The 271,195-nt window shown below is 46.5% G+C and overlaps 1 protein-coding gene and 1 pseudogene across 1 annotated transcript; both read right to left on the bottom strand.

The window, feature by feature from the left end:
* Positions 1–125,533: 125,533 nt before the first annotated feature.
* On the bottom strand, positions 125,534–229,648 carry DYNC2I1 (dynein 2 intermediate chain 1). Its single transcript, XM_040434199.1, has 23 exons — positions 229,511–229,648; positions 221,910–221,963; positions 219,108–219,465; positions 217,873–217,949; positions 208,764–209,063; positions 206,430–206,498; positions 204,400–204,471; positions 204,020–204,221; positions 198,727–198,829; positions 194,389–194,518; positions 192,853–192,964; positions 190,546–190,634; positions 184,914–185,043; positions 183,958–184,130; positions 177,585–177,747; positions 150,175–150,282; positions 138,368–138,429; positions 135,002–135,053; positions 134,849–134,909; positions 134,337–134,436; positions 132,224–132,355; positions 127,522–127,745; positions 125,534–125,831 (listed from the first exon to the last, which is right to left on the bottom strand). Exons 1-23 carry the CDS (start codon positions 229,523–229,525, stop codon positions 125,663–125,665), a joined length of 2,955 nt encoding a protein of 984 aa, XP_040290133.1. The 5' UTR covers positions 229,526–229,648; the 3' UTR covers positions 125,534–125,662.
* LOC121002919 lies at positions 155,409–155,523 on the bottom strand (annotated as a pseudogene).
* Positions 229,649–271,195: the final 41,547 nt, after the last annotated feature.

Below are 271,195 nucleotides of genomic sequence, written 5' to 3'. Positions count from 1 at the left end.
GCGCTGGCTGCTGTGCTGTCTGCCTCCCTGGATTCCTGGATTCGCTGCCCGGAGTGTCACAAAATTTTTTATTTTTTTTCCTTTCTTCACTACCAGTGGTGCTTTTCCTTCTCTCACTCTCTTCCCTGGCGCCGCGGAGGGAGAAGAATCACTCCGCGGCGCCAGGGAAGGACAAGCTGGCCGGGACTTGATTCTGCAGAGCAGACTGAGCAGAGCAGAGGAGCGGGCGCGGGAGAGAGAAGAGAAGAGATACTCTTCCGCGCCCAAAACAGAGGAAATAGTCCCTACCTGCTGCCGCATACAAACGGAGCAAGCAGGCAGGTACTGAGCGGCGATTTAAAAAAAAAAAAAAAACGTAGAAAGCAGGGGGGGGGGGGTACGACGGCGTTTGACTAGCGGTCAGGGCTGTGGAGGTTTTTTTTTTTTTTTTTTTAAAACATTAATTGGTTATGTCGAGGCTGCCCGGGCCCCCCTGCCAGCCGGGCCCGGTACAACTGGGCCAGCTGTACTGGCCTATCAGCGGCCCTGCTCACAAGAGCAACAGGCTGCAAGTGACTATTGCAATATGCTATTAACTACCAGTTTACAGGCTGTGAATGTGAAACTAGTTCTCCAGGCACCTCTAACCTGCTGCACCCTATATAGCCCAGTAGCTGTCCCACTATTACCGCTGATGATGACTGGCCAGCTTGCCCGTGTCTCCAGCAGTCACCCTCTGGGGTCTTATCTCAAGCTGTCTGCACTGACACAGCTGGCACTGCCCATCATTACGCATGCGCACTGCTATCACTATGCTCTCACTACACTGTTTTCACGTACTTGATCAGGGCATGAAACCTTACACACACTGATGCCACACAGTAGCTTCTCCATGATGGTAGCTTCTGCAAGAGAAAAGTACAGAGCCTGGGGAGCGCAGCATTCACTGCCTCTCGTTCCCCCTGTACTAATAAGCGCTTACACAATGAAAGTGCTCATTGGTATTCACCCCATAAGACGGGGGGAAAAAGTGCATCTTATAGGGCAAAAAATAGGGAATATACATTTGGTACAATGTAACTGTACTGTCCCAGAGAGTAAAGTTATCATGTAATTTATGCTGCAAAGTGAATGTCACAAGAAAGTGCTAATAAAAGTTAGTCAATGATTGCAACTTGTCCTGCAAAAAACAAGCCCTCATACAGCTACATTGATGGAAAAATAAAGTTAAAGTTCTTGGAACGTGATGATGATTAGTGTTGAGCAAAGTGAAGCATTTGTCTGAAGTTTAGGAAAACGTCAATTCGCAGTGGCAGCCTCGGATCATGCAGGAGTACTGAACCTGCCGCAAACACCACCCGGCTCCCCGAATCCTAGCAAGTGTCTGAGCTTCCAGATGCCATGGTCATATTTGACCATGGCATCTGAGGGGTTAAATGTTAAAATAGACAAATTGCCAGGACCAGATGACATACACCCCCATATCCTAAGAGAAGTACTGTCATAGCCAGACCCTTATTTCTGATATTCAAGGACTCTATACTGACAGGGAGTGTTCCACAGTATTGGCGCATAGCAAATGCGGTGCCAATATTCCAAAAGAGTCCAAAAACAGAGCCAGGGAATTATAGGCCAGTAAGTTTAACTTCTGTCGTTGTTAAACTGTTTGAAGGTTTTCTAAGAGATGCTATCTTGGAGTACCTCAATGAAAATAAGCAAATAATGCCATATCAGCATGGCTTCATGAAGGATTGGTCATGTCAAACTAATTTGATCAGTTTTTATGAGGAGGTAAGTACTAGACATAAATGCGAATCAATGGATGTTGTATATCTGGACTTCTCCAAAGCATTTGACACTGTACCACATAAAAGGTTAGTATATAAAATCAGGATGCTTGGACTGGGAGAAAATGTCTGTATGTGGCTAAGTAACTGGCTCAGTGATAGAAAGCAGAGGGTGGTTATTAACGGTACACACTCAGATTGGGTCACTGTCACTAGTGGAGTATCTCAGGGGTTAGTACTGGGCCCTATCCTCTTCAATATATTTATTAATGATCCTGAAGAAGGCTTGCACGGTAAAATATAAATTTTTGCGGATGCCACTAAATTGTGTAAACTAATTGACACCGAAGAGGACAGTATACTACTACAGATGGATCTGGATAGATTAGAGGCTTGGGCAGATAAGTGGCAGATGAGGTTTAACACTGACAAATGTAAGGTTATGCACATGGGAAGGAATAATGCAAGTCACCAGTACATACTAAATGGCAAAACACTGGGTAACACTGACATGGAAATGGACTTAGGAATTTTAGTGAACAGCAAATTAAGCTGTAGAAACCAGCGTCAGGCAGCTGCTGCCAAGGCCAATAAGATAATGGGTTACATCAAAAGGGGTATAGATGCCTGTGATGAGAACATACACTCACCTAAAGAATTATTAGGAACACCATACTAATACGGTGTTGGACCCCCTTTTGCCTTCAGAACTGCCTTAATTCTACGTGGCATTGATTCAACAAGGTGCTGATAGCATTCTTTAGAAATGTTGGCCCATATTGATAGGATAGCATCTTGCAGTTGATGGAGATTTGAGGGATGCACATCCAGGGCACGAAGCTCCCGTTCCACCACATCCCAAAGATGCTCTATTGGGTTGAGATCTGGTGACTGTGGGGGCCATTTTAGTACAGTGAACTCATTGTCATGTTCAAGAAACCAATTTGAAATGATTCGAGCTTTGTGACATGGTGCATTATCCTGCTGGAAGTAGCCATCAGAGGATGGGTACATGGTGGTCATGAAGGGATGGACATGGTCAGAAACAATGCTCAGGTAGCCCGTGGCATTTAAACGATGCCCAATTGGCACTAAGGGGCCTAAAGTGTGCCCAGAAAACATCCCCCACACCATTACACCACCACCACCAGCCTGCACAGTGGTAACAAGGCATGATGGATACATGTTCTCATTCTGTTTACGCCAAATTCGGACTCTACCATTTGAATGTCTCAACAGAAATCGAGACTCATCAGACCAGGCAACATTTTTCCAGTCTTCAACAGTCCAATTTTGGTGAGCTTTTGCAAATTGTAGCCTCTTTTTCCTATTTGTAGTGGAGATGAGTGGTACCTGGTGGGGTCTTCTGCTGTTGTAGCTCATCCGCCTCAAGGTTGTGCGTGTTGTGGGTTCACAAATGCTTTGCTGCATACCTCGGTTGTAACGAGTGGTTATTTCAGTCAACGTTGCTCTTCTATCTGACCTCTAGCATCCACAAGGCATTTTCGCCCACAGGACTGTCGCATACTGGATGTTTTTCCCTTTTCACACCATTCTTTGTAAACCCTAGAAATGGTTGTGCGTGAAAATCCCAGTAACTGAGCAGATTGTGAAATACTCAGACCAGGCGTCTGGCACCAACAACCATGCCACACTCAAAATTGCTTAAATCACCTTTCTTTCCCATTCTGACATTCAGTTTGGAGTTCAGGAGATTGTCTTGACCAGGACCACACCCCTAAATGCATTGAAGCAACTGCCATGTGATTGGTTGACTAGATAATTGCATTAATGAGAAATAGAACTATGGTTTATTAGGAACTATGGTGTTCCTAATAATTCTTTAGGTGAGTGTAGTCCTACCACTTTACAAATCACTAGTCAGACCACATATAGAGTACTGTGTACAGTTCTGGGCTCCTGTGAACAAGGCAGACATAACAGAGCTGGAGAGGGTTCAGAGGAGGGCAACTAAAGTAATAACTGGAATTGGTGGACTACAGTACCCAGAAAGATTATCAAAATTAGGGTTATTCAGTTTAGAAAAAATAAGACTGAGGGGAGATGTAATAACTATGTATAAATATATCAGGGGTCAGTACAGAGATCTCTCCCATCATCTATTTATCCTCAGGACTGTGACGAGGAGACATCCTACTGTAAAGAGTATTCTTTACGGTAAGAGCAGTGAAACTATGGAACTCTCTGCCTGAGGAGGGGGTGATGGTGAATTCACCAAATGAGTTCAAGAGGAAGGAATTGTTTTCCCTAAATTGAGGAAAATTGGCTTCTACCTCACAGGGTTTTTTGCCTTCCTCTGGATCAACTTGCAGGATAACAGGCTGAACTGGATGGACAGATGTCTTTTTTCAGCCTTACAAACTATCTTACTATGTTATGATCGGCGCTGTCGTCAATCGCATATGTGGGCCCCAGGTGTCTGCTGTTTAAAACAGCAGACACCCGGCGGCTATGGCGCCTGCTGTGTTGTGAGCTGGCACCATATTTAAATACTCGCTCCCAGTAGTAGTAATTGTCCTCTCATAGTGTCATCAGTTGAAAACAATGCCCCCTATAGTGGTCCAACAGCATGCTGCAAGGGCAATCACCCTAAAACAGCTGTCTGCAGAAGAGGTGCTGGCTTAATTATTATCCAAGTAATGTCTCAAGGCCTGTTTAAAAGGTCAAACATTGATTTATAGGATAGCTGCTTAACATCTGGTGGCATTAGCGGCAGATTTTGCTTAGAGCTCATTTGCATACCCTTTTCCCAGAATTCCAGAGGAGTTTTGCCTGGCCTATAAGACTCCTCATGCCGATTAGACGCTCTCTATAAGGAGATATAGTATCCAGCAAAAGAAAATAACAAACACAAATAACTTCACGCTGCTGTTAGTGATGCTGTCTTCTGGCCAGTGTCCTGATCTGATTGCAGCCTGGCTGAGGCAGGCTGATGATGATGTCATAGTGCCATCAGCACTGGTCTCTGATAGGCTTCGGCCCTAGACCTTGTAGCCTGACAGTGAACGGTAGGGCAGGGAGATACTGGCCCTGTTGCAGCATTGAACTGTATCACTGTCCCGAGGAAGGTGATACAACTGAATATCGAGAGGCCCTAGCAACTAGCAATGAAAAATTTCTGGCTGCTAGGGCAGTCCCACATACCCTCTCAACCTTTGGAGCGTTCCGCTTGGATCACGTGTACTTCAAGTTAAAAGGGACCGTATCTACGGTATACCTTGACACATAAATCTTCCATCACAAGTAGGATACAGGAGGTGAGTTTTAAGATCCTCTCTTGGTGGTACAGTGTGCCATCTAAGCCACAATCTCTCATTCCGGGCCATTGCTCTGTAGTGCCAGAGGTGTGGTGGGGATCAGGGAACTAACCTCCATATTTTTTAGGATTGTCCTGTGCTGACCGGTTTCTGGTTGGAGATTTGGTGTACTTGAGTTATAACTCATGTGGTACCTAAAACTCCTCCTGCTACATCTTAGTGATATCATGTCTATCAAATTGTGTTCGGTGGTGCGTCAACGCTGTGATTTTTGTTTAGCCCTTTTGTTCTTTGAGCTGTTTCCTTGGTTCTCCTTGGGAACCCTACTGTTTATTTCAAGGATATCGTTTTGTCTATTTCTGAGATAGTTAATGATTCCAAACCAAAGGGTGTTTATTGTACATGGTTGGTTTGGTATTGCTGTGTTTCACTTTATGTGCAGTCTGTTGATAGCGGCAGCATGTATATTTTCTCTTTCTTTTTTGAAAATAAAGTAAATAAAGAATTGAAAAAAAAAAGCTAAAATGCTATCCACCTATAACCTTGCCCTTTAAAATCCCACAGTATGAACACAGGTATAATAAAACATTGTAGTTTAGTTATTTTCTACGTTTTGAGTAATATATATGTCAACTAACTATAACATTTGGCTGTATGCCATTTATGTTACCTGCAGTATGTTCCATTAATAGTGTTGTTTTCAAGACATGTTCTTATTTTTAGCTCTAAATAATTTTTTCTTTTTCGTGTTTAATCTTGGTTATAAAAGCAAAGACTTTCCAGAAATCTATAAATCAGAATTAAGCTGGAGATCTCTCCATCCTGCCTGGTAATGTACCTTTAATGAAGAGCTATAGAAAGAAGCCATTTTTGTTCAGTTGTTATTTATAAAGCTCATCATTTGTCATCTAGACATGAACTGTATTTAAAATCACATTTACAGGGTATGTTTGCATTGCTAAAGGTAAATGTGTTCTGTACTAATGTAAATATATGTTACAAAGTGCCAGCACATCAAGTCCTAGCACGTTGCTATATACATTGGTGGAGATTTACCATGAGGAACATTTCTAGTCAGTTTTCTCGGAGTCTGCATTGCTGTAATATGCACCAAATTTATTAAATGTTGCATGATTTTTGATAAAATTGGTGTATCTGTCTTGAGATGTTTTATTTTCTAATTCGCCCTTTAAGGGCTCATGTCTTTGAGCGTACTGGCTCAGTGCCCGTATTGTGGACCGTAAACGGCCAGTCCGCAGTACACAAGCACTGGCCTTGTGCACTCCTTGGGGCAGGTGAGGACCCTTTGACTTGAATGGGTCCGCAATCTGCAACATACGACTGAAGATAGAACTTCACCTATCTCTTGCGGAGTGGAGGCATGAATTGGAAGTCCATGGAAGCGCTACGAAGTGCTTTCGTGGGCTTCCCATCTGTGCCTCCACAACGCAAAAAGATAGAACATGTTCTTTGGCCGTATGTTGTGGATTGCGGACCCATTCAAGTCAATGGGTCCACATCCGCAAATGGGGATCACACGGCTAGTGCCCTTGCATTAAGGACTGCAATTTACTGTGGGCATGAGCCCTTACTGGAAAAAGACTGTGACAATTTTTGCCACTTTTTAAAAAGTCCCAGTCGATAACTCTTGCTTAACAGGCTAGCTACAAAGACTTTCCACCCATTTTTCAAAACTAGGGTGAGTGGTGTAAAAATGGAAAATGTTGCAAACTTTCTGTGCAAATAAGTCAAAAAAGTTGCAAAACTCTATTTTGCAAATTTTTAAAGGCAGAATTCTACTGTGCAGGGCTTGCTAAATTTTACCCTTAATTTTTATGCATATAAAGATTTCTGTTCACTGTGGGCAGGGCCGCTCCGTTCTGTGCACCTGGCTTCTCCCTTGTCATTGCTACTGGTTTTGTCTATTAAATGAGACAGGAAGGCCTGGGCAATGTTGCTGGCTCAGCAATCAGCCCTGTCCGTGGTTCATTGAAAACCTTATTTTCCTAAAAGTAAAAAGAAACATTGCTCAGAATTAGAGGACCAGATTTTCACAAGAAAGGTATGATTATGTTTTAAAGGCACCCGCTCTACATGGTGGTATGCTTTCTTTGAAACCAATTTTGGAGGTGACAGACTTCTGTTAAATCTATGTCTCTGCAGGCAATTTGGAGCTCTATATAATAAAATCAGAGCCCTGGCCAGAATACAGATAAACTGTTATAGGAAACTATTCAGCACAGAATTTTGGAGTTCAACATCGTACTATTGCCTTTCAGCCTTATTTTACATGTCTGCAGATGGTCCCTACTGGACGTCCTACTTGTACCATGTAAACAACATTCACGCCTACTTACTTCATTACCGTAAAGGTGCATCTATTTTAGTGCCCTACCGTAAAAACAGATGTGAGCTGAAAAATAATTGGTTTTGGACTTTTTATTACATGCAGTAAATCAATCTCTTTATTTTTATGATCTATTTGCTTTATAGAAGGGTCGTCTCCAGGAACCCTGGCCAACCAGTTATCTAATAAAAGCTTGGTAGTGACTAATCTGCAGCAACATATGTCAAAAACCACACAATGCAAAGATAGAACTCCCCATATTTATACATTTCATGTGATTTATAGCCTAGGTAGCTCGCCAGAAAATAAGATGGAAGAAACATATCCTGCGCTCATAAACTGCCTCCATCCAAAATATTTGGAGACACACTCTTGCCTCGTCTTGAAAAAACATTCTTTTCTAAAGGAAGATAAACCATGGAGCTGAGTTTTGACATGATAAATTCTCAGCTGGTTTAAATAACAATTTCAGAGTGCTGATGTATTGGAATGGCCCGTTACTGCCCACATATGTTGGACTGTAACCAGATCACATCTGTAAATATTAACCCCTTTCTGACTATCAATACACCTTTTTTCGGTGGTCACTAAGGGGCCTTAGGCTAGGACGCTGCCTTCTTCTGGCAGCCTAGGCTAAGCGCTGCACTAGTCTCTCATGACAACAGAAGCTAGGGTCTCTCATGACAGCTGGGTTCCTACAATAAAGGCCCGGATCGGCAGAAGCACTGAGCCCAGTTGTTTAACACCTTAAATGCTGACAGCAACTGCAGCATCTAAGTGGTTTCAGAAGGATGGGGTTCTGTCACGGTCTCTCCCGTGACAGGGGTCAGAAGATCTAAGAGACTGGCTGCACGTGAGGTGATCTAACAGCCTCTTTGGTTTCACTTGTTTTTGTTTTGTTGCTGGTTATGACCACACCTCTTGTCTCAGGTGTAGCTTAAGTGGTCATTCCAACTTCTCTATTTAGTCTGGTCTCACCCATCATGCTATGCGGTTGATAGCTCCTTTCTGGTTATGGAAGTGCTGGTGTTTGGTTCTCCTCTGAGTTTCTGCCCGTCCGCGTACTTCGGAGTTAAAGAGGACCTTTCATCGGTCCAAACATTGTGAACTAAGTATCATGACATATACAGAGGCGCCCAGGGATCTCACTGCACTTACTATTATCCCTGGGCGCCGCTTCGTTCTCCCATTATGTCCTCCAGTATGCTCGGGGTCTTGGCTATAGTAGGCAGAGACTTAGGGGACTTGGTTATAGTAGGCGGAGTCTGCCCTTGTTCTGCTGGGCGTCTCCTTCTCCTAGGCTGTAGCGCTGGCCTATCGCAGCGCAGAGCTCACAGCCTGGGAGTTTTTTTCTCCCAGGCTGTGAGCTCTGCGATGCGATTGGCCAGCGCTACAGTCTAGGACAGTGATGGTGAACCTTTTAGAGACCGAGTGCCCAAACTGAAACCCAAAGCCCACTTATTTATCGCCAAGTGCCAACACGGCAATTTAACCTGAATAGCAATATAGTATATCTTCCATGTATCATTTAGCTATAAGCATATTAGTACGCCAAAGGCATATTAGTACGCCAAAGACTTTTTCAAGGGTGCTGGTGCCCACAGAAAGAGCTATATAGTGTATTGTACTGTATTTTACTTACACTTTGTCTGAACAGATCTATGCCTTTAGCACAGATCTGTTCAGCACCATGGACAGCAGGATGCCTGAGAAGGCGTCCTGTTGCCATGGGAACCTTCCCCGTCTGCCACAACTGAGCAGACGGGGAAGGGTAAGGAGGGGGGCTCCCTCCCTCTGTGACCCCATCCTGTCTGGGGGCTGCAAAGGCACAGCAGCCCCCTGATGGGAGAGGGAGGGAACCCCCCTTGACTGTTAACCTTTTCCATACAGCGGTCCGTACGGACCGCGGTATGGAAAGGGTTAAACGGCTGACATCCCAGCACAGATGTCAGCCGTTCATACCAGAGTGTCAGCAATGTGCTGACACTCTGGTATTCCCACTGGACACCAATGAATATTCAAGAGGAGGCGGGCGGGGGATCGGGATCCCGTCTGCCACACCGACCGCCTCCCGCACCGCCTGCAACCCTCCCCCCCCCCTGCACCACCCACCGGCAAAAAAATCATTCAGGGGTGCAGGGGGGTGAAAAATTTATATTTTGGGCATTTTAAAGTTTCTGATGCCCGCGGTCGATCAGAAACTGCAGAAAGCGCTGCAAACCGCAGGTCTGAATTGACCTGCGGTTTGCGGTGATCGCCGATACGGGGAAGTCACATGACCCCCCCCCCCCCGGCGTTGTGACAGGATGCCCGCTAAATGATATCAGCGGGCATCCCGTTCCGATTAACCCCCGCGGCGCCGCAATCGCATTTTAAAGCCATGACGTACCGGTACGTCATGGGTCCTTAAGGACTCGGGAAACATGCCGTACCGGTACGTCATGCGTCCCTAAGGGGTTAAGTGTCTTTTCCCTATTTCTTGTTTGTTGTATTCCCCTATCTTTTGGTATTAGGCCTGAGGGAGTCTCCTGTTCATTCAGCTGGGAAGGAGCAGGTCATCTTTTGTCCTGACACTATTTCCAGGGCCCTTTATGGACAGATAGGGTTCTAGGTTCCTGCATATGCACATTCCTACCATCGAGGTCTGTTCATACTGATAGTAGTCAGAGCTCGGTCTAGGGATTCACTAGGTGGTGACTGTCACGAGACGCCGGGGCGCTCGCTCTCCTCAGCGCCGCCGGCATTCTATTTCTGTGCAGGAGTGAGGACGCGCACAGCATCCTCGTCTCCTTGGTGATAGGGGTGGGACGGACCTAGGGGTGGGAGGAGACATGCGCGGCCGGCGTCCCCAGTTCCCCCAGCAACCAGGCGAGGTCTGAGCACCGAGCTGGGCACTCGGTGCTCAGCTGTACTTCCTGGTGCAGGTCATGTGACGCTGGCCACGTCACATGACCCCAGCTAGTATTTAACAGGCATCCTGCTGGCCATAGGTTGCCTGTTAATTTAGGTTCCTGGCGATTTGTTTGATTCCTGTATGCTTACCTGATCCTGTTCCCTGACGATCCTTTGCCTGCTTCTCCTGTACTGCGCATACCTCCTGGTATTTTGACCTCGGCTTCCACCTGACTATTCTTTGCGGACTCCTGTTGTACTTCTCTACTCTCCTGGTATTTGACCCCGACTTCTCCTGACCATTCTTTGCTTATCCCTGCACATATTCTAAGTTAGGGACTGCCGTCCAGTTGTCCCCTGTCATCAGGACTCGTGAGGCAAGTAGGCAGGGCCAGGGGTGAGGGTGGAGCGCAGTGGTCACTATCCTCCTCCCTGTGTGTGTGTGGACGCGACAGTTACAGTGACCTTACCCCTTTCCCTAGTTTCCAGGCCTAGTACTTTTTCCCTTATTTCCTGTGTTCGGTGTTGAGTTTACCTCCCACACCGCGCTGTGACAGGCTCCCTCTGTCAGCTATTGGCACCACCGTGACTGAGATCACTGGGTGCCAATATCTGTATTCAGCAGGCAGGGGACCTGAAAGTGGCCCAATGTTGTAGGTGGGTCCAAATTGACAGAAGGCGGGACAACACAAGTAGGCAGGGCAAACACATGTAGGCAGGGATAAGAAAAGTAGGCAAAGCCAGCAATGCCATGGTGCAGAACACTATACCGCCCAGTAGAACCAAATACCACAGTGCAGCACATAATAATGCCACCTGCGCCTTAGTAGTCAACTGAGGATGGCGATACACTTGAATTCAGGAGGGCCGCTGGCCAGATGCATGGGAGAAAATCAGATCATTATGTTCCTGGCTGGTGGCTGTGAGGAGGGCTTGGGTTGTCACCAAGGCATCGGCCCACCAGGAGATTTCATTGTAGGGTCTATGGCCAGCATGATACACTGTACTACATAAGTAGTTCATTGTAGTATGTAAGTAATTGGAGGATCATGTGCAGCAAGCTGCAGGGGAGGCAGGAAGGATGGGATCAGTTGTACTCATGATGGCAATTCCTTGCTATGTTGCTCCTCGGGCTGTGCAGTGAAGGTAAAGGTGCACTTTCTTTTGCCTTTGGCGAACACTCTGGTTTTGGGGCTCCTGCCTGATGTTAGGTGGAGTGCCCTTGGTGTAGATGAGTTTTGAGGTACAATGAAGAGTTCCTGAATGATATGAAAGCAATGCATACAATGATGAGCTGGGCTTTATGTAACAAGTCCACTGAACTTTACTGAGGCAATAGATGCGGACATCACACAGGCAAGATCTGTTCAGGAAAAAAATGATGGTTTTGTACGCGCGTTCAATCAGTTTTCTCTACAATTGCATTTAGTGTGGACGCAATCAATTTTGATGCGTTTTTCATGCACATGAGTGAAAAATGCATTGCATCGGATGCCTTCCGTTTGTCACGCAAGTCCCATTCACTTCTATGGAGCCAGAGCTGAGTGAAAAACGTATTCAATGTAGAACATGCTGCGATTTTTCCTGAACGCAGAGATGATGTATGAAAAACTTACATGTACACAGACACACTGAAATCAATGGGTCAGGATTAAATCTAGATGCTATGCATTTGTTACACACATCGCATCTGGAAGGAAAAGTCGCTCGTGTGACAGAGGCTTTAGTTTTCATTATGTAAAAGTAGTAAAATGTAAAAAATTTTAAATACATATTTAGCATGGCTCTAATTGTACTGACCCAGAAAGTAATGCCATCATGTTACTTATGGCAAAAAGTGAACGTCACAGAATTTACAATGTAACCAGAGAACAGTGGTATTGCTGTTTTTTTTCCCCCATCCCCTCAAAAACAGTTAATAATAGTTTATCAATGAGTTATGTGTACCCCAAAATGGTGCCATTAAAAACTTCAATTTGTCCTGCAAAAAACATATGGCTACACCGATGGAAAAATAAATTGCTTGGTAACTAAGGAGCAAAACAGGCTGGTCACTAAAGATAAGATACAAGATAAGAAAAACATGACTTATTTCTTTCAAAAACAGTGCCACGTCCTCAGGTTATGTGTGGCATTGCAGCTGCAATTACAGATACAACTTTTGGGCAGGTGATGCAGGTGATTTGCACCTCTACAAGAAAGCAGCTATGTTTTTCTAATCCTGTATGGGATTTCTTTTTCATTATTTCCTTTCAAATTTAGATAAAATATGCATTATAAATATAAAAATGAACTGGAAATATCTTCAGCAGGTGTATACAGCTGTGCAGGCTCTGTGTGTTGTGTGTGTTTAGGTGTCAGATGCAGTTAGGCAGGAGTTACAGTATGTGTTGAAGGTAAGGAGTGCATGAGTGTAAGATCAAATCACAAACTTTACTCCAACTGCAGGTTCAGATGCTTGATGGTTACTATCATGCCTTCAGCAAATTATCTGTATGAGTACACATTTACTGTGCTCATGTTCATGTTGTTTTAGCTCCATCTAGTGGCCATTTGTGCAAACAGTTCCTAGCTAGCTAGCATTTATTGACTTGTATGTCCCATGCGAGCCACTATATTCATCACCTATTACCCTGATGACATCAACTTAGCTCATAGCAGAGTAAATCCTAGAACGTATGGGCTCCTAAGGTGATGTGAGCCTGAGATAGGTGGTGGTGAAAAGTAGCATTTAGGTAAGTGTTCTGTTTTTGGTGCTCTAGGCCTTTTTCTAGATGTTCCGTGTGGTGTTTTGTGTATGCTAGGATTAGGTTTATAGTAAGGGTGGTTTTGGTGGAGAACATTAGATCTTAGAATGATTTGAGGGCAGGGCTACATTTTCTCAGAAGCCCATACATTCTAGGTGTAACACTGAAAGCAGCCATCTTTTTCCAAAATCAACTGAAGGAACTGCAGCATCTCTAATCGTCCTCCACACCAAGATTTAAAAGTTTTTTTAGAGATTTTACTACTGATGAACTATCATCAGAATAGGTCATAATTTTCTGATCGGTGGGGGTCTGACACCTGGGACACCCAGCAAACAACTATTTGAGCGGCTTACCAAGCACAGTGTCCTACATTGTATAACGGCTGTGCTTGGTATGACTCTGATCCCCATTCACCTCAGTGGGGCTGAGCTGTGCGTAGGCGACATGACCGATAAATGTGACGACACAGAAGATTGGTCATAAGTAGAGTTGAGCGAACACTTGGATATTCGGGTTCGAGAAGTTCGGCCGAACTTCCCGGAAATGTTCGAGTTCGGGATCCGAACTTGACCCGAACTTCGCCCTGAACCCGAACCCCAACCCCATTGAAGTCAATGGGGACCCGAACTTTTCGGCACTAAAAAGGCTGTGAAATAGCCCAGGAAAGGGCTAGAGGGCTGCAAAGGGCAGCAAAATGTAGGTAAATCCCCTGCAAACAAATGTGTATAAGGAAATGAATTAAAATAAAAATAAAATAAATTAAAATTAACCAATATCAATTGGAGAGAGGTCTCATGGCAGAGAATCAGGCTTCATGTCATAGCAGAGAATCAGGCTTCACGTCACCCACCACTGGAACAGGCCATTGTCAGATATTTAGGCCCCGGCACCCAGACAGAGGAGAGAGGTCCCATAGCAGAGAATCAGGCTTCATGGCATAGCAGAGAATCAGGCTTCACGTCACCCACCACTGGAACAGGCCATTGTCAGATATTTAGGCCCCGGCACCCAGATAGAGGAGAGAGGTCCCATAGCAGAGAATCAGGCTTCATGTCATAGCAGAGAATCAGGCTTCATGTCACCCAACACTGGAACAGGCCACTGTCAGATATTTTTAGGCCCCGGCACCCAGACAGAGGAGAGGTTCATTCAACTTTGGGTTGCCCCGCAATATAATGGTAAAATGAAAATAAAAAAAGGATTGAATGAGGAAGTGCCCTGGAGTACAATAATATATGGGGAGGTAGTTAAAAAATGTCTAATCTGCACAAGGGATGGACAGGTCCTGTGGGATCCATGCTTGGTTCATTTTTATGAACGTCAGCTTGTCCACATTGGCTGTAGACAGGCGGCTGCGTTTGTCTGTAATGACGCCCCCTGCCGTGCTGAATACACGTTCAGACAAAACGCTGGCCGCCGGGCAGGCCAGCACCTCCAAGGCATAAAAGGCTAGCTTTGGCCACGTGGACAATTTGGAGACCCAGAAGTTGAATGGGGCCGAACCGTCAGTCAGTACGTGGAGGGGTGTGCACACGTACTGTTCCACCATGTTAGTGAAATGTTGCCTCCTGCTAACACGTTCCGTATCAGGTGGTGGTGCAGTTAGCTGTGGCGTGGTGACAAAACTTTTCCACATCTCTGCCATGCTAACCCTGCCCTCAGAGGAGCTGGCCGTGACACAGCTGCGTTGGCGACCTCTTGCTCCTCCTCTGCCTTCGCCTTGGGCTTCCACTTGTTCCCCTGTGACATTTGGGAATGCTCTCAGTAGCGCGTCTACCAACGTGCGCTTGTACTCGCGCATCTTCCTATCACGCTCCAGTGCAGGAAGTAAGGTGGGCACATTGTCTTTGTACCAGGGATCCAGCAGGGTGGCAACCCAGTAGTCCGCACACGTTAAAATGTGGGCAACTCTGCTGTCGTTGCGCAGGCACTGCAGCATGTAGTCGCTCATGTGTGCCAGGCTGCCCAGAGGTAAGGACAAGCTGTCCTCTGTGGGAGGCGTATCGTCATCGTCCTGCGTTTCCCCCCAGGACGCACCAGTGATGGGCCCGAGCTGCGTTTGGTGCCACCCCGCTGTGAACATGCTTCATCCTCATCCTCCTCCACCTCCTCCTCATCCTCGTCCTCCTCGTCCTCCAGTAGTGGTCCCTGTCTGGCCACATTTGTACCTGGCCTCTGCTGTTGCAAAAAAACTCCCTCCTAGTCACTTCGAAGAAACTGGCCTGAAAGTGCTAAAAATGACCCCTCTTCCTCCTCCTCCTCCTCCTGGGCCACCTCCTCTTCCATCATCGCCCTAAGTGTTTTCTCAAGGAGACATAGAAGTGGTATTGTAACGCTGATAACGGCGTCATCGCCACTGGCCATGTTGGTGGAGTACTCGAAACAGCGCAACAGGGCACACAGGTCTCGCATGGAGGCCCAGTCATTGGTGGTGAAGTGGTGCTGTTCCGCAGTGCGACTGACCCGTGCGTGCTGCAGCTGAAACTCCACTATGGCCTGATGCTGCTCGCACAGTCTGTCCAGCATGTGCAAGGTGGAGTTCCACCTGGTGGGCACGTCGCATATGAGGCGGTGAGCGGGAAGGCCGAAGTTATGCTGTAGCGCAGACAGGCGAGCAGCGGCAGGATGTGAACGCCGAAAGTGCGCACAGACGGCCTACAGTTTATGCAGCAGCTCTGACACGTCGGGGTAGTTGTGAATGAACTTCTACACCACCAAATTCAGCACATGCACCAGGCAAGGGATGTGCGTCAAACCGGCTAGTCCCAGAGCTGCAACGAGATTTCGCCCATTATCGCACACCACCAGGCCGGGCTTGAGGCTCACCGGCAGCAACCACTCGTCGGTCTGTTGTTCTATACCCCGCCACAACTCCTGTGCGGTGTGGGGCCTGTCCCCCAAACATATGAGTTTCAGAATGGCCTGCTGACGTTTACCCCGGGCTGTGCTGAAGTTGGTGGTGAAGGTGTGTGGCTGACTGGATGAGCAGGTGGAAGAAGAGGAGGAGGAAGCCGAGTAGGAGGAGGAGGCAACAGGAGTTAAAGAATGTTGCCCTGCGATCCTTGGCGGCGGAAGGACGTGCGCCAAACAGCTCTTCGCCTGGGGCCCAGCCGCCACTACATTTACCCAGTGTGCAGTTAGGGAGATATAGCGTCCCTGGCCGTGCTTACTGGTCCACGTATCTGTGGTTAGGTGGACCTTGCCACAGATGGCGTTGCGCAGTGCACACTTGATTTTATCGGACACTTGGTTGTGCAGGGAAGGCACGGCTCTCTTGGAGAAGTAGTGGCGGCTGGGAACAACATACTGTGGGACAGCAAGCGACATGAGCTGTTTGAAGCTGTCTGTGTCCACCAGCCTGAATGACAGCATTTCATAGGCCAGTAGTTTAGAAATGCTGGCATTCAGGGCCAGGGATCGAGGGTGGCTAGGTGGGAATTTACGCTTTCTCTCAAATGTTTGGGAGATGGAGAGCTGAACGCTGCCGTGTGACATGGTTGAGATGCTTGGTGACGGAGGTGGTGGTGTTGGTGGTACATCCTCTGTTTGCTGGGCTGCAGGTGCCAACGTTCCTCCAGAGGCGGAGGAAGAGGCCGAGGCGGCAGCAGCAGAAGAGGTAGCAGGGGGAGCCTGAGTGAGTTCCTTGTTTTTAAGGTGTTTACTCCACTGCAGTTCATGCTTTGCATGCAGGTGCCTGGTCATGCAGGTTGTGCTAAGGTTCAGAACGTTAATGCCTCGCTTCAGGCTCTGATGGCACAGCGTGCAAACCACTCGGCTCTTGTCGTCAGCACATTGTTTGAAGAACTGCCACGCCAGGGAACTCCTTGAAGCTGCCTTTGGGGTGCTCGGTCCCAGATGGCAGTGGCCAGTAGCAGACGGACTCTCTTGGCGGCGGGTGTTCTGCTTTTGCCCACTGCTCCCTCTTTTGCTACGCTGTTGGCTTGGTCTCACCACTGCCTCTTCCTCCGAATTCTGAAAGTCAGTGGCACGACCTTCATTCCATGTGGGGTCTAGGACCTCATCGTCCCCTGCATCGTCTTCCACCCAGTCTTCCTCCCTGACCTCCTGTTCAGTCTGCACACTGCAGAAAGACGCAGCAGTTGGCACCTGTGTTTCGTCATCATCAGAGACGTGCTGAGGTGGTATTCCCATGTCCTCATCATCAGGAAACATAAGTGGTTGTGCGTCAGTGCATTCTATGTCTTCCACCGCTGGGGAAGGGCTAGGTGGATGCCCTTGGGAAACCCTGCCAGCAGAGTCTTCAAACAGCATAAGAGACTGCTGCATAACTTGAGGCTCAGACAGTTTCCCTGATATGCATGGGGGTGATGTGACAGACTGATGGGCTTGGTTTTCAGGCGCCATCTGTGCGCTTTCTGCAGAAGACTGGGTGGGAGATAATGTGAACGTGCTGGATCCACTGTCGGCCACCCAATTGACTAATGCCTGTACCTGCTCAGTCCTTACCATCCTTAGAACGGCATTGGGCCCCACTAAATATTGCTGTAAATTCTGGTGGCTACTGGGACCTGAGGTAGTTGGTTCACTAGGACGTGAGGCTGTGGCAGAACGGCCACGTCCTCTCCCAGCACCAGAGGGTCCACTAACACCACCACGACCATGTCCGCGTCCGCGTCCCTTACTAGATGTTTTCCTCATTGTTACCGTTCACCACAATAAGAAAAATATTATTTGGCCCAATGTATTGAATTTAAATTCAGGCCTTTTTTTACAGACACCTAACACTATCTGGCTATCTATTTAGGTACCATATTACACTAATACAGGCACAGCAGTAACGACAGATTTAGCTGAATATAAATTGTAGGCCTAGTATTTAGGCCCTGGATGACAGGTATCCCTTTTACGGACAGAATTAGACTTGGAAATGCACGGTAGCGTGTGAAGTTATTGAGGATGACCCTATCCGCACCTTCAATCTAATATACCCTTTTATGGATAGATTTAAACTTGGCCTGATACAGCAGAAACGGTAACTAGTGGGGTACCTCAGGGGTCAGTATTGGGCCCTATTCTCTTCAATATATTTATTAATGATCTCGTAGAAGGCTTGCATAGTAAAATATACATTTTCGCAGATGACACTAAACTGTGTAAAGTAATTAACACTGAAGAGAACAGTATACTACTACAGAGGGATCTGGATAGATTGCAGGCTTGGGCAGATAAGTGGCAGATGAGGTTTAACACTGACAAATGTAAAGTTATGCACATGGGAAGGAATAATGCAAGTCACCCGTACATACTAAATGGTAAAACACTCGGTAACACTGACATGGAAAAGGATCTAGGAATTTTAATAAACAGCAAACTAAGCTGCAAAAAACAGTGGCAGGCAGCTGCTGCCAAGGCCAATAAGATAATGGGTTGCATGCCCGTGATGAGAACATATTCCTACTACTTTACAAATCATTAGTCAGACCACACATGGAGTACTGTGTACAGTTCTGGGCTCCAGTGAACAAGGCAGACATAGCAGAGCTGGAGAGGGCCCAGAGGAGGGCAACTAAAGTAATAAGTGGAATGGGGCAACTACAGAAAGATTATCAAAATTAGGGTTATTAACGTTAGAAAAAAGACGACTGAGGGGAGATCTAATTACTATGTATAAATATATCAGGGGGCAGTACAGAGATCTATCCCATCATCTATTTATCCCCAGGACTGTGACTGTGACGAGGGGACATCCTCTGCGTCTGGAGGAAAGAAGGTTTGTACACAAACATAGAAGAGGATTCTTTACGGTAAGAGCAGTGAGACTATGGAACTCTCTGCCTGAGGAGGTGGTGATGGTGAGTACAATAAAGGAATTCAAAAGGGGCCTGGATGTATTTCTGGAGTGTAATAATATTACAGGCTATGGCTACTAGAGAGGGGTCGTTGATCCAGGGAGTTATTCTGATTGCCTGATTGGAGTCGGGAAGGAATTTTTTATTCCCCTAAAGTGAGGAAAATTGGCTTCTACCTAACAGTTTTTTTTTGCCTTACTCTGGATCAACTTGCAGGATGACAGGCCGAACTGGATGGACAAATGTATTTTTTCGGCCTTATGTACTATGTTACTATGTTACTATGTTCTCTATTACTTTCAGGCCAGGAAGTAAGAATGTGAAAGCTGATACTTTGTCTCGAAGTTTTTGTGCATTTCAACCTCCTGACACTCCTCCTGAACCTATCTTGCCGGCTAACATCGTTGTGGCATCTTTATCCGCGGATCTTGCTTCTGACATTGAGGCGGCACAACACCTAGCTCCGGAGAAGACACCCACAGATAAGTTATTTGTTCCTGGTGATTTCCGTCTCCAGCTGCTGGGTGAGTGCCATGATTCTTCTTTATGTGGTCATCCTGGTATTGAGGACACCAGGGAACTGGTGTCCTGGTCTTATTGGTGGCCCACGTTATCTAGGGATGTCAGTTCTTTTGTCTCTGCTTGTGAGGTATGTGCCATGTCCAAGACTCCTAGAACACATCCTGCTGGTTAATTAGGACTATTACCCATTCCTAGTAAACCCTGGTCACATATTTCTATGGATTTCATTACTGACTTGCCACCCTTTGAGGGTAAATCTGTGGTTTGGGTAGTGGTCGATAGGTTTAGTAAGATGGTACATTTTGTTCCTCTGGCCAAGCTCTCAAATGCCAAGACTCTGGCTCTGTTTTTATTGAGCAAGTGGTACGATTGCATGGAGTTCTGGAGAACATTGTATCTGACAGGGGTGTTCAATTTCTTTCCAAGTTTTGGAAAGCATTTTGTCAGAGGTGTGAGATATCATTGTCCTTTTCATCAGCTTTTCATCCCGAGACTAATGGACAGACTGAACGATTGAATCAGGCTGTGGAACAATTTTTAAGATCTTACATCTCTGATAATCAGCTGGAGTCTCGCCGTTCTTCTGTAATTTTGGTTTCCATCCTCGATTTAATTCTTGTTCATCTATTTCCTTACCTAACCCTGAAGCTGATAGCGTAACTTCAGAACTGTGCACAGTTTGGGCTCGGGTTCAATCGAACCTGGAAAAAGCTCAGGAGGTTTAGAAAATTAAAGCTAATAGGAAGCGTTCCAAAGGGGGCTGATTTTAAGGTTGGGGAGAAAGTCTGGTTGTCCACAAAAAATTTGTCCTTAAAGGTGTCTTCTAGGAAATTTGCGCCCTGATAAGTCTGAGCGCCAAACTGAGCACTCAGCGCTCAGCAGTTTGCAGTGGGATGAGTCATGTGACGCTGGCCACGTCATATGACTCCTCCTCTCCCCTATTTAACAGGCAGCTTGCTGGCGACAGGTTGCCTGTGATTAAGGTCCTATACCTCCTGTATCCTTCATTAGAAATTTGACTTGGTATTAGTATTTCGGCTTGTTATTTGACTTCGTCTCTCTCTTGCTCCTTTTGTACTGTTGCTTCTCCTGTGATTTGACTTCTGCTTGACTTAGACTTGTCCTCGCCTGCTTCCTGTGTCCGACTGCTTCTCCTGGTATTGACTCTTGTTTGTATATTGACGCTGCCTCTGCTTGTCCCCTGGTACTGCGTAGACCTCCTGGTTTTGACCTGGTTCTACCTCTCTTTGTTGTTCTGTGTTGTTTGTCTTCCCGCACTTAGGTTAGGGATCGCCGCCCAGTTGCCTAGGACGGGTAAGTGCAAGTAGGCAGGGACAGGGGCATGGGTGGAGTCAGTTTGCACCTTCCCCATTCCCCTTCTCATGACACATACGGTATATAAAAGAAAATTTCCTGTCCTGGAAATTCACTTTAATACTGTACAAATAATGTAGCATAAAAAGGTAAAATAACAAATTCAGCACTTCCACATGTTGGACTGTATTTATGACACACAAAAATTGATTTAAGCTGTACTTCGTGTCCCACAAATCTATAGGCTCCCAGTCACGACAGCAAGCTACCCCACTTGAGTGTATTGAACATTAACTTGAACCTGCTGCCCTTTAATGAAAAGACCTTATTAGTTCTCCTTATGTTAGTTTTTTCTCTCCTTCCAGTTTAATTAGTTGCTAGCTGAATAATTAGTCTTTATGGAATGACAGAAGATCAATAATTATATATTTGAATACCGATAAAAATACAGTAGCAGGTAATTAGCAATATAAACTGCAGATACCATGGCATATTTTGAATGTCACAGTGGTGGACTGTTACCAGTCACAAATAGTCAGTGTGGGATAAGTACTCTAAGTGCAATGCATTCGGAAAGTCTTAGGACCCTTTCATTTTTTTCACATTTTGATATGTTGCAGCCTTGTGCTAAAATAAAATAAAAATTCAAGCTTTTCCCAGTTACTTAAAGAGAACCTGTCATGTGGATATTTGATTATAATCTAACTAATTATATACAATCATTAACTACTAAAAAGTACCTTAGATGTATTCACTTACTGGTGTGACAGATGGTTACCTCATAATATACACACAAAGATGCCACATGCCGCATGCTAATGAGCTGATTTGAGTCCAGCGTGATGTCATTGAGTCCAGCGTCATTGAGTCCAGCTATAGCAACTCCCCTGCCCACCTGCTGCTGATTCATATGGAAAAAAATTCAGCAGCCGGTAGGCGGGGAGAGTCAGGAGCTCATGAATATTCAGGACTCATCATTATCAGCTGGAGCTTTTCAATACAAGATGTTGGCAGATTGACTGGGTCAATTAAAGAAAGTGACCCAGCATTGTGCTAAGAGAATCAGTCACTTATTTATGTTGCCCTTAGTTAGGACACCATAAAACTGGTGACAGGTTCCCTTTAAAGGGAATGTGCCATCAGAGAATGACCTGCTGTTTAAATCACTTTTTAATGTTTAACATATTTTTAAATAATTTTTGATGATGTTATTTTTAGTTTTCCATGTCACTTTTAATATTTAAATGAAACCAAAAATCCTGCAGTTTTTGCACTGGCCACTATGTCTAATGATTGGTGCAACTTCTTGGTTTGTACAGACTATTTTACTGCATTTAACTCATTCTAATCCTGCCTGTAATGATATCACCTCTGTGTAGATAAGACAAGATCCACCATTCACAATGCTGTTTTTGTCCGGCCGCCCCTCAGCATGTTTGCCATGCTGCGGCCTCACCTCCGACCCATCCCCATTATACTGAATGTGGCCGGAGCGGACTTCCGGCGGCACACGTGTGCTAGCGCTAGTACAGATCCGGCAGGCTATACCGCCAGGGGAATCTTAACACTAATGTGAAAAGAAGCCTTATCTATTCTTTTCTTGTACAAGGACCTCTGCACAGGTCACAGAGCATGCCTAGAAAACTCTCCCATAGAAGTCACTGAGGTCTCCTCCTGAACATTGTGTCTATGGCCCATGGAGCTGCCGTAAAGCAATTTTCTTAATGCTTTCTAAATGCTTTTAATAACAGCTCAGGCAAGATGGTCGCCTCATAATCATGTTCAGGAAACAGAATAAAAAAATCTACAATCAGAAAAAAAAAAAGATTAGAAAAAAAGGATATGTATTACTTTCTGGTTTTACCTGGCAGATAAAATTTTTTGTGACACATTGCCTTTCATACTAAAGTCATCGCTGGTGAACAGTGTAAAGATCTTGGGCTTAAAGGGAATATGTAATCAGAAAATGGCCTATTGTTTAATCATGGACCTAATTTATCATCTAATGTTCGTTTTCTGGAAAACTGCATGTTTGCAACTTTTTCAACACCACTTGCAGAAAAAAGTGGCAGGCGCAGCACTATCTAGTGCCTTTTGCGCTGTGGCATTAGAAGAATTTTGATATCTCTGACTTTTAGTCTAACCAGACTGTCTATTACTCTGTGATTCCTCTAGCGCTGTTCTATGGAAACAGTAGGTTTAAAGAGCACACCAAATGCTTGAAATTACTTCTTTAATAACGTCAACTTTTCTTCATATATAACACTGGCGTACGCCACCAGTCTATGATAAATCTGCCCCCATATTTTAATGTTAAACTGATTTTTTTTAGAATTTTTGGTGACTTTTTTAATTTTTCATGCCGGAGCGGACTGGCCATAGATCCTGCAGGGAGGTTTACCAGTGGGCTGATGCCTAGGGGGCTGCCAGCTGGGTACATAACGATCTGATACTCTCAGCATTAATTAATCCCTCCTGCTCTCCTGAATTCAACTGCCATCCTCAGCGGTGTCAGTATTCTGTGCTGCACTGTAATATTTGGTTCTGCTGGAGCGGTATTTTGTGCAGGACTAAGGTATTGCTGTCCCTGCTTACTTCTGTTGTCCCTGCCTATTTGAATTGCCCCACCTCTTCCAGTTTTGACCTGCCTACCACAGGGGGCCACTTTTTTTTTTCATATCAAATCTTTTTTATTTGTCAAGATTACAAAGCTCTATACAGTAGAAACATTATTATGTCTTAATACAGAAAAATAAATCTGTTCAAAATGTACATTGCGTATTGTCATTTGGTACTCACTCCGGCCTGCATGCGACACCTTCCCACTCCTAGAATCTAATGTGGCTATTGGATAACCAGTTACTCCATAGTTTCTCAAACTTTTGCGGACACCCTCTTTTCAGGAAAATAGCTTTCTCACAGATCAACATGTCATTGACTTTGCCCATAAATTCTGCCGAGGTCGGGGGCTAGTCTGTATCCATTGTAATGTAATCAGTTTCCTGGCTACATACAGCAATCTACCTACTGCAATCTTACTATACTCACCAGTCCCTATTTCCTTTTCGGGCGATTACTCTGCTTTCAGGCAGGGATAGTATAGATATCTAGGGACAGTCTCCCTGATGCCTGAAAGACCACAAGTTCCTGCAATTGTTATTCAAGTCTCCAAGTGACCTCCATCCTGCTATCTGGTAAAAGAAGATCACTCAGTATCTTGGTGACCTACATCCTTGTACACCAAGGTTCATCGGTATCGTGAGTAACCACTGTTGTGGTGCTGGGATATATGTATTGTGGGGATTCGCTCTGGTAGTTAGGATTAGCGGGTGCAGCACAGAGGCAAAGTACAAGTTCTTGGTTCAAAACATCAGTGTTTATTCACACGTGAAAGCAAAACAAAAACGCAAGTTGCTTGGTGATCATTCACACACATGAAAAGTTCATATACAAAACAGTCACCCTTTCTCCTGGGTGTTACTTCACACCCTGTTGGAAGTTCTTCTTTGTCAAGTCCACAGGCAGGCCTGTTTGCCCTCACAGGGGTCTGAGCCCTCCAGCCCGGCTCAAGCCATGGATCCCAACACAGCCCTCAGATCACAGCACACAGACCTCCTGAGCTCCACTGTTAGATAGAGGTAATCCTTCCCACCTGGCAGTGCTGGCTGGTTTTTATGCCTGGCAAAACCCGGCCTAGAACATGGGGAGTAGTCACCCACCCAGCACTTTGACTACTCCCAGTAAGAGCCATCCCGGATCAGCTATTACAGCTATACTAAGTATCAAGGTGTCAAACAGCAACCGCTGCTGACACATAAAAACCGGCTCTTACTCCACCAAGGCCAGGAACCTCAGTGACACGTACTTATCATCCACGATGATTCCTTTTACCTTCTTACAGTATCGATAAGTATTTATTATTACAACATTATTGCGTGTATAGCAGAAGGAAAACATGGTTTACCTTTTTTCTTCTATAGCTTTAAAAAAAATTACAATTTATGACTTATTTTAATGCAGAATATGAAAGCCCTATGTGTTCTGATGAAAAAAACAGACCAAATGCTGCAGGAAGAAAATTAAGACAGCAATTTGCTATAAAATGCATCCATGGCACAAACTTGAAAATGTGACTGGTCAGGAAGAGAGCGAGAGAAGAAAAACTAACTAACTATATTGGGGCAGATTTACTAATACTGTCGATCTTTACACTGTCTAAAAATACGAATCACAGGCTTAAAAGGGTTGTGCAAGAATGAATGGTGGGTGCTCCCCTTACATCATGGCAAATGGTCATCAGACGCAAGATGATGCGGTGACTGATGTGGCCAGTGATTGGCTGCAGATGTTTTAAGTGGGGGAGCCCAGCTGATCATCGCAGGCTGAGAAGAGAAGGAGCGGGAAGCAAGCTTCCATTTACAGGTCCGGCCAAGTTCTTGCACAGCCTCTCTAATGTTAGACAAATTTACCATTCTGGACCTTTATGAATTTTGAGTATTGTAAATCGTGTGCCAGATTTAAGCTAAAATTCTGTCTGTGAGCTAAAAATGTTGTGCAAAAAAAATGCCTGTGCGCAAAAAAAAAACTGTCTAGTCTAACTACACCACATATTGGCGTACCATTACTCCAAAAATCCACCAACATTTTGGTGCACAGAGGTACATTTAGTTCATGCCCCCTTCCCAGTGAAGCCACACCCTATTCCCTTGAAGCCATGCCCCTTGCCAGACAAGGTGTAAAAAGCTTAGAAAAATATGTAAAACAGTAGGTAAATGTGCGGAGCATGCATGTCAGTTTTTAGCTTAAAATGTACCAAAATTCTTTTGCATTTCAATAGTAAATCTGCTCCTTTGTCTTTACATGTATATTGTATTTTTGAGTATTGCTTTTTTGACAGCTGTTGTAAGTGGCAGAGCTTGCAATAGTTGATGTTATTTAGTGGCGCAGTGCTAATAATAAGTGACCAGTTCTTGGAGCTGTAATAAGGTCTGATGAGAGGTCAAACTGTTCTGTGCACGATTGTTACGAGGATTGTATTACTAGTGATAGGTATGGATTGTTTTTACCTTCTGTGGGGGGTTAGCTCTTCTCCGGGGGTCATTCTCACAGGTTACTTCACCAGACACGGATATAATGTCCAAACTCGTGCTTTATTGTGCAACACCAGCAACAACAAATTGACAAAATAATAAACACTCGCCCATCCAGGCTCTAACTAAACACAAAGTTTCCTAACTCACCTAAGTCACAGTTCACACCCTGTGAACTCATGCGGCTTTGTCAGCCAATGTCCCACAGCCTCCTTGCTGTACAGAGCACAGTACACCCACTGTCTCTAGTTCAGTATTTCTTGTGGGGGATTGGGGCTTAGTAGTCCACCTGACTATAGCCCTGCGACCCTCCCAGGCGTCGCTTCGTCACCCAACTCCAGGCTATCTCCCAGCCTTGTGGTCCCTCAGCCTTTGCCCAGCTGATAGCACACTGACAGAGCCTCCAGGCCTCTATCCACAGGTGACACACTCCCCCCTTGCTGACACCCTGGGAGGTGCTTTATGCCAGCCTGATTACATCCAGCTTGTCTCACCTGTGGTGGAACAGAGGTGTGGACCGCACTATCCACCCCTTCCTTGCCTCCAACCTGCGTGAGACCTGTCACTGTCTCACATACCCCTCCCTTTATTTAAGCCTGTGAGGGTTAACACCTGCATAACCACGGGAGGCTGGTGAGAGGGTATCCACCTGGCCTGGACGTGGGGAACAGCCACCCACCCTGCTCTTTGGCTGCTCCCAATAAGAACCGGCCCAGCTTGGCTTTACAGCCACACTAAGTAACACAGTGTCAGCGAGCACTAGCTGCTGCTGACACAGAAAATTACCAGTTCTTATTTCACCGAGGCCAGGAACCTCAGTGACACCTACCTTCCCCTTGTTCTGCCAGACCCACACCAGCAGAGCTTGGTTTATCACCAAAACTAGCATCTTGCCCAATCTAATCTGCCTAAAGGCCTCATGTGCCCATCTCATGGCCAGATACTCTTTTTTTCCTCTTTCCCGGGTGATAATGATGCGCTCTCGCACTCTTTGATCCCTCTCTCTTTTTTGATCCTCTGGCTCCCGTACTTGCGCCTCATGTCCTTTCTTGGACTGCTGCAGCTCTTGCCTGAACTGTTCCCAGTCATGGTCATGTCCCGATACTTTCTCCTTTGCTTTGCAGGGCTCCTTCAGCAGAGCATACTTGCCCCTACTCGCTTCTTTTACGTGCATCTGGGTGACTTCTTCCCTCTTTCCAGCAGTAGTTACCCCAGCTACGATGGCAGTTTCAGAGACCTCTGCTTCTTTAGTGACTTTTTCCACTTCAGCCGCGGCTCCCTTTGGCTTAACTTTGGTCTCTGCAGCACCTGGGGACTTCACGTCAACCAACACATCGGCCTTAACTTTTTCAGCCTTTGTCTTCTCAAAGTCTCCAGTCTCTTTGACCGCCTTCTCATCCTTCTCAGATATGGCACCATACACTTGCCCTGTTAACTCCTCCCCCTCTTTCTCATCGAGGCAGAAGGCACCAGGGTGTTCTGCAGACTCCTCGTCTTCTGTCATTTTCTCCAGAGACTCACCCAGGACACTGTTTTCCTTTTGGGGAGGAGTCAGGAGATACAGCCCATCGTAATAGCCCGGATCCAAAAACTGATCGTTCACCTCCTCGTACTTCTTCCCCAGCAGGCTGCTGGCTATTTGGAAGACCTTGTAGGCAGAGGGGACGTCTTCCAGGCCTTGCTACACGTTACCACAGGTCTGTGGTCTTCGGCATCCCCATCAGCCCCATCAACTGGTTCAGCAGAAGCATCTTCCATCTTCTCTGCCACAGCCAGCACCACAGTGCCACCATCTCCAGTCCCATTTTTAACAGGCTCTGGCTTCTTGATGTCTTTCAGAGAACTCTCCTCTTCAGGTTTCTCACCTTCTACCTGCTGCTCGAGAGCACACTTAGATTTCTCCAACTCATCTTTTAAGCTCATGAGATTTTCCGTCTCTGCTCTGAGTTGCTTGTTCAGCCTCTCCAATTCAGCATGCTCCTCAAGCGCTTCTTCCAGAGCTCTAGCCAAGGAGAGGGCCTTGGTCTCCTTTTCCCAAGCATCAGTCTCTGTTTGGTCACGTTTTTCACCATATCGAGCCCAGATGTATTTCTCTTCAACTAGGAGCCAGTCAAACTTCTCCTGTTTCTTCGCTAGATTAGACATTATTTACTTCTGGTGGTCCAGGTCCACCATCAGATCATCCAATTCTCGCTGAAGTTTGTTCTTGGTTTTCTCCACCTTTTCGTATGTCACACCCTGTTTCTCCAGGCACTGAAGCATCAACTTCATGTTTTTCAACAGTTTCTTTTCAGCTTTTTTCACAAGCTTGTTGGAAGTACCCCGCTTTTGGGCCTCCGGTTCCAGCTGCTCCTTGCTCAGCTCTGCTGCCGCAGATGTAGGAGTATCACCATTCTCTTTCTGGCTCTCCTCCTTTGCCCTTTCTGAAGCCTTCTTCCGTTGCTTTGTGAAGACAGCTAGTCCCTTCTCTAATGTTTCTAGGGAGCGTGAGGAGAGAGAGATATCATCCTCCCGTTTGCAGCTGTACTGTCGTGTCAGGTCATCTATAACTGCCTGGACATGGACCTCAGACACTAGGCTGACGTCACCCGACTTAATTCTCATCTCGTCAGATATAACTGTCTGGTTGCTACTAGTAACCACCTTTGTTTCGCAGGACCTTGACATGGTAGCTTCACTCTCTGGGTTACTATCGGTCACAGCACATACATCACCTATACCTCTCGTGTCATTATTAATTTTGACCTCTAGGGGCACCGCTGAGCTAATCCCCACCTGGGACACTTCCTTAGTAACCAACCAACATTGTGGAGACTGCATTTCCACCTCTGGTTCCTGCGGTACACCCTCTAACCCTATCCTATTTTCCTGCACCTTCAAACATTGAGCTGGAGCTGGGTTTTGCTCCACACTACTTATAGGCATGTCTTCAAACCTTTTGAACAAGTTATATAGCACTTCATAAAACATAGCAGATGCAGAAAATAAAGTTTCATCATCATTTCCATTTTTACCACCAGGGGGCGCTTCTCCCCTGACCACAACCTGCAACGGATCATATTTTCCTTAAGCATTTCTGCACTCTTGTCACCATCACTTTGCACTTTACCAGCACCATTGTTTTCAATGGTCAATATTCTTTCCCCATGCAGGTCAAAGTGCAGCTCCCTTAGACCTTCACTTAAAGGGACAGGTACAGGTTCTGCAGGAGTTTCGTCACTATCTGCAGAAGTGTCTACCTTACCCAAAGCAACAAACCGATATCACCGCCCAATAACACATCATGTATTTGTGAAACTGCATCACAAAGTTCACCAGTCCCAGATTGCACTGGAGTCTCACACTCAGGGAGAACCACAGGACAGTTCATATTATCCCCATGAATGTCCCGCACATAGTTCTCAGCCACCGGGCTGGTCTGAACCAGGATCACCTGATCCTCTGCAACACACGAAATAATTGGAACGCTCTTACCCACAGACGTCACAGAGTCGGCGCTCCCAAGGGCAGCATTCCGCTCCATCAACAAACGATCCGATCTCTGTACCAGCTGCCTCATGATTTCCTCTGTGGCACTGGTTTTCCACCAGACCGGACCACTTTTCACTGAGTTGTTCCTAGCAACAGCATCACGGTTCCTCTGCACCTCCTCTCCAGGACTCTGTACAGACTGACATGGAATATAGGAACTCCTGAGAACCGAACTACTTTCCATCTCGTTTCCTTCCCGTCGGTTGCCCTTGGCAACGGCATGCATTTTTTCCTCTAGCACTCCATTCTCAGGCAAGTTTAGAGAAGCCTCTCCAAGCGCAGCACTCAGCCTCCTCAATAAGGAATTAGTTTCCTGCACCAGCTGCTTCATTACTTTCTCTGTGGCCTCGGTTTTCCGCCAAACCGGGCCACTTCCCCCAGAGGACATCACCTCCGGTATGTGTACTTTCCGCCACACCGGACCATCTTTTACCCAGGTCGCCATTTTGACCAAAAAAAAAACTTCCACAGGTCAGTCTCTCTCACTGGCTTCTGGCCCTTTAAATCCTGCACAGTTTGCACCACAGAAAAAAAAAAGTCCAGATTAACACCAGCAGTTCTCCAGCAGCCCCTGCTCCTGCAAACTAGCAGGCTTCCAGCCCTTTTCCTTGTCAGCAGGGACGCTTGCCCGCATCCGACACCAATTGTGGGGGGTTAGCTCTTCTCCGGGGGTCATTCTCACAGGTTACTTCACCAGACACAGATATAATGTCCAAACTGCTTTATTGTGCAACACCAGCAACAACAAAATGACAAAATAATAAACACTACGTTAATAAACACAACGTTTCCTGACTCACCTAAGTCACAGTTCACACCCTGTGAACTGATGCGGCTTTGTCAGCCAATGTCCTACAGCCTCCTGGCTGTACAGCGCACAGTACGCCCACTGTCGCTAGTTCAGTATTTCTTGTGGGGGATTGGGGCTTAGTAGTCCGCCTGACTATAGCCCTGCGACCCTCCCAGGCGTCGCTTCGTCATCCAACTCCAGGCTATCTCCCATCCTCGTGGTCCCTCAGCCTTGCCCAGCTGAGACCACCCAGACAGAGCCTCCAGGCCTCTGTCCACCAGACCAGTGTCTCTTGTGGGGGATTGGGGCTTAGTAGTCCGCCTGACTATAGCCCTGCGACCCTCCAAGGCGTCGCATTGTCCCCCACCTCCAGGCTATTTCCCAGCCTTGTGGTCCCTCAGCCTTGCCCAGCTGATAGCACACTGACAGAGCCTCCAGGCCTCTATCCACAGGTGACACACTCCCTCCTTGCTGACATCCTGGGAGGTGCTTTATGCCAGCCTGATTACATCCAGCTTGTCTCACCTGTGGTGGAACAGGGGTGTGGACCGCACTATCCACCCCTTCCTTGCCTCCAACCTGCGTGAGACCTGTCACTGTCTCACACTTCATACTGAACACACTCGAGAAAAAGTCGAAACAATGCAAAAATAGAGTTGAGCGGACACCTGGATGTTCGGGTTCGACGGGTTCGGCCGAACTTCACAAAAAAGTTCGAGTTCGGGACCCGAACTTGACCTCGAACCCGAACCCCATTGAAGTCAATGGGGACCTGAACTTTTGAGCACTAAAATGGCTGTAAAAATGTAATGGAAAGGGCTAGAGGGCTGCAAATGGCATCAAAATGTGGTTAAGTGCTCTGCAAACAAATTTGGATAGGGAAATGACTTTAAAAAACATAAAATGCGCAAAAATAAAAAATAATAATCTTGATCTAGGAGGACGAGGTCCATATGGAGTAGGAGGTTGAGGAGGCGGTGGATGTGGCGGTGTAGGTGGAAGCGGAGGTGGAGGAGGAGGAGGTAGCCTACACTGCTTTTTGGTTTTAAATTTATTTAAATTTTTTTAAATTAGGGTACACCCCAAAACATTGGGAAATATAACCTGTGATAACCCCCTCCAGTCGTGCTAAACACACATTCAGACAATACACTAGCTGCAGGGCAGGCCAGCAATTCCAAGGCGTAAAAGTAGAAAGAGGGAGGTGATCATGCCGCTCTACAGAGCACTAGTGAGACCTCATTTGGAGTATTGTGCTCAGTACTGGAGACCATATCTCCAGAAGGATATTGATACTTTGGAGAGAGTTCAGAGAAGAGCTACTAAACTAGTACCGTGTCGGCAATCAAATCTGCGGTTTGCAACTTTTATCTATTGTGGCGGCGGCGGTGCCATCGGGTCCCCATGCGGCTGTAGGGGGGACCCGATGGCATGGAAGGCAGCGCATTGCCTTCCTTAGGCATCAGCGCTGCCTTCCGGTGACGAGCCTGTGAGATCCAGCCCCCTGGATCTCACAGGCCAGAACCTGTATGAGTAATACTCACTGTAATACTCATAAAGCCAATGCATTCCAATACAGAAGTATTGGAATGCATTGTAAAGGATTAGACCCCCAAAAGTTGAAGTCCCAAAGTGGGACAAAAAAAATAAAAAAAAAAGTTTCAAAAATAAAGTTTTCCCCCCAAAAAACGTCATTTTCCCCAAATAAAGTAAAAAAAAAATAATTGGTAATAAATAGGGGAAAATAAAAAAGCATATTAGGTATCGCCGCGTCCATATCGACCGGCTCTATAAACATATCACATGACCTAACCGCTCAGATAAAATAAAATAAAAAATAAAATAAAAACTGTGCAAAATAAACAATTTTTTTTGTCACCTTACATCACAAAAAGTACAACAGCAAGCGATCAAAAAGGTGTATGCCCACCAAAATAGTACCAATCTAACCGTCACCTCATCCCACAAAAAATGACAATCGCCCAAAAAATTTTAAAACTATGGCTCAGAATTTGGAGACACTAAAACATCATTTTTTTTGTTTTAAAAAAGCTGTTATTGTGTAAAACTTACATAAATAAATAAAAAGTATACATATTAGGTATCGCCACGTCCGAATCTGCCGGCTCTATAAAAATATCACAGGACCTAACCCCTCAGGTGAACACCGTAAAAAATAAAAACTGTGCTAAATAAAAAAAAATTGTCACCTTACATCACAAAAAGTGTAATAGCAAGCGATCAAAAAGTCATACGCACCCCAAACTGTCATCTCATCCCGCAAAAATCATACCCTACCCAAGATAATCGCCCAAAAACTGAAAAAACTATGGCTCTCAGACTATGGAAACACTAAAACATGATTTTTTTTTGTTTCAAAAATGATATTATTGTGTAAAACTTACATAAATAAAAAAAAGTATACCTATTAGGTATCGCCGCGTCCGTGACAACCTGGTCTATAAAAATACCACATGATCTAACCTGTCAGATGAATGTTGTAAATAGCAAAAAATAAAAACGGTGCCAAAACAGCTATTTCTTGTTACCTTGCCTCACAAAAAGTGTAATATAGAGCAACCAAAAATCATATGTACCCTAAAATAGTACCAACAAAACTGCCACCCTATCCCATAGTTTCTAAAATGGGGTCACTTTTTTGGAGTTTCTACTCTAGGGGTGCATCAGGGGGGCTTCAAATGGGACATGGTGTCAAAGAAAAAGTCCAGCAAAATATGCCTTCCAAAAACCGTATGGCATTCCTTTCCTTCTGCGCCCTGCCGTGTGCCCGTACAGCGGTTTACGACCACATATGGGGTGTTTCTGTAAACTACAGAATCAGAGCCATAAATATTTAGTTTTGTTTGGCTGTTAACCCTTGCTTTGTAACTGGGAAAAAAATATTAATATGGAAAATCTGCCAAAAAAGTGAAATTTTTAAATTGTATCTCTATTTTCCATTAATTCTTGTTGAACACCTAAAGGGTTAACAAAGTTTGTAAAAATCAGTTTTGAATACCTTGAAGGGGTGTAGTTTCTAGAATGGGGTCACTCTTTTGGAGTTTCTACTCTAGGGGTGCATCAGGGGGGCTTCAAATGGGACATGGTGTCAAAAAAACAGTCCAGCAAAATCTGCCTTCCAAAAACCGTATGCATTCTTTTCCTTCTGCGCCCTGCCGTGTGCTCGTACAGCGGTTTACGACCACATATGGGGTGTTTCTTTAAACGACAGAATCAGAATCATAAATATTGAGTTTTGTTTGGCTTTTTACCCCATGCTTTGTAACTGTAAAAAAATTATTAAAATCGAACATCTGCCAAAAAAGTTACATTTTGAAATTGTATCTCTATTTTCCATTAATTCTTGTGGAACACCTAAAGGGTTAACAAAGTTTGTAAAATCCGTTTTGAATACCTTGAGGGGTGTAGTTTCTAGAAAGGAGTCATTTTTGGGTGGTTTCTATTATGTAAGCCTCACAAAGTGACTTCAGATCTGAACTGGTCCTTGAAAAGTGGGTTTTTGAAAATTTCTGAAATATTTCAAGATTTGCTTCTAAACTTCTAAGCCTTGTAACATCCCCGAAAAATAAAATGTCATTCCCAAAATGATCCAAACATGAAGTAGACATATGGGGAATGTAAAGTAATAACTATTTTTGTAGGTATCACTATGTATTATAGAAGTAGAGAAATTGAAACTTGGAAATATGCAAATTTGGTATTTTTTTTATAAATAAAAATGAATTTTTTTTACTCCATTTTACCAGTGTCATGAAGTACAATATGTGACGAAAAAACTATCTCAGAATGGCCTGGATAAGTCAAAGCGTTTTAAAGTTATCACCACATAAAGTGACACTGCTCAAATTTGCAAAAAATGGCCTGGTCCTTAAGGTGAAAATTAACCCGGTCCCTAAGGAGTTAAAGGACCTTAACATGTATAGCTTGGAAGAAAGATGAGACAGAGGGGATATGATAGAAACCTTGAAATACATAAAGGGAATCAACAAGGTAAAAGAGGAGAGAATATTTAAAAGAAGAAAAACTGCTACAAGAGGACATAGTTTTAAATTAGAGGGGCAAAGGTTTAAAAGTAATATCAGGAAGTATTACTTTACTGAGAGAGTAGTGGATGCATGGAATAGCCTTCCTGCAGAAGTGGTAGCTGCATATACAGTGAAGGAGTTTAAGCATGCATGGGATAGGCATAAGGTCATCCTTCATATAAGATAGGGCCAAGGGCTATTCATATTACTCAGTATATTGGGCAGACTAGATGGGCCAAATGGTTCTTATCTGCCAACACACACATTCTATGTTTCTATGTAAAGGGCAAGATCAGACTATGTGCCCAATTTGGAGACCCATCAGTCAGTTCGCGTAGGCGTGTGCACACATACTGCCCCACCATGTCGCACGTCACCGTGACGTCCACGATCCATTTGGATATCTTCTCTATCAACTTTTGATGTTCTTTTCTGAGCCTACCATGTTGATCACGGTTATCGGCGAATCAGGGTTCCACGCCGGAAAGGGAGCGTGAGAAAGAGAGACCACATCCAAGGTAGATCAATGGATGAAATTTAATTGTGATCGAGCGGAAATATGGGAAAAGTTATTAAAGCAGAAGAATCGAAGGAAAGGAGGGGGCGCGCGGCAATTACCCACTCCCGATTTGGGGAGGTAGTAACGATAAATAACAATACAGGACTCTTAAGATGCCCTGTTATTGGAATGATTAATAAAAATATATAGGGAATGTCACTGGGGTATTTAGGATTTGGAAACGTTAGACAGGAGAGGCCCTGCTGCCGCTTTGTTGACTCTAGATAACTTCTGCCTGATCCACGATCCATTTGGATATCTTCTCTATCAACTTTCGATGTTCTTTTCTGAGCCTACCATGTTGAAATTATTTAAGTGAAAATGTGCGACAAGTTATTAAAGTTTTAGCATTGAATGAAAGGAGGGGGCACGCATCAATTAAAGAAGAATTTTTTAAATTTTATTCCCTGTCACCTATGCAGAGCAGGGGTTTTGTATACGGCAAAATTGGTAAAATGTCACCTTGTAACAGACGATTTTTATAAATTTAGGTCCCTATCACCTATGCAGAGCAGGGGTTTAAAACACGGCAAAAATGGTCAAGTGTCACCCAAGAATTTAACAGACAAATTAGTGACTTTTTTTTACCTTTCTACTAGGTATAGCAGTGGTATATCACACCCAAAAATTGGTGAATTACACCCGAAAATGTAACAGACAAATTAGTGAAATGTTTTACCTGTGTAGTAGGTACAGCCGGGGTATATAACACCCAAAAATTTGTGAATTTCACCCGAATATGTAACAGATAAATTAGTGAAATGTTACCTGTCTACTAGGTAGAGAAGGGGTATATCACACCCACAAATTGGTGAATTTCAACCGAATATGTAACAGAGAAATTAGTGAAATGTTACCTGTCTACTAGGTAGAGCAGGGGTATATCACACCCAAAAATTGGTGAATTGGTGAATTTCAACCGAATATGTAACAGACAAATTTGTGAAATGTTACCTGTCTACTAGGTAGAGCAGGGGTATATCACACCCAAAAATTTGTGAATTTCACCCGAATATGTAACAGACAAATTAATGAAATATTTTTACCTGTCTACTAGGTATAGCAGGGGTATATCACACCCCAAAAATTTGTGAATTTCACCCGAAAATGTAACAGACAAATTAGTGAAATTACATAAAATAAAATCCGTACAAATTTAAAAAAATAAACTTGATTTATGAGGTGGAGGTCCATATGGAGTAGGAGTTTGAGTAGGCGGTGGACGTAGCGGTGTAGGTGGAAGCGGCGGTGGAGGAGGACAAGGTAGCCAACACTGGTTTTTGGTTTTAATATATATATATTTATTTTTTTTATTATTAGGGTACACTCCAAAAGAGTGTGAAATATCCAAAATACAACAATGAGCAATTGCGCTGTAGTATAACAATGGCTGGTTAAGGCCGGTATACATGTCTATTCTGCACAAGGTACGGACAAGTCCTGTGGGATACATGCCTGGTTCATTTTAATGAACATGAGCTTGTCCACATTGGCTGTGGACAGGCGTCTGCGCTGGTCTCTGATAACGCCCCCTGCCGTGCTAAACACACGTTCAGACAATCCACTGGCTGCAGGGCAGGCCAGCACCTCCAAGGCGTAAAGGGCAAGCTCAGGCCATGTGCCTAATTTGGAGACCCAGAAGTTGAAGGGGGCAGACCCGTCATTCAGCACGTGTAGGCGTGTGTACACATACTGCTCCACCATGTTGGTGAAAATCTGCCTCCTGCTAAGACATTCCATATCAGCTGGTGGTGCTGGTTGTTGTGGCGTGCTGACAAAGCTTTTCCACATTTCACCCATGCTAACCCTGCCTTCTGAGGTGCTGGTGGTGCCCCAGCTGCGTTGGCGACCTCTTCCTCCTCCTGTGCCTTTGCCTTGTGCTTCCACTGTGCCCCCGCTGTCAGGTGGGAATGCCACCAGCAGCGCGTCTACCAGCGTGTGCTTGTACTCGCGCATCTTACGATCACGCTCCAGTGACGGAATTAAGGACGGTACGTTGTCCTTGTAACGGGGATCTAGCAGCGTGGCCACCCAGTAATCATTACAAGTTAGAATGTGGCCAACTCGGCGGTCGTTGCGGAGACACTGCAGCATGTAATCGCTCATGTGTGCCAGGCTGCCCAGAGGCAACAAAAAGCTGTCCTCTGTGGGAGGTGTATCATCTGTGTCCTCTGTATCCCCCCAGCCACGCACCAGTGATGGCTATAAGCTGTTTTGGGTGCCACCCTGCTGTGAACACGGTTCCTCCTCCACCATCTCCTCCTCCTCATCCTCCACCTCTTCATCCTCCAGAACTGTGCCCTGGCTGGACAATTGTGTACCTGGCGTTTGTGGGTGCAGGAACCCACCCTCGGAGTAACTTGTGAATGACTGGCCGGAAACCCTATGAAATGATCCCTCTTCCTCCTCCTCCTGTGCCACATCCTCTTCCATCATCGCCAGCAGCGTTTTTTCAAGGAGGCATAGAATTGGGATAGTAACGCTGAGAATGGCGTTATCGGCACTGGCCATGTTGGTGGAGTACTCGAAACAGTGCAACAAGGAACACAGGTCTCGCATGGAGGCCCAGTCATTGGTGGTGAAGTGGTGCTGTTCCGCAGAGCGACTCACCCGTGCGTGCTGCAGCTGAAACTCCACTATCGCCTGCTGCGGCTCGCACAGTCTGGCCAGCATGTGTAAGGTAGAGTTCCACCTTGTGGGCACGTCGCATATGAGGCAGTGAGCGGGAAGGCCGAAGTTACGCTGCAGCGCTGACAGGCGAGCAGCAGCAGGGTGAGAATGCCGAAAGCGTGCACAGACGGCGCACACTTTATGCAGCAGCTCTGACATATCGGGGTAATTTTTAAGGCACCTCTGCACCACCAAATTCAGCACATGCACCAGGCAAGGGATGTGCCTCAAATCGGCTAGTCCCAGAGCTGCTACGAGATTTCGCCCATTATCGCACACCACCAGGCCGGGCTTGAGGCTCACTGACACCAACCACTCATCGGTCTGTTGTTCAAGGCCCGTCCACAGCTCCTGCGCGGTGTGGGGTTTGTCCCCCAAACAGATAAGTTTTAAAACTGCCTGCTGTCGTTTACCCCTGGCTGTGCTGAAGTTGGTGGTGAAGGTGTTACGCTAACCGGATGAGGAGCCGGTAGAGGATGAGGAAGCGGAGTAGGAGGAGGAAGCAACAGGAGGCAAACTGAAGCGCCCTGCAATCCTTGGTGGTGGAATGACATGCACCAAACTGCTATCCGCCTCAGGCCCAGCCACCACTGCATTTACCAGGTGTGCTGTTATGGAGATATAACGTCCCTGACCGTGCTTACTTGTCCATAGTTAGGTGGACCTTGCCAAAGATGGCGTTGAGCAGTGCACACCTGATTTTGTCCCCCACTTGGTTGTGCAGGGAAGGGATGGCACGCCTGGAAAAGTAGTGGCGGCTGGGCCCGAAGTACTGTGGGACAGCCACCGCCATAAGGCTTTTAAAACTCTCCGTCTCAACCAGACAGCATTTTAAAGGACAGTAATTTTGAAATGCTGGCATTCAGGGCCAGGGATCGCGGGTGGGTAGGGGGGTACTTCCTCTTCCGCTCCAGTGTTTGGGAGATGGAGAGCTGATGTCACGACCATGGTTATGGTCGTGACTCTTTGGTCGCATGCAGTTGTCAGCGGTTTGTTCTACGTTGTCAACCACAGGTGAGGGCTCTGGGTTTGTTGCCTCACGTGTGGTTGCCGTTGGCAACATAGTGTGTTTGGCAGTGTAGCAGCTGGAGCTGGTGGCTAGGCAGCTCACTGTCACGGCATGCGGTTGCCTCTGGCAACGTGTGATTTTAAGTGTTCACTTTCTATGTTTGGTGTTAGGGAGTTTGTTCTGTGTACACTTCTCCTTTAAGTGACACTTACCTTGTCTGGTGATGAAAGGGTTAACTCCTTTCCTGGTGTGGGTGTGTGGGTGTGGCTGCTTGGGCCATTTAGCTCCTGCTGGAAGCCAGAAGTCTGAGGGGTACTCCAGCCATGCCTTATGCTGGAGTCATCCTCCTGGTCTTATACCATCTGTCCAGTGAGGGCCACCCTTGTGGTCATAAAAGTTATGCATGATGTTAAGTTGATGTTGTTATCCTTTCTATGTTTATTGCAGCTATGGATGTCCTGGTTACCTGTGTGATTTGTGGTGTGTGCTGTGTCCTTAGTGTTTGTGTGGACAGCAGTACTGGTGCATGGGTTCCAGTCAGCGAGGCTGTGGCAGGTAGGTTTGGAACTGGTGTGGTTCACCTGCCATATCCATATGTCTGTATATGTTTTCCCTTCCTTGCAGCTTGGCCAGTGAGACTCCTGTTCGTCCGTGTCTTGGAGGAACAGGTCGTCTTACCCTGCTCCTAGCACAGGGTTTTCCTGAGGAATAGTAGGGACTCTAGGTTCCAGAGTATGAGCCCTCCTACCATCTGGGTTGGCTCATACAGTTAGGAGTCAGGGTCAGTATTAGGGACGCGATAGGAGGTGACCTGCTCCCTGATCCTGTGGTCTTGGCCTAGCAGCTACCCGATTCCATAACATCGCACAGAAGAGGTTTTTTTTGCCCAACTCTCATCCGTGACAGTATGACCACAATGGCTCCTTACTTGGATTTATCTTCGAAAGAGGGTGCAGCATGCATCGCCATCTGCTTTTGGGCTGCATGCGCGTTCTCTGTAGGGAGAGCGTTATGGGGGTTTCACCGTTTACGGCGCGGTGACTGGCTTTTCCCCGCCATTCCTTCACCGTTGTCTGTTTTGGTGTCCCCTTACTTTTCATTCCCCACCCCCCTCCCATTGTTTGTTGTGCCCCACCAACTTTGCCCTTTTGTGTTGGGGGGGCTTTGAGCGGTGGGAGTGTCTACGCCTTCGGAAGAGGGCGCAGCATGTGGCGCCTGCCGCTTTTTGCCACACATGCTTATCCTCCGGAGGGAGGGTGAAAGGGGAACCCTAGTACAGTGCAGTTCTCTGTAGTAGTGGCTGCAGTGTGTATGAACTTGCACTTGTGGTTGGGTCTCTCCTCGTCCACGTCTCAGTGGTTCTCTGACTTGTGTCGGTGTGGCTGGCTGTAGTCCTTGTGAGACTGGCTTTGGTGTATGCTAGTGAAGGATGCAGGCTGGCAGCGACCTGGTGGGAACCGTGACCTGAGTGTGGACGCAGTGTCAGTGCGGTCTCTCCTGGCTGTTTGTTGGCTGGCGCCCTGGTTCCTGTGTGTTGCTCCAGGGGCTGGCAGCAGTCCAGGGAGACTTGCTTTGCGCTGACACTGATTCTATTACTTTTTCCCCTTCTCCTATCCCCTTGTTGGGTCCCTCACTAGTTTTCCCCTTTTTTTTTGGTGGGGGGCTTTGAGGGGTGGGAGTATCACGACCATGGTTATGGTCGTGAATCTTTGGTCGCATGCAGTTGTCAGCGGTTTGTTCTATGTTGTCAACCACAGGTGAGGGCTCTGGGTTTGTTGCCTCACGTGTGGTTGCCGTTGGCAACATAGTGTGTTTGGCAGTGTAGCAGCTGGAGCTGGTGGCTAGGCGGCTCGCTGTCACGGCATGCGGTTGCCTCTGGCAACGTGTGATTTTAAGTGTTCACTTTCTATGTTTGGTGTTAGGGAGTTTGTTCTGTGTACACTTCTCCTTTAAGTGACACTTACCTTGTCTGGTGATGAAAGGGTTAACTCCTTTCCTGGTGTGGGTGTGTGTGTGTGTGTGTGTGTGTGTGGGTGGGTGTGGCTGCTTGGGCTATTTAGCTCCTGCTGGAAGCCAGAAGTCTGAGGGGTACTCCAGCCATGCCTTATGCTGGAGTCATCCTCCTGGTCTTATACCATCTGTCCAGTGAGGGCCACCCTTGTGGTCATAAAAGTTATGCATGATGTTAAGTTGATGTTGTTATCCTTTCTATGTTTATTGCATCTATAGATGTCCTGGTTACCTGTGTGATTTGTGGTGTGTGCTGTGTCCTTAGTGTTTGTGTGGACAGCAGTACTGGTGCATGGGTTCCAGTCAGTGAGGCTGTGGCAGGTAGGTTTGGAACTGGTGTGGTTCACCTGCCATATCCATATGTCTGTATATGTTTCCCCTTCCTTGCAGCTTGGCCAGTGAGACTCCTGTTCGTCCGTGTCTTGGAGGAACAGGTCGTCTTACCCTGCTCCTAGCACAGGGTTTTCCTGAGGAATAGTAGGGACTCTAGGTTACAGAGTATGAGCCCTCCTACCATCTGGGTTGGCTCATACAGTTAGGAGTCAGGATCAGTATTAGGGACGTGATAGGAGGTGACCTGCTCCCTGATCCTGTGGTCCTGGCCTAGCAGCTACCCGATTCCATAACATCGCACAGAAGAGGTTTTTTTTGCCCAACTCTCATCCGTGACAGTATGACCACAATGGCTCCTTGCTTGGATTTATCTTCGAAAGAGGGTGCAGCATGCATCGCCATCTGCTTTTGGGCTGCATGCGCGTTCTCTGTAGGGAGAGCGTTATGGGGGTTTCGCCGTTTACGGCGCGGTGACTGGCTTTTCCCCGCCATTCCTTCACCGTTGTCTGTTTTGGTGTCCCCTTACTTTTCATTCCCCACCCCCCTCCCATTGTTTGTTGTGCCCCACCAACTTTGCCCTTTTGTGTTGGGGGGGCTTTGAGCGGTGGGAGTGTCTACGCCTTCGGAAGAGGGCGCAGCATGTGGCGCCTGCCGCTTTTTGCCACACATGCTTATCCTCCGGAGGGAGGGTGAAAGGGGAACCCTAGTACAGTGCAGTTCTCTGTAGTAGTGGCTGCAGTGTGTATGAACTTGCACTTGTGGTTGGGTCTCTCCTCGTCCACGTCTCAGTGGTTCTCTGACTTGTGTCGGTGTGGCTGGCTGTAGTCCTTGTGAGACTGGCTTTGGTGTATGCTAGTGAAGGATGCAGGCTGGCAGCGACCTGGTGGGAACCGTGACCTGAGTGTGGATGCAGTGTCAGTGCGGTCTCTCCTGGCTGTTTCTTGGCTGGCGCCCTGGTTCCTGTGTGTTGCTCCAGGGCCTGGCAGCTGTCCAGGGAGACTTGCTTTGCGCTGACACTGATTCTATTACTTTTTCCCCTTCTCCTATCCCCTTGTTGGGTCCCTCACTAGTTTTCCCCTTTTTTTTTTTGGTGGGGGGGCTTTGAGGGGAGGGAGTGTCACGACCATGGTTATGGTCGTGACTCTTTGGTCGCATGCAGTTGTCAGCGGTTTGTTCTATGTTGTCAACCACAGGTGAGGGCTCTGGGTTTGTTGGCAACATAGTGTGTTTGGCAGTGTAGCAGCTGGAGCTGGTGGCTAGGCGGCTCGCTGTCACGGCATGCGGTTGCCTCTGGCAACATGTGATTTTAAGTGTTCACTTTCTATGTTTGGTGTTAGGGAGTTTGTTCTGTGTACACTTCTCCTTTAAGTGACACTTACCTTGTCTGGTGATGAAAGGGTTAACTCCTTTCCTGGTGTGTGTGTGTGTGTGTGGGTGTGGCTGCTTGGGCTATTTAGCTCCTGCTGGAAGCCAGAAGTCTGAGGGGTTCTCCAGCCATGCCTTATACTGGAGTCATCCTCCTGGTCTTATACCATCTGTCCAGTGAGGGCCACCCTTGTGGTCATAAAAGTTATGCATGATGTTAAGTTGATGTTGTTATCCTTTCTATGTTTATTGCATCTATGGATGTCCTGGTTACCTGTGTGATTTGTGGTGTGTGCTGTGTCCTTAGTGTTTGTGTGGACAGCAGTACTGGTGCATGGGTTCCAGTCAGCGAGGCTGTGGCAGGTAGGTTTGGAACTGGTGTGGTTCACCTGCCATATCCATATGTCTGTATATGTTTCCCCTTCCTTGCAGCTTGGCCAGTGAGACTCCTGTTCGTCCGTGTCTTGGAGGAACAGGTCATCTTACCCTGCTCCTAGCACAGGGTTTTCCTGAGGGATAGTAGGGACTCTAGGTTCCAGAGTATTAGCCCTCCTACCATCTGGGTTGGCTCATACAGTTAAGAGTCAGGGTCAGTATTAGGAACGCGATAGGAGGTGACCTGCTCCCTGATCCTGTGGTCCTGGCCTAGCAGCTACCCGATTCCATAACATCGCACGGATGAGGGTTTCCCCCACTCTCATCCGTGACAGCTGAACGCTTCTGTGGTACATTGTGGAGATGCTTGGTGACCCAGGTGGTGGTGTTGCTGGCAGATCCTCTGTTTGCGGGGTGGCAGGTGGCACTGTCACTCCAGAGGTGGATGAAGAGGCCGAGACTGCAGCAGAAGAGGAAGCAGTAGGAGCCAGAGACTTTTTATAAGTGCATTGGAGATAGTCAGGAGACTAACTTAGACTAACTTAGAGATCTTCCACTGTAGCAGAACTTCAGCGGTGTTTCTGGTGGATACTCAGACACTGTGTATAGCTTGCTGATTTTTCAAGTGCTGATTTTTATAAGTGCATTGGAGATATTCAGGAAATACTCAGCAGGTAATCTGGAGGTGGATACAATCTAAACAAGTAATATTTGTTTGTTTAAAATCTTTACCCTCTTTAAAATGGCAGACCTGGTTCTGTTCAGGAATTGTTGAGCTTTTATTTCAGGTTCCACTCTTCAAAGGTTTGGATACTGTCTGATCTGTAGACGGCTCTCCATAATGCAGCAGGAAATTGCATTTTTTAAATCTGAGATTTGTAAATTAAACTTTAAACAAACACAGGCTGAGAACGTTGCAATGCCACTGACACAGAGGCCCCCTAGAAATGGAAGATGGGTTACAGCAGGTTCTGGTAGACTGAGAGTTGTTGATAGAAGACATGTCCCACAGTCTGTGGCTCTCCATAATTCATTTGCAGCACTTTCAGAGTGCAATAGCAATATGGAGGATGGCTCATGCACAGTGGATGAGAAACAATCATCTCCCATGCCTAAAGTATGCAAGACTGCAGCCAAAGACAAAAAGTAGAAGGTAAGGACTAATAGTAAGCAGCTGTTGGTGGGCAATTCCATCATAAGAGGTGTGAAGTTTGAGGAAAATGGTGTTGTGAGATGTCTCCCTGGTGCTACCGGTAGAAGGGATAGATGACGGATCCTTAATATTGTTAGGCAAGCAAAGCAGGAAAGGGAGGTGGATGTCATTGTCCATCTTGGGACAAATGATCTGGCTTGCAATGAGGTTTACAAGGTGAAGGAAGCTTTTCACAAACTTGGAAATGATATACAAGAGGTTGCATCAACTGTTTCATTCTCTGCAGTTTTGCCTGTGCATAACCTTCAGCATGACAGGAAGATGTGCATTAAGGAATTCAATGTGTGGCTTGGTGAATGGTGTCTGAACCAAGGGTTTGGCTTTGTGTCTTATGTTAGCTCTCGTTGGAATGGAAAAGAACTGTACAAGAAAGATGGTTTGCATCTTTCTCTCAAGGGAACGAATGTCCTCAGTTAACAGTTCAAAGTATTTGCTAAGGAGCATTTAAACTAGGAAAGGGGGGCAAAAGAGTGACAATCCAGCAGTCCGACTGCCCCCCAGAACAATGCCAGAAGATGATAGTAGCACATTGGTTAAGAAATGACAAGCTCTGAGTCTTGTCTACAAATGCTCGCAGTTTAGGGAATAAGATCAATGAACTTGAGGCTATAATGGCATCTGAGAATATTGATTTAGTGGCTGTTACTGAGACGTGGTTCAATGGAAGTAATGACTGGGATATAACAATACCAGGGTTCTCTCTATATAGGAAAGACAGAGAAGGCAAGAAGGGGGGAGGGGTTGCCCTGTATGTGAAACATAGCATAAAATCTAATTTGATACAAGTTAGCGAGACCAATTTAGAGTCAGTTTGGGTTACATTGCAGCTTGATAATCATAAGGTAACTCGTGTAGGTGTGATATATAGACCACCTAGCGAAGTCAAAGAATTAGATGATCTACTAGTTGAGGAAATAGCTAAAATGACATTGAAGGGGGAAGTTATCATTATGGGAGACTTCAATCTTCCTGATGTAAACTGGAAAACCAAAATAGCTAGTTCTGCCAGGAGTACAGATATTCTAAATTCCCTACTGGGATTATCTCTACAGCAAGTAGTTGAGGAGCCAACCCGGAAGGAGGCCATTTTAGATTTAGTATTCACAAATGGGAATTTGGTATCTGATATTACTGTAGGGGAAAGCTTGGGATCTAGTGATCACCAGTCAGTGTGGTTTACTATAAGTACAGTGACTGATTCACACCACACAAAAACAAAAGTTTTAGATTTTAGAAAAACTGACTTTTCTAAAATTAGATTAGTGGTATACGAGTTTCTATCAGATTGGAACAGTTTCAATAGAGTCCAGGAGAAATGGGACTACTTAAAAGTGGCACTATTAAAGGCAACAGAAAATTGCAATAGGCTTGTCAGTAAAAGCAAAAAAAGGAAGAGACCACTGTGGTGCTCAGCAGAAGTGGCCAAAATCATTAAAAACAAAAAGATAGCATTTAGCAATTATAAAAAAAAAAACGAGGATGACAGGCAAATTTATAAGATTAGGCAGACAGAGGCCAAACAAGTTATACGAGCTTCTAAAGCGCAGGCAGAAGAGAAATTAGCTCAGTCAGTGAAAAAAGGCGATAAGACATTCTTCAGATACATAAATGAAAAAAGGAAACTAAAACAAGGAATTACCAAATTAAAAACAAAAGAAGGAAGGTATATGGAAGAAGATAAAGAACTAGCTGACTGCCTCAATGAATACTTCTGTTCAGGTTTTACAAAGGAAAATTAAGGAAAAGGACCTCAGTTAGGAAGGAAGACTAATGAATCTGTTGATGCATGTGTCTTTACAGAGGAAGAGGTTCTAAGTAATCTGTCTAAAATTAATACAAATAAGTCACAGGGGCCTGATGGGATACACCCAAAGCTATTAAAAGAGCTCAGCGGTGAACTAGCAAAACCATTAACAGATTTATTTAATCAATCACTGGTAACAGTCGTCGTCCCAGAAGATTGGAAATTAGCAAATGTTGTGCCCATTCACAAAAAAAGGTAGTAGGGAGGAATCGGGCAACTATAGGCCAGTAAGCCCGACATCAATAGTGGGGAAATTAATGGAAACCATACTCAAGGAGAGGATTGTGGAACATCTAAAATCCCATGGATTGAAAGATGAAAAACAGCATGGGTTTACTTCAGGGAGATCATGTCAAACTAATCTTATAGATTTTTTTGATTGGGTGACTAAAATAATAGAGGGCAGAGGTGCAGTAGACATCGCTTATCTGGACTTTAGTAAGGCTTTTGATACTGTCCCACATAGAAGGCTTATCAATAAATTGCAGTCTTTGTGCTTGGACTCCCATATTGTTGAATGGATTAGGCAGTGGCTGAGGGACAGACAACAGAGGGTTGTAGTCAATGGAGTATAATCAGACCATGGTCTTGTTACCAGTGGGGTACCTCAGGGATCTGTTCTGGGACCCATATTGTTTAATATCTTTATCAGCGAAATTGCAGAAGGCCTCGATGGTAAAGTGTGTCTTTTTGCTGATGACACCAACATTTGTAACAGAGTTGATCTTCCTGGGATATACTGGGATATATATAGTTTTAAATTAGAGGGGCAAAGGTTTAAAAGTAAAATCAGGAAGTATTACTTTACTGAGAGAGTAGTGGATGCATGGAATAGCCTTCCTGCAATAGTGGTAGCTGCAAATACAGTGAAGGAGTTTAAGCATGCATGGGATAGGCAAAGGCCATCCTTCATATAAGATAGGGCCAGGGGCTATTCATAGTATTCAGTATATTGGGCAGACTAGATGGTCCAAATGGTTCTTATCTGCCGACACATTCTATGTTTCTATGATATCAAATTTCAGAATTTAACTTTTTTGGGCACATTTTCCATTTTAATATATTTTTTCCGCTAACAAAGCCAGGATTAACAGCCAAACTAAACTCAATATTTATTGCTCTGATTCTGTAGTTTACAGAAACACCCCATATGTGGTCGTGAACTGCTGTACGGGCACAAGGCAGGGCACAGAAGGAATAGAACGCCATATGGTTTTTGAAGGGCAGATTTCACTGGGATAATTTTAACTTGCCATGTCACATTTGAAGACCCCTGATGCACCCCTAGAGTAGAAACTACAAAATAGTGACCCCATTTTGGAAACTACGGGATAAGGGGGCAGTTTTATTGATACTATTTTAGGGTACAGATGATTTATGGTTGCTCTATATTACACTTTTTGTGAAGCAAGGTAACAAAAAAATAGCTGTTTTGGCACTGTTTTTCTGTTTTGTTATTTACAGGTTAGATCATGAGCTATTTTTATAGAGCAAGTTTTTACGGACACGACAATACTGAATATGACAGTATTTAACCACCTCCGGACCGCCTAACGCAGGATCGCGTTCCGGAGGTGGCAGCGCTGCGCACAATCACGCATCTACGCGTCATCTCGCGAGACGCGAGATTTCCTGTGAACGCGCGCACACAGGCGCGCGCGCTCACAGGAACGGAAGGTAAGAGAGTTGATCTCCAGCCTGCCAGCGGCGATCGTTCGCTGGCAGGCTGGAGATGTGTTTTTTTTAACCCCTAACAGGTATATTAGACGCTGTTTTGATAACAGCGTCTAATATACCTGCTACCTGGTCCTCTGGTGGTCCCCTTTGTTTGGATCGACCACCAGAGGACACAGGTAGCTCAGTAAAGTAGCACCAAGCACCACTACACTACACTACACCCCCCCCCCGGTCACTTATTAACCCCTTATTAGCCCCTGATCACCCCTGATCACCCCATATAGACTACCTGATCACCCCCCTGTCATTGATTACCCCCCAGTCATTGATCAACCCCCTGTACAGCTCCATTCAGATGTCCGCATGATTTTTACGGATCCACTGATAGATGGATCGGATCCGCAAAACGCATACGGACGTCTGAATGAAGCCTTACAGGGGCGTGATCAATGACTGTGGTTATCACCCCATATAGACTCCCTGATCACCCCCCTGTCATTGATTACACCCCTGTCATTGATCAACCCCCTGTTAAGCTCCATTCAGATGTCCGCATGATTTTTACGGATCCACTGATAGATGGATCGGATCCGCAAAATGCATACGGACGTCTGAATGAAGCCTTACAGGGGCGTGATCAATGACTGTGGTGATCACCCCATATAGACTCCCTGATCACCCCCCTGTCATTGATTACACCCCTGTCATTGATCAACCCCCTGTAAAGCTCCATTCAGATGTCCGCATGATTTTTACGGATCCACTGATAGATTGATCGGATCTGCAAAACGCATACGGACGTCTGAATGAAGCCTTACAGGGGTGTGATCAATGACTGTGGTTATCACCCCATATAGACTCCCTGATCACCCCCCTGTCATTGATTACACCCCTGTCATTGATCAACCCCCTGTAAAGCTCCATTCAGATGTCCGCATGATTTTTACGGATCCACTGATAGATGGATCGGATCCGCAAAACGCATACGGACGTCTGAATGAAGCCTTACAGGGGCGTGATCAATGACTGTGGTGATCACCCCATATAGACTCCCTGATCACCCCCCTGTCATTGATTACACCCCTGTCATTGATCAACCCCCTGTAAAGCTCCATTCAGATGTCCGCATGATTTTTACGGATCCACTGATAGATGGATCGGATCCGCAAAACGCATACGGACGTCTGAATGAAGCCTTACATGGGCGTGATCAATGACTGTGGTGATCACCCCATATAGACTCCCTGATCACCCCCCTGTCATTGATTACACCCCTGTCATTGATCAACCCCCTGTAAAGCTCCATTCAGATGTCCGCATGATTTTTACGGATCCACTGATAGATGGATCGGATCCGCAAAACACATACAGGCGTCTCCCTGGAGCCTTACAGGGGGGTGATCAATGACAGAGGGGTGATCACCCCATATAGACTCTCTGATCACCCCCCTGTCATTGATCACCACCCCTGTCATTGATCACCCCCCCTGTCATTGATCACCCTCCTGTCATTGATCACCCCTCTGTAAGGCTCCATTCAGACATTTTTTTGGCCCAAGTTAGCGGAATTTTTTTTTTTTTTTCTTACAAAGTCTCATATTCCACTAACTTGTGTCAAAAACTAAAATCTCACATGAACTCACTTGTGGGGTAGTTATACTGCCCTGGCATTCTAGGGGCCCAAATGTGTGGTAAGGAGTTTGAAATCAAATTCTGTAAAAAATGACCAGTGAAATCCGAAAGGTGCTCTTTGGAATATGGGCCCCTTTGCCCACCTAGGCTGCAAAAAAGTGTCACACATCTGGTATCTCCGTACTCAGGAGAAGTTGGGGAATGTGTTTTGGGGTGTCATTTTACATATACCCATGCTGGGTGAGAGAAATATCTTGGCAAAAGACAACTTTTCCCATTTTTTTATACAAAGTTGGCATTTGACCAAGATATTTATCTCACCCAGCATGGGTATATGTAAAAAGACACCCCAAAACACATTCCTCAACTTCTCCTGAATACGGAGATACCGCAAAATTTTACAACTGAAAGTGAAAAATGTCATTTTTTTGTAAAAAAAATCGTTAAATTTCGATTAATAACAAAAAAAAGTAAAAATGTCAGCAGCAATGAAATACCACCAAATGAAAGCTCTATTAGTGAGAAGAAAAGGAGGTAAAATTCATTTGGGTGGTAAGTTGCATGACCGAGCAATAAACGGTGAAAGTAGTGTAGGTCAGAAGTGTAAAAAGTGGCCTGGTCTTTCAGGGTGTTTAAGCACTGGGGGCTGAGGTGGTTAATATATGACAGTAATTATTTTTTAGTGTCTCCATATTCTGAAAGCCATATTTTTTTTTTTTTTTTTGGGCAACTGTCTTATGTAGGGGGTTATTTTTTTCAGTATGAGATGACGGTTTGATTGGTACAATTTTTAGGTGCATATGACTTTGTGAGGTGACAAAATGGCTATTTGACATTTTTTTTTTTTACGGTGTTCACCTGAGGGGTTAAATCATGTGATATTTTTATAGAGAAGGTTGTTACGGACGCGGCGATACCTAATATGTATACTTTTATTTATTTATTTAAGTTTTATACACTAATTTCATTTTTGAAACAAAAAAAATCATGTTTTAGTGTCACCATAGTCTGAGAGTCATATTTTTTTTTTTTTTTGGGCAATTCTCTTAGGTAGGCTATAATTTTTGCGGGATGAGATGACGGTTTGATTGGTACAATTTTTGGTTGCGTATGACTTTTTGATCGCTTGCTATTACATATATTTTTGTGAGAAGAGGTGACAAAATGGCTTTTTGACACAGTTTTTTTTTTTTACGGTGTTCATCTGAGGGGTTAAATCATGTGATATTTTTATAGAGAAGGATGTTATGGACGTGGCGATATTTTTTTAAAGTTTTATACACTATCATCTTTGAAACAAAAAAAAAAGAGCCATAGTTTTTTTTTTTGGGGGCGATTCTCTTAGGTAGGGTATCATTTTTGCAGGATGAGATGACGGTTTGATTGGTACAATCTTGGTGTGCATATGACTTTTGGATCAGGTGATATATTTAAAGAGCCGGTTGCTACGGACGCGGCGATACTTAACATGTGCGTTTTTTCTTTTTTTTCAATTTTTTATTATAAAATCAGGGGAAAGGGCCGCTTTTTTCTTTTTTTAACCTGAAACTTTATTTTTTTATTCAAAACACTTTTTTTAACTTTTTTTTTAAACTTTATTTCTGTCCCACTCTGAGACTTCAACTTTTGGGGGTCTGATCCCCTCTGCAATGCATTAAAATACATCTGTATTGTAATGCATTGCCTGTTAGTGAATGACACTGAGTCATACACTAACAGGTTGCCTATGAGACCCAGCCTGAGGCTGGATCTCCTCGGGACCCATAGAAAGCAGGTCCCGATGCCGTGCAAGGCATTGGGCAGCCTCTGCACGGCATCGGGCTGCCTTCTGACACATCGAGTCCCCGCCACAGCAGCGCGGGGACTCAATGCGCTCACTCACCCGCCGGAAACAACTTCTATGTCGCGGTCAGTGCGGACCGCGGCATAGAAGGGGTTAATCCACCGACATTGCTGTAAACAGCGATGTTGGTGGATACAGCAGGGGCCCGGCTACCAGGGACTGCCGGACCCCTGCAGTGATCGGGCGCGCACCACTCCGGTGCCCGCCCGATCAGCCCGCCGTGCATGTACGGCGGAATGCATTTTGGCAATGCATTCCCCGCCGTACATGCACAGCGTTTTGCGTTAAGGGGTTAATGACAGCGCAGCACCTTCTATACCACACGACCATTATCTGTGATGACCGACTATATAGTGCAGTCTTTATTAGTTAAAATGGTTGTTCGGATTCAGCAATACCCATAATTTTACCCAGGCAGCCCTCCTGATGTTAGCATCGGAGCATGCAGAATCGCGCAGGGCAAGGGTTCTTTTATTTACCATAACACACTGCCAGGCGGAGGCTTCCACCCAGCAGTGTGTTCGGTGACGTCACCAACTCTGATTGGCCGGCTTTAGCACTGCCCTAGTCATTTTTCAGGCTAGGCAGCGCTAAAGCCCACCCATCAGTGCTGGTGACATCACTGGGCTCACTGCAGGGTGGAAGCCTCCACCTGGCAGCCCTAAGGAGAGGCCGGTTTGTCACCGGAATTCAGCGCAGGGCAAAGGAGAGTATCAGAGCATGCACTGCTCTGATGCTCAAGTCAGAGGTGCTACCTGGGTGAAAATGGGGACCCGCGCGGTTCTTGACCACAGCATGTCCGCAATGCGATTGTATCACGGCCGCTTCGTGTGGCTGTACCCTTAGAGACCTTTTCTGTATATTCTGAAGGACTTGTTAACTGGCTTCCCCAAAGTTTGCAATTCTATCACCATAACTTGTTGGTGTTTAGAAAGTATGCAAAATGCTCTCCTTCAGAAGCTCCTATAGAGCTTTGAAATATGATTCAGGTTATCAGTCAAACCAGAGCCATTCCTCTGTAGTGTTCTCTTCAATTAATTTTATGGACAGTACCACTGATCTTTTTAATTTTAATTTCAGTTACTATTAATCCAGTGACTGAAAATAAACTCTGCTTGAGATATGTTTGATGGTATTTGTATAGTTTGTACCATCAGATTACTAAACATTCGTAATCTCTGGTTTAGTGTAGAATTTAAAGATTATGGGACATCCTTATAAGGCACTAATGAAAACATTCCTGGAATAACTTGCAAAATATTACAGTTGCAAGAAAAAGTATGTGAACCCTTTGTAATGCATTTCTGCACAAATTGGTCATAAAATGTGATCACAACAATAGACAATCACAGTCTGCTTAAAGAGGACCTTTCACTACAATAAAAAATCAAAACTAAGCATACAGACATGGAGAGCGGCGCCCAGGGATCTCCCTGCACTTACTATTATCCATGGGCGCAGCTCCGTTCTCCCGGTATAGGCTCCGGTATCTTCAGATTTTCGGCTCAACTGGGTGGAGCCTGCCGGCGTCTCCTTCTCCCAGGCTGTAGCGCTGGCCAATCGCAGCGCTCAGCTCATAGCCTGAGAGAAAAAAAGTGAAAGGTCCTCTTTAAACTAATAACACACAAAGAATTAAATGTTACCATGTTTTTATTGAACACACCATGTAAACATTCACAGTGCAGGTGGAAAAAGTATGCGAACCCTTGGATTTAATAACTGGTTGAACCTCCTTTGGCAGCAATAACTTTAACCAAACGTTTCATGTAGTTGCAGATCAGACGTGCACAACGGTCAGGAGTAATTCTTGACCATTCCTCTTTACAGAACTGTTTCAGTTCAGCAATATTCTTGGGATGTCTGGTGTGAATCGCTTTCTTGAGGTCATGCCACAGCATCTCAATCGGGTTGAGGTCAGGACTCTGACTGGGCCACTCCAGAAGGCGTATTTTCTTCTGTTTAAGCCATTCTGTTGTTGATTTACTTCTATGCTTTGGGTCGTTGTCCTGTTGCAACACCCATCTTCTGTTGAGCTTCAGCTAGTGGACAGATGGCATTAAGTTCTCCTGAAAAATGTCTTGATAAACTTGGGAATTCATTTTTCCTTCGATGATAGCAATCCGTCCAGCCCCTGACGCAGCAAAGCAGCCCCAAACCATGATGCCCCCACCACCATACTTCCCAGTTGGGATGAGGTTTTGATGTTGGTGTGCTGTACCTCTTTTTCTCCACACATAGTGTTGTGTGTTTCTTCCAAACAACTCAACTTTGGTTTCATCTGTCCACAGAATCTTTTGCCAGTACTGCTGTGGAACATTCAGGTGGTCTTGTGCAAACTGTAAATGTGCAGCAATGTTTTTTTGGACAGCAGTGGCTTCCTCTGTGGTATCCTCTATGAAATCCATTCTTGTTTAGTGTTTTACGTATCGTAGATTCGCTAACAGGGATGTTAGCATATGCCAGAGACTTTTGTAAGTCTTTAGCTGACACTCTAGGATTCTTCTTCACCTCATTGAGCAGTCTGCGCTGTGCTCTTGCAGTCATCTTTACAGGACGGCCACTCCTAGGGAGAGTAGCAGCAGTGCTGAACTTTCTCCATTTATAGACAATTTGTCTTACCGTGGATTGATGAACAGCAAGGCTTTTGGAGATACTTTTATAACCCTTTCCAGCTTTATGCAAGTCAACAATTCTTAATCGTAGGTCTTCTGAGAGCTCTTTTGTGTGAGGCATCATTCACATCAGGCAATGCTTCTTGTGAAAAGCAAACCCAGAACTGGTGTGTATTTTTTTTAGGACAGGGCAGCTGTAACCAACACCTCCAATCTCATCTCATTGATTGGACTCCAGTTGGCTGACACCTCACTCCAATTAGCTCTTGGAGATGTCATTAGTCTAGGGGTTCACATACTTTTTCCACCTGCACTGTGCATGTTTACATGGTGTGTTCAATAAAAACATGGTAACATTTAATTATTTGTGTGTTATTAGTTTAAGCAGACTGTGATTGTCTATTTTTGTGACTTAGATGAAGATCAGATCACATTTTACGACCAATTTGTGCAGAAATCCAGATCATTCCAAAGGGTTCACATACTTTTTCTTGCAACTGTATGCTTAAAAAAATGGGATATTGACGGCAATGTTGACTATATGATCTTCCACTTCCCTCTATCTATTTACTGTATCTACTTATCTAGATACTATATATTATCTTTCTCATATATACAACAGTACATGCAAGACGACCCAGGAATCTCACAGAACCGAAACCGATTTTCTAAGGAAGAATGGATGGAAATCCCTCAAACAAGAATTGAAAGACTCTTGGCTGGCTATGAAAAGCTCTGATACTTGCCAAAGAGGGTGCTACTAGGCACTAACCATGCAAGATGCCAAGGTTTTGCTTTGGGCCCTTCTCATTTTATTTTTTTTTTTATGTAAAAGATGAAAATAAAATCTTTTTTTTCATTAAAATACAAAGGGAATATGTCATCCTTAACATTATACATTTTGGAGATCATCTCATCTTCAATTTGCTTTACTGTTTACAGTAACAGTAATTTTGGCCAGCGGTGCCCAAACTTTTGCATGCCACTATATGTATGTATCTATATCCTTATCTATCTATCTATCTATCTACTTTTTTATCTATAAACTATCTATCTAATATCTTTAAACATATCTATCTATTAAATATCTATCTAATTAGCTCATATCTATCTACTTATCTATTAACTATCTATTATCTTTATCTATCTACATGTCAGCTATTTACCTATCTAGCTGTTTTACCATGAATTCTGAGATCTGGGAATAATATAGGCTTATGCAGGCTAGGTGAATTAAAACGTTCACTAAGCGTGATTAAAAATCTAAAAAAATAAAACAAACTCACATACATAGTAAAAAACAATCTCTGCAACCTGTGTTCTCTGAGTAGGCTCCTGTCGGCCATTGTGGTAGAGCATAGTCAGATTGCCGACACTTTTGCCGACCGTCCCAGTAGTGCACAGGCCCATAGCCAACACCCAGTCATGATGGAATATAGGGAGTCTTTTGACATCCTTCCTTACGGATGTTCCATCGGAGCTACAGTTATGATTGTGAGAGTTTTGCATGCCTGTGGTCAATTTGGAAAGATTGCAAAGTGTTTAGAAATAGACTCTGGGACTACTAATACCATTATTGCCACTGCCTATGCACAGCCTATAAATAGTCTTGGGCACAGCAAATGTGCCCATGCAAACTGGAGTGGGTAAACAGCTTTAATATACAGAGAAAACAAAAAACAAAAAACAAAAAAATGACCCAGGGTGTCCCAGGGGAGGGCGAGAGGACAGTGTCCACCCAATGCAAACCCAAAAGGGACACACCAAAAGTATGACTCGGTAAAAGCTCCCGAGTTAGACAGCAGAAACAGAAGAAAAGGAGCTCATGATACCAAAAAATTAATACATTTTATTAAAGCATGATTAAAATGACATAAATAGAAACAATTGATGAATGTGATGCTGTAAACATGATGAAATAGGAGCGGAGGACAGAAAAAGAAAAACGCCACCCTGGGAAGAAAGCACACGGATCAAAAAAACATGTGGTATAATGTATATATAAAACATGGGAATGAATGCTGAATAGATAGTCTAACCCATGTGCAAATACTAAAACAATAAGGTACCAGGTGAGACACCCGTCAACACATATCACTCCTGTGAGTAGTAAATGGTGTGCAGAAAGAGGGTAAAAAGATGGAAATATACTGCAGACCAATAAAATTGGAGAAGTACAAATGAATGACAGGGTCAAAAAATGAACAGAGGAGGGCAGCAGAAGACAGGGGCTCACCAAGAATGAACCGTTTGCAAGAGAATCCCAGGGTGGCGCTACCTCAACGCGCGTTTCGGCGTACCTTCGTCACGGGGTGAGCTTTAATATACAGCCGCAGCCTCACTCTGATGGCGGGGATCAGAGGAAAGTCTGATCTTCACAATTAATCCTTACTGCACATAAACTAAAATTTAATGTTGATAAGTGCAAGATAATGCACCTGGGGCGTAAAAACCCAAGAGCAGAATATAAAATCAGTGATACAGTCCTAACCTCAGTATCTGAGGAAAGGGATTTAGGGGTCATTATTTCAGAAGACTTAAAGGTAGGCAGACAATTTCATAGAGCAGCAGGAAATGCTAGCAGAATGCTTGGGTGTATAGGGAGAGGAATTACCAGTAGAAAGAGGGAGGTGCTCATGCCGCTCTACAGAGCACTAGTGAGACCTCATTTGGAGTATTGTGCTCAGTACTGGAGACCATATCTCCAGAGGGATATTGATACTTTGGAGAGAGTTGAAAGGAGAGCTACTAAACTAGTACATGAATTGCAGGATAAAACTTACCAGGAAAGATTAAAGGACCTTAACATGTGTAGCTTGGAAGAAAGATGAGACAGAGGGGATATGATAGAAACTTTTAAATACATAAAGGGAATCAACAAGGTAAAAGAGGAGAGAATATTTAAAAGAAGAAAAACTGCTACAGGAGGACATAGTTTTAAATTAGAGGGGCAAAGGTTTAAAAGTAATATCAGGAAGTATTACTTTACTGAGAGAGTAGTGGATGCATGGAATAGCCTTCCTGCAGAAGTGGCAGCTGCAAATACAGTGAAGGAGTTTAAGCATGCATGGGATAGGCATAAGGCCATCCTTCATATAAGATAGGGCCAGGGGCTATCCATAGTACTCAGTATATTGGGTAGACTAGATGGGCCAAATGGTTCTTATCTGCCGACACATTCTATGTTTCTATGTTTCTATTAAAGGATATGGACACCTTTGTAAAAAAGAAAAAAAAATTACACTAATTAATTTATTTTGTGGAGAAAATCATTTATCCAATTGGTTGTGTTTATTTTTATTTTTTCCTTCTACAGCCTGCTGTGCTTCCTATGCACAGCAGGCTGCTCTCAGTGGATTTACAGAGAATCCGTCATCTGAGTGATTCTCTGTAACTCCTCCTCGCTCCACACGGGAGCTTTCTCCCTGCTAATGACAGCCCCAGTCTACTATGTGTTTTACAGCTCCCAATACACATCCCAGTCGTCGGCACTTTGCCATGTCTATTTGGGGCTGTAAAACACATCCTAGGCCAGTGCTGTCATTAGCATACCGATTGTATGATAATGGCAGCGCTCTGGTCTGTCATCTCAGTGCCCCAAACCCACCCACCCCCCCCCCCCACATACAGTGCGGTCACATTGGGGGAACGCTCCCTGCCCCTTGTTCATCAGCTAGAGAACAATACTAGCTGGCATCGCGCTATGCTCATCAAGTTCCTGAAGACCAGATGGAGCGGCAGGCAGGAAAATCAGCACAGCAATGAAGAGGAGCGGCACAGCGGCACACATCGCTTGCTTTTTCAGGTATGTGCCTGCTGCCTGTGCCCATCTGGCCCATGCTTTCGCCCACCTGGCCCATGCCTACGAGAAAGTTCTGGGCATGAGGAGAAGGGAAGGCAGGGGGGAATATATATACAGAGCTGGGGGTATATACAGAGCTGGGTTATATACAAAGCTGGGGTATATATAGAGCTGGGTTAAATATATATATATACACAGGGGTGTCTAGGGAGGGGTAGTACCTCTGGTGGAGGGCATGTCATGCTCTTTTCAGGGCAGCTTGTACACCTTTGGTCCCCACCTGACACTCCGCTCTCACCTGTGGCTCCTAGCAGCTGTAACATGCACAGCGGCCACACCCCGGGCAACAGCTTCGACAGGCTGGCTAAACCAGGTTGAGAGTAGCCGTAGGGTCATTGAACTTCGGTAACAGAGGGATTTGTCTATCCCGAGCATGTGAAGACAGAGTCTGGCGGAGAGAGCAGATGAGCGCTACTAAATAGGACCAACGGTCATGAAGGCAGTATCTGCAAGCGATGTGGTACGCTAAGAGCACAGCAAGACACGAAAGATGCCCTGGTCAACCACTGCGCCCAGCCCATCTCCAACCGTCTCGACTTCTGTCCTGCCATTGGAGCAAAGTCCTGTGGCGATAGGTGAGCGATGAAGCAGCAGGTGTGGAATCATTGGGAGTTGTGGACGTGGACCTGCACACAGGTGGCTCAGGTCTAATGGTCGTCTTCATGGTGATGAAGAAACAGCTGGATTCGGCGTCTACCTGAGTAACTGAGCAGCCCTCTTTTGGATAACACTGCTCACCTCCGTAGTATGAGGAAGGGGCTAGAAAAGGTGCCCTAAACATTGTTGCTTCTCTCAAAACCCTGTCCAGCTTACCGCGGCTGGATGGAATCCCATTTCATGCGGTCGAAATACAAAACCCAAGATGAGACAAAAGGTATTACCACTTACTATTGGTACATGGAATCTACGTACGCTTCAAGACAACCCATTAGCAGATCGCCCAGAAAGAAGAACAGCAAGGTTCAACATCGACATTGCAGCCCTGTTTTGAAACTCGCTTAGCAAATGAAGGTCAACTCACAGAAACAGGAGGTGGCTACACATTCTTTTGGTGAGGACGTGGCAGTGACCAACGTCGTGAGTCTGGAGTTGGCTTTGCGGTTAAAAATCATCTTGTTCGCCAACTTGCCAATCTTTCTAAGGGTAAACGATCAGCTCATGTCACTGCAACTTCCATTACTACGTGGAAAACAAGCTACGCTCAGTGCCTATGCACCCACAATGACAAATGCAGATGAAGTAAAGGACAAGTTTTATAATGATCTCAATGCCCTACTTTCATCTGTGAAGCGAACTGACAGAATGATTCTACTTGGTGATTTTAATGCGAGAGTGGGATCCGATCACTCCACTTGGTATGGCGTCATTGGCAAAAGTGGAATCCGCACATGTAACAGCAATGGTCTGTTACTATTGAAGAGATGTGCTGATCATGACTTGGTCATTACTAACACCATCTTCTGCCTACCTACTCGCAAAAAGACATTCTGGATGCACCCACGCTCCAAGCACTGGCATCAAATTGATTATGTCATAGTGCAGAGGAAAGACATACAGGATGTAAGAGTAACTAAGGCCATGCCGAGTGCTGACTGCTGGACTGACCATAGACTCATCATTTCTAAACTAAATATCCACATCAAACCTAAGAAGGGGTCACAGGGAAACAGAGTTGTGATCAATGTCAATACATTGGTAAATCCCAATATCGCAGTCTCATTAGTAAAAGATCTTGAAAATAAACTCACGAACCTGCAAATGAAGGAAAGTGCTGAGAAGGACTGGGAATGTTTCCGGAACATCTTGCATTCGTCTGCACTTAAGGCTCTCAGATCCGCATGCAGGAAACAGCGGGACTGGTTTCATGAAAGCGATGAAGAGATTAAGGCCACGCTAGCCGAAAAACATCACCTTAACCGTGCTCATCAAAATGACACGTCGTCAACTGCAAAGAAAAATGCTTTTATCAATAGAGATGGCCTTGCGGTTCGCCCGGTGGTCGTTTCGCGGCGAACTTTGCTCATTCGCGAATCGCCGAACATGCAAACATATGGAGATATTCACACTTGCCATATTTTTTTGCATAGCGCCGAACTTTGACCCATGACACATCCATCAGGTGGGACAGGACAGCCAATTGAGACATTTCAGCACATGGACACACCCCCAACCCTATAACAGAACCCTATCTGGCAGCCATTTTACATTACATGTTTTGCCAGTGTAGGGAGAAGTTGTATTTTGGTGCAGGGACAGTTAGGGACACCAAACGCTAGCTAATAGGGCCACAAAAGTCCTTTTAAGGACTGGTATAGGTGTGCTATCGATAGGTGTGATATAGAGGGGTGTGATATACTTATATTATACTTTCTAACATAAAAATTATATTATAGTGTATTTGTATTGTGCAGCAGTTGTGTGCGGTTCTGCTGCGATACCGCAGCTAGATAGAGGGACAAACGCTATTGGAGTAACTAACTGCAACGGGTGTCATATACCAGTTGCCCCCAAAAAAACTGCTTGAGGGCTGAGATATACCTTCTTCCACAAAATACTGATTGAGGGGTGCTATATACCTGTTTCTGCCAAATGCTGATTGAGGGGTGCTATATACCAGTTGCCGCCAAATACTGATTGAGGGGTACCATATACCTTCTTCCTCAAAATACTGATTGAGGGGTGCTATTGCTATATACCTTCTTCCACCAAATACTGATTAGGGTTGCTATACACCTGCTTCTACAAAATACTGATTGAGGGGTGCTATATACCTGTTTCTGCCAAATACTGATTGAGGGGTGCTATATACCTGTTTCTGCCAAATACTGATTGAGGGGTGCTATATACCTGTTTCCGCCAAATACTGATTGAGGGGTGCCATATGCCTTCTTCCACTAAACACTGATTGAGGGGTGCCATATACCTTCTTCCACCAAATACTGATTGAGGGGTGCTATATACCTGTTTCTGCCAAATGCTGATTGAGGGGTGCTATATACCAGTTGCCGCCAAATACTGATTGAGGGGTACCATATACCTTCTTCCGCAAAATACTGATTGAGGGGAGCTATTGCTATATACCTTCTTCCACAAAATACTGATTAAGGGGTGCCATATACCTGTTTCAGCCAAAAACTAATTGATGGGTGCTATATACCTGTTTCTGCCAAATACTGATTGAGGGGTGCCATATACCTTCTTCCACCAAATACTGATTGAGGGTTGCGATACACCTGCTTCCACAAAATACTGATTGAGGGGTGCCATATACCTGTTTCCGCCAAATACTAATTGAGGGGTGCTATATACCTGTTTCTGCCAAATACTGATTGAGGGGTGCCATATACCTTCTTCCACCAAATACTGATTGAGGGGTGCTATATACCTGTTTCCGCCAAATACTGCTTGAGGGGTACCATATACCTTCTTCCACAAAATACTGATTGAAGGGTGCTATTTCTATATACCTTCTTCCACCAAATACTGATTGAGGGCTGCAATACACCTGCTTCAACAAAATACTGATTGAGGGGTGCCATATACCTTCTTCCACAAAATACTGATTGAGGGGTGCTATTGCTATATACCTTTTTCCAGCAAATACTGATTGAGGGCTGCGATATACCTTCTTCCACAAATACTGCTCTTCTCTACGGACTTAGGCAGAGGGTCATTTAGAAAATGACAGGCAGACGAAGAGGCAGACCGTTCCACAGGGATGGTAGGGGTCGGGCAGGTGCACCAGGCCGGAGCCTAAGTGGGAAGTTGGAAAAGGCTCGTGCGATAACTTCAAAAGGCGCACAAGAGTTGGTTGAGTCGCTCACTCAGCCTTCTGCTTCTGCACCCTCCTCATCCTCTGTATCTGCACCCCCCTCACTCTCTGCTGTGTGCACCCCCAAAGACACCACCACCACCACCACCATAGCCCCTCCACTCGAGTCAGGGGAATTATTTTCCCATCCATTCCCAGACCTTACCGATGCACAGTCATTCTTGGCATCGGATGAGAAAGAGGAGGTAGCAACGGCCTCCACCCAGCGGTACGACAGTACCCAGATCAGCCCAAGGAGGGTGGTGCCACTGTTGCTGCTTATTCCGAGATCTCTAATGTCAGTGGTGGTGAAGGTAACGATGATGACGTGTCGATGGACGTCACGTGGATGCCCACAAGAGAGGAAGGAGGGGGGGAGTTCAGAGGGAGAGACGGAGCAGCAGATAGGGAGCAGAAGGAAAATAAGCAGGCAGAACTCGCAGTGCACAGGAGGCAAAAAGCAGACTGCAAATGTATCTGGAGTGAGCCATCCATCATGCACGGTCACATCTTGCGCTCCCAGGATGCCGACAAATGGCCCTGCAGTGTGTTTTTTTTTAACGTGTTAGCTGCTGATAATAGTGTTGCTATCTGCAGCCTGTGCAAATAAAGAGGTAGAATCCAGCTTCCAAACAACGTGTTAAACTTTAATAAATAAGTGCTTTAAAATCCAAAATGTACAGCCAAGTCTACGCGTTTCAGATCATTCCATACAGATCCTTACTCATGACAAAAAAGGAATGTAAGACTCTGACCTTAAAGAGGACCTTTCACCGATTCTTACCCTATGAACTAACTATACAGATAGGTAGAGCGGCACCCGGGGATCTCACTGCACTTACTATTATCCCCGGGCGCCGCTCCGTTCTGCCGCTATGCCCTCCGGTATCTCCGCTCACTAAGTTATAGTAGGCGGAGATACCAGTCCCTAAGTTATGGTAGGCGGAGTCTGCCCTAGCGCTGGCCAATCGCAGCGCAGAGCTCACAGCCTGGGAGGTTATTTTCTCCCAGGCTGTGAGCTCTGCAGTGCGATTGGCCAGCGCTAGGGCAGACTCCGCCTACCATAACTTAGGGAACGGAGATACCGGAGGGCATAGCAGGAGAACGGAGCGGCGCCCGGGGATAATAGTAAGTGCAGAGAGATCCCCGGGTGCCGCTCTACCTATCTGTATAGTTAGTTCATAGGGTAAGAATCGGTGAAAGGTCCTCTTTAAATAAAGGGCAGGTCAAACATGTCAGGTGGAAATAATTAGCAACAGCTCCACCTCTTAGACACTAAAACATGTATTAAGAACCATCTGCAGCCTGTGCTGTCACCGCATAAGTCGCGGTAAGCCCAACACTCACCTAGGGACGGCCGCCTTAAGAAGGCACCTGGCCTCCCATCACTGAGCCCAGTGGGAGCAATGCCGTCAGAACCCACAAAGCCACACTCTCTCGGCGCTCCACATCCTGCTTCTTCTCCTTCTCCTCACTATATGGTTATATGGCCACGCTCAGCGGCAAATTAATATATCTCTGGCACACAATGTCAGTGCTGTGCATTTGTACTGTAAAGAACTGCATCATTATCACCTACTGCAACTGTCTGTATAAAGTTGGACTGTTTCCTAAAGTAAAGCAACGTTTGGTTTACCACCTGTGTACTCCATTAATCCTCCTACAAATCGGTGTGCCACCGTTACAGGCACTGGCGTCACGATTCTTAAAGGGAACTTGCCTCAGGCACTCAAAACACCTGCAACATCCAGGGCACCTCACCCAACATCAGGTCAGGTCTCTCTATACAGAGTGTGCCCCAGAGGAACTTGTGTCTACCTCTCATTCACTGCTGCATGCCTGCCCAGGGTTCTCCTCCAAAAAGTGAGTAAACCTCGATTGCCCATAACCGTGACCTCACTGTCGCTAAACCCTACAGGTCTGGCGTGCTGCATAAATTGGCGTCACGAACAGGATACGATCATTCCTGCGCCATTGCGGATACAAAAACTGTGTGCCATTATTTGCCTTAAAGTGACCAAGCCCTAATTGCTTTATTGAAAAATTGCTGGGCCAAAGAACTGTAATAATTTGCGGTGTGAAACTGTGCTTTTTATGGACTGTTTTGCTGTTCTAAAGCCACCGCTTGCTGTCAGTGAATAGACAGCGTTTTGCTTAAAGATGGCCGCTTAGCTTGCTTGGATTTATTGCTGCGTCATCTTCATACTTTGTTTGGCGGGAAAAATTGTCGCCTTCTGCTGAAAAGTGCGGGAAAGGCTATATGTCCGCGCCACCGCCCTGTCTGGACATTTGCATGTCTGCAATGATGGACTCCGCCTCCCCCATACTGGAGTACCTGGGGGGCAGCCTCCCAGAGCAATGGGAGGATCTGACTTCAATTATTGGTGCCGCCCTTTCGCTCTCCAGAGAAGGATCGAGCATGTTGAAGAGTGAGGACTGCTCAGATATTATGTCGGCACCCACTGGATTGCAAATGGACTGTACTGGTGTAGAGCAAGAGGACGCTCCATCGGCCTACTCTCCGGGACCGGAGAGACCCACCTGCCCGCCACCGAGGACGCAACCGGAGACCTATTATGGCTCCTGGAGAGACTTTTTCCAGCCCTCATTTAAATGGTCGGCGCTGATGGCAGAGATACAGAAGGCCGCCATAAAGAAAACTACCAAGACCAAGATCTACTATGAGGAACTGGCAAAGACCGTTCATGAGCGCCACACTGACACCCAACCCCGGCTGAAAAGGAGAATGGGGTTGGTTGTGGCATTTGACAAGGACCGTGGCTACGGTTTTATTCAAGATTATACCACCGGCAGAGACTTGTACGTGAATCGGAGGTCCGTCAAGCGGAGCTACCTCCCGGAGCACATGCATAACCTCCGCGAGGGAGAAGAGGTGGAGTTCACCCCTGCCGAGGGCCTGCGAGGCCCCTATGCCACTGCTGTGACCCGTCCCAGAAAAGAACCAGAGGACTTGGAAACTGATGAGGACTACACTGGCTGCGAGCGTGAACCAGCGCGCTCTCCAGAACCAGCCCATCATGCCTTTCAAGAGCGGGGCTCTTTCATTGGCCCGAACTTATTTTGGCAACCAACAGTAGTGGAGAAGTGGGTGAGCCCATATCCGTCCCCTGAGCTGCCTCGCCGGGAGAAAACCATAAAGGAGTTAGAACCTGGAGCGATTCCATGCGACCCTGGACAACATTCGCAAAGGGAAAAGACCAGATGCGCCACCTGAACCTGCAGCGGCTGCGCAGGATGCATCTTCCCTACCTGTACCAGTGGAAGCTCCGGAAGACAGCAATCCCGAATCCGAGAGTCTGGATGACCAAATCGTCCGTCTGGAGGAACAGCTGCGTGGACTGCGCCGGATTGCTACTGCCAGAATCCGGACTCCACCTAGGAAAGAAGAAATTAGACTCCAGTACTCGGACATCGCCGGGTCAGAGGTAAGGGTACCTGTCCCTACCAGCCGGCCACCTTTAGTGTCAGCACCTGCGGTGAGGCCTTCCTATGCTGTGCACCGACGCGCAGAGTCAGTTATCTAGGAACCCACCGGACCGCTTGCACTTTCTATGAATAATTTTACGAGAAGGAAACCTGGATACGGACTCATGTTGTTCTTTGAGCCTCCAAGAACTTTTAATTGTTTTATATTTTTCTATGGACTACTACTGTTTTATTGTGGACAATTTGCACTTGAAATATTATTATGGACTATCCTGGCATTATTGATACGCTGCACCAGGTCAGCGCCCCTGTTCCCTTACATTATCCTGAGAGAAGAGAACGGCGCCCCTTTTCACCGTACTTGCTCCTAAGCCAGCAGAACTGCCTGATAAATATATATGTATTTGCAAATGTAGATGTATTTTCCTGCTTTGCATTATTTTTGTCTTTCAGGTGCAGTATCCAGCTGGGCAGGGCCCCTTCATGTTGCGCCGAGGACGGGCAACGTTGTAGCATGGGGGTATGTAGTGTCCCACTAGGTAGGCGTGGGCACTACACAAGGGTCAATTGGTTCACGTGTTACTTCTGCTCACAAGGGACAGTAATATTATATTTAACTATGTACTTTAAAGTATTTTCTATGTGCTTTTATATGCAATGTTTCCCCTGTGTCATGCATAGCAGGCCTATTAGGGTGTAGTTAGGCATCCTAGACACTAGAGGGAGATAGGGAGCCCCTAGTATAAATGTTCAGGCCCAGACAGGGAGGAGCTAGTTCATAGTCAGGAGTCTGTGGAGACAGAAGTGAGAAGGCACCAGCCAGAGATATGCTGAGGGCCTCCTCCTGACATGCAGCTTGATAGTCCTGGCTGCTAGCTACGTCCAGGAGGCTAGTGAAGAACTCTAGCCTGCCTGTAGATAAAGTAAGCCTCAGTTAGCTCATAAGACACCCCAGTAGTAGGAGTGCACCTCCTGGGAGAAAACCTGCAGTCAACTTATCCAACAGCAAAGAATCCAGCTAAGAAGCAGAGGTACTGTAGTATTTAAAGCAAGTGCCAATACTGAAGGAAGGAATTCATATACCAAGGATTTAAGCCGGCAATTAGGCATCCGGGCCTTGGGATCCAGCCAGCTAGAATAGCTGTGGGGATAGAGCAGCATTGTACTGCAAAGCATTAACTGTATGCCCTCCAAGTATCTTGCAAGATTGAAACCTGCTGTGCTATGAAGTAAACCTGCTGTGCATTTGTACTATAAATAACTGCATCATTATCACCTACTGCAACTGTCTGTATAAAGTTGGACTGTTTCCTAAAGTAAAGCAACGTTTGGTTTACCACCTGTGTACTCCATTAATCCTCCTACAAATCGGTGTGCCACCGTTACAGGCACTGGCGTCACGATTCTTAAAGGGACCTTGCCTCAGGCACTCAAAACACCTGCAACATCCAGGGCACCTCACCCAACATCAGGCCAGGTCTCTCTATACAGAGTGTGCCCCAGAGGAACTTGTGTCTACCTCTCATTCACTATGCGCTCAATACTCCACGACGTGGCCATAGTCGTATATGGAGTGTGGGGGTGTCATGTACTGTAATCACTCCACATGCTATGGTACGCCTGCAAACAGAAGGGTGGCTTCATCCTGTATTTCCTTCCTATCACCAAGATCTAATAATGCTTTTACGCTTCGTCACCTTGATGTCTGACCAGGTAGCTTTTCACACATTTTCCTAGGCTTGGCAATGCACAAGACCTAGGGATATACATAACCTTGGCAAAGCACAAGGCCTTAAAACATATACACATTAGGAGGATGAGGCAGTGCTCTCCAATCTCTCTAGACACATATGTATTAGCAGCTGGTTAACCTTGACGGTCTTAGATCTGCTTGTGACTTACCACTTGGTCCCCCTTGTGTAGCAATACAATACCTATGCTATCTAGCTAACACAAGGTACGGTAAGAACCATTAGTATTTAACGTCCTCAGCAATGACGATGTTAGACCTGCTTGTGACGTACCAGACGTCCTCAGAGGCAGTCCATAAAGCTACGAAGTAAGGTGCTGTCTATCTGGCTAACAGTATAAAGTCTATACAAAAGTGTATATAATCACATTGCGGCACCTGCAAAAGAATGCACACAATGGGTACAGTACACGTGAACGTTGCTGAACCTGAAAGAGATTAGTGTAAATCACAGTTCAAAATAGATAAGGCATTTAAATAGTGCAATAACGGAATAAAATCACATTTGAGTCCTTTCCCTCAGTGCTTGTAGATAAAGTGCACCGAACAGGAACAAAAGTGCAACAAAGTCCTTTGTAATCCATGGGAAATAACGTAATATCATTATTTGTAATCCACATGAGGTACCAATGTCATTTGTAATCCACATGAGATAGCAAAGTCATTTTTAATCCACATGGGTATAAAGTAGAAGCACAGGTCATGAGAACCCTTTTAAGCAAAGGGGGTCTGCAAATATGCAAATAACCTGAATAGGGGAAAAAAAGGAAATTATGCGCAACCGTGCGCAACTTAGAGATGTCTTGCTGTTGGGGAGAGTCCTAACTAAGTGTGACCATCCAGGTGAGGAACAAACAGGGCAACCAGAAACATAAAAACAATGCCAACAGGCCCTCACCCTTCAGGAACAGTCCACGCCGTGGCTCCCAGAAGTCAATGGTTCTTTCAAATGAAGATTGGAGAAGAGTAGATTTTCAAAGGCAGGACCTCAAATCCTCCTCGCTGCTACTACTGCTGCTGAGTTGAATGAGAGGTCTGTCCTGCCTCTGATAGTCCATTCTTGCAGCAACTGTGGAGTTCTGGCAACACCTGCTGTTGACTCTTGGTATGGTCCTGGTGCTTACGCTTCTCATCGCCGCCATGACTTTCTGCTTCACAGGGGCGGTTGTTCCTGCCATCACGAAGGGGTCCAGGATCTCCGGCTGCATAGGAGCTGGTAGATAGTATTCTTCCCTGGGCGGTCTTAGAGATAGCTCTGGTATGACTATCCTCAACAGTGGCTCTGACTTCCACGGCAACTGGAATGTCACCACTGTAGGACTTAATATGAAGGAAGCGCTGGACACACTTCCCAACTGCTGATTTAGTGTAGTGGGTGCAAGTAGTCCCAGTATGAGAGGCTCCGTCTCCGGTTGGGGTTTTTGTCCGAAGTGCAGCACTCCCCCTGCGGTCTCCTGCAGGCATCTCACTCTCCCCACCGCAGCTGGGTCCTCCTGACAGTGCTCCGGTGAGGACACTGGAACGAGGGGCTTGTGCAGCAAATTCACCCCAGTAGCAAAGGCGCCTTTAGACGACACCATCGGGGTGTATTCAACCTGCTCCCCTTTATAGAGGCTGTGCAGGGCCTGCGGTAGGTGTGGGCGCTCTACAGAGCGTTTGTTGACAAATAACTCTGTCCCGGACTCATCATCTTGGATGAACCCGCTGCCTCTCTCAACAGAGAACCAGATCACAGTTCCGGTCCTCCTCTCCAGCACCGGGTCATGGGGCAGAGGTCGGTCCAGCAACCGAACCACCCAGTTTTCAATAGCCCTACAATAGTCCCAGGTATTGGTCGCATGGGCAGTAACTGCAAGGGGCGCGATGGGGTTAAGACTGTCATAAGTCCCGCTCTTCTTGGGCGGCGGAGTGGCAACTCCTGCCGCCTCCACCGCGCCAACAGGCACGGGGAAAGCCCTCAGTTGCTCTGGTGGGGGTCGCTTTACCTGGGAGACGCTTATCTCCTCCATGGATGCCCGTATCTCGGGTAATTCATCTCCCAGCATATACCGCTCCAGCCGGGCTGTTGAGGACGCGCCATCTTATTTCCTCGATGAGCAATACCAACTGGTGAAGAAGGAGGGGCTTTAGGGTGGAGTCTCCTCTTCCTCTTTCTGTGCTGCCACGTTGTTCCCTGTGGGCAGGGCTGGATTTTCGCACTGTAGCTTGGGGTGTTCCTTTACTCTCCTGCGCCGCCTGTGCAAGAAGAAACTGCGCCATGGCCGATAAAAATGGCGGATTAACCCCTCGGATGCCTGTCGCTCCGCAGCAAATTTAATAAAGTCATTTTTAAAAGTATTTTGTCGATTCTGTAGGCATTATAATCCAAGGGCACACAGATTTATCCTGTTCGGATCCTGTTTGTGAATCCAAAATTGCGGTGGGCCCCTCCCCCCAATGCCATTTTAGAGGAAAAAGTACTTGTTTTCGTGTTGCCAGTTGAAGTTGGTACTCAGGTGTAGGAATGCCAGAGTGGTGTGGGGTGGCCTATAATGTCCCTTAATGTTGGTGCACGTGTCACGGTGCTACTACCTGGATACTCTGGACCCTAGGTGTTGGCTCCAAAGCAATGAAAAGGGGGTAGTTGAATGAACCTTGTGATGGGGTTGAAAACTGCTTTACTTTGCATAAACAATTCTCCAAACAATTTCAGGCTTTATCTTGGTTCCCAGCAGGCTTTGGCATTAACGGTGGCAGGCAAACTCCTCTTTGCTACATCTATCACTCTCTGACTCTGCTGTACTGACAGAATTGCTGCATAACTTAGCTTTAGCTATAGGCTGCAACTTCTTTCTGTAGTCGGTCTCTAAACTGGTCCAGGGAACTTTACTGCTGGCTTCAGAGGCTTCCAGCTGTGGACTCCACATCCAGCAGAGCTGAAGGTGCTCTAGCTTGCTTTTCAAGGTTAGGCGTGGGCACATCAAATGGCGATGTGCCCAGGCTTTGCTTTCTTTCCCTAGCAGGGAGTAAGCTACACTTACTCTCACTAGTCCCGACCCTTCCTGCAGGAAGTGGGACACTCCCACCACACCAAAGAGGGGGGTGTTAGAATGGAAGGGAAGGTTCCATTTTATGTACCTGTATCTCTGCCATGGATGCTGCCACCTGCTGGTGAACCAGGCATTTTACACGTAAACATAACAGTTGCATGGGAAGAGATATGCACATTATATGGGACCTGGAAATAAATACATAGAATGACATTTGGTTAACCATAGGAGATAGTGGCGGGGTGCAAAGGTGGTAATGCCACTCTGGGGCGTTATATATACAACAAAAAAAGCACATGATGTTTTCCTTCCCACATCATCTTTGTGTGCATTTTATGTGGTGGTAAAAAAAAAACACCACAGGGCAGACTTATCACAGACCTGCGATGTATGCCATTCTATGATAACCAGGTGCAGCATCTGGTAGTTTGTGAGCCAATACTGATATCTATGCCAGCCCCCTTCTGTGTCCAGTGTTTCAGAAAACTGGCAAAAAAAGATGTTTTCAGGACGGTCGCAAGGCCAGCAGAGAAACACCACACCAAAGTGACGTTTAAAAAGTTGCAAATGTGCAGTTTACAACTTTTTCACACCACAAAAGTGACAAAACTAAATAATAAACCTGCCCCCATGTTTTTAACTTTATTTTATTCTTTTCATTTTTTGGGCCTTTTTTAGTTTTTATGTTCCTAGGGGGAGTTCACATCATTGTTTCATTTTCCGTTCTTCTGATCCATCAGAACAACAGAAAAAAATTTGGATCCTGTAAAAAAAAATGAAAAATTAATTCTGTGCATCAGTTTGCACATTTGGCATCCGTTTGAGCCATTTTCTTCTGAGATCCTTTTTTTAGATGGAAAAAAAGTTCTGTATGCAGGACTTTTTTTCTGTCTAAAAAACTGATGTAAGCCGGAAATGACTCCTTCTTACAATTTTTGAGGAGTATTTTAGCTGAGGAGGAGTATGAGAGTTGCAGTCATTCAAATAAATAACACGTAGGCCTACGTATATAGGTTGACATTTATGCAGGGGAACCATTACTAGTCTAAATAACATCTCCCTCCTCCATACAGCCCCTTTTAACATACAGTCCCACGTAAATAACCTCTCCCGTCAGTTTCTCCAACATACAGTGCCATGTAAATAACATTAATACCCTTCCTCCAGCTATAATATCCTGCTGTGCATTCACTCCATACCCCCCAAGGGGCCTAGAAACACCAGACAGGAACCCTGACCAACATTAACGAAAGCCCACTGCCCACCAAGACGCTGCTTACCTCGCAAGGCGCCACCCGGTGAAGATCACATGCAGCTGCAGTATATACATCATCACCCCTGGCCCAGTAAATCAAAGTGCATAGAGCGCGGCAGTTGCAGAGAGAGCAGAGCCTCTAGGTGTAATGTCAACGCCCCCGTTGCTCCTAGAGGCTCATTTGCTCATCAGCCAGTTTAATAGGTACAAATCTGCTGAGAACTCCTCCCTATTATCTGCATACAATTCCATCATATTGTGCTAAACTTTTAACAAATGATTCTTTAACAGATAGATAATGGAAGTCTGAAATGTAATAAATGGAGAAAGGGTCATATTTTTCAATCACTCAGCTGTACAAATACGTTATAGAGGCTTTCAATCAGAGATCAGCCTAGAGGAAAGCCCGAACAAACTGGAAGACTTCAACATGGACCTAATAAATTAGCCTCATAAGAATTCAATTTGCCCTGTCAAACATGAAAGCTCTGATTACAAGATGCAGCCGGAGTTACTTCAGGTAAATGCTTTGAACGTGTTCACATTATAAACAAAAGATATTTACAGGGATCACTGAAGGAATGAGCTGTCATGGAGAGATCCGATCGACCCCGTGATTTCTACAGCCTGCAGCTTGCAGTACTTCACTGGACAAAGCTGTGATTGTAAAACCTGCATCTACTGTACATACAGAAAAGAAACACCTAAACAACCTCCACCCACACCCTGCCGAAATTATCATAGAGCACATCCTGCACACGTCACACATATCAATCATGTGCTGCAGGGCCATAGATATAGGGGAAGCAGCGGATGCAGCTGCTTTGGGGCCCGAACTCAGAAAGGGGCACCACCTCGGAGAAAGACTAAAGGTTTTATTGCATACCTCCCAACTTTGTAAACGAATAAAAAGGATGCCCCCACATAGTAATTATTCCCCCTTCATGCCACCGCACAGTATTTATGCCCACATTGTGTCTTCACAGAATTATTCCCAGCTGTGCCCCCAGTAATATGCCCACATTGTGCCCCCAGTAATATGCCCAGCTGTGCCCCCACTAATATGCCCACATTGTGCCCACAGTAATATGCCCACATTGTGTCCCCCAGTAATATGCCCACCATGTGCCCCCCAGTAATATGCCCACATTGTGGCACTCACAGAAAGTTAAAAAGAAAGTAAACACCACATACTCACCTTGTTCCTAGCAGCAGCAGCAGGACATCGGCTGCTCTAGTCTGTGGTGGAGGCGGAGAAGGGGCTCACTGCAAACCTGCCCCACCCCCCGCATAGACCATAGGAGTAGAGAGCCGGCAGGGGGGAGTGATAATGAAGCAGGGAGCCGATGTCGGCTCTCTGCTTCATCATAATACAGGCAACTGTCTCTGCTTGCTATGGACGCAGAGACAGCTGCCAGAAATAGGAACATAGCTCCCCCGTAGCGGGACAGCCACTGTAATCTGGGACTGTACGGCCAGATCCGGGATGGTTGGGAGGTATGTTATTGTTAGGGGCCCCTCAACAGTATTATAACATGACATTATATACAGAGACACTGTAGGAAACGGATGGAGCTTGTCTGACTAGCCACAGGAGTGGGAGTTGCGAAGTTGTTGGGGGGGCCTTCAAAAAACTAGACTTTCCCTTTTAGTGTTAGGATGCGGTGTTTTATAAAATAAACATTAACTGATGTCCCTAGGACTGCTTTACACCTATTAATCCTACACCTACCTCTATTCCTAAAACTTAACCTTTATTGATATGCTCATAATAATATTGCTAGTTACTAGCTACATATTTAAAATTCCAGTACACCGCAGCCATTGGTGTATGTCTGATTCCTATTAGGGATCTCCTAACTAAATATACTAGTCCAGGGTGAATCACACTAGTGCCTTTCTAGCTGCGCGCTGCCAGTATTTGTATAGGCACTGTGTTTGTCCCTGTAAGACTGGCTGCAACAATGTGCTGTGTTAAAACTAAAGCTCCTCACTGCCCCCCGACATGTTTCGCCGATTACCGGCATTTTCAGGGGTTAGGGCAGAGTGTGAGTGTATTCCTTCCAGCCGGCTTTATGACCTTAGTTTGTGACATCATCACTATGGGCTTCACCACAGAAGTATTAACTGAATGTGGAGATCTCTGGATCCATGTGAGGTACAGGGCTGGTTCTCGCTTTGTTAGAAAGAGGTTGTCATGGACTAGGCTATGTATGAATTTCATATTTTACGTTATTCATGGGATAACCTCCTTTAAAGAAATGTTATAGTGATTTGATAATGCATGTACTTTATATGGAAGTGTTTGCACTTACCTTCAAATGGACATTACGACAATCAGATTTGAATGTCAACTGTACCCTATCTAATATAAAATATTTTGTACACCTTCTAGTTGCACAGTGCCTCCTGCTGCCGTTTACCAATCATCCCGTGGATTTTATAAAATACTGTACATTTGGTAACACACCATGATGTGCCATGTTCTGCTTTTCCATACTGCACATGTGTCCTCCACATCCATAACCTCACTATCCATAATTACCATTATGCTGATCACTTACAGTACTGATGGTTAACTGGTTATGTTACTTGGTGTAAATTGGTTGAATGAGAACTTCAACGTAGTCAAGCCACACCACTTAGCGCTATAGGTGGCGAAGAGGTAGCAGTTGCCCAAAGGCCCCTCTGCCACAGAAGAAGACCAGTATTGTAAATATCACATGGTTAGTGGAGTCCATTACAGATTTTGCATTGAGGCTCGTGATCTTCAAGTTAAACCTCTGGGCAAGATTGATCAATGTTTTATGGTAAGTGGGGAAAGGTGGCTACAGCCAAAGCTGGAGTAGAGCAACGATGCTCATTAGGGCCCCCTCGTTCCCGATCCTGACCCTCAAAAATGCCTATACCATGTAGTTAAAGAAATTCAATGAGGATTCTGTATGGAAACTTTGTACCCCAATGTGTTTTCCACGTACAAGACGTTAAGAGGTGGGTGTTCTGCCCTCCACCCATATATAAATAAGGATGGTTTATGTGGACATTTAGATGCAGCAGGGATAGAAGAGGTGCAGTTCTATACTATAATGACTTATGTACTAACAGGGCAGTGAATAGTATACATAAAGCGAGTAGGTCAGCGATGATAAATAGACATTGGACAGGACAGTCATATGCAGATAGTCCTACAACGTCTCGACTGACAAAGAAGGAACTCCATTTTGTTAGACCCCCGATATTAAGGTTTCTTAGCAGCAAATACATCTAAAGATTAATCTTGTGCCCAGGCAGAAAGAACATTTTACAGATAGTTCTATCTAAAGAAATGAATATGTTCATTTGTTCTCACCATGAGCCATGGGATATAATGCATCTAATTATAAAATATTCTGTTGGCCTTGATATAGTCTGCCTCACCTCCCTACTGCTTTAATTATGATCAACTTTTTAAATTTACATACACTTGGCGTCAGCACTGTATCCATTAGCATAATGAGACCGTTTTCAAACATCTCCAAATAAACCGCTGATGACTTATCCTGAATATATTGCTTTTCATGAATGACTATCAAAATTCAAAATTCATCAAATCCAATTTGTTTTGCCAGAATGTCGATAAATGATTAATTTTACCCAAGTGGCACATACAGAACAACTTAACAAAGCAACGTGTTCAATATTTTACATGAATCTCAGCAATGGAGGTAATTACAAATTACTTATCAGTGACGGTGGGAGCTGAATATATCATTTTTCTTTCTCACACCATATCTACCATAACTCAGCAGATCAGCAACTGATGCAAAAAAATTAGAAGTCTTTATCTTCACTCACAGTCTTGAGGGAAGAGATGTGGTTTGCATTCAGACATAGAATTTTGGTGTAGACAAGAACTGCACTAAGCAATAATCATATAATCACACAAAATAGTTTACACAAAAACTACAACGTGGGTGTTTGCATTATTTTCTAAGATCTTTACCAGATATTCAGGAGGAACACGCACTATTTTGCACTCAGTACCCCATAATGACAAAATGAAAACAAAACGTTCAAAATCTTTGCTAATTTATTGAAAATTGAAAAACTTAAATCTTGCATTAACATAGGTATTCAGACCCTTTTCTCTGGACTTAGTTGAAGCAGCTTTGGCAGCTATTACAGCCTCCAGTCTTCTTAAATTTGATGCCACCTGGTTTGCACACCTGGAATTTGGGATTTTCTGCCATTCTTCTCTGCAGATCCCTTCAAGCTCTGTCAGGTTGGATGGAGACCATTGGTGGACAGCTATTTTAAGATCTCGCCAGAGATGTTCAATTGGGGTCAAGGCTGAGCCATTCAAGGTTATTCACAGAGTTATCCCTAAGTTACTCCTGTATTGCCTTGGCTGCGTACTTAGGGTCATTATCTTGTTGGAAAGTAAACCTCCAGTCCAGTCTGAGGTCCAGAGCATCGTGGATCAGCTTTTTATTAAGAATATCTCTATACTTTACTCCATTCAGCTTTCCCTCAACCCTTACCAGTCTCCCTGTCCCAACTAGTGAAATACACTCCCACAGCATGATTCTGCCACCGCCATGCTTCACTGTAGGAATGGTACTGGGCAGGTGAAAAGTGCAGTGCTTAGTTTCCTTTACAAATGATGCTTAGGATTTATCCCAGAAAGTTCAACCTTTGTTTCATCAGACCAGAGAATTTTGTTTCTCATAAACTGAGAGTCCTTTAGGTGCTTACAAGCAGGCTTTCATGTGGCTTTTACTGAGGAGAGGCTTCTTTCTGGTCCCTCTACCAAAAAGCCCATATTAGTGGAGTGCTGCAGTGATGGTTAACCTTCTGGAAGTTTCTCCCATCTGCACACAGGATCTTTGGCGCTGAGCCAGACTGACTATTGGATTCTTGGTCACCTTCCTTCCCAAAGCTCTTCTCCCCCAATTACTTAGTTTGGTGGGTCTAGGAATAGTCCTGGTTGCTAAAGATGTCTTCCATTTAAGAATTATGGAGGCCACTGTGCTCTTAGGAACATTCAGTGTAGCAGAATGTTTTTTGTACCCTTCTCTAGATCTGTGTCTCCACATAATCCTGTCGCTGACCTTTATAAGCAGTTCTTCCTTAGTCTTATTTTGTTTTTGCTCTCAAATGTATTGTCAGCTGTGAGACCATATATAGACATGGCTGTGTCTTTCTAAATCATGTCCAATCAACTGAATTTGCCATAGATGAACTCCAATCAAGGTGTAGAAACATCTCACAGATGATCAAGAGAAATGGGTCTGTATACTTCTGTTCACTTTCTCATTATGGGGTATTGAGTGCAGATTTATGAAGGAAACTTTGAGTTTTTAAATTTTAGCACATGGCCCCCAGCATAACAAAATGTGGAAGAGACTTTCCAAATGCATTGCATATATACTGTACATTCCTCGACATTGAAACTGCAACACCAAGAAAAACAAACCATAAGGTCACTTAAATCGAGGTGTGAGATGTCGCTAAGAACTGCAGATGATCTAATTTCCAAGCACCTAGCTCCAATCTGTGGCATGTGGGAGGGGCTGAATTGAAAGCAAAGTTACTTAGCCACATGAAACCTCAAAAATTGGATCAAGTCATGTGGGATGATTGTGCGATACCTACTATTCGTCAATATGCCAGTTGTCTCCATTTATCTTAAACTAAAAGGGATAGAATCCTTGAACTGAGAGACCTTGGTTTATCACTTCAGAAAATGACTACTTGCCTAGGCCAAAATGTCTGCATTGTTCAATGTTGCATGTCCCAGCGCTTAGGAGAACAATGGTAAACTGGAATAAAAGCAAGAGGTGCACAGAGATGAACTGCTGCATGGACGAATATCTGATTAAAAGAATGGTGCGTAGTGATCCATTCTGTACTTAAAGTAAAATTGGACATCATATCCCAAAGTCCCTACACATACAGTCCTGATCAAAAGTTTAAGACCACTTGAAAAATGGCAAAAAAATCATATTTGACATTGTTGGATCTTAACAAGGTTCCAAGTAGAGCTTCAACATGCAGCAAGAAGAAATGAGAGTGAGACAAAACGTTTTTTGAGCATTCAATTAATTGAAAATATCGATTAAACTGAAACAGGCTGTTTTTCAGCTGATCCAAATTTTAGGACCACATGCCTTTAAAAGGCCAAATCTGTGCAAAGATGGGGATTCGTTGTCATTTTCTGTCAGGTAGTCAGACGTTGTGATGGCAAAGGCAAAAAAACTCTCCCTTTTTGAACGTGGTCGGGTTGTTGAACTGCATAAGCAGGGTCTCTCACAGCGCACCATCGCTGCGGAGGTGGGACGCAGTAAGACAGTCATTTGGGATTTCTTAAATGATCCTGAGGGTTATGGAACAAAAAAGTCAAGTGGAAGACCCAAAAAAAATTCATCAGCACTGAGTCGGAGGATCCAATTGGCTGTCCGTCAAGACACTGGATGATCCTCAACCCAAATTAAGGCCCTTACTGGTGCTGACTGCAGCCCCATAACCATCAGACGGCATCTGAGACTGAAGGGCTTCAAAAACAAAAAACGTCTTCAAAGACCTCGTCTCCTTGAACACCACAGAACTGCTCGTTTGGACTTTGCAAGAGAGCACCAAACATGGGACATTCAAAGGTGGAAGAAAGTTTTATTCTCTGATGAGAAAAAATGTAACCTTGATGGTCCTGATGGTTTCCAACGTTACTGGCATGGCAAGTAGATCCCACCTGAGATGTTTTCTACGCGCCACAGTGGAGGGGGCGCCATAATGGTCTGGGGTGCTTTTTCCTTCAGTGGAACAATGGAGCTTCAGGAAGTACAGGGGCTCAAACGGCCGCTGGCTATGTCCAGATGTTGCAGAGAGCATTCCTCATGACTGAGGGCCCTCGTCTGTGTGGTAACGACTGGGTTTTTCAACAGGACAACGCTACAGTACACAATGCCTGCAGGACAAGGGACTTCTTCCAGGAGAATAACATCACTCTTTTGGCCCATCCTGCGTGTTCCCCTGATCTAAATCCAATTGAGAACCTTTGGGGATGGATGGCAAGGGACGTTTACAAAAATGGACAACAGTTCCAGACAGTAGATAACCTTCGTGCGGCCGTCTTCACCACTTGGAGAAATGTTCCCACTCACCTCATGGAAACGCTTGCATCAAGCATGCCGAAACAAATTTTGGAAGTGATAAACAATAACGGCGGAGCTACTCATTACTGAGTTCATGTTTGGAAGTTGGATTTCTGTTTTGGGGGGGTTTAGTTTTTTTTTGGAGGTGTGGTCCTAAACTTTTGATCAGCTGAAAAACAGCCTGTTTCAGTTTATTCGTTGTTTTCATTAAATTGAATGCTCAAATTTTTTTTGTCTCACTCCCATTTCTTCTTGTTGCATGTTGAAGCTCTACTTGGAACCTTGTTAAGATCCAGCCATGCTAAATATGATTTTTTGCCATTTTTCAAGTGGTCTTAAACTTTTGATCAGGACTGTATGATCAGAAGGTGTTTGCATGACATTGGCGTACGATCCAAACGTTCAGCTAAAGGTGTTCCATTGACCTCATGCCACCGCTCTCAAAGACTATCATGGTGCACAGCAAAACAACAATTGAGGCTGGAATGGAGGTCTATCCTTTTCAGAGATGGGTCCCACTTTTGTCTTGGATTCAGTGATAGCTGGAGATTGGTTTGGAGACCACGTGGAAATGCCATGAAGAAGCCTTCACAAGCGAATCTCACACTAGTCAAACTCCTGGGATTATTGTGTGGGTTGGAATAATGTACGGTAGCCAGATCCATCTAATTAAATATAATTTCAGGTACACTAACAACTCCCTGTTGATTTGGTCATGGAAACAGTGGTAAGGTGATTTCTCCAAAGTGTGTCGGTCACGTACACTACACACAGGGGGGAGGATAGTGACCACTGCGCTCCACCCTCACCCCTGGCCCTGCCTACTTGCCTCGCAAGTCCTAATGACAGGGGACAACTAGACGGCAGTCCTTAACTTAGGATACATGCTGGGAAGACAGACAAGACAAATAACAGAATGTGAACGTACCGGGTCAGAACCAAGAGAGCTATGCAGTACAAAGGATTAAGCAAAGAATGGTCAGGAGAAGCCGGGGTCAAATACCAGGAAAGTAGAGAAGTACCAGAGGAGTCCACAGTACAGGAGGAGCAGGCAAAGGATCGTCAGGGAAAAGGATCAGGTGAGTAATCAGTAGTCCAACAAATTGCCAGGAACCTAGAATTAACAGGCAACCTGTGGCCACCAGGCTGCCTGTATTTATAGTGGGGTCTGAGGGTCATGTGACGTGGCCATCGTCACATGACCGACAGACAGACAAGTCGAGCACCGAGTGATCAGCTCGGCGCTCAAGGCAGACCTAGGAGCAGGGAGCCTCCCAGCTAGCAAAGCCGCCCTGGGAACGAGGCCAAACACAGCTCCCGAAGCTAAGCAGCAGGTCTGCGGCTGATGGGAGACCGATTTTAGCCTTTGGCGCCCCGTGACAGTACCCCCCCTTTTACGAGGTGCCACCGGACACAAGACTTCAGGCGATGGCCTTTCAGGGTGTTCTAAATGAAATTTTCTAACAAGTCTAGGAGCATGAACCTCCCTGGCGGGTACCCAAGATCTCTCTTCGGGTCCATACCCCTTCCAGTGAATCAGGTACTGTAAGGAATTACGCACTCCCCTGGCATCCACTATCTTAGACACCACATACTCGACATCATCACTAACAAGAAACGGCGGAGGCGAGGCTTTCAATGGTACAACAGGTTCAAAATATTTTTTAAGTACAGATTTATTAAATACATTATGAATGTGGAACGACTCGGGCAGCTCCAACTTAAACGATACCGGATTAATCACCTCTGTGATCTTATACGGTCCAATAAAATGAGGAGCAAATTTTCTAGAAGCTACCTTGAGAGATAGCTTCTTGGAGGACAACCATACTTTATCCCCAACCTGAAAGTTCACCCCCTTGGAACGTCTCCTATCGGCCTTGAGTTTTTGAGAACTTCGAGCCTTTTCTAGATTCGATTGAACCTGGGCCCAAACAGTGCACAGTTCGGAGGAGAGTTTATCCGCTTCATGGTTAAAGGAGGAGACGGACGACCCAGAATGAAAACGGGGATGAATACCATGGTTACAAAAGAAAGGGGAGACCCCAGCAGAAGAATTAACATGGTTATTCAAAGCAAATTCTGCCAACGGAAGGTATTTAACCCATAATTGCTGGTCGTCAGCAATATACGACCTCAGGAATTGTTCCACAGACTGATTAGGGCGTTCAGTCTGCCAATTACTCTCAGGGTGGTAGGTGGAGGAAAAAGACAACGAAATCTGACATCTTTGACAGAAAGCCCTCCAAAATTTGAACACAAACTGCACACCCCTGTCAGATACAATATTTTCCGGGATACCATGTAACCGTACAATTTCCTTCACTAAAATAGACGCCAGGATCTTGGCATTCGGGAGTTTAGACAGAGGAATGAAATGAACTATCTTGCTAAACCTATCGACCACTACCCAAACCACAGTCTTACCCTCCGCCGGCGACAGGTCAGTAATAAAGTCCATCAAGATATGGGACCAGGGTCTACTGGGAATGGGTAGGGGTCGTAGGTTACCAGTAGAGCGAGTCCTAGTTGTCTTAGACCTAGCACAAACCTCACAGGCTGACACTTAGGACTTGACATCCCTAAATAGAGTGGGCCACCAATAAGATCTAGAAACCAGCTCTCTAGTGCCCTCAAAACCAGGATGTCCACAAAAGGCAAAATCATGACACTCACCCAACAGCTGGAGACGAAATTGTATGGGGACAAACAACTTATCTGTTGGGGTGGTTGCCGGTGCCAGATGTTGTTCAGCCTTAATGAGAGCCGAGATATCTTGGGTTAAGGCTGCTACGAAGATATTTGCTGGTAGGATGGATTCAGGTGATGCCTCTGTAGGCTGAAAGGCATGGAAGCTCCGAGATAATGCATCAGCCTTCACGTTTTTACTTCCAGGCCTGAAAGTAATGGAAAATTCAAAACGAGTAAAAAACAGTGCCCATCTAGCCTGACGGGGATTCAACCTCTTAGCAGATTCGAGAAACATAAGGTTCTTTTGGTCAGTGACAACAGTTACACAATGCCTTGCCCCCTCCAGAAAATGCCTCCACTCCTCAAATGCCCACTTAATGGCCAGCAACTCCCGATTCCCTATGTCGTAGTTTCTCTCGGTGGAAGAAAATTTTCTGGAAAAGAATGCACACGGTCTCAGGTTAGTTAGACTAGCAGGACCTTGTCAAAGGACTGCTCCTGCGCCGTCCTCAGACGCATCCACCTCCACAATAAAAGGTCTCTCCTGATCTGGCTGGATCAGAATGGGAGCGCTACTGAATGCCTTTTTTAGTGTTTCAAACGAAGTAATGGCCTCAGTAGACCAGTTCTCCAAATCCGCCCCTTTCTTAGTAAGGTCAGTCAACGGTTTAGCAATTAATACATTTACGGTAGTAATTGGCAAAACCTAAAAACCGTTGTAAGCCCTTTAAGGATGAAGGCCTTACCCATTCCTTAATAGCTAGTACCTTACTGGGATCCATCTTGAAGGCGTGAGGGGTCAGGACATGCCCTAGAAACAGTATCTTCTGTACACCAAAGACACATTTCACTTGTTTAGCGGACAACTGATTCTCCCTCAACACCTCTAATACTTGTCTAACATGAGACACATGAGATTTGAAATCAGGAGAAAATATCAAAATGTCGTCAAGATAGAATGACAAATTTACCTAAAAACTCTCTAAGAATATCATTCATAAAGTTTTGGAACACAGCTGGGGCATTTCTGAGTCCAAAAGGCATAACCTGATATTCAAAGTGTCCTGAGTATTGAACGCCGTCTTCAATTCGTCTCCCTCCTTGATTCGGATTAGATTATATGCCCCTTTCAGGTCAATCTTAGAAAACCAGGTTGCCCCCAGAACCTGGTTAAATAAATCCGGAATCAATGGGAGAGAGTATCTATTCTGGATAGTGATCTTATTCCATTTCCGGTAATCGATACAAGGCCTAAGACCACCATCCTTCTTCTTAACAAAGAAAAACCCCGCTCCCATAGGAGAGACAGAAGGTCTAATGTGCCCCTTACCGAGGCTTTCCTTAATATAATCCTCCATGGCCTTGCGTTCGGGCTTAGAGAGGTTATAAATACGCCCCTTAGGAAACCTGGCACCTTCTAATAACTCTATGGCGCAATCATAAGGTCTATGGGGTGGTAGAACCTCCGGGGTAGGTGATGAGAACACATCAGAATATTTCCTAATAACCGTGGGTAATATATCAGATTCTACTGAGACCCCAGCTTGTACCACAGACAAGCACGAGTCACACTTAGGTCCTCATTTCACCAACTCCCCCCTGGACCAATCAATAGTGGGGTTGTGTAATCGGAGCCAAGGCAACCCTAGTACCACCTCGACCGGTAAGTTCTCTAGGACTAAGAGGGAACATTTCTCAGAGTTGCACACCCCCACGGTTAAAGAAATCTCTGAGGTACATGACCTCACCATACCACCTACCAGGGGAGTGGCGTCAATAGCCATGACATGGATAGGTGTAGGAAGAGAAAAAATTGGAATACCCAGTCTAATGGCGTACTCAGAGTCAATAAAGCTGGCCGCTGAACCAGAGTCAATAAAGGCCTTACCCGGCCATTTATTAACCCCCAGAGATATTGTTATAGGTACCAAAAGCTTACATTTCATAATATCAGGGTGTACCTGGTCTTTAGGTTGCCTTGCCTTGGGAGACTTAACGGAGAGGACCTTCTTAGGACACTGGTTGATCCAATGGTCAGGATCTCCACAGTAAAAACACACTCCACGTCTGCGGCGCAGATTCCCTTGAGTTATGCCGACCTGCATGGGTTCCTCGGTAGAGACCTCAGCGTTGTTTCTGGGATAGACCTCAGGCTGGACCACATCTGAGAAGAGAACTGTCGTTCCTGTCGTCTCTCTCTCTAACCCGTCGGTCAAGTCGGACTACAAGGGTCATCATCTCCTCTAGAGTCTCTGGAAGCTGATAACTCACTAGAAGATCCTTTAAGTTATCAGACAGACCTGACCTGAACTGACTCTTAAGTGCTGGTTCATTCCATCCTGAGGGAACACACCACCTTCTGAATTGGGTGCAATACTCCTCCGCAGGTAGATCGCCCTGAACCAGAACCTTTAGAGCAGTCTCGGCTACCAGTGTCCTGTCTGGTTCATCATACAGGGTACCCAGGGCCTGAAAAACCCCCTCCACTGATGTTAAACAACTGGCATCAGCAGTTAAAGAAAATGCCCAGTCCTAGGGATCACCCTGTAACAGGGAAATTCCTCTGGCCCACGCGTTGACTCTCGGGGCCAGAGGAAACGGGGCGCAAATGATTTTTTTTTTTACAATTTTCTTTAAAGGAAAGAAACTTCTTCCGATCTGCAGAAAAGGGCTCAGGAAGCTTAATCTGGGGCTCTAAATGCGGACTGGAGGCCTGAGGGATGGAAGTACCTTGTCCTAGCTCAAAAGAACAGAGTTTCTCCCCTAGCTCCTGCACCATCTGCGTCAGGTTAGAGACATGGTCAGTCAGGGTCACCAGAGGATTCATGATACAGTGGTTAGGTTACGGCCTGTTAATCTGTGACGGTCACGTACACTACACACAGGGGGGAGGATAGTAACCTCTGCGCTCCACCCTCACCCCTGGCCCTGCCTACTTGCCTCGCAAGTCCTAATGACAGGGGACAACTAGACAGCAGTCCCTAACTTAGGATACGTGCTGGGAAGACAGACAAGACAAATAACAGAATGTGAACGGACTGGGTCAGAACCAAGAGAGCTACGCAGTACAAAGGGTTAAGCAAAGAATGGTCAGGAGAAGCCGGGGTCAAATACCAGGAGAGTAGAGAAGTACCAGAGGAGTCCGCAAAGAGTAGTAAGGTGGGAGCCGAGGTCGCAATACCAGGAGGGATGTGCAGTACAGGAGGAGCAGGCAAAGGATCGTCAGGGAACAGGATCAGGTAGTATTCAGTAGTCCAACAAATAGCCAGGAACCTAGAATTAACAGGCAACCTGTGGCCAGCAGGCTGCCTGTATTTATAGTGGGGTCTGAGGGTCATGTGACGTGGCCAGCGTCACATGACCGACAGACAGACAAGTCGAGCACCGAGTGATCAGCTCGGCGCTCAAGGCAGACCTAGGAGCACTTGCAAAGGGATCTGACTATGGTGGATTTTTATTTGCATGTCCAAGTGCATTTAGCATGGCAGAACATTCCCCTGACAACCATTATTAACCACACGGATAGCAATCCAAGGCATGTAAATGTATGTATTTCTGCGCATGGTGCTCAATACTAAATAAATCGAGATGTTTTTAATATTTTGCTTCTATTTTTTATCATTTGCATATCATTAACATGTCTATCGATCCTATGATTTCCATAATTCCATGACTTTTCCTAGCAGTTTCAATGTTGAGAAGTTTATGTAGATAGATTTTATAATGCTGCATTCAACGACCCATAACATTGGGTGTGTATGGGGGCTTATATTTTGCAGGATAAGTTGTAGTTTTTATTGGTGCAGTACAACTTTGGTGCAATTGGTGCTGGGCTGTGTAGAAGAAGCGGTGCCGGCTGGGAATCAGCTATGCAGAGGAATGACCTATCAATTATATCCTGCAAAATTCCTTTAACAGCAGCATAGCTAAGGGCCTTATGTCAATATAGTATAAACGTAATCAATATAAACTGAGGCTTTCATTTATATACTAAAAAAAGACACTTTGGCCACAAGACTCTCAAGGGTTATTTCTGCGGTAATACACCCAAAACAGAACAGGATTATCCCTAATAAGGGTACACACCTTAACCTTCATCGACTGTTTGCAAATCTACAGACTTTCGGGGGGACTCCCGCTCCATCCTGTCATTAGATGCCTATAAGGCGTTTGACAGAGTGGAGTGGGGTTTCCTTTAAAGGTGTTGGAAAGGATGGGATTTAGTACGAAATTCATAAGTATGGTTAGGCTTTTGTACAACTCCCCTACTGCAAGACTTAATCTCAACGGTAGTTTGACTTCCAGCTTTATTTTGACTAGAGGTACTCGACAAGGTTGTCCGCTTTCTCCATTATTGTTCGACATCTATATGGAACCGCTGGCTCTTACAACGATTGAGGGGTTTGGAGTATTGGGTTTAGAGGATCAGATCTCTTTGTATGCGGATGATGTGTTATTTTTTTATAAACCACACCAATATAACTCTCCCAAGAATTATTCGTAAAGTTAAAAATAATACTTTAGTACAAGCGGCAGTTTTAAGTTTTATAGGTCAGGTCAGGACAGGTAAAGACAGGTAAATTCTGACCTATGGTTGCATATGGACGTCATAGAGAGGGGTTTCCTGCAGTGGACACCCTCTATGATCCAGAACAGAGAGTTGGTATGCTTTCTTTATCCAATATGGGGATGGCCATTAATTTGTATACTAAGGAGTTCTCTTGTGTAATTGCCCCATAAAACACATCAATGCAAATTAAAATTCATTACATTACCTTTTAAGCTACAACAGCAGAATTGTGACTTTTGCATGCAACTTAATTATTTTTTTTATACCTCATTGCCTAAGTTGATTTATTATTACAAAGGAAAGCAGTTATATATGGATCCCATTATTGGTCTGTCTTTCAATAATAATGGCTAATGTATGTTGACAAGAGTAGCCCCATCATACAATGCTGTAGCCCCCTCCATTCTGTACACTGGCTTTATAAGTTGTAGTCTTTTTATGCTCGACACGGCACACTACACTGTGTGCAGAATTATTAGGCAAATGAGTATTTTGCCCACATCATCCTCTTTATGCATGTTGTCTTACTCCAAGCTGTATAGGCTTGAAAGCCTACTACCAATTAAGCATATTAGGTGATGTGCATCTCTGTAATGAGAAGGGGTGTGGTCTAATGACATCAACACCCTATATCAGGTGTGCATAATTATTAGGCAACTTCCTTTCCTTTGGCAAAATGGGTCAAAAGAAGGACTTGACAGGCTCAGAAAAGTCAAAAATAGTGAGATATCTTGCAGAGGGATGCAGCACTCTTAAAATTGCAAAGCTTCTGAAGCGTGATCATCGAACAATCAAGCGTTTCATTCAAAATAGTCAACAGGGTCGCAAGAAGCGTGTGGAAAAACCAAGGCGCAAAATAACTGCCCATGAACTGAGAAAAGTCAAGCGTGCAGCTGCCAAGATGCCACTTGCCACCAGTTTGGCCATATTTCAGAGCTGCAACATCACTGGAGTGCCCAAAAGCACAAGGTGTGCAATACTCAGAGACATGGCCAAGGTAAGAAAGGCTGAAAGACGACCACCACTGAACAAGACACACAAGCTGAAACGTCAAGACTGGGCCAAGAAATATCTCAAGACTGATTTTTCTAAGGTTTTATGGACTGATGAAATGAGAGTGAGTCTTGATGGGCCAGATGGATGGGCCCGTGGCTGGATTGGTAAAGGGCAGAGAACTCCAGTCCGACTCAGACGCCAGCAAGGTGGAGGTGGAGTACTGGTTTGGGCTGGTATCATCAAAGATGAGCTTGTGGGGCCTTTTCGGGTTGAGGATGGAGTCAAGCTCAACTCCCAGTCCTACTGCCAGTTTCTGGAAGACACCTTCTTCAAGCAGTGGTACAGGAAGAAGTCTGCATCCTTCAAGAAAAACATGATTTTCATGCAGGACAATGCTCCATCACACGCGTCCAAGTACTCCACAGCGTGGCTGGCAAGAAAGGGTATAAAAGAAGAAAATCTAATGACATGGCCTCCTTGTTCACCTGATCTGAACCCCATTGAGAACCTGTGGTCCATTATCAAATGTGAGATTTACAAGGAGGGAAAACAGTACACCTCTCTGAACAGTGTCTGGGAGGCTGTAGTTGCTGCTGCACGCAATGTTGATAGTGAACAGATCAAAACACTGACAGAATCCATGGATGGCAGGCTTTTGAGTGTCCTTGCAAAGAAAGGTGGCTATATTGGTCACTGATTTGTTTTTGTTTTGTTTTTGAATGTCAGAAATGTATATTTGTGAATGTTGAGATGTTATATTGGTTTCACTGGTAAAAATAAATAATTGAAATGGGTATATATTTGTTTTTTGTTAAGTTGCCTAATAATTATGCACAGTAATAGTCACCTGCACACACAGATATCCCCCTAAAATAGCTAAAACTAAAAACAAACTAAAAACTACTTCCAAAAATATTCAGCTTTGATATTAATGAGTTTTTTGGGTTCATTGAGAACATGGTTGTTGTTCAATAATAAAATTAATCCTCAAAAATACAACTTGCCTAATAATTCTGCACTCCCTGTAGTGTTTCTGTAACTAATGAAAATGAGACAGTTTAGCTTAAGGCACATTTAATTAATAGTTTACAACTCCTACAAAGAAAAAGAAAAAGTATAAACATTGGGGAATGCTTTATATGCAAGCATTTTAAATTAGCAATAGTTGCAAAATAATACAGGATTGAGCAAAAAGGGCATGTATAACTCATTAATATTGAAGTCTCTGCTGCTGGTGAGACCTCTATGTTTACACTGCTTATTACTAGTAAGATGTGCTATTAATAAGCTATGAATGGAAATACTGCCATCTACTGGTATTATTTAAAACTATAAAGCTGTGAACTTGGAAGCAGACTGAGTATTTTCTAGGCCCATTTTTTCTTTTATTTTGCTTCTTTGTAATTTCATGGTTATGTAATTTATTTGCTATATGAGGCCTTGTTTTTGTGGCACAAGGTGCCATTTCTAATAGTACAGTCAGTGGTGTACATAGAGAAGTAAGGGTCCAATAGCAAGGTTCAAACCAGGCCCCCCACAAAGGACAGAAGGGTTTCTGCCTAAACCACTTTCAATGACCCTTGGGCCATTTTCCCACTGCTTCATTTGCTAAAAGTTGTTCCTTTAGAGGGTAGAGTCCTGGTTAAGTTTTCACCCCCAGTAGAAGAAGAGATAATCCCAACTAAGATTGGGCCCCCTCTTGCCCTGGGCCCCATAGCAGTCGCCTGTAGGGATGAGCGAACCCGAACTGTATTGTTCGGGTTCGTGCCGAATTTTGGGGTGTCCGTGACACGGACCCGAACTGAAACATTTTCGTAAAAGTCCGGGTTCGGGTTCGGTGTTCGGCGCTTTCTTGGCGCTTTTTGAAAGGCTGCAAAGCAGCCAATCAACAAGCGTCATACTACTTGCCCCAAGAGGCCATCACAGCCTTGCCTACTATTGGCATGGCTGTGATTGGCCAGTGCAGCATGTGACCCAGCCTCTATATAAGCTGGAGTCACGTAGCGCTGCACGTCACTCTGCTGATTCAAGCATAGGGAGAGGTTGCTGCTGCGACGTTAGGGTGAGATTAGGCAGATTAACTCCTCCAAAAGACTTCATTCTGTGATCGATCTCCAGCTGTGGATCATTGAAGTGCTAATATTGACTTGCTCACTTTTTTTTAGGCTGCCCAGAGCGTTTTTATATCACTTTTTTCTGGGGTGATCGGCGGCCATTTTGTGGCTTGTGGTGCACCAGCACAAGCTACCACCAAGTGCTTTTAACCATCAATAGTGTGGTTATTTTTTGCTATATCCTACATCAGCTGCAGGCTGAGCCTGTGTCACCGAAGTGCATTTAACCATCAACAGTCTGGTTATTTTTTGGCCATATACTACATCAGGTGCAGGCTGAGCCTGTGTCACCAAAGTGCATTTAACCATCAACAGTGTGGTTAATTTTTGGCCATATACTACATCAGGTGCAGGCTGAGCCTGTGTCACCCAAGTGCATTTAACCATCAACAGTGTGGTTATTTTTTGGCCATATACTATATCAGGGGCAAGTTGAGCCTGTCACCCAGCGCCTAAAAAATAGACCTGACATTTCTATTCAACCAAATCAGTACTGTTTTAGCTGGTCAAGTTATTTGTAGTGACCGTAAAAGCACAGTTTTTGTTCTGGGTTGAAAAACTATACCCAAATTTGCCATTCTCAAAATAAGTAGTTTATGCTATATCAGGCCTACTTGAAATCTATCCCAAAAAGGATATCATAGATTCAAGGTGCTGATAGTGTCATTCAGAAAAACTTAACACACACGCTACCGTGCAGATACAAGTCTAATTCTGTGATTAAACGTATACCTGTCACACAGCGCAAAAAAAAATAGGCCTCACATTTCTATTCAACCAAATCTGTACTGTTTTAGCTGGTCAAGTTATTTGTAGTGACCGTAAAAGCACAGTTTTTGTTCTGGGTTAAAAAACTATTCCCAAATTTGCCATTCTCAAAATAAGTAGTTTATGCTATATACAGTCAGGTCCATAAATATTGGGACATCAACACAATTCTAACATTTTTGGCTCTATACACCACCACAATGGATTTAAAATGAAACGAACAAGATGTGCTTTAACTGCAGACTGTCAGCTTTAACCACCTCCGGACCGCCTAACGCAGGACTGCGCAGAGTCACGCATATACGCGTCATCTCGCGAGACGCGAGATTTCGCTCAACGCCGGCCCGCGCATGCGCATCGCGGGCCGGCAAAAGTTAAAGAAGAAGTTCGTCACCAGCCTGCCAGCAACGATCATTGACTGGCAGGCTGGCGATTTTTAAAAAATCCAATCACAAGCCATATAACAGATCATATTAGTAAATATGATCTGTTATATGGCTTCTCTGCTTCTCTGCTGGTCCTTTTCGTCGGTTGGATCCAGCAGAGAAGCAGACTGAACTGTGAGTAGCACCAAACACTTCACTGTAGCCCCTGATCACCCCCCTGCACCCCAATTAACCCTTTGATCACCCCTTTGATCGCCCCTGTCAATCACTAGTGAAAGACAAAAAGTGATCAGTGTAAACTGTCACTTTTTTTTTTCACTAGTATTGGCTGTTAGGTTTTAGGGATAGCTAAGGCCCCTTGGTTAGGTAGTTAGCGTCAGTTAGCGCCCACCCCACCGCACCGCAGTCACTTTTATTCGCTGATTAGCGTATCGCTAATCAGCATTTGTACTTTTATAGTATCTGTAAGTGATCAAAACTGATCACGGTCAGATCTATATTAGTATTAGTGTTACTTTAGTTCGCCCTCCACTCAAAACGCAGTGTTTGCCCGATCAGGCCTGATCGGTCGCCCACACGTGCGTTCACCCACGCCCGCCCCACCGCAGTGACAAAAAAATATTTTTTTTTGATCACTGCACATTCACTTTACACGCACTGCGGCAATAAAAAAAATCAGTTTTGATATTTTTTATCAACCGCAGCGGCCTCCGGTACTTCGCTAGCCTCCCCTTTGTAAGACAGGCTTGCTTTTTTTCTTGGGTAGTCTCAGGGAATACCCCTAAATTTAGTAGTCCAAAATGTCAAACAGGGGGTATTCTTCTGAAGAGGCCTACAGGATTCTGACCCAGTCGGATGAGGAGTGGGAACCCTCATCTGACGAATCTAGCAGGTCAGAATATGAACCTGTGGAAAGCAGTGGCTCTATGACCCAAAGTTCGGACGAGGAGGTGGAGGTCCCTGGCAGCACCAGGCGTACCCAGCCCCATGTCGCTAGACCACAGGTTGCGCAGGATCCGCTTCAAGAGCAGCAGAGTGGGGCTGTCGCTGCCGGATCACGTAGTGAGGCATACACCAGCAGCGCAGCCCTCCCTGGACCTAGTACCAGCACTGCCGTACAACATGGTGAAGTAGCGAGCACCAGAAGGGCAGTTGAAGCTGGTACGGTGGCACGTGCAATAGTTACCCCGTCGCAGCCACCGCACAGACAGGCCCGTAGAGCCCCTAGAATCCCTGAGGTGCTGGCAAACCCTGATTGGCAGTCACCAACTTCAGCCGCACCAGTAGTTCCCCCTTTCACCGCCCAGTCTGGAGTTCGGGTTGAGACGGCTCAAATCGGTTCGGCCCTGGGATTTTTTGAGCTGTTCTTGACTGCGGAGCTCTTGGACTTAGTCGTGGCAGAGACAAACCGGTATGCCACACAATTTATAACTGCAAACCCGGGAAGCTATTATGCCCAGCCTTTCCGGTGGAAACCAGTCCAAGTTTCCGAACGTAAAATTTTTCTGGGCCTTCTCCTCAACATGGGCCTGACAAAAAAGCATGAATTGCGGTCATATTGGTCCACGCACCCGATTCATCACATGCCCATGTTCTCTGCTGCTATGTCCAGGACACGATTTGAGACCATCCTGCGTTTTCTGCATTTTAGCGACAACACCACCTCCCGTCCCAGAGGCCACCCTGCTTTTGACCGGCTCCACAAAATTCGGCCCCTCATAGACCATTTCAACCAGAAATTTGCAGATTTGTATACCCCTGAGCAAAACATCTGCGTAGACGAGTCCCTAATACATTTTACCGGGCGCCTTGGCTTCAAACAATACATCCCAAGCAAGCGTGCCCGTTATGGGGTCAAATTGTATAAGCTCTGTGAAAAAGCCACAGGCTATACCCACAAATTTCGGATCTATGAGGGAAAAGATCAGACCCTGGAGCCGGTCGGTTGCCCTGACTACCTGGGGAGCAGTGGGAAGACAGTCTGGGACTTGGTGTCACCCTTATTCGGCAAGGGGTACCATCTTTATGTGGACAATTTCTACACAAGTGTGGCCCTCTTTAGGCATTTGTTTCTAGAACGGATTTGCGCCTGTGGCACCGTGCGAACTAGTCGCGTGGGCTTCCCCCAACGGCTTGTAACCACCCGTCTTGCAAGGGGGGAGAGGGCTGCCTTGTGTAACGAAGAACTGCTCGCGGTGAAATGGAGAGACAAGCGTGACGTTTACATGCTCTCCTCCATTCACGCAGACACGACAATCCAAATTGAGCGAGCAACCCGTGTCATTGAAAAGCCCCTCTGTGTCCACGACTATAATGCGCTCATGGGAGGGGTGGACTTCAATGACCAGATGTTGTCTCCGTATTTAGTTTCCCGCAGAACCAGACGCTGGTATAAGAAGGTGTCTGTATATTTAATTCAATTGGCGCTGTATAATAGTTTTGTTCTCTACAGTAAGGCTGGGAGAACACGATCTTTCCTCAAATTCCAGGAAGAGATCATCGAGAACCTCCTTTACCCAGGAGGTTCCGTGGCCCCATCCACCAGTGTAGTTAGCCGTCTACACGAGCGACATTTCCCCAGTGTCGTTCCTGGTACCTCAACCCAACCGTCACCCCGAAAAAGATGTCGTGTCTGTAGCAGGAGTGGAATAAGGCGTGACACCCGCTATTTCTGTCCTGACTGTGCTGACCACCCTGCCCTATGCTATGGAGAGTGTTTCCGGAAGTACCACACACAGGTACACTTAGCATAGGGATTGCATCTCACAGGACAGGCACACAGGGCTATTAGGGCCCTTTTACTCTCAGCTGCTGCAAACCTCTCCTTTCACCTGGGATAAAGTGCATAACGTACTTTGCCACATCTTTGGGCGATTTGCGCTTTGCACATTGTCCCATGGGGAAGGAGAGGTTTGTTCTATAAAGGTAAAAAAAACTAAACAAAAATAAATTACCGGTAAGTAAAAAAGTAAAAAAAAAGTTAATATGTTCTGTTCTAAAGTTAATAAAGTTATTGCTTTGCGGCCTGGTTTTTTCTTTTTTCTTTTGTTTTTTTTACCTTCCAGGTGGACCAACCGATCGACTAGCTGCAGCACTGATGTGCATTCGGACAGAAGCATTGCGCTGCTGTCAGATTACAGGCAAGTCAGTGTATGCGGCGCTGCAAGACGAGATTTCTCCTCTGCAGTAAAAGATACGTTTGCCGAGGCATATGAGCTGAGGAGGTGGCGGTGTTCATATACTTTGGCAAACACTTTGTATATATAAAAAAAAAAATCCCGGCAATGATTTATTCATCCACATCGATTGATGTAAATGGAGAAATCGGGTTTGCCAGGGCATACGAGCTGAAGTGGGTATGGATGTTGGGCGGAGCTCCTATGTCCTGGCAGACGCCTTTCCCCTCCTTTTTCTTTTTTTGGCAGAGATTTTTTCATCCACATTGATCGATGCGAATGAAGAAATCTGTGCCGTTCATTTTTTTCTTTCAGCCCAGAGGCTGAACGAAAAAAAAAAATCTCATTACCTGTATGCTCAATATAAGGAGAATAGCAGAAACTCCTAATGCTGGGCATACATGTAATGATTGCGGAGACCCTCAAATGCCAGGGCAGTACAAACACCCCACAAATAACACCATTTTGGAAAGAAGACACCCCAAGGTATTCGCTGAGGGGCATATTGAGTCCATGAAAGATTGAAATTTTTGTCCCAAGTTAGCGGAAAGGGAGACTTTGTGAGAACAAAATCAAAAAAATCAATTTCCGCTAACTTGTGCCAAATTTTTTTTTTTCTATGAACTCGCCATGCCCCTCATTGAATACCTTGGGGTGTCTTCTTTCCAAAATGGGGTCACATGTGGGGTATTTATACTGCCCTGGCATTTTAGGGGCCCCAAAGCGTGAGAAGAAGTCTGGTATCCAAATGTCTAAAAATGCCCTCCTAAAAGGAATTTGGGCACCTTTGCCCACCTAGGCTGCAAAAAAGTGTCACACATGTGGTATCTCCGTATTCAGGAAAAGTTGGGGAATGTGTTTTGGGGTGTCATTTTACATATACCCATGCTGGGTGAGATAAATATCTTGGTCAAATGCCAACTTTGTATAAAAAAATGGGAAAAGTTGTCTTTTGCCAAGATATTTCTCTCACCCAGCATGGGTATATGTAAAATGACACCACAAAACACATTCCCCAACTTCTCCTGAATACGGCGATACCACATGTGTGACACTTTTTTGCAGCCTAGGTGGGCAAAGGGGCCCACATTCCAAAGAGCACCTTTCGGATTTCACAGGTCATTTACCTACTTACCACACATTAGGGCCCCTGGAAAATGCCAGGGCAGTATAACTACCCCACAAGTGACCCCATTTTGGAAAGAAGAGACCCCAAGGTATTCGCTGATGGGCATAGTGAGTTCATTTATTTTTTGTCACAAGTTAGTGAAATATGAGACTTTGTATGAAAAAAAAAAATCATCATTTTCCACTAACTTGTGACAAAAAATAAAAAATTCTAGGAACTTGCCATGCCCCTCACGGAATACCTTGGGGTGTCTTCTTTCCAAAATGGGGTCACTTGTGGGGTAGTTATACTGCCCTGGCATTCTAGGGGCCCAAATGTGTGGTAAGGAGTTTGAAATCAAATTCTGTAAAAAATGACCTGTGAAATCCGAAAGGTGCTCTTTGGAATATGGGCCCCTTTGCCCACCTAGGCTGCAAAAAAGTGTCACACATCTGGTATCTCCGTACTCAGGAGAAGTTGAGGAATGTGTTTTGGGGTGTCATTTTACATATACCCATGCTGGGTGAGAGAAATATCTTGGCAAAAGACAACTTTTCCCATTTTTTTATACAAAGTTGGCATTTGACCAAGATATTTATCTCACCCAGCATGGGTAAATGTAAAAAGACACCCCAAAACACATTCCTTAACTTCTCCTGAATACAGAGATACCAGATGTGTGACACTTTTTTGCAGCCTAGGTGGGCAAAGGGGCCCATATTCCAAAGAGCACCTTTCGGATTTCACTGGTAATTTTTTACAGAATTAGATTTCAAACTCCTTACCACACATTTGGGCCCCTAGAATGCCAGGACAGTATAACTACCCCACAAGTGACCCCATTTTGGAAAGAAGAGACCCCAAGGTATTTCGTGATGGGCATAGTGAGTTCATAGAAGTTTTTATTTTTTGTCACAAGTTAGTGGAATATGAGACTTTGTGAGAAAAAAAAAAATCATCATTTTCCGCTAACTTGTGACAAAAAATAAAAAGTTCTATGAACTCACTATGCCCATCAGCGAATACCTTAGGGTGTGTACTTTCCGAAATGGGGTCATTTGTGGGGTGTTTGTACTGTCTGGGCATTGTAGAACCTCAGGAAACATGACAGGTGCTCAGAAAGTCAGAGCTGCTTCAAAAAGCGGAAATTCACATTTTTGTACCATAGTTTGTAAACGCTATAACTTTTACCCAAACCATTTTTTTTTTTACCCAAACATTTTTTTTTTATCAAAGACATGTAGAACAATAAATTTAGAGCAAAATTTATATATGGATGTCGTTTTTTTTGCAAAATTGTACAACTGAAAGTGAAAAATGTCATTTTTTTGCAAAAAAAACGTTAAATTTCGATTAATAACAAAAAAAGTAAAAATGTCAGCAGCAATGAAATACCACCAAATGAAAGCTCTATTAGTGAGAAGAAAAGGAGGTAAAATTCATTTGGGTGGTAAGTTGCATGACCGAGCAATAAACGGTGAAAGTAGTGTAGGTCAGAAGTGTAAAAAGTGGCCTGGTCTTTCAGGGAGTTTAAGCACTGGGGGCTGAGGTGGTTAATTTGAGGGTATTTACATCCAAATCAGGTGAACAGTGTGGGAATTACAACAGTTTGCATATGTGCCTCCCACTTGTTAAGGGACCAAAAGTAATGGAACATAATAATAATCATAAATCAAACTTTCACTTTTTAATACTTGGTTGCAAATCATTTGCAGTCAATTACAGCCTGAAGTCTAGAATGCATAGACATCACCAGACGCTGGGTTTCATCCCTGGTGATGCTCTGCCAGGCCTTTACTGCAACTGTCTTCAGTTCCTGCTTGTTCTTGGGGCATTTTACCTTCAGTTTTGTCTTCAGCAAGTGAAATGCATGCTCAATCGGATTCAGGTCAGGTGATTGACTTGACCATTGCATAACATTCCACTTCTTTCCCTTAAAAAAACTCTTTGGTTGCTTTTGCAGTATGCTTTGGGTCATTGTCCATCTGCACTGTGAAGCGCCGTCCAATGAGCAGATAATATCGCCCGAAACACTTCAGAATTCATCCTGCTGCTTTTGTCAGCAGTCACATCATCAAGAAATACAAGAGAACCAGTTCCATTGGCAGCCATACATGCCCACGCCATGACACTACCACCACCATGCTTCACTGATGAGGTGGTATGCTTAGGATAATGAGCAGTTCCTTTCCTTCTCCATACTCTTCTCTTCCCATCACTCTGGTACAAGTTTATCTTGGTCTCATCTGTCCATAGGATGTTGTTCCAGAATTGTGAAGGCTTTTTTAGATGTCGTTTGGCAAACTCTAATCTGACCTTTCTGTTTTTGAGGCTCACCAATCGTTTCCATCTTGTGGTGAACCCTCTGTATTCACTCTGGTGAAGTCATCTCTTGATTGTTGACTTTGACACACATACACTTACCTCCTGGAGAGTGTTCTTGATCTGGCCAACTGTTGTGAAGGGTGTTTTCTTCACCAGGGAAAGAGTTCTTCGGTCATCCACCACAGTTATTTTCCAAGTTCTTCCGGGTCTTTTGGTGTTGCTGAGCTCACTGATGCGTTCCTTCTTTTTAAGAATGTTCCAAACAGTTGTTTTGGGCACGCCCAATGTTTTTGCTATCTCTCTGATGGGTTTGTTTTGTTTTTTCAGCCTAATGATGGCTTGCTTCACTGATAGTGACAGCGCTTTGGATCTCATCTTGAGAGTTGACAGCAACAGATTCCAAATGCAAATAGCACACTTGAAATGAACTCTGGGCCCTTTATCTGCTCATTGTAATTGGGGTAATGAGGAAATAACACAGACCTGGCCATGGAACAGCTGAGAAGCCAATTGTCCCATTACTTTTGGTTTCTTAACAAGTGCGAGACACATATGCAAACTGTTGTAATTCCTACACCGTTCACCTGATTTGGATGTAAATACCCTCAAATTAAAGCCGACAGTCTGCAGTTAAAGCACATCTTGTTTGTTTAACTTCAAATCCATTGTGGTGGTGTATAGAGCCAAAAATTTTAGAATTGTGTCGATGTCCCAATATTTATGGACCTGACTGTATATCAGGCCTACTTGAAATCTATCCCAAAAAGGATATCTTAGATTCAAGGTGCTGATAGTGTCATTCAGAAAAACTTAACACACACGCTACCGTGCAGATACAAGTCTAATTCTGTGATTAAACGTATACCTGTCACACAGCGCAAAAAAAATAGGCCTCACATTTCTATTCAACCAAATCTGTACTGTTTTAGCTGGTCAAATTATTTGTAGTGACCGTAAAAGCACAGTTTTTGTTCTGGGTTGAAAAATTATTCCCAAATTTGCCATTCTCAAAATAAGTAGTTTATGCTATATCAGGCCTACTTGAAATCTATCCCAAAAAGGATATCTTAGATTCAAGGTGCTGATAGTGTCATTCAGAAAAACTTAACACACACGCTACCGTGCAGATACAAGTCTAATTCTGTGATTAAACGTATACCTGTCACACAGCGCAAAAAAAAATAGGCCTCACATTTCTATTCAACCAAATCTGTACTGTTTTAGCTGGTCAAATTATTTGTAGTGACCGTAAAAGCACAGTTTTTGTTCTGGGTTGAAAAACTATTCCCAAATTTGCCATTCTCAAAATTGTGGTGAACGGGAACAATGAGGAAAACATCTAATAAGGGACGCAGACGCGGACGTGGACATGGTCGTGGTGGTGTTAGTGGACCCTCTGGTGCTGGGAGAGGACGTGGCCGTTCTGCCACAGCCACACGTCCTAGTGAACCAACTACCTCAGGTCCCAGTAGCCAGCAGAATTTACAGCGATATTTGGTGGGGCCCAATGCCGTTCTAAGGATGGTAAGGCCTGAGCAGGTACAGGCATTAGTCAATTGGGTGGCCGACAGTGGATCCAGCACGTTCACATTATCTCCCACCCAGTCTTCTGCAGAAAGCGCACAGATGGCGCATGAAAACCAAGTCCATCGGTCTGTCACATCACCCCCATGCATATCAAGGAAACTGTCTGAGCCTCAAGTTATGCAGCAGTCTCTTATGCTGTTTGAAGACTCTGCTGCCAGGGTTTCCCAAGGGCATCCACCTAGCCCTTCCCCAGGGGTGGAAGAGATAGAATGCACTAACGCACAACCACTTATGCTTCCTGATGATGAGGATATGGGAATACCACCTCAGCACGTCTCTGATGATGACGAAACACAGGTGCCAACTGCTGCGTCTTTCTGCAGTGTGCAGACTGAACAGGAGGTCAGGGATCAAGACTGGGTGGAAGACGATGCAGGGGACGATGAGGTCCTAGACCCCACATGGAATGAAGGTCGTGCCACTGACTTTCACAGTTCGGAGGAAGAGGCAGTGGTGAGACCGAGCCAACAGCGTAGCAAAAGAGGGAGCAGTGGGCAAAATCAGAACACCCGCCGCCAAGAGACTCCGCCTGCTACTAACCGCCGCCATCTGGGACCGAGCACCCCAAAGGCAGCTTCAAGGAGCTCCCTGGCATGGCACTTCTTCAAACAATGTGCTGACGACAAGACCCAAGTGGTTTGCACGCTGTGCCATCAGAGCCTGAAGCGAGGCATTAACGTTCTGAACCTTAGCACAACCTGCACGACCAGGCACCTGCATGCAAAGCATGAACTGCAGTGGAGTAAACACCTTAAAAACAAGGAAGTCACTCAGGCTCCCCCTGCTACCTCTTCTGCTGCTGCCGCCTCGGCCTCTTTTGCTGCTGCCGCCGCCTCGGCCACTTCTGCTGCTGCTGCCGCCGCCTCGGCCTCTTCCTCCGCCTCTGAAGGAACGTTGGCACCTGCCGCCCAGCAAACATGGGATGTACCACCAACACCACCACCTGCGTCACCAAGCATCTCAACCATGTCACACGGCAGCGTTCAGCTCTCCATCTCACAAACATTTGAGAGAAAGCGTAAATTCCCACCTAGCCACCCTCGATCCCTGGCCCTGAATGCCAGCATTTCTAAACTACTGGCCTATGAAATGCTGTCATTTAGGCTGGTGGACACACACAGCTTCAAACAGCTCATGTCGCTTGCTGTCCCACAGTATGTTGTTCCCAGCCGGCACTACTTCTCCAAGAAAGCCGTGCCTTCCCTGCACAAACAAGTGTCCGATAAAATCAAGTGTACACTGCGCAACGCCATCTGTGGCAAGGTCCACCTAACCACAGATACGTGGACCAGTAAGCACGGCCAGGGACGCTATATCTCCCTAACTGCACACTGGGTAAATGTAGTGGCGGCTGGGCCCCAGGCGGAGAGCTGTTTGGCGCACGTCCTTCCACTGCCAAGGATCGCAGGGCAACATTCTTTGCCTCCTGTCTCCTCCTTCTCCTACTCAGCTTCCTCCTCCTCTTCTTCCACCTGCTCATCCAGTCAGCCACACACCTTCACCACCAACTTCAGCACAGCCCGGGGTAAACGTCAGCAGGCCGTTCTGAAACTCATATGTTTGGGGGACAGGCCCCACACCGCACAGGAGTTGTGGGGGGGTATAGAACAACAGACCGACGAGTGGTTGCTGCCGGTGAGCCTCAAGCCCGGCCTGGTGGTGTGCGATAATGGGCGAAATCTCGTTGTAGCTCTGGGACTAGCCGGTTTGACGCACATCCCTTGCCTGGCGCATGTGCTGAATTTGGTGGTGCAGAAGTTCATTCGCAACTACCCCGACATGTCAGAGCTGCTGCATAAAATGCGGGCCGTCTGTTCGCGCTTCCGGCGTTCACACCCTGCCACTGCTCGCCTGTCTGCGCTACAGCGTAACTTCGGCCTTCCCGCTCACCGCCTCATATGCGACGTGCCCACCAGGTGGAACTCCACCTTGCACATGCTGGACAGACTGTGCGAGCAGCAGCAGGCCATAGTGGAGTTTCAGCTGCAGCACGCACGGGTCAGTCGCACTGCGGATCAGACCCACTTCACCACCAATGACTGGGCCTCCATGCGAGACCTGTGTGCCCTGTTGCGCTGTTTCGAGTACTCCACCAACATGGCCAGTGGCGATGACGCCGTTATCAGCGTTACAATACCACTTCTATGTCTCCTTGAGAAAACACTTAGGGCGATGATGGAAGAGGAGGTGGCCCAGGAGGAAGAGGAGGAAGAGGGGTCATTTTTAGCACTTTCAGGCCAGTCTCTTCGAAGTGACTCAGAGGGAGGTTTTTTGCAACACCAGAGGCCAGGTACAAATGTGGCCAGACAGGGCCCACTACTGGAGGACGAGGAGGACGAGGATGAGGAGGAGGTGGAGGAGGATGAGGATGAAGCATGTTCACAGCGGGGTGGCACCCAAAGCAGCTCGGGCCCATCACTGGTGCGTGGCTGGGGGGAAACACAGGACGATGACGATACGCCTCCCACAGAGGACAGCTTGTCCTTACCTCTGGGCAGCCTGGCACACATGAGTGACTACATGCTGCAGTGCCTGCGCAACGACAGCAGAGTTGCCCACATTTTAACGTGTGCGGACTACTGGGTTGCCACCCTGCTGGATCCCCGGTACAAAGACAATGTGCCCACCTTACTTCCTACACTGGAGCGTGATAGGAAGATGCGCGAGTACAAGCGCACGTTGGTAGACGCGCTACTGAGAGCATTCCCAAATGTCACAGGGGAACCAGTGGAAGCCCAAGGCGAAGGCAGAGGAGGAGCAAGAGGTTGCCAACGCAGCTGTGTCACGGCCAGCTCCTCTGAGGGCAGGGTTAGCATGGCAGAGATGTGGAAAAGTTTTGTCACCACGCCACAGCTAACTGCACCACCACCTGATACGGAACGTGTTAGCAGGAGGCAACATTTCACTAACATGGTGGAACAGTACCTGTGCACACCCCTCCACGTACTGACTGATGGTTCGGCCCCATTCAACTTCTGGGTCTCCAAATTGTCCACGTGGCCAGAGCTAGCCTTTTATGCCTTGGATGTGCTGGCCTGCCCGGCGGCCAGCGTTTTGTCTGAACGTGTATTCAGCACGGCAGGGGGCGTCATTACAGACAAACGCAGCCGCCTGTCTACAGCCAATGTGGACAAGCTGACATTCATAAAAATGAACACGGCATGGATCCCACAGGACCTGTCCATCCCTTGTGCAGATTAGATATTAACTACCTCCCCTTAACAATATATTATTCAACTCCAGGGCACTTCCTCATTCAATCCTATTTTTATTTTCATTTTACCATTATATTGCGGGGCAACCCAAAGTTGAATGAACCTCTCCTCTGTCTGGGTGCCTGGGCCTAAATGTGTGACAGTGGCCTGTTCCAGTGGTGGGTGACGTGAAGCCTGATTCTCTGCTATGACATGAAGACTGATTCTGCGCTGACATAAGGCCAGATTCTCTGTTACGGGACCTCTCTCCTCTGCCTGGGTGCCGGGGCCTAAATGTGTGACAGTGGCCTGTTCCAGTGGTGGGTGACGTGAAGCCTGATTCTCTGCTATGACATGAAGACTGATTCTGTGCTGACATAAGGCCAGATTCTCTGTTACGGGACCTCTCTCCTCTGTCTGGGTGCCGGGGCCTAAATATGTGACAGTGGCCTGTTCCAGTGGTGGGTGATGTGAAGCCTGGTTCTCTGCTATGACATGAAGACAGATTCTGCGCTGACATGAAGCCAGATTCTCTGCTATGGCATGAAGAGACTGATTCTCTGCTGACGTGAAGCCAGATTCTCTGCTATGGGACCTCTGTCCAATTGATATTGGTTAATTTTTATTTTTTTTATTTTTATTTTAATTCATTTCCCTATCCACATTTGTTTGCAGGGGATTTACCTACATGTTGCTGCCTTTTGCAGCCCTCTAGCTCTTTCCTGGGCTGTTTTACAGCCTTTTTAGTGCCCAAAAGTTCGGGTCCCCATTGACTTCAATGGGGTTCGGGTTCGGGACGAAGTTCGGGTCGGGTTCGGATCCCGAACCCGAACATTTCCGGGAAGTTCGGCCGAACTTCTCGAACCCGAACATCCAGGTGTTCGCTCAACTCTAGTCGCCTGGTCTGCCGCTATGGTAGGTACATCCCTGAGTACAGTGTACATTAATATGCAGAAAAAAGCTACTTCACTAGTTTGTAAATATTTCAGGGGTCAGTACAGAGATATATCCCATCATCTATTTATCCCCAGGACTGTGACTGTGACGACGGGACATCCTCTGCGTCTGGAGGAAAAAAGGTTTGTACACAAACATAGAAATGGATTCTTTACGGTAAGAGCAGTGAGACTATGGAACTCTCTGCCTGAGGAGGTGGTAATGGTGAGTACAATAAAGGAATTCAAGAGGGTCCTGGATGTATTTCTGGAGTGTAATAATATTACAGGCTATAGCTACTAGAGAGGGGTCGTTGATCCAGGGAGTTATTCTGATTGCCTGATTGGAGTCGGGAAGGAATTTTTTATTCCCCTAAAAGTGAGGAAAATTGGCTTCTACCTACAGTTGTTGTTTTTTTTGCCTTCCTCTGGATCAACTTGCAGGATGACAGGCTGAACTGGATGGACAAATGTCTTTTTTCGGCCTTATGTACTATGTTACTATGTTAGGTACACCCCCAGCCCCCCAAATTGTTACCACCCCTGTGTACCCTTACTTACTGAAGGCATATTAAATTAATTGCACAACATAGAGCAATAAAAATGGATGCTCCAGAATTGTTATTACATGGGGAATACATGACGTAATTAATGAAGACATGTCAATAGAAGGTCCTCTTTAACCCTTAGAGGACCAGGCGATTTTTCATTTTTGCATTTTCGTTTTCACTCTCTGCCTTCCCAGAGTAATAACTTATTTATTTTTTTCCATTCACATAGCCTGATTAGGGATTCTTTTTTGCAGGACAGGTTGGACTTTCTAATGGCACCATTTACAGTTGCATACAGTGTTGGCATTTTGTTTTGACCTGTTACCTTCATTCTCCGAGTCAGTACAATTACAATGACACCACACATGTATAGTGTTTCTTGCATTTTAATACTGGGGGGGGAAAAAGTAAAACCTTGAAAAAAAATTTTTTTTTTTCATCACCATATTCTGACCCCTGTAACTTTTTTAAAATTTGCCCTAATTAGGGCAAATTTTTTTTGCAGGAAAATCTGTACTTTTCAGTGATGCCATTTTGAAGCGTGTGACTTTTTGAACACTTTTTTTCTGTTATACCATTCGCCGTATGGGATTAATATATGTAGTTATATTTTAATAGTATAGTTGTTTTCGCACGCGGCAATGCCCATTATTTTTATTTTTTTAATTGATTAAGTATTTTGATTTTGGGGAAACGGGGATGATTTGATGTTTTATATTTTTAGAAACTATCTTTTTTTTTACTTTTTTTAAGTCACTCTGGGTGAATATATCATTAGATTGCCCATTGTTTTCACTGGTGGCTATATAGTCATCATTGAACACTTCATTTTCAATACACATTTGACCACGGCATCTGAGGAGCGAAATGCATGCCATCAGCCTTATGGCTGATGCATACATCTGTCGTGGGTCTCTGCGGTTTGAAACAGCAGAAACCCAGCGGCTATGGCACCTGCTGCACACGCAAGCACCCACCATGTTTAAAGATGCAACTGATGGGGTAAAAGGGAATCACTGACATAAAAAATACGGCTGATCAGATTGCATAGACTGTTAAAGGGAATCTGTCAGTAGTTTTGACCTTGTTAAACTGCTGACAGCTCTAAGTAGGGATAAGGAGAACAGTGAAATCGTACCATTTGTGGCACTTTTCTCATCAGTAGAAATGAGAATATCACATTCTACTATACCAAATTCTACTTGCTCAAATGCCAGGGAGGTGGAGCTTCACCACAAATTGCTCTCAACATTGAACTACTTCACAGCCCCTCTGCGGGACTGATGTACCGAGCCTCTGGACAGTTGGATGATGAAACTGTAACTCAGAGCAGTGGGGAGGGCTATGAAGCAGTACAACAAGAATTAGCAACCTCTGGCACTCAACCTGCTGTGAAACTACAATTCCCAGCATACACACTGGATTTGCTATTCTTCTAACTCCCACAGAAGTGAATGAAGCATTCTGGGAGTTGCAGAATAACTGGGGAGCCGGAGGTTGATGATCCCTGCAGTACAATGTAGAGACCACATCATAGTGAGGCACCGCTCTGGGCGCTAGAAGGAGCAGAATTTGGTAGATTAAAACAATATTCTCACTACTCCTGATTAGAAAAGCTCAAGAAAAGGAATGTTTGCACCGCTCTCCCCAGCCCCTGCCTACTAATGTCAACAATTTAGCATGGTCAAAAGTACTGACAGATTCCTTTTAAAGGGATTGCCAGTGTTCTTTTTTTAAATCAGTAAGGAAAATGTTATCATAATAAACAATAGTCTAGATTGATGGAGGTCGGACCCCACCAATCATAATTAGAGATGAGCGAATTTTTCAAAAATTAGATTCGCCGGTTCGACAAATTTTTCAGGAAAAATTCAGTTTGATCTGAATATATTCGGGGTGAATTACGTTAAAAACGGCTATTTCCTGGCTGCTGAGAACCCTTATAGTGGCCCAATGACAGAGTGTGGAGGTGGTAGCAGCAGCATCAGGAGGCCACAGAGTGGCACAATGACAGAGTCAGGAGATGGCCACAGAAGCAGCATCAGGAGGATACCACAGAGTGGCAAGGTGACATAGTGTGGAGATGGCAGCAGCAGGATACCACAGAGTGGCAAGGTGACATAGTGGGGAGATGGCAGCAGCAGCAGCATCAGGATACCACAGAGTGGCAAGGTGACATAGTGTGGAGATGGCAGCAGCAGGAGGATACCACAAAGTGTCATGGTGACATAGTGTGGATATGGCAGCAGCATCAGGATACCACAGAGTGGCAAGGTGACATAGTGTGGAGATGGCAGTAGCAGCGGCATCAGGATACCACAGAGTGGCAAGGTGACATAGTGTGAAGATGGCATCAGCATCAGAAGACCACAGAGTGGCAAGGTGACATAGTGTGGAGATGGCAGCAGCATCATGAGACCACAGAGTGACAAGGTGGCACAGTGTGGAGCTGCCAGTAGCAGCATCAGGATACCACAGAGTGGCAAGGTGACATAGTGTGGAGATGGCAGCAGCATCAGGAGACCACAGAGTGGCAAGGTGACATAGTGTGGATATTGCAGCAGGAGGAGGATACCACAGAGTGGCAAGGTGACATAGTGTGGAGATAGCAGCATCAGGATACCACATAGTGGCAAGGTGACATAGTGTGGAGATGGCAGCAGCAGGAGCATACCGCAGAGTGGCAAGGTGACATAGTGTGGAGATGGCAGTAGCAGCAGCATCAGGATACCACAGAGTGGCAAGGTGGCATAGTGTGGAGATGGCAGCAGCAGCAGCATCAGGAGATCACAGGGTGGCAAGGTGACATAGTGTGGAGATGGCAGTAGCAGCAGCAGCATCAAGATACCACAGAGTGGTAAGGTGACATAGTGTGGAGATGGCAGTAGTAGCAGCAGCATCAGTCTCTGCACCTATGGCCCCCGACGCACTAAACACCCACTCTGATGCCACACTACTGGCCGGGCAGGACAGCTTTTCCAGGGCAAACTCTGCTAGTTGAGGTCACAAATCCAGTACTCAAGTGGATCTTCAATGTGGGTTGGCAGGGTGCTGTCCAATTATGCCACCACCTGCTGGTTCAGGTCTTGCTCCAGGTCTACCTGCTGCTGCTGCTGGTGAGTAGTTTCTTTACTATGCGGGTGAGGAAAGCTACTCATCAGCGACTGTAGACTCAGACTGCTGCTGATGGAGCTGGTCCTGCTCCTGCCACCCCACCCCTCCTCAGCAGCCATGGCAGTGGAACGTGAGCACAGAGGGCCCCCCCAGTCAGACCTGCGAGAGGATGGATGATGGCTGACTACATAGGATGTCTCTGTAGTAGTTCACTTTGCCCTCCCTCTCAGTGGGTGTAAAAAAGGGCCCCATTCTGGACCGGTAGCGAGGGTCCAACAAGGTGGAGATCCAGAAGTCATCCCTCTGTTGAATGGTGACAATTCAACTGTCACTACGCAAGCAAGTGAGCATGCATCGGGCCATTTGTGCAAGTGACTCGGAGGGACTCCCTGCCTCCATCTGCACTGCATACTGCCACGGTGTGTCTGGGTCCTCTGTCTCGTCTTCCTCATCGCCCTGTAGCTCCTATGGCTGCTCCTGCTCCTCCTCTACTGTCACCTAAGTAGAAAAACCACCCATTTCGCTACACATTGCTTGTGCTCGAATGTCCTCCTCACCCTCATCCTCCTCTTCCAGCTCAGCCCTCACAGGGCTCATGTGGCCGTGAGATTAAGGCACCACGTCTCCAGTCCCCTGACCAGCCATTGTTACCACCATCTGTACAAGGACATGAAGCAGTGGAATGACGTTGTTCATCCCGTAGTCCTGGCGACTGACAAATAACATGGCGTCCTCAAAGGGCCTGAGCAAATGGCAGGTGTCACGCATGAGCTGCCACTGGCTGACATCGAATTTACACAGGGGAGTACTCCTATTCGCTTGCATCATCAAGAAATCGATGATGGCCTTTCTCTGTTCGTATAGTCGGTCCAACATATGGAGGGTGGAATTCAAACGGGTGGAAATCTCGCATATCAGCCTATGCTGGGGAATGCCGTTCTGCAGCTGAAGGAGGGTGTGCTTTGCGTTGTACGAGTGGCTGAAGTGCATGCAAAGTTTCCTGCCCATTTTTAGGATTTCTTGCAGATGGGTGGAAGACTTCAGGAACCGCTTGACAACCAGATTGAACATGTGTGCCATGCAGGGTGCATGGCTCAGCCTTCCTTGACGCAGCGCCGACACAATGTTCTTCCTGTTGTCCGTCACCATGGTTCTGATTTTGAGTTGTCAGTAGAAAGCCAGCATTCGATTTCTTTACGAAGGACACGGAGCAGTTCCTTCCCTGTGTGACTCCGTTCACCCAGGAAAACTCAGTGCAGAACAGTGTGACACCGCCGTGCCCTGCACATATGGTATGCTGGTATAGTATACTTGTTCCTGCAGTGGAGGTTGAGGACATGGTGGAAGATAAGGAGGCAGGACATTATCGCAGGACCAACGGCGTGACAAGTGGAGGCGGAAGCGGCATGACCTGGCCAAGTTGCTGGTGTGGCTGTGCAGGAACCACATTCACCCAGTGGCCCGTAAAGGACATGTACTGTCACTGACCGTAGTTACAGCTCCACACGTCGGCGCTGCCGTGCACTTTGGCAGATACCGACAGGCTCAAGGACTGGCCCACCTTCTGTTCTACATATTTGTGCAGGGCTGGTACTGCCTTTTTGGCAAATAAATTACGGCTTGGGACTCTACACCTTGGCTAGGCACAAGTCATCAGTTCTCTGAAAGGTGCAGAGTCCAACACTGCACCGTTAAATGCGTGCATACATATTGCTGTATCTTGGCAATCGCTTTGGTGATTGCTGACAGAATGACTGACGAGGAGTAGAAGCAGGAGCATCTGGACTAGCAGAAGATGGGAAGGACAGACAGTTCCCTTCGGCTAGGTGGTGGAGCCTTGACTGCCTGAAACCGGGTGCGAGCCACTGGGTGACGAAGCGGTTGCTGCAGCAGGCTGGACCACCACATCGGTGCCACGGTTCTCCCAGGCCACTTTATGGTGACACTGCATATGTTGACGCATGGCCGTGGTGCCAACATTGACACCCTGGCCACACTTCACCTTCTGCCCACATATTCTACATATGGCCATGTTAACCTCCTCTGGCGGCTTAACAGAAAACTGCCACACCGCTGAGTAGATGATTCCCACCCCCCCCAGTCCGCACTGACTGACTGCTACCGCCGCTGCCTCCGTGAACCCCTGCACCACTACTTTCCAGGCAGGTAGGCTGCTGCAGAGCAGGTGATCTACCCCGGGCATGTTTGGCTCCCGACCTCCAACTGCTTCCACCCTGCTGACTCACAGCCATGCTACCACCTTGCTGGCTCAGCCACTGCCTCACGGACAAGCTGCCACCCTCTTCTCCTGATTATGATGAAGCCCCTTCTGCACCCGTCTCCCAAGTGCGATCGGCTTCTTCATCATCGAGTAGTGTCTGTGCAATGAGAAGGATATGGGGTAACGCTGATGCCACTTATGCAGTGGGCCAGGATACGGGTGGATAATACTCTGTAATGGCTTATAATAATCTCTATAGGGTGGTGATAATTGTGTCAACGGTGTCTCCTACCTAGGTACGGCTGGACTCCTGGCTCCTGGCTCACTTGCAATAAATTTGAGTGTAGTGATAGTAGGAGTAATAGAGGAATTTTGCAGCAGAAATTATGTCCAGACCTTTAGATGATGTTCAAACTTTTATTTACTGAAGATAACTTGTATCCAAGCAGTATACAGCTTTGGTCTCTGGTCCCAGCAGGTTTTGGCAATCATTGGCAGTAAATGAATACTTCTGCACTTTAAATGTGAGCTTGCAGGATAAGATGTCTGCTTGATAGCTCTGTACTTGTGGCAGGAACTAACCTGTGCTTTTCTATATCTTCTGCTGTATGGGGACAGACTAGCTGAGTAGGAATGGCTTCTCCTAGGTTTTAGGACTTAACTGACAGATAGTTTCTCAGGGGATGCTTTCTTCCTGGAACTCTGGAGATTGTCTGCTTTCTTCTCATCCAGCTCAGGCTGCAGGTCTCAAACTGGGAATATGATCAATGTCTCAGCTGAGACAAGATCCTGGCTTTCTTCCCTATGCAGGGGAACTCCTCACACACACACACCCTACCCCCTAGCAAAGGTGGGCTACACACAGACACTAACTTCCTTCCCCACCCATGCTGCAGGATGTGGGAACAGTCCACACCTCCACAGAGGGGGAGCTAAGCTGGAATAATCCATTCCAGCCTAGATATATTAAACTGTAATTAGTACCTGGCCAATGCATTGCTGCCACCTGCTGGTAAACCTGGAAAATGACAAAACAATTGAATCTAACATGGTTTTACATGCACATTTGTGAAGACATGAGCAAAATCATATCATATGACAATATACAGGCTCTTAGAAGATAGAAGCGGGGTAGAGGCGTGTAGTAGCACAACTCTGGGGTGTTACATCTGCACGTCACTGATGTCCTCCTCAACGGTCTCTGGGTCAGGAGCCTGACCGCTCGCAACACTACCTCCCACGCCACTCTCCTCATCACTACTTGCCCGCCTAGCAGAGGAAGCATCGGATGTCTCCTCCAGATCTTGGCTAGGCCAGTAGCTGCTGACTGTCCTCTAGTAGCTCTTCCTCGCTGAAAAGTGGAGCTGAGACCACAGCATATAGTACTTCTCACGGTGAGGGAACAGAAAAGGACAGAGGAAGGTTGAGGACAGGTGAGGTCCCGGGGCCTGCTCCCGGGCCATGCCAACTAAGGGTTGTGTCTGACGAACCCACTGACTGTTGGCTGGGGGTGTCTGATGTCACTTGGGATGAAGTGGGTGACCGAGTTAACCAATCAAGAGCCGCTGGGTTGCTGGTCACCACTAGATGACATCGGGAGCTCAGGCCTCTCGCTGTGACTTCTGATGCCACGCCCCCTTACTCTACTGCGACCTCTGCCTGCGCCAGAAACATTTATGCCTCTGCCACTCCTCTGTGCATGGCCTGGCACTTCTCTGTCTGCCATACTTTTACCTGAACTAAATAAATGAAAAGCAAATTAATACACATCTAAAAACTATAAAAATATTTTTCTTTTTGTACTGAAATCGGCCACTAAATGCTTTCACCACAAATAAATGCACCAGTAAAGTGCGTATATTTTTTTCTTTCTATAATGAAATAGGTCACTAAACGCTTTTGCCACAAATAACTGCACCAGTGAAGTACATATATTTTTTTCTTTCTGTACGCTTTCAGCACATATAACTGCAGAAGTGAACTGAGAATATATTTTTATTTTTCCACAGATATAAGCCACTAAAGGCTTTACAACATAGCACTTGCACCCCAAGAACAAATTGCTGGAATGACAGAGCTGGATAATGGCTATTTGGAGCTCCAAATAATCTTTCCCTGCACTTGTAAATCGCTTTTCTAGCACTGTCCCTAGCACCTTCTGACATCTCTCCCTGCACTAAGATGCCGTGAAATGATTCCTCCCTATCCTTTCCCTGCACTTATAAATCGTTTTTTCAAGGTGTTTTTTTCACAATAAGGTTTTTCCAATTGCTGTCCCTAGCGCCTTCTCACGTCTGTCCCTGCACTCAGAACGCTGTAAAATGGCAGAATCTAAAATGGCTGTAGTATTTATAGGGCTGTGACATCACAGGGCTGGCTGCTGTTTGGCTACATGCATGCATGTCAATCTGGGTGATCCCGCCTTCCCAGAGTTCCTTGCCCCATGTCCTCAGTCCTCACATGTGTAGCCACCATTTTAAGAAAAATTTTGATTCGTTTCCACGAAGCGCAAGGAAATTTGCATTCGTTGCGAATCAAAATCTTCCTGAAATTCGGATCAAATTCCACTTCGTCTGATTCGATTCGCTCATCTCTAATCATAATGATATGCCAAACCATTATCAAATGGGAATACCCACATAAGTTTCATATATTTCTTTTCTCTTGGGTGCTGCCATAATATTAAGCTGTGTACAGTTTTTACCAGTATTATTACATTTGCGGCTTTATATCTCTGGAGAAGTCAATGGAGCCAAATTTATATTTGATTCATATGTAATGTTTATTTGTTGCAGCAATCTTTGGGAAATACTGTAGAAATTTTTGACATACAAAATAAAAATACTGTATACAGTTTTCATACCATATTTGCCATACTTCTAAGTAATATGGGCATTAATCAAACTATATATGTATAACTCTGTATACTACTCTTTTGTGGTGTAGTCTGTATCTGAAGTTCAATGATGGATCTGAGGATTACCCTGACTATTGTATTGGTGGCGAGGTGGTTGAAGAGTTTTTGGCTTATCATGGCCTTCTGTTGGCATGCTTGCATCGTATTCCACCCTTCTCGTCCTCCTTCGCTTTTTTATTTTTTGAAACATTAGTTTTTATTGACATACCATTAAATTCATGTAAGGCAACGGAAATGAAAAGACATAGAAAACTGTCTAATAACCTGAGGGAATCGAGATGTCAGTTCTTACAGAAATTGTAGTGTTTGCTAACTAATAGCTAATATGGCATTTCTCAAACAATACTGCGCATCTGATTAAGAGATAGAGCAATCAATTAAAGGGGTTTATGAAAAATAGAAGTGATCCAAACTTCTCATCTAGATTGACATTGACGTGACGCGTTGAAAGCCGAGGCGGACATCCTTTCATATCAGCATTGTTCATTAATGGACTGTAGAATGTTTGAGACGTGTATGGGCGTTCTTGTTTTCCAATTGGCCGCAATTTTTTGTCGCATAGCTATGCATGCATGAGAAACTATAGCAAAATGTAAAAAGGAGAACTGTTCTATACCAAGGGATAGAAGAGCTAAAGCCGGGTCTGGGACAATTTGAAATTGACATATATCGGACAATATCGAAAAAATATGGTGCCAAACTTTCTTTATTAATCCCCATTCCCACCACACATGCATATCTGAACCAATTCCACTGTCACATCTCCAACACACATCTGATCTGTTGGGGAAAATACGTGACAGGCGTCATGGTGTGAGGTACCATATAAAATACTTTTCGATGAGTTTCCAAGTGAAATATACACTTAGAAAATTTGCAAACAGAGGTAAGAGCAGATTGCCACTGATCATCAGTAAAGCTTTGATTTAACCCCTTAGTGACCACCCATATGTGTTTTTACGGCGGTCACTTGGGGGCCTTAGGCTGGGCCGCCGCTTTTTTACGGCGGCCCAGTCTAAGCGCTGCATGGGTCACATGAGAGCCGCGGTCCTGCTCTAACAGCCCACGCTGGCATGAGTGCTGATCCGGGCTGTTTAACACTTTACATGCCGCGGGCAATGGCGCCTGCCGCATGTAATGTGCTGACAGAGGGAGCGGACTCCCTCTGTCTCCCATCGGCACCCCGCAAATGCGATCGCGGGGTGCCGATGTGTGTGAAGGCTGCCTGGGGTCTGATGTAGGCCCCAGACCAGCCTTCAGTAATTTTCAGCAGGCTGCGCCTCTCTGGTGCAGGCTGCTGGTCAATGTTAGAATAGCATTGCCATTAAAATGCAATGCACTATAGGGATAGTGAATTGCATTTTAAAAGCAATCAAAAAGCTGTCTGAGTCCCCTTGTGGGACTATAAAGTGGTAAAAAAAAATAAAAAATTTACTCAATTTAAAAAATCCCATAAAAAAATGTATGTTTTTCAATGAAAAAAATTGCAAAAAAAAAAATCTTCCCCATATGTTTGGTATTGCCGCGTCCACAACGACCCAGACTATATAAATATTGTGTAAATTATTCCTTACGGTAAACGCCATAAAGTTAAAAATTAAAAAATACAGAATTGCTCATTTATTCTTAGTTGCCACCGAAAAAAACATAACAACAAGCGATCAAAAAGCGCTGTTTACTCCAAAATGAAAAATACAAGTGTTCCCACAAAAATCAAGCCCTCACACAACTCCAAAGAAAGAAAAAAAAAAAGTTACGGGTCTTGGGAAGCACCAAGACCCAAAAGGGTTTTTTATTGCAAAAAAACTATATGCATTTGGTATCACTGTAATCGTACTGACCCATAGAATAAAGATATTATGTTATTTATACAGAAAAATGAACGCCATAAAATTTATAACTTAAAAACGCAGTGGCAGTATTGCTGTTTTTCCCATCTCCCTCCCAGAAAGAGTTAATAAATGTTAATCAGAAAGTTCTGTAACAAAAGGATATGCTGTCGGAATTGGAGTTAGAATTGGAGATCCATAGCCTTAATAAAAGGAAAATTAGAGGATTGAGCAATGGGAATCAACCCAGAGCTAAGCATATGTCAAATTTGCATGTACTGGAAGTAGTCTGAGGATGGCAGGTTATGTTCGGCAGCTAAGGCTACTTTCACACTTGAGTTCAGAGCGGGTCCGTCTGGTATCTGCACAGACGGATCCGCTCCTATTATGCAAACGCTTAGATCCGTTCAGAACGGATCTGTTTGCATTTCCATGAACAAAAAAAAAAATATATATATATATTTTTTTTTTTTTGTTCATGATAATGCAAACGGATCCGTTTTGACTTTACATTGAAAGTCAATGGGGGACGGATCCGTTTGAAAATTGAGCCATATTGTGTCAACTTCAAACGGATCCGTCCCCATTGACTTACATTGTAAGTCTGGACGGATCCGTTTGCCTCCGCACGGCCAGGCGGACAACCGAACGCTGCAAGCTGCGTTCAGGTGTCCGCCTGCTGAGCGGAGCGGAGGACAAACGGTGCCAGACTGATGCATTCTGAGCGGATCCGCCTCCACTCAGAATGCATTAGGACTGGACGGATCCGTTCGGGGCCGCTTGTGAGAGCCTTCAAACGGAACTCACAAGCGGAGCCCCGAACGCTAGTGTGAAAGTAGCCTAAAATGTGGAATTGATGTAGAGTAGGAACACCCAGATCTTTCAAGAAGTGGAGGCCTTTCTCGGACAAGGATGATACTGAGAAGTTAGGAACAAACAACTCAACAATAGATATAGGGATATCCATTAATTCTATGGTGTCAAAACATCTATGGAAGGATGAGTTAGTCCACAGCCGTATCACAGCTGAGATTAGGGATGTTAAGTATAGAAAATTGTTGTGGAACCCAAAATATAAAAGGGAACATAAGAAAGTGCCAATGCTGTGTCCCCTTAATAGGCCAAGCTCAATCTGAACCCATTTTTTAGAGACATCTCCAATCCACAATTGTTTTAGGCTACTTTCACACTTGCGTTCGGAGCGGATCCGTCTGGTGTCTGCACAGACGGATCCGCTCCTATAATGCAAACGATGGTATCCGTTCAGAACGGATCCGTCCGAATTATATTTCAGAAAAAAAATCTAAGTGTGAAAGTTAGTCAGACGGATCCGTCCAGACTTTGCATTGAAAGTCAATCGGGGACGGATCCGTATGAAAATTGCACCATATTGTGTCAACTTCAAACGGATCCGTCCCCATTGACTTACATTGTAAGTCTGGACGGACCCGTTTGGCTCCGCACGGCCAGGCGGACACCCGAACGCTGCAAGCTGCGTTCGGGTGTCCGCCTGCTGAGCGGAACGGAGGCTGAACGCTGCCAGACTGATGCATTCTGAGCGGATCCGCATCCACTCAGAATGCATTGGGGCTGGACGGATGCATTCGGGGCCGCTTGTGAGAGCCTTCAAAAGGAACTCACAAGCGGAACCCCGAACGCAAGTGTGAAAGTAGCCTAAGTTGGGCCAGTATCACAGATTTATAGTATAAAGACAGAGATGGGCAGTTCACCCCACCCTGATAAATATGGGAAAACAGGATGTCCGCCTTGACCCTCGGTCTCTTCCCACCCCACACAAACCGCATAAGCAAGTTTTGCAAGGTTTGGATATAGGAGACTGAGATAAATATTGGTACATTTCTAAAAATATATAGGATCTTTGGTATAAGTACCATCTTGGCCACAGCAATCCTCCCCAACCATGAGATGCCAAACAACCTCAAGGAGGATATTTTATTCGTAACCTCCTCTAATAATACAAGATCGTTTGGAACAGTGTGGATGGTGGATAAGAGAGCACTATTCTGAAATATGGCAAGTAGGTTTTGACCCATTGAAATTGAAATTGTGTTTTCAAATTTCGGAGTACTTTATGGTCTATATTCATCGGTAATATTTGTGATTTGTTCAAATTAATTTTGTAATAGGAGGCTTCGCTAAAGCGATTAATAATACAACTGGCTGCAATAATTGGATAAGACCAAAATAGTGTCATCTGCAATTTTATTAGTAACGTCTTGGGATTTAATCCCAGTGATCTCGGGTGAGCTTCGAATGCTTTCCGCTAGGGGTTCCATGATCAAAGCGAAAATGAGAGGGGACATGGGACACCCTTGTCGGGTTCCATTCATAATGTCAAACCTAGAGGATAGAAAGCCAGAAGTATACACTATCGCATTGAGGAAAGAATAAAGAGCTAGGATGGCTACAAAGAAGCTTCCTTGAAATCCAAATTTTAATAAAGTAGCTCTCAGAAAGCACCAATGAACCCTGTCGAAAGCCTACTCCGCATCCAAAGATAGGAGCAGAGAAGGCGTTTTACGTCTCTATATTATATCCAGGAGGTCTATAAATCTTTTGGTACCGTCAGATGTCTGTTTTTCACAAATCCTACCTGGTCATTATTTATTAAAGTAGGCAAAATATCTAATAATCTATTGGATAATAATTTATAAAAGATCTTGAAATCGGAATTGAGTAATGATATGGGGCGGAAATTTGCTGGAGTGTCGGGAGGTTTGCCTGTTTTGGGAAGTGTGACTATTAGGGCTGAGAGTATTTTCTTGGGAATGAGATAGCCTCCAAAGAATTTCTGGAAACATCCCTTCAGGTATAGAGAGAGGATCGGGGAAAATTTCTTGTAGTACTCATTGGTTAACCTGTCTGGCCCTGATGATTTGCTTAGTTTGAGAGAGGTTATTACTTGAGTGATTTCAACAATATGGATATCTGTGTTTAATATATCTAATTGTTCTGACAATAATTCGGGAAGAGAGATTTTATTCAGGAAGGGGTTCATTATCTCTTCAGTAGGTTGAGGAGTATCAGCGTCTAGGGCGGGATTATACAATTTAGAGTAGTATGAGGCGAATTAATCAGCTATTGCTTGGGGATTCATAATTTTCATACCTGCTGTGCCATATAAAAAGGGGATCCTAGATTTGGCAGATTTAGCCTTATTCCTGTTTGCTAAAGATTTATTAGCTCTGTTTCCGCAATAGTAATACATGGATTTGGATTTGCAGAGGTAGAACTAAAATCTTGATTGTATTAAAGCATGTAGCTCATATCTTAAATTTTTCAATTGGGTAATTTTGGGAGATTTTTGGTTGTCACGCTCTACTTGTCTAATCTGGCCTATGAGTAGTTTGATCTTTTGATTTCTCTTTTCCAAAGCAGAGTATTTTAGAAAGATACCCCTAATGACCGCATTGTGAGCGCAGCAGATCGTGGACAACGAGACCTCATATGAGTTATTAAGAGTAAAATATTCCTGCGGCGTGGAATAGAGGTAAGTATTCAGGGTTATTCAAAATGGAATTATTCAATCTCCACGGGGCTCACGAGGGAGAGTATTGTAGGTTAATGTGTATAGAGGTAGGGGCATGGTCGGACCAAGTTATGGTACCGATATCTGATGTAAAGTCTTTTTCAGATGCATGGAATATGCGCCATGGGTCAAAAATCTCCTCTTTGTGCAATAACTCTCTTAATGAGAAGTCTCTGTTATTACGGTCCACAGGTGTCTTGTCAATCGTAGGGTCAAAAACTTTTATAGTTGCCGCAGAGTATTAAAAACCCCTGTCTTATTGGTGTCAGTTTGTTGAAGAAGTGGTGAAGGAAGTGAATCCGTGATGTATCAGTTGCATATATGAATGCTATAGTGTAAAGCTGATTATTGATTAGACAGACAATGATAATGTAGTGGCCTTGGCTGTCTGTAGCAGTAGATATAAGTTTAAAAGAGACTGTGTCTTTAATGGCTAGCATCACCCCTGCTTTTTTCTTTTCAGGGTGGGAGCGAAAAATATGAAGAAAGCGCCTATTTTGAATCCTGAAACTATCTTTAGGCAATAAACGAGTTTCCTGGGCACCTATGTCACAATCTAAGTTAGATACTTCTTTCCAGAAGCATGCTCTTTTGAAAGGGCTATTCAACCATTTGACATATAGGGATGAGACCTTTAATGCCATATCAGGTACCTAAGAACACGCCAATAAACCCCTGTAATGCCATATAAAATGTACAATGCTACATAGAGCAATACAGTGCAAAGATGTGTCAGTAAATCAGAAGCGGGTAATGACATGTCACCCTAAAAAAAAAACTGAATAAACAAGGAAAGTAAAACCTTTAAGAAACCATACAGTCTCTAGTAGATCACCAAACCCAGTCACAATTGTCATGTGTAGGGTTGGAGAGAGAGGGGAGATCCAGTTCGCGATGTAAAAACAACTACATCAGTTGAGAAAAAGAAGAACAAAAATAAATAAAATAATATGTGGCGAAAAATCTGAATTTTATCTAACAGTGGATGTCCAACAGCCACTGCCAAGACATGACTTATTGGATGTCCCAACAGGCAACCAACATCTCGTATATGGGGGAGTCTCCGAAGTAGAGGAGAAAGTCAAGGACTTTAACATTTGTGTGTTTCGAGATATATAGATGGGTCAAGAGTGGAGGACAGCAGACCCAATGTAGAATGGTGTAGGCAGCTTAGGTACCTTACATGGTTGGCACCTATGGAGGTTATCACTTAGTGAATTTCACCACAGTGCATTCTTGGGTCAGCGTGGGTGGCTTCTCTTTCCCTGTAGATCTGGCTCCCTCTTGTGGCTGAAGTAAGGATCACCTCTCCAGAAGGTTTGCCGCTTGTGATGGAGAAAGTAAAATAAAATTAGTGCCATTTCTACGACAATAAGTTTCACTGGGAAACGCCAGTGATATGGGATTCCATTCTCTCTCAGGATTGTGGTATATTTAGCAAACTCCCTCCTCCTGGCTAGAGTTGCTGGAGAGAGATGAGCATAAAAAGAAACTTGTTTAAAACGCTCAGGAATGTCTTCTTTTTTTCTGCTTCCCTGAGAAGTTTGTTTTAAAAATTGAAGAAGTGAAGGCGAGCTAGTACATCCCTTGGCGTGCTGGCCCATGGATTTAGGTTTAGGGACTGTGTGTGCCCTATCTATAAGTAAATCCCTCTCTGGGGTGTCCGGGAGTATTCATGTAAAGAGATCTAAAAGATAATCCTGGAGAGAGTCCTCTTTAATGTCTTCAGGGATATTTCTGAGTCCGATATAATTCCTTCTAGACCTATCCCAAGGTCTGCTAATTTCAGTTTCATGGCAGCAACCTCATCCTGTGTCTCATTATAGAATCCACTAGGGAGTTCGATGCTTCCTTAAATTCCTCCATCTTTTCCTCAAGGTACGCAGTGCGATTCCCCAATGGCTGTGATGTCTACCCTTAAAGTGTTTAAGGCTGACTGAATATCTGAGTGTATAGAACTTTTCAGGTCTGCCATTAAATCTTGCATAGCAGACAGGGTGATCCTATCATGTTCAGAGCTTGTATTAGGACTCATGTTAAAGTCAGACTTTGCCCTTGCTGGAGAACTTTGGGCAGACCCCCACTCACATGACTAGTTTTACTTGCAGGGTAAATATGTCTTACCAGCTCCTCATGGACCTGCTGCCTCATGGTGCGCTTGTTGCTGGAGTTCATTGGTGTCTGTGCTGCCTCCTGCATGTGCGGGGGCGATCTTGGATCGGTGCTGCTGTGAAGAAAGAGGTAAGTTTTGTGGTGGAACCGGGGTTTTTTCTTCATCCTTGTCATCTCCAGTGTCATCCTGGGTGTGAGTGGGTGAAGAGGGGTCTGCTCCAGCGCAGTTTGGGTGCCTCTGGGGCACTTTATAATGCTGTACTCGGCTGTAGCACAGCTATGCTGCTTCTGCTTAGCTCTACATCCGGCTCCGCCGCCCCACTTTTTAAAATCTCTTCCTCGCTGTTTACATGTTGTAACAGATAATATGATTCATATACAAAAATCCACATTCTTCTATGGCTCCTGGGCAACTTCTGATACTGGACAGAGATCACGGGCACTCTGTCTGGTCTGCGGTAATGCAGCCAGATGTAACATTCAGTGTTATCTGATATTGTAGACAAGCTAGCATGGTGGCTCAGTGGTTAGCACTGGTACCTTGCAGTGCTGGGGTCCTAGGTTCGAATCCGACCAAGGACAACATCTGCATGGAGTTTGTATGTTCTCCCCGTGTTTGCGTGGGTTTCCTCCCACACTCCAAAGACATACTGATAGGGACCTTGTGATGCTAATGTCTGTAAAGCGCTGCAGAATATAGTAGCGCTATATAAGTGAGTATAATAAATAACGAGTCTTGGGCACTCAAAATGCTGTTACTGGTTGTTCTATCTTTGACTGCTTTAGGTAGCTTTTTAGGAATATCCTACAAGACCTGCCGTTTTGGAGGTGCACTAGTTTCTAGCTATCACAATTTGGCCCTTGTCAAAGTTGCTCAGATCCCTAAACTTGGCAGTTGCTGCTGCTTCCAACATAAGAACTGACTCTTATCATGTCTTGAAAATTACTCATACCCCTTCAAAATGTTCCACATTTTTTCACATTACAGCCACAAACTCAAATGTATTTTATTGGGATTTTGTGTGATAGACCAACACAAAGTAGCAAGTATGTGGAAAGTGAGAAGAAAATAAATACATGGTTTTCCATATTTTTTATAAAATAAAAATCTGAAAAATGTGGCGTGCATTTCTGTTCAGCCCCCCTGTAATCTTATGCCCCTAAATAAAATTCAGTATGACTAACTGCCTTCAGAAGTCACCTGATTAGTACTCATAAAGAGAGTCCACCTGTGTGTAATTTATTCTCAGTATAACTACAGCTCTTCTGTGAAGGCCTTAAAGGTTTGTTAGAAAACATTGGTGATCAAACAGCATGATGAAAACCAAGGAACACATCAAACAGGTCATTATAAAGTTTTGGAGAAGTGTAAAGCATCTTACAGTGCTCTGTTCAATCCATCATCCGGAAATGTAAGGAGTATGACAACTGCAAACCTACCAGGACATGGCCAGGAAAGGAGAGCAGTAATTAGAGAAGCAGCCAAGAGGCCCAGCTCAGGTGGGAGAATCTGTCCACAGGACAGCTATTAGTTGTGTACTCCACAATTCTGGCCTTTATAAAAGTGTGACAAGAAGAAAGCCATTTTTGAAAGCAAGCCATAAGAAGTCCCATTTGCAGTTTGCCACAAGCCATGTAGGAAGAAGGTGCTCTGGTCAGATGAGACTAAAATTGAACTTTTTGGCCCAAATGCAAAACGCTATGTGTGGCAGAAAACTAACACTTCAGTTAGCTGGTCAGAATTGATGGGAAGATGGATGGAGCTAAAAAGAGGGCAATCCTGGAGGAAAACCTGTTAGACTTGAGACTGGGTTGGAGGTTCACCTTCCAGCAGGACAACGACCCTAAACATACAGCCAGAGCTACAATGGAATGGTTCAGATCATTCTATTTTCACTTCACACATATTTGCTATTTGGACTGAACTGTGTTAGTCTATGACATAAAATCCCAATAAAATGCATTTAAGTTTGTGGGTGTAACCTTTGACGGGTGCCAATACAACGAGATAGGCAATGCTATGGAGGCATGCTTAGTAAGGGAGAATAGATTCCTGCACTGGACTCCTTCTATGATCAGCTTAAAGTGAAAGCAGGTTGTAATTTTTTAATTCAGCTTTCATTCCTGACCCGATTTCTAACATCTATAGCTCACGATGTAGTGGAGATAATGCTGTGATTCTGGTCTTGTTTTAATGCTTAGATTGTCAGCTTTCAAACAAGACCATCTAGCTGCTACCAAACACAAGATATGAAGAGTTAAAGCAGCCCTTCCCCTTCAGCTGGCTGTGATCTCAGCCAGCCTACAGGAGGAGGGGGAGGGGCAGTAGGGGAGAATATAAAAATATATAAATTTGGCAACATCATAATCATAGTGTCCTACAGAATAAAATGATCCTGTCATTTATATCATGCAGTAAAAGTCATAAAATAAATCCACAAAACAAGTTGTGTTTTATTGCTTTTGATCTTTTCTCCCCTGCTGCTCCTAGAGGCTCATTTGCAAAAATGCGGGCACATATGAACATGGGACCAACACAGATGCCTTCAGCTGCCAAATGTCAGCCAGTTTCATAGCTACAAATCTACTGACAGATGTCCTTTAAACAAGTTCTCTACATGTCTGGCCAATGAAAAATTGCCATTTCTGATCATTCTGGTGCCACAGAAATGGTGATTATTTCTAATAGGCATAATTCTGGATAACAAGGCTCTCATGGAAGTACCCATATTTTTCAGACTATAACACGCAGTCCAGGTTTAGACAACAGGAAAAAAATATTTTCTACTTATTAAACCTTCTCTGGTAGTTTAATGTAGGGGGGGGGGTCAAGGTCACTAACTCTGCTGTCTACCGTAAGAGGGGGTTAATAGTTTTGGTAAACTCTGGTTAACCTTAGGGTGTCATCTGCTGACCATTGTAACAAACAGCAATGGGGCATGTGGTCACCTCATCAAATGTACCCACCAAGTAAATGTGCCTCCTGTCATTGCTCTGTAGTGTCTGCCATGCTTGTTCTGTTAGATAATTTATATATATATTTTTTTTTTACTCTGCATGATCATTACACTATACAAACACACAGCAGTAGAATATGTATATTATACACATACCAGACCTCCCAAGTGTCCTTATTTTGAACCCAAGTCGCTCTGTCCCTCTTTTCCCCTTAAATGTCCCTCTTTTTGATCTGAGGTCTAGATTTGCATTGTTACATTTACAATATTTATCAAGAAAATGTTGGTCTGGTTCCTCTCTGTATATTAGAGTCCACCTTGTATATTATTTCATTATGTGATGCAATTTGGATTGTAGAAATTGTATAAATACACAGGAAAATAGGATTTTTTTGTGCTTACCTGTAAAATCCTTTTCTCGCTGAGTTCATTGGGGGGACACAGAAGACCATGGGTATAGCTGCTGCCACTAGGAGGGGACACAAAAAAAAAAAAAAAAAGTGATAGCTCCTCCTCTCAGCTATACCCCTCTTGCAAACAGTGAGCTAAATCAGTTTGTACAAAGCAGTAGGAGCAGCCACGAGAAGCCAACAGAAAACAATTAAAAAGGAAGAAAACTGGAGATGGGTCATCATCAAGAACCAGAAGGACCCATCTAGGAGAACCAGCAATGTACATACAGGGTGTTAGATGTGTCCCCCAATGAACTCAGCGAGAGAAGGATTTTACAGGTAAGCACAAAAAATCCTATTTTCTCCCTCATATCATTAGGGGACACAGAAGATCATGGGACGATAAAGAGCAGTACCATGGGGAGGGAACAAGAACAGAACGAATCCAAGGCCGGTCATAAGGCCCCGCACAGAAACACGGGGGAAAGACACACCAGGAACCCTGAAAACGGACAGGAAGACCCATTCCCCGAAAGGCCAGCCAGAGAACGGCTGAATACGCAGAGGCTCGGGCTGGGCAGAAGAAGTGGAAGACTGAGTGGAAGAAGACAAACTGAAAATGGTGTCTGGATATCAAGGGCTAAAGAACTGCAGATGAAAAAAACTTGCCCCCATGGGGGATGTACTAGGGATGCCCGAAGGCAAAGGCCCCACACTCCATACCGGACTGCCAGAGGAGAAGAACACTCCAGTGGCACCATGACGAACAAGTCAGGGCTAGAGAACCTGGAAGTCATGCATGAGAATGGTCCACAGGAAAAAATTCTTGAGGGAGCAAAGAAACCGAAAGGGAACAAGGCAGTGGAACCGACCCAAAACTGCCATAACAATTGGGGAGGAACCTGACAGGGAAGAGTGTCCTCCAGGATCAAAAACATCCCCTTCAGACCTACAGCCAAGGGGGTTTCTTCATAAGAATGTTCCCCCAGGAAAACGCCATAGTGGTAAGCAGAGGCATGTAGATGAGGACCTTAAATTCCAGAACAAGAGAAAAGAGAAGCCGTCTGATACTCCATGGAAGGCTGTCTGAACTGGCAGACCTAATCTGAAGCTGCAGACAGGAACCAGAGATAGGAAAAATACTGCGCCAGGAAGGGAGTGTGGACCCTGAACGCCATAAAGCCCTATAAAAAAAACTGGTAAGAGAACCAACACCATCCGCGCAGGTTCCCCACTGCAGAAAGGGGCATACGACAACCCAATGGCTATGAACACTGGCCGAGCAGGCAGTAACAGTATGTGGGGGAGCGCAACTACTCGCCCTGCGGAAGGGGAGAACTATCAGCAGCCGAAGCGCTTAGTAGAAAACCAGCACTTAGGGGGTGACAATGAGTGCAGCACGACCGCTCGACCCGGTGAGGGGAGCCATGTAGACAACTCACATATGCAAACTGAATAAGTGCATACCCAAACTCCACATGGAGAGACTGCTGATGCTGTCACCGTAGTAGATTGTAGAGGTAATGCGGTACATGTAAAGGGAACAAGGCGCTAAGCCAGTGCTATAGAAATCGGTAGGTTATACCAGGTACAGAAAACGTACTAATGCCCAGCAGAAGTGCGCAAACCCCTCAGCCGCAGAGTGTCATGGCAGAATATAAGCAAAGTGCCCCAGTTCCAAGTTCTGTGATACTTGACTGCGCAGCCATGTATTGAAAAAATGGAAATCCCGTTATCGTATCGAAACCGGTACAAAAGTATTGATTGGGTACTCTGCCCATGGAAAGAGGATAATGCTACGGGCCGTATAGTACCCAGTGGAAGTGCAATTACTCCGCCTAAGGAAGGGGGGCGATGCTACAGGCCGTACAGAACCCAGTGGGGGTGCAATTACTCCTTCTACGGAAGGAGGGTAATGGCACTGGCTGTACAGTATTCAGTGGTAGTGCTATTACGCTGCCTTAGGAAGGAGGGTAGCGCTACAGGCTGTACGGCATCCAGTGCAAGGACAATTACTCCAAATATGGAAGGAGGGTACTTCTACAGGCTGTACGGTGTCCAGTGCAAGGGCTATTACTCCGCCTATGGAAGGAGGGTAATGCTACAGGCTGTAAGGTATCCAGTGCAAGGGCAATTACTCCGCCTATGGAAGGAGGGTAATGCTAAATGCTGTACAGTATCCAGTGCAAGGGCAACTACTCCGCCTATGGAAGGGGGGTAATGCTACAGGCTGTACGGTATCCAGTGCAAGGGCAATTACTCTGCCTATGGAAGGAGGGTAATGCTACAGGCTGTATGGTATCCAGTACAAGGGTAATTACTCCGCCTATGCTACAGGCTGTACAGCAGCCAGTGGTAGTGCAAGTACTCTGCCTATGGAAGGAGGGAAATGCTACAGGCTGTATGGCATCCAGTGCAGGGGCAATTACTCCACCTATGGAAGGAGGGTAATGGTACAGAAAATACAGGGTCCAGTGGTGAGCACAATTTTCGGCCTAAGGAGGGAAGGACAGGACTCACGGAATTCAGTGGTAGCGTAACTACTCCGCCTATAGAAGGAGGGTAAGCTACGCGGAGTGCGGAATCCAGCGGTAGTGCCAGGATTCCGCTTACGCTATAGGACGTATGTACCAGTAGTAGGGCAAAGAAATTCTGCCTACAGAATGGCGTGGGAACTAGGTTTAGAAGGACCAGATAGCTCCAAGGGTTAATAATATATAAATATATAGTTGTTGTTTTTTTTTCATATACAACTCAATTCTAACAAAACAGAGCTAGGGGAACTGAACCCACATCCGTCTGTACTAATGACCAGAACTGTAGGACTCAGCAGAGAGCCCAGTTAGCACTTTCCTCAGCACAGTAGTACTGAGGCAAGGAAGGGGTTAAGCAAAAGGCAAGGGGCAGAGCTTACTGGTGGGGTGAAGGCATGCCCGCAAAATTTTTGCTCTCTGAAAATACAGATCCCGCCCTTGAAACACGCTGGGAGATACGGCCCAGTAGGTCGCAGAGCCAGGGCCTCGAGTACAGGCGGGGCCGACCGGAAGAACTTCCGGTTTGGGCGGCGATGTAGAGAGGGAGCGGAGTGCACTGGGAAACAAGGAGGCAGGGAGCAGGCATACCGATGCTCCGAGTAGAAAAGCGATGGCCGCCCAAGGAGACATGCGACAGCCAAGACTGGCTCGCAGGGCGTGGATGGGGGCCGGGGACCAAAAATGGGAGGCGGTGAGTCACCAGATCCAGGGGCCAAGGTCTAGGAGAAACATAGGGGGGCTCAGGCACAGAAGGGGGGGTGGGGGGATGCAGCAGGGGAGGTAGGTAATATACTTACCCAGACGGTCTCTGCCCACCCTGATTCCAGCAGTGTCATTTTCCTCAGTGTGCTGCCCCTTGGGTAACAGGGGGGACTTCCAGAAGTAGTAGCCAAGGTGACACTGTAGCTGGCGGGTAACAGTGGATTTGAGATCCACTGTTCCTCCTTGTCTTCCAGAGGTGGGGAATGAGCAGCAGGCTTGAGGACCCGCTAGTCTCCCCCCTCAAGTGTGGGAAAAACAGGTGGTGATAGCCCACCTGCAGCTCGAACCTGAAAAATAAAACAAAAAACTTTGGCAGACCTGCAGAAAAAATGTCTGCCTTCTACGGACACTAAGCTAGAACCGATTAGCTCAGTGTCTGCAGGAGGGGTATAGCTGAGAGGAGGAGCTAACACTTTTTTTTTGCTCAGTGTCACCTCCTAGTGGCAGCAGCTGTACCCATGGTCTTCTGTGTCCCCCAATAATACGAGCGAGAAAAATGGACTTTCACACAATAAACCATAAGGCTAGGGCTACTAGGCAACCTGGATTTCTTGCAGCTGTTGCGACGATCCTATTCATTTCCATGGAATCACCGCTACTCAGCAATCCTGGCTGCGACAGCTGTCACGCTACCAGTGTTGCCGTGTAGTCCTAGCCAAGGGGTCCCACTTTGATCATCCAAAAAGTTGGGAGGTATGACACATAGCTCTGCTGCACACACATCTTTAATAAAAACTCCAATTTCTCCCCTTCCTGGTCTGGCTCCTCCCACTGATGACATCATCAAAGGTTCTTCATCTGCAGTTATTCAGAGATATCTTCCTCCTCCTTCATGATGGAGAGAGCTGTGTTCCTCATAGCCCTCTCCATGTGCTGAATGATCACTTTCCCTCCTCTCCTGTCTGCACTGATCACAGAGAGGGAGAGGCTGTATGAGTGCTCTGTCAGATCACTAAGGAAGCACCCAGGGAGGACTGGTACTGTTGGGCCATCCTTACTGCAAACTATAAGATGCAGGCACTTTTTACAGAGTTATTTTTTTTTTTTATAAAAAGTGCATCTTATAGCCCAAAAATACGGTAATTGTTAGACTTTACTACTTTAAGACCACTGAATTGATTTTGATTTTATATACAAAGCTATTCTACAAAATATATCATCTATAAAAGTCTTGTACAAATCAAATGATTAAATATTGTAAGTGTCAAAACAATCACATGTACGCAATACAAAAATATACCGTATATTTCTGAAAAACATAGAATAAATTATTTTATGTGGACGCAAAATATAAATTGAGTTCTGTACAAGGTATTGGTTACACTGCTGACATTCATACTGCAGATCATTATCAAATCTCATGTAAAATGAGATGCAACTTGTCTAACTCTTGTGGCTGGATCTTGGCTATTTTCTTCTTAATATATTGGATCTCCACTTTTCCAGAAGATTTGCCCAAGGCCAGACCCATTATGCTATTGTTCTTTTCTGGCTCTCCAAACACCGACATACACAGCGCACTGTGAAAATCAAGCAGAATAAAATATCTCCATTATATTATTATAGCACGTAGGCTCTTTTTAACTCCAATATCTTCCACCAACCTACTGTACACGCATCAGTCTATGCAGATGTGCTATGTGATATACACTGTCATTTTTGCTGTCGAAGAAGCCACTTAACATTGTATGTTAGATGCAATTCATATGAATAGAGTGATGTCCCTTCGTTCTCCAGATCAGCTATAGGTCTATGATGTTGAACTGGACCTCCACAATCATAAAACGAAAGCAAATTCTACTGACAGTTGTCCAATATATCACAACAGCGTCGCTGCTAGTGGATTACAGGTGCTAATCTTGCGGACCATGGCTGGGGGCATAGCCCTTTCAGACACATGTCCATATGGGCTGCTGATGGACTTGGTCCTTGCATGCCTCTTTACTGAAGTCATGTTTCCATATACAAAAGCTGCACCTAAGGGTGCATTCACTCAGTATTTGCAGTGTACATTTGGTGTATGTGCCAGGAATGCCCCCCAGTGTATATTTCAGACATATCCATAGGCCCCCATTCATACAGCAGATGTCAACAGAACGTCTTTTTGGCCTCTGTCGGAACCATACATTGAGTAATCCTTCCTACGATGCAAACGCAGTGTGAATGCACCCTTTAAGAGTTGTCCCAACATTAAATGTCGTTTAATGTTCAGCATGAAAAAACGAATTACTTTTCTAATGTAGTTTCTATTAGAAAATTGCTGCAGTTCCGAGATATTCCTTTCACTTTATTAGAATGGCCCCCCTACTGTTCAATCTGTAATTGTGCACATCCTATTATGCTGAATGAGCAGGTTGCACATGCTCCGTTCCATCCACCACCTGCCAGCAGCCCTATGTTTTGCTAGAAGCTGTGGCAGTTACAGGGAGAGAGCTGCACCAGAAAGGACACGCCCCCTCAAAGGAAACCACCCATGAGATGCCACCCTGGACCTACGTGAGGTACGGGGCTGGTTCGAGCATTGTTACAAAGAGATCGTCATGTACTGTATGATGTCGGATTTTTATTTTCTTACATTAAAAGGGAATCTGTCACCAGCGATTTCCTTATCAAACTGTTTGCATAGACACATAGCTGTGATTCATCTGATTAAAAGACTGTTTTTCTTTTGTTGATCCGAGGCTCCGTTCCAGAGTTATAATATTTTCTCTTAATATGCAAATTAGACCTTTGGAGCAATGAGGGCGTCACCATTGCTGTTGTTGCACCCGAGCTCCAATCCTTTCTGAGGTCTGCCCCTCCCGTGCTGCCTTGACTGACACAGCCAAGCATTGGCAAAGCATCGAGGGAGGGGCTGACCACAGAAAGGAGCGAAGCCCGAGTGCACAGAAAGTAATAGTGACGCCCTCATTGCACCAAAGGCCTCATTTGCATATTAAGAAAAAGTATTATAACTTGGAAACGGAGCCTCAGATCAACAAAAGAAAAACTGCGTTTTAAACAGATGAACCACAGCTACGTGTCTATGCAGACAGGTGAACAGGGAGCTCGCTGGTGACACTGGATAACCCCTTTAATGCATATGGCACACATTGCTCCTCAGTCATCACTCATCTGGAACAATAAGCAGTCTCGGTTTTATTCATTATGCATGTAAGAATTTTGCTGCTGGATGGAGAAACACTTTAACATGAACTAATGTTTACTCACTTGTCAGGCGTAATGGATTCTTTGGCGATTGGATGTAAATCATTCTGTGACAAATCCCATATGTAGATGGAAGATGCTGCATCCAGGACAAAGAACACAGTGGGTCTAGTGAAGGACCATTGTAGCGCCGTAACAGACTGGCCATTAGTGCTGTCATTCCACTGCATCGCTGGGAACTCTGTGCTCATTGTGTGCAATCTTATGGAGCCATCTGAACATCCTGCCTTCATGAAACAAAATGCAAAGAAATGCATTATTTTCTAATACTTTAACTCTCAAACACCCTTATCTCATTTTAGGTCCTGCTCCTGTATTAAACAGGCCAACTGAGCAAGAGATTGTCGGGAGGGAAGCGTTCCATCCCGGCAATCGCCTGCTAGCTAGCGATGTTATGCCATCGCTCATCCCCATGCTGTCTAGTGGTTTGCCAGTGGCAGATCGGTAATTAGACAGCATGCTCTGCTGCCGGCAAATTATGATTTTTAACCATGCTTAAACATCACAATTACCCGATGAACGAGCAGGTAATCAGCGGCAGTATTACACTGCAAGATGATCGCTAACGAGTGTTCATATGAACGTTCGTTAGCGATCATCTGCCGAAAAATCTGCAGGCGTAACAGCCTTTAGGTTCATAATGGAAGCCACGACACTTTGCTGGATCAGCCGTACAACAGATCTCAACCGCACCCGACACGACGGGGTCTGTAGGGAACGGAACTGAGTGAGAGCAACACAATGGATTATTTGTAATACCTGTGGGGAACAGGTACACGTACAACAGTCTGTGTCTCAGGGTTAGTTCATACCTGTCCAAAAGACATCGGACGAAGTACCACAGACGTCAGCATTCCTGCAACGTTTTGGCTTCTATGCAACAAAACCACGTACAAACAGCCATATAAATACCCCAAATGGCCGTGCACCAATTAGGCCTCACGTGCCTGATCGTACTTTTCATCCGTGTGCTATCTGCATTTTTGGCAGGTAACACAATGACCCATTCATTTCTATGGTACCATACACACATCTGTATTTTTTGCGGATCCGCGTGGCCATTCCTCAAATTCTAGCACATGTCCTAATCCGGTCCATATTGTTGACAAGAACAGTAATTCTTAACCCCTTAGGGACTTAGGGCGTACCGGTACGCCCTGTTTCCCGAGTCCTTAAGGACCCAGGGCGTACCGGTAAGTCCTGTGTAGTTTTGATCACTGCCGCACGGCTGGCAGTGATTGGAACAGGGTGCCTGTTGAAATCATTCATCAGGCACCCTGTGACAATGCCTAGGGGGGTCCTGTCACCCCACCCGCATTGCCGATCGCTACAAACCGCAGGTCAATTCAGACCTGCGGTTTTTAGCGCTTATGCAAGTTTCTGATCCCTGCGGTCCGTGACCGCAAGGATCAGAAACCTCAAAGTGCCCATATTTTTGAAAGTTAACCCCTTCCACCCTGCAGCCCTCTGTGTTTTTGTGCCTGCGGGCGCAGCGGAGGGGCGGATTGCGGGCGGTGCGGGAGGGAGGCGTGCGGCAGTGTGGGGGGCGGGTGCGCGATCTTCCGCCCGCCCCACCTCGTTTATTTTCAGGATGGCCGAGCAGTTGAATCAGAGTGTCAGCTCATTGCTGACACTCCGATTCAAACGGCTGACATCTGTGCAGATGTCCGCCGTTTTAACCCCTTCCATAACGCGGGCCGTAGGGACCGCTGTATAGAAGAGGTGAAGAGGGAGGGAGCTCCCATCCTCTCCCATCGGGGCGCTGCTGTGCCTTTGCAGCCCCCGGACAGGATGGGGTGACAGAGGGAGGGAGCCCTCCTCCCTCCCCTTCCCCGTCTGCTCAGTTGTGGCAGACAGGGAAGGTTCCCATGGCAACAGGACGCCTTCTCAGGCATCCTGCTGTCCATGGTGCTGAACAGATCTGTGCTAAAGGCAGAGATCTGTTCAGACAAAGTGTAAGTGTATATAGTGAACTGTATGTACTGTATTATACAGACATCAGACCCACTGGATCTTCAAGAACCAAGTGGGTCTGGGTAAAAAAAAAATGTTAAAAAAGTAAAAAAAAAAAAAAAAAAACATTTTTCCCTGATTAAAAATTAAAAAAATGTAATTCCCTACACATTTTATATATCACCGCGTCCGTAACGACCCGATCTATAAAACAATCATGTTACATTCCCCGCAGGGTGAACGCCATAAAAAATAAAAACTATGATGAAATTAAAATTTTGCTCACCTTACTTCCAAAAAATAGGTAATAAAAGTGATTAAAAAAGTCGTATGTACGCCAAAATAGTACCATTCAAATTCCAATCCCGCAAAAAATTAGCCCCTACATGAGACAATGGCCCAAAAAATAAAAAAAAATATGGCTCTCAGACTATGGAGACACTAAAACAAGTTTTTTGGGTTTAAAAAATTATATTATTGTGTACACAAATTAGGTATTGCCGTGTCCGTAAGAACCTGCTCTATAAAAATATCACATCATCTAACCCCTCAGGTGAACAACGTAAAAATAAAAAATAAAAATGGTGTAAAAAAGCCATAATTTTGTCACCTTACATCACAAAAAGTGTAATAGCAAGCGATCAAAAATGTATATGCACCCCAAAATCATACCATTAAAACAGTCATCTCATCCTGCAAAAAATGAGACCCTAACTAAGACAATCGCCCAAAAAATTAAAAAACTATGGCTCTCAGACTATGGAGACACTAAAATGATATTTTTTGGCAAATTTTCCATTTTAATCAATTTTTTACCGTAACAAAGCAAGGGTTAACAGCCAAACAAAACTCAATATTTATTGCCCTGATTCTTTAGTTTACAGAAACACCCCATATGTGGTCGTAAACCTCTGTACGGGCACACAGCCGGGCGCAGAAGGAATGGAATGTCATATGGATTTTGGAAGGCAGTTTTTGCTGGACTTGTTTTTGACACCATGTCCCATTTGAAGCCGCCCTGATGCACCCCTAGAGTAGAAACTCCAAAAAGTGACCCACTTTTAAGAAACTACACCCCTCAAGGTAATCAAAACTGATTTTACAAACTTTGTTAACCCTTTAAGTGTTCCACAAGAGTCAATGGCAAATGGAGATGAAATTTCTGAATTTCTATTTTTGGTTACTTTGCTTCACAAAAAGTGTAATATAGAGCAACCAAAAATCATATGTACCCTAAAATAGTACCAAAAAAACTGCCACCTTATCCCGTAGTTTCCAAAATGGGGTCACATTTTTGGAGTTTCTACTCTAGGGGTGCATCAGGGGGCTTCAAAAGGGACATGGTGTAAATAAACCAGTGCAGCGAAATCTGCCTTCCAAAAACCACACGGCGTTCCTCTCCCTCTACGCCCTGACGTGGGGCCGTAGAGTGGTGTACGACCACATATCGGGTGTTTCTGTAAACCGTAGAGTCAGGGCAATAAATATAGAGTTTTATTTGGCTGTTAACCCTTGCTTTGTTAGTGGAAAAAATTTATTAAAATAAAAAAATTGGGCAAAAAATTGAAATTCTGAAATTTGATCTCCATTTGCCATCAACTCTTGTGGAACAGGTAAAGGGTTAATAATATTTGTAAAATCAGTTTTGAATACCTTGAGGGGTGTAGTGGGTTTTTGAAAATTTTCAAGATTTGCATCTAAACTTCTAAGCCTTATAACGTCCCCAAAAAATAAAATGGCATTCCCAAAATGATCCAAACATGAAGTAGACATACTGTATGGGGAATGTAAACTAATAGCTATTTTTGGAGGTATTACTATCTATTATAGAAGTAGAGAAATTGAAACTTGGAAATTTGCTAATTTTTCCCAAATTTTGGTAAATTTGGTATTTTTTTATAAATAAAAATGAATTTTTTTTTACTCCATTTTACCAGTGTTATGAAGTACAATATGTGATGAAAAAACATTCTCAGAATGGCCTGGATAAGTAAAAGCATTTTAAAGTTATCACCACATAAAGTGACACTGGTCAGATTTTCATAAAATGGCCAAGTCCTTAAGGTGAAATAGGACCGAGTCCTTAAGGGGTTTATGATGGGAGTGAGAAAAATACAGAATGCACACAGAAGGTATCTGTATTTTGCGGACCCATGGTTTCCGAAATGAAACACGGACATGTGTGTGCATAAGGCCTTAGAATTCACCTGATGATCAATAAGTAAAGACCAATAAAGTCCCAATATAAAAAGTGACATAAGTATAAGTATCCAATCATATTAAATAGATATACATATATTATACATAAATGCATTCTATGCTGCAGATTTTGCAGTGGATTTGCTGGAATTTTGCCCTTTGGGTGGAAAACTCTAAGTATAAATTGACATGCTTTGAATTTAAAGGGATGTTCTGGTTGGGACACGTTATCCCCTATCGACAAGAAAAAACTATTAGATCGTTGGGGATCCTACTGCTGGGACCGCCAATCACGAGAACGGGGATCCAGTACAACTCAGAGCCTCACGAAATTAAAGGACCAGCAGGTCAGGCATGCACACTGCTGCTCCATTCATCTGTATGGGAGTTCCAGAAATAGCTGAGCACTGTACTCATCTGTCTCCAGAACTCCCATAGCCGTCAGTGGAGAGGCAGTGCATATGTTCCACCTGCCACTCCGTTCATTTCGGGAGGTATAAAGGTATAAAGTCCCCGTTCTCGTGATTGTATGGGTTCCAGATGAAGTACATACCAAAAACGCAGCAGCTCCAAATGGTGAGAAATCAATGGCTGTGACCTGTGACGGCCTGAGCTTGTCGTGTAGAGGCGTGTATTGCATAGGAGGCTCTATCAATCCATATCGTGTTCCATGAGTAACTAAACCCTAAGAAAAAATACATTAAAGTTGTTAGAATATAAAACAGTATATAAATGAGCTTTCAATACTAGAAGGTAATCTCGGTTATAAAACACAATCCTAAAAGGGACAATTCTTTTTCTGAACACAGACCCAGTGGCAGTCAGAAAATCACATGCTACTATTAACATGGCACCCAATCAAACGCATTCATCACCAGCTAACATAGGATTGGGTTCCGTTTTCCAGAGTGAAAGCTGCCCTGTAGTGGATCTCTGCTCATAAAAGGGGATGTCCTAATGAGAAAAACCTCACCTCGTTCAAGGAGAACCCTCACCGGGAAGGGAATGTGGGCTGTGAACAGATGCCATAGTAAGCAAAGATTAATGCAAAGGAAAACTGGCTTAGTTACAAATAGTAACAAATCAGATTCCATCTTTCATTTGGAAAATGAAAGGATCAATCTGATTGGGTATTATGGGCAACTAAGCCAGTTTTGCACCAGTTTGGATAAATCTCCTCCATAGATTCCAACAATGTCATTATCATCTCCCGCGCAGTAACCTGGCAAGCATCCACTGCTCTGTATGCGATAAGGCATTTAGGAGTCCGCTGTACTGTTTCTCTAAGCTTAGGAGTCCAGGGGATGCATTACAATACAGAACATGGATCATCTGCCTGATTAGTGCAGGGGGGTGAAAATCAGCAAGTGGAATTTGTGTCTACTTAGGATACTTTCACACTGGCGTTTCTGGGTCTCCTTGTGAGATCCGTTTTCAGGGCTCTCACAAGCGGCCCAAAACGGATCAGTTCAGCCCCAATGCATTCTGAATGGACAAGGATCCGCTCAGAATGCATCAGTTTGGCTCCGTCCCGTCTCCATTCTGCTCTGGAGGCGGACACGAAGACGCTGCTTGCAGCGTTTTAGCGTCCGCCTGATAATGCGGAGCCAAAAGGATCCGTCCTGACTTACAATGTAAGTCAATGTGGACGGATCCGTTTTCACTGACACAATATGGTGCAATTGAAAACGGATCCGTCCCCCATTTGACTTAGACTTTTTTTTTTAAAGGATAATGCAAACGGATCCGTTCTGAACGGATACAAGCGTTTGCATTATCGGTGTGGATCCGTCTGTGCAGATACAAGACGGATCCGCACCGAACGCAGGTGTGAAAGTAGCCTTAGCTGTCCGCACATGATAACAGTTCAGGGAGGTTTTTATGGTGACAGATTCCCTGTGGGGTAACACTCCAATTCTTAAAAAAGGTCACAGTAAAGGTCATAGTAGGGAATTACTACTTCTCCACTGTGTAACATTGAAATACATCAACAGCTGTTCACAAAGTACATGGCACAATTTGGTAACCACTGACTTTTTTGGAGAAATTAAAAGGATCATATTTTTTCACCCTGTAAGACGCACATTTTACCCAAAAAGTGGGGGACAAACATCTGTGCGTCTTATAGAGCGGATATTAATTAGTACAGTCGGACCCTGGAACGGGGAATACATCGCTCCTTGTGCTGACAGTACTCACCGTTCCCTGCTCTTCTTCTGTCAGTGCCGCGCTGTGCTGTGACCTGTGTACAGCGGGAGGACGTAGGCGCACTCTGTGTGACGTTGGGTCATAGTACAGCGCAGCAGGAAGAGCCCCGGCGTCCGGAACAAGAGAGGTGATTAACAGTGGGGGTCTAAGGAAGGGGTCTGATCTGCGGTCTACTTAACATTGGGGGTCTGATGTGAGGTCTGATGAAAAATATTGTTCTTCCTCTAAAACCTAGGTGCATCTTATGGGCAGGTGTGTCTTACAGTGCAAAAAATACAGCCTACTGTAAATGTGTTCAGAAAATGATAATTCTCTAAATGTCACCCAGGAAAAATTTAATACTAATGTATTACTACTGACAGGTATTATTGTTATCCTTTCACAGAAGTTAACAGATTCCATCAACACTTTTGTGATGTGAACAAACGTACTGGAAATGTGTATGTGCTGTAACTTACAATATCGGTTCCAATGACAAAATGATTGAAGTCCCGAGGAAGAAACTTAATACTCAAAGTTTGTGGGCTTCCCAGCATCAGAACACCTTTGTGAAAAAATCTAGAGAGGAAAAAAATAAAAAGTCATGCGCATGTCACAAGACTGACTTCAGTTAATGTTTTTGTAAAGCCAATAATATAACAAATGTGGTGCACGTATATATGCGAGATCCCAGCAAGCAGCCAGCAGTTGGACATAACCATGTCAACAGCAACTTTTAAGAAAAGGGTGTATAAGGTTCTATTTAGCCTCAATATCGCCCCATAGGAAGTCAGATGAAGAAGAAAGGAGCACCCAGACACAGCAGGGTGGTACTAGCTCTTCTCCCTCCTGACCACCCAAAGGTTACTGTAGAACAGAGTATTGTAGAAGGAAACAAGGGCTCCAGTGACATGAAAGGAGACACAATGTACATAGAATACACTGGCGCCTCTAATATCAGGAATACATAAACACGGCATAGATCACTTACTTGTCACTAAGGTGTATAGATGAGCTGTGTACCAGCTTCACTTTCCCTCCCGGGATTAAACCTACGCAGATAGGAACACGTTAAGCCTTTTTTAAACTTTTGGATTACTAACAAAGTAGAAAATAGTTAAGTGAAGTAATATTAAAAACGTACCCAGGTCACTTTGTGAACCAGCAAGATCAGCTTTTCTTAGCTCCACCACTACCTGTAATTACATTCATTGAATGCAAACCAGTTAAAAGGGGTTTTCCCATGAAACATATTCTGCAGTTTTTAAGCCAGCGCCTGGATCTGAATACTTCTGTAAATGCAAGTAACATTTACTATAGCCACGGAGTTACTCAATAAAATGTATCTGTATAGCGCCACCTGCTGGTTTTTCTTTCTTATTTCTCTGTCTACCACACTGAGGTGGACGGACATGCCCAGTTGCATCTTTCAACTGCCTTCTGAGCTGTGATAGGAAGAAAGCTGCAGCAAAAGGGACACACCCCTGAGCTGCCAGCTTGATGTAAATCTACCAGAGGATTTGGAGCAATGAATGGGGAGATCTCTGGATCCATGTGAGGTACAGGGCTGGTTCTAGCTTTGTTAGAAAGAAATTGTCATGTACTGTATGATGTCTGTTTTTCATAATTTACATTAATCATGGAATGACCCCTTTAATTCCAACCGATATTGTGAATATAAATACATTTTCTGTTAATTGTCCACCTTTTAACAGTGGATGGAGCTCCATCCACTCTTATGTTTCTTCCGCCAACGGCTGCCGCTGATTAGTGGGGGTGACAGGCGTCAGAATTCCACCGATCTGATATTGATGACTTATGCTGAGAATAAGCCTTCAGTATCTAAAAGGCAGACAACCCCTTTAAAGGCTGCAGACATCTCTGACAGTGAAAAATCCATTTTTACATGTCAGTGGCTACCTTGTGCTCAAACATTTGCACTAAGTTTCAGGATGCAATCTTCACTTGAATGGGCTAAGCTGCGCCCAGGCCACGTGACCGGGAACGCTGCGGCGCTCACAGGAGCATGCTGGGCCTTCTCAAACAGCTGATCGGCCGGGTCCCCACGATCAGATGCTGATGACCTAACCAGAGGATAGGTCATTAGTTACAAATGGTCGAATAACTTCTTTAAATTTTAGAGAAGAGAAGTTAGAAAGTTTCTAAGATTCCTACGATTCAGACTTCACCAAAATGGACACTTATAACGTGATGATCCGAGATCGAAAAAGAGTCAAGCGGTAGAGGTCCAGCAGCTAAATTCCCACCTAATTATGAGAAGTGTATATGAGTCTGGAGCAGTGGTTGTGCCTATCCCCTCAAATCAATGGGATTTTATCCAGTGGTTCCTTTGGCTGAGAACACATCCAGACTTTTAAGACTTGTTATTTTCTAAGTAAAAAAAATCCAATGGCATTCCACAATTTACATGAAAGATTTCCAGTAAAAACTTGTAAATCAGTGAAGTACATTCCTCTAATATGAGTTAATATATCTAAGGCTTAACAGGCTTGTTCCACGATTAAATATGACCGCTCTCTGTTAGATGAAGCAAAACATTACATTTCACATGGGATAAATAAAAAATGCTTCTATCTTGATACTGCTGTTCCATACTTATAGTACACCGTGGCATTCTTTTGAGTCCCTTTTAGACATCCAACAGAAAAAGACGCTTTTATTGCACCGGTTATTAATAACTGGTCTCCACAATAGCTGGAATCAGAATAGCTGTGTACAAGAGCATCTAGGGCAGTGATGGCGAACCTTTTAGAGGCCGAGTGCCCAAACTGCAACGCAAAACCCACTTATTTATCGCAAAGTGCCAACACGGCAATTTAACCTGAATACTACAGTCCAATACAATGTATCTTCCGTGTACATTATCATTTAGCTATAATAGCTGCCTACATTCAGTGCGCTGCCTGTGCTGTTCATAGTGCGCCCTGCGCTGATGAATGGCAGGAAAAGTCTAAGGCATATTGGTATATGCCTCAAAATCTTTCCAGGGCCCGAAGTGCCCACTCTGGCACCCGTGCCATAGGTTCGCCACCACTGATCTAGGTGGTGGGACTGACCCTGTGTGACCAATGGGACGGGACACCAGGGAGCTATGTAACAAAAATTTAGTAAATATATTAAGACCCTGGAGCATTTTTTGTTTTTTATTAAAAAATTATGCTTGCCATCAGTAGACAACATAAATGTAATATTTATTTGCGAGACAACCCTTTTAAAGGGGCTGTCCGGGAATACCTATCTTTTAATTGATCAGCACATTCATAGAAATAAAGTGGTGGCACTTACCAACTATGGAACTTTCAGCACTCTATTGGTACTGGATGACGGAGAACAGTCAGGCCACGGCCATTTCATACTCCATCGTGCCAGTACAACGCCAGTAGCCTTACTGTTCGCCTGCATTGACATTAATGGAAGTAATAAAGTGCTGAATGTTTTCCAGTTGGTGAGTGCCGCCATGTGCTGATTTTTGATTAACTGTATAGACTGACCACTACCTTACATTGAGAGTCCGGACTGCCACTCCAGTGGATAGCTTGAACTCACGAGGCAGTGCCAACTACTTGTTCTGCTTTTTGATTAACTTTTAACTGATGCCTGCAGCCTGCCTCCACTAATGAAAGATTCATACTTAGCTGCTCGCTGCCGCTCTGGTCCTGCACGCTGGTGTCCCGTAGGTCCGTCTTCCAGTCCTCAGCTTGTTTACTTCCCTTCAGGCATGGTCACCTTCAATGCAACCATAAACTGGCTTCAGTGGTGACGTGTCTCCTGTGGACATGTCACAGTTGAATTCAGTCATTTGCTGAAGAAGAGCAGGTGGTCAAGCCCAGGAGGAAGTAAACAAACCAGGGACCAGAAGATGGACACACAGGAGCCAGCGTGCAGGATCAGAGCGGCGTAGAGCTGCAGGGCTCACGGAGGGGTTGGCCATCTTTCTGGTTACTGTTGACCAATGTGTTTGTAAGACGAATATATTGGCACTCACTAATATAGCCTTTGGTAAAATTCGGCACCATTTTCTATATTTCATAAGGTATGCCACCTTGTGTTCCAAGTCTTTTGTGCTGTGTAGACAGGTCTTGTCCATAAAATGGCTGCTGATGGAGGGTCATCTGACCAAGCAAATCACCTCCAGGTGATGCCTCCTCCGTTCAAATACACTGAACCGGTCATGGGAGTTTAGTGCAGATACGGTGTGTTAGAATGCAGGAGACATCACATGGAGGTGATCTGCCTGGTCACATGACTCTCCATCAGCGGCCATTTTGTGGACAGCACAAAAGACTGGGCAAACAAGGGGCATACCTTATGAAATATAGAAAATGGTGCAGAATTTCAACAATGGTTATATTAGTAAGTGCAATCTAGCCATCTTATATACACATTTGCCAGATGTAGCCAGAGAGTGACCAACCCCTTTAAGCATTCCCGGCCAACCGCTTTAAAGGAAACATATATGGGTTTTATTGCATTTATCCTTCAAACTTACCCACAAAATAAGATGGCCACTTTCATCTAGTGATGCAACTTGAAATGACAAACCTGACATTTCTGCAAAGAATTAATAACATAATCACAGAAGTCAAATGTAAGAATACTGTATACCACACAATGACAACGATTTCCACATTGTATTGATTGTGTCAGAGCAAACGATATAAGGATGGGGAAAATGTCTAAAGAGAACTATGCAACTGTCTCTTATATGTCCAGCTAACCTGGCCATACACAAGTACCACCTTTCCTGGGTCCTAACAACTGTTAACATGAAAAAATCTGTCAAAACTGTATCTGCTGCAATCTAAACTTCAGATTAAGAATGGAGCATTTACCAGCGACAGAGTTATACGAGAGCACCCGCAGATGATCCTGTGCATGGTTGTATATGAATGACTATAACCAGCCTTACGGGTCACTGACATCTATGAAGTAATGAAGAGCCAGAGCATGCAGATGCTTTTGGCAATAGATGTTAAGGAAGGATGAAGAAACGGATGAATAAATACGGCCTCTCCCCTTTGATCAGAGATCAGAGAGAGGTATGCGAGCATGCATCCCACTCACAGAATGGGGAGGATATGTCAGAACCAGAGCCCAGCTGTTAAAGGGAGTCTTTAGTAGAACACAGATGCAGGATAGTAAAAAGGAAAAGTTTCCACATTAATATTCAACTTGCACAATGCCAGTAAACCCCCACTCCCATTTCAGCAGGGTTCCAGGCTAAAAAATAAAAAAATAAATCACTTGGGCACCTTTGGTTCCTAAGTCTAAAAATGTAGGAGCCAAATTATACATTTTGGTTGTCAAATTAAAAATCAACATTATTAATCAATTGTGGAAGGAAAGATACAAATGGCTACCTACAGCAGCCACTAGAGGGAGCACAGCTGTTTACTGCATACAGTCATATACTGAGCTCAATAATAACACAGTGAGCTCCCTCTAGTGGTGGCTGCAGGCAGGCAAAACATCATGTTTTAATTCTGTGTCCATGCAGCTGGGACCCAGACTATATATCATTTGGCATTTTGAAGCAACCTACTAAGCAGTCATCTGGAGCTCTGTTCACAGCAGTGCATCTACTTGCTACTACGGTAGATCTACATTAATTTTCCGTTGGTTGTACAGCGCCAACCTCTTCAGTACAGGGATATTAGAACTGCAGTCTGACATTACTGTAATTTCTCTTTGTATGTACTGAATACAAAGGTGTTCTAAGAATAGTTATTTTTAAGACGTATGTGCAAGCTACCGGATGTATGGCCCCACAACAGGTTAAACTAAGGCTATAAAAGTAATATTTTTACCAAGTACCTGCTAGCACGCCACCTTAAAGATAAATGGCACGCCATTCTCCTGCTATATTTTCTAGCATGAATTGTGTGTAATTTTAAAACGTGCCACTGGAATGTGTGGGCTGACTTTAAAGGTCAAACTTCAATCTGGCGTTCACCCACCACTACAACAGGTGTTTAACGCTCCCATCCCAGAAATTCACAATTTGTACACATATCTTCACCTGATGGCTAAGAGCTAACAAAGTACAAGTGAAACATGTAATGGCTGAGCAGCAAGTCCATGCATAGACATAATCACATAGATGAATGTATGGTGTGAAGAGGAGAGCAAGTGAGATCTAGGTAAGGCCTCATGCACATGACCGGTTTTTTTTGCGGTCCGCAAAAACGGGTTCAGTTTTTCCGTGATGCGTGTCCATTTTTTCTTCGGTGGGTCTTCCTTGATTTTTGGAGGATCCACGGACATGAAGGAAAAAGTCGTTTTGGTGTCCGCCTGGCCGTGCGGAGCCAAACTGATCCGTCCTGACTTACAATGCAAGTCAATGGGGACGGATCCGTTTGACGTTGACACAATATGGTGCAATTGCAAACTGATCCGTCCCCCATTGACTTTCAATGTAAAGTCAGGAGTCCCTATTACACTATCGGATCGGAGTTTTCTCCAATCCGATGGTATATTTTAACTTGAAGCGTCCCCATCACCATGGGAACGCCTCTATGTTAGAATATACGATCGGATTTGAGTTATATCGTGAAAACTCATATCCGATGGTATATTCTAACACAGAGGCGTTCCCATAGTGATGGGGACGCCTCAAGTTAGAATAAACTACGAACTGTGTACATGACTGCCCCCTGCTGCATGGCAGCACCCGATCTCTTACAGGGGGCTGTGATCCGCACAATTAACCCCTCAGGTGCCGCACCCGAGGGGTTAATTGTGCGTATCATAGCCCCCTGTAAAAGATCAGGTGCTGCCAGGCAGGAGGGGGCAGACCCCCTCCCTCCCCTGTATTTAACCTTATTGGTGGCCAGTGCGGCCCCCCCTCCCTCCCCTGTATTACTGTACATTCATTGGTGGCCAGTGGGCCCCCCTCCCTCCCCTGTATTACTGTACATTCATTGGTGGCCAGTGGGCCCCCCCTCCCTTCCCTGTATTACTGTACATTCATTGGTGGCCAGTGCGGCCCCCCCTCCCTCCCCTGTATTACTGTACATTCATTGGTGGCCAGTGGGCCCCCCCTTCCTCCCCCTCCTAATTAAAATCCCCCCCCCCCCCCCATCATTGGTGGCAGCGGAGAGTTCCGATCGGAGTCCCAGTTTAATCGCTGCGGCTCCGATCGGTAACCATGGCAACCAGGACGCTACTGCAGTCCTGGTTGCCATGGTTACTTAGCAATTTTTAGAAGCATTATACTTACCTGCGATGTCTGTGACCGGCCGCTCCTCCTACTGGTAAGTGAAAGGTCTGTGCGGCGCATTGCTTATAGCACAGACCTGTCACTTACCAGTAGGAGGAGCGCCCGGTCGGTCACAGACTTCGCAGCTCGCAGGTAAGTATAATGCTTCTAAAAATTGCTAAGCGTCTCCACTGCCACCAATGATGGGGGGGGGGGGGGGATTTTAATTAGGAGGGGGAGGGAGGGGGGGCCGCACTGGCCACCAATGAATGTACAGTAATACAGGGGAGGGAGGGGGGCCCACTGGCCACCAATGAATGTACAGTAATACAGGGGAGGGAGGGGGGGCCCACTGGCCACCAATGAATGTACAGTAATACAGGGGAGGGAGGGGGGGGCACACTGGCCACCAATGAATGTACAGTAATACAGGGGAGGGAGGGGGGGGGGCACACTGGCCACCAATGAATTTAAAACTGGGGAGGGAGGGGGGTGTGCCCCCTCCTGCCTGGCAGCACCTGATCTCTTACAGGGGGCTATGATACGCACAATTAACCCCTCAGGTTCGACACCTGAGAGATTAATTGTGCGGATCACAGCCCCCTGTAAGAGATCGGGTGCTGCCAGGCAGCAGGGGGCAGTCATGTACAAAGTTCTTAGTATATTCTAACTTGAAGCGTCCCCATCACCATGGGAACGCCTCTGTGTTAGAATATACTGTCTACGGCCACGGATCACGGACGCGGATGCCAATCTTGTGTGCATCCGTGTTTTTTCACGGACCCATTGACTTGAATGGGTCCGTGAACCGTTGTCCGTCAAAAAAATAGGACAGGTCATATTTTTTGACGGACAGGAAACACGGATCACGGCCGCGGATGAACAACGGTGCATTTTCCGAGTTTTCAACGGACCCATTGAAAGTCAATGGGTCCGGAGAAAATCACGGAAAACGGAACAACGGCCACGGATGCACACAACGGTCGTGTGCATGAGGCCTATGGCTGAGTTCACACTTCAGTTATTTGCTCAGTTATTTCCATCAGTGATTGTGAGCCAAAACCAGTAAAGATCTGCACCTTTTATGTTTTTGACCAGCACCTGATTTTGACTTACAATAAGGGTCCATTCACACGTCCGCACTTTGGGTCTGGATCCATTCCGCAATTATGCGGAATGGGTGCGGACCCATTCATTTTCAATAGGGACGGAAAAAATGCGGACAGCACACAGTGTGCTGGCCGCATCCGCATTTCCGGTCCGCGGCCCCAAACTTCCCCAGCTGCGGACAAGAATAGGCATTTCTATTGCAGATCCGCAATTTGCGTGAGAATGGACCCTGACGAAAAAGGAGATTTTTGTAATCCTTACCAGTAAAATCTCTTTTTTGCTCTTCATTGGGGGACACAGGAACCGTGGGCATAGCTATGTCCTCTAGGAGGCGTTGACACTAGTAAAAGCTGTTAGCTCCTCCCCTGGCAGCTATAGAGCTTCAGTTTGTGTACAAGCAGTAGGAGAAGCAAGCCAACCAAAGAAAAACACGTGGAACACCAACCATGTCAACGGACCCAACGGGGTGGGTTCTAACCAGCAACAGCCACAACTGTGGCCGGACAACAATACTGGGTGGGTGCTGTGTCCCCCAATGAAGAGCGAGAAAGAGATTTTACTGGTAAGTTATACAAAAATCTCCTTTTCTCGCCCATATTCATTGGGGGACACAGGAACCGTGGCACGTCCAAAAGCAGTCCACAGGGAGGGAAAAAAACATAGACCCATGAAAGCAAACGTCCCTGCAGGCATCTAAGAACTGTCGCCTGCAAGACCATGCAGCCCAAAGCAGCAAGTATGCACCTGGTAATTTTTTGTGAACATGTGTAAGGAGGACAGTAGCCGCCTTACACAACTGTGCAGCCGAAGCGCGATTCCTCCGAGCCCAAGAAAATGCCCACCGCTGTGGTGGAGTGAGCCGTGACACCTAAGGGCGGAACCCTGCTCCGGGCGTGGTATGCTTCAGCACTTGCAGACCGAATCCAACGTGCAATCGCCACCTTGGAGGCCGCCAATCCCTAGCGAGGACCCTCCGGAAGACAAAAAGAGGTTCTGTACGCCGGAATGGACTGGAGGCAGCCGATAATGATTAGAGCTCTGACAAAGTCCAATAATGTAACTCCCTTCCGAAGGGTGTGAAGGAGAGGGACAGTGAAGGAAGGACAATTTCTTCATTGATATGGAAGTCAGAGACCATTTTCGGGAGAAGAAGGAATGGGCCGGAGGACTGCCTTATCCTTGTGAAGAACCAGGAAGGGGATTTTGCAATAGAGCACCCCCAACTTAGACACCCGTCTAATGGATGCGATAGCCACAAGAAAAACTACCTTCTAGGACAGGAGCCGGAGTGAGAACTTCTGCAAGGGCTCAAAGGCAGAAGACTGAAATAAGCGAAGGCACCTAGAGCCGTGGCGCAGTTGAATTGCAGCATTCGAAGATGTTTTAGATATTTCCCCGCTAGTGGATCCCTTGTGGAAGGGGGTAATGCAACAGGAAGCACGGTGATGTGCAACACTCCGCCTATGGAAGGATAGTGCGACAGTCGGACCAAATCCAATGGTGGTGCAATTACCCTACCTATGGAAGGTGGAATGCATACGGCAAGTACTTAAGCCAGTGGTAGGGAAAATACTACACCTATGAAGTGGGTTAATGCCCACGGCGAAAACTAGTGCATGTGGCGAGTCCTGTACTCCGTGGGAGTGCAATTAATGCACCTAAGTAAGGGGGTAATGCATACAGCACATATTGTAGCCAATGATAATGTCATCGCACCACCTAAGGAGATGGAGATGCAATTCTGCCACCTACAGAAGGGGGAAAATATACGTCCGGCACTGAAACCAGTGTTACTATACTTAGTCCACCTGTGGCAGGGGACAATGTATAAGGCAAGTACTGTATCTCGAAGTAGTGCAATTACTCTGCCTATGGAAGGGCGACAAGTACTGCTGGCCACCGTAGACGTAATCTTGGAAGATTGCTTCGGATTCATGTCAGGGTCTGAATCAGCGATTCTTCCCCCCCCTTGGACGGACCCTCTCCTGAGAGGGTGTGTCTGAGTGTGACCCAGGGAGGAAGGGTGGGGTTGGGAGGAGAAAAGATGTGCTGTGGTCCGCTCACGCGTAGGTCTACCCCTCAGAATCTCGTCCCTGGCAGTTGCGGACTGCGCAAATGGGGACTTATCAACCAAACTACCCAGGGGGTGGAATGGGAACTTCTAGAGGTCTCTCCACCGGAGGGTGGATGGCACAGGTGGAGAATTATCAACCAAGCGACCCCAGAGGGTGGATTGGGAAGTTCCAGCGGTCCCCCACTGGATTGCGCAGGTGGGGAATTATCAACCAAACGACCCAGGGGGGTGGATTGGGAATGTCAGAGGTCCCATATTGAATGCGCTGGTGGAGAATTATCAACCAAATGACCCAGGAGGGTGGATTGGGAATGTCAGCGGTCCTTTATTGAATGCGCTGGTGGAGAATTATCAACCAAACGACCCAGGAGGGTGGATTGGGAATTCCAGAGGTTCTCCACTGTATAGCGGAGGTGGAGAATTATCAAACGGCCCCAGAGGACGGATTGGAATCCTGCAGTGGTTCTTCACTGAATTGCGCAGGTGGAAATGATCAACCAAACGACCCAGAGGGTGGATTGGGAATACTTCAGCTGTCCACCACGGGATTTGCGAAGGTGGAGAATTATCAAACAAACGGCCCTGGAGGGCGGATTGGGAATTATGAGACGTCCTCCATATCTGAGATATGACACGGGCCCAGTGTGATACCAACAGACAGGGTGGTCCTGCGGTAGTGAGGGCAGAGGAGGGGGACCCGTATGGCGCACATTTTTTATTTATTTTTTAACTAAGACGCCGGCCTCAAGCGCACAAGAGGCAGGAAAGGGTTACAATTTTCCACATTACTAAACTTGCACTAGGAGTAGATCCCCAGATATGCCGGCCTAAGAGGTGGCTGGGCAGAAAGGGTTAAGGCCATTTGAGGACCGGGGGCGGAGCTCAGCATGTTTTTGGGGGAGGGGGAAGTAGGGCAGGAAGAATTTGCGCCAGAGTGCGCCCCCCCGGGAACGAAGTTTGCACCCGCCCGGCAACGGACAGGGGCACACCCCGCGGGCCGGGCCAAACAACATCGTGGCCGGAACACCTTTGCGGTGCCGGCCGAACGCATGGCAGTAAACCCCCTCCGGAGCGGCGCGCCCGGCGTCCGCTCCCGAAAGGGGTAGCAATGTGGTAGGTGCCGGTCAGGAAGATTCCTGTTGGGGAGCGGGAGCCTCCTGCGCTCCCCTCTCTGCATGTGCGCTCCGGACAGCGGTCATTAACCCCCTATGTCCAGTTGTCCCGGCTTGGAGGATAACAAGAGGGGGAGTGAAGGGAATGACATCAAGGGTGCTGATGGCTTCAGGGGTGCTGGGAATGGCTTCAAGGGTGCTGGGCTACGCTGAAGCCCTGTGCTGTTGAAGACTATTGCCTTCAAGAGGGAGGAAGGGAGAGCCCAAACGACCCAGGAGGGTTAACATACTTACCTAGTCCCCTGTACTCACCTCATCCTCTTCTCTTCCCTGCCGCCATCTTCACCCTTCCTCTTCTCCAGCAGGGTCACCCCTTCAGCTACTGGCACCATAGTGGCAGGACGCTGGAAAAGGGGCTTGGATGGGTGACCCTTCTGCTGGCGGGATGCAGGGGAGCGAGGCTGCCCTGGTCCACCTTGTCTTCTTGTGTGGGGAGCGAGGCTGCCCTGGTCCACCTTGTCTTCTTGTGGGGGAGAAGGCAGCGTGGCGAACCAACGCTGGCGTGCTCCCCCGGGAGAACAGGGAGGCTAGGCGACCACTGTTTCCCATAAGAAACTAAAATAAAAAATCTTTAGGAGCTACCCTGCAGAACAGGGAGGTCTTGCCTCCTATTGACACTAGAAGAAACTGAAGCTCTCTCTCCAGGCTGGAGGGGGTATAGCTGTCAGGGGAGGAGCTAACAGCTTTTACTAGTGTCAACGCCTCCTAGAGGACATAGCTATACCCATGGTCTCTGTGTCCCCCAATGAATATGGGCGAGAGATAACTGATCAAATAACTGAATTGTGAACTTGGCCAACACTAGAGACAGAGTCTGAAATAGAAACATAAAATGTGTCGGCAGATAAGAACCATTTGGCCCATCTAGTCTGCCCAATATACTGAATACTATGAATAGCCCCTGGTCCTATCTTATATGAAGGATGGCCTTATGCCTATCCCATGCATGCTTAAACTCCTTCACTGTATTTGCAGCTACCACTTCTGCAGGAAGGGTATTCCCTGCATCCACTACTCTCTCAGTAAAGTAATACTTCCTGATATTACTTTAAAACCTTTGCCCCTCTAATTTAAAACTATGTCCTCTTGTAGCAGTTTTTCTTCTGTTTAATATTCTCTCCTCTTTTACATTGTTGATTCCCTTTATGTATTTAAAAGTTTCTATCATATCCCCTCTGTCTCGTCTTTCTTCGAAGCTACACATGTTAAGGTCCTTTAACCTTTCCTGGTAAGTTTTATCCAGCAATCCATGTACCGGTTTAGTAGCCCTTCTCTGAACTCTCTCCAAAGTATCAATATTCTTCTGGAGATTTGGTCTCCAGTACTGCGCACAATACTCCAAATTACGTCTCACTAGTGCTCTGTAGAGCGGCATGAGCACCTCCCTCTTTCTACTGGAAATGCCTCTCCCTATACACCCAAGCATTCTGCTAGCATTTCCTGCTGCTCTATGACATTGTCTGCCTACCTTTAAGTCTTCTGAAATAATGACCCCTAAATCCCTTTCCTCAGATACTGAGGTTAGGACAGTATCACTGATTTTTTTATTCTGCTCTTGGGTTTTTACGCCCCAGGTGCATTATCTTGCACTTATCAACATTAAATTTTAGTTGCCAGATTTTTGACCATTCCTCTAGTTTTCCTAAATCCTTTTCCATTTGGTGTATCCCTCCAGGAACATCAACCCTGTTACAAATCTTTGTGTCATCAGCAAAAAGACACACCTTACCATCAAGGCCTTCTGCAATTTTGCTGATAAAGATATTAAACAATATGGGTCCCAGAACAGATCCCTGAGGTACCCCACTGGTAAAAAGACCATGGTCTGAATATACTCCATTGACTACAACCCTCTGTTGCCTGTCCCTCAGCCACTGTCTAATCCATTCAACAATATGGGAGTCCAAGCACAAAGACTGCAATTTATTGATAAGCCTTCTACGTGGGACAGTATCAAAAGCCTTACTAAAGTCCAGATAAGCGATGTCTACTGCACCTCCGCCATCTATTATTTTAGTCACCCAATCAAAAAAAATCTATAAGATTAGTTTGACATGATCTCCCTGAAGTAAACCCATGCTGTTTTTCATCTTTCAATCCATGGGATTTTAGATGTTCCACAATCCTCTCCTTAAGTATGGGTTCCATTAATTTCCACACTATTGATGTCAGGCTTACTGGCCTATAGTTGCCCGATTTCTCCCTACTATCTTTCTTGTGAATGGGCACAACATTTGCTAATTTCCAATCTTCTGGGACAACTCTAAATAAATCTGTTAATGGTTTTGCTAGTTCACTGCTAATCTCTTTTAATAACTTTGGGTGTATCCCATCAGGCCCCTGTGACTTATCTGTATTAATTTTAGACAGCTGACTTAGAACCTCTTCCTCTGTAAAGACACATGCATCAAAAGATTCATTAGTCTTCTTTCCTAACTAAGGTCCTTTTCCTTCATTTTCCTTTGTAAAAACTGAACAGAAGTATTCATTGAGGCAGTCAGCTAGTTCTTTATCTTCTTCTATATACCTTCCTTCTTTTGCTTTTAATTTGGTAATTCCTTGTTTTAGTTTCCTTTTTTCATTTATGTATCTGAAGAATGTCTTATCGACTTTTTTAACTGATAATTTCTCTTCTGCCTGTGCTTTAGAAGCTCTTATAACTTTGCTTGGCCTCTCTCTGCCTAATCTTATAAATTTCCCTGTCATGCTCGTTTTTGTTTTTTTTATAATTACTAAATGCTATCTTTTTGTTTTTAATGATTTTTGTCCACAGTGGTCTCTTCCTTTTTTTGCTTTTACTGACAAGCCTAATGCAATTATCTGTTGCCTTCAATAGTGTCACTTTTAAGTAGTCCCATTTCTCCTGGACTCCATTGAAACTGTTCCAATCTGATAGGGACTTGTATACTAATCTAATTTTAGAAAAGTCTGTTTTTCTAAAATATAAAACTTTTGTGTGACTCAGTCACTGTACTTATAGTAAACCACACTGACTGGTGATCACTAGATCCCAAGCTTTCCCCTACAGTAATATCAGATACCAAATTCTGATTTGTAAAAACTAAATCTAAAATGGCCTCCTTCCGGGTTGGCTCCTCAACTACTTGCTGTAGATGTGTGATTACAAGCTGTGTACTGTTCTGTGGAATATGCTGGTGCTTTATAAGCAATAGGAAAATAATGAAAAGATACAATAAAAACACATAATATATACAGTGACGTGCAAAAGTCTGAGCACCCCTGCTCAAAATTACTGTAAACAGTTAAGCAATTTGAAAATGAAATGATCTCCAAAAAGCATAAATTTAAAAGGGTTTTCCGATATGTCTTTTACTGATGACCTATCCCCTGGATAGGTCATCAGTATCTGATCGGTGGGGGTCTGACACCTAGGACCCCCGCCGATCAGCTGTTTAAGAAGGCAGCAGCCCTCCTGTGGACACCATGGCCTTCTCTCTGCTTTTCCTAGGTCAGGTGATGAAATGTTCATGGATCACGTGGCCTAAGAGCAGCTGCAATCCTGAGGACAGGTCATCAGCAATAAAAAAAAAACTCAGAAAACCCTATTAAATATTAAACAGACTTTTCAACATTTTAAGCAAGAGCAGTGTATTATTTTGGTTTTGTACAATTTTAGAGTGAAAAAAAGGAAAGAAGTACCTTGGAAAAGTATGGGAACAGAAGAAGGTTTGAGCGCTCAGATAATTTTGGTCTCAGACCTTCAAAAGCGTGTGAGGGTTAAGACCATCATCGCTAGGAAAGGCCAAATGATGCAAACTTCAAAGCTTTATAAATGCCCAGACTCCTCTAACCTTGTCCCAAAATACACCAGCCATGGGTTCTTCTAAGCCATGGACGCTCAACCAGCGGCCCTCCAGCTGTTGCAAAACTACAATTCCCAGCATGCCCTAATAGCTATAAGCTATCCAGGCATGCTGGGAGATGTCGTTTTGCAACAGCTGGAGGGCTGCAGGTTGGGCATGCCTGTTCTAAGCAGTTGCCTAACACTCTGAAAATGAAAATGGTTGAGGCCCACAAAGCAGAAGATAGCAAAGCGTTTCCAGGTTGCCATTCCCTCAGTTTGAAATGTAAGAAATGGCAGTTGACAGGCACAGTGCAGGTCAAGAAATGGTCTGGATGACCAGGAAAAATTTCAGAGACAGCTGCTCGTAGAATTGGTAGAAAAGCGAATCAGAATACCTGCTTGACTGCAAAAGATCTCCAGGAAGATTTAAAAGATTTAGTTGTGGTACATTGCTCTACTGTTTGGCACAACACACCTGCACAAATGGCCTTCATGGAAGTGTCATGAAAAGAAAACCTCTCCTGTCTCCTTTTGAAAATGTAAAAGATGAAAACAAAAATAGTTTTTTCTTAAAATACAAAGGGAATGTGTCATCTTTAACTTTATGCCTGTTTGAAGATCATTTCATGTTGCTTAACTGTTCACAGTAACAATAATTTTGACCAGGGGTGCCCAAACTTTTGTATGTCCCGGTATATACACACACAAACGCAAATATCACCCCGAGTGAAATGGCTCTATTAAAAAATGTAATGGTACGTGTTGTATCAAAATGGCAGATAATTTCACATATCAAGCAATAGGAAGCCATATTTTTACAGTAGTGGAAACCCTAAACTGCATGGTATCCAGACCATTCATGATAATAAAAATAATTAAAAAAATAAAATCAGCACAATTTGTTTTTACGATCGTAAAATCGCAGAGTTGACTGTACCTTCAGAGGACGACAGAGAAGAAATTCCATGGTCCTTTGTCTCTAAACTTGGGACTGGTTCTACGGCCTTTACTGGGTGTGTGTGACTCACTTCAGTAAATATGGCATCTGCAATTCACACAAATATATGTATAAGCAACAGACAATACTAATGTACTGAACAACAAACTAATGACAGGACATAACATGTAGGCCCACTGCACGTTGCAGCATAGCAGGCTTGAGGGGAAGGCCCCATCTTTACAGGTATCAAAATCATCAAGGTAGATTTTCTTTCTTGCTAAGCAGCTGTTTGGTGTGATGAAAGCCAACCAACAGTAACATTACATACTGCATCACCAAGAGAACTGTGAGAAATTTATCAAAACAGGTGCAAGAAAAATGTCCTATTGCAATCAGATTGTATCTTCCACTTAAAGGGGTTGTCCCATCTTGCAAAGTTGGTTTCATTTTGTTCCTTTTAGATTAATAATAAGCTTACCATATGTATGTTCTTTTCGATATGGCCTCCTTCTTTCCCTATTCCTAATTCTTCTTTCCCTTTGTTTATTGCTCGTTGCCAGGGGTTACGGTCACCGCAGCAGTACTGCAATGGTGGCAATGCTTGCGCAGAGTATTCCTTTCCTTGAGCTGTGCTATGGTGGCAGGGACCACGTTCATATTCCCGCATATGCGCCATCTCCTATCCCGGCCTCCTCTCTGCTGCTCCATAGAAACCAATTAGACAGCTTCTGGGCATCTTTGAAGCAGCCTAGCGGTTTTGAAGACCCTGTTGGAGTCCTGCGCTGGTGACCCTGATAATAGAAACAGCTAGTAGCTATATCGGGAGCGTGCCCGTACCGGCAAGCACTGGAATGACATCAACAGGGCGCCAGTTGCCTGTACTATCACTCAAATCGTTGGTAACAGCCTCCAGAAGATTTAGGAAGCAAGGTGCTGCGGTGGAGAAAGGTTAGTGAACAGAGCAGATGGGACATAATGATGACAGCTGTAATCTGACTGATTCTTACGGCAACTACTTCCCACTTGATACACGTGGCCCTTCATTACAACATTTTAAAACAAAAAGAATATGTAAATCTGCATCTATGTGAACAAACACGGTAAATAAACGTGATTCTTTATATTCATTCATTTAAGTGTTGTTTTCTCATCCGTATCATTGGGGGACACAGGCATTGACCATGGGTATAGCTGTTGCCGCTAGGAGGCGGACACTAAGCATAAGAAAGTGTAAGCTCCTCCCCTTCAGCTATACCATTCCTACAGGGACCAAGCTAATCAGTTTTTAGCTTAGTGTCTGTAGGAGGCAGACCTCCCTGTGTTGCAAGTCAGCGTTTAGTTTTTTTTGGGGGGTTTTTCTAGCGGGAGTTTCAGGCAGTCCTAAAAACTGCCTGCACTCCCAGCCAGGAGACCAGGGGGTCCCCCAAGCCCCCTGCTCCTTCCCGTTCTTCAGAAGCAAAGGAGAACCAGAGGTTCCTACAAAACCTCTGTTACCCGCCAGCGTTCGGATCACCATGGCCGTCCACCTCCAGTCCCCTCGGTTTCGGTGTAGCGTCCCTCCCCAAGGGGCCGCACACCGAAGGTAGTGATCCGGCTGGAGTCAGGGGGGCAGAAGACGCCAGAAAAAAAAACCCGAAGGAATTGGCCCCAAAGTTCTCCCCCCTTCTAGTATCCTCCCCTCCTTAAGTTTCCAGGTCCCCATGTGGCTGGGCCCCTCCAGGAGTTTTCTACTGAGAGGAAAGGGGGGGGGCGTCGGAGAGTCACACTGTAATATGTGGTGTGTACCGCTGTCCTCGGGGGCGTCCGTTTTCCATTGTAGCACTTCCCTTAGCGAGCTAAGCACGTGGGCTCAATTCAGGGGTCGGCAGGGCCATGGTTAATTGAGGCCCCGGCTTTTGTGCGGCCTGCTCCTGCAAGGCCCCCCGCAGCTTATTTTTCCCCGGCCAGCGTCTTGATTCAGCCAGGGATGCCGGCAGGTGTTCCGGCGGGGGGATTAGAGTCAGAGGTCTGGCACTGAGGGCCGGTGTTATTTTGGGGGCGGGGCCTGTGGTTTCCTCGCTCGCATGCCGGCAGCTGAGCAGAGGGAGAGTGGGCTCCTCCCACTTCCAGGATTTAAAGCACCTGGCGGGATGCTGACGAGCTGGTCTTGCTGCTTGGAGGGACACAGGCTGGGTAAGTGCTTTTTGTCCCTTCTTACAGAGCCTAACCTTCCCCTCTTCCACATTTTGGTGGCAGGGTTGTCATTATGTCTGAGCCCAGGCCCCAAGTCCCGAAGCAGGCGGTCCCTTTAGGTGCGTCATTTTGCCTGTGCATCGTGTCGTGCAAAATTTCTATCCCCTCAGTCAAACTCCCTCTGCTTAGCATGTGCTGTTCCACCATCAAGTGGCTTCACTTTCGGCAGTTCTGACTTTTCTGAAGGGGGTGGCGCATGCTGCTCCCCCTTTCGTCCTCCGTTGGAGCATTGGGATCTTAATCTAGTGCCAATGCTCTCCAGTCTTCTCCGTTTGAGTCCTTGTAGCAGGTGTCGCTTCGCCTACTGTCTTACAAGGTGGCGTTTTTGGTGGCAATCAAGTCCATCCGGAGGGTGTCTGAACTCGCGGCTCTTTCATGTCAATTGCCTTTCCTGATCCTGCATCAGGATAAGGTGGTCCTTCGCCCTGTGCAGTACTTCCTGCCGAAGGTGGTGTCGGCATTCCATCTAAATGAGGAGATTATTCTCCATTAATTTTTTTTAATTTTTTTTTGTGGTATCAATGTTTTTTTTTTCCATTTAAAACTTTTTTATTTTCAATTATGTATAACAACAATAGGGTACTTTGACCCTTAAATATTACAACATTGGTGTATGCAGATCCCTACAAGTTTGATACAAATGGGGTACATCTCAACAATTCGAAAAAAGGTAATAGTTACATTTCAGTAGTTTATTTCTTACATCTCTTTAACATTGTTATTATTATCACATGCTAGAGGGTTGCAGTAGCAGTCTACCCAAGCGCTCCTTCATCTGTTCCACCAAATACCACTCCGTCAAGGAAAATGGTCGCATAATATAATCTATTTCCCCATCTGACATGTATGTAGCAATAAAGGCTTTCCATTTCTGAAAAAATCCTTGCGTGTGCCTATCCTTGGAACTCATTATGTCTAATCTTTCCATGTGGAAAACTTTTTTTCAACTGCTCCAGTATGTTTTGTATTGTTGGTACATCTTTCCATTCATTTTTTCTGGGCCCGTCTCATCCTCGGGAGCAGTCGCTTCGAGTCTATCTGTCCCAGAAGGCATCTTTCCGGTGGACGGATTCCCTGTTCGTGATTCCAGAGGGGCTGAGACGAGGGCTGGTGGCGTCGAAGACTTCCATTTCCCGATAGATTCGTTTGGCCATTGTGGAAGCTTACCGTGTTAATGGCTGGGCCCCATCCTTCCGGGTGACTGCTTATTCGGCTCGGGGCAGTAGGAGCCTCGTGGGCAGTGCATCACGGGGCTTCGGCCCTTCAGGTGTGCAAGGCGGCTACTCGGTCGTTGTTGCACACTTTTTCCAAGTTTTATAGAGTGCACACCTTTGCGTCAGCTGACTCTTCTCTGGGGCGTAGAGTTTTGCAGACGGCGGTTCTCTGATTGACGGGAGGGTTGCTTGTTATGCCCACCCTTGGGGACTGCTCTGTAACGTCCCATGGTCAAGCCTGTGTCCCCCAATGATACGGATGAGAAAAAGGAGATTTTTTGTGAAACTCACCTGGGGGGACACAGACCATGGGTATAGCTTAGAGGTATTAGTAGGAGGGACACTATGCAAATACAAAAGAGCTCCTCCTCCTCGGGCTATACCCCCCGACTCCACCAGGAAAAGCTCAGGCGTTGCAAAGCAGTAGGAGAAGGAGACAAGAAAAAATAACGGAAGCCATCGGACCAAGCCTAAAAGGTCCAACCACAAACAAACTTAACTGAAAAACCCCTCCTGCAACAGACAGAATGGGTGGGAGCTGTGTCCCCCAATGGAAAAGTCGAGAAAAAGATTTAACAGGTGAGTTTCACAAAAAATCTCCTTTTCTCGTACTTTTTTCCATTGGGGGACACAGACCATGGGACGTCCTAAAGCAGTCCATGGGGTGGGAAAAAACATCAGCACCGCCAGGAGGAACGTCCAACGGTCAAACAGGAACCACAGCCTGTAAAACCCTGCGGCCAAAGACAGCATCAGCCGAAGCCAGGGATGCAGCTGATAAAACTTTGTAAAGGAACGTAAGGACGACCAGGTAGCCGCCTTACGCAGCTGAGACACAGAGGCACGATTGCGCCTTGCCCAGGAAGCCTCCACCGCCCTAGTGGCGTGAGCGGCAATCCGAGCCGGGGGAACCCTACCACGAGCGCGATAAGCTGCGGCAACAGCTGAGCGGATCCATCCAGTGACCTTGGAGGCCGCCAGACACCTACGAGGTCCCTCGGGAACCACAAAGAGGGAATCAGAACGGCGGACGTAAGCGGTAGCCGTAAGATACACTTCCAAGGCCTGGACGACAGCCAGGGAGTGTAGAGCACGTTCCTTGGAGTTTGCCGGAGAAGGGCAAAAGGAGGGCAGGACAAGATCCTTGCTAAAGGTGGAAAGAAGAGACCACCTTGGGCAAAAAGGAGGGAACCGGACGGAACACCTGAACCGTATCCTGGAGAAAAACCAGAAAGGGGCTCCTGGCGGGAAAGAGCGGCCAGCTCCGACACCCGTCTGATGGGAGATGTGGCCACAAGGAGGACCACTCTCCATGTGAGAAAGGTCAGGGAGACCTCTATCAGAGGTTCGAAGGGGGCCGTCTGCAGAGCGCGCAGGACCAAATTGAGATCTCAAGGAGGCAAAAGGGGAACATACGGAAATCGAATGTGCCACCCTCTGAAGAAAAAACTTTCACAGGACCCATAAGAGCAAGGGACCCTTGAAAAAGGACGGCAGCACCGAAACCTGACCTTTCAGGGAACTCAGCGACAGTCCCATCTCAAGTCCGGACTGAAGAGAAGACAGCACCATCGGGATGGAAAAGCAAAGGGGAGGGAACCCCGAGTTCTCACAAAAAGTCATGAAGGCCTACTAGGTACAATAGTAATCCGGGAGGAAGCCGGCTTCCCCTGATCATGATTCAAACCACCGAATCAGAGAATCCCCTCTTTTTCAGGATGGCAGTTTCAACAGCCACGCCGTTAAACGAAGAGACCGTAGATTCCGGAGGAAGAGAGGACCCCGAGACAGTAGAACCTCTCAGTCGGGAAGAATGGTCCCCAGATAGGGGACGTATCAGATATTAAACTGATAAGAACAGATACTAAGCTTGATCTTAGCTAAAAGGCCGAGAAGCAATGCCATGGGGCATCCGCCAGCATCCGAGCCACGTCCGAGTACCATGCGCGGTTAGGCCAATCTGGGGCGATAACGGTCGGAATCCCTTCCACCGCAATCTTGCGTAGACCCCTCGACAGAAGAGAAGCGGAAGGAAGACATAGAGGAGGCTGAAGACTTGCCACAGAGACACCAGCGCATCCACCCCATACGCCTTCGGACCTCGGGCGCGAGCCGGAGAACTGGGAGCTTGTTGTTGAACCTATGACTACATCAGATCCACATCCGGACGGCCCCACCTGTCACGCACGTCATCGCAGACACTCTGATGCAGAGATCCTCGCCTGGATCCACCTTGTTTCGACTTAGAAAGTCCGCAGCCCAGATGCCTATTCCCGGAAGTAATACCGCTGACCACACCGCATCACTGTCCGGCTGCGGTCCCACCTTGATGGCTGAAGGAACTCACTCTCAGCTCAAGGATGTTGATAGGGAAACTATTCCGTCGCCGACCAAACACCCAGGATCGAGTGGGACCGGAGAACGCCGCCCCAGCCAGAGGCAGGCATCAGTGGTCCAGGAAAAGAACGGGAGTAACGATCTTCCCGCCGTCAGGTTCATAGGGAGCCCACAAAAAAAGAGCTTCCTGAACCTGTAGAAAAAAACAGAACGCGCCACCTGCAGATGTAAGCGTACAGACCACGAGAGGTCTCGTCCCAGAGGGAAAGATCTCCTGTCGCGGCAACAGAGTGTGAGAAAAAAACTGGACATATGGTACGGCCTCGGAAGAGGCCACCACAAGACCCAGGACCCGCAGGTACTCCCGAAAGGAGAGACACGGGAAGCGCAGCAGGTGCGACACCGCCATTTGGATCCAGAAGACCTAGTAGTCTGAAAGACAGGGCATCCAAAAATATCCCCAGAAGGAGAGCTTCAGGGACAGGAGGAGACGGATCATGGAAGTCGATCAACCATCCGAGCCGTTTCATTTGAACAGTGATCCGGACGCTGTTCCAGGTAAGGCCGCCAACAAATGTCCTTGGTGCGAAGAGCCAAGAAAGGCGCTAGGATCATGGTAAAGACCCAAGGGGCAGTCGCTAACCCGAAAGGGAGGGCGACAAAAATACATAGAGTCGGCCACCCATGGCAAGCGCAGGAATCGTTGTGAGATTCTGCGATCGGGCCATGCGGACAGGCGTCCTGGAAGTCTACGGACGCGAGGAATTCGCCTGAAGAAAAGAAACAATAACGGAGCGGAGGGATACCAATCGAAACCTCCTTATCTGGAGGAAAAAAGTTAAGCAGCTTCGGAACCAGGGTCGGACGCACCGACCCCTCCTTCCTTGGAATGATGAACAGGTCTGAAAAGAAACCCATGCCTTGTTCCTCTGGAGTAACCGGGGTAATAATCCCCCTGGTCCAGAAGGGAAGAAACTGCCATCCAGAGATCCGAGGCGCGGAACGGATACCCCGGAACGCTGGATGTAAACTCTATCTTGTAACCCGACGTTACAATTCTTAGAGCCCAGGCGTCCTGAACCTGTGGAAATAGCAGGAAGACCGACTGCGCTCTTGGACACCATGACGGCTGGGGCTTGAAGGGGAGGGGTTCCTGCGGGAGTCCTGTAGCCCCCCAGCGGCGGGGCAGCGAAAGGACTGGTACTGGAACCGGAGGACCCGGTTTGAAAGGGACGCTAGGACGTAGGTGTGGAATGTGAGAGTTCTTGCCCCCAGATAGCGGTAGAGAAGAACTCGTCCAGCTGAGCCCTAAAAAACCTGGAACCCTCAAAGGGGAGGTTAGTAAGGGGACACTTGGAGAAGCGTCAGCGTCTCACCCTATCAACCCGACCTCTCTGTGCAGAATGACCGAGAGGGCTGCAATTTGGGCAAAGAGGGAATCAATGTCCATGGAAGCCTCGCAAAGGAATTTCGGAGACTGAGACACCTGGAGAACCAATCCGGTGTGTCAGTAGACGCATCATGTTCCGCCAGGTTCAGGTGGTGGCGTTACAACCACACTTGGGAAGAACACTGGGCTAACGTGCCCGCCAGAGATAAATGGCTCTTGAGAGAGAATCTAGGCGCCTGTCCAGAACATCCTGCAGAGAGGAGCCGGGAAGGACAGGGGAGGCCGTGATCCTGGACACTGGGGAATCCACCCTAGGGGAGAAGACCACCCCTCCACACTGCTCAGTCGTAAAAGGATGATCCTGTCCCAGGTTCTGAGTATGACCGCGGAAATTCCTCATGGATAGGAAAAAAGCGGCAACCTACGGCTTCTTGGACGGAAAAAAGGGGGGAACTCCCGCGTAGAGGAGAATCCCCTTGGAGATTACAGGTGTCACGGACAGCCGCTACTAAGTCCGCCAAACGTGGGGAGCTTAGGCGGAGGGACCCGCTCCATGACCTCGTCCGAGCCGGACAATCCCCCTTCAGACCTGCGCTCCTTAGGGGGGGGGGGGAGAGTCGTCTGTACACACCTCTAGACGAGGGGGAAAAACAGAGTCATCCAAGATGGATGCTACCGCTCACGCTGCCTCTTATTAGTCAGGCGACCTCTGCGGGAACCACTGCGGGGAGACGGAGTGGTAGGGGCCACTGGATTGGCAACTGCCATACGGTCCAAAAAGGACATGGCTGCCTTGGCGACTCAGGCCAAATCAGCGGCCGCGCAGGACCTGGCAGATGCCCAAGCGGGTACCGCCGGCTCCGCTGGGACAGAAATAAACATTTTTCCTCTTTTTTTAAAAAAAAAGGCTGGAAGTGGTTTGAACTCAGAAAGCCTGGACTGGGGCAACAGCCTTATCACTGAGCTACCAGCTTGCCTTAGGAGCTGGGTTGGGCAAGAAGGAGATCCTGTCCAGGGCCAGGGCAGGAGGCACAAACACCAGTGGTCTAACAGGACCCCATTGGAGCCTGAGAAGGTGACTAGGCTTAGGCATCCGGCCGCGTCAGGCCCCGCCCCCCGGCCACGTCAGGCTCCGCCCCCGGCCGCGTCATAGAAGCGCAAAAAAATCGCGTGCTCCACTCCCTGTGCTTCCTGAAAAAATGTCCCCCAAGTGCCGAACACGGCGAAGCGAGGGTTAAGAAGGCACGCACCCCTGCAGTTGCAGCCCAAAAACGAGATTTTTGTATAACTTACCAGTAAAATCTCTTTCTCGCTCTTTCCTTGGGGGACACAGAAGACCTTGGGTATAGCTCATCTCCCTAGGAGGCGTGACACTAAGTGAAGACTGTTAAGCCCCTCCTCCACAGCTATACCCTCAGCCTGGAGAGAGAGACTGCCAGTTGCGTGTCCAAGTAGTGAGAAAAGGCAAAGTCCAAAAAGTGGAACCAACAAGCCAACTACCCAAAGGGTAAAACAAACTCGGAAACAGTCAGAGAAGAACAAAGAATGGGTGGGTGCTGTGTCCCCCAAGGAAAGAGCGAGAAAGAGATTTTACTGGTAAGTTATACAAAAATCTCGTTTTCTCGCCCAGTTTCCTTGGGGGACACAGAAGACCTTGGGACGTTCAAAAGCAGTCCAAAGGGGGAGGGACCACAGCACCAAGGCGAAGCACCCGAAGGCATCAAAAAACCCGCCGCCTGCAGACCAGGCGGCCCAAAACAGCATACGCCGAAGCCCGAGTATGCACCCTGTAGAACTCGGTAAGGTGTGCAAGGAAGACCAGTGACCGCCTTGCACAAATGCATGGCCGAAGCCTAATGCCTCCGGCCCAGGAAAAAACCGACAACTCTGGCCAAATGAATGGTGACACCAAAAGCAGAACCCTGCCCTTGGTGCGGCAACCACAACAAGAGCCACTCTGAGAAAGCGGAGGAAAGCCACCCTGGAGGCCGTCAACCCTTTGCGCGGACCTCCTGGAAACACAAGAGACCGAACGTCGACAAGAGTCGGAGATCTCCAAGTAAAAACTGCAAGGCCCAAACAACGTCCAAATCGGTGAAGTGTCCGTTCCCTGGGGTGGGAAGGGGAGGACGACTGCCTCAATGAAATGAAAGACAAACACCACCTTCAGAAGGAAGGAAGAGACGGAATGGAGAACAGCCCTGTCCTGGGGGAAGACAGAAGGCTCGGAACAAGAAGGGCCGCCACTCAGGCACCCATCAGAGACACGATGGCTACAGAAACCCAACTGTACAGGACAGAAGGAGTAGAGGGAACTTCTGTAACGGCTTCAAGGAAAAATTGGAGCGCCAAGAGCCTAGTATGTAGTTCCCAGGACGGTACCGGAGGACAGTACAAAGGAACCCAAGAGCCGCTCCATGGAAGAAGTTCCTGACAGGCCCAGAGGGTCTGGGAACGCTGAAAGAGGAAGGACAGGAATGACACTTGATACTTCAAGCAACAGAGTCCCAGCCCCAGGTCCAGGCCGGACTGGAGAAAGACAGAACCATGGAGAAAGGCAGAGTGGGGGAACGCCCAACTTCCCACAGAACCCCAGGTAAAGCCCTAAGTCCTACCACAGATCCTGGACGAAAAACTCGGCTAGAAGCGAACACTAGCGAGCCCACTAGAGTCGCCTGGGCAAGCGGGTGAAAACCCAATGATCAGGCGCAGACCAGTAACACGGGTAGAACAGTCGGTAGAACTGGTCCCGTCGGCCCCCGAGCAAGGTTGTCCCGTATCCCCCCAGAGTGGAGAAGCAGAAGGACAAACGGACAGGAACCGAAGGGTCCGCCCAGCAACCGCCAGGACAAGACAGGCTAAAGCCGAAGCCAATGTAGCCACCACAGGAAGACGGACTACAGTTCCGGTGTGGGAGATTTAAAAGACAATCCTGACCAAATGGTAGTCCTCCCAAGTTACCGAGAAGGTGAATCCAAAGCAGAAACATTGCCTAGAATGGAAAAAACGCAATCTGCACCCAGCGGGAGGACAGAAAACGGTAGACCCGGTAACTAGGCACACAGCTAGTACAGCCAGTGTGGACAAGGGAGACTCAAAAGGAACACCAGAACCATCCACATGAACAACCATGCTCTCCCCAGAGGGAAGGGCAGTGAAGGAACAGCCTCTGAAGCGTGGCCGGAACAGACGCCACATCGGAATGATCTGTACCGAGTGGGAGCCAAACAGAGCCGGCGAGAAAAGGCAGGCGAGACAGAGGCCGGTATAACACCCTCCAACCGAAAGGGGGAGTGGGCAACAGAGAGGCCATAGGACAGCTCAAAAGCAGAACACCGCTACACAGAGACGCCCGGTTTACCGCCTCGCAGAAGGCGAATACCCTGAAGAACCCAAGGTGGAGGTCCCCCAGACCTGTATAAGCGAGCACCCAAGAGAAGTTGGGTGACCTTCCCAAGAAGAGCGGCACGAACCTGGTAGCAGATCAGACTGAAGCACCGAGGGCGCCAATCCGGAAAGAATCATACCACACTGCACCCGAAGAGGAGGAAATGGTATTAGGCGAGGGGACCGTAGTCCCGCCAGAGCCAACATAAAATGCGAAGGGCGCTGCAGACAGCGCTCTCGACCATGCGACCACTAGCACAGGGAAACAATGCCGCGGAAGGACAAATGGGCCAACGAAATGAATGAGTACCACCCAGCTCTGTGCAGTAGCGAACAGTAGAGCCCGTCTACTTAAATATAAGGTATTCATTTGTTGTTTATTGGACAACACCTTAGGCTTACACAGATGGACAGAATGATCTCCTTAGAGAATAGTGCAAGGCTTGCGGCAATCATCGTATCCCAAGGGAAAAAGTATGTCGCAGGAGGAAAGGAGGCATACGTACGAGTAGCCCCGTAAGCAGTGAGAAGGCCAACCCACCTACGGGACGAGAAGGAAACAACGCACAAGAACGTCCGCTCACTGCAAAAATATCACTCAGCGAAGAGGGCCAGCCACAGAGTGCCACAGTATCTACGGGAGTGCAAACTGAAAGGAGTTATGCACAAGACTAGTATGGTATGCGATGGAACGCAAACTGACCGCCCCGAAAAAGGGGGGAAATGTACCTGGCAAGCTGCAGTGGGCAAGAATGCAAAGGCCTGCCCCAAAAAGGGGGTGATGCCCAAGGCCGTACCTACGTCAGAGAAGTAGGGCATACCATACTTCGCCCAGAAAGGCGCCATGCACATGGCCACACAGTATCCAGCAGGAACGCAGGAGGTCCACCTAGTGAAAAAGGGGGGCATGCACAGGGCTATCTTAGCATTAAGTGAGTGTGCAACAATTCACCCAACCCGAAATTTTGTGAGAGTGTAACTACTCCGCCAATGAAGGGGAACATGTGCAAGTCCAGTACAGCACATACAAGGACAGCCTTGAATCTTGTGAGCGTGCAAAATTCCACCCATGGAATGAGGGGTGGTCACGCACAAGGCCAGCACCGTATCCAATGGAAGCGCAAGCGTTCCACCCATGTTAGAGGCCATGCTCAAGGCCAGCAACGTATCTGGTGAGAGTGTAGTATGCCGCCCAGAAAAGGAAGGGGGGGGGGGGGGGGGGGTCATGCACATGGCCAGCATCGCATCCAGGGAGAATGCGAGCAGTCGGTGAGAAAGTGTGTATGCCACCGAAGGAGGCATGCCCATGGCCGGCAGCGAATCCAGTGAGAGTGCGTACACCGCCCACAGAAGAGGGGTCATGCATATGGCCGGCCGCGGATCCAGAGAGAGTGCAAGCACCCCGCTATGTATAGGGGTCATGCACATGGCCAACAATGTACCGGCGAGAGAACAACCACCGACCGAGGGAGTGTATGTATGCCGCCACCCGGGAAGGAGGCATGCCCAAGGCCGGCAGTGAATCCAATGAGAGTACATCATACCGCCTATGTAAGGTGGTCATGCACATGGCTGACAGTGAATCCAGTGAGAGTGCCGAATGCCGTCCACAGAAGGGAGTCATGCCTATGGCAGGCAGCGAATCCAGTGAGAGTGCCGTGTTCCACCTATGGAAGGGGGTCGTGCACATGGCCAGCATTGTATCCAGAGAAACTGCAGTAGGCCGCCAATGAAAGGGGGATCATGCACAAGGCCGACCCGCAGTTAGGGAGAGTGCAGTATCCCGCCCAGGAGGGGGGTCCTGCACATGGCAGGCACCATAACTGGAGAGGGTGACGAATGTTGCCTACAGAAAAAGCATGCACTTGACCAGCGCCGTAGCGCGGAGAGGGCAAGAAACCGCCTAGAAGGGGAAAAAAGACCCTGGCAGCGCCGCAGCCGGGGAGCGCGACACCATGCCGCCTATGGAAGGGGGGCATGTATACAGGCAGCACTCTGAGATGAGGCTGCAGCGTCCTGCGCAGCCCACAAGTCATATATATAATAAAAAATTTTTTTTTTTTTTTTTTTAACACACAGCCTCACTGAGGCAGAAAAAAAAATAAAATAAAAGAGGGGCCACCTACAGGGCACAGATCCACCCATACAGGCCCATCGGAAGCCGGCCTGTACCCAAAGGGTTAACAGGGATCCGGCCTGGGGGGCGGCACTGCGATCCTCTGGGGGCGGGGGAACCTCCAGGCGGGAAGAATTCGCGCCTGGAGAAGTTCCAGCCCCCTCCAACAGAGGCCTGAATTTTGCGGCCTAGTAGGCCGTGAAGCTGGGGCCTAAATTTTTAGCGGCGCCCGGCTGACCGGGGCCGCACAGTATTTAAAGTACCGGCCGGCCTACGGAGCGGCACATACCGGCCGCGGGTGCCCACCCCGCGGGCCGGAAGAGCCGGGGCCTAAATTTTTAGCGGCGCCCGGATGACCGGGGCCGCACAGTACTTAAAGTACCAGCCGGGCCTACGGAGCGGCACATACCGGCCGCGGGTGCCCACCCCGCGAGCCGGGGACCCGGATAGAGCGGGATCGCGGCCTTGAAGTGGAACACAAGTTTTGTTCCGACGGTCGGCCGGGGCTGTTGAAGCGCTCATTTGCAGGCCGCGGTGCCCACCCAGCTGTCCGGAAGTGAGGACCCTGCACCCGGCAGCCATTTCACCCCTGGAGCGGGCACCTGCCTAGAACAGCGCTCCATATGGCCGGCAGCTACAACCTCCTTTCCCCTGGAACGGTGCCCGTGAGAGTAGGGAGGGTCAGTGGCAGCAAGGCGCGGGCCCTCTGGCCCTGAAGTAGTGGCCGGTAAGAGGGAGGGGGACCCTGAGACCGGGTCTGTGAGGGTGGACGCCTGCATAACCCCTCCGTCAGGGGCAGCTAGTTGCGGACCTCCGCAGCTCCCTAGGCATTCTTCTTGTAGGGAGAAGGGTGCCAATGTCCTGGAGGCCAGGAGAGAGGGAGCAGAATGTCGCCCTGCGACAGCCCAGGAGCCAGCCTAGGTCTAGCATGGGCAGAAGGGTCCATAGGCCCAGTATAGGGTCAGGCACGCAGGAGACCGGGGGGGACGGGGGACGTAGGGCTGGAGAAGCCTCTCTCTCACCATAGTCGTCTTCACCCTCGGTCCGTTCCAGCAGGGTCGCCCCTTCAGCTACTGGCACCGTAGTGGCAGGACGCTGGGAGAGGGACTTGGCGTGCGGGCGACCCTTGCGCTGGCGGGATGTAGGGGAGCGAGGCTGCCCTGATCCACCTTGCCTTCTGTGGGGGAGGCAGCAGTGCGGGTGACCGGCACTGGCGCAGCTCAACCCCGGGAGAACAGAGAGGTCTAGTGCGTCTCTGTTATCCCTGATGATCTGGAACAAAAATAAAATAAAAAAGTAAAAATCTAAAATTGAAACAAGGAGAAAGCAGCCCTGCAGAGCAGGGAGTGTCTTGCCTCCTTGGACACTAAGCAAAAACTGGCAGTCTCTCTCTCCAGGCTGAGGGTATAGCTGTGGAGGAGGGGCTTAACAGTCTTCACTTAGTGTCACGCCTCCTAGGGAGATGAGCTATACCCAAGGTCAACTGTGTCCCCCAAGGAAACTGGGCGAGAAATCCTCGTTCTGTCCGAGGTCTCTGACGGAGCGAGCGGTTGGTGGGTGCTGCTGCAAGTTATAGAAGCGGCTCCAGCTGGCGCCGCCAGGGAAAAGTCATGCCGCATTAATAAAAATAAAAAACTCAGAGGGAGCCGAGAGTCCCAGCAGGGAGATTAGCCAGAATAGTGCCTCCATGCCCTAGAACCCCCGTACAGAGATAACACCCTCTAGTTCACCCAGGCGGCCCATAGACATAAGACAGGGAGGGAGGGGGTGGGAAGAGGGGGGGGGGGGGCAGAGAGTGATTGCAGTATACTTATCTGCTCCTGCAGTCTTCTCCCTCTGTTCAGGACCAGCAGGGTTCACCTCTTCAGACGTCTGACTCCAAAAGTGCAGTGCTCTGGATGGAGGGCAGCGGCAGGTGACCCAGGAGCTGGTGGGATGCCGGAGCTAACAGGTCGAGCCCGGATCCACTTATCTTCTTGGGGGAAATGGAGGCAGCCAGGCAACGTCCCAAAGACGACGGCCGTCACTCCACGGGGGACCAGGAAGGCGCAATGCCAACCTGTGTCCCCATCTAGAATAAAAATAACAAAAAGGAGTAGAATCAGAGAGTGTCAACCTCCTTCACCAGACACTAAGCAAAGACTGAGCTTCTCCTGGTGGAGTCGGGGGGTATAGCCCGAGGAGGAGGAGCTCTTTTGTATTTGCATAGTGTCCCTCCTACTAATACCTCTAAGTTATACCCATGGTCTGTGTCCCCCAATGGAAAAAAGTATGAGAAACTAGATTTTTGTACTTAACGTAAAATCTGTTTCTCTTCCGTTCATTGGGGGACACAGCTCCCACCCATTCTTTTATTTAGGGGGACCTTTTCAGGCCTGTGTGGTTCTGGGTTTGCATATATACAGTACAGACCAAATGTTTGGACACACCTTCTCATTCAAAGAGTTTTCTTTATTTTCATGACTATGAAGGCATCAAAACTATAAATTAACACATGTAGAATTATATACATAACAAACAAGTGTGAAACAAATGAAAATATGTCATATTCTAGGTTCTTCAAAGTAGCCACCTTTTGCTTTGATTACTGCTTTGCACACTCTTGGCATTCTCTTGATGAGCTTCAAGAGGTAGTCCCCTGAAATGGTCTTCCAACAGTCTTGAAGGAGTTCCCAGAGATGCTTAGCACTTGTTGGCCCTTTTGCCTTCACTCTGCGGTCCAGCTCACCCCAAACCATCTCGATTGGATTCAGGTCCGGTGACTGTGGAGGCCAGGTCATCTGGCGCAGCACCCAATCACTCTCCTTCATGGTCAAATAGCCCTTACTTTCAAAGTTTTCCCAATTTTTCGGCTGACTGACTGACCTTAATTTCCTAAAGTAATGATGGCCACTTATTTTTCTTTACTTAGCTGCTTTTTTCTTGCCATAATACAAATTCTAACTGTCTATTCAGTAGGACTATCAGCTGTGTATCCACCTGACTTCTCCTCAACGCAACTGATGGTCCCAACCCCATTTATAAGGCAAGAAATCCCACTTATTAAACCTGACAGGGCACACCTGTGAAGTGAAAACCATTTCAGGGGACTACCTCTTGAAGCTCATCAAGAGAATGCCAAGAGTGTGCAAAGCAGTAATCAAAGCAAAAGGTGGCAACTTTGAAGAACCTAGAATATGACATATTTTCAGTTGTTTCACACTTGTTTGTTATGTATATAATCCCACATGTGTTAATTCATAGTTTTGATGCCTTCAGTGTGAATCTACAATTTTCATAGTCATGAAAATAAAGAAAACTCTTTGAATGAGAAGGTGTCCAAACTTTTGGTCTGTACTGTATATATATATTTTTGTGTTGCTTCTCCTACTGCTTTTGCATTAACTGATTTAGCTTAGTCCCTGTAGGAAGGGTATAGCTAAAGGGGAGGAGCTCACACCTTTGTGCTTATTGTCCGCCTCCTAGCGGCAACAGCTATACCCATGGTCAAGCGTGTGTCCCCCAATGAACGGAAGATTTTTGTATAACTTACCAGTAAAATCTCTAATCTCGCTCTTCATTGGGGGACACAGAGACCATGGGTATAGCTATGTCTTCTAGGAGGCGTTGACACTAGTAAAAGCTGTTAGCTCCTCCCCTGGCAGCTATACCCCCTCCAGCCTGGAGAGAGAGCTTCAGTTTGTGAGAAGCAGTAGGAGAAGCAAGTAAACCAACGAAAAAAGGTGGAACAGCCAATGCCGAGAACCAAACTAGGTTCTAACCAGCAACAGCCACAACTGTGGCCGAACAACAATACTGGGTGGGTGCGAGAAAGAGATTTTACTGGTAAGTTATACAAAAATCTTGTTTTCTCGCCCATATTCATTGGGGGACACAGAGACCATGGGACGTCCGAGAGCAGTCCACAGGGAGGGAAAACCACAGACACATGGAGCAAGCGTCCCTGCAGGCAACTAAGAACTGCCGCCTGCAAGACCATGCGGCCCAAGGCAGCGCCTGCCGATACATAAGTATGCACCTGGAAAATTTTTGTGAATGTGTGTAAGAAGGTCAGTAGCCGTCTGGCACAACTGCACGGCCGAACCTTGAATCCTCCGACCGTGACACCAAAGGGCGGAACCCTGCCCCGGGTGCAGTATGCTTCAGCAATTGCAGACGTGCAATTGCCACCCTGTAGGCCGCCAATACCTTGCGAGGACCCTCCGGGATGACAAAAAAGAGGAGCCCGTACGCCGGAAGGAACTGGAGGCTGGCAAATAAATCGTCAGAGCCCTGACAACGTCCAAATGGTGTAACTCCCGTTCCCTAGGGTGTGAAGGGGAGGGACACGGTGATGGAAGGACAATTTCTTCATTGAAATGGAAATCAGAGACGAGAGAAGGAATAAACGGGCCGGAGGATCGCTTATCCCTGTGAAGAACCAGGAAGGTTCTCTGCAAGCGCCCCAACCCGGACATCCGTCTGATGGATGTGATAGCCACAAGAAAAAACTACATTCCAGGACCGGAGTCGGAGAGACATCTCCCGCAAGGGTTCAAGGGGGAATTCCGGAAAAGGAGACTTTTGTATTACTTACCAGTAAAGTCTCTTTCTCGCTCTTCCTTGGGGGACACAGGAAACCATGGGTATAGCTCTGCTCCCTAGGAGGCGTGACACTAAGCGAAAGCTGTAAGCCCCTCCTCCATCAGCTATACCCTTCAGCCTGGAGAAGAGACTGCCAGTTGCGTGTCCAAGTAGTGAAAGATAACCACCAACCGGAAAAGGAACTGTCGAGCCCCAACGGGGGCAACCAAGCCGGAACCACAACTGTAACCCAATGAAGGGCGGGTGCTGTGTCCCCCAAGGAAGAGCGAGAAAGAGACTTTACTGGTAAGTAATACAAAAGTCTCCTTTTCTCGCCCATATTCCTTGGGGGACACAGGAAACCATGGGACGTTCCAGAGCAGTCCCAGAAGGGAGGGACCAGAACAAACTAGACCAACACCAGAGGCATCAATCAACTGCCGCCTGCAACACCAGACGGCCTAAAGCAGCGTCAGCCGACGCATGAGTATGCACCCTGTAGAACTTGGTGAAGGTGTGCAAGGAGGACCAAGTGGCCGCCTTGCAAATCTGCTCCGAAGAAGCCCGATTTCTCTGAGCCCAGGAAGCCCCGACCGCTCTAGTGGAGTGAGCGGTAACACCAAGGGGAGGAACCCTGCCCTTGGCGAGATAAGCCTCAGTAACAGCCATCTTGACAAAACGGGCGATAGCAACTTTGGATGCCGCCATCCCTCTGCGCGACCCTTCCGGGACCACAAAGAGCGAGTCAGTATGCCTGAACGAGCTGGTTACTTCCAGGTAAATCTTGAGCGCCCTGACAACGTCCAGGCGATGAAGCTTCCTCTCCCGCGGATGGGAAGGGGAAGGACACAAAGAGGGGAGAACGATGTCCTCGTTCAGATGAAAGGCGGAGACCACCTTAGGAAGGAAGGAAGGGACCGGACGAAGAACCACCTTGTCCTGGTGGAACACTAGGAAAGGTTCCAGACAGGAGAGTGCAGCCAATTCGGACACCCTCCGAAGAGAGGTGATGGCTACAAGGAAAATAACCTTGCAGGACAGAAGTCGCAAGGAAACCGTACGCAGAGGCTCGAAAGGAGAAGCCTGGAGCGCTGAGAGAACCAGGTTCAGGTCCCAGGGCGGTACCGGAGGGCGATACGGGGGAACCGCGTGAGCCACGCCCTGAAGGAAGGTCTTGACAGGACCAAGGGGGGCCAGTGGGCGCTGAAACAAAATGGACAGCGCAGATACCTGACCCTTCAAAGAACTAAGGCCTAGACCTTGGGCCAGTCCGCTCTGCAGGAAGGACAAAACGGTGGGGAGAGAAAAGCGGAGCGGAGGAATCCCCAGATCGGCACAGAACCCCAAAAAGGTCCTCCAGGTCCTATAATAGATCCTAGAAGAGGACGGCTTACGGGCGCGGATCATGGTGCGGACGACGTCCGCAGAAAAACCCCTACGTGTCAGGACGGTGGTCTCAACAACCACGCCGTCAAACGTAGGGACCCTAAACGCGGGTGGAAGATCGGTCCCTGAGAGAGAAGATCTTCCCTGGCGGGCAGCGGCCAGGGCGCGTCTGCCAGGAGCAGCATGAGGTCGGCATACCAAGACCGGCGGGGCCAGTCCGGAGCGACCAGAATCACCGAGACGCCTTCCGCCGCGATCTTCCGAAGGACCTTGGGCAGGAGAGGGATGGGAGGGAATATGTATGGGCGCGCGAAGCCTCGCCAAGGAAGAACGAGGGCGTCGGCTCCGCAAGCTCCCGGATCCCTGGCCCTGGACAGATAGGCGGGGACCTTGTGATTGAATTTTGAGGCCATGAGGTCCACGTCCGGTATGCCCCAACGAAGGCAAATGTCCTCGAATACCTCCGGGTGAAGAGACCACTCGCCGGGGTCGACGGTGGTGCGACTGAGGAAGTCCGCCGCCCAATTGTCCACCCCTGGAATAAAAATTGCAGATAGGGCCGGGACGTGGGCTTCCGCCCAACGGAGAATGCTGGAGACCTCCCGCATCGCAGCAGCGCTGCGAGTGCCCCCCTGGTGGTTTATGTACGCCACAGCCGTGGCGTTGTCTGATTGTACACGAACTGGATGACCCTTCAGCAGATGAGTCCAGTGTCGTAGAGACAGAAGGGCCGCTCTCAGTTCCAGGACATTGATCGAGAGTTTGGACTCCGATGGAGACCAAATGCCCTGGACGGATCGGGGAGGAAACACGCCTCCCCAGCCCGAGAGACTGGCATCGGTTGTAACCACCAACCAGTTGAGTGGCAGAAAGGACCTGCCCAGAAGAGGGGACTGTAACCACCAGCGGAGAGATGACCGCACCGGAGGCGAAAGATGGAAGGGATGATCCAGAGACTGCGGTGATTTGTCCCAGGAGGAGAGGATCGCCCGTTGGAGAGGGCGGGAGTGAAACTGCGCAAATGGGATCGCCTCGAAGCAGGCAACCATCTGCCCCAATACCCGCATGCAGAAGCGGAAAGACGGTCGACGGTGGAGAAGGAGACCCCGAACCGCCCCACGGAGGGTCAGACGTTTTTCCGAGGGAAGACGTACCTCCGCCGCTCCCGTGTCTAAAAGCATTCCCAGGAAGACGAGTTGTCTGGAGGGGGGAAGGGAGGACTTGGGGAAGTTGATGACCCAACCGAACCTCGCCAGAGTCTCTAGAGTGAGATCCACGCTGGCAACCGCTTGAGAAAGGGACGGAGCCTTGATGAGGATATCGTCCAAGTACGGTAGCAGAAAAACACCCCTGGAACGGAGTAAGGCTAAAACCGGGGCCAGGACCTTGGTGAACACCCGGGGGGCTGTTGCCAGCCCAAAGGGAAGGGCGACAAATTGGAAGTGGAGGTCCCCCACGGCGAATCGAAGGAAGCGATGGTGACACCGGGCTACCGGAACATGGAGGTAGGCATCCTGTATATCGATGGAAGACATGAAATCTCCCTGCTCCAGGGAAGCCACCGCGGAGCGGAGGGACTCCATCCGAAACCGTCGAAGGAGGAGAAAACGGTTGAGCTTTTTGAGGTCCAAAATGGGCCGCACCGAACCTCCCTTCTTGGGAACTACAAAGAGGTTCGAGTAGAACCCTTGGAATCTTTCCTCTGGAGGAACGGGGGTAATCACCCCCCTGTCCAGTAAGGCTTGAACGGCCGCGGAGAACGCAGCCGCGCCTTTCGGGTCCCGCGGCGGGCGGGAGCGAAAGAACCGATCCGGAGGGAAGGATGCAAATTCGATTTTGTATCCGGAGGACACAATTTCGAGGGCCCAGGCGTCGGAGACGTGAGCCATCCAGACGTCCTTGAAAAGGAGGAGCCGGCCCCCCACCCGGGTGGGTGGGGGCGCGCCTTCAGGCAGAGGACTGTTTTGCTGCGGGTGTGCGGGCAGCCTGCGGCTTGCGCCAGGATGGCTGCGCCCGAAAAAACGGCTTCCTACGCTTGTCCTGGGGAGGAGCCGAAGCGGCAGCTGTGGTGGGAGCCCCAGAGGCCCTGCGGGAGGACCGAAAACGAGACGCACCAGGGCGTCCGCGGGGGGCGCCCCTGGCTTGGGGTTGAGGAAGATGGGTGCTTTTACCACCCGTGGCCTCTGAAATAAGTTCGTCTAAGCGGACCCCGAAAAGGCGGGAACCCGCAAACGGTAGCCCCGCCAAGGAACGTTTGGAGGCAGCGTCCGCTTTCCAGACCTTCAGCCAGAGCTCCCTCCTGACGGCAACTGCCAGGGCGGAGGAGCGTGCAATAAGGGCTCCCGCATCAAGGGAGGCCTCACAGACAAAATTCCCGGCCCGAATAATAAGCTGGGCCAAGGAACGTAGGTCCTGGATGGGGACGTCTGAGTCCAACTCCTGTTCCAGCTGCGCACCCCAAGCAGAGATTGCTTTCCCTGCCCAAGCAGAGGCAAAAACCGGTCTGAGAGCAGAACCGGAGGCAGCAAAAATGCCCTTGGAAAGGGTCTCCATGCGACGGTCCTCCGCTGACTGAAGAGAGGACCCGTCGGGAACAGGGATGGCCGTGTTCTTTGACAGCCGAGCCACAGGGGGGTCCACCTTGGGTGGGGAAGACCAGGTGGCCACGACATCGGCTGGAAAAGGATAGCAAATGTCCAGCTTCTTTGGGTTGACAAAACGGGCGTCCGGGCGAGCCCAAGCCTTAGACACCACGGAGGAGAAATCAGAGTGGATTGGAAAGACTTTTGAGGCCTGCCTGGGTCTGATAAAGGAGACGCTAGCTGCGTCCGAGCTAGGGGGGTCATCCTGCACCTTAAAGGTGTCACGAATATCAGAGATGAGTTGGCCCATCGCTGAGGCTAGCTTGGACGGCAGGGCCGAGTCCATTTCCAGATCTGAAACCGCCAATTCACCTTCAGAGAGCGAATCCTTTGGAGAGGAGAGGCCCGTCTGGGTGCGCACGCGTGGCGGAGAGAGTGAGGCCTCAGAGGAGGAGGCTCGCTCTACTCTAATACGCTTCTGAGAGTGCCTAGCTCGGGAGGGGTCACTAGGAGAGGGTGAACCCGCTGCAGCGGCAGAAGCAGTGGACCCGGAGGGCGCGACAGTCAGAGTGGCGACCTGCGGGGTAGGTGGCCTGTCTATTAGGCGGCCCACGACATGAGTGAGGCTTTCCACGGCCTGGGACAGGGATCTAGCCCAGTCAGGCGGGTCAGAGGAAGCAGGGAGCGACACAGCGGGCGACTGAGGCTGCGGTGGAGCTCGGCATGCAGTACAGTGCGGATCAGACTGCCCCCGGGGAAAGGGTTCCCTACAAGCAGTACAGGCATGGTACCATGGCTTGGCGGCTGCAGAAGGGTCTGACATGGTGGAAAGATGTTGCACTTAAAGTGAGAACCAAGCAACAGTACTGTGGCACGGAGGGGGTTAACAGTCCTACCAGACTCGGATGATACAAGCGGCAGCTGTAAGAGGAACAGACTGAGGAGGCTGTGGAGGAGAGGCAGCAGCACGGAGCTGAATGGCTTCAGGATCGCACGGCAGAGAGATGAACCCGGAAGTAGCGGAGCGCAGCGGCACGGAGCTGAATGTGTAAGGAAGCTCCGCCCCCCCTCTGCCGCGCTGAAGCCGAAGCAGAGCCGCGCGCGCGCGGCAAAATGATTTTAACCCCCAAGGATGTTGAAGTGCCGGCCATGAAATGGCGCCGTTCATGCCAAGAAAAACGGCTCCCGCCGCGCCTGGATGTAGCAGACGGCTTGCTTGTCTGCAGCCGTCCCCTGTAAGGCAGCGTTCTAGGACTTGCCCAGATAAACTGCCCTCCAACTAAGCCCGGTAACGTCCCGATATGGGGGGGGGGGGGGGGGGGGCCGGGGTTGGGCGGTGAAGTGGAGGTCCCCTTGGACAATGTAGCAGTGGCCATGTTGGTAGCAGCGGTGGGAGGGAGGAAGGGGAGGCTGGAGCAGCCACTCTCACCATGCTGTCTTCGCCCTCAGTCCATCCAGCGGGGGTCGCCCCTTCAGCTCCTGGCACCGCAGTGGCAGGAAGCCGGGGGAGGGACTTGGCGTGCGGGCGACCCTGAGCTGGCGGGACGCAGGGGAGCGAGGCTGCCCTGGTCCACCTTGTCTTCTGTGGGGGAGGCGGCAGTGCGGAATTACCGGCACTGGCGCAACTCAACCCCGGGAGAAACAGAGGGGTCTAATGCGCCTCTGTTGTCCCTGTAGGTAGAAAAAAACCGAATTAAAAAACAACAAATAACGTAAAAATAAAAAATCATAGGAAAACAACCCTGCCGAAGCAGGGGGTGTCTTGCCTCCTTGGACACTAAGCAAAAACTGGCAGTCTCTTCTCCAAGCTGAAGGGTATAGCTGATGGAGGAGGGGCTTACAGCTTTCGCTTAGTGTCACGCCTCCTAGGGAGCAGAGCTATACCCATGGTTTCCTGTGTCCCCCAAGGAATATGGGCGAGAAACGGTAATTGGTCCACCGAAGTCCCTCGAGCCAAAGAGACTTGTAGGGAGACTGAGAAACCGGCTGACAAAACTACCAAGAAAAAAAACGCCTGAATGAGGCGTGTCCAACTGCAAGCCAAGGAATCAATACATTGGATAGGTAGAAGTAGAGACGATATGAGAATCACCGGCGGTGAGGAGTTCCGTCAGCGACCGTGTATTGACGGTGTAGCAACGCTGCTCGACGGAAATTTTGACGAGACCAAGAAGAGAGAAAAACTCCTGCCTCGAGGAGGAAGAATAGAAGGGGTGTTCTGTTCCAGGAACGAAACTCCAGCAACTGTGGCGAGTCGCGACAGCACCCCCGCTCCGCCTGGCGTGGTGAGTCTCATAGTCTAGCCACGGAAAGTGCAGTGAAAAGGCATGACTACCATCGGACTGACGTGGCAGTCAGTAGTCAAGTCTTGAGAGGTAGTTGTAGATACGGGTAGGACACCCAGGACCAACGGGTAGGATTCACCTGTAGATAGGAGAATATGAAAAAACGTCACAGCCCAACAGTCAGTCTGGAACGAGACTGGAGGAAAAAAAAAACACAGAACCAACACCCTGCATCAATGTAGATGAGGGAAAGTAGTAACGTAGGAGCTACCAAGGTTTGTGGAGTGACCGTGAACCCTGAGCCAGAGAAGGAAAAAACAGAAGGAAAAGGGGGCAGCGCGAAGCCCATTCCCATCTGAGACAGGCGCTACACAGAAGTAGCCACCTGATGAAAGTGGCGGCGCCATACTCCGCCTAAGGAGGAGGCCATGCAGCGTACGCCACCGAATTCGGCGTTAGAAGAGTCCGTCACCTGACGAAAGAGCCGTGCAGGAGGAGCCAGAGTATGTAATGGCTACTCCAGGACCCCCGTACCGTAGGAGCCGCAGCGTGCCCCGCCAGCACAAACTGAGGGGGCAGACTAGAGGAATCCGATAGAAGCCATGGTACCATACTGCCTCAAGGAAGAAGAGCTAACCTTAAACACTCCACCTGGGAAGGGCGTCGAACAGGAACAACCACCAAGCCAGCGTCAGGGTGGAACCCTTACCTGAGGGGATGCCCCACCGCAGCGACTGCGAACGCTAGTACCAGCGTAAAAACCGCACCAGCGGAAAACACGCTGCAAAGCCAAACCAGAGCGCCAGCACAACCACTTCCCACATCAGGAATAGTGGATAACATATTGGAACAGTGGAGGACCATGGACATAGGGACGCTAGGACACATGAGTGACGCTGAGCAACCCCCTGAAGAGAGAGGTAGTCATATTTCTGCCCCAAACCGGCACCGAAGGAAAAGGACACAACGTGGAAACAGCCACAGTATCCACTGGCGGCACCGAAATACCATTAGAAGAAGAGCACAGGGCACCAGCGTGTAACGATACCCGCTATGCCCCACTTGTAGAAGAAGCTAAGGCATCTATAGCCGTGACGTAGTTGAAGCGCAACATCCAAGATGTGTACTCATTCCCCACGGTAGTGGAAGGGGCAATGTTGCAATAATCCCACCAATGAAAGGGGGTAATGCTTGCGGCAAGCACTGCACAGTGGTAGTGCAAGTACGCCACTATGAAGGGTGGCAATGCATCCAGCAGGAACCTAATTCAAGTAGAGAAAGTACGCCGCTTTCGGAAAGGGCAAGGCATAGGGAGAGTCCCGTATCAATACCCCACCTACGTAAGGGGGTAAGACATACAGTTAACACTGAACCAGGGATAATGCCATAGCGCCACCTATGGAAGAGGCTAATGCATACAGTAAGTACTGACCCCAGTGGGAATGCAGTTCCGCCACCTATCAAAAGGGGAACGCTTACTGCCGGCACTGAAACAGTTCTAGTGCGGTTAGACCCCAATGGAGGGAGGTAATATCCAAGGGAGTACTGCATCCAGTAGTAGTGCAATACTCCGCCCAAGGAAGGGGGTAATGCATACGACAAGTACTGCTGTCTACCTCGGACGCCATCTTGGAAGATCGCACCGGAATCACGGCAGAGACCGAACCACTGATTTCCCCCCCCCCCCCCCTTCGGAGGAGGGTGCGACTGAGCGTGACCCTAGGGAGGAAGGGTGGGGGTGTGGAGGTGACCGAGGAGGAAAATATCCTGCTCTGGCCCATTGTGTGCAGTCTTAACTCTCAGAATCTTGTCGATGGCAGTCGCAGGCTCGCCGGTGGGAGCTATCAACCAAACTAACTACCCGGGGGTGGAATTGGAACTTCTAAAGGTACACTCACCGGATTGCGCAGCCCGTGCTTAACCAACCAAACGACCCCGGAGGGAGATTGGGAAGTCCGGAGATCCACCATTGTAGTGCGCAGGCGGAGCTTATCAACCAAACGACCCGGGAGAGTGATTGGGAAGATCCAGAGGTCCACCATTGTATCGTGCAGGTGGAGGATTATCAACCAGATGACCCCGAAGGATGGAATTAGTGAGCGGAGATACCGGAGGGCATAGCAGGAGAACGGAGTGGCGCCCAGGGATAATAGTAAGTGCAGTGAGATCCCCGGGCGCCGCTCTACATATCTGTATAGTTAGTTCATAGTGTAATAATCGGTGAAAGGTCCTCTTTAACCACATTAACCCCCTATTAATCGTCTACCGGCCTAGAGGGGAGTGAGAGGGACTGTTATAGGGGTCTTGATAATAATGGCCCCTGGCAAAAAAATTCTCCTGGGATTCGAACTCACGACCTTTCACATCAGAGGCAATGCATTTACCCACACAGCTATGAGAGCTGTATTGCCTGCTGTGTCCCCCTAGTTAACCCTGAGGGCAGGGGAAAAACTATGCCAGAGAAACCCCAGGGGAGAGGAAGGGAGGGAGGGGGAAGGTGTTAATACTCACCTAGTCCCGTGTACTCACCTCATCTTCTGTCTTGCCGCCATCTTCACCCCTTCTCTGGTCCAGCAGGGTCACCCCTTCAGCTACTGGCACCGTAGTGGCAGGACGCTGGAAAAGGGGGGCTTGGATAGGTGACCCCTTGGCTGGCGGGATGCAGGGGAGCGAGGCTGCCCTGGTCCACCTTGTCTTCTGTAGGGGAGGCAGCAGTGCGGGTGACCGGCACTGGCGCAACTCGACCCCGGGAGAACAGGGAGCCGAGGCGTCCACTGTTTTCCCATCTGAAAAAGAAGGAAAAAAATTAACTAAAATAAAAAATCTTCAGGAGATCCCTGCAGAGCAGGGAGGTCTTGCCTCCTATTGACACTAGAAAAAACTGAAGCTCTCTCTCCAGGCTGGAGGGGGTATAGCTGCCAGGGGAGGAGCCAACAGCTTTTACTAGTGTCAACGCCTCCTAGAGGACATAGCTATACCCACGGTTTCTGTGTCCCCCAATGAATATGGGCGAGAAAGGCATACGCTCCTTCGGCAGGTGATCGCATCTTTTATGCAATACCTAAAATCATTGTTCTTTAGCAGCACCTCACCCTGTATGAACAGGGATTTGCTGCTAGCAAACAAAGAAATGTTATAGGCCTGAATAAACCTAGTAAGGATCATTCACCATCATCCATCCCTGCTGCATGTAAATGCGTCTAACAAGTAGGCAACAATCAGGAATGAATGTTCCTATGAACCTCCATTCCTGATCACTGCCTGCTCTAACAGTATGTGTTAAATATTCTTTGCGACAGCGACGCTGAGGTGGTATAAATTACGATATGTCTCATCACTGGTCAGGCTGCTGCTCATAAGGAGACAGAAAGTTTGTTTCAGAAGACACTGTAGATGAACAGTTGTCACAGATTACATGTCTGCCCTAACGGAGCAAAAAGTAGTCAAGGAAGAAGATATGAGCAAAATAAATAGAAGATAATCACCATCTGGTAGAAACTTTGGAGTATATCTGTTTTTGGAGTAGATATCGAGTTGCATACGATGAAGGCATATGCGACATATTTTCAAAGCATCTGGATGACATATAATGTATGCTTTTATCATGACTGGGAAGGGGGTGCGGTGTAACCTGCTGCACATATGTCAAATTTAAGAGGTGGATGTCACTTTTATGCCAAATTTTTTTTGCTAGAAACCTGCACAAGGTCTGAATGGTCATGTAATATAACCGTAAGCCTGTGACCAGGTGTTTCCACCTGAGAAGGTGGACCGACATCCAGATAGAGGTGCTCTTGGAGCAACTCCCTACTGTGGCATCACAAGCAAGGAACCACTCTATTACATCCATAGGCCTTAACAGTATATGAAGTGGAGTTATCTAAAGCAGAGGTCTTCAAAATAGAAAGTACCAACCTGTAGAAAACGTAGCAGACCTAAAGGTCCAGTTGGTGTCTTCAATCCCCATAGTCTGGTGCATACTAAAGTCCTCCCGTAGATCCCATACCAGAACAGAACCATCCACAGTACCAGCAAACACCAGAGATGCCTTTACTGGGCTGAAACAGCAACATCTGACCTACAAAATTTCAATAGGTAAGTCAATGAAAATGCAGCCTGTAGTGTGGATCAGCGGTGAGTTCTGGTGACTTGCATGTTTGAAGTCGACCAGAGACAATATCTGCCTCTCCCTGTGCTTGGACGGTTATCTCCAGAAACTCCATTCTCCTTTCACATTCCAAAAATAAGGAGACTTTTGTATTACTTACCAGTAAAGTCTCTTTCTCGCTCTTCCTTGGGGGACACAGGAAACCATGGGTATAGCTCTGCTCCCTAGGAGGCGTGACACTAAGTGAAAGCTGTAAGCCCCTCCTCCATCAGCTATACCCTTCAGCCTGGAGAAGAGACTGCCAGTTGCGTGTCCAAGTAGTGAAAGATAACCACCAACCGGAAAAAAGAACCGTCAAGCCCCAACGGGGGCAACCAAGCCGGAACCACAACTGTAAACCCAAATGAAGGGCGGGTGCTGTGTCCCCCAAGGAAGAGCGAGAAAGAGACTTTACTGGTAAGTAATACAAAAGTCTCCTTTTCTCGCCCATATTCCTTGGGGGACACAGGAAACCATGGGACGTTCCAGAGCAGTCCCAGAAGGGAGGGACCAGAACAAACTAGACCAACACCGGAGGCATCAATCAACTGCCGCCTGCAACACCAGACGGCCTAAAGCAGCGTCAGCCGACGCATGAGTATGCACCCTGTAGAACTTGGTGAAGGTGTGCAAGGAGGACCAAGTGGCCGCCTTGCAAATCTGCTCCGTAGAAGCCCGATTTCTCTGAGCCCAGGAAGCCCCGACCGCTCTAGTGGAATGAGCGGTAACACCGAGGGGCGGAACCTTGCCCTTGGCGAGATAAGCCTCAGTGACAGCCATCTTGACAAAACGGGCGATAGCGACTTTGGATGCCGCCAACCGTCTGCGCGACCCCTCCGGAACCACAAAGAGCGAGTCAGTACGCCTGAAAGAGCTGGTTACCTCCAGGTAAACCTTGAGCGCCCTGACAACGTCCAGGCGATGAAGCTCCCTCTCCCTAGGGTGGGAAGGGGAAGGACACAAAGAGGGGAGAACGATGTCCTCGTTCAGATGAAAGGCGGAGACCACCTTAGGAAGGAAGGAAGGGACCGGACGAAGAACTACCTTGTCCTGGTGGAACACTAGGAAAGGTTCCAGACAGGAGAGTGCAGCCAATTCGGACACCCTCCGAAGAGAGGTGACGGCTACAAGGAAAATAACCTTGCAGGACAGAAGTCGCAAGGAAACCGTCCGCAGAGGCTCGAAAGGAGAAGCCTGGAGCGCTGAGAGAACCAGGTTCAGGTCCCAGGGCGGTACCGGAGGCCGGTACGGGGGAACCGCGTGAGCCACGCCCTGAAGGAAGGTCTTGACAGGACCAAGGGGGGCCAGTGGGCGCTGAAACAAAATGGACAGCGCAGACACCTGACCCTTCAAAGAACTAAGACCCAGACCTTGGGCAAGTCCGCTCTGCAGGAAGGACAAAACGGTGGGGAGAGAAAAGCGGAGCGGAGGAATCCCCAGATCGGCACAGAACCCCAAATAGGTCCTCCAGGTCCTATAATAGATCCTAGAAGAGGACGGCTTACGGGCGCGGATCATGGTGCGGACGACGTCCGCAGAAAAACCCCTACGTGTCAGGACGGTGGTCTCAACAACCACGCCGTCAAACGTAGGGACCTTAAACGCGGGTGGAAGATCGGTCCCTGAGAGAGAAGATCTTCCCTGGCGGGCAGCGGCCAGGGCGCGTCTGCCAGGAGCAGCATGAGGTCGGCATACCAAGACCGGCGGGGCCAGTCCGGAGCGACCAGAATCACCGAGACGCCTTCCGCCGCGATCTTCCGAAGGACCTTGGGCAGGAGTGGGATGGGAGGGAATATGTATGGACGCGCGAAGCCTCGCCAAGGAAGAACGAGGGCGTCGGCTCCGCAAGCTCCCGGATCCCTGGCCCTGGACAGATAGGCGGGGACCTTGTGATTGAACTTGGAGGCCATGAGGTCCACGTCCGGTATGCCCCAACGAAGGCAAATGGCCTCGAATACCTCCGGGTGAAGAGACCACTCGCCGGGGTCGACAGTGGTGCGACTGAGGAAGTCCGCCGCCCAATTGTCCACCCCTGGAATAAAAATTGCCGATAGGGCCGGGACGTGGGCTTCCGCCCAACGGAGAATGCTGGAGACCTCCCTCATTGCAGCAGCGCTGCGAGTGCCCCCCTGGTGGTTTATGTACGCCACAGCCGTGGCGTTGTCCGATTGTACACGAACTGGATGACCCTTCAACAGATGAGTCCAGTGTCGTAGAGACAAAAGGGCCGCTCTCAGCTCCAGGACATTGATCGAGAGTTTGGACTCCAATGGAGACCAAATGCCCTGGACGGATCGGGGAGGAAACACGCCTCCCCAGCCCAAGAGACTGGCATCGGTTGTAACCACCAACCAGTTGAGTGGCAGAAAAGACCTGCCCAGAAGAGGGGACTGTAACCACCAGCGGAGAGATGACCTCACCGGAGGCGATAGATGGAAGGGATGATCCAGAGACTGCGGCGATTTGTCCCAGGAGGAGAGGATCGCCCGTTGGAGAGGGCGGGAGTGAAACTGCGCAAACGGGATCGCCTCGAAGCAGGCAACCATCTGCCCCAAGACCCGCATGCAGAAGCGGAAGGACGGTCGACGGTGGAGAAGGAGACCCCGAACCGCCCCACGGAGGATCAGACGTTTTTCCGAGGGAAGACGTACTTCCGCCGCTCCCGTGTCTAAAAGCATTCCCAGGAAGACCAGTTGTCTGGAGGGGGGAAGGGAGGACTTGGGGAAGTTGATGACCCAACCGAACCTCGTCAGAGTCTCTAGAGTGAGATCCACGCTGGCAACCGTTTGAGAAAGGGACGGAGCCTTGATGAGGATATCGTCCAAGTACGGTAGCAGAAAAACACCCCTGGAACGGAGTAAGGCCAAAACCGGGGCCAGGACCTTGGTGAACACCCGGGGGGCTGTTGCCAGCCCAAAGGGAAGGGCGACAAACTGGAAGTGGAGGTCCCCCACGGAACCTCCCTTCTTGGGAACTACAAAGAGGTTCGAGTAGAACCCTTGGAACCTTTCCTCTAGAGGAACGGGGGTAATCACCCCCCTGTCCAGTAAGGCTTGAACGGCCGCGGAGAACGCAACCGCGCGTTTCGGGTCCCGTGGCGGGCGGGAGCGAAAGAACCGATCTGGAGGGAAGGATGCAAATTCGATTTTGTATCCGGAGCACACAATTTCGAGGGCCCAGGCGTCGGAGACGTGAGCCAACCAGACGTCCCTGAAAAGGAGGAGCCGGCCCCCCACCCGGGTGGGTGGGGGCGCGCCTTCAGGCAGAGGATTGCTTTGCTGCGGGTGTGCGGGCAGCCTGCGGCTTGCGCCAGGAGGGCTGCGCCCGAAAAAACGGCTTCCTATGCTTGTCCTGGGGAGGAGCCGAAGCGGCAGCTGTGGTGGGAGCCCCAGAGGCCCTGCGGGAGGACCGAAAACGAGACGCACCAGGGCGTCCGCGGGGGGCGCCCCTGGCTTGGGGTTGAGGAAGATGGGTGCTTTTACCACCCGTGGCCTCCGAAATAAGTTCGTCTAGGCGGACCCCGAAAAGGCGGGAACCCGCAAACGGTAGCCCCGCCAAGGAACGTTTGGAGGCAGCGTCCGCTTTCCAAACCTTCAGCCAGAGCTCCCTCCTGACGGAAACTGCCAGGGCGGAGGAGCGTGCAATAAGGGCTCCCGCATCAAGGGAGGCCTCACAAACAAAATTCCCGGCCCGAACAATAAGCTGGGCCAAGGAACGCAGGTCCTGGATGGGGACGTCCGAGTCCAACTCCTGTTCCAGCTGCGCACCCCAAGCAGAGATTGCTTTCCCTGCCCAAGCAGAGGCAAAAAACCGGTCTGAGAGCAGAACCGGAGGCAGCAAAAATGCCCTTAGAAAGGGTCTCCATGCGACGGTCCTCCGCTGACTGAAGAGAGGACCCGTCGGGAACAGGGATGGCCGTGTTCTTTGACAGCCGGGCCACAGGGGGGTCCACCTTGGGTGGGGAAGACCATGTGGCCACGACATCGGCTGGAAAAGGATAGCAAATGTCCAGCTTCTTGGGGTTGACAAAACGGGCGTCCGGGCGAGCCCAAGCCTTAGACACCACAGAGGAGAAATCAGAGTGGATTGGAAAGACTTTTGAGACCTGCCTGGGTCTGATAAATGAGACGCTAGCTGCGTCCGAGCTAGGGGGATCATCCTGCACCTTAAAGGTGTCACGAATATCAGAGATGAGTTGACCCATCGCTGAGGCTAGCTTGGACGGCAGGGCCGAGTCCATTTCCAAATCTGAAACCGCCAATTCACCTTCAGAGAGCGAATCCTTTGGAGAGGAGAGGCTCGTCTGGGTGCGCACGCGTGGCGGGGAGAGGGAGGCATCCGAGGAGGAGGCTCGCTCTACTCTAATACGCTTCTGAGAGTGCCTAGCTCGGGAGGGGTCACTAAAAGAGAGTGAACCCGCTGCAGCGGCAGAAGCAGTGGACCCGGAGGGCGCGACAATCAGAGAGGCGTCCTGCGGGGTAGGTGGCCTGTCTATTAGGCGGCCCACGACATGAGTGAGGCTTTCCACGGCCTGGGACAGGGATCTAGCCCAGTCAGGCGGGTCAGAGGCAGCAGGGAGCGACACAGCGGGCGACTGAGGCTGCGGTGGAGCCCGGCATGCAGTACAGTGCGGATCAGACTGCCCCCGGGGAAAGGGTTCCCTACAAGCAGTACAGGCATGGTACCAAGGCTTGGCGGCTGCAGAAGGGTCTGACATGGTGGAACAAAGATGGTGCACTTAAAGTGGGAGACCCCAAGGAAAGGAACGGGGATAACACCCAAGCGACAGTACTGTGGCACGGAGGGGGTTAAAAGTCCTACCAGACCCGGATGATGCAAGCGGCAGCGGTAAGGGGAACAGACTGAGGAGGCTGTGGAGAGAGGCAGCAGCACCGGCTTCGGATCGCACTGCAGAGAGGATTCCACGCAGCACTGTGCGATGAACCCGGAAGTAGCGGAGCGCATGTAGGAAGCTCCGCCCCCTCTCTGCCGCTCTGAAGCAGAGCCGCGCGCGCGCGGCAAAATGATTTTAACCCCCAAGGATGATGAAGTGCCGGCCTGAAATGGCGCCGTTCACGCCAAGAAAGCGGCCCCCTCCGCGCCTGGATGTGGCAGACGGCTTGCTTTTTTCCTGCAGCCGTCCCCTGAAGGCAGCGTCCCTGCCAAGGACTTGCCCAGATAAACTCCCCTGCCCGGTAACGGTCCCGATATGTGCCGGGGGGGGGGGGGGAGGGGTGGGCGCACGATGTAGCAGTGGCCATGTAGTAACAGTGGCCATGGGAGCCCAGGAGGCCTGTAGCAGCGGTGGGAGGGAGGAAGGGGAGGCTGGAGCAGCCTGTCTCACCATACGCTGTCTTCGCCCTCCAACAAATAACGCAAAAATAAAAAATCATAGGAAAACAACCCTGCATAAGCAGGGGGTGTCTTGCCTCCTTGGACACTAAGCAAAAACTGGCAGTCTCTTCTCCAGGCTGAAGGGTATAGCTGATGGAGGAGGGGCTTACAGCTTTCACTTAGTGTCACGCCTCCTAGGGAGCAGAGCTATACCCATGGTTTCCTGTGTCCCCCAAGGAATATGGGCGAGAAATATTGATAGGTTAAAGGGGTTCTCTGGTCATTTCACCTACTTGGTATTCTCTAATAGCCTGAGGAAATAGTACTTACCTGTCCCTTTTTCTGCCGATTCCCCAAGTCTCACGCTGCAGGCTCTTTCGCCTGGGTCCCAACAGGAAGTGGCCGTTTCTTTTCCTGTTTAGCTGCATAGTAGTGATTGCAGTTAAACAGGAAAAGTAGTGGCAACATCCGGTCAGGACCCAAACAGAAGAGCCCCCAGTGGGAACGAATGCAGCAGAGACGGCAGGATCAGCAGGCCGAGAGACAGGTAAGTACTATCTAAAACATCTTCACCGATTATTACAGAATACCAAATAGGTAAAATGACCAAGAACCCCTTTAATCAGCAATTTATAACAAAATGAGTAGTCTAGCAGGTAAACATTACTATATGAGCCCCATTGTGCAGTTCAAGGAAACTAGTGGTTCAAAGAAAGTAGACAAACTTTAAAAATGTATAGAAATGAGGTAAAAGGAGAAATGTCTCATAGATCACTTAAAAAGACAAATAAAACAACCTTTTCATACCTCAGACTCACAAACAAGGATTTTCTGGGGAGTGGAAGGCTGCCATATATTCCATACGCAGATGATGTACTTTTCACACAGGCTGGTAGACTCAGCGCTGTCACCCAATCCATGCACAGTAAGCAACATGTGCCTCTGTGCTTCCGAAAACTGCAGTCGGTACACACTCCGACCTAGAAAGCCCCAATGGAGAACAAAGTAAGTTGAGAATTTTTTTTTTTTTTTTTTGCAAACAGTTCATTTTAAAAAAAGAGCTTGTCCTATAAAAAATATTCTGCACCTGGATCTGAATACTTTTTTAATTGCATGTAATTAAAAGTTTAGTACAGCCACTGAGCTATTCAATAAAATGTATCTGTATAGCGCCACCTGCTGTTACTTCTTTTCCTTATTAGTCTGTCCAGCTTGCTGAGGTGGACGCACATGCCCTGCTTCATCCTTCAACTGCCACTAGCCCTGTTATCTGAGGAGATTCATGGCCACCTTGCTACCTCATGGATCCCATGAATCTCCCCATATGAGTGCAGCTGGAGGAGTTGTTCTGCGCTCACACTATCATGCTTCCTGCATCTCACTCTCCTCACAGGCCATGACCAAGGTCCAGGGAACGGACCAAAACGTTGACCTTATAACATATTTAATGCTGGATGGATAAAGAAAAGAAACTGCTCTGCACATATGTCGTGGTTATAGTTCTAGTGTATACGGAATCCTTCCTACCACAGAGCACCCATCTCTGGGTGTCGGAGTGACAACCATAACCCTTCTCCCCATAAGCCTTTATAGACACCAATATGCTCCCATCCCCCATTGAGCTAGTTGCTGAATAAGAACCACTATATATATATATATATATATGTGTGTGTGTCAATGCTCTTATGTGGTGCAGATTTTTCCTGCTTTAAAATACAAGTAGACATAATGAAGGGGAATGTCATCTAATATATTTTCTCTACCTTGGAGAAAAGGTAGGCTGGTATTTAAATGGAAGCAGCTCTCGCTGATGGACAGGCAAGGGTCTTTAGCCTGAACCTTGTAATTAGATTGCTCTTCAGCATGATTCTCTTCTAGCAGAACAGTGATGACCTGTAGAGACACAAATCACAAATTTAAAAAAGCAGGTGTAAAAACAAGATTTTTGTGAACTCACCTGTAAAATCTCTTTCTCGCTTAGTTTCATTGGGGGACACAGGACCGTGGGTATAGCTGCTTGCTGCCACTAGGAGGCGACACTAGGCTGAAAAGTAAAAATTCCTCCCCTGCTGGCTATACCCCCTCCAGCCTGGAGAGAGCATTATCAGTTTGTGCCCAAGCAATAGGAATAGGAGAAAAAATAAATAAAAATCAACAACTGACAAATGACAGTCGGACCGAACCAGAACTGCGGACCGTGCAGGCCCACCAACCGCCACCATTGGCGGCAAACAGAATTACTGGGTGGGAGCTGTGTCCCCCAATGAAACTAAGCGAGAAAGAGATTTTACAGGTGAGTTCACAAAAATCTCGTTTTCTCGCTCGTATCATTGGGGGACACAGGACCGTGGGACGTCCTAAAGCAGTCCCCGAGGAGGGAAACAAATCACCATCCCATGGAGAAAAACGCCCTCGAGGATGCGTAATCCAATGCCGCCTGCAAGACCTTGCTGCCCGGTGCAGCATCCGCCGATGCCTAGGAAGGAACCCGGAAAAAATTTGGAGAAAGTGTGCCCGGAAAGCCAAGACACTGCCCTCTATAGCTGGAAGCTAATGCATGGAGCAGATAAACCCGAGAAGCGCCTACCGCCTTCCCAGAGATAAAAAAAGGAGAAGACGGCGTCCCAGAGGGAGGACTTGTTCCTCACAGAAACGCCCCCAAACGATTCACAGGTCGCTCCTGGCCGCAACTGTGGAAGCAGAACTAAAATCCAGGTCCGCAGGAACCCCTTTTGGTTAAGAGAACGCCCCTTAGGAAGCGGTAAATTGGACCAATGCCCCTAGAAACGTAGAGGCTTGTGGTGGGACTTCTAGCGAGAGAAGCTGCTTGAGAAACCACAGAGAAAAAAATTCCCGCTCCAGGCCTGCCCAACTGCAGGCCAAAGAACCAAAACCTCTGAGAAAGGTAGAAGTAAAGCTGATGTGAACATCACCGGTGAAGGGAGGCCCCGTAAGTGACCATATATTGACAATGTGGAAATCCGGCCTAGAAGGGCAGACGACCAAGATGAGAAAAATACTCTTGCTTGGTGGAGTGCAAATACGACGTCCAACGCCCTCACCGTACCCGGGAAACCCTATTCACGTGGAAAAATTAGAGATGGGATTCCATAGTCGTACCACCTATGGCTATGTAGGGACTAAGCTATCGAGAAAAGCGCACCCAAAAGGTAGGTGCTGAACAGCTATGGCAATTACGCCATCGCAAAGCCCGAGTTGACTATAGCAGAACAACGGTTGTCGGAGCAACGGTCAATTATCGGTAGTGTAAACCATAAAGAGGCCAGGGCTAAGCCTATTGTCAATTGAGACTGACACTCCACAGAATCTATTGGTAAAGCAATACTCCAATCCGGAGGCATATAAGGAAAGCCATAAAAGTAACGCTAACGCCATACTCCAGCTGAGGAGGAGGCCACCCCGTCGAAGTCACTGATTCCAGAATCAGAGGAACCAGTCACCCGACGAAGGAACTGCGCCGTAGCAAACCTAGTATGTAGTGGAGACGCTAATACACCCTGTACAGTAGGAGCTACAGCATGCTCTGCCAGCGTAAAACTGAGGGGAGGCCTAAGGACACCCAGTAGAAACATGGTACCCTGGTGTCCCAGATAAGGATAGCTAGCCTTAAGCACTCCACCTAACAAGGGGGTGCTGAACAGGAGCAGCCGCCGAAGCAGTGACTGAGGTGGGCTGCCCCACTGCAGCGACTACCATCTCTAGCCCTAGCGTGTAACCTTCCCCGTGGAGAAGAACACGATGTAAAAGCTATTACGGAGTGCCAGCAAAAACACCCTCACCTAGAAAAGGAAGAGTGGTGGACAAGGAATACAGAGAGTGCCATTCGGCGCGCTGTATCGTAATATCAACATGTCAAATAATGATGTGCGTTGTCGTGGCCCAATACCGTGACCGACCTGAACGGTGGAGACTCATGTGGATGGGAGGTCTCTAGGACACATAAGTGTTGCTGGGTGCCCCCTCCTGAACGGTTGACATCTTTGCGCCAAGAACCCGCACCGGAAAAAAAAAGACGGGCACAACATGGAAATAGCCACAGTATCCAGTGGCAGTATCCCTATACCACTAGCTGCAGAGTACAAGGCCCAACGGCACCGACTGTTGCCACAGCCCACCTTGAAGGAAGCCAAGGCATCTAGTGTCGTGGCATAGTTGAATTATAGCATGCCAAGATGCCTAGAGATTCCCCCGTTAACGGATCACTTGTAGAAGAGGGTAATGCCACGGAAGCATGGTGAAGGCCAACGACTGATGGAATAGCATTCAGTAGTAAAGCCATCCTCCAGTTAAGGAAGGGGAGAACCTGATAATCACAACCGTATCCAACGGTAGTGTAATTACCCCAACTATGGAGGGGGTAATGTCTACGGTAAGCACTGCACTCACCTATGAAGGGGAGAAATATATACAGGAAATACTGTAACCTGAGGTAGTGCAAGTACCACACCTATGGAAAGGGGAAATGCCCACAGCAGGAACTAAATCCAATGGTAGAGAAATGACACCCCTTATGGAAGGGGGTAATGCATATGACCAGTCCTGTACCCGGTGGGAAGAGTAATTCCTCCACCTAAGTAAGGGAGTAATGCATACGGTAAACACTGCAACCATTGATAATGACATAACGCCACCTATGAAAGAGGCTAATGTTTACGGCCAGTATTGTACCCAGTGGAACTGCAATTCCGCCCCCTACAGAAGGGGGAGCGTCTATGGCTGGCACTGATACAAGTACTAGTGCAGTTAGTCCCCTATGGAAGGAGGAAATATATAAAGTAAGTACTGTATCCAGTATTGGTGCAAATGCCGCCTAAGGAAGGGGGTAATGCATACAATCAGTATTGCTGGTTAGCATGGAGGCCATCTCGGAAGATTGAACTGGATTCATATCAGAGTCCGAATAACTGATCCCCCTTCCCTTTCAGAGCCAACTCCTTCAGGAAGGGAGGGTTCTGAATGTGACTTTAGGGGGGGGAAGGGTGGAGGTGACAGAGGAGAAATATGTCCTGCTCTGTCCGGTTTGTGCGCAGTTCTACCTCTCAGCATCTAGCCATGACGGTTGCAGGCTGCGCCGGAGGTGATATAACAATCAAACCACCCAAGGGGTGGAATATGAACTACTACAGGTCCACTCACCGGATTGTGCAGGTGGTGCTTAATCAACCAAAGACCCAGGAGGGTGATGGGATCCATCAGATCTGCTCCCCTGGATTTGCACAGGTGGAGTATCATCAACCAAACGGCCCCGAAGGGCGGATTGGGAATCCTTTAGATCTGCTCCGCTGGATTTGTGCAGGTGGAGTATTATCAACCAAACGGCCCCGGAGGGTGGGTTTGGGAATCATTAGATCTGCTCCCCTGGATTTGCGCAGGTGGAGTATCATCAACCAAACGGCCCCGAAGGGCGGATTGGGAATCCTTTAGATATGATCCCCTGGATTTGTGCAGGTGGAGTATTATCAACCAAATGGCCCCGGAGGGTGGTTTTGGGAATCCTTAGATGTGTTCCCCTGGATTTGTGCAGGTGGAGTATTATCAACCAAATGGCCCCGGAGGGCGGATTGGGAACTTCCAGAGGTCTTATATTGCCTTGCGCAGGTGGTGCTTTATCAACCAAACGACCCCGGAGGGTGGATTGGGAACTTGAAGCAGTTTTCCGTTGGATTGCGCAGGCGGTGACATCTCAACCATACGACCCAGAAGGGTGGTTTGGGAATCCTCCAGATTTTCTCCACTGGATTTGTGCAAGTGGAGAGTAATCAACCAAACGGCCCCGGAGGGCAGATTGGGAACTGTGAGCGATCCTCCACTGTCTGGGATCGGACATAGGCCCAGTCTGGTACCTCACAATTAGGGTGGTCCTGCGGTGATGTGGGCTGAGGGGGCAGGCTACCTGTAATGCCCCCGCCTACTAGATAAGAGGGAGGAAGGGGTTGAGTTCTTTAAAATCAAGGAATTTGGTCTGCAGGGAGGAAACATCGGATAATCCGATGCTGGCTGCAAGAGTGGCTTATCATGAAGGGTTAACCCAGTTGTGAGAACCGGGGGTGGAGCTCAGCGCAGTCCTGAGGAAGGGGGGCAGCAAGGCGGGAAGAGTTTGCGCCTGAGGGACGAACCCGCCCCCTCCATACCTGGAATGAAAGTTGCGGCCTTGTAGGCCGCGAAGCCGGGACCTAAAGTTCTACGGCCAAGCGGGAATACTGCTGGTCGGTTAACAGAGGGACTCTGGTGTGCGGGATGTGCCCGCTCGCGTCCACCGGCTGCGGGAGCCCACCCCATGGGCCGCAAGAAAAGGTGCGGGCTGAGCACAGGTAGGCCCAAAGTGAAACCAAGGCCTGAATTTTCGCCGCCAGGCCGAATGATTAGCCGGCTGGGGATCGGAGGACCCGTAGCGGCGCTCTGAGGAGCCCTGGTTGCATACTACTGATAGGGGAACTCTGGACCCCTTTGCCCTGATTAGAACGAGGTGACCGAGGAGGGGAGGTGGGGGGAGGGGGTAAGGATGAGATACTTACCCAATCCGGACTACTCACCCCCATCTTGATCCTCTTCTCTTCACCCCTTCTCAGAGTACCAGCAGGGTCACCTCTTCAGCAGCTGGCACCCGAAGTGGTAGGAGACTGGAATGGCGGGGGTCTCGCCGGATTCAGGTGACGCTTTGGCTGGCGGGAAGCAGGGGAGCTAGGCTGCCCTGGTCCACTTTTGCTTCTTTGGGAGGGCGAGCGGTGAGGGGATCCGACACCGGCCTTGCTCCCGGGGTAGACAGGGGAATAGGCCCCTCTGTTTCCCCTCCCTAAAAGGGAAAAAGATAAAACAAGAAAAAAAAATAAGAAAAGGAAGCCGCCCTGCTAAAGCAGGGAGGTCTGCCTCCTACGACACTAAGCTAAAAACTGATATGCTCGCTCCAGGCTGGAGGGGGTATAGCCGGCAGGGGAGGAGTCATCACTTTTCAGCCTAACGTCGCCTCCTAGTGGCAGCAAGCAGCTATACCCACGGTCCTGTGTCCCCCCAATCATACGAGCGAGAAAAAACATTCAATTATAATTATTATATGCTCCAAAATGACAAAATATCAAGAAGCAACAGAACAGGAATCTTTACAGTAAAAATGTAGCAAGGACCACACGTAGTACACTTAGAACATTTAAAGGGGTTGCCAGGACTAGAAAAAAGGGTCTGATGTTTTTCTGAAAACAGCTCCACATCTGTCCGTGGGCTGTGTCTGGTACTACAGTTGAGCTCCAATCATCTAAATGAGAATGAGCTGTAACACTAGACACAGCCCATGAACACACATGGCACTTTTTCTGGAAAAACATCTGACCCTTTTATCTAGACATGGACAACCCATTTAATGAAGGAAGTTTGACCAACCTGACATGCAGATCGAAGGAACGCCGTCAGTCGCTGTGAGTCCACTTTGCTTACAGCCTCTGTGCCTTGTACAGAATCGTTTTTGTGGCCTAAAAGTTGTACAGAAAATGATAAAACTTAATTGCCTCTCTGCTCTAAGAAGCCAGTGATTGCCTGGAAAGTACTACTTTATATAAGTTATGGTATTTTACAAGGAGCAAGCAAACAAGGTGGTTGTAACCTTTTCATCCATGCAATAGGTCAATGACACATGCCATAGACATAGGATCAATGGGCCACACCACCGAAAGTCCCAATATCCTCATGAAGTCGAAAGGTAGCGGTTCACATTTAAAAAAAACTTCTGACCCATTTTGATCAATGGGGGTCCAAGAGTAGAGCTCCTGGCCGATCCTTAGAATTTAGGAGCTGAAGGAATAATTTGAATGCCATGCAACTTCAGCTCAGTGATTGCCTTTCTCCAGCTCTCCTGGGTGAGGCAGGGTTGTGCACTATATATGTTCTCTAGGAGGAGGATAAAAAAAAACTGGGTCTAGACTACACCACTGCACATCACTATGACAAGTCCAAAGTTTTCAAAACTTCAGTTACCCTTTGCATCTCAGGTTCTGGAATAAGCAGCTGTGATGGTGCAGGGAATCAATCAGAAAAACACAGAGTGCTGTCTATAGTTTCTAAATTGATTTCTTTGACAAAAGTATTATTATCATTATTATTAATCCCTTACGGACAGGACAACTTTCAGTCTTTGGTTTTTACTCCCTGCCTTCCAGGGCCATAGTCTTTTTATTTTTCCATTCACATAGCCGTGAGGGCTTGATATTTGTGGGACAAGTTGTACTCTCTAATGGCATCATTTTATTTCCAGCAATTTTTTCCAGCATAAGAGGTTGGAAAAAAATAACAAATTGGGTTAAATTGGGGAACAAATGCAACTCCCTATGAGATAAAACTGACCTGTTACCAAAGTGGGGGGGGGGGGGGTGTCAGTGCGTCTTATGGGGCAAATACTTAGTGCTTCCATTATGGAAGCATTCATTAGTACAGGAGGACTGGGAAGCAGTGAATGCAGCGCTCCCCGGGCACTGTACTCACCGCTTTCTGGTCTTCCTCGGCCGCTCGCTGTGTTGTGACTGAGCACAGCGTGAAGACATCAACGCTCTGTGACCGCACTCTGTGCGCATCGGGTCACAGCACAGTGTGCGACAGGAAGAAGAAGGGAACTGGATGACAGGAGCGGCAGCGGCGTCCAGAGCAGAAGCAAGTGAATTTTTTTATCTTATCTGAGAATGGGGGTCATTCACATGGAGGTCTGATTGGGGGACTTATTGAGGTCTAATCTGAGGTCCGATTAGGGGTCATTCACATGGAGGTCTGATCTGAGATCTGACTGTGGGACTTATTAATATGGAGGTCTTTTCTGAGGTCTGATTAACATTGGGGGTCTAAGCTGAGGTCTGATGAAATATATATTTTTCCTCTTTTCCTTCTCTAAAAATGTGCGTCTTCTGGGCAGGTGCATCTTATAGGGCGAAAATACGGTAATAAAATGTTTTTCTTTTTCTTTGTATTGCCATATTCTAACCCCCATAACTTTTTTATATTTACGTCTACAGAGCTAATTAATGGCAAATTTTTTGCAAGGCGATCTGTAGTTTTTATTGATACAATTTTGGAGTGTGTATGACTTTTTCATCACTTTTTATTCTCTTCAGAGGTGAAGCGACGAAGGAGTGGCAAATTGGCCATTTTGATTATTTTTTTTCCCGCTGTGATGTTATTTTTACGGGATAAATATGTATATATTTTAATAGTACAGGTATTTTGGGACATGATAGTGCAAATTATATTTTTTTTTATTGTTTAATTTTATTATGGGGAAAGGGAGTTATTTGAATATTTAAAAAAAAATTTAAACTTTTTTTTTACACGTTTTTAGTCCCCCTAAGGGTCTTAATTATACAATCATTAAATCGATTGTCCCATACACTAAACAATTACCATTGCAGCTTATGGGAGTTGCGTTATGTTCCTATGGAGCTTTGCCACAGGCTATGGTAGCCTTGGATCCTTAAGAGGGATCAAGGCTACCAAACGGCAGGGGAGCGGTTTGGGCCCTGGGAACGCAAAGCTCCGTGGAAAGCCACCTCAGATGCTGTGGTCAGGATTAACTATGACATCTGAAGGGTTAAATGTCTGTGATCCGCTTTATGACCAACTACGGATATTCGCCCCGGGTGTCTGATGCTTAAAAACACGGACTTCTGCCATAAATGTACACTGGATGTCCTGAAGGGGTTAAATCACCTCCACAGACAACAGCGCCCTCTCCTGGATGCTGAGTCCACTTTTCTTCAAGATCTATTTCTTCAGTTTGAATATCTCTTTCAACAGCATCTTCATTGCACTGCACATAAGCCTGAAATAACAAGGGGAGGACATTTTCATTATAAACAGGAGCTTTTCCTGGTGTTTAGTGCACATGACCGTAGCATAATCTTCAACATATTTGATAATGTGCTTCTTCAAATCTAAGATGCCGGTGATCTATGCTGCAGTGGAGTGGAGCCAGAACTTCTTTCTCTGTGTACGTGGTTCCTCTATTCGGAACAGGACCACCTGCAGGGAACCTATTCATTATAACAGGATAAATACCGCGGGAACCTGGGAGATAAATTACTCTGTCTCCGTTTCTAAAGTTTCTACTTGCGATGCATCATGGACCAAAGGAGGTTTTTGCTGCTGATACAAACACTTTTCCCCAAAATAATGAGCACTCCAATAAAATAAAAAAATCATTGGCATCATCGGCCCACATGTAGTTTTATTTAATAGCAAAGGCTACAATCACAGAGATTACAATAATGATGTAAACTTCCGAAAGAAGGGTCTGACATGCACACAGCAAATTGACCAGCCCAAAGTATGTCAAAAAGACATCTACCAAGTTAACAGAACCCTGTAGCAGCAAGAAATATTAAAATATAAAAAACAACCTTTACACAACTGTTAAATCAGCCCCCCCCCCCCCCCCCATGGTTTGCCACCCATCTATATTTTCCTAGAGCGATGACGTGCCATGGCCGCAGCAATCAATTACTGGCCTCAGCAGTCGCAGCAGAAAAATTAACTAAGACCAAGGACCTCCAGAGTATCGGTGGAGCAGTAGGGTTTTAATAGGCGAGTACTGTTTGTTTTGTGTATTTTATAGCATTACCTGCCACTGGTTTAAACTCTCTGACAACCCCTTTAAGTATGTCTAATATGGAGTTGCCAAATTTATTGAAGACATTTTAATAAGGCTACTTTCACACTGGCGTTTTGGCTTTCCGTTTCCGAGATCCGTCATGGGCTCTCACAAGCGGTCCAAAACGGATCAGTTTTGCCCTAATGCATTCTGAATGGAAAAGGATCCGCTCAGAATGCATCAGTTTGCTGCCGATCAGTCTCCATTCCCCTCTGGAGGCGGACACCAAAACACTGCCTGCAGCGTTTTGCTGTCCGACTGACGAAGCAGAGCCAAATGGATCCATCCTGTCATTTACAGTACCAGAGGTCCGCATGACCACTTTCTGCTTTGCAATGCCATAGACAATCTGCAGCACAGTCTGGGCAATGGGAACAAGGGTGCCATTGAAGTAAAAGGACAGCATGAGCTATCCATTGACATGTTTTGCTTTACATGAAGGAGCATTAGGAGGTTTAGCAGGTAAAACTGCGCTCTAAACGAGGTTCCCATTCCCTTTGGGAAGGTAAAGACTAAAGTCTTTACATTGGCATATGAAGTCATAGGCATGATGATAGATACAGACTGATAGATAGATAAGATAATCCAATGCATACCTGCTTTGTATTGGTCTTCCCGAAATTCCGGATGTACATTTCATACTCTTTTACAGGAGGAAGGTCCAATAAAGAAAAAGTAGAGGAAAAATCTAAGTCGATGAGTCGTAGGATTTCCAAACTGCGCTTTCTTAAATGAAATAATAGAAATATATTTAATGTAAAGTCAGACATGAGATTAAGCTACAGGAGAAGTAACACAAAACTGGGAAATTGTCTATTGTGTACATGACTAGAAACTGGCCATCAAGTGTGAACTACAGGCGAAACTCCAAAAATTTGAATATCATGCAAAAGTTAATTTATCTCAGTAATGCAAATTAAAAGAAATTGCATTAATGCAGCTTAAAGGGGTCCTGCAGTTTGTTTAAACTGATGATCTATCCTCTGGATAGATCATCAGCATCTGATCGGCGGGGGTGCGAGACTTGAACGGAGCTTAGCCGCGCCCAGGCCAGTTATACTAGTCGTGACGTCACTGGGCCAGAGGTAAACAGTGAGAAGGCCGCGGTGCTCCTGGAGCGTCGCTGCCTTCTCAAACAGCTGATCGGCGGGGGTCCCGGGTGTCGGACCCCTGCCGGTCAGATGCTGATGATCTATCCAGAGGATAGATCATCAGTTAAAACAAACTGTAGAACCCGTTTAAAATTAGAATTTTGTGAAAAGGTTCAATATTCTAGTCTCAAAGCGTCACACTCTAATCAGCCAATTAATCCATACCCCCTGAGCAAAGGTACCTGAGATTGTGACTTTGGGGTTTTATAAGCTATAAGCCATAATCATCCAAATTATAACAAATAAAGGCTTGAAATATCTCACTTTGCATGTAATGAGTCTCATATGTTAGTTTCATCTTTTAGGTTGCATTACTGAAATAAATGAACTTTTGCACAATATTCTAATTTTTCGAGTTTCACCTGTAGAAAATTGATTATTATGCACAGTTTGGTACTATATTTGCTTTTGTACATAACTGGGGTTACACTCTGGAAACCACATGCCTGCCACCAGTTTGCACTGCAAGGACTGGGTGTCTGCAGAGCTGCATTGTTTACACAGCATATGGACGGACTGGCAGCTGGGGGACTCCTTAAAGGGGTTGTCTCAGCTGGGGGGACTCCTTAAAGGGGTTGTCTCAGCTGGGGGGACTCCTTAAAGGGGCTCTTTCTTTAAATTGAATTTATCACGTAGAGAAAGTTAATACAAGGCACTTACTAATGTATTGTGATCATCCATATTGCTTCCTTTGATGGATATATTAATATTATATTAATCACATGATACACTGTTCGTTTCCATGATTATGACCACCCTGCAATCCAGCAGAGGTGGTCATGCTTGCACACTACAGAAAAAAAGTGCTGGACGATGCACACTCCCTTGGTCCCAGCCTCCAGAGAGGCTGGCGCTTTTTCCTATAGTGTGCAAGCACGACCACCGCTGTTGGATTACAGGGTGGTCGTAACCATGGAAACGAGCAGTGTATTAATGTGCTGGAAAAATGAATCCAGGCAGCAAAGGAAGCAATATGGACAATCACAATACATTAGTAAGTGCCTTGTACTCACTTTCTCTACATGATAAATGCCATTTGCGGAAGTGAAACAACCCCTTTAACAGCAGTTCAGGAGAACCAAAAGCATGTTGTGAGCCTATTGTGCCACAGCATCCATTGCATGACAGTTTAGGTAATATTCTTACAATGTGGCCAGACCCCTGTATAGGGCTGATCTGAGGTGACAAGGTCCGATTAAGCAAGGAAATCCGTAAGATGGCAATAAAGTTAACTTAGTGACTGCCGAGTGCTCCAACTAAACAGCTTTTAAAACTATATTATGGGGGACTGTACACTGTGCGTCATTCAGGACATTTAGAAAGTGACCCGTGAGCAGACGTCTGCCATTATACTGCTCTTGTAAAATCAGAACAGAATCAGAACAGAACTATACTCTTTGCTATTTGGTTGATTGTCGCCCCAGCACTAATATTCAGGGGTTCAATAACTTTAGGAAACTAAATACTCTCATCTCGTTACTTGATTGTTATATATTTTTATTGTAACACATGTCATGACATTAAGGGTCCATTCACACGTCCGTTTTTTTCTTTCCTGATCTGTTCCGTTTTTTCAGGAACAGATCAGGACCAGATCTGGACCCATTCATTTTCAATGGGTCCTGGAAAAAATCGGACAGCACAATGTGTGCTGTCCGTTTCTGTTGTTCCGTTCCGCATGTCCGAAAAAATATAAAACATGTCCTATTCTTTTCCGCAAAAATCGGATCCTGGACCAATACAAAGTCAATGGATCCGCAAAAAACGGAAGACATTCGTATGTCATTACGTATGTCATCCGTTTTATGCGGATTCCGTTCCTGGAAATTAGGCTTCCTCCCCAGTATTATGTGACCAGTGCAGCCCCCCTCCCTCTATATTCATTGGTGGCCAGTGCGGCAGTGCGGATTCCCAGTAAAGTTTTCTACAGATCTGATTTTTCACTTCGTGAAAAACTCAGATCCGACAGTATATTCTAACACAGAGGCGTTCCCATGGTGATGGGGACGCTTCTAGTTAGTATATACTGAGAACGATGTACATAACTGCCCCCTGCTGCCTGGCAACACCCGATCTCTTACAGGGGGCTGTGATCTGCACAATTAACCCCTCAGGTGCTGCGCCTGAGGGGTTAATTGTGCATATCATAGCCCCCTATAAGAGATCAGGGGCTGCCAGGCAGCAGGGGGCAGACCCCCCTCCCTCCCCAGTATTAAATGTGCCCAGTGCGGTCTCACCTCTCCCCCCCCCCCCCCCCCCCTCCATCATTGGTGGCCAGTGCGGATTCCCAGTATTAATAAATGTGCCCAGTGCGGTCTCACCTCTCCCCCCCCCCCCCCCCCCATCATTGGTGGCCAGTGCGGATTCCCAGTATTAATAAATGTGCCCAGTGCGGTCTCACCTCCCCCCCCCCCCCCCCCATCATTGGTGGCCAGTGCGGATTCCCAGTATTAATAAATGTGCCCAGTGCGGTCTCACCTCTCCCCCCCCCATCATTGGTGGCCAGTGCGGATTCCCAGTATTAATAAATGTGCCCAGTGCGGTCTCACCTCTCCCCCCCCCCCCCCATCATTGGTGGCAGCGGAGAGTACCGATCGGAGTCCCAGTTTAAATCGCTGGGGCTCCGATCGGTTACCATGGCAGCCAAGACGCTATTGCAGTCTTGGCTGCCATGGTTACTTAGCAATAAATACAAGCATTATACTTACCTGCGACTGCGAGCTGCGATGTGTGTCCGGCCGGGAGCTACTCCTACTTGTAAGTGACAGGTCTGTGCTAAAAGCAATGCGCCGCACAGACCTTTCACTTACAAGTAGGAGGAGCTCCCGGCCGGTCAGACATCGCAGCTCGCAGTCGCAGGTAAGTATAATGCTTGTATTTATTGCTAAGTAACCATGGCAGCCAAGACTGCAATAGCGTCTTGGCTGCCATGGTAACCGATCGGAGCCCCAGCGATTTAAACTGGGACTCCGATCGGTACTCTCCGCTGACACCAATGATGGGGGGGGGGGGAAGAGGTGAGACCGCACTGGGCACATTTATTAATACTGGGAATCCGCACTGCCACCAATGATGGGGGGGGGGGGGGAGGTGAGACCGCACTGGGCACATTTATTAATACTGGGAATCCGCACTGCCACCAATGATGGGGGGGGGGGGGGGGGGGAGAGGTGAGACCGCACTAGTCACATTTAATACAGGGGAGGGAGGGGGTCTGCCCCCTCCTGCCTGGCAGCATCTGATCTCTCACAGGGGGCTATGATTCGCACAATAATTGTGCGGATCACAGCCCCCTGTAAGAGATCGGGTGCTGCCAGGCAGCAGGGGGCAGTCATGTACACCGTTCTCAGTATATTCTCACTAGAAGCGTCCCCATCACCATGGGAACGCCTCTGTGTTAGAATATACTGTCGGATTTGAGTTTTCACATGTTTCCGTTTTTTTGCGGATCCGCAAAAAACGGATGACATACGGAAACATTTTCAGGAACAACGGATCCACAAAAAACGGACCGAAAATCGGGATGTAGAAAAATACGGACGTGTGAATGTAGCCTAATGATATGTATACCATTCTGATTTATGTTTACGATATTGATTTAAACTATCATTTTATTGTATTACAAATTTGTTCTTTGAACCTGAAAAATTTGAATAAAAAAAGAATTTAAACAGAACAGAACTATACTCAGTGCACCCCCTAAATCTTCTTTACTGTAGGATTACAGGCACCAAGAGCACCCTAATTATTTGTTTTTTTAATATAATAGTCATCAATACATACTTCTGTTTGTCTGAGATTTGGCCGGTAACTTGGCGTTGTTTTGCAGATCCAAAATCTATGAATACTCCTCGCTGAACACTCTTTCTTGGAGTGGAATTTGGCCCTAAAAATACAAATTAAGTCTTTAATACAACAGTAAAAAAAAAAAGGATTAATGGGGTCATTTACCAAAATGGTGTAAAGCAGAACTGCCTCAGTTGCCCATAGCAACCAATCAGATTCCACCTTTCATTTCTGACAGCTCCTTTGGAAAATGAAAGGTGGACTCTCATTGGTTGTCTATGGGGAACTAATCCAGTTCCAATTTACACCAGTTTGATAAATGACACCATAATTATTAATATCTTTAATAGTAAAAAAAAGTATCAAGGGGGATATTTATCAAGACAGGCGTTTTCCAAGCAGGAGGTGCCAAAGTTATGTAGAGGAAAAGGCTTCTACAAAAGTTTGGTGCTTTCCTCCTGCAGGCCTTGTGACAGACTAAGGGTCCATTCACACGTCCGCAAAATGGGTCCGCATCCGTTCCACAATTTTGCAGAACAGGTTCGGACCCATTCATTTTCAATGGGGCCGGAATGTGATGTTCGCATCCGCACTTCTGGATCCGCAAAAAAATAGAACAAGTCCTATTCTTGTCCGCAGTTGCGGACAACAAAAGGCATTTTCTATGAGAGTGTCGGTGATGTGCGGTCCGCAAAATGCGGAACGCACATTGAAGATGTCCGTGTTTTGCGGATCCGCAAAACACATACGGACGTGTGAAAGGACCCTTAAATGTACACCAGCTCCCTTGATGGCATAGATATACGTTTTTTCCACACCAAAAAATGGTGTGGAAAATGATAAATCAGCCAGGCCTGCCAGCTTCCTCACCCACACCAACACCCCCTTTTCTCGGCACTCTGTAAAATTGGTGTGAGCGGGGGAAAGTCGCAGATTTTGCTGCAAAACATGCTATGTGACAAAATCTGCAACTTATATGCCAAAATGTGGCGTATATTACTTAATAAATCTCCCCCCCAAGTCTTTAGTACAATAGTAAAAAAAAAAAACAATAGTAAAATATTGGCACAACACAGATTTATCAAAACAACCTCATAAGTAATCAGGTTAGTCGTACAAGTCGAGGTATAAAAGTAAGAAACACAACCACAACTGTAATTACTAAAACATTGTACATGTTAAAGGGGTTCTCCGGGAATGATTTAAAATGGCCGCAATGTAAGCAGGACTGGTTGCTACCACTTGCAGAGCTGCCTAGGGGGTGAGGGGGCATGGCCTCACTACACATTGGCGAGTGCTCCTGACAGGCTGCTCAGCCATGATGATTCTAGGACAGGTTGCTTGCGGCCATTTTAATTCATTCCCAGGGAGCCTCTTTAAGTGCACATTGGAGAAATTAAATACATCCAAAACCAAACTAAAAATGTGCGTTTAAATTTTCTTCCCAGCCAAAAACAACTCAAGTAACTAACCACCGCTATGAAAACACGGCCCAAAACTGCACCAATTTAAATGACCCCACAAAACAGATCAGTCAGAAACCGGTTATTCATTCTGCATTATTCAGCTCTGAGGACAATGAAAGACATAAAAGGAGAAAACAAAACTGGAAATGATATGGAACTGAACTGGTACCAGCTCTTCTATTTACTGGCCAACCGTACGGCCAGAAAATAATGAGAGTAAGGGCTAATTCACATGACCGCAAAACACGAATACCGGCCCGTGTGCGTTCTGCATTTTGCGGACCACACATGGCCTGCACCATGATAAAAAAATGCCTATTCTTGGCCGCAATTTCGGACAAGAAGAGGACATGCTCTATCGTTTTTGCGGGGCAGTGGAACAGAACTACGGATGTGCTGTCCGCAACTTTTGTGGTCCCATTGAAATGAATGGGTCCGCACCCGTTCCGCCAAATTGCGGAACGGATGCAGACCTATTCATACAGTCGTGTGAATGAGCCCTAAGTATGAACTGCGCAAGTGGCAACAGGTCCTGGTAAAGTATCATGCTACATCCTGATGCCAGGCGGTTCACGCACTTATTATGGCAATGCTGTAGCTTTCGAGCACAAACATTGAGCCACGTCTAGTGCTTATTCCAAGTGAAGACTATGTTACAGAGTGTTGGGCTTTACTAATATTATGGCATTTCAGACAAAACCGTTTCATAAATGAGCCCATGAGAAGATCCCCTCTGCCCTGCTCAACTGAGCGGTGTCTCCCAATCAGTGTATGGTGAGACACCTGTCAATCAAGCCCAGCAAGCAGTCATAAACCATGCTCATCTTCCCATTTCCGTCTCATCTTTAACTCACTCGAGACCCAGGTTTTTGGTGTCCACACAACATTTTCATCATTTGAAAACACGACATGCAAAGGGTACATTTATATTACTTTTGTATTTTATGTGGCATAAATTGAGCTATGGTATCTAATTTTTATTTACAAAAAAAATTGTGAAAAAGGGTAGTAAAAAATTTAAATTTTCTTTTTTTTAAATTTGTAATTGAATAGAGTACATTTGACAAAATAAATTCAAACAAAAAAAAAATTCTTCTTGCTCTCCGATGTGTAATTTATTTAAAAGTCAGCACTGTCTAAGGCCGAACGCACACGGCCGTGTTCCGCGGCCGAGAGCGGTCCGTGGTATGCCGGGCTGGATTCCTGTTCAGAGCAGGAGCGCACGGCGTCATTAGTTGCTATGACGCCGTGCGCTTCATGCCGCCGCTGCACTACAGTAATACAGTCGTATACAGTCGTATAGGAACCAATGACGCCGTGCGCTCCTGCTCTGAACAGGAATCCAGCCCGGCATACCACGGACCGCTCTCGGCCGCGGAACACGGCCGTGTGCATTCGGCCTAATACATGAGAACAAAAGGGTCCCAATTTTACTCCTGACATAAGCTGGTATTACAGGCCCACAGTCAGCCTTAGGCTTGGCACTTTTTGTGACAGAGATGAACATTTCAACTCCCTTCAGTAGAATCAGACTGACAAAGTGTTTCCCCGATCTCTTTAATGGCAAAGTGATATACAGCGATGTTTGCCATTAAACTGGTGGACGTATAAATATGTCGTACCATAATGGTGCATCGTAAATCATATGGTGGAAGGGGTAAAACATAGCTTAGGGTAATGACAGAGCCAGTCAGGATTTCAGGCAGCATTGTTAAAGCTGGTCTTAATTAGACCTCCAAGTTCTCCGCTGGTGCTCCAAATCAAGGTACCCCCAAGGGGTTAATATCCACGCGTGGCTAAGAGACTAGACGCTGACACATAGCTGGTCAAGGTAATCTCTACGTTTATTACAATAGGTAAGGCAGTTATACACCCTCAGGGAGGCGCTCCTTCCTAAAGCACATGCCATGATTTCATTGGCTTAAGAAGGAAGAGGAGATAAGATAACACTTGGCTCCTGCGCAGTATGCTCTAGCTCATAAACTTTGGAATGTGGGGGGAAGTTCGGGGCCGCTCTCCACAAATGCGGAAGCGGAGAGCACATAGTGCTTCACGTCCGGGCCCATAGAGAATGAATGGGTCCGCATCCGTTCCGCAAAGTTGCGGAACGGGTGCGGACCCTTTTGCGGACGTGTGAATGGGGCCTTACAGCATGAAACTGATGACAGGATCCCTTTAAAAGGTTTTCATATGATAAAGATGCTTTGAGTTTAGCTAATTTATTCAGTAAATAGGGATAACAGAAAGTCTATGCAGAGCAAATACAAATGAAGATGTAGAATGGATTCATATCTAAGGAGATTTCACAAGATTAGCGAATTAAACCACTGTTCCCTAGAACCAAGGAGCCGAGGCCCCACTTTCCCTGAACAGCACAGCTCCTGAGAAAGGACAGGTTGTGAATGACACTATGCAGGAAAACAACACGAGGCGCACAGTGTACTCTACTACAGCTGGGGCCACTTCCTTCTTGTGTCAGAAGGCCTACAAATAAAGCTCCTATTACCTGCAATTTATGGCATACCCTAATAAGTAGTCAAAATTTCTACTCAAGGGAAGCCCATTTAGGGTAAAATCTGTAGCACGTACGTGTATTTCTGCAGTCCCCATTCAGATGTCTTGAACACGTCACCTAAAAAACGCCTCCCAAACCACCAGGATTACCTTAAAGTAGCCAGCAGTATGTTCCTATAGATCCTTTTCTTCCCCCGGCCAGATGCACCAAAATTTTGAAAAACGAACTTAAATCCTCTGCACGTGCTATGTAACAGCAGAGTTTGAAGTCAAGGGGGCAGCGGCCTCCTCACTTCAAGTCAGGATAACCACGCCCCCTTTCCCTGCCCCTTCGCCTCTGATTGACAGCCGATAGCTTTCGGCTGTTCAGCAAAGCCGGCCGAGTGTGAGTGTGCGTCAGATGTTCACGTGCGCGGCTGTCAATCAGAGGTGAAGGGGCAGGAGGGGGCGTGGTTATCCTGACTTGAAGCGAGGAGGCCGCTGCCCCCTTGACTTCAAACTCTGCTGTTACATGCGTGCAGGGGATTAAAGTTTGTTTTTCAAGATTTTGGTGCATCTGGCTGGAGGAAGAAAAGGATCATTAGGAACATACTTCTGGCTACTTTAAGGTAATGCTGGTGGTTTGGGAGGCATTTTTTAGGTGACAGGTTCCCTTTAAAGTGAACTTCCAATGGCATATTCATGAATTATACAGTGAATCTTTAACATACAATATTAATTTGTTCCGAGAAGGCTATCGTATGTTGGAACCATAACTGTATTCCAGCATACTCATTTTGAGCTAAAATCATTTTTTCAATTAGTCTTAATTAAAATTTTGAGCCCCTTCCTCCATACAGCCTTGAGATTCTCTAGTAGCAGGCTCTATGTTTTTACTGAGTTCTGTCAGGCAGCTCAGCTGACGGCTCCTTATCTCTGATCTCAGACCTTACAAACACTCATTTTAGCTCAATTCTTTCCTTACTGATAAGAATGTGGCTTAAATACCATAAGTGTTTTTGAGCAATTAGTAATTTAGAGATGAGGGTTATTAGATGACCGGCATAAAGTGAAAGTACGATTCTCACAGCTAGGCAGATGTTAACCCTTTATGACAAAGCTGCTGAATATTCTTAATAAAGACCAATTTTAAAAAATGCACACCGTAAAGCACACTAGGTTCCAACTATACTGCAATTAAACACACTCCAATTGGCTGAATATTCCAGCCAATCTGCTGGACAATGAGCACCGCCACCTCCTGCTGCTGCCTGGAAGGATCGTAAGAGGGAACTAACAAAAAGGTAAAGAAACATAAAAAGACTGAAAACCTTCAGGGCTTGGTCTACCATCCTGATCATCATATGCTTTGTGTCTGTGTGCAGCTGGGGCCGTAGCTATGCTTTCATTCTCCAAGAACATGGCCTTCTGAATCTCCTCTACTTCTGCATTCCTGGAGACTGCTTTAGGTTCTGGTGTTCTGTCTGTAGTCCGGTCTTCTTCTCTCTCATCTTCAAAATCATCATCATAATCCTACCAAAAAATAGAAACATTAAAACACAATGTTTATTGGACATACGTACAAGCATGCATACATGGGTAATAGTTCGCACACTTAAACGTACTTTTTTTTTTTTTTTTTTACTTTTGGCTTTTATCACATTTTAGAGTAACAAAAACATCAAAATCTATCAAAAGTCGGGTTACTTACTTCAAAATCTTCTTCATAGTTTGTAGAATCCTCATTTGCAGCATCAGTGTTATTTATATTTTCTTCTATTTCCTTTAAATACAATTATAATAATTTGAACCCTTGAAACTAAATAAATAAATCTTAGCATGATATCATTTCATATAGGACTAATAATAGGACAGTAATAATCCTCCAGTCAGTAGAGATCCATGACCTGGAACCCCTGCAGAGTGCTAGAATGATGGAGCCCCATTGCTCCTCTGGGATCTTTAGGGTTTGTCACCTTTTTCACATAATTGCTGCCATAGCAATCAATGAGGCTGTAATGAGCAGGCATGGCATCATCAGAGCAGACATCTGGACATCCCACATCTGAACGCCCTTTGTACTGTATTTAGTAATTAATTAGGGGTCCAGTGATCATACCTGCCTCCATGACATACAGAATATTGTTAACACCAGAGTGCATGGTCCCATAAAGCACAGATGATGAGCTGTACTCTGCTTCCACCGAGGTTCGCCTAAACTCAACCTGCATGTTTACTGCAATGGGGAGAGGGGAATAAGCTGCTGTTAAATCCCTCTTGTGGCTGCTTTTCGTCTATGGGAACCCCAACATGCCCGATCACTCTTTCCCTTAAATCTGCCGTTGTGGGACAATAAGGTCATAGTAATGGATTGCCTGATCCTGCTTAGGGCACTGCATGCATCATGCACAGCATGCAAATTAACAGGCTAATGGCACAGGTACCATCAGTGTACACTGTGCAGACCAGAAGGGGTTAATACTGTAAGAACCACTGGTCCAGGTGCCTCTTGTCAGCACCTGGACCAGTGGCACTTAGTTACATCCATACTTGCCCCCACGAAAACTGCGATTAAAGAGAAGGAAATGGGGGGGGGGGCGTAAACATATGGCGGTTTTGCAAAGTGGCCCTGTGCAGCCTGTTATATATTTACGTGGAACAGTCAGGACGGCATTAATGCGCCCATTTTGATCAGATTAATGTTAGGTGAACAGGCTGATTTTAGCAACACCAACTGCCCATCTAACATGTATGGGGCTGTCCAGATAACCCTCAGGTGGCAGAAGTGAGATCTTTCATTCTAAGTGTGCATTCACACGACCTCAATTCTGGGTCTGCATCCGTTATGCAATTTTGCAGAACAGGTGCGGACCCATTCATTTCATCCGTTGTTTCGTTCCAGGGCCCTGCAAAAAATAGAGAGCATGTCCTATTCTGGTCGTGTGAATGCACCCTTACAGAGATAAGCCACCTATAGAGCAATCTAGAAGCAGCTTTCTCTCCCTATTCAGAACACATGAAAGAGTATGCATGTGTATGGGGGTGTTGGGAGGAATCGCTGCTAGTGAAACGTGCATTTGGATGACAGTTATATAATGTGCATGGCCACCTTTACTTACAAACGGATGCTTATAATAGGGACCAGGTAAAACGGAATATGCCGAGCGGCTCATGAATTTTGCTATCGCCACAAAAATACATTCAAAATAGGCCACACTTTACATGTTTCCTACCGATCTATCCCCCATTACACTGTGTGGGTGTCTGAAACAGCTTCTAAGTGCGGCAGAAAGCTTTAATCTGTTCCTTATATGTTCATACTGCTGTGCGCTAGAATCCAAACCAGCGAGCACAGATAAAGCAATGCGAATAAGTGGTAGAATAAGTGTCATGGTTTGGTTTACAATTCACTTTGAAGACCAATCAAAGAAAATAGCAGTCAACACATAGTGCTTATCTGGCAAGTCTCCCTGAACTTCACAGGGCCGGGTCCACCACTGCAATTATTTCTAAAGGGCAGATGCTCCTGCTTTCAAGAAGGTTGGTAGGTGAACAACAAATTGTCATTCGGTCTCTGGCTCAGTCAAACTGACTTTTTCTCCAGACAACAGAGTTTTGTGAAAAAAAAACTTTTTCGTCATCTGCCTTTTTAAGTGAAAAAGTTGTCCGTACTTTAATGAGTAACATTATGTTTCGCCTAAAGCCACAGCATGACATACAGTCAGCAAAGGCCGGTGTTACCTTCTCATCATTGCTTTCCTGCTTTGCCAGCGATTCCTTGGAGCAGCTTTTAGGAACTGGAATGTTCTCCTATTAAAATAGAAACAAAACATTTCACATTATTATTACAGAAATCCCAGGAGGCAGTGGAATAATAGAATCCTGGCCCATAGCGCTGTTCACAACAAACTTCTCTACATCATAGTTTTAAAGAAAATGATTGGAGCCAAACTGTGAGAGCCATTATATCAGGGTGTTAGTGCGGGGTCTGTGCTGACAATTAAATGCAGAATATAGCAAGACATTACCTCTCTGTATGGCCCCATTCACACAACCGATGAGCATTATTTGCAGATTTAATCAGTTCAATGGGTTCACAAAAAATGAGGACAGCACACCGTATGCTGTGTGCTTCCGTATGTCGGTTCCATAGTCCCGTAACAAATAAAGTACATGTAATAATCTTGTCCGTTTTGTGGACAAGGACAGGCATTGTTACAATTGAGCCACAAAAAAAACGATGCAACACAGACGCCATCGTTATTTTTTTGCAGATCCGCGTTTTGCGGACCACAAAATACATATGGTCGTGTGAATGCGCCCTATAGTGAAGTATAACACCACTACTACTAAACTGGGTAATTTTCTATCACAGGACATCACATAGAAGATGACTGTTTTAAAGGGTTTCTGTCATCAGAAAAATTGTTATGTAGCTGGCTGACATTATCGATGTGCTAATGTCAGCAGAACATAACTGTATGACTTATATCTCCCTGCCTGCCGCCGTTCGCAGTAAATAATGATTTTTATAATATGCAGATGATCCTCTAGGTGCTAGTGGGGCCTTGCTGCAGCACCTAGAGGCTCCGTCCTCTCACTGTTTGGCACGCCCTTGTAAAGGCAATTGATATCCTCGGTCTCCTCTGTGCCCCGCAAATCCTGCGCTTGCGCTGTCTATTTTAGTATTAGGCGCAGGCGCAGTGAGTGAAGGACGGCAGCAGGCAAGCGTCCTTCACTCACTGCGCCTAATGCTAAAATAGACGGCGCAGGCGCAGGATTTGCGGGGCACGGAGGAGACCGAGGATATCAATCGCCTTTACAAGGGCGTGCCAAACGATGAGAGGACGGAGCCTCGAGGTGCTGCAGCAACGCCCCACTAGCACCTAGAGGCTCATTTACATATTATAAAAGTCATTATTTAGCGCGAACGGCGGCAGGCAGGGAGATATAAGTCATACAGTTATGTTCTGCTGACATTAGCACATCAATAATGTCAGCCAGCTACATAACGATTTTTCTGATGACAGAAGCCCTTTATGGGTGAGGCTGCACTATAATAGAACTTTGCCTGAAATGTTTCACCAAATTTATTTATTTTAAATGACACTGTACCTCAGAATGGTAATTCTTCTAAAAGCCCCTTTTCCTTGGCTGGAACAAGAAGCCTGAAGATCAACTGTTCCTGACTGCATTTTAGAATATGGTTTATCCTCCATTTAGGTTTGAAGAATGATTATGCATTACAAAATGGAATATAATCAGTTGCCTACAATTCCTTTAAAACAGGAAGGGGTCAAGCTGCAGGTGCTGGAAATACCACTGGTCTATCAAACACGGGAGTCGGGGGTTCGTCCTGGTGACAGGTTTCATTGGAGCACCACAGGCAAGGCTGATACCCTGTGGTGTGCTTAGTGCGGGGCCTAAGGCGATATTCACACAACCTTTTTCAGAACCAATTGAAGTCTATGGGGCTATTCACATGACCTTTTTTTTTTTTAAAAGCCAGTGAAAAGCGTCGGGCAAAAAAAAAGTCTTCTTATTTTTGTCCTTTTCATGGGTAGACAGACTCCATTAAAATCAACCAGAGCTGCGGGACATTAGTATTCCCTATTTTTCCCACTGGACGGCACTATGGGAGCCACTATTCATACTGGTGGCCATTATTCATACTGGGGGTCACTATAGAGACACAGCATCACACGGGGATTCTCTCTTTGGTATTGTTTTTATTCCTGTGTCATGCTCCTCCCCCTCGGACCCTACACTTTTCATTCCACAGTGTATCAGTTTTGTGTAGAGTGTTCCTTAAAGCTTGATAAGACTGTAGTGCTGCTTCTAGGTGCAAATTGGGTTTAAACTTCTAATCCCTCTGTATTTCCTTAAGGCCAGTTAAGAAACTGCTGAAAGAAATTAACAAACGTAAAAAGAAGGACAACTCGATGATGTATAATCACTGAATGTAAGATCCGTGACTAGTAAATCCAAAATGGTCAGATGTCTGTCCTTCTACCTTGACTATTTTAAGACATACAGAATATCAGTGAAATGGATGAATGTCTTGCGGTCCTTTACCTCATGTGCACGTGTTCTGCGGTCCTTTTTATCTCGCCGTCTTTGTTCCTTATCGTCATCATGTGAATAACCTTCCCTAGAATGTTTTTCCATTGCTCTGTCTGAATATGCTGCAGTATCTTTTGCAGACCTTTGGTCTGAATGTGTCCCCCTCTCACTTTTGCTGTGACTCCTCTTCTCTCGGTCAGAGGTCTCCCTAGGTTTCCGGTCACTACTTCTTCTTTCCCGGTCTGCCTCTTGACTATTAAACTCGCCACTTTGTTTGCGGTGTCTTAGGCTCTGATCTTCACGTTCTTCAGTCTTGAATAAAACAATCATCACATGATTAAATATTGAATGGATCAGTCCTTTACCTCAGAAATTGCCCTTCAAACCATTCCTGACCAGCGCCGTACTAGTACGGCACTGGCCGGGTCTTTACAGATGGCGCCCGCTCCTGAGCGGAGCGGGTGCCATAGCCGCGGGTGGCCTGCTGTTTCTTATAGCAGACACCCGCGGCTAATGTCCGCAACCGGCAGTAACGCCGATCGCGGACATTTAACCCCTCAGATTCTGAGCACGTGAAACACCGGAAGCGCGTGCTTCCGGTGATGCTCCGGCTCCCCATGCGGCGATCGGAGGAGCCGGAGCGTGTGTGCAGCAGCCCCTGTCTTTATGAATGACAGGAGGCTGCTGCATAGTATTTCCTATGGAGCCCTTGCCTGTAATAGGGCTTCATAGGAAACTAGGAATTTTCTCAGAGACTCCAATGCAAGCGTATTGGGGTCTATGAGAATAGCAATCAGATGATTGCATAAAAAAATGAAGTGTAAAAAAATAAAGTTATTAAAAATAAAAAAAAACATAAAAATTCTAATCGCCTCCCTTTTCCCAAAATAAAAATAAAAGAATTTAAAAAAAAATACACATCATGGGTGTCGCGATGTGCGAAAACGCCCATAGTATAAAAACAAGATTTTTGTATAACTTACCAGTAAAATCTCTTTCTCGCTCTTTCCTTGGGGGACACAGAAGACCTTGGGTATAGCTCATCTCCCTAGGAGGCGTGACACTAAGTGAAGACTGTTAAGCCCCTCCTCCACAGCTATACCCTCAGCCTGGAGAGAGAGACTGCCAGTTGCGTGTCCAAGTAGTGAGAAAAGGCAAAGTCCAAAAAGTGGAACCAACAAGCCCACTACCCAAAGGGTAAAACAAACTCGGAAACAGTCAAAGAAGAACAAAGAATGGGTGGGTGCTGTGTCCCCCAAGGAAAGAGCGAGAAAGAGATTTTACTGGTAAGTTATACAAAAATCTCGTTTTCTCGCCCAGTTTCCTTGGGGGACACAGAAGACCTTGGGACGTTCAAAAGCAGTCCAAAGGGGGAGGGACCACAGCACCAAGGCGAAGCACCCGAAGGCATCAAAAAACCCGCCGCCTGCAGACCAGGCGGCCCAAGGCAGCATACGCCGAAGACCAAGTATGCACCCTGTAGAACTCGGTAAGGTGTGCAAGGAAGACCAGTGACCGCCTTGCACAAATGCATGGCCGAAGCCTAATGCCTCCGGCCCAGGAAAAACCGACAGCTCTGGCAAAATGAATGGTGACACCAAAAGCAGAACTCTGCCCTTGGTGCGGCAACCACAGCAAGAGCCACTCTGAGAAAGCGGAGGAAAGCCACCCTGGAGGCCGTCAACCCTTTGCGCGGACCTCCTGGAAACACAAGAGACCGAACGTCGACAAGAGTCGGAGATCTCCAAGTAAAAACTGCAAGGCCCAAACAACGTCCAAATCGGTGAAGTGTCCGTTCCCGGGGGTGGGAAGGGGAGGACGACTGCCTCAATGAAATGAAGGACAAACACCACCTTCAGAAGGAAGGAAGAGACGGAATGGAGAACAGCCCTGTCCTGGGGGAAGACAGAAGGCTCGGAACAAGAAGGGCCGCCACTCAGGCACCCGTCAGAGACACGATGGCTACAGAAACCCAACCGTACAGGACAGAAGGAGTAGAGAGGACTTCTGTAACGGCTCCAAGGAAAAATTGGAGCGCCAAGAGCCCAGTATGTAGTTCCCAGGACGGTAACGGAGGGCAGTACAAAGGAACCCAAAAGCCGCTCCATGGAAGAAATTCCTGACAGGCCCAGAGGGTCGGGGAACGCTGAAAGAGGAAGGACAGGAACGACACTTGATACCTCAAGCAACAGAGTCCCAGCCCCAGGTCCAGGCCGGACTGGAGAAAGACAGAACCATGGAGAGAGAAAGGCAGAGTGGGGGAACGCCCAGCTTCCCACAGAACCCCAGGTAAAGCCCTAAGTCCTACAGATCCTGGACGAAAACTCGTCTAGAAGCGAACACTAGCGAGCCCACTAGAGTCGCCTGGGCAAGCGGGCGAAAAACCCAATGATCAGTAACACGGGCAGAACGGTCGGTAGAACTGGTCCCGTCGGCCCCGAGCAAAGTTGTCCCGTATCCACCCGGAGTGGGGGAGCAGACGGACAGGAACCGAAGGGTCCGCCCAGCAACCGCCCGATGCCAGGACAAGACAAGCTAAAGCCCAAGCCGATGTAGCCACCACAGGAAGACGGACTAAATGGTAGTCCTCCCAAGTTACCGAGAAGGTAAATCCATAGCAGAAACATTGCCTAGAATGGAAAAAAACGCAATCTGCACCCAGCGGGAGGACAGAACGCGGTAGACCAGTTAGATAGGCACACAGCTAGTACAGTCAGTGTGGACAAGGGGGACAGTACGAGGCCAAAAGGAACACCAGAACCATCCACATGAACAACCATGCTCTTCCCAGAGGTGAGGGCAGAGAAGGAACATCCTCTGAAGCGTGGCCGGAACAGAAGCCACATCGGAGAGATCCGTACCGAATGGGAGCCAAACAGAACCGGCGAGAAAAGGCAGTCGAGACAGAGGCCGGGATAACACTCTCCAAAGAAAGGAGGAGTGGGCAACAGAGAAGCCATAGGACAGCTCAAAAGCAGAACCCCGCTACACTGAGACGCCCGGTTCACCGCCTCGCAGAAGGCGAATACCCTGAAGAACTCAAGGTGGAGGTCCTCCGGACCTGGGTAAGCGAGCACCCAAGAGAAGTTGGGTGACCTTCCCAAGAAGAGCGGCCCGAACCTGGTAGGAGGAAATAGTAGCAGGTGAGGGGACCGTAGTCCCGCCAGAGCCAACATAGAATGCGAAAGGCGCTGCAGACAGCACTCTCGACCATGTGACCACTAGCGCAGGGAAACAATGCTGCGGGAAGACGAATGGGTACGTGTCTAGGAACCACGAACACTCCCCGGCGGAAGGGCCAACGAAATGAATGAGCACCGCCCAGCTCGGAGCAGTAGCGAGCAGGTAGAGGCCGTCTACTTATATATAAGGCATTCATTTATTGTTTGTTGGACAACACCTTAGGCTTACACAGGTGGACAGAATGATCTCTTTAGAGAATAGTGCAAGGCTTGCTGCAAACACCGTCTCCCAAGAGGAAAAAAAAATAAAAAATAAAATATGTCGCAGGAGGAAAGGAGGCATACGTACGAGTAGCCCCGTAAGCAGTGAGAAGGCCAACCCACCTACAGGATGAGAAGGTATACACGGCCCAAACAACGCACAAGAACGTCCGCTCACTGCAAAAATATCACTCAGCGAAGAAGGCCAGCCAGAGTGCCACAGTATCTACGGAAGTGCAAAGTGCAAACTGAAAGGAGTTATGCACAAGACTAGTATGGTATGCAATGGAACGCAAAACTGACCGCCCCGAAAGGGGGGAAATGTACCTGGCAAATTGCAGTCGGCAAGGGTGCAAAAGCCCGCCCCAAAAAAGGGGGGAATGCCCAAGGCCGTACCTACGTCAGAGAAGTAGGGCATACCATACTTCGCCCCGAAGGGCGCCATGCACATAGCCACACAGTATCCAGCAGGAATGCAGGAGGTCCACCTAGTGAAAGGGGGACATGCACAGGGCTATCCTAGCATTAAGTGAGTGTGCAACAATTCACCCAACACCGAAACTTCGTGAGAGTGTGACTACTCCCAATGAAGGGGAACATGTGCAAGTCCAATACGGCACATACAAGGACAGCCTTGAATCTCGTGAGCGTGCAAAATTCCGCCCATGGAATGAGGGGTGGTCACGCACAAGGCCAGCACGGTATCTAATGGGAGCGCAAGCGTTCCACCCATGTTAGAGGGCCATGCTCAAGGCCAGCAACGTATCCGGTGAGAGTGTAGTATGCCGCCCAGAAAAGAGGGGGGGGGGGGTCATGCACATGGCCAGCATCGCATCCAGGGAGAGTGCGATCAGTCGGTGAGAATGTGTGTATGTCACCTGAAGGAGGCATGCCCATGGCCGGCAGCGAATCCAGTGAGAGTGCGTACACCGCCCACGGAAGAGGGGACATGCATATGGCCGGCAGCGGATCCAGTGAGAGTGCAAGCACCCCGCCATGTATGGGGTTCATGCACATGGCCAACAACGTACCGGCGAGAGAACATCACCGACCGAGGGAGTGTATGTATGCCGCCACAGGGAAGGAGGCATGCCCAAGGCCGGCAGCGAATCCAATGAGAGTGCATCATACCACCTATGGAAAGTGGTCATGCACATGGCTGGCAGTGAATCCAGTGAGAGTGCCGAATGCCGTCCACGGAAGGGAGTCATGCCTATGGGCGTCAGCGATCCAGAGAGTGCAGCGTTCCGCCTATGGAAGGGGGTCACGCACATGATCGGCAACAAATCCAGTGAGAGTGCAGCGTTCCACCAATGGAAGGGGATCGTGCACATGGCCAGCACCGTATCTGGTGAGAGTGCAGTATTCCGCCTAAGAAAGGGGGTCATGCACAGATCGCAACGAATCTAGTGAGAGTGTAGCGTTCCGCCTATGCCATAACTGGAGAGGGTGACGAATGCTGCCTACAGAAAGGGCCGCATGCACTTGACCAGCGCCGTATCGTGAGAGAGGGCTAGGAGGGTAAAATGACCCTGGCCGCGCCGCAGCCGGGGAGCGCGACATGCCGCCTAAGGAAGGGGGGCATGTACTGACATGAGGCTGCAGCGTCCTGCGCAGCCCACAAGTTATATATATATATATATATATATATATATATATATAAAATAAAAAATATGGTTTTTTTTTTGTTTGTTTTTTATATATATATATATATAACAGCCTCACTGAGGCAGAAAGGGGAGCCACCTACAGGGGCACGGCGGAGGGGGGGGGGAGTTGGCAGCCATACAGGCCCATCTGAAACCGGCCTGTACCCAAAGGGTTAAACAGGGATCCGGCCTGGAGGGCGGCGCTGCGATCCTCTGGGGGCAGCCATACAGGCCCATCTGAAGCCGGCCTGTACCGCGGCGCTGCGATCCCCTGGGGGCACCCATACAGGCCCATCTGAAGCCGGCCTGTACCCAAAGGGTTAACAGGGATCCGGCCTGGAGGGCGGCGCTGCGATCCCCTGGGGGCGGGGGAACCTCCCGGCGGGAAGAATTCCCGCCTGGAGAAGTTCCAGCCCCCTCCAACAGAGGCCGGAATTTTGCGGCCTAGTAACTGTAGGCCGTGAAGCCGGGGCCTAAATCTTTAGCGGCGCCCGGCTGACCGGGGCCGCACAGTATTCAAGTACCGGCCGGGGAACGAAGCGGCGCATGCACATGCCGGCCGCGGGTGCCCACCCCGCGGGCCGGAAGAGCCGGGGACCCGGATAGAGCGCCGGGATCGCGGCCGGAAAGTCTGCGGTGCCCGGCCGACCGGAATGTTCCGACGGTCGGCCTGGGGCTGTTGGAGCATAGCGCTCATATTGCAGGCCGCGGGTGCCCACCACGCTGCCCGGAAGCGAGGACCCTGCGCTCGGCAGCCATTTTACCCATGGAGTGGGCCCTGGCTTATAACAGCGCCCCATGTGGCCGACAGCCACAACCACCTTGCCCTTGGGCCGGTGCCCGTGAGGGCAGAGGAGGGTCAGGGGCAGCAAGGCTCTGGCCCTGAAGCAGTAGCCGGTAAGAGGGAGGGGGACCCTGAGACCGGGTGCCTGTGAGGGTGGGACGCCTGCATAACCCCTCCGTCAGGGGCAGCTAGTTGCGGACCTCTGCAGCTCCCCAGGCATTCTTCTTGTAGGGAGAAGGGTGCCAATGACCTATGGAGGCCAGGAGAGAGGGAGCAGAATGTCGCCCTGCGGCAGCCCAGGGGCCAGCCTAGGTCTAGCAGGGACAGAAGGGTCCATAGGCCCAGTATAGGGTCAGGCACGCAGGAGACCGGGGGGTGGGGGACGTAGAGCTGGAGAAGCCTCTCTTACCACAGCCGTCTTCACCCTCGGTCCGTTCCAGCAGGGTCGCCCCTTCAGCTACTGGCACCGTAGTGGCAGGACGCTGGAAGAGGGACTTGGCGTGCGGGCGACCCTTGCGCTGGCGGGATGCAGGGGAGCTGGGCTGCCCTGATCCACCTTGCCTTCTGTGGGGGAGGCAGCAGTGCGGGTGACCGGCACTGGCGCAGCTCAACCCCGGGAGAAGCAGAGAGGTCTAGTGCGTCTCTGTTGTCCCCGATGATCTGGAACAAAAAGAAAAGAAAAAAGTAAAAATCTAAAATTTAAACAAGGAGAAACCAGCCCTGCAGAGCAGGGAGTGTCTTGCCTCCTTGGACACTAAGCAAAAACTGGCAGTCTCTCTCTCCAGGCTGAGGGTATAGCTGTGGAGGAGGGGCTTAACAGTCTTCACTTAGTGTCACGCCTCCTAGGGAGATGAGCTATACCCAAGGTCTTCTGTGTCCCCCAAGGAAACTGGGCGAGAAAATATATTCCCCATACAGCAAACAGCAAAACGGAAAAAAGCATCAAAATGGCCAATTTGCCATTTTTGGTCGCTTCATTTTCTACAAGAAATTAAATTAAAGGGTTTCTGTCACCCCACAAAACTCATTTTTTTTTTGGATAGTTAGATTCCTCATAGCACTCCCTCAGTGCGCCTGCGCCGATGACATCATCGAAAGAGAAGACGTCATCGGCGCAGGCGCACTGAGGGAGTGCTGAGGAGACGAGCCTCCTCATCTCAGAGCGCCTGCGCCGAATGACCAGAGGCGCGCGATTTTTGAATTACTGACAGGGCCGGCCGGAGGAGGAGATCACGGCTGGCCCTGTCAATCAACACGGCGAGGGGGCGGTTTTCTGCTGCGGCTACCAGCAAGTAGACGCCCTACTTGCTGGTAGAGCCCTCATTTACATATTATAAAACTTCGTTTTATAAAGAATCGGCCGCATGAAAGTAAGTAAGACTATTATATTCTCCTATATCGCGCTATAAGGAATCTAACTATCTAAAAAAAAAAAAAAAGAGTTTTGTGGGGTGACAGAAACCCTTTAAAAGTGATCAAAAAGTCATACACACCCCAGAATGGTATTAATGAAAAGTTCAGATCACCCCGCAAAAAATGAGCCCCCCACAGCTCCGTACACATAATTACAAAAAAGTTATATGGGTCAAAATATGGCGACGAAGAAATAATTTTTTTTTTATTATTTTATCACTATCAAAACGCAAGAAAAACTATACATATATGGTATCGGCGAATTCGTACTGACCTGTAGAATAAAAGTAACTGGTCAGTTTTATCGCAAATCGAACATCGTAAATAAAAAATAAAAATTTAAACTGTGGTGGAATTGCTTTATTTTTTTCAATTTCACCCCATTTGGAATTTTTTTCCCGCTTCCCACTACATCACATGCAGTATTAAAAGGTGGCGTTGGAAAGTACAACTTGTCCTGCAAAAAACAAGCCCTCATAAGGCTATGTGAACACAAATAAAAAAAAAGTTATGGCTTTGGGAAGGCAGGGAGCGCAAAACGAAAACGCAAAAACAAAAAAAACTCCGGGGTAGAAAGGGTTAAAGATCGGATAACGTTAAGTGGGTTATCTTCTATGAACAATCTCTTTTTGTCACGATAATAAACTGATGACTGGGTGGCCCCCCAGAGATCGGCTGCAATCTACTGCAGCACCACCACAGGGCACAATTCCTGCTCAGATCAATGGGATGCCAGTACTTCATGGACTTTACAAGTCCTCCAAAGCCAGAGAGGCTCTTTATAGATATTCTCCACCTTGGCTAGTAAGAGTCCAAAACGGGGGAACCTGGTCTATTAGCATTGTGTCCCCATTACTATTTGTCCTGCACAACAGCACTCTGGTCACTCGCTGCGGAGGGAACTGTATCACAGCACCATCCTATTGAATGGAGTTGACTGCAGTTCCCTGGACAGTCAGGTGGCTGGGAATGTCACCAAGCAAATTGCTATTACTTTATAAGATAGAAATTACTGTCACCAATAACAAGAATAGGGGTCCCACATCTCTGTAGGAGTGGAGCACACTGACGCTCCATTCATTCTCTATAGGACTGTCAGAAATAAAGAGCGCTCCACACAGCATCAGCAGTCTGCTAGAAATGATTGGAGCAGCAGAATGCACGCTACGACTTATACGAGGACCTGGAACACCCATTCTTGTGATCAGTGGGGATCCCAGCAGTCAAACCCCCACTATTCAGATACCTACTTCCTATTTTGTAAATAGGGGAAATGTTTGTATTGTGGGACAACCCCTTTAAGGCTACTTTCACACTGGAATTTTGGCTTTCCGTTTGTGAGATCCGTTCAGGGCTCATGAAGCGGTCCGAAACGGATCAGTTTTGCCCTAATGCCTTCTGAATGGAAAAGGATCCGCTCAGAATGCATCAGTTTGCCTCCGTTCCGTCTCCATTCCGCTTTGGAGGCGGACACCAAAACGCTGCCTGCAGTATTTGGTGTCCGTCTGACAAAACTGAGCCAAACGGATCCGTCCTGACTTACAATGTAAGTCAATAATATAAACGGATCCGTTCTGAACGGATGCAGACGGTTGTATTATCTGAACGGATGCAGACGGTTGTATTATCTGAACGGATGCAGACGGTTGTATTATCTGAACGGATCCGTCTGTGCAGATCCATGACGGATCCGCACCAAACGCGAGTGTGAAAGTAGCCTAAGAATGGTACATTATGAAGAAATCATCTGGTATCAGGCCACCAACACAAAGAAACACATTTCTAACTGAGAATTTTCAATTCTTACACAACTAAATGTGAAAAAAAATTACCTCCCGCTTTCTCCCTTCCTTTCCTCGTCTCTCTACATGTCGCCTTTCTCGATCCTCACTTCTGTGTTTGCTTTTTTCTAAGATTGAAGCATTAGGAATTAAAATTCACACCACATATAAGCATGAACACGATTATTTGATACCGGTCTAAAGAGATGTATTGAATGTTTTAAAAGGGATTGCAAGAAATGCAGATGGAATTTCACTAAGGGGAGTCGTGGTTTAAATTGAGCAATGTTGTTTTTGTACTTATTTTCTGTTCCATCAAGACTTATACTCCAGTGACACCAGAGCTGTATTCAAATTTCTGCAACTTGTCCTTGGCGGGCACAAATTAGATCCACCCTGTTGTCAAACATGTGAACAAATAGCTCATCTCTAAAGGTGAATGCACACATGGCAGAAAAATCTATTCCATACATCAGAACGGGGTTGATGCCCACACATTTATGCATTTGGGTAAACAGGGGAGCTATAGCCTAACTCTATGGGTACTTGCACATGGTACCGATGGTATGGATTTTGCAAGGTTTTTCCGTGCAGATTCTTGTGAGCAAAAAAACACTGCGAAATACAGTACAGTGATCCCTCAACTTACAATATTAATTGGTTCCAATATTAATTGGTTCCAGGACGACCATTGTATGTTGAAACCAAGCAAGTTGAGTAATCGGTTCCAAAGCCCCAAAATGTCATCCAAGATAAGAGAAAATGAAGAAAAATAACCAGATAACTAAGATAACTAAGGTAGATCCTTACATATGACAGTCAGGAATAGCTGGTAACTAGCAACTAATACAACTGTTTTACCAGATAAGTGGCCTTGATTGGTTGGATCGGAGTCTGAGACATTGTACGTTGAGTCTGGTTTCAACTTAGGATGGCCCAGAAAAGACCACTGTATGCTGAAAATATTGTATCCTGAGGGATCACTGTACCAGCAAAGTGTATGGCATTAGACAAATCTCATGTAGACTTAGCTTTTTAATTCTATGCGGAAATTGACCTGCCCTTTTTAAAATCTACAGCATGTCAATTCTTTGTGCGATTTTTGGCGCGGACTTCACCCTTTTGATTGGAAAGGTGGGATCTGAGAAAAATCTGCAAGTGACACATGTGGCTTTTGGTGCAGAAACGCACAGAATTCCAAACCGTGAAACGTGCAGAATTTCTGTTTTGAAACCAGTTCTCCTGTGCAGGCGCCCTATGAGAGAGAGTCCAATAATGTCACTTACCAAGACTGTCTCTCATCTTCCTTTCCTCTCTACCCAGGTCAGATGTTCCATATTCCTTAACTGGTTTCTCCCCGCCGTCCATTTTGTCCCTTGTTCTCTCTCTGTCCTTGGTTCTGTGCCTTTCAGATACATGATGCTTGTCCTTGTCTCCTTCTCTCGTTTTCTCCTTCTCTCTTCGGGGCTCTCGACCATCACCCCTCTCTCTCTCAGCACGTCTGTCTCTCTCTGAATACTTTGCATGCTCTCTTTCATCTACCCTTTCTTCAAGCTTATGTCGCCGTCGTGCGAGTTCATCTTTTTCTTCCTCTCGGTGAGGTCTTCTTTCCTTATGTCTCCTATCATTGTCAGATTGCATCGACTAAATAATGAGTCCAAAATTAGTAAAAAAAATAAGCATTATTACACTGGAGGGATTTTCTGAAAAAAACATGAAATATGTCTACAGTAAATAGCTTCTGAACAGGCGCTTTAATCTGCAATGATACGAGATAAATCTTGGGCTACTTTCACACTGCCGTTTCTGGGTCTCCTTGTGAGATCCGTTCAGGGCTCTCACAAGCGGCCCAAAACGGATCAGTTTAGCCCCAATGCATTCTGAATGGATAAGGATCCGTTCAGAATGCATCAGTTTGCCTCCGTTCAGCCTCCATTCCGCTCTGAAGGCGGAGACACCAAAACACTGCCTGCAGCGTTTTGATGTCCACCTGACTATGCGGAGCCAAACGGACCCGTCCTGACTTACAATGTAAGTCAATAGGGACGGATCCGTTTTCACTGACACAATATGGTGCAATTGAAAACGGATCCGTCCCCCATTGACTTTCAGTGTAAGTCAAAACGGATCCGTTTGCATTATCATGAACAAAAAAAACAAAAAAAATATATATTTTTTATTTATTTTTTGTTCATGGTAATGCAAACGGGTCCATTCTGAACAGATACAAGCGTTTGCATTATCGGTGCGGATCCGTCTGTGCAGATACAAGATCCGCACCTAACGCAGGTGTGAAAGTAGCCTTAATAATAATGCTGCAAATATTCACTTTAAAATCCTGCAGTCGTTACACACAAAATACCTGTTGGTCAAACTCTTATTTGCCTCTTTATCTCTCCCGATCCCCGCACAGACAGGCCTACATTAACCAGCGTATGTCAGAAGCACAAGCAGCAGGACCTCTTGCAATTTCTCCTTGTAGCTGGACCTGGTGCCATGCATTTAAGGGGTTTCCTAGGACTTATTTATTGATCACCTGTCCTGGGTAGGTGATCAATATCCGGTTGGTGTCGGCGGTCTGACTGCCAGCACCTCAGCCAACCGTCCGTTTTCACAAGCTGTAGCGCCAGAACCAGACCCCCAGAACTACTCATCGCCATACTCTGTGCAGTGGCTATGACTGAATGGCTATACACTTGAACAGGAGCAGCGCTGCAGTAAGCAGGCATGGCCATTACACAGTGAATGGAGCTGTGTAGCTCCGGCACCACTGCTTGTATAAACAGCAGATCAGTGGGGGTCCCACCAGTCTAATACCAATGACTTATCCTGATAATAGGCCATCAATAATTAAAGGAGTTCTGCACTTTGTTTTCCTCTGGATAGATCATCAGCATCTGATCGGCGGGGGTCCGACACCCGGGACCCCCGCCAATCAGCTGTTTAAGAAGGCAGCGACGCTCCAGGAGCACCGCGGCCTTCTCACTGTTTACCGCTGGCCCAGTGACGTCACGACTAGTATCAACTTGCCTGGGCGCGGCTAAGCTCCGTTCACTTGAATGGAGCGCCGCTGCCTTCTCAAACAGCTGATTGGCGGGGGTCCAGGGTGTCGGACTCCTGCCGATCAGATGCTGATGATCTATCCAGAGGAAAACAAAGTGCAGAACCCCTTTAAGTTATGGGTAACCCCTTTAATGGATGGCAGCAGGTTCCACTACAAGAAGAAGTGTATGCTACTTCGAAGTTGCTGTTTATTAAGCAAATCCTGGAAACCCCCTTTAAGAGACCCTCTGCTTTTAAATTTTGAATCTGTATACACCCAAATACATTTGTAAGGGTGGGTTCACATCATGTTTTATTCCTTCGTTTGACGTATACGTTAGAAGAAGAAAAAAAAAAGGATACAAAAACGCAGCCACATATCCTACAGAGCCCGGTAAAAAAAGAGAGTTTTTTAGAATTAAACTCTATGGTGAACGGATGCAACTGTATGGCATCAGTTTAGGTACTCCATTTAACGTATACGTTTCTTCTATACATTAAGCGGATGGGAAAAACGTGCCCACCCTAAGCCACTGTGTTCCAGTTATCGAAGGGAAATTCTTACAACTTTGTTGCATTTGCAAATGAAAAGTGTACGGGTTAGAAGTCATGTAAGTCATTTTTTAATGATTTGTTCATTCTAGGGATAAGAAATGGTTAAACTGTTCTTCAGTTTTTTATTTTAAGACAATAGAAGCCAGTTTCAGAGCCATGGTCACCCCCGTAGGTGTCTTCTGCCTATATGAGACTTGCCTTCCAGCAACAACCTGTCAGATAGCAGACTAACAGACTGATGGCCGTGTGAAGCCTGAAATCCTTCTCACCTCGTATTATGTATGACAATTTTATAAGTAAAATTTAGTTCTCTGCTGTCTCCTAGGTTACGGCAAATCGTACCGCTCTACGCTTCACCGGTGGCCGTTTGGTTTTTAGTTTGCATGCAGGAGCCCTCCAGGGAGTATAAAACCTGCAGCCGACCAGACTGAATGAACATTTGGCAGAAAACAATCCAAGGATAATCGTAATGTGCAGAAAACAAATGTCACCTTTAGGTGTTTCTTCAGCTCCTCTGTCTTCCAGGTGTCCTCTTTGGATTTGTGCTACAAAATATACAAAAAAACCTGTAACTTGAGATACAGAACAACTTGCAAATCACTACTGCATTTACCAGATGACACCCGAGTTGCAACCTTTTTTTTTTTTTATTGCGTACCCAAAACGGACAAGAATACGACCCTTTTTTTGTGGGGCTGTGAAACAGACATACGGATGTGGACAGCAGGTGGTGTGCTGTCCACATTTTTTGCAGCCGGAATGAAATTAACAGGTCCACATCTGATGCACAAAAAATGCGGATCGGGTGTGGAGCAAAAATACGATTGTCTGAATGGGGCCTAATACTGAAAAACAAAGACATTTAAGAAAGTGCAAAATAAAAGTCATTTTACCCTAAAATCAAAAGGTTACCTTTGATATACCATCAGGACATATCCAAAATTTTGACTGGTGGGGGTCTGAGCGCTGAGACCTTCACTGACCTCTCGAATGAGGGGAGAGAAGCGCTCACTTAGTGCACTCTTCTCGCTACAGAGGATGGAAGCAAAACAGGCTCATAGACTACTGAGTCCGTCTCGCTCCCGTCTTCTAAATAAAAAAATTATATATATATATATTATTTTTTTATTTTATTATTACTGTAATCTCTAGTCTGATCACTTGTACCATAGACTGCAGTAGAATACTATTGTAGTCCATGGAATTTTTATAGGCTGTCTGTCAAGCTGTGCCTCAGGCAGCTTACTATGGCAGGCCTGGGAACTTTCACAAGGCACCAGACTGTTATTGCAACTGAGTGGAGCCCCCTGCGATTTCACCACTGAGACAGGGTGAGCCCTCTCCCGCTCTCTAAAGCCTCTTTCACACGGGCAAGATTTCCACGCGGGTGCAATGCGTGAGGTGGACGCATTGCACCCGCACTGAATCCGGACGCGTTCATTTCTATGGGGCTGTGCAGATGAGCAGTGATTTTCACGCATCACTTGTGCGTTGCGTGAAAATCGCAGCATGCTCTATTTTGTGCGTTTTTCGCGCAACACAGGCCCCATAAAAGTGAATGGGGCTGTGTGAAAATCGCAAGCAAGTGCGGATGCGGTGCGATTTTCACACATGGTTGCTAGGAGACGATCGGGATGAGGACCCAATCATTATTATTTTCCCTTATAACATGGTTATAAGGGAAAATAATAGCATTCTTAATACAGAATGCTTAGTACAATAGGGCTGGAGGGGTTAAAAAATAAATAAAAAATAATTGAACTCACCTTAATCCACTTGTTCGCGCAGCCCGGCTTCTCTTCTGCCTTCATCTGTGAGGAAAAGGACCTGTGGTGACGTCACTGTGCTCATCACCATTCACCATGGTAAAAGATCATGTGATGGACCATGTGATGAGCGCAGTGATGTCATCAAAAGGTCCTATTCCTCAAAGAAGAAGACAGAAGAGAAGCCGGGCTGCGCGAACAAGTGGATTAAGGTGAGTTAAATATTTTTTTTATTTTTTTAACCCCTCCAGTCCTATTGTACTATGCATTCTGTATTAAGAATGCTATTATTTTCCCTTATAACCATGTTATAAGGGAAAATAATACAATGTACACAACACCTAACCCAAACCCGAACTTCTGTGAAGTTCGGGTACCAAACATGCCGATTTTTCTCACGCGCGTGCAAAACGCATTACAATGTTTTGCACTCGCGCAGAAAAATCTATCTTTTTTTTTTCTGCGACGCACCCGCATCTTATCCGGCCCAAAACCATGACGCCCGTGTGAAAGAGGCCTAATTGCTCCGATGTACTTTCTGTTATTGACCCTGGCATCTTTGGGTTTAACCCTTTCTACTTCAGAGGGTTTTTTTACTTTGCGTTTTCGTTTTTCACTCCCCGCCTTCTTAGAGCCATAACTTTTTTATTTTTATGTTCACCTTCATATAAGGGCTTGTTTTTTTGCGGGACAAGTTGTACTTTCCAACGCCACAGTTTTACTTTTTTTTTTCTTTACAGCATTCATTATGCAGTAAAACTGACTTAATTCTCCAGTTCAGGACAAATCCGACGATACCACATATGTATACTTTTCCTTTGCGTTTTGATGCTGAAAAAAAGAATAATGTATTCTTTTTCTGTCATTTTCTGACCCCTATAACTTTTTTCTAGTTATGTGTGCAGACTGCAGAGCTCTATGAGGACTTATTTTTTGTGGGGCGGTCTGTACTTTTCATTAATACCATTCTGGGGTGTGTACAACTTTCTGATAACTTTTTATTTAATTTTTGTGGGAGGAGAAGCAACCCCAAAAAATGGCAAATCGGCCATTTTGACCCTTTTTTCATTTCGCCTTTTTCAGTATGGGATTTATAATTTTGATAGTTTACGCACGCGACGATACCCATTATGTGTTTTTTATTTATTTTATTTTTTTACATTTTTTATTTTCATTTTGGGGAAAGGGGGGTGATTTCAACTTTTATATTTTTTATTGTAAAAACTTTATTACTTTTTTTGTTTACACTTTTTTATAGTTCCCATGGGGAACTATAACAATCAGTCATTTGGTTGCTATCATCATAGACTCCAATGCACTAGCATTGGAGTCTATGCTGATTTTACTACTTACCCATGGAGCCCTATTACAGGCAGGGGCTCCAAATGAAAGACTGTGCAGCAGCCTCCTGTCATTCTCTATGACAGGGTCTGCCGCACACAAGCTCTGGCTCCACCGATTGCCACACGGGGGAACTGGAACATATCCGGAAGCACGCGCTTTTGGTTTCTAGCACGCTCAGAAGCCTTGGTCAGGTTTGACCACGGCATCTGAGGGGTTAAATGTCCACGATCGGCATTACTGCCGGTTGCGAACATTAGCCGCGGATGTCTGCTGTAAGAACAGAGCGGAGTGGGTGCCATCTTTAAAGACCCAACATGTGACATACCATAACGTAACATGTTGGGAAGGGGTTAAATGACCCACTCGCGATCATTGCAGCCAGGTGTCTGCTGTACTATAGAGTCGAAGCGCTCCATACACAGCCTTAACGCAAATTATGTACATGTAAAGTGGTTGTGCAAGAACCGAGGGGGTTTTGGCAAACCACCCCACTTAGCCAGACCTATAAAGGGAAGCTAACTTACCTGCTTGCCAGCGCTGGCTCCCTGTTCCTTCTCCTCTCTATCGCAAGCCAGGAGGAGAAGGAGCTGGGACCCTGCGCCGGAAAGCAGCTTCCCTTTATCGAATGGGCAGGGGTGGGGGATTGCCAAAGCCCTCGACCACCATTCTTGCAAAACTCCTTTAAAGGGATTTTTCGGTAATAATGAATTTTTAGCAAGTCCCTGCAGCCTGCCCCCTGAAACAGAAGATTCATACTCACCTGCTCCCCCACCGCTCCAGTCCTCCTCGCTGCCTCCCTCTTCCAGACACCGGACCCTTTACAACTGGTCACATGCACTGCTCCAGCCAATGACTGGCCTCAGAGTCTGCAAACCACACTCCCATCAACAGAAATGGCTATTCTCGTTCCCAATGCGGACCAGAATAGGACATGCTCTATGATTTGTGGAAAGTCCGTGTGCTGTCCATTTATTTTATTTTTTTGCGGACCTATAGAAACTAAAGGGTCTGTGAGCTATCTGCAAAAAAAAGCAGCTAGCATACGAATGTGCATGACGCCTAACAGTAAACTAAAGACTAAAGGAGTCAATTCTGTTGCTAAACCAAAGATTGGTGCAAACATTAACCCCTTTGCAAAGTGCAAAAATTGTGGCGTCTTGGTCATGGCTCTGAAGAGACCCGGGGCATTGAACTGCAATTCTTATTTTGGCCAGCAGGTGGCAGGCCAACATAAGAAATGAGCAATTCTGTACAAATAATGGATCTAAAAAATCCATGATTGTTCAGAATAAAAAAAAAAAAAATGGATTTTGTAGGCTTAAATACGAGATTCTAAATCATAAAAAAAAATATATATATAAAAGTTTAAATCAACCCCCTTTCCGTAGAATAAAAAAATTAACACATGAATATAAACAACATGGGCATCACCCTGACCAAAAAGGCCTGTACTATTAAAATATCAAAATATTTTTTCAAGACGACGAATCGGGTAACGGAAAAAAGGGTCAAAATGGGCAATTTGCAATTTTTTCATTGCTTCTCTTACCCCAAAAAATTTCATAAAATGTGATCAAAAAGTCACACACACTCCAAAATGTTATCAATAGAAACACAGATTGTCTTGCAAAAAATGAGCCCCCACACAACGCAGTAGATATAACTATAAGAAAGTGATTTTTAGACATAAAAACCTATACAAGGGGTATCGTTGTAATCAGACTGACCCAGAGAATGAAGGGCACGGGTCAGTTTTGCGGCAAACAGAACGCCATGGGAACAAAACCCATAAAATGTTAGAGGAATTGCGTTTTGTTTTTTTCAATTGTACCCCGTTTTTTATTTTTTTTCCCGCTTCCCACTACGTTGTAAGCCATAACGTGGTGGCAATGGAAAGTACAACTTGAACCTACAAAAAATAAGTCCTCAAACAGCTATGTGAAGAGAAAAATAAAAAGGTTATGGCTCAAGGAAGACAGGGAAGAAAAATTAAAATGTGAAAACTAAAAAAACCTACGGTATCTTAAGGGTTAAAAAAGGCCTACACAGCAAATACTCTTGGGTCCTCTCCATGTCCACCTCACTGGTTTAGTTATTTCTACCCCTGATAAATGTGACAGGACGCAGGCTATTGGGTGCCATCTGCCAGCATCAGACGGATAAGCCGCACACAGCGCGGTAATCTCCTCTATACTCCCTGGCATTTACCAAACAGACACAAACCACCCAGCACATGAATGGAAAGGCAGGGACTCAAAAGCAGCACTTATTGACTGGAGATTTGTGACTTGGGGTTCAAAACGTGGATTTCTGTACCCTAAAAATCATTTTCTAATGGCTAAAAATAAAATGACTTACACGGTATCTACCTTTATCCTTCTGCGCTGTCACAATGCTGTTACTCAGGCACGCGAACGGATTTAGTTTCCATGTCTGTTCTTTTTGCTGCCCGTATGCGGAACCATTCACTTCAATGGGTCCACAAAAAAAAACGGAAATGACTCTGTGTGCATTCTGTTTCCATATTTCCACATCGCCAATCCGCAAAAAAGATAGAACATGTCCTATTCTTGTCCGTTTTGCAGCCCAGGATAGGCATTGTTACAATGCATTTGCAAAAAAAAACGGATGCAATGCAGATGTCACACAGACATCATCTGGATTTTTTGCGGATCCATGTTTTGCAGACCGCAAAATACATACGGTTGTGTGCATGAGCCATAATAGGTGAGATTTTCAAAATCTCATCGACCCAGTGCAGAAACTTTCCAAGCGGAAATTGACCCGAGGAGCAGATTTTAAAATAAACAATATGTCAATTGCTTGTGCGACTTTTTGGTGCCGATGTCACTCGTTGCAATAAAAAAGGTGAACTTTGGAGCAAAACCGCCTCAAAATCCTCACCAAAATCCACCTTAGGACTTGTTTACATTTCCATTTTTCACCGTCATGTGCTGTCCGCATTTTCCATGGACAGCACGCGTACCCATTGATTTTAATACGCTTGTTCACACTTTAGTATTTTTTTAATGACCTAAAAAACTGAAAAATACAGAGATGTCCACTGCTTTGGTCCGTGACTTGCACAGCAAATAAGGGCGAGTTCACATCACCATTTATTTATCCATTCTTATAATCCGTCAGAAGAAAAGAAAAATAAAGACAAAAACTGTATCCTGTAAAAAAAACGGATCCCGTGCATCAGATATGCACATTTGGCATCTGTTTGAGCCATCTCCCCCTGTGATCCGTTATTTTAGTCCCGCACGCAGTACTTTTTACCATCTAAGGCTAGGTCTACACGACGACAATAAGTCGCGCAACAGATAGGGCACAACTTCACTGCGACATTTGTCGCGTGGCATTTTGACGCACCAATGTCGTGCGACAATTTTTATAACGGTAGTCTATGGTGTCGCAATGTGACATGCGAAATGCTGCGACTGCGATGCGACAGTCACAGAAAAATCCACCTCGAATGGATTTTTTGCAACTGTCTGTCGCATGTCGCAGAGCGACGCCAAAGGCTACCATTATAAAAATTGTCGCGCGACAAATGTCTTTGTGTAGACCTAGCCTAAGGCTACTTTCACATCTGCACTTTCCCTTTCTGCTATTAAGATCCGTCATAGGATCTCAGTAGAGGGGAAAACGCTTCCGATTTATCCCCATTCATTGTCAATGTGGACAAAACTGAACTGAAGGGAACGGAGTGCCCCAGAATGCATGCCGTTCTGTTTGCTTGCGTCCCCACGCTGCAAGCACCGTTTTTCTGTCCGCCATGTCGTATTATCGCTAAAATAGCCAAGGCTGTAAGTCAATGGGGGACGGATCCCTCATTTACTTTTGTGTCAGAGAAAACTGATCCGTCCCCCATTGACTTACATTGTGTGACAGGACGGATCCGTTCATAACGGATGCAGACGGTTGTATTATCATGACGGAAGCGTTTTTGCTGATCCATGACGGATCCAGCAAAAAGCAGATGTGAACGTAGCCTAAACTAACAGATATCAGATGGAAACGGCTCAAACAGATGCCACTGATGTACAGGATCCATGTTTGTCTTTATTTTTCACTCCGTAGTGTTTCCGTGGGTCTTCACTTCGTGCCTCCGCTCCGCAAAAGGTTAGGACATGTCCTAGCCGCCACCGTATCTTGCAGATTGCGGAGCCATTCAAGTCAGTGGGTCGGCATCTGCAGCACAGAGTGCACATGCACACGGCCAGTGCCCGCATATTGCGGACTCACCGTTCGCGGTCCACAACACGGGTACGGAGCCTTTACGTTTGTCTGAATGAGCCCTTAAGGCAGCTTTAGATGGAACAAGGAGCCAATTATCGTGAAGGAAGCGTTCCTTCCCGACAGTCGGCTGCTCGCTCAGTGGAGGTGAAGCATTGCATTTACATGCAGCGATCACCTCCACAGTATGAGAAAGAGGGGTCACTATTGCGATCGCTCGTCCTCGTACGGCTGCATTGTTGATGTGCCTGCAGAAATGACAGCAATCGGCTGCATCTTTACACGGTCAGATTCTCAATAATCTGCCTGAATATCCGGCCGTGTAAATCGCACAAAGTTTATGTGCTAAAAAAGAAAAAAAATGCAGAATCTGCTTCAAAATTTTAACTTTGGATGTGGATTTGGCACAGACTTGGCACCAACACATCAAAAAGCACAGCGTGTAAATTGCCCTGACTGGTAGAGAGGGGGTCTCAGGCTCGGGACCCTCCTTTATCTATGACGTTGCCCGTATATAAATGTGTCCCCAGCTGCTGCGGCCATACCTGCTATACGTACAGGATGCCAGCCTATGGGCTGAGTACCTCTCATAAGGACTGAGCCATGCAGTTCATCTCCCCAAGCAACACCTTTCACACTGTGACCCTGTGGCGCCCCCTGTTGTAGAACTACAAGCCATGCTAATACATGCAGTGCACATACAGTCAGGTATATTAGTTACAATCAGTTTTATACTTCACCCTTTCTGGCTGCATGGCCCCAGGACAGTCTTTAAGACCATGCAACTCTCAGCTCTGACTCCAGCTCACACCGTTACCAAGCAAAGCACTCCGTTCTGTTGACTAGATGGGCCGGCGCCATGACACCCAGGCTCCTAGTCACTGCGCAGGCGCCCAGGCAGCCTCACCATGGCAACCGCGGCGTCAAGTCTACTTGGCAACTGGGGCCGGGGAGCGCTGTGAACGAGATGCTCAGCGCGCATGCGTATTAAGCGCCGTTTGTATACAGCGTTTTTCCAAGTGTGAGACGTGGTGTTTTAGTTTTTTTGTGTGTGTAGGGTGGGGGGAGACCTAAAACCACTTTTTAATTCATACCAATACACATGACATAACTACGCTTGTCATATACAGGGACAGCCATATCTTATCCAATGATCAGGAATTTTTTTGAGGAATTTAAAAAATGACTTAACCCCTTAAAGGGGTTGCCCAGAATTAACTCATTTTTTTAATTCCTCAAAAAAATTCCTAGGCTTTCTGCAGCAGTCCCATAGAGAATGAATGGAGCACCAGGGAGCATGCACAACATGCAGCTTCATCAGGAAGTGGTTATGGGACCCCCATTCCTGTGATTGGTGGGGGTCCCAGCGGTCAGACAACCACTGATCAAGTACTTATTCCCTATCCAGTGGCTAGGGAATCATTTTGACCACCTAGGCAGGGCTCCATAGGAAGTATCGTTGTGGTAGCCTTGGATCTTTCAGAGGAACTGAGGCTACCACAAGGAATGAACAGCATCCCTGATCACTGTGCAGGGGAGTTGTTCTGGTCCCGGGAGTGTAGCGCTCCTGGGAAAAAGCCTCTGAGAAGTCTTTACAACTGACCACGATATCTGAGGGGTTAAATGTCTGTGATCGGCATTATCGCCGATCACAGATATTGGCCCTGGTTGTCTGCTGTTTAAAGCACAGAGCGCAGTGGGTGCCATTTTTAAAGAACTGACTTTAACCATAGATATACAGTGGATGTCCTTAAAGGGGTTCTGCAGTTTGTTTAAATGATAAATCATCAGTTTAAACAAACTGCAGAACCCCTTTAAGTTGTTAACCCCTGTACATGGATCTGGACTCTGCTGCAGTGAGAAGACCAGATCACTACTTCTTGAAGTACTCTCTGTTAAGTAACAACTGACCCAGGTGGGCCAGGAGACAAGAATACGGGCAAGAGAATAGTCAATGGACAGGCCAAAGTCAGGGCAGGAAAAGTTTCTTTAATCTGTTATACAGGGCAGGCATCTCAGAGTCAATACAGGAGCCAGGTTCAAATCCAGTAAACAGACAGAGATCAAGCACTGGGAATGAGAATGGAATAATAGTGCACCTTCGCAGAGACTAGCAACTAGAGAACCTATTGCTCAGGCACCTTCCTATAAAGGAAAGGGCCTTATAACACCCAGGGACAGCAGCACATTGACTGGGGAAGATTGGTGTGAGCTGGACCTTTAAGCGCCACGATGAGATTGCGTGCATTAGGAACAGCAGACAGAGGAGAAGAGGCCTAACAGACAGAAGACTGAGCAGTCTGACAACTGTTCCCACTGGGGGTTGACAGAGGCAACCACCATGCCAGAGTTAATGGAGGGGTGAGTGTTCCAGTGGCCATTCTCCCTGGGGCAGGTGAGACTTGTTCCTGTCAGGTCATGGTGTCAACATGAATTGCATCATTTTTTGGGTGCGGTTCAAAGATGACATTTTTATTATTTGGCAGGGCACTTTTGAACGTCTCAGTGAATTAATTTCTGCGTTAAAGGGAGTCTGTCACCACTATATGACCATATACAGCACTTACATTGTCCTGTAGCACAACTATACAGGATTCTAATGGTACCTTTGTTATTTTCTTTAGACTTGCACAAGCAGGAAAAACGATGTTTATTTCATATGCAAATGAGCACTCGCAAGTGCCCAGGGGCGGCGTTCCATGTGTAGCTGCCCCGGCTGCTCTGCCTTTTCACCGTTACTCCTCCCCAGCCTCTTCCTTTGCCCGCCCTCCTATTCCCTTATATCATCGCTAGGTCCCGCCGAGATCCAGCCCCTGCGCACTGCTTCGCCGGGCCAGGGCATGCTCACTGCAATGCCCATTTTGGGTACGGCATCAATTCAACCAGGCGCGGGATCTCGGCCGGACCTAGGGATGATACAAGGGAATAGGAGGGCGGGCAAAGGAAAAGGCTGGGGGAGGAGTAACGGTTAAAAAGGCAGAGCAGCCTGGGCACCTACACAGTGTACGCCGCCCCTGGGCACTTGCGAGTGCTCATTTGCATATGAAATAAACGTCGTTTTTCATGCTTCTGGATGTCTAAAGAAAATAACAAAGGTACCATTAGAATCCTGTATAGGTGTGCTACAGAGCCATGTAAGTGCTGTATATGGCCATATAGTGGTGACAGACTCCCTCCAAATAACAATCAACAGAATATTAAATTAATATAAAAATCTAGTTAGACGAGATTGATTTTTTGGGATATTCTGATTGATGAAGAGAATTCACACTGATCACTTCAGAACGGAGACTGCAGTCCACTCTCTTTTATGTGCCACCTCCTCTCAACCCTAGCCAAACAATCCAGGCCATCCCAACTGGACAATTTCTAAGAAATGAAACGTATAGAGCAGGGATGCCCAACCTGTGGCCCTCCAGCTGTTGCAAAACTCTCAGCATGCCTGGAAAGTGTACAGCTATTATGGCATGCTGAGAGTTGTAGTTTTGAAACAGCTAGAGGGCCGCAGGTTGGGAATCAATGATATAGAGCAGGCATGCCCAACCCGCGGCGCTCCAGCTGTTGCTAAACTACAACTCCCAGCATTCTCGGACAGCCTACAGCTATCAACCTACAGCAGGGCATTGTGGGAGTTGTAGTTTTACAACGGCTGGAGGGCCGCAGGTTGAGCATCCCTGGTATAGAGGATATAGCATACAATGCATTAAAAAGCCTAATGAGCCTTCTAGACTTCTTCACCTACTATGAGCAAGTACTGTATGTATAATAAGCTGAGGATTGTGACCACCTACCATTCTAGATGGGATGAGAGGCAAAAATGCATACGTACATATTGGCTTTTTTTTTACTAGAAAAAATGTTACCATGTGACTATCACTCTCAGACTAGCAAGAAGTCTGAGATGTGTACTGCCTACGTACCCACACCACCAGCATTTTTTTGTATTAAAAAGGAACTGCACACCTTGTGGTGATTGCACTTAATGTCCAAACATTGAGCAGACTTCAGTAGGCAAAATCATTATAATATCACATGGTATATCATCTGTTCTACAGGAGGAGTAATATACTATGCTAGTTGCCTTTGCCCACAAATATATGTGGTCTCACCACTAGGGAGTTTAGAATATGGGTGCAGGAGCACTTGAGAGACATTGAAGTAGCAAGAGAACCACTGGATCTCCAAAAGTTAACGCCTGTTGGCAGGAAACAATGAACTATTGTTATAGTGAGAAAGCAAATGGCTTTGGAAGCTGTTAAAGCGGCGGCCTGTAGCCGCCGCTACCTTGTTCACCCAATCCAGCGTTTCGGGGATCTTCATCCAGAAGTCCTTCTCGTTGGCACGTGCTGGTTTTGCAGTGTCCCACTACCCTCGTAGGTACTGCAAAGTTGTGTATTGCTTTGTATTTCTTTAAATAGCCTGTTTTATGCTGCAATGCATCTTTATGTAGAATCCCTGCTTATAGGTGTATTTAGATTGCATTACACTGAGTCTACCACTAGGGGGAGATAATACCTCCCATATACACTCACCTAAAGAATTATTAGGAACACCATACTAATACGGTTTTGGACCCCCTTTTGCCTTCAGAACTGCCTTAATTCTACGTGGCATTGATTCAACAAGGTGCTGATGGCATTCTTTAGAAATGTTGGCCCATATTGATAGGATAGCATCTTGCAGTTGATGGAGATTTGAGGGATGCACATCCAGGGCACGAAGCTCCTGTTCCACCACATCCCAAAGATGCTCTATTGGGTTGAGATCTGGTGACTGTGGGGGCCATTTTAGTACAGTGAACTCATTGTCATGTTCAAGAAACCAATTTGAAATTATTCGAGCTTTGTGACATGGTGCATTATCCTGCTGGAAGTAGCCATCAGATGATGGATACATGTTCTCATTCTGTTTACGCCAAATTCAGACTCTACCATTTGAATGTCTCAACAGAAATCGAGACTCATCAGACCAGGCAACATTTTTCCAGTCTTCAACAGTCCAATTTTGGTGAGCTCGTGCAAATTGTAGCCTCTTTTTCCTATTTGTAGTGGAGATGAGTGGTACCCGGTGGGGTCTTCTGCTGTTGTAGCCCATCCGCCTCAAGGTTGTACGTGTTGTGGCTTCACAAATGCTTTGCTGCATACCTCGGTTGTAACGAGTGGTTATTTCAGTCAACGTTGCTTTTCTATCAGCTTGAATCAGTCGGCCCATTCTCCTCTGACCTCTAGCATCCACAAGGCATTTTCGCCCACAGGACTGCCACATACTGGATGTTTTTCCCTTTTCACACCATTCTTTGTAAACCCTAGAAATGGTTGTGCGTGAAAATCCCAGTAACTGAGCAGATTGTGAAATACTCAGACCGGCCCGTCTGGCACCAACAACCATGCCACGCTCAAAATTGCTTAAATCACCTTTCTTTCCCATTCTGACATTCAGTTTGGAGTTCAGGAGATTGTCTTGACGAGGACCACACCCCTAAATGCATTGAAGCAACTGCCATGTGATTGGTTGACTAGATAATTGCATTAATGAGAAATAGAACAGGTGTTCCTAATAATTCTTTAGGTGAGTGTATATAGTCCAGCTCAGGCCTAGTCAGTGAGTCTCTAGCCAGTTAGTTCCAGTGTCCCTTACACCAGAGTGTGCCCCAGAGAATTCTTGTGCCGTTCTCCTCATCACTTATGCAGGCCTGCCCAGGGACAACATAACCGTGAGTAACCAGAACTGTATTTACCTCGGCACACCTATTGCTCACACCGTGACCTCATGTGTAATTCCCCTGTTTGGTCTGGCATACGGCATAATTAAAATTGGCGTCACTACGAACAGGATTTCTGATAAATTCCTATGTGCCTTTAATGAACTGTGTGAACGGCACTTGCAAAACCCTGCATCATTATAGACTGACTATTGTGAATGAGCCCCAACAGTTTATTGCTTTTATTGGGCCAAAAGACTGTTCAGATTGCTTAGAGACTGTCTGCATGTATTGTGCTATTCTTCTACCACAAAACCGCATCGTTAAAACTGCAAAATTGTGGATTTTTCAAGAGTCAGTAGCGCTGCTTGCTGTATTTGAATGGACTGTTTTGCACTTAAAGGGAGTCTGTCACCAGATTTTGACCTTATAGACCACTTAGCGCTCTAGCATAGCAGTCTATGATTCTAATGGTACCTTTGATGTTTTCTTGTGAAGTTCCCCCAAGGCAAAAACTGACTTTTATTCATATGTAAATTAGGGCTCGCAAGTGCCCAGGGCGGCATTCACCTCGTTGGTGCCCAGGCTGTTCTGCCTCTTTTCGTAATTTCCCTGCCCCATCCTCTTCCTCTGCCCGCCCCGCTCTTCCTTTGCGTCCTCCTTCTCTGCAGCGAGATCCCGCGCCTGCGCTATCCATTGCTTGGCCGGGGCATGTGCACTGCCATGCCCATTGTGGGCACAGCATCGCAGTAGCTACTGCGCATGCGCCGGCCAACGGCGAGGAGGCGGACCAGAGACACCCACAATGGGCATCGCAGTGCGCATGCCCCAACCAAGCAATGGATAGCGCAGGCGCGGGATCTCGCTGCAGAGAAGGAGGACGCAGGAAGAGCGGGGCGGGCAGTGGAAGAGGCTGGGGCGGGGATATGACGAAAAGAGGCAGAACAGCCTGGGCACCAACGAGGTGAATGCCGCCCCTGGGCACTTGCGAGCCCTAATTTACATATGAATAAAAGTCAGTTTTTGCCTTGGTGGAACTTCACAAGAAAACATCAAAGGTACCATTAGAATCATAGACTGCTATGCTAGAGCGCTATGTAAGCGGTCTATAAGGTCACAATCTAGTGTCAGACTCCCTTTAAAATGGCCGCCTAAGAGACTTGTAGTTGTTTGCTTCGCCATCACAGGGCAGCCTGGCGGGAAAAACCAAGTTACACCCCCTTCCAGTGAAGAGAAAGTTAGTGCACCGCCCCATATGCAAAGTAATTATTGAGAAAGTGACGCCTACCACTCCTGTGGCAGTCCGGGGAGGCCGGTCTGTATGTAAAGTGTAGCACTGCCCCTTCTGGCTGTGGAATCGCATTGAAGAGACGCCGTGCACGGGACTTGCGTGTGACGTACTCTCTCGCATCGCAAGATCTGATGGGCGTGCAAGAGAAAGGAGGATTGTCGCATTGCCAGCCAACCTCCACGGGGATTAAAGCAAGTAAAAGCCCCGATCTTGCTATTTAGCCTGTGAGAGATCCACTATCAGTAATAAGGGGACATTTAATAAGAATTTACCCCAGCAGTAACCTCCGGCCTGTACCGATCGTCTTTAAGGGCAATACACCCGCAACGGTTGCCTATAGCAACCCCATTCAAAAATCGCATAAAGTAAAATTTCGCCTGCAGCATTTAAATAAACTGTCATTGCCATGTCTGTTCAGGAAGAAGCCGCGCAGCCTGACCTCAGCGGGTCCCCTGCAGCAGCCGCAGCTGGCTCCAGTACACCGCCAACCGCTGCAGCAGCCAGAATGATGCCACTAACCATGCCCTACTACTTTGGGGCCCCTTGGTTCCCCCGATACTCTGGGGAAAATCACACCCTAAGAGACTTTAAAGAGAAAATGTGTGCCTTGTTCAGATTGTACCCTGTCTCCACAGAGCAGCAAATGGTAATACTTCTAGCCCAATTAGAGGGAGCCGCACTCCGGGAGGTGAAGTCCTGGCCTAGCTCTGAAAGAAGAACCCTGGGACAGATCTTTGAGAGACTCTACACCACCTTTGAACCCAAGACCGTGTCAGAAGTCAAAATAAGGTTCTTCAGCACGAAACAACAAGCCGGTGAGTCACTCAAACTTTGCATTGTCTTTACAAGAAGCCCTTAGAGCTGTGGTTCAGGTAGACCCCCGTGAGGCAGAGAACCAAGACAAAACTTTAAAAGAACAATTCATTGAAGGTGTTAACACTGACAACCTAAAACGCCAGTTGAGAATGTTAGCTGTACAACACCCAAGTGTCACCTTCCTAGACTTTAAAGAGCTAGCCATTAGCATTCTGGGAAAGAGTCCGCAGCCAGAACCTGCTAAATTTGCTGAAACTCTTGTCCACACACCTGCTACCCCTTCCAAGTGTTGTCCGGCAGCTAGCCAGGCAGCTCAAACTCCAGTCCCTGATGCCGTAGCAGCCTTGACAGAACAGGTTAACTTTTTGACAAAAAGCCTGGAGAAGGTGTGTCAGAAATTAGAACAGTGGGAGAAACCTTTACTATTGGAGGGGGAGACAACTGTACGAAAATAACTTTTCCCTCCTGACTACAAAGATATATATTCCAGAAGTTCTGATGGGCACCCAAATGACCACAACAATGCCCGCAGCCGACCTGTTTGCACCTACTGTCATAAGTCGGGACATACAGAAACGATGTGCTGGCGGTTAAAAGAGAGACCCTTAAGGCTAAGGACCGCCCCTCAAGAGGTAAACCTCGAGAGGTCCACAAAATCCCAACTGGATGCCCAAATACGTAGGATCCCATCCGGAAGTGGCAATCCAAATTAACGTAATTCCCTTTGTCGCCGTACTGGACACCGGATCTCAGGTCACTACCATCCTACAGCCTGTATTTGATAAATACTGGGACCAGAGTCAACTTACGCAACCACCAGAATCCTGGTTGGATCTTACAGCCAGCAACGGGAAACCCGTGCCAATACATGGTTATTGGGAGCCAACTCTGCAAGTCGGAGAAACCACCCTACCTCGACAAGGTATTATTGTTGTACAAGACTGAGACAAAGGTGACTCTGCAGTGATCCTAGGAATGACTGTCCTTAGAAATTGTTACACTGAGATGCTTGAGGCATTACGCCAATCTATGCCTACTGCTTCACCTGCCTCCAAAAGGGTCATACAACAGACCATCCGTGTGCTAAGCGCACAACAGAGATTCGCCAATGAGAAAGGAGAAATCTGCTGTGTCCGCATCCGAGGTAACCAAAATAAACTGCAATTCAGGGTCCACGCTTGAACTTCATCAGTAAGGACCAGTTCACACACAGCAACACTTCCACAAGACGATTTTATCTCGATTCAAAACAATTCCAGCTCCTCTGTCTCAATATCCACCAGCAATCACAGCTCTTTTATCCTTTAAAGGGAACCTGTCACCAGTTTTATGGTGTCTTAACTAAGGGCAACATAAATAAGTGACTGATTCGCTTAGCACAATGCTGGGTCACTTTCTTTAATTGACCCAGTCAATCTGCCAACATCTTGTATTGAAAAGCTCCAGCTGATAATGATGAGTCCTGAATATTCATGAGCTCCTGACTCTCCCCGCCCACCTGCTGCTGATTGACAGTTTGTTTCCATAGGAATCAGCAGCAGGTGGGCAGGGGAGTGGCTATAGCTCTGAATTAAATATACGCTGGACTCAATGACATCACGCTGGACTCAAATCAGCTCATTAGCATGCGGCATCTTTGTGTGTATATTATGAGGTAACCATCTGTCACACCAGTAAGTGAATACATCTAAGGCCTCTTTCACACTTGCGTTGTCCGGATCCGGCGTGTACTCCACTTGCCGGAATTACACGCCGGATCCGGAAAAACGCAAGTGTACTGAAAGCATTTGAAGACGGAACCGTCTTCCAAATGCGTTCAGTGTTACTATGGCACCCAGGACGCTATTAAAGTCCTGGTTGCCATAGTAGGAGCGGGGAGCGGGGGAGCGGTATACTTACAGTCCGTGCGGCTCCCGGGGCGCTCCAGAATGACGTCAGAGCGCCCCATGCGCATGGATGACGTGATCCATGTGATCACATGATCCATGCGCTTGGGGCGCCCTGACGTCACTCTGGAGCGCCCGGGGAGCCGCACGGAAGGTAAGTACACTGCTCCCCGCTCCCCGCTACACTTTACCATGGCTGCCAGGACTTTAGCGTCTTGGCAGCCATGGAAACCATTCAGAAAAAGCTAAATGTCGGCTCCGGCAATGCGCCGAAACGACGTTTAGCTTAAGGCCGGATCCGGATCAATGCCTTTCAATGGGCATTAATTCCGGATCCGGCCTTGCGGCAAGTGTTCCGGATTTTTGGCCGGAGCAAAAAGCGCAGCATGCTGCGGTATTTTCTCCGGCCAAAAAACGTTCCGTTCCGGAACTGAAGACATCCTGATGCATCCTGAACGGATTTCTCTCCATTCAGAATGCATTAGGATAATCCTGATCAGGATTCTTCCGGCATAGAGCCCCGACGACGGAACTCTATGCCGGAAGACAAGAACGCAAGTGTGAAAGAGCCCTTAGGCACTTTTTAGTAGTTAATGATTGTATATAATTAGTTAGATTATAATCAAATATCCACATGACAGGTTCCCTTTAAAAGGAACACGACATAATGCAATACCCACGGGTTATTGAAACACTTAGGGGCGGGCTGGGCCAGGGGGCAGGGAGGCCAATGGGCAGAAGGTCTTTAACAAAAATTATTTTTACTTTTTATTCTTCAGGGCGCGGCCCTGGATGTTATTGCGGCGGCGGTGGTGGCGGCTGTGTGCTGTGAGGCAGGGGAGGGGGAGGTGTGTCCCTCCCCTGTTCTTCTGATAGGCCGCAGGCACTAATGCCTGCAGCCTATCAGAGGCCGGCTCAGGCAGCGCGATGATGTCATTATCATCGCGCCGCCTGAGCCGGGCAGCACACAGCAGGGACACAGGCCGGAAGAGGCCTGCATCGCTGCTGATGGAGGTAAGTATTAGTGGGGGTTTTTTTGCGGGGGGGGGCTGTCACTATGGGGGGGAGCTGGCACTATGGCTATGGCGGAGCTGGCACTATGGGGGGGATCTGGCACTATGAGGGGGCTTGCACTATAGGGGGAGCTGGCACTATAGGGGGGCTGGCACTATGGGGGAGCTGGCACTATGAGGGGGCTGGCACTATGGGGGGGCTGGCACTATGGGGGGCTGGCACTATGGGGGAACTGGCACTATGGGGGAGCTGGCACTATGGGGGGCTGGCACTATGGGGGGGAGCTGGCACTATGGGGGGGAGCTGGCACTATGGAGGGAGCTGGCACTATGGTGGTGCTGGCACTATGGGGGGAGCTGGCACTATGAGGGGAGCTGGCACTATTGGAGGAGCGGGCACTATGGGGGGGAGCTGGCACTATGGGGGGGAGCTGGCACTATGGAGGGAGCTGGCACTATGGTGGGGCTGGCACTATGGGGGGGAGCTGGCACTATTGGAGGAGCGGGCACTATGGGGGCATTTCTTACTGGCACATTATGGGGGGGCACCATGGGGGAGAGGAGCACTATGGGGGTATCTGGGGGCTCTAAAGGGGCTTTTTTTTTAATTATTGCCACATTCTGGGGGGCACTATAGGGGAGAGCAGCACTATGGGGCATCTGGTGTTACTATAGGGGCATTATTTGGGGGCACTATGGGGAAGTGGGGGCTCTAAAGGGGCCTTTTGTATTGGAACATTATGGGGGGCACTATGGCATTTGGTGGCACTAAGGGGGCATTTTTTACTGGCACATTATGGGAGGCACTATAGGGGAGAGCGGCACTATGGGGCATTATTTGGGGGCACTATGGGGGAGTGGAGCACTATTGGGGCATATGGTGGCACTAAGAAGGGGCTTTTTTTTACTGGCACATTGTGGGGGAGAGGAGCATTATAGGGGCATCTGCTGGGGGCACTAAGAAGGACACTACTAGGGCACTATAGGGGCATTATTACTACTAAGTGTGCTCTGGCAGAGAATTATTTCTATTGGTGGGATTTTGGGGAGCACTGTTACCTTGGGGGCACCCTGGCATAGTATCAGCTTAGCACAATTATTTTTGGCGGACATTATCTTTATACTATTAGTGTCTGGGCGCAGTTATTTTTTAGAGCACTGTGTGCCAATAATTGTTTAAGGGGGCACTATCTGTGTGGTAGTAGTATTCCCAGGGGTACTGTTTCTGCAGTATAGTATTGGGGGCATAGCAGGCACAGTATTGGGGGCACTATCTGTGTGGTAGCAGTATTTCCAGGGGGACTGTTTCTGCAGTATATTATTGGGGGTGGCAGGAAAGGGTGTTCAGAAGATGTTAAGATGATGGAAATGTGGGAAACTAATGTCTGTTTGTTAATCTCTGCAGAGACGGGAGATGGCAGAAAAATCATCATGGCGGTCTGGTCTGAATGGAGAAGATAAAGATAGTCAACGTCTACAACAAAGGTGACATCACTGGATGTAAGAGGTATGGGGCGCTATGTAGGAGAGGAGATGCTCCGGCTCCCCCCCCCCCCCTGCCATTTGCAGAAGGAGGATTCAGAGCTGGGTGAGGATGACGAAAGGGGGCAGCAGGCCACGGGCGGGTGGCAGATGGTGGGGGGAACCACAAGCCTTGAGCAGGATCTGGGGAGGGAGTAGAGCGGAGGAGCTTTCTGGCTGTAGCCTGCTGTCTATTGTATAATGTGAAGCAGGCAGTGCAGCCAGGACAGACCCCTCTCTCCATATGATGTGTAGAGACAGGCCTCAACTATAGAATTTCAGCTGTACAGTGTTTGTTGGGAGTGGCCTATTATATGTAAGAGGGGCTTTAAATAATGGGCATGGCTAAAATGGCCCACTTGACTGGATTTGCCCCCCAGGACTAAGGCTGCCAGCCCTCCCCTGGAAACACTACATATTTTATTTTACTTATAGGATCGACACTTGTTCACATCACATATAAAGTCAATTTGGGCATAAAATCGTCTTGTGGAAGTGTTGCTGTGTGTAAACTGTTCCTTACTGATGAAGTTCAAGCGCGGACCCTGAATTGCAGTTTATTTTGGTTAAAAAAGGAGAAGAGACTTACTCCTGTTGTTTGGGACTGCTGCTGATTGTGCCACTTGGAAGACCACACAAAATATCTTTTGTTTTCATCCGAGGTAACCAGCCTATGATCCTTAAACCAAATACAGAGACACTCATATGGTGCCGTGCCACCCTGGGAATTCAAGGTCAAGACTACCAAACCATTGTAGAGCCCTTCGCGCTAGATGAGCATCCTCTAGTCAGAGCTGCAAGGAGCTTAGTGACTGTTTCCCAAGGAAAAGTGCCTGTCCGTCTCATAAACCTGAATGATAACCACGTTACCCTCACTAAACATTATCCTGTTGCTCAGTTATTGCAAATCTCTTTCCAGGATGTTATCAGCGTGCCTGCAATTAAAGTAGAACAATCTGCGCAGAGCTCCAGTTCTCCTGAACATGCTCCGCCTGCACCATGGTGGGAAGAACTTAACGTGGGAGACAGCTCTACGCCCAAAAACCAAATTGAAGGAGTTTTGAACATCGTGAAGGAACATCATCAAGCCTTCAGTAAGCACTCTACGGATTATGGGGAAGTCCGTGGGATCAAACACACTATCCCTACCGGCTCTCACCCTCTAATAAAAGAAAAGTACCGGCCTATACCACCAACAATGTACCAATCTATGAAACAAATGATCCGATAGATGAAGGATTCCAATTATTATTATTATAGTCCATGGGCTGCACTCCTAGTTCTTGTCCAGAAAAAAAAATGGCAATATCAGATTCTGTGTGGATTGCAGAAAAATGTATCAAATCACCCACAAGGATGCCTATCCCTTACCCAGAATTGAAGAATCCCTGACAGCACTGGGGTCATCAGCCTATTTCTCTACTCTTGATCTGACCAGTGGATACTGGCAAGTACCCATGGCTCCTGAAGACCGAGAGAAAACAGCTTTTACCACCCCCCATGGGCCTATTTCAGTTTAATTATATGCCTTTTTGGAACGCTGTTTAGGCCATAGAAACTTTGAGACTGTCCTACTCTACCTGGACGATGTCATTATTTATTCCAAATCCTACAAAGACCACTTGAAACACCTTGCAGAAGTCTTCCAAGTCTTCATTAAACATGGACTTAAGATCAAACCATCTAAGTGCTACCTGCTGAAGCCTGAAGTCAAGTTCCTGGGACATGTTGTCAGTGCAGAAGGTGTTAAACCAGATCCGGAAAAGTTACCTGCAGTCCAGAATTGGCCTACTCCTACCACAGTAAAGGAGGTGAGAAGTTTCCTTAGTTTTGCAGGGTACTACAGACGCTTCATCCCTCACTTCGCCCAGATTGCTGAGCCAATTCAGGAACTCCTAAGAGGACATCCAAAGAAGTATCAGAAGACTCAGATACCTGTGGAGTGGAATGTAGACAGAGAAATTGCCTTCCAGCTCCTGAAAAAGAAGCTGACCGAACCTGAAAGGCCTAGGAGCAGGGCTGGCGCCACCCATAAGCAGAGTAGGCCACCGCGTAGAGCGCACTCTGCCTGGAGTCCGAATCCCAAGCAGTAGAGCACCCGGCTGCCGCCTGCGCCCTGCCCCCTACTTGTGACATCATCTCCTTGACTCCTTCTGTTCCTGTACTTGCCAGCGAGCATGAGTTTGTTCAGTCACTTCGGGCAGAGCGAGCAGCACGCAGCTGACACACAGCTACGAGCCCCTGGTGTATTTAAATCTCATTTAGACTGTCTTTCAGAAAAGTTTCTCCTGAGATTCGAACTCACAACCTTTCACATCAGAGGCAAGGCATTTACCCACACAGCTATGAAAGCTGTATAGCCAATTGCTTAAAAAAAAAAAAATATTAGACTTCTACTGTAGGTAACTTTGATACCTAGTGTACATCCATACACATGACAAGCTGCCCCAACACACTCAGCTCTGCTACATCCATACACAGTGTACTGGGGCAGCTGTCATGTGTATGGATGTACACTAAGCATCAAAGTTATCTACAGTAGAAGTCTTATATATTTTTTTTTAAGCAACTGGCTTTACAGCTCTCATAGTTGTGTGGGTAAATGCCTTACCTCTGAGGTGAAAGGTTGTGCATTTAAATCCCAGGTGAAACTTTTCTGAAAGTGTTATTTTTATATTTTTTTTAAATACCTCACTGTTACTTTACTTTTTTTTTAATAACTGGCTATACTGCTCTCATAGCTGTGTGGGTAAATGCCTTGCCTCTGATGTGAAAGGTTGTGAGTTCGAATCCTAACTTTTCTGAAAGTGTTTTGTTTTTTTTTAAATACCGGACTGTTACTTTACTGCCACGGGGGAGGGGGGGCTATTGGCACCATGATACTGGCACATGGAGGGGGGAGGAGAGAGGCACTTGATACTGGCAGAATATTCGGCGAATATTCGCAAATTCGAATATTCGTTATATTCCAAAAAAAATTTTTACTCGGAAAATCAACAAGCTAATGATCGCGTAATATTCGAATTTTCGTAATGCAAATTTTTATCAAAAATTTTTCAATTGCCGAGCAAAAACATGATTCCTCCCTGCTTCTTGCTTGTGGGCAAATGAGTCATAGCACTATATCGAATATATTAGTTTTTTCGAATATTCTTAATATTCTAAAACAAGAATATATACAGCCAATAATCGAAAAAAAACAAATGTATAGCAATTTAGCTAATATAGTGCTATAATCTTTTTTTTTAATAGTTGTAATTTTTTTCCAATCTGAACTTCAGATGAGAAAAAAATTACAACTATTAGACAAAGAAGATTATAGCACTGTATTAGCTAAATTGCTCTATATTTGTTTTGTTTTTTCGAATATTCGCTATATTGCTATATATTCTTGTTTTAGAATATTACGAATATTCTAAAAAATGAATATATTCGTTTTTTAGAATATTCGTAATATTCTAAAACAAGAATATATAGCAATATAGCAAATATTTGGGAAAAAATTTCAACTATTTAAAAAAAAAGATTATAGCACTATATTAGCTAAATTGATCTATATTCGTTTTTTTCCGAATATTCGCTATATTGCTATATATTCTTGTTTTAGAATATTACGAATATTCGAAAAAACTAATATATCCGATATAGTGCTATATATTAGATTTTTAGAATATTCAGCATTTTTCCTATTTAAATTCATGATTCCTCCCTGCTTCTTGCTTGTGGGCCAATGAGTCATTGGCCCACAAGCAAGAAGCAGGGAGAAATCATGTTTTTGCTCGGCAATTGAAAAATTTGCGATAAAAATCCGCATTACGAAAATTCGCAATAAAAAAAAATCTCGAATATTCGAAATTACGAATATATATCACTATATTCTAAATATTCACGAATTTTCGAATTACCTATATTCGCAATAAAAATTTGAATATTCGTGATCAACACTATTAATGACTTGACCGCTAAAACAACTGCAGATGCCTTCTGGAAACCATACGGATGTCCAAAGAAAATTCTTACAGATCAAGGATCTGCCTTTGAGTCGCAACTCTTCAAAGAACTTTGTTCACTTCACAATTGCCAGAAAATCAGAACGACAGCCTACTATCCCCAAGGTAATGGACATTGTGAAAAGATGAACCAGACCTCAATAGAAATGCTTAGAGCTGTGCCACCTGCTACCAGGAATGATTGGCCTACTCTTCTACCTCAATTGATGTATACCTATAATAATACCATTCACTGTTCCACGGGGTATACACCTTACTACCTCATGTTTGGCCGACAACGAAAACTACCTGCTGACCATACTTTGGAAGTGCCTGATGCCATCAATCCATTAAAGACGTCTAGCTGATGCACAAGAAATTGTTCACCACCACATGGAACATGCTCACAAAAAGCAGCAAAAAGGTTATAACCAATCTGCCAAAGCAGAGCCTCTTGAAATTGGTGATTGTGTGTGGCTAAAGAACAATCATCGCACCAGTAAGTTGGAAAGAGACCCCTACATCGTTTCAGCTATCCCTAATCCAGCAACTGACACCTATGAGATCACCAGAGAAAACAAATCACCTCAAATAGTTCATCGCAATCGCTTGTAACTGTGTAACAAAGAGAAAGATACTCCAGAAGGAATCCTTCCAGATGAGACTGTTACAGAGGAACATCAGCCTCCAATTCAAGTGCCTCAACTACCAGTTAAGTTTGTAGAGCCTAGGCAAACTGTTGAAAAACGAATGACAGAAACAGATCCTCTAAAATGGGTTTTTACACCATGGTTAAACATTGCTGTGCCTGCACCAGTCAGTACAGTGTCACGTCAGCCAGATGAACCACCTCAAGAAGAGGTTTCAGTAGTGCAAGAAACTCCAGAAGTACCAAGTCCCCTTGCGCCAAGGCCAGAAGAAGGACCACCACTTCGCAGATCCAGTCGGATTACCAAGGGACAACCACCTGCTCGTTATAGGGAGTATCTACTGCAAACCCAGAGGAGAATTAATGTGGATTACAATTATGCTTCTTGGTGAGACTACAGAGCCTGGGAAAGAGACTTCTTGACTCTGATTATTTGCCTTACTCCAAGGACTCTCTACAGTCTTCTTTGCTTTGTTGTTACAATGTTCAAGCCTATGCCCGGAGATAGACTCAAATGTACGTGAGCCTCTGTGTTGTTCATCGTCTTTATATCCCCTATGCTCAGGGAACGGACTCATGCCCTGTGAGCCTCCTGACATACATCCCTGTTCATTATTTCCCCATTATAGACTATCCTGGTGTATAATTGTTCCGCTGTGCCAGGTCAGCGTCCCTGTTCACCAGTCTCCAGAGGGAAGAAACGATGCCCCTTTTCACTTGTTCACCACCATTCTTGATGTTTGCCTGACATTTACAATTGTACCTAACCAATTGTTTTTTAAGATCTCAAAAAAAAGTATTGTTATGGGTTATTCATGCCTGCAGGATTGTTCTATTTTGTATTTTTTAGGAGACCTTCATCTTCGTGTCAAGGGCAACATGGGTTAAACAAGGGGGGTATGCAGTGTCCCACTACCCTCGTGGGTACTGCAAATCCCACTACCCTCGTGGGTACTGCAAAGTTGTGTATTGCTTTGTATTCCTTATATAGCCTGTTTTGTGCTGCAATGCATCTTTATGTAGAATCCCTGCTTACAGGTGTATTTAGATTGCATTACACTGAGCCTACCACTAGGGGGAGATAATACCTCCCATATATATAGTCCAGCTCAGGCCTAGTCAGTGAGTCTCTAGCCAGTTAGTTCCAGTTCAGTCTGAGTCTGGAGTTTGATCCCTGAGTTGAAGTGCTCCATTCACTCAGCAGGATATTAATTCAAAGAATAATAAAGAAAGAGATCCCCAAAGGGTTACGGCCATCTCTACAAGTGCCTTAGGACCTTTGGATTCAAAAGTGAAGGATTCACCAGCCTCCGGCAGCCTCACTAGCCTGCACTGGGATAGCAAGGACCAGCATAAAAGTCCTCTACCAGTAAGCACATAAATCTGTATTATTTAAGAGCTAGAGAGTCACTACACCTGTCAGCAGTGGACCTGTAGCAGCGTTACCTCTGTCCATCTTAAAGGGACTGTACTATACTTGGATGTTACTGTTACCAGGAGCAACGTTCAGTAAAAGTTATCAGTTGAATTACACCATCATTGTCTCAGTCTTCAGTTCCTCAATTAACACTACAGTAAATGGTTGTACCACCACAAAAGGTACTGGCGTCACGACTACAAGGGACCTTGCCATAGGCACATTAATACAGACCATCAAGGGCACCTCGAACCACCATCTGGCCTGTGTCCCTTACACCAGAGTGTGCCCCAGAGAATTCTTGTGCTATTCTCCTCTTCACTTATGCGAGCCTGCCCAGGGACGACGTAACAAGTAACCAGAACTGTATTTACCTCGGCCCACCTATTGCTCACACCGTGACCTCACGTGTAATTCCCCTGTTTGGTCTAGCATACTGCAGTTTCCTCTTCTTTAAGAAAATGGATGGTTCCCTTCTGCTGTGTGTCAATTACTGCTGTTCAAATAAGATTACTGTGAAAAACCCTTTGCCCCCTATCCCTAAACTCTTTTAAAGACTCCATGGTCTGAGGGTGTTCACAAAGCTGGATCTTTGTGGGGCTTACAATCTTATCTATATTTGGGAGGGTGAGGAGTGGAAGACAGCATTCAATACTTGTGACAGCCATTACACATATCTTATGCCCTTTGACCTGTACAACACTCTTCCAGGAATTGGTCAATGACATCTTCCATGATTTACTTTATGTCTGTGTCATGGTCTACCTGGATGACATCCTAGTTTTCTTCCCAGATCTAAACTCTCATCATAAACATGTCTGGACTGTTCTGCAAAAACAGGTTATATGCCAAGTTGAAAAGTGCCTGTTTTAGAAGACTTCCCTTTCCTTCTTGGGCTACATAATCTCCAACCAAGGCATTCTGATGGACCCAGAGAAGGTGACTGCAGTTCTGGAATTGCCTCATCACACTGGCCAGAGAGAAATCCAACAGTTGTTGGACCTTGCAAATTACTACAGGCAATGTATCCCTTATTTCTCTACTATAACTGTTTCTATCTCAACTGTTACTCTCAAAGGAGTACGGTAAATGCCAAAGAGTGGACACCTCGCCTCCGTTTACCCAAATTTCTCAAAGCAGTTCTTAATAGAGGTGGATGCACCCTCCCTGGGAGCTTGAGCTGTCCTCACCCAGAAGGAATTCTCTAGTAAGATAGTTATCAGTTTTTTTTCCCTCATTGTCCTTTTCCCCTACAGAGCCCAACAATTCTATCAGGGACACAGAACTGATTGTCATCAAGTTGGCTCTTGAAGAGTGGAGACATCTCCTATATGCCGCCCCTCATCCTGTGGTCATCTACACAGACCACAAGAACCTGACCTATTTTCCATCTGCTCAGCATCTCAAGCCTCATGGTCATTGTTCTTCACCTGATTTTGTTCTACATTTCCACCTAGAAGAATATCAAGGCCAATACCATTTCTCGCTTGTTTGACCCAGCTAGCCAGTTAGAGGAGCCCCAGCACATCATAGATCCTGCTCGCATCATTTTTGTTGCCTCAGTTCTTCTTAAGGACATTCCACTAGATGTTTGTCCCTGTGGCCAAAAGAAAGCAGGTCCTGGCCTGTTGACATCACTCCAAACTTGCTGGCCACCTAGATATCCACAAAACTGCTGCTTTGATCTTTTGACATTATTGGTGGCTTATGATCTCCAGGGACATCAAGGAATAAGTAGCTTTCTGTACCACCTGTGCCCAGAATAAACCCCCTAAACAAAGACCTGCAGAGCTCCTGTTTTATTTGCCTGTACCTGAAGTGCCATGGCAGCACATAGCTATCGATTTTATCACCTCAGGATACACTGTAGTCTGATTTTATAAAGTGGCTTACTTTATACACTTGTCTGGTCTTTCTTCTGTTAGTCAATTGGCCAACTTGTTCCTAAAACACATTTTCAAGCTGCACGGGCTGCCCTTACACATTGGGGGTAATTTATAGGCGTGGTGGGGAAGGGCCGGCAGGCCCGTCTCATTTACCATTTTTTACACCTGGTTTAGGTGTAAAAAATGGTATAACTATAAGACAGCTAGAAAGCTGTCTTACATTTAGAAGCGGTGGTGGATCCGCCAAAGTTATGTAGAGGCCGACGTTTCTACATAACTCTGGCGAATCCACCTCCAGGTATAGGGGATATTAAGACCGGTGTCTAAAACGCCGGTCTTAATAAATGTACCCCCATTGTGTCTGATCGAGGAGTGCGATTTACTTCTAAATTATTGAAAGCCATCTGCAAACAGCTTCATATCAAATTGGATTTTTTCTCATCCACAATCCAATGGGCAAGTGGAATACATTAACTGGACCTTAGTTAACTGTTTTCTTGGCGCTATAATGACTGGGTTTCATTGTATCAGTGGGCAGAGCTCTCTTACAATAACCATCCTAGTTGACTGGAAAATTTCCTTTCTTTGTTGTGTATGGTTGACATATGTGAGTTTCTCTTGCGATACCCGTTTCTTTTGGAGTTTCTGCAGTCGAATCTGTTGTCAATAACTACTTCCTGATATGACAAGAGACTAAGACTTCTCTCTTAAAGGCATCTGCTCACATGAAGAGGTCCACTGATTGTAGGTGCAGGACTTTGCCAAATTTTTCTCCAGGTGACAAGGTCTGGCCCGCCTCCAAAAACATCAGACCCCTCATACAAGTTGGCACCCAGTTTCATTGGTCTTTTTCAGGATTTGAGACAGTTAAACCTGGTCAGTTAGAAGTTACATCTTCCTTCTTCTCTATGCATCCCTAATTCTTTTCATATTTCACTTCTCAAACCATGTTCTCCAGACCGTTACTCCAGATGCTCGGTTCCTGATTCTGCTCCTGTTGGCACACCAAATGAGCATGAAGTCAAGGATATTCTGGATATGAAGAAAGTCAGAGTTAAAAGCTTCTTCCTAGTGGACTGAAAACATTTTGGCGCAAAGGAAAGATCTTGAGCCAGCTGAAAACATTAATTATCCTGTTCTTCTGAATAGAGATTTTTGCCTGTTGCTGCCTCTGCTTTGCTCAGCCAATCTGGTGCCCTAGGTCCTGTTTTCCTCTCCCTCCCAGTGGACCTGGCTACTGCCCCTCCTACGCAGGCTGCGGCTTGCTTCTTGCCAGTAAGGCCACTCCTCCTCTACCCATAGGGCACGTGCATACATTCTCCCTCCAGCTCTTAAAGAGTCAGCGCACAAACCCTAATCCACACCAGCCAATGACTGGTCCCCTGGGAGTACTTAAGGCACCTTCCCCTATGGTAGGGTGCCTAAATAATAGGTTCTAGTATGCTAGTATCCTGCCAAGGTGTGGTGTTATACATTTGTCTGCCTATGTACTGCCTGCCTTCAGGATTTGACCCTTCACTGACTGACCTGATCTCTGTACTGAACCTGAGCACCCCACCCTGACTTCAGACTGTTTATCAGATTGCAAGTACTCTGCCTACTCCGACCTTTGTTTGTCAATGACTATGGCTTTACTGATAACTTGGTGCTCTGCACCGATGTCTTTTGAATCCATGGGTCAACTGTCAACCAAACAGTGACTACTTCAAGAGGTAGCAGCGTAGTGGTTCCCCTGCAGCGAAGTCCAGATCCCTGTATAGGTGTCAAAGTGTGAAATCCAAGGACTACTAGTGTAATGCCCTTAGGAGTAGCCCTAAGTCGGTTGACATAGTGGTTCCACACCCACTGTGTAACAGACGCTTAGAACTCAGCAACTTAGGTGCCTCAAGGAGACCTTTGTGTATGCATCATTCCTCTGATTTGCCCCCCATGCTTGTGGTTCATTCAATGGACTAGGTTTACATTAAAGTGACCCTCCAGTTCAAGATAAAAAAAAATTAGATTAACTGGGGAATGAACAGAATACTTTTCAAGTGATCCGCCTATTCCCAGGCTCCTCTTCTGCCAATCAAGATGGCTGCACTGCTTCTTAGACTATCTGATGCACACTGTGCATCACTATCCAAAGACATTTCCTGCTTGTCCAGCCCTGGGGACCTACTAAAAGGAATGACAGAATGGAATGCCCATAGACTTTAACAGGAAAGTGGAATGCCCATAGAGAATAATGGACCAGAGTGGAATGCCCATAGAGAATAATGGAAATGTAATATTTTAATTAGAGACAAAACCATTTGACATATCTAATAATTATTTAGCAGGCTTACTCTCCAAATTCAGTGGGATTATTTAATGTTCAGATTATCACTGTTTTCTGCAGAATGACGAGGGTGAATGACACAAAGGAATGCCCATAGACTATAATGGAAAGCGAACTATGAGCTTATTTGCAGGTAAATCTGTGTTATGTAGGACATTAACCTTTACCGCAAGTGTTCCCTGGGTAGAGTAGCATATTGTAAAATGAAAATTACCTTGGATTATAACTGTTTTCTATAGAAGGCAAAGGTGATGGAATAGCCATAGGCTATAATGGGAAGTAAAACGTGACTTGGTGCCTGAACCATTCAACATATCAAAAAAATCTGTAGCAGGTTTACTCTTCAAGTTCAGTGGGATTATTTAAAATTGAGATTAAGTGGGATTATCATTGGTTTCTATGATATGAGAAGGGGAATGACACAATGGAATGCCCATAGGCTACAATGGGAAGTAAAACGTGACTTGGTGCCTAAACCATTCAACATAGCAAATAAATCTGTAGCAGGCTTACTCTTCAGGTTCAGTGGGATTATTTAAAATTAAGATTAAGTGGGATTATCATTGGTTTCTATGATATGAGAAGGGGAATGGCACAATGGAATGCCCATAGGCTACAATGGGAAGTAAAACGTGACTTGGTGCCTGAACCATTCAACATATCAAATAAATCTGTAGCAGGCTTACTCTTCAAATTCAGTCGGATTATTTAAAATTGAGATTAAGTGGGATTATCATGTTCATATCCTACATAACACAGATTTACCTGCAAATCAGCTCAGAGTTTACTTCCCATTATAGTCTATGGGCATTCCATTGTGTCATTCATCTTGTCATTCCATAGAAACCAATGATAATCCCACTTAATCTTAATTTAAAATAATCCTACCTAGTTTGGAGAGTATGTCTGCTAAATATTTATTAGATATGTCAAATGGTTTTGTCTCTCATTCAAATATTACATTTCCATTATTCTCTATGAGCATTCCACTATCAATTTATCCTTCACCACAGAGCTTCCCAGTGTAGAGTAACATCTTTTACAATTGGAATATCTTTGTATTTTTCCTGTTTTCTATGTAATGACAGGTGAATAGCACAATGGAATGCCCATAGATTATAATAGGAAGAAAGATGGGCCATGGAGACGAGAACCATCTGACACATCAAATAAATCTTTAGCAGGCATACTCTCCAAGCACAGTAGCATTGATATAAATTGAGATTAGGTGGGATTAACATTATTTTCTATGGAATGACAAGTGTGAATGACACAAAGAATGGCCATAGACTATAATGAAGCCAAACGTAATGCCCATAAACTATAATGGGAAGCAAAGTATCAGATAATTTGTAGGCAAATCTGCAGAAAATATTAACGTATCCTTTACCACAGATCTTCCCCGTGTATAGTAACATCTTTTGCAATTGAAATAACTTTAGATTTTTTCTGTTTTCTATGGAGTGACAGGTGAATAGCAAAATGGAATGGCCATAGAGTATAATGGGAAAAAAGATGGGCCATGGAGACGAGAACCATATAACACCTCAAATAAATCTTTAGCAGGCATTCTCTTCATGCACAGTAGCATTGATCTATATTGAGATTGGGTGGGATTATCATTACTTTCTTGAGTGAATGACAAGTGTGAATGACACTATGAAATGCCCATTCTATAATGGTAGAATAGATTTACCATGTAGGCATAATTACTTGACACTTAAAATAACTTTTAAGCAGATGTGCTGTTCAGCACAGTAGCATGTTTTAGAATTCAGATGAACAGGGTTTATCATTGTTTTCTTTTGGAAAGGCAAGCCTGGTGACATGATGGAATGCCCACAGAGTATAAGGGAAAGCAAAAAATAAAAAATGAGCTCATTTCCAGGCAAATGTGTGTGGCGTATAAAATTGAACTTTTATTTACAGATGTTCCCCAAGTGCAGAGTCAAGTGCTAAGATTGAAATTGTCTGACAGAATTGTTTCCTTCTAGGGAATAACATGAGTTAATACGGAAGTATTTGGGAGAGAAGGAAAGGGTCCTTGGGAGGAGCAGCAGCAGGACCCTTTATTCTGAGCTCTGGTGGCATAGGTAATACGTTGGGAGCTTTGACGCTATTTGCAGCAGGCAAGATGCATGATACATTGGCGACATTTGCAACATAAAACCATGCAGTCGGTAGGGGTGAATAACCCAGGGAAGATATTCCCACACGTCGACCATCTGCTGCTGTCCCGATTTAGAAGAGATGAAACGTAGGTAGAAAGTGGCTTCTCGATGACATCAGTTTTCATGTTCATTTGTAGAAGTGTTTTGTGTTTTTTAATATGCGAACCTTTGTTGAGTTTTTTTGTCTTCAGCCTTTTGCAGTTGCACTGCTTATGTTCTGCTACATTTAATGTGTTGTGGAAATTTTATTATGCGGACATTTTATCTTAGGATGTGTGTGTGTTTTTATAGATTGTCATCTGTCTCCCTGTGTCTGAGTTAGCCAAGGAGCGCTCTAACAGAGGGTACTTTGGCTGAATCGGGACCAGTGGTAAAACCGTCAGTATGAAAACCTTCTCATGGGCTTGGAGACATATCTGCTTTTAAGACATGCATATCTGCCTTGTCGGTATACTAGTACCGTATACTGACAATAGCCGTAGCAATGTCTCGCAGATAATTTCAAACCTATGGGAACCAGTAGAATGATCTTTATTAGATACTGATCACCTTTGAGCAGTATTGAATGAGGTCCATGCTGACAGTGATGGGGGGTGGGCGGCCACCTGGCTGATCAGACAATGGACATGACTAGGGATGAGCGAACCCGAACTGTATAGTTCGGGTTCGTACCGAATTTTGGGGTGTCCGTGACACGGACCCGAACCCGAACGTTTTCGTAAAAGTCTGGGTTCGGGTTCGGTGTTCGGCGCTTTCTTGGCGCTTTTTGAAAGGCTGCAAAGCAGCCAATCAACAAGCGTCATACTACTTGGCCCAAGAGGCCATCACAGCCATGCCTACTATTGGCATGGCTGTGATTGGCCAGTGCACCATGTGACCCAGCCTCTATTTAAGCTGGAGTCACGTAGCGCCGCACGTCACTCTGCTATGATCAGTATAGGGAGAGGTTGCAGCTGCGACGTTAGGGCGAGATTAGGCAGATTATCTCCTCCAAAAGACTTCATTCTGTGATCGATCTGCAGCTGTGGATCATTGAAGTGCTATTATTGACTTGCTCACTTTTTTGAGGCTGCCCAGAGCGTTTTTAGATCACTTTTTTTTCTGGGGTGATCGGCGGCCATTTTGTGACTTGTGGTGCGCCAGCACGAGCTATCACCAAGTGTATTTAACCATCGATAGTGTGGTTATTTTGTGCTATATCCTACATCAGCTGCAGTCTGAGCCTGTGTCACCGAAGTGCATTTAACCATCAACAGTCTGGTTATTTTTTGGCCATATACTACATCAGCTGCAGGCTGAGCCTGTTTCACCCAAGTGCATTTAACCATCAACAGTCTGATTATTTTTTGGCCATATACTACATCAGCTGCAGGCTGAGCCTGTGTCACCGAAGTGCATTTAACCATCAACAGTCTGGTTATTTTTTGGCCATATATTACATCAGGGGCAAGTTGAGCCTGTCACCCAGCGCCTAAAAAATAGACCTGACATTTCTATTCAACCAAATCTGCACAGTTTTAGCTGGTCAAGTTATTTGTAGTGACCGTCAAAGCAGACTTTTTGTTCTGGGTTGAAAAAGCATTCCCAAATTTGCCATTCTGAAAATAACTAGTTTGTGGTATTTCAGGCCTACTTTAAATCAATACCCAAAAAGAAAATCTTACATTGAAGTTATTGATAGTATCATTCAGAAAAACCTAAGACACACGCTAGCGTGCTGATAGAAGTGTCATTCTGTGATTAAACCTATAACTGTCACACAGCGCAAAAAAAAACAGGTCTCACATCTTTATTCAACCAAATCTGCACAGTTTTAGCTGGTCAAGTTATTTGTAGTGACCGTCAAAGCAGACTTTTTGTTCTGGGTTGAAAAAGCATTCCCAAATTTGCCATTCTGAAAATAACTAGTTTGTGCTATTTCAGGCCTACTTGAAATCTATCCCAAAAAGAAAATCTTACATTGAAGTTATTGATAGTATCATTCAGAAAAACCTAAGACACACGCTAGCGTGCTGATAGAAGTGTCATTCTGTGATTAAACCTATAACTGTCACACAGAGCAAAAAAAAACAGGTCTCACATCTCTATTCAACCAAATCTGCACAGTTTTAGCTGGTCAAGTTATTTGTAGTGACCGTCAAAGCAGACTTTTTGTTCTGGGTTGAAAAAGCATTCCCAAATTTGCCATTCTGAAAATAACTAGTTTGTGGTATTTCAGGCCTACTTGAAATCTATCCCAAAAAGAAAATCTTACATTGAAGTTATTGATAGTATCATTCAGAAAAACCTAAGACACACGCTAGCGTGCTGATAGAAGTGTCATTCTGTGATTAAACCTATAACTGTCACACAGCGCAAAAAAAAACAGGTCTCACATCTCTATTTAACCAAATCTGCACAGTTTTAGCTGGTCAAGTTATTTGTAGTGACCGTCAAAGCAGACTTTTTGTTCTGGGTTGAAAAAGCATTCCCAAATTTGCCATTCTGAAAATAACTAGTTTGTGGTATTTCAGGCCTACTTGAAATCTATCCCAAAAAGAAAATCTTACATTGAAGTTATTGATAGTATCATTCAGAAAAACCTAAGACACACGCTAGCGTGCTGATAGAAGTGTCATTCTGTGATTAAACCTATAACTGTCACACAGCGCAAAAAAAAACAGGTCTCACATCTCTATTCAACCAAATCTGCACAGTTTTAGCTGGTCAAGTTATTTGTAGTGACCGTCAAAGCAGACTTTTTGTTCTGGGTTGAAAAAGCATTCCCAAATTTGCCATTCTGAAAATAACTAGTTTGTGGTATTTCAGGCCTACTTGAAATCTATCCCAAAAAGAAAATCTTACATTGAAGTTATTGATAGTATCATTCAGAAAAGCCTAAGACACACGCTAGCGTGCTGATAGAAGTGTCATTCTGTGATTAAACCTATAACTGTCACACAGCGCAAAAAAAAACAGGTCTTACATCTCTATTCAACCAAATCTGCACAGTTTTAGCTGGTCAAGTTATTTGTAGTGACCGTCAAAGCAGACTTTTTGTTCTGGGTTGAAAAAGCATTCCCAAATTTGCCATTCTGAAAATAACTAGTTTGTGGTATTTCAGGCCTACTTGAAATCTATCCCAAAAAGAAAATCTTACATTAAAGTTATTGATAGTATCATTCAGAAAAACCTAAGACACACGCTAGCGTGCTGATAGAAGTGTCATTCTGTGATTAAACCTATAACTGTCACACAGCGCAAAAAAAAACAGGTCTCACATCTCTATTCAACCAAATCTGCACAGTTTTAGCTGGTCAAGTTATTTGTAGTGACCGTCAAAGCAGACTTTTTGTTCTGGGTTGAAAAAGCATTCCCAAATTTGCCATTCTGAAAATAACTAGTTTGTGGTATTTCAGGCCTACTTGAAATCTATCCCAAAAAGAAAATCTTACATTGAAGTTATTGATAGTATCATTCAGAAAAACCTAAGACACACGCTAGCGTGCTGATAGAAGTGTCATTCTGTGATTAAACCTATAACTGTCACACAGCGCAAAAAAAAAACAGGTCTCACATCTCTATTCAACCAAATTTGCACAGTTTTAGCTGGTCAAGTTATTTGTAATGACCGTAAAAGCAGACTTTTTGTTCTGGGTTGAAAAAGCATTCCCAAATTTGCCATTCTGAAAATAACTAGTTTGTGCTATTTCAGGCCTACTTGAAATCTATCCCAAAAAGAAAATCTTACATTGAAGTTATTGATAGTATCATTCAGAAAAACCTAAGACACACGCTAGCGTGCTGATAGAAGTGTCATTCTGTGATTAAACCTATAACTGTCACACAGCGCAAAAAAAAACAGGTCTCACATCTCTATTCAACCAAATCTGCACAGTTTTAGCTGGTCAAGTTATTTGTAGTGACCGTCAAAGCAGACTTTTTGTTCTGGGTTGAAAAAGCATTCCCAAATTTGCCATTCTGAAAATAACTAGTTTGTGGAATTTCAGGCCTACTTGAAATCTATCCCAAAAAGAAAATCTTACATTGAAGTTATTGATAGTATCATTCAGAAAAACCTAAGACACAAGCTAGCGTGCTGATAGAAGTGTCATTCTGTGATTAAACCTATAACTGTCACACAGCGCAAAAAAAAACAGGTCTCACATCTCTATTCAACCAAATCTGCACAGTTTTAGCTGGTCAAGTTATTTGTAGTGACCGTCAAAGCAGACTTTTTGTTCTGGGTTGAAAAAGCATTCCCAAATTTGCCATTCTGAAAATAACTAGTTTGTGGTATTTCAGGCCTACTTGAAATCTATCCCAAAAAGAAAATCTTACATTGAAGTTATTGATAGTATCATTCAGAAAAACCTAAGACACACGCTAGCGTGCTGATAGAAGTGTCATTCTGTGATTAAACCTATAACTGTCACACAGCGCAAAAAAAAAACAGGTCTCACATCTCTATTCAACCAAATCTGCACAGTTTTAGCTGGTCAAGTTATTTGTAGTGACCGTAAAAGCAGACTTTTTGTTCTGGGTTGAAAAAGCATTCCCAAATTTGCCATTCTCAAAATTGTGGTGAACGAGAACAATGAGGAAAACATCTAATAAGGGACGCGGACGTGGACATGGTCGTGGTGGTGTTAGTGGACCCTCTGGTGCTGGGAGAGGACATGGCCGTTCTGCCACAGCCACACGTCCTAGTGAACCAACTACCTCAGGTCCCAGTAGCCAGCAGAATTTACAGCGATATTTGGTGGGGCCCAATGCCGTTCTAAGGATGGTAAGGCCTGAGCAGGTACAGGCATTAGTCAATTGGGTGGCCGACAGTGGATCCAGCACGTTCACATTATCTCCCACCCAGTCTTCTGCAGAAAGCGCACAGATGGCGCATGAAAACCAAGCCCATCGGTCTGTCACATCACCCCCATGCATATCAGGGAAACTGTCTGAGCCTCAAGTTATGCAGCAGTCTCTTATGCTGTTTGAAGACTCTGCTGCCAGGGTTTCCCAAGGGCATCCACCTAGCCCTTCCCCAGGGGTGGAAGAGATAGAATGCACTAACGCACAACCACTTATTTTTCCTGATGATGAGGACATGGGAATACCACCTCAGCACGTCTCTGATGATGACGAAACACAGGTGCCAACTGCTGCGTCTTTCTGCAGTGTGCAGACTGAACAGGAGGTCAGGGATCAAGACTGGGTGGAAGACGATGCAGGGGACGATGAGGTCCTAGACCCCACATGGAATGAAGGTCGTGCCACTGACTTTCACAGTTCGGAGGAAGAGGCAGTGGTGAGACCGAGCCAACAGCGTAGCAAAAGAGGGAGCAGTGGGAAAAATCAGAACACCCGCCGCCAAGAGACTCCGCCTGCTACTGACCGCCGCCATCTGGGACGAGCACCCCAAAGGCAGCTTCAAGGAGTTCCCTGGCATGGCACTTCTTCAAACAATGTGCTGACGACAAGACCCGAGTGGTTTGCACGCTCTGCCATCAGAGCCTGAAGCGAGGCATTAACGTTCTGAACCTTAGCACAACCTGCATGACCAGGCACCTGCATGCAAAGCATGAACTGCAGTGGAGTAAACACCTTAAAAACAAGGAAGTCACTCAGGCTCCCCCTGCTACATCTTCTGCTGCTGCCGCCTCGGCCTCTTCTGCTGCTGCTGCCGCCGCCTCGGCCTCTTCCTCCGCCTCTGGAGGAACGTTGGCACCTGCGGCCCAGCAAACATGGGATGTACCACCAACACCACCACCTGCGTCACCAAGCATCTCAACCATGTCACACGGCAGCGTTCAGCTCTCCATCTCACAAACATTTGAGAGAAAGCGTAAATTCTCACCTAGCCACCCTCGATCCCTGGCCCTGAATGCCAGCATTTCTAAACTACTGGCCTATGAAATGCTGTCATTTAGGCTGGTGGACACACACAGCTTCAAACAGCTCATGTCACTTGCTGTCCCACAGTATGTTGTTCCCAGCCGCCACTACTTCTCTAAGAGAGCCGTGCCTTCCCTGCACAAACAAGTGTCCGATAAAATCAAGTGTGCACTGCGCAACGCCATCTGTGGCAAGGTCCACCTAACCACAGATACGTGGACCAGTAAGCACGGCCAGGGACGCTATATCTCCCTAACTGCACACTGGGTAAATGTAGTGGCGGCTGGGCCCCAGGCGGAGAGCTATTTGGCGCACGTCCTTCCGCCGCCAAGGATCGCAGGGCAACATTCTTTGCCTCCTGTCTCCTCCTCCTCCTACTCAGCTTCCTCCTCCTCTTCTTCCACCTGCTCATCCAGTCAGCCACACACCTTCACCACCAACTTCAGCACAGCACGGGGTAAACGTCAGCAGGCCATTCTGAAATTCATATGTTTGGGGGACAGGCCCCACACCGCACAGGAGTTGTGGCGGGGTATAGAACAACAGACCGACGAGTGGTTGCTGCCGGTGAGCCTCAAGCCCGGCCTGGTGGTGTGCGATAATGGGCGAAATCTCGTTGCAGCTCTGGGACTAGCCGGTTTGACGCACATCCCTTGCCTGGCGCATGTGCTGAATTTGGTGGTGCAGAAGTTCATTCGCAACTACCCCGACATGTCAGAGCTGCTGCATAAAGTGCAGGCCGTCTGTTCGCGCTTCCGGCGTTCACACCCTTCCGCTGCTCGCCTGTCTGCGCTACAGCGTAACTTCGGCCTTCCCGCTCACCGCCTCATATGCGACGTGCCCACCAGGTGGAACTCCACCTTGCATATGCTGGACAGAATGTGCGAGCAGCAGCAGGCCATAGTGGAGTTTCAGCTGCAGCACGCACGGGTCAGTCGCACTGCGGATCAGACCCACTTCACCACCAATGACTGGGCCTCCATGCGAGACCTGTGTGCCCTGTTGCGCTGTTTCGAGTACTCCACCAACATGGCCAGTGGCGATGATGCCGTTATCAGCGTTACAATACCACTTCTATGTCTCCTTGAGAAAACACTTAGGGCGATGATGGAAGAGGAGGTGGCCCAGGAGGAAGAGGAGGAAGAGGGGTCATTTTTAGCACTTTCAGGCCAGTCTCTTCAAAGTGACTCAGAGGGAGGTTTTTTGCAACACCAGAGGCCAGGTACAAATGTGGCCAGACAGGGCCCACTACTGGAGGACGAGGAGGACGAGGATGAGGAGGAGGTGGAGGAGGATGAGGATGAAGCATGTTCACAGCGGGGTGGCACCCAAAGCAGCTCGGGCCCATCACTGGTGCGTGGCTGGGGGGAAACACAGGACGATGACGATACGCCTCCCACAGAGGACAGCTTGTCCTTACCTCTGGACAGCCTGGCACACATGAGCGACTACATGCTGCAGTGCCTGCGCAACGACAGCAGAGTTGCATTCCCAAATGTCACAGGGGAACCAGTGGAAGCCCAAGGCGAAGGCAGAGGAGGAGCAAGAGGTCGCCAACGCAGCTGTGTCACGGCCAGCTCCTCTGAGGGCAGGGTTAGCATGGCAGAGATGTGGAAAAGTTTTGTCACCACGCCACAGCTAACTGCACCACCTCCTGATACGGAACGTGTTAGCAGGAGGCAACATTTCACTAACATGGTGGAACAGTACCTGTGCACACCCCTCCACGTACTGACTGATGGTTCGGCCCCATTCAACTTCTGGGTCTCCAAATTGTCCACGTGGCCAGAGCTAGCCTTTTATGCCTTGGAGGTGCTGGCCTGCCCGGCGGCCAGCGTTTTGTCTGAACGTGTATTCAGCACGGCAGGGGGCGTCATTACAGACAAACGCAGCCGCCTGTCTACAGCCAATGTGGACAAGCTGACGTTCATAAAAATGAACCAGGCATGGATCCCACAGGACCTGTCCATCCCTTGTGCAGATTAGATATTAACTACCTCCCCTTAACAATATATTATTCTACTCCAGGGCACTTCCTCATTCAATACTATTTTTAATTTCATTTTACCATTATATTGTGGGGCAACCCAAAGTTGAATGAACCTCTCCTCTGTCTGGGTGCCTGGGCCTAAATGTGTGACAGTGGCCTGTTCCAGTGGTGGGTGACGTGAAGCCTGATTCTCTGCTATGACATGAATACAGATTCTGCGTTGACATAAGGCCAGATTCTCTGTTACGGGACCTCTCTCCTCTGCCTGGGTGCCTGGGCCTAAATGTGTGACAGTGGCCTGTTCCAGTGGTGGCTGACGTGAAGCCTGATTCTCTGCTATGACATGAAGACAGATTCTGCGCTGACATAAGGCCAGATTCTCTGTTACGGGACCTCTCTCCTCTGCCTGGGTGCCTGGGCCTAAATGTGTGACAGTGGCCTGTTCCAGTGGTGGGTGACGTGATGCCTGATTCTCTGCTATGACATGAAGACAGATTCTGTGCTGACATAAGGCCAGATTCTCTGTTACAGGACCTCTCTCCTCTGTCTGGGTGCCGGGGCCTAAATGTGTGACAGTGGCCTGTTCCAGTGGTGGGTGACGTGAAGCTTGATTCTCTGCTATGACATGAAGACTGATTCTGCGCTGACATAAGGCCAGATTCTCTGTTACGGGACCTCTCTCCTCTGCCTGGGTGCCTGGGCCTAAATGTGTGACAGTGGCCTGTTCCAGTGGTGGGTGACGTAAAGCCTGATTCTCTGCTATGACATTAAGACAGATTCTGTGCTGACATAAGGCCAGATTCTCTGTTACGGGACCTCTCTCCTCTGCCTGGGTGCCTGGGCCTAAATGTGTGACAGTGGCCTGTTCCAGTGGTGGGTGACGTGATGCCTGATTCTCTGCTATGACATGAAGACAGATTCTGTGCTGACATAAGGCCATATTCTCTGTTACAGGACCTCTCTCCTCTGTCTGGGTGCCGGGGCCTAAATGTGTGACAGTGGCCTGTTCCAGTGGTGGGTGACGTGAAGCTTGATTCTCTGCTATGACATGAAGACTGATTCTGCGCTGACATAAGGCCAGATTCTCTGTTACGGGACCTCTCTCCTCTGCCTGGGTGCCTGGGCCTAAATGTGTGACAGTGGCCTGTTCCAGTGGTGGGTGACGTGATGCCTGATTCTCTGCTATGACATGAAGACAGATTCTGCGCTGACATAAGGCCAGATTCTCTGTTACGGGACCTCTCTCCTCTGCCTGGGTGCCTGGGCCTAAATGTGTGACAGTGGCCTGTTCCAGTGGTGGGTGACGTGAAGCCTGATTCTTTGCTATGACATTAAGACAGATTCTTTGCTGACATAAGGCCAGATTCTCTGTTACGGGACCTCTCTCCTCTGCCTGGGTGCCTGGGCCTAAATGTGTGACAGTGGCCTGTTCCAGTGGTGGGTGACGTGATGCCTGATTCTCTGCTATGACATGAAGACAGATTCTGTGCTGACATAAGGCCAGATTCTCTGTTACAGGACCTCTCTCCTCTGTCTGGGTGCCGGGGCCTAAATGTGTGACAGTGGCCTGTTCTAGTGGTGGGTGACGTGAAGCTTGATTCTCTGCTATGACATGAAGACAGATTCTGCGCTGACATAAGGCCAGATTCTCTGTTACGGGACCGCTCTCCTCTGTCTGGGTGCCGGGGCCTAAATGTGTGACAGTGGCCTGTTCCAGTGGTGGGTGACGTGAAGCTTGATTCTCTGCTATGACATGAAGCCAGATTCTCTGCTATGGCATGAAGAGACTGATTCTCTGCTGACATGAAGCCAGATTCTTTGCTATGGCATGAAGAGACTGATTCTCTGCTGACGTGAAGCCAGATTCTCTGCTATGGGACCTCTGTCCAATTGATATTGGTTCATTTTTATTTTTTTAATTTTAATTTTAATTCATTTCCCTATCCACATTTGTTTGCAGGGGATTTACCTACATGTTGCTGCCTTTTGCAGCCCTCTAGCTCTTTCCTGGGCTGTTTTACAGCCTTTTTAGTGCCCAAAAGTTCGGGTCCCCATTGACTTCAATGGGGTTCGGGTTCGGGACGAAGTTCGGGTCGGGTTCGGATCCCGAACCCGAACATTTCCGGGAAGTTCGGCCGAACTTCTCGAACCCGAACATCCAGGTGTTCGCTCAACTCTAGACATGACTCATCCTTATACAGGGATGGGGTGTGTGCATTGTCTGCCAGGCCACGTTGATTGCCCCTCCCTGTCCTTTGACATGTCATCACTTCCTGTATGTCATCACTTCCTGTATCCTTGTCTTGGGCCAGCCCCTTTTACACCTTTTGTTAGTAAATAAAAGACACAGGTGGAGCAGGGAGGGGAGGAGTTGCTCAGAATTTTCAATCAAGATGGTAACACCTGGGTTTGTCTCTGACTGCGGCTGAGGGAAGGGGGACTTACCTTTTTCCTTACACAAACTTTGATGCGAGCTGATTACAACTATTAATATTTTCTACAACAAATGCAATCCATTTTCGAACGTGTTGACTAACAACATTATGATACTGATGTCCAGAAATAATCAAATAGGCGTTCAATACAGTGCAGACACCACAGTCAAAATTATTGTTTTGTTGGACTGCATCTTCACAAAGGTATACTCTCCATTCCTCTTTGGAGAAAGATATGTTTGCTAACTGGTAACATGCAGCAACAATAGATAAAGCAATGTCAGCATGTTCCTCTGTTCTTTCTTTTTCTTTCATGGAATCCAAAAATATTACTTTCTTGGTACTAAAAATTACAACAGAGAGGCACTAGTGCTGTCCAGGACTATAGGCATCCGTGTTGAAAGGAAGCAAGAGAATGTCTTTATTTAGAGCAACATTTTTCCCCAAAAAATTGTAAAAATGTCTGCCGTGCCTCTTACCATACTCTGGAATATGAAAGTGGGACACATCAAAACCTTTTCGGTGAGCGTCCTATGACAAATAAAATTGCTTATGGTTTCTTCTATCACCTCATCACAAAGCCATTGTCACGAGGGTGTCAAGAACCACGCCTGACTCCGTTATACCCGGGGTCAGGAAGTCGCAGCGGTTGGCTGCGCGCTCTATGTAAGATAGGGCTGTTTCCTTATGGTAGCTTTCTGGGTTTGCTTTGCAAACCCTTTTGGCTCACTCAGGGATCCGTAGCTCCTTCTCCTCAGCTGTTGCTTGTCCAGCACTCCCAACCTCCTTATATTCCCCTCTCACACTTTTCTGGTTGCCAGATATAGAGCTTCCTGGCTGGACATCTATTCTGACCCTCTGGAGCTGTGTTGCTGCGTTCTCTGGTTGTTGGTCCAGAACGCTACCCTCCGGATCCCTGTTGGACCTTTGTAGTCTGCTGTGGTCGCCCACCTGGGTGTATGTGTTTGTCTGTATTGTCTGTCCTCTCCCTGGTGTTTCCCTCTTAGTGTCAGTGGTGCGGACTAGCGATGCCACCGGCCCGTTCACTATCTAGGGCTCATTTTAGGGAAAGCCAGGGTTTAGGCACGTGATCGCCGCACGGGTGAGGAACCCGTCTAGGGACGTCAGGGCAGTCCGGTGCCAGCCACAAGGTGAGTCAGGGGTCACCACCTTTCCCTCTCCCTTGGGCAGGGCTTTCCCTTTTCCCTCCCTGTGCGTGACGCCGGTCATTACAGCCATTCTCCAGGATCCAATGTCTGCAAAAACTTTTTTTCCACTCTGCCTAACAGGCTGTTATCCAGATCTGTTGCTGGCACATCCCATGGAGACAATTCATTGTGTGCGACCGTTTCATTTCCTCGAGTCGTTTCTTTTTGTGGTGTAGAATGTTTGGGCTGGTTTTCAAAGATTATGTCAGAAATACCCATCTCCTGTTTTACTTTTGATTGATATAATTGTTCTCCCGAAATTTTTCTCTTGTAAATGTCCTTTCTCTTGTGAAAAGTAAAGAAATGAATCTGGTGCTGGCTCCACATCATAATCTCCTTTCCTTGGTTTCTTCCTTCCTGATTTCTTTGGTTGGCCTCGTTGTTTTCTCTTGCAAAGCATAGACAATGAGTATGTTTGCTTGCCCACTGCCTCCTTCAATCCAACTGACGTTTGAGCTGCTATGATATGATAACACAGCCCTGTGCTGGGACAAGAACAAACAGCTGGTTCTGGAAGAAGTTTTACTGCATGTATTCTTTTGCCATAAATGCTGCGTACAACAAATATTGAGGACTGTGGACAGAGTGTAATGCCACCAGATTCTATGCAATATTTTGCAAGAGACCTTTGACTCATTCGGTAATGTTTCCCCTTTTCCACTCCTTTGACTGACTCTGGATCAGAATTTTAGATTTTATCAATTATGGTCTCTAGTGGGTAAAAGGCAGGAAATGTTACATCTGCCACTCTTTTTCTCAAATGTGAAAATTGTTTATTCCCAGTTCACAATATGCTCTTTCAAATTCATTCATGTAATAACACTGCATGTAAAACATTGCAAGCGCGACTACATCAGCAGGCAGTTCTTTCCATTCGTTTTGGTTCTTTATAACTTTATTGAAACTCTCGCTGATGTTGTTTGTGGCGTTTTTGTCGTTTACAAAGGCGCCAAATTTAGACGTCACAAACTTTGCAGAATATTTGGAGATGCAATCCTTTAACTGTTAATCAAAATAGTCTCTAAATTCTTTACTCCATTTCCTTCTGAACAAATGGTAAAGACTGTCAAACGCTGACATTGATCCTGAGTCAATCAGTTGTGTTATGTTGTCTTTTAAAACCTTTAAGTCATCTTTTTTTCCACCATGTTTCCTTATCCAGGCATCTACATCTCTCAATATATGGTTTGTGCAGTATATATGAGGTATCTTTGGAAAATATGTCTGGAGGAGTTCAGCAATACCCCTTTCTCTGTCAGTAACGAATGGAATGCTTGTAATCCTGTTCCCATCCAAATAGTTTAGAAGGTCACACAGAAATTCACTATGGCATGCTTTAAATTTTCTCTCATGAAGAAGAAAAGCCACAGGAAAAATCAGGTTACAAATTAATGTGACATTTCTCATCACAATTGTTGACAGATAAAAGTCGCCAACATTAAATGTGGTATCATAGCATAAAAGCTGTGGCAAAGAAACATCTTGATTTGATATCCAAATAACCTTCCTAGCTCGACTTAATATCTCCGGGTGGCCAAACGATACCAGAACATCTGGAAATTTTTTTATTTTTTTTATGTAATCTTCAAGGTGGACTGCCAGTTCAAGAAGGCTAAATATTTCATCAGTGCAGATTCTTTGTTTCTTCTTTTCCTGGTAGGAGAAATTTTGAACCTGCTTTAAAGGGACTCTGTCACCACTTTCTAACCCCCCCTTTTAAAAGTATTGTTCCCTCCATGGTGCCCTTGTGATTACAAAGGTGTTGTTAGAAGATAAATTCGCTGTCTCATTTTGATAAAAATACCTTTTATCTAACCTGTCAATCTTGTGGATAAGGTGCCCAGGGCGTTTCGGAAGGTCTGAAGCTGCCGCCCGCCGCCGCCGCCGTTGGTGCCCAGCTCCTCCCCTGATCCTTTCAGCGCCGCCTGAATGTAAAGAAATCCGCCTCCGGCTCTCGCTCAGTGCCCCCTCCTCCTTTTCAAAGATCCCGCGCGTGCGCACAGGCCTGTGCCTGATGCGCCCGTGCGGACATTTAGAATCAGCCTCATTGAGCGAAGTGCGCATGCGCGCACTTCGCTCAACCTCCTCATAAGACGAGCACTGCAGCCAGCCACTCAGAGCCTGCCAAGCGCTGTATGGAGCCGCAGGCTCTGAGTGGCTGGCTGCAGTGCTCGTCTTATGAGGAGGTTGAGCGGAGTGCGCGCATGCGCACTTCGCTCAATGAGGCTGATTCTAAATGTCCGCACGGGCGCATCAGGCACAGGCCTGTGCGCACGCGCGGGATCTTTGAAAAGGAGGAGGGGGCACTGAGCGAGAGCCGGAGGCGGATTTCTTTACATTCAGGCGGCGCTGAAAGGATCAGGGGAGGAGCTGGGCACCAACGGCGGCGGCGGCGGGCGGCAGCTTCAGACCTTCAGAAACGCCCTGGGCACCTTATCCACAAGATTGACAGGTTAGATAAAAGGTATTTTTATCAAAACGAGATGGCGAATTTATGTTATAACAACACCTTTGTAATCACAAGGGCGCCATGGAGGGAACAATACTTTTAAAAGGGGGGGTTAGAAAGTGGTGACAGAGTCCCTTTAAGTTTCTAGGACGGTCCACACTCATGTGCATGTTAGATCCTTGGAACGAATATTGGCTTAGCATGTGCTTGTAAGTTTTCATTGGCTCTCTCTGTAGCACAGACTCCTTTATTTCTGTGATGGTATTTTTCATAGTGGCAACAAAAGGTTTCTTGGAGTGTTTGCTGTTTCCATGGCATACTGTACGATGTAAACTCTCATCCCCAAAGTAATGTAGAATGTACAGCTTCCTTGCCGTTTTACTTTCCCGTAAACAGTAAACGTGCTTACAAAAACCACGCAGAGAATCATTTTTTTTCCCATTTGGATCCTTTAAGTAGTAGTATCTTTTAAGTACTTCTTGAAGATACTTGCGCTTACCATGAAAGTTTGATCCTTTGGATATCCATTTGTACTGATCAAACCGAAAGTCATGCTCATGATCAGGATTAGTATCTGGTGGGCAATAAACATACACCTCTCCACCTCTTGGTAGTACAGGTGGCAGTGAAATCAGTTGACTTTCTTGAAATTCTGTGTTACACAGAATTTTGGAGACTTCTTCTATTGATAGGTCATCATTACGGCCACTCATATATGCCTTGTTACAAGAAGCCATTGCAGTACCGAGGTTGTTCAAGAGGGAAGGGTTTTAGAGTTCAGGTGGAATCTCTTGTTTATTCTGGTGTGAAAGACCACTCAATTAAATGGGTTTCTTTCAATGAAGAAAAAGCAAGGGTGTGACATACAACTCGGATTCCGCTTCGCCGGTGACAAGACCCGTAAGCAGCTAGTTCTGGATAGTGAACTCTTTCTCCATCCTCGATTACAGACAGCAGCACTTGAGAATGACCTCTAAGCCCAGGGGGTTGCAGTATTCCATATAGCAACTGTCTGTTCTGCTACTCAAAATCTCACTTGTCCAAGACATAAGTCAGTAGAGCCCAAAACTGACAACTATTTTGTAAGGAGAAAAAAACATATTTATATGAAACATGAAAGCCGAATTCACTTAAGAAATGGGGACTTAAAGAGAACTTGATTACATAAAAAAGGTACATGTACACTGAGCATGAATTCCGATAAACGCTAGAGTATGAAATATATATAAAATCATAAGCATATGCAATATTAAAGGCTAAATTCACCTTTTTGAGCAAGCTTCTTGTTAAATCCATATTTTTTATATTGTTATATCCATATCCAGACACTTGGCTTACAAGACTCTGCTCTCTCGTGGTTCTCCTCCTACCTATCTAAGCGCTCCTTTAGCGTCACCTACAAATCTAACTTCTCCCTTCCTCTTTCTGTAGGGGTCCCCCAAGGCTCTGTCCTTGGACCCCTTCTCTTCTCTAGCTACACCTCCTCCCTTGGTCAGTTAATAACCTCACATGGCTTCCAATACCATCTCTATTCCAATGACAGTCAAATCTATCTTTCTACTCCACAACTCACCCCCTCTGGAATTCTTTACCCCAACCCGTCCGTCTGTCACCCACCTTGACTGCCATTAGGTATTCCCTAAAGACTCATCTCTTCAGGGAAGCCTATCCCACCTTAAACTAACCGCTCAACCATCACATTCTCAAACAACTCATCCCCATGCAGCTCCCTCCTCATGTATCACTTCCCCCTCCCTTTTAGATTGTAAGCCCTCAAAGCCAGGGCCCTCCTTACCATCATGTCTGGATTTGTATTGTGATTGTAATGTCTTCCCTATATTGTGAAGGGCTGCGCAAACTGTTGGCGCTATATACATCTTGTATAATAATAATATGTAGGGTGTATGATGGGCCAGCTGTTATCCAGACCGCTTACCTCCATCAGAATCCAGCTTCCTCCACTCTGGAACCAGAAGATCGTAATTACAGCCCAAACCTCCGCTAATACCCAGGCAGAACTAGAACATATTAGGGTGGGACCAAGAACTGACTTTTTTTGACAACCAGCACAGCATTAATACAGTTCTGGAGGTCTATAAACATAATGCAATCACACATTAACACAATGCAAGGTCAGACATTAACACAAACTCCTCCCCAGTGCCCTAATCAAAGAATAGGAAGAGAGAAGACACATATGATGGGATTAACTAAATACTGAGTGTCTAACACCTACACATAGAGTCAGCTATGTTAATCCCATCCATCCAACAAAATGAAATAAATGGACAAAGAGACTAACAAGTTAAACAGGAGTCAAAACCCAGAGTTAATCCCTTAATTGCTGCTGGATTCACACCTTGTACCTTTCCTGGACACAGAGCTGACAAACAATACACCACAGGGAAGACACAGCACTTCCACTCCACACATAAATCTGGGATGATAGTTCCAAGGGTTACAAATACATGGCAATCCCCGGGGGTCCCAGGAAGAGTCCCTCAAGTTTTAGTTCCATGAGCAAGGGTATCTTGGATAATCCCTGACCAGCAAAGCACTCAGGCAAAGTGATACAATTCTATAATTTTTTAATTGTGAATAAATATATGTATACGGTACATTCACAAAGTCAGGCATATGTCAAAATGTTAAAAATGGAAAGTTTTTTTGTTTTTTTTTGCCCCCTTTTCTCTCCTCCCTTCTCCTTATTTATTCAAGGGGGGCTGGGTGGGGAGGCGGGGGAGCACACCTCAGGCTCGGGGGGAGGGTATCAAGGGGGGGGGGAATAGGGGGGTTGGAAAAATGTATACCAATTTCTAATTACATTTTTGTGTACTGTTTGTATAATAATAAAGATGTTAAATAAAAAAATAAAAAATGGAACGTTTACTTTTTTAGAAAAAATAAACCTGCTACAGATTTATTTGATATGTTGAATGGTTCAGGCACCAAGTCACGTTTTACTTCCCATTATAGCCTATGGGCATTCCATTGTGTCATTCCCCTTCTCATATCATAGAAACCAATGATAATCCCATTTAATCTCAATTTTAAATAATCCCACTGAATTTGAAGAGTAAGCCTGCTACAGATTTATTTGATATGTTGAATGGTTCAGGCACCAAGTCACGTTTTACTTCCCATTATAGCCTATGGGCATTCCATCACCTTTGCATTCCATAGAAAACGGTTATAATCCAAGGTAATTTTCATTTTACAATATGCTACTCTACCCAGGGAACACTTGCGGTAAAGGATAATGTCCTACATAACACAGATTTACCTGCAAATGAGCTCATAGTTTACTTTCCATTATAGTCTATGGGCATTCCCTTGTGTCATTCACCCTCGTCATTCTGCAGAAAACAGTGATAATTCCACTTAATCTGAACATTAAATAATCCCACTGAACTTGGAGAGTAAGCCTGCTAAATAATTATTAGATATGTCAAATGGTTTTGTCTCGAATTCAAATATTTCATTTCCATTATTGTCTATGGGCATTCCACTCCGGTCCATTATTCTCTATGGGCATTCCACTCTGGTCCATTATTCTCTATGGGCATTCCACTCCGGTCCATTATTCTCTATGGGCATTCCACTCCGGTCCATTATTCTCTATGGGCATTCCACTCTGGTCCATTATTCTCTATGGGCATTCCACTTTCCTGTTAAAGTCTATGGGCATTCCATTCTGTCATTCCTTTTAGTAGGTCCCCAGCCCTGCTCTTGTATTGGCCAGAACTCCTCACATGAGCAGTGCAGGCCAATCTGAGGGTTGCAGGAAGTATCTTGAACTGCTTTAAAGGGAT

The sequence above is a fragment of the Bufo bufo genome, chromosome 5, assembly GCF_905171765.1.
Source record: "Bufo bufo chromosome 5, aBufBuf1.1, whole genome shotgun sequence".
Lineage (NCBI taxonomy): Eukaryota > Metazoa > Chordata > Amphibia > Anura > Bufonidae > Bufo > Bufo bufo.
The sequence above is the reverse complement of the archived record's forward strand: the minus strand, read 5'-3'. Positions and strand labels throughout refer to the sequence as shown.

Coding starts and splice junctions, on each gene's coding strand:
- DYNC2I1 (XM_040434199.1), bottom strand. Junction 184,131..184,913: donor CAGCCTACCTTTTCTCCAAG/GTAGAGAAAATA, acceptor GGGGCTTTCTAG/GTCGGAGTGTGTACCGACTG. Junction 125,832..127,521: donor GAATCCATTACGCCTGACAA/GTGAGTAAACAT, acceptor TGATTTTCACAG/TGCGCTGTGTATGTCGGTGT.